Consider the following 288,358-nt stretch of genomic DNA (forward strand, 5'->3'; position numbering starts at 1 on the left):
TAAAAAAGCAGTCCATGCTCAACTCCAAGATCACATCAATGACAGCCACTGCCTATATGACTATCGATCTGATTTCAGATCATGCTGCAGTACAGAGACAGCTACCTTACAAATTGTATATCATGTTCTCTTGACAACAGATAAATATGAGTTCTGCCTCCTGATATTGCAGAACCTCTTAGCCACATTTAACACTGTTCATTATCCCTCTCTCATCCACACCCTAATGACCTCATTGGGATTCACTGGCAATGCCCCTCCCCTCCTACTTATCCATATTAAATCAACTAATATCATATGGGAATCTCCAGGAACCAGAAGATCCATGTCATCTGCTGAGTTCTCCGTGGGTCAGTTTTGCCCACTCTACTCAGTGGTAATGTCATCAAAATTCACCAATATACCTTTTATGCAGAACTCTAAAACTGCTCCGGACATCCTATGCCTGAAACCCTATCTGCACCTCATGCGTACCTGGATTGGCCTGCCAGAAGCCAAGTCCAACAAGACGAAATATGATTTATTTGCCAAAAAAAACAACAAACAAAAAGTAGTCTAAATATTGTCAAATGAGGCGGACCTGAATGACTTCAAACCCGAACTTTCCCAAAACCGAGAGCCAGATGACTTGAATTTACCCGAGACACTAACCGCTCACTCAAGGAACACACAGCCAAAATAACTGGGACAACCTGGTTTCAGATCTCTGTAAGAGAAGTTGTTCTTCCCAAAAGAGACTTTTGAGCTTCTTTTCAAACCCTCCTACTCTCGCATTTGGATCGTGTAAATACCCTGCTCCTTGGCCTCTCAGATATCCACTCTAGTCCCTCCTACATGCTACACCAGGTCTCATTCGGGCCCGAATAAATATGACCTTGTTCTCTTCATACTGATGGAACCCAACTGGCTAACTCTGCCAGGCCACACCATCTTCAAGCTATCAATCAAATGTAGGCAAAAAAATGCAAACAAAAAAAAAATAAGATGACTGTCTTTCTCCTTTTATGAACCTCGATTTGGAACAAGATCTGGAAGAAAATCCTTGCATCCATCAAAACCACAATTCTGATTCAACTTAGGAAAGAGACGATGACACACCTCTTTATAGAACGCTGCATCATGATGCAGTAACAGTCCACTTCTGCCTCAAGAATCCAGCTGCATCTCCAATCGCTGGATTACTGTTTCTTTACCTTAGGCATTGTGCCATGCTCTGCTGTCTTTTGGTTAGATTCGCACTGTGCAAATAAAAATATACACAGGGCACAAGTCGGGGCACATTGGGGTGGACAGCTCCACCCACTTTTTTCAGAGGTGGATGCCGTCCACCCTGCCATTAAGTTTAGCCCACTGTAAAATGCCAAATTCGTCCTGAAGTAATTTTCAGACACCGGGACACATTCAGCAGCGCCTGCATCCGAGCAACAATGTGCAGGCGGTGAGGGGCTCTTTCTAATTTAAGACTCCAGCTGGGCCCATAGCAAAGGCCGAATTTAAGGGGCCATCAGGCCTCCTTTTGTTGGAGTGTCCTTGCCTGGAAGATATATGGAGCCTCACATCTAGATGCAAGTGCAGTGGAGTGTAAACAAAGAGACACTCCTTGTCAGAACTTTACAGGTACTTAAGAGAGGCACACTTTTGACTTTGTTCAGTTCCAGCATGTGACAGATATACAAGTGCTGTAAAAATGTGAGATGTGTTGGTCTGTCCCAGTATTTACACAAAATAACTATTTAAATACTGCTTATTGTATTTCTCTTATAGCGCTCTTCATCAAAATGCAGGGTGTAAGAGCGCTTTAGATCATGTATACTTATTACATTGACAGTAAATCATATGTGTTTGTACATCAGTGTTCAGGATATGTTACATAAGACAGTGAGGTTACAAGGTGTAGGAGTCACATATCTTCCTTCATAGCTCAATGTGCTATATTAGAAGGATTGCAATGTATGAACTGCAAGTAACAACAGTATCTCTGTGTTAAAAGCAGTAACCCACCCACCTAGCAAGAGACACACTAACACTCTGTTACTTTGAGGCAAAACGGGCACTAGACAAAACAAAGATCTTACCAGCAAATGCGTTAACCGCCAAAGTTATTTTACAGTATTATTATAACCTCAAATTTACTGGGAACCCAAAGATTTCTGCAGCAGGTGAATAAACCCAATAAGAAATGTTAAAATTAAACCTTTGCAACAAATTAAGTGAAACAGACTTACTGTCAGGTTTCTCCTTGTTGCCAATTGTTTGTGGCAGAGATTTTACAAAACAAGGCCTATTCTTATGGTCTTTATGGTGCAGAGCAGCCCAGCAAGTCACAGGGAAAGGGCAGGAATCGCCGTATTTATCCAATGTGGCGCATTCCTGTTCTTTCCCCATGCGCTAGCACCATTTTGCAAGGGGGGCTGCTCAGCCTGCAGGATTGTTTTGTGCAGGGAGGGACGCCTTCCCGCACATAAACAATTCTGAGAGGCTTTTTCCTCTCTATGTGTGCTGCAGCAGGCAGCACACAGAGATATAGGAAAAACAAGGAGAAATAAAGATGTTTCTGCTCAGACTCAGTACGCCTCTCCTGGGCAGGCGCAAGATGTTGGTGCATTCCTAGCTTTACAAGTCCTTGTAAATTTGGGAATCCGTCAAAATCCATGGGAGTTGTGTGGAAACAGCCACCACAATGCCCATGGAATGCCTTCCCAGGGCAGAGTAAGAAAATGTGGTGATTTACGCTTTGTTGCCTTATACCATATTTATGAAGCCATTCAAAACCACGCAAAGTAGCTTTGCATCTCTTAAAAAATATGACTTAGTGGTTTACACCACACATGTACCACTTAGCTTGGTGAAAGCATAGCGCAACCCACTCATACATATGCCCCAAAATGTATATGTTAAGGTGCAGATTTTGCCTCAGATTTGCGTTACTTTTCTGACACAACTCTGATATAAAATCTATTTGAGGATTAACAGTGCCACTCAAATCCTGGTTGCTTTGATTTGTTAAAAAAATTAAAATGAACGCAAGGCAGCACATTGCCCTGTGTTACATTACCTTGCTTCAGGTAGGCATTACATGCTTAGGCAGCTAAAGCAATTTCATCTACATGGAAATGTGCTGCATATGGACTATTATGCCTGGCGGAGATAGTTTGTTCAGTCCTTAGTAAAGGAAGCAATTCACTGACTAAAGCCAACATTGTTTTATGTGTAGCTTACAAAAACATGATTCTTCTGTCTAAATCAGGAGTATTTGCATGTATGCTCATAATGCACTCAAATGTACTTATGATAAACCAAATGCGAGTTCTTAAGATCTAATGTCACTTCTTATGATTTCACTTTCTGTAAAGTCATGGGTATTGATACCACTTCCTGTTATGTCACTTCCTTTAATGCCACGTGCGATGTCACGTGCTGTGATGTCACTTGCATACTGCTTACCTTGCAGAGTCCCCCCACTTCTTTTTTTTATATTATGATTTGTGCCCTGCACATACATATGTAAGTGGCAGGAGCAAATATCTCCCATTAGTAATGGGGTTTCTGGTCGGCTAGGGTATGCACCTAAGCCAGGCAGAACCCACCCACTCTAGTCGGGGCGAGGGAGTTAAACACCCAAGGTAACCCCTGCTCACCCCCTTGGTAGGTTGGCATGAGTAGTCAGGCCTAAACCGGAGGCAATGTATAAAGCAACTGCATAACACGTGACACAATACATACACTACAAAGGAAACACAACAACAAGTTATATAAATATAAACTGTATTGCATAAAACATCATTAGACCACACATAACAAGTATTAGTAATACTCTACTATACAAGCAGTTATCAGAACATTACTCAGGTACTATTACTCTGTAAAAGCCAACAGTAGTCATAATAAAAACACATAGGATACTGGTTGTCCTGCAACATAAGTAGTAGTCATATATCATTAGATTTACCCAGACATCATCATCTGTGCACAATAAGGGAAAACATTCTCATGTAGCATAGATCCTCAGACAATGCACCATACAGGATATAAATGTCATGGGAAAATAACTATGATAACTGCAGGGCTTTCTCCTTAACAAGACGGGGCCTCCGCTGAGGTTTCCCATCCATCCTGCGGGGTTGTTTATGGTGGTGGGGCCACAGAAAACCAAGGTCCCTGGAACAGTGCTTCATGTAGCCCACCAGGAGGCATCCCTGGGTCTCCTGAGCTGAACCCAACAGTAGCCGGTTCAGTGGCAGCCGCCCGCATCCTTGCGGTGCGGCTGCAATCTTCCATCTCCTTCGTCAGTGGGGGTCTGGATGGTGGTCGAGCCTCCTGGCTCTCAGGGCTGAAAGCCCCACACTCCCCCCGGCTGGTAGGATTTCTTACCTGCCTGGCCTGCGGGATTCCTCTAGCTACTTGTGCTGGGGGCTCATGCCCAGCGCCCTCCAGGGCCTCCCGGGTAGCTCTGCTTTGCCCTCCGTGGCCGATACTGTGGCTCTGTCAAGCGCCTGCACCCATTCTGTTGCACGAGTGAATTCTAATGGTCATTCCAGGCCACAGCGGTGACTTAGCGGAAAACAGTGCCCGCCTTTAGCCTGGGGGAACGCTCCTGCGTGCTTGTACACTCCGGGAGCACCAATGAGGGATGCGCTCCGTGCACCTTCAAATTCAGTTGACCTGCCCAGGTCGTGACAATGATTTACCACAGCAACTACCAGCAGAGCACTCAGAACGCGCTTTTCGGGCCAAGTGTAACGCTGAGAACGCGCTTTTCCTGCACAGAATAAAGTGCTGAGAACGTGCTTCCCACAGCAAAAGTGAAGCGCTCTTCCTGCGCAGGCTCCAAGGCAGTGAAAAGATTGCAGGGGAACAGGAGGATACACCACCCAGCCCCTGGAGACAGCAGGACTGGGGCCCAGGGCCCACTCCAACAGGCCAGCACAAGGGATTGCAGTCAGTGGCAGATCATCCTAGTGACCCAGCCAGCCATAGATCAGCACAACAGCAGCAGTCCCAAGGTGGTTCCTGGTGAATCCCTCCAGCAGCATCCTGCGCCCAATTTAGAAGTCCAAGAATGTCTGAAAATGTGGGGGAAACCCCCTGTACTTATACTCATTTTGTGCAGTCCCTACAAAAGGGGAACAAAGGGTTCCAACCAGTCCTAACTGGTTCAAGGAGTGTCCCCTCTTTCCTCCAGCACCGGCTCCAGACATCATTGGGGGTAAACTAGCCCATTGTGTGAGGCCAGGGCACAGCCTTTACAAATGCAGGTGTGCCCCTGCCTTGCCTTCTCTCAGCTCAGTAAGACCATTCAATATGTGGATGCACCTCTGTGACACTTCCACCCTCCCCCGTGTACAGGCTGTCTGAAAAGTCTGCACAAAGCCCCAACTGTCACTCTGCCCAGACGTGGATTGGAGTCAAACTGCAAAGCACAAGTCGTAAACACAGAGAAATGCTCACTTTCTACAAGTGGCATTTCTATAATGATAATAAAAATTCACCTACACCAGTAAGCAGCATTTCTCACCACCATAAAACCAAGCATATCAAGTTTAGAAGGGAGAGCACATGCACTTTAGCACTGATCAGTAGTGGTAAAGTGCCCCGAGTCCTAAGGTTAGCAAAAAGAGTCCGAAAAAATAGGAGGAGGAATGCAAAAAGTTTGGGGAATGACCCTCTGAAAAGGGCCAGGTCCAACACCTCCATTTTAGAGCCCTTGGAGTTACTAACCATATGTAGGGTTTGTAACATTGTAAAACCATAGAAACCGTAATAAGCAGTGTATTCAATTTAAAAAATGCAAGTCGGTGATCCTTTCACTGATGACAAAGTGAGACTGACTCCCTGTTCGGTTTACGGCGCCAAACGATTAAGTCCACATAAAAAGACAAAACTCAGCAAGAAAACCGAGGTTGCAGCATATTTAATATTCTTCTTTCTTTTAGACTAAAAATGTTCATGCTTTTCGGTAATAGAGTCAAAGAAAAAAATTAACCTCAGCAACTGGTCACCATGGACCTATTTATGTTTCAATATTTATTGGACCTGATAAAATCAGGCACACCAGTTTGGCGTTTACCATGTGCAATAAATAACACCTACATTTCCCAAAATGTGGGAATTACATACGGATTTTGGTGCAAGGCCTATACTATGTTGTAATAAAAGAACCCTTGCCTAGAATTATAATTGAAATGTCATTGTCCATCACCTCTCTGGCATTCCTAAAATCTTGAATTTCCTGAAAACCTGTCCGGGATAAACAACAGAAATGTGAGATGTTCTCTGGGTTTTCCAATACACCCTACATTAGATGTAATCCATATTTGAAATTGAATTCTGGGACTTGTAGTTCTGGATTTATAATAGGCTTTATAGAAGGCAATGCAAAAATCCTGATGGGTTGAGCTACTATCGCCATGTACATGGGTGTCTTGCGCAGGTGGTTTTGAGCACAAACCCTACAATTTTTGAGCGCGAAGGTTGTGAGGATGGATTAAAATAGAATTCTCACGCTCCATTTGGGTGCATTTAACTAGCTCTACCTACAGGGGCAGCAGAGAATTTTTTTGTTTTTTTCTTTTACACACGTATTTTAGTTCCTGAATCAAATCTCGCTTCTAAGGTGATTTCCAATGGGTTTGGTTTCAATTTTATGCTTTCAAAGTTTTTGGTGGAAATGAAAACCTAAGAGCCCGAGTCCCCCAAGCTGAGCGTGGGGGGGGGAAAGGGATTCAACGCTTTTAGGCGCGAGTTGCCAGAGAAAAGACACAACTCCCACTTTCTTAAGGTGAGTAAAACATAAACCCCAAGAAGTATCGGTTTGGTTGTGACTTTTTGTGGGCGAGCGAAAGTGAATCTATTTGTAGCCGGTGCACTAGAATTAGCCTTCGTGGCGCTGAGCTCCTTGTTTGTCGAGGGGCGGAGGTTATTTTCTCGAAGACGGGCAAAAATAAAAAATAAATATCTGCAAGTAGGAGGGACGGAGACGCGGAAACATGCAATTTTACGGAATTTAGTAAACGATTGAGACGTAAAGCTAAACCAGTCAAACGTTGGGGCCAGTTACTACAGTTCCATTTTTAGAAAATAATATTTTTTTGCGCTCTTAAGACAAAAATACTAAACACGTGCATTATCTCAGCAGCACTGTTCTTGTCCTTTCAGTCCTTGCTTGCAACACCGACGGTCGATTTCAGCTCTCGTCCCCGTTCACCACCATTACAAACAGCTGCTCTCGGTAAAAAGTCAAATTATGCGCACATATGGAACTGAAAGTCTGGACCTTGTAGTGACACGTATGCTTTGAGTGTTGCATTTTCTCTCGGCGGCTTTTATTTTTTTTTGTGGAGAAACAAGCTTCAAGTGAGTTGAATATGGCGAGATTCGTGTATTTTCCTGCTTGTTGGTTTCTTGAGGTGTCATTTCATGATACACGCCGTGACAGTTCTGTTTGTATTAATCTTTTTAGAAAGAGGAAAACATAAAGACCTTTCTTTGTACGTGAATGCACCAGCCAGCCCCGCCCCCTTTTTTTGCTAAGCACCATGCATTCTGGGATTTTTGAACCCATTGTCACCGATGTTAAGAGCGAAACTACAAGTGTCGTGTAACAATGTGGTATGAAAGCCAAGCCCCGCAGATGGTGTCCCGTGTGATATCCGGTCATATGATAACTGTGTCGGTGATGGGTCTGGGAAGGGAAGGTTTGTCATCTAATACAAGTATGTTTACAGTAGTTTGTGCATTTGTGCCGAATGCAAAAAATACTGAGGCTGGCACTTCAGGGTTAATAAAACAGTTTCTAATTTTCCATTATATGTTTTTCAAGAAAGGGTGCCCTTTGTTTTGATGTGCGATGCCTCTGAATTCAATTCCGTAAAATTGACCTCGATGCATTTTAACCAGTTTTGCGATTTGCCTTTTGGTGTACCTTTTGTTTTTAAATTGTGAAAACAACTTGGTTAATTTGGAACATATGGACATCAACATATTTATGGGCTTGAGGGGACAGCTAACATCAGTGACCACCTTCGGAGTTACAAATGTATCATTTTGAGAGCGGAGTGCTGAAATTGTTAATCCATCATTCTTTTGCTCATCATGCCACCCCAGTTTGGACCCAGCTATATGCAAATCAGTCTTGACCCTGTTCCTCAAGGGAACAGTCCAGCCCAAACTGCCAGGCCAGGTCCTCCTTGGACTGGAAAAAAAGCCTCATGGGACCATTTTCAGGGTATCACCCTTCATCAGCCAGGCTAGCTTGAATCCAGTGGCACAGTGAGCACGGGACCCACATCTGGGCATACCCTTCCCACTTAGGGCAACTTTAGCAACACAAAAGGATGATGGACGGAGTGCTGAACAATGCAAACACTCACCCCCAGTCACAGATCTGGGTTTAATCCATCGTTATTTTGCTCACCATGCCACCACAGTTTGGACCCAGCTATATGCAAATCAGTCTTGACCCTGTTCCTCCAGATCTGTGTCTGGGGGTGAGTGTTTGAAAAGTTTCAACACTCCGTCCATCATTTTATTTTGTTTTGTGATGTTGCTTTGTGCGCCCTAAGTGGCAGGGGTACGCCCAGACGTGGGTCCCTTGCTCGCTGCGCCACTGGATTCGAGCTAGCATGGCTGATGAAGGGTGACACCCTGAAACCGGTCCAAGGATGCTTGTTTCCTGTCCAGGGAGGACCTGGCCTAGCAGTTCGGGCTGGACTGTTCCCATGGGGAAAAGGGTCAAGACTGATTTGCATAAGGCTGGGTCCAAACTGGGGTGACGTGTTGAGCAAAAGAACGATGGATTAAACCCAGATCGGTGACTGGGGGTGAGTGTTTGAAAAGTTTCAACACTGCGTCCATCATTTTATTTTGTGCTGTTGCTTTGTGGCAGGGGTACGCCCAGACGTGTGTCCCTTGCTCGCTGCGCGGCTGGATTCATGCTAGCCTGGCAGAAGAAGGGTGATACCCTGAAACCGGTCCCAGGATGCTTGTTTCCTGTCCAGGGAGTAGTTCGGGCTGAACTGTTCCCATGGGGAATAGGGTCAAGACTGAGACTGATTTGCATAAGGCTGGGTCCAAACTAGGGTGACGTGTCGAGCAAAAGAACGATGGATTAAACCCAGATGTGTGACTGGGGATGAGTGTTTGAAAAGTTTCAACACTCCGTCCATCATTTGATTTTGTTTTGTGATGTTTAAAATGCAGACACATGCATTTTTTTGAAGAACTGGTTCTTAGTCAGTTGTACATATGTTTGACTTACTTGTTGATTATCGAAAATATTTAAATGAATTGGTTCAATATAGAGACATTTTTAAAACGAGCCCTGGCAAAACCAATAGGTCAGACTTTGGCTGCTAGGCTTTGCCAATGTTCTATTTGCTCAGGATTATGTAAAACTTTTATTGTGAGGGGGGATGCGGGACCCCTCGCCAATGAGAAAAGAGCATTGGATAAAACCAAAAAATATGTTCTTGTGTCAAAAAGTACACATTGTCAGAGTAGCTCCTGGTACTGAAAGGGTCTATTTTGTCGAGAAAATGCACATTACGAAAGAGCAGGATACTGCCACTCACAGTGAAGTTCGCCTATGGCTGAAGTGGGTGAACCATTGCCCCATTCTGTATGCTGTCCTGAGTGGAAGTAATATGTGAAAGGCATGACAACCGACCTGTGAAGGAAGAGGGCTGGCAAAAAGCCACTAATATATTATGGATATCACTTTAGTAAATTCAGAAGGTCTTAGTTAATGCCAGACCTAAAAATTCTCAACAGATAGTAGCTAACTGCGGGCCTAAGAAGTGCTGGGTGTTTTGAAAAATTGACTGTGAAGGTTGTTTAGCCTATTGGCAATTTAAGGGCATAATCTTCAACATTTTAAGAGATGTGTTTTAGTGTATAGATGTATTAACCTTGCTGTCACTTTTGATACTGTGGACCTTAGTACCATCCTTTCTACACTCAGTACTGTAGTAGCCATTTCTACTCAGCACTAAGTGGATTTTCTTTGGTATTGCTCTGATTAATTTATTTCCAATTCATGGTGTTTTCCACTCTCACGTTTTACCAGCCTGTCAGTTTGGAATCCTCTGGGCTTGGTTCATAAGCCCTCTGCTTTTTTGGTTTTACATTATGTCCTCATTTCAAACTTTGATTTTGCCTGGTATATTTTTGCTAGTGATGCTCAAATATATTTCTCTTTCTCAACTTTTACCCATGATCTGCAGTCTAACACTTCTGTCTCATGCCTATTTGACGCAGAATGCAAATCCATTCAGTTATGCAATAATCCAAGACCACAGTTATTTACTACCATACAAAGTCAGAATCCATGTTTTCCCTTTTCTTTTGCTGTTTCCCCCCAAACACTTTTACCCTAGAAATTCAGGCAGAATCTTTGGCCTACTGCTCAACCCAAAATAAGAAACCAAGTACTTAGTAGTTGCAAAATCTGCCCCCAATTCCCTTTCATATGACTAAAGCATCACTTTCCTTGCTTGACCTGAGCAAATAAGATTACTGCAGTAGTCCACTAGTAGGCTGTCCTCAGTACTCATTCTTACCATCGGACAAAGCTCCAAGGCTTGTGTAGTGTTGTGTGAGTTATAAATGATGGAATCCTCTTGGCTCCTGAAGGATTCCATAGAACTATGATGTTCAGGTTTAGAACGTGGTGAATTGAATGCAGGTTTAGATTGTGGAGTTTATGGTTACATGCAGGCGAATAAAGACGGTTACTACCCCTGTCCATGTGTGGCGTAGTTATTGGCGGGTACCCCGGCAGGACAAGATGTCACAGTTTGCCACAAGAAATATTTATAATCTTCCCAGGCACCCTTGCACATCCTACAATAGTCATCCAATCGACTGCCTGTCAGCAAAAAACTGCCTACCTGCAAGCTACTTTTCCTGACTATCAAAGCCTTAACCAACCTTACTCCAAGCTACCTTCCAGAATTGGGGAACAGATGTTTACTTGCACAGACTCTCCCCTGCTTGCCTTTCCTAAACCTCCCTGTGCTTCCTTAGAATTGCACTCATTTCATCTACCTGAATCCTACCTCCAGAACAGATTTCTACCTATGGACTCTTATTCCACTATTACTATGACAATAGAATTAACTCCGACACACCACAGAGGAAAAGCAGAATTGCCTAAACTATGTTCACTCAGCTATGCACCTCTTGTCTCCTTAATGTGCCTAAAGTAAATGTTTATATATTGTCTACTTTGCCTATTATGTTTTTATTAAACTTCTATGTCTAATCTATTCCATCTGTGGACTGTGGTTATCTTGATATGTACAGCATTTCTTCTTGAAATGCTCGCTTTTTATGCAATAAAAATATAAAATAGATTACTGCTATAAAAATAAATTCAAGCTGATATCAGTGTCTGATCATTTGTTTTTGCCACTTGAAGTTAAAGTATTGAAATAAACATAGGACAATATGGTTCACTTTGTCAAGCATGGACTTTTGTTGTTGTTTGGAGGAACTTTTTTCATTGACCCAACATACAGGGAGTGCAGAATTATTAGGCAAGTTGTATTTTTGAGGATTAATTTTATTATTGAACAACAACCATGTTCTCAATGAACCCAAAAAACTCATTAATATCAAAACTGAATATTTTTGGAAGTAGTTTTTAGTTTGTTTTTAGTTTTAGCTATGTTAGGGGGATATCTGTGTGCGCAGGTGACTATCACTGTGCATAATTATTAGGCAACTTAACAAAAAAAAATATATACCCATTTCAATTATTTTTCATTACCAGTGAAACCAATATAACATCTCAACATTCACAAATATACATTTCTGACATTCAAAAACAAAACAAAAACAAATCAGTGACCAATATAGCCACCTTTCTTTGCAAGGACACTCAAAAGCCTGCCATCCATGGATTCTGTCAGTGTTTTGATCTGTTCACCATCAACATTGCATGCAGCAGCAACCACAGCCTCCCAGACACTGTTCAGAGAGGTGTACTGTTTTCCCTCCTTGTAAATCTCACATTTGATGATGGACCACAGGTTCTCAATGGGGTTCAGATCAGGTGAACAAGGAGGCCATGTCATTAGATTTCCTTCTTTTATACCCTTTCTTGCCAGCCACGCTGTGGAGTACTTGGACGCGTGTGATGGAGCATTGTCCTGCATGAAACTCATGTTTTTCTTGAAGGATGCAGACTTCTTCCTGTACCACTGCTTGAAGAAGGTGTCTTCCAGGAACTGGCAGTAGGACTGGGAGTTGAGCTTGACTCCATCCTCAACCCGAAAAGGCCCCACAAGCTCATCTTTGATGATACCAGCCCAAACCAGTACTCCACCTCCACCTTGCTGGCGTCTGAGTCGGACTGGAGCTCTCTGCCCTTTACCAATCCAGCCACGGGCCCATCCATCTGGCCCATCAAGACTCACTCTCATTTCATCAGTCCATAAAACCTTAGAAAAACCAGTCTTGAGATATTTCTTGGCCCAGTCTTGACGTTTCAGCTTGTGTGTCTTGTTCAGTGGTGGTCGTCTTTCAGCCTTTCTTACCTTGGCCATGTCTCTGAGTATTGCACACCTTGTGCTTTTGGGCACTCCAGTGATGTTGCAGCTCTGAAATATGGCCAAACTGGTGGCAAGTGGCATCGTGGCAGCTGCACGCTTGACTTTTCTCAGTTCATGGGCAGTTATTTTGCGCCTTGGTTTTTCCACACGCTTCTTGCGACCCTGTTGACTATTTTGAATGAAACGCTTGATTGTTCGATGATCACGCTTCAGAAGCTTTGCAATTTTAAGAGTGCTGCATCCCTCTGCAAGATATCTCACTATTTTTGACTTTTCTGAGCCTGTCAAGTCCTTCTTTTGACCCATTTTGCCAAAGGAAAGGAAGTTGCCTAATAATTATGCACACCTGATATAGGGTGTTGATGGCATTAGACCACACCCCTTCTCATTACAGAGATGCACATCACCTAATATGCTTAATTGGTAGTAGGCTTTCGAGCCTATACAGCTTGGAGTAAGACAACATGCATAAAGAGGATGATGTGGTCAAAATACTCATTTGCCTAATAATTCTGCACTCCCTGTATAGACGAAAACTCCTTGAAACACTGATTTAAAAAAAATCTTTGAACCTATTGCAAATGGTGAAGAGTGCTGAAATGCGATCCAGCAGCTCTGTAGGCTGAAGCCTACCATACAGTACAGCTGACTGGGTTGCTAAGAACGTTTTGGGGACATTCAGAAAGCTTACCCGGGAATGTGGTTTCTGACTCACATTTGCTTGCTATCTATTTGCTGTCTCCATTTGTTTTAGGCTGTCCAGCTTGAATTTGTCCTTTCCTTTGCGAAGACTCTGTTTACAGTATACTTCTGCTGGTATTGGATTTCTGCAAGCAGGCCTTTCAATCAGTTCTTGTCACATTTGCGATGCATTCAAAGACCAATGTCAAATGGCATGCTTTGTCTTCCAGGGAACTTGGTGTTTACTTTTCATTCTGACTTCAAAGTGGAAGTATTTTATATGACAATCACACTGACTACATGTAGTGTGCCTGAGGAAGTTTGTGCAATGTTATATTTTTTTCTAGCTCAGAACAAAATTTAAATGTCTATAAATGAACTGTGCAGATATTTCAGAACATATCAGATTTAGAAAAGTTAAATTGAAGTACATTTGTTGGTAATTCTGACGTATGGGTGAAACAAATATTTGAATACGGTCAAAATAAATCAATATGCTATGTTATGACATTTTCACGCATTATTGTTTAAATGCTATATACTCTTATCATTAAAACTGTCTGTGCAAATGTAATGGTCATTTCAAAGGAAGATGTACTATCTATAATGGCAGTATGCTACCACACCATGCAAACTAGCCTTTACCCCCACTCCTCTCTACGCTGCTCCACTTAACACCCCTCTAATTTATGCAAGTCTACTTTACCCCACACTGCTCTGCTATGCACCATTGCACTATTCGCCATTGCACTCTACAACACTCCACTCTCTGCCTCTCTAATCTGTACTCTACACCAGTGCATTATATGCCAATCCACTATAATCTACTCTGCACTCTAGTGTAAGCCACTGTACTCTACTGTGCATCACTCCACTCTACGCTGACACAATCTACTGTTACTGCACTCTGCACCTCTGCACTCAGTGCCACTTTACTCAAAACCAAAGAACTTTGCATCACTGCACCCTGCCAATCCATTCTGCACCACTGCACTCTACATCACTATACTCAGGAACACTTTACGTCACTGCACTCTACACCACTGCACTGCACTATACACTATTGTACTTTACGTCACTGCACTCTACGCCACTCTGTTCTACTCTGCCCCACTGCTTTCTATGCCATTATACTTTGCACCACTCTGTCACTCTACTATACACCATTGCTCTATACAACAGTTTACTGTGCAAAAGTGCACTCACTACCACTGCACAATCTGCCACTGCACTGTCTGCTGCACCGCTCTACTGTATACCGTTCTACCCCAGTGCACTCTACGCCCCTACACTACATCACTTCACTCGTTGCCACTGCACCTGCCCTGCACCTCTCCACTCTGCACCACACCACTGTACTCTGCAGCACTGCACACTCTGCCAATTTACTCTACACCACTCTTTTTTGCACCGCTGCACTCTGCCACTGAACTCTACTCTACACCAATCTATGTGACTGTACAACACTCTGTCAATGCACTGTACGCCACTACACTCTACTCTGCATCGCCCCACTGTAAGCCACTCTACGCCCATCCACTGTAAGTCACTCTAATCCACTCTGTGCCACTGCACTCCTCGCCACTCTATTCCACTCTGCCCCATTGCAATCTACCCTGTGCCACTTCAAGCCACTGTATTCTACACCCTACGCTAGTGCACTCAACGTCAATGCACTCTATTCCACTTTACTCAAAGTTGCTACACTGTTTGCCTCTGCCCTCTACGCCAGTCTACTCTGCATCACTGCACTGTACACCATAATGCTATACTCTGCAATACTCTATGCCACTGCACTCCACTTTACACCACTGCACTCTATACCACTCTACTCTGCCCCATTGCACTCTGCCACTGCACTCTACTCTGCGCCACTCCACTCTAAAACTCAACTCCACTCTCCACCAATCAACTCTTTGCCCTTCCATCTACAACACTACTCCCTTCAAGACACTCCACATGGCTCCATGACATTCCACACCACTCAACTTTACTCTATACCACTCCACGCTACTCCATACTACTCCACTCTCCTCCTCTTTACAAAATGACACTCCACTACACTCTCCTTTACCTACTAACTTTTAGCCACGCTGGTGTACAACATGGCTAAAACATATTGCCAAAGCCAACGTCTGTTGCATAGGCAAGACCTATTGGCTTTGTGAATGCTTGTTCGTAAGGCCACTGGGAACAGGCGAGCAGCGTTTTTCTGCCCCACGTTGACTTTCCCACGGGCCAGAAGATAAGCCAACGTATGGCTGGACACCGTACTACATTTCAACATGTGGTGACACCCCGAAGGAAATTTGCACAAAAAAAAATTCGTCTCCAGCCTGTATCTGAAGCGTTATCATGTACAGGAGAGACGTGTTACGATTGAAATCAGAAACACGGCTGGCTCTGCCCTTAACACTTGTTGACTGCAAAACCGGTCCTTTATAAACAATAGCAGGATCCAGCATAAGTGATTCCCAAATAAATTCACTGATCGAGATTTCAGTTAGTCGCCTCAGAACGCATCTGTGGGTCATGTCTTTAGAATGAGTACGGTCTACTTTGACAATATTTCTTTATTCTTCACTATCCATTCTTGTTGGGATAAGTAAATATTCTTCTTGGCTATTTCAAATGTATTATGTTGTACTGACTTCTGCTTACCCAAACTACTTCTTATCAGGCTTGGCCTTGTCATTTTACCACCACAACAAGGGGGCATCAAGGACTCGTTTTACAGCGTGCTTCGTGTGGCGCACAGGAATAACAACCTTTTGATGCTCAATAGTTGTTTATCATTGCTGGAGCGTAGTGAAATACAGGCAGCAGAGCACCCTGATTGAACCTTTGGGTGTTTTGATAAACAAGAAGAGGATGTTTGATACTTCTACACACTTCACCTCTTTGTTGCCCCAACACAGAAAAAGTGTTTATGCACAGGTAGTCCAGATATGCTCTTGTGACACATGCACGTTTTCATATAGTCCTGTATTGGTCCAGGATACATTATTTGAGCCTAGGACAAATCTGTATGTTTATTTTGTCCATTGGATTAGTAGGCCCAACCTACTGCAGAGCTTAACCCTTTAGGTTCCAATTTATTGTACCACAAAATTGATCTGTGAAAGAGAATTGTCTGCCACTAACGCAAAATTTGTTCCATAAACATGAGTTGTTCAAACGTGTGTGTGTGTGTGTGTATATATATATTCATTAGTGCAAAGACTTTGCTGTGAGGGCGAGCTCTCAGGAAATGGAACGAGCTCAGCTTGAATTACTGACACTGGTCCCAGTATAAAAAAGAAATGAGCACCTATGTATGGAAAATTAGCAATTTTAAGCTATTTGTAATGCCACCAGAATGCCCCCTGTTTATAAGCAAATCCATTCATAAGCATGAATCCAACATTGGTGATTGTTTACTTTCAAATAACATGCACACAAAAATGTGCAACTTGAAAAACATGTTTTGCTAAACTGTTGTGCAACTTTAGATACAATTGTTCTGATGATATCGCTTAGTAAAACATCAATATAAAAATGTCCTGTAATGTTCACCACACATTTAGGACTGAATGCAATTTTTATGTTCTGACTTTATCTTAGTTTTCACGAATAGGTTATTAAAGAATGGGAAATAGTGAATTGGTACAGAGGTTGTTACCAGGAAGCTTAATTCTATAAAGTGTTGAAACTATTAAAAAACGGGTTTTACCACGTTGTATTTTGTGCATTATAGCCACACAGTTATTTATGCATAACTTGGTGGGGAAAATAAATGTTTTTTTTTTATTTGTTTTTGATTTACTGCAAGGGGTAAAGACCAGGGGCTATGTCTCCTTTTTTAGTGACTTTAATTTCCTGAGTACTGTTTCACCCTAATGTGGCTCAAACCCCTAATCCCACATGGGTCAACATTGAAATAAAAAATTAAAGTGGACAGTTTCAATCAATATGTAGGAATTTTTGGCCAATTTAATATCCATCTAATCAATATATATACTTATCTTTTATTGAGTTTTCTGAATAATACAGCAATAAACGCACTCAACATTACCTGCCCCCACTTCCCTCTCACACTCACACACACAAAAAAAAACACGAGAAGGAGCTTGCCACTGCAATCACATAACCGTTTTCATTAATACTGAGAAGAATGAAGAAAACAAACCATACAGCACAGGTGCAATGATAGGTATATTGCACATAAAATCTGCTCCTTAAAAGCAGGATCAGAGCAAGGTGGGTTGTTTTCTTTTTAGTGGCACACTATTATCTTTCCACGTGATCATCAGCCTGACCTTCTTCAGGCTCCTCCATGTTCTGTCTCAGTCATTCCTCCCTCATATCCCATTCCATCCCTCCCTCATTTCCCCCATCACTGAGCATCAATCTGCTCCAAAACCCACACTCAGCGTGCACCCACTTCGCATATTCCCATAACCACTGCGTATGGGTGGACAGGCGTCTTGTTATCCACTTGGTTGCGATGCATTTTTTTTGCCACTGTTCGTCCCAGTTCTGCGATCTTTTCTGCATGTCTGGCACATTTGGTGTGGGGTACCATACCTCATAAACAGAGTTGGGCCATCACCTGTAGAGGTAGCTCGGTCAATTCCCTCCCTCACCACATGTGTATGTATGTACATATTACTATTGTACACGTAGGGCAGTGCTCATACCTAGAGAAGTCAAGTCTGGGTAACCAGTGTGGTGTTACTAATCTCTGGGCACACACTTTAGTGAATCAATTTCAATTTTGCAATCTTGGTGACCCTCCTACAGTCACCCAGTATGGTCAGTCAGTCCGGATCATCTTACCAATGTAACACTGGCATCCCCATGCGGGTGGCAGTTTTAGGCAGTAGCAGTGCATAGTGGTTGATCAGATTGCCCTCTCCCCCCATATATGGAAGTGCCTGATTCAACAAATGAGCCTCTGGCTCCTGCAGTAATCCCTTCCAGGCCTTGCGTATAGCTGGAGCGAGTCCGGCATAGGCCATAAGCCAACCCCTGTGGAGTCCCCATGTGGTGCAGAAGTCCACATATGCTGTCAGTCGTCCATCATCTTCGAGATCTCCCATAGTCTGCGGGATGTCCTCTCCCTCCTTGCATCTCGAGAATTGAGGTAACATGGGCCTGATTCCCATGTGCCAGGGAACTAGTTGTGGCATGTATATATAGTAATTTCCTTTTCCTCAAGAGGCCTGTCCCCACACATCCAAGAGTGATCTCACTTGTAATGGCTGTTAACCCATCCTCCGTCTAGGGATGAGAGGCAATGCCAGTAGTTTACATCCTCAGACCAGTCGAGTCCCAACATCTGGTCAGTGCCTCCCTCCCAGAACAATGTAACTATGTGCTTTAAATGAGCAGCCCACTATTAAACATAAAACTTTGGTGCCTGCAGTCCACCCACCCCTGCCCATGGATGGTAATCTTAGGACCTCCAAACTTATACGTGCTCATCCTTGTCTCCATTAGAGCAATCTGAGCAGTTCATCCAGTGTACGGAAACATTGATTCCAGTGCTGTCATCGGCATTTGCTGTAATACATATACGGGTCACAGTATCATGATCATTTTACTTATAGCTACACGCCCCACCAGGGACAGCGGGAACCGCCTTCTTTTATGTACACTCCGCTCCAGGCTATCGAGCAGGGCACTCACATTTGAACTGTATGTCTGAACTACATATGAACTCAAGTAGATTCTCGAGTACTTGAATGAGGTCATTTGGACCTGTATATTAGACAGATCCCTAAGCAAAGCATGGACTGTCTGCATCGGGTAGAGTATCGATTTGTTCATGTCCAGTTTGAATCTAGAGTGCACCACCACTTTCGTGATCATGGCGCGGCCGCTGCGCCATGCTATCCCTGGATTGCGCAGTATTTGTGGGATGTCATCAGCGTACAGCGAGATGCCCTCCTGTATATCCCCTACCAGCACACCATCTGCTTCATGCCTGGCATGGATAATGTGTGCCAAGGTTGACAATCAGGGCAAAAGTCAATGGTGAAACAGGGCACCCCCGGCCGGGACCCTCTCTCAGCTTGCCAACGGTCTGACCCACCTTAACTGTCGCCCTAGTATCCATATAGAGCAGTTGTACGCATCTTTAAAAAAATCAGCCCAGATGTCATAGCCTTGCAGTGTATGCTCCATGAACACCAAGTTGAAGGTAATGAACACCTTATGGGCATCTAATCTAGCAAGGGCGCAGGGCTCCTCCCCATTTTTAATCTGTTCCGTGATTAAAAACACTTTCCTAATATTGCTGGTGGTAGTGCGGCCTCCCACGAACCCTGCTGCTTGATGTGTGTGAATCAGTTCCCCTGCTGCTTTAGCAAGTCTGTGAGCTAATATTTTCCTTAAGATTTTGTCATCGACGTTGGTTAATACGATAACTAGTCTGTGGGCTCTCTTCCTGACTTAGGGAGGACCACAATGTGGACCCCACCTCGACGTGGCCGTCTCCGGCACCACTGTCTCAAAAGCTGCATTGTACATAATTAATAGTGATGTGCACACAATTTCCATATATTCTTGGTATAATTCAGCTGACAACCCTCCCAGTATTCATTTGCTTTATGGCTCACCTAGTGTTCGTTTTGTCTATTGGTGTATTCAGGGCTGTCCTCATGTCCCGATCCGCCATGGAAAGTCACGTTTCGATCTAGAATCTCTATAGTACCCGCTATGTCCCCCCTGTCTTTTTGTGCATACAGTCCTGAGTAGAACTCTGCAAAGTGATGGAAATATCCTCCTGAGCTGTGAGGAGAGTCCTGTTCGCATCCCTAATGGATACAACTTCATTCCCTCCTTTCTGTCTGTTTACTAGCATTGAACCTCTATATACATTTCGTAATTATGCTTCCCCAGGGTACCCTGGGCCTTCTCCAACTCACCCTTTAATCTGTGTCTCTCCTCCCATATTGTTTCCGTGTGTGGTGCCTGTGCATATAGATCTCTTATTTGACAATCTAGTGTTGCAACTGTGTGTGTCAACGATCTTTGAACCCCATAGGTGGTGGCCATACATTTTCCCCTTATGGTCACTTTAGAGGTTTTCCACAATATCCCTGCAAATTTGACTGACCCTGTATTTACAACAAAAAAGTCCTGAATGGCCTCCCTAATTTCCTCCCTATAAGCCTGGGCGTTCAGTGCTTGTCCTGGAACCGCCACTGCTTTATCGGTGCCACTTATGCCTGACAGTTCAATTCCGCCACTAGCAGAGTATGATCCGACAGTGTACAATCTAGGTAACGGACCTCCCCAAAATTTGAAACCTGTTCTGGATGTACAGGGAGTGCAGAATTATTAGGCAAGTTGTATTTTTGAGGATTAATTTTATTATTGAACAACAACCATGTTCTCAATGAACCCAAAAAACTCATTAATATCAAAGCTGAATATTTTTGGAAGTAGTTTTTAGTTTGTTTTTAGTTTTAGCTATGTTAGGGGGATATCTGTGTGTGCAGGTGACTATTACTGTGCATAATTATTAGGCAACTTAACAAAAAACAAATATATACCCATTTCAATTATTTATTATTACCAGTGAAACCAATATAACATCTCAACATTCACAAATATACATGTCTGACATTCAAAAACAAAACAAAAACAAATCAGTGACCAATATAGCCACCTTTCTTTGCAAGGACACTCAAAAGCCTGCCATCCATGGATTCTGTCAGTGTTTTGATCTGTTCACCATCAACATTGCGTGCAGCAGCAACCACAGCCTCCCAGACACTGTTCAGAGAGGTGTACTGTTTTCCCTCCTTGTAAATCTCACATTTGATGATGGACCACAGGTTCTCAATGGGGTTCAGATCAGGTGAACAAGGAGGCCATGTCATTAGATTTCCTTCTTTTATACCCTTTCTTGCCAGCCACGCTGTGGAGTACTTGGACGCGTGTGATGGAGCATTGTCCTGAATTAAAATCATGTTTTTCTTGAAGGATGCAGACTTCTTCCTGTACCACTGCTTGAAGAAGGTGGACTCCATCCTCAACCCGAAAAGGCCCCACAAGCTCATCTTTGATGATACCAGCCCAAACCAGTACTCCACCTCCACCTTGCTGGCGTCTGAGTCGGACTGGAGCTCTCTGCCCTTTACCAATCCAGCCACTGGCCCATCCATCTGGCCCATCAAGACTCACTCTCATTTCATCAGTCCATAAAACCTTAGAAAATCAGTCTTGAGATATTTCTTGGCCCAGTCTTGACGTTTCAGCTTGTGTGTCTTGTTCAGTGGTGGTCGTCTTTCAGCCTTTCTTACCTTGGCCATGTCTCTGAGTATTGCACACCTTGTGCTTTTGGGCACTCCAGTGATGTTGCAGCTCTGAAATATGGCCAAACTGGTGGCAAGTGGCATCGTGGCAGCTGCACGCTTGACTTTTCTCAGTTCATGGGCAGTTATTTTGCGACTTGGTTTTTCCACACGCTTCTTGCGACCCTGTTGACTATTTTGAATGAAACGCTTGATTGTTCGATGATCACGCTTCAGAAGCTTTGCAATTTTAAGAGTGCTGCATCCCTCTGCAAGATATCTCACTATTTTTGACTTTTCTGAGCCTGTCAATTCCTTCTTTTGACCCATTTTGCCAAAGGAAAGGAAGTTGCCTAATAATTATGCACACCTGATATAGGGTGGTGATGTCATTAGACCACACCCCTTCTCATTACAGAGATGCACATCACCTAATATGCTTAATTGGTAGTAGGCTTTCGAGCCTATACAGCTTGGAGTAAGACAACATGCATAAAGAGGATGATGTGGTCAAAATACTCATTTGCCTAATAATTCTGCACTCCCTGTATTAGCAGGTAATCAATTTGAGAAAATGTGCCATGAGGAGCGGAATAGAAAGAGTATCTCCTAGTTTGCCCATGTTGTGCACGCCTCAGTTCCAGCAGGTTTAATTTATCAATACCTTCTAGCAGCGCCTTAAAGGTCCTACCTAGAGGACGAGATACAGGTCGGGAGCTATCCAAGTACTTATTCAAGATGTAATTATAGCCTCCCATCCAAATTATGTCATAGTGTGCAAATCGAGCTACCAGACGTACGACTCCTTCGAAGAAGTCAGGCATATCTATATTGGGTGCATATGTGTTCAGCAATACTGTAGGTGTGCCCCCAATCTCCCCCACTACTCCAACATATCTGCCATCTGCTCCCTTGAGCTCAATGTTGACTCACAAAGGGAAACTGGCATCCACCCACAACAATACTCCTCGCGTCTAAGAGGTGAAACGGACAGACCACATCTGGCGATTCCCACCCATGTTGCCTTTATCTTCTTGTGTTCCTGCAGTGGCTAATTAGAAAACAAGAACAGCGACTAAATTCCGATTTATTTTTTTTCAATTTTGTTGAGCATTATGAATAATGTTATATACAGTGAGGGGGGCGGTGCCCTTTGGTTCATTGTAGTCTTCTCTATTTTTCTTTTCAGTTTTTCTCTTATTTTGAAATCAAATATTTTCTCTGTGTGTCATCCTTGATTGATATTTATAATCACTGCCACATGCCATCCCATTTATTGGTTATAATTTGTATTGCTGGTCATTCTATTTTGTTTTGTCAATGAGAATGGCGCTTAATTCCTGTTTTGCTTAATCTTAAATATGTATACCTCTATATTGCTGTTGTTCTTGTTTTCAGATACAGGTCAAAGCCTTAAAAAGCCCCAGGCCTGAAATACGTCTTGGCATATTCAGCAAAATCGTGATTCACTAAGAATGTTTTGACTCTGAAAAAAAAATCACTTTCATAATTAAGATTGATTGGATAATATATTGACCAAAACGTGCTACATATTGCTTAACTGTCCACCTTCGTTTTTAATTTCAATGAAAATAAATCTGGCTTGGTGGTTTAGTTAGAGCAACTGTACTATTAAACTCTCATTTACTACAGCACAAAGGTTGAAGGCCATTTCATTGCCACGGAATGGCATTCACGTGAAAAATATTGTTCACCTCCAAACAGATTGCACAATACAATGATTTTACACAGAGAAACAACTCGTAATATTCAGAAGGCCTCTTCAATATGAAATCTATGGCGATTTTTACCTTTTTGCATTGTCTTTGCTTGAAAACTTCTTTAAACAAATACATTAACACATAAAATGCTAATTTTACCAATATCAAGCAGAAAGTTATTTTGACTCACTCAAGGCTAGGGGGCTTTATGAATGGTTCCTGTTGGATGTGATAATTATTACATCTGGTAAAATCTTCCAACAAGTTGTGTGGAATTTATCAGATGAGACAATTATCTATCATGACATTTTACAGGATAACGTTGATTTTGCTGCTTACTGGGCTAGTATCTGCACACAGGTCCTTTTCCTTCTTTTAAATTTCAGTAGGTTTGACCAGATGTAACCTAACAAAGGTTGCAAGCTTTATCACACGTTATAATTACTGGGCTCGTCAAGCATTGCACCACTTATAATGCATGCAAACAGGAGTTTGCTCGTGGATTTCAATTTAATAAACCACATGTACTCGGTTTATTATCCTCTTGTGAGTAATATTTGCTCAAACCAAACAAAAGTGGTAATAAATAGCATTGAACACTCTGTGCTTCTGTACCTATACAATACATATCCCAGTAGAGGTGGACGAGCCACTGAAAGCCTGATCCAGGCTCCAGCCTGAAGCCCTGCCTTGGCTCAGCTCACTATCCTGTTGGAACCTGCAGCCCATAACAAACCAAGCTTTCATGTGGCTTCTGCCTGCCACCATCCCACTACCCTAGTCTGGTGTTATGAGCAGGGCTGCCACTTTGGAAGCGGATAACCATGTTTAAGTCTAGGTGTCAGACCAACTATGTGAATCGCTTAATCTCTTAGTACCTATAAAAATTGAAAATGACCTTGTGTAATGCAATTTGTGCTCATGTAAAGCTTTCCAATACCATTGGGTCACGTTCACGCTATATAAAAGCTGCAGAAAATGTACAGAGATAGAAACAAAGCCCATAAGGAAAGACGTTGTACACCCATTTAGTAGCCATCTGTACAAAGTGAAAACAGAAAACCTGGATAAATCGCAGATTCCCTGTTTAAATTTTGTGACTGTAGGCAAATATTTCAGTTCACCAAAACTCCTTTTTCTTAATTATCACAGATTAAAGCACTTTCAAACATGCGAGTTCAAACTACCAGTTGTACAATAACCTGTTGTGTTTGATTTAATCGACTATATTGCCACTTTATAATAATCTGAGCCATGTACAGGGTTACCATGACGACTGTCTTGCTTCTTAGCTCTCTAATGGTTCATGTTTGAAAACTTTTTTTTAAAGTACGTACTAACTACTTCGCAGTGCTACAACGTGACTGATTGATGTCAAAGCTTCTACATGTTAAAGATATACACTTTATAAATTTCAAGCTACGTTAAAATAGTTTGAGATGTTTTTAGCACGATTTACATATTAAACATTTCCAGGGCTCAGCAGCTAGAGTACGGTCTATAAGGGCAGGGGCTCTCACTTAATTTATTGGCTCACCTAGACACGTTTGCCCAATATCACTCTAAACTTTTTTGTGCAACATGAGTAGTGATACTAGCTAGATGTGTGCGCTTTCAAACTTGTCGAGTGATATTGAAGACAAAATCGAAAACGTGTCAAACTTGATTTATTTTTTTTTTTCCATTTTACAGCCTTCGTGGGAATCACACTTCAGTGAATCTCTGCCGGAGAGATGGAGCCTAGAATCCTTCTGTGATAATTTCATATGAATGTTGAACATTTTGACGATATACTTTAATTAAAGTTGCTGGGAACTGCTGTGGAAGTTAGCCCTCGAAATAAGAGTGTCTTTGAAAGTTGAGGCTTTTAGACAGAGATCTGAGAATGGATGCGCGACTTCAGTTTGAAGTGTGCTGTAACGGACATCATTAGACACGCGTAGCTCCATTTAGACTACTTTTGGGTCACTTTTATTAAGTTCCTGGTACATAAAGCTCTGGGCATGAAAAGTGTCTCTTACAGTGCCTGTAAGACGGCTTCCGATCAGGCCACAGTGCTAAACTAACCTTGCGCGTTTTTCGTTGTTGTAAATAATAGAGTGAATACTGGGCAGTATGTGTTTTGTAAGCCTCGGCACTGCAGGGTACGCACGCTTTCCGTACAGCGGCCGGTAGGCCCGGGTGCTCGTCTCACTCGGGCGGGGGCGAGCAGTAGGCTTAGGCCGTAGCCGGGCTCAAGGGGGAGGCGGGGACACGCGCCCCTCGCCCCGCCCGCTCCGCCTGCGCTCTCCCGGGCCTCCTCGGCTCTCTGAGGCCGCGACCGGTCCTCGGAGTCTCGGGCCTCCGCAGCCCCTTGTCGCGCGCCCCGACCCGCGGGTGGTGGAGAGAAGCCTCGGCGCCGGCCCGGCCTCTCCGACAATGTCGCAAGATGGCGGAGCTTGCGGAGCTGAAGGTAAGGGGGAGCCGAAAGCCGGGGTGTGGGCCCTCCCCTGGCCGGAGGAGAGTGGGTGAGAGGAGGCCCTAGAACCCTCTGCCGCCTCCGGTTTGGGAGACAGGGCCGTGCCAGCTGTTGGCGCCACCCTGGTCGTCTCAGAGCCGGTGCGCCACGAAGCGGTTCGAAAGAAATCAGCCTATCCCTGCTAACGCTACTCGCCATTGTCCCCGTTGACAGAATAGCAGTCCCCAAAACAGCCCACAGACGCGCCTCTGTGCGCGACACTGAGTGCCATTGATGGATGAGCGCCCCCGAGTGCGCGCACGCAGCGGAGACCACCCCCGGCGGGGTGTAGCCAGGGGGGAAGAAAGTCTTCAGTCGCGCGTGGAGCTTTAAGAGCGGAGCCCACTTTGTACCACGGTAGATTCCTCCTGGTGCACACTGTCCCTACCTAAACCTCAGGACAAATGTACATTATTAAACGGCCCCGAACTTTACCCCCACCCTCTAAAGTCTAGGGTGCATGCTGCATTTTACTTGTACAGCGATGCTTTATTGATATGACTGGACATTCAGCTATCGCCTTAATTTGGTTGTTTACAGCAGTGGTTCTTAACCGTTTTACTTCTACGGGCCCTCGCTTAATCATTACTGGAAACTGGGGACACCCACTCAATCATTTTTGGACACCGAGGACTCCCACCGAGTCATTACTGAAAGCTGGGGAACACGGTATAAACTTTTCAAATGAACCTCAAAACAATGCATAGTAATACAGAAAAAGCTACTGATAAAACAAATGCCTATATTTTACATTTTATTTAATTTAAAACAAATTGGAAACAAATCTGACTTAACTTTAAAAGGAAAGTTAGAGCCTTCTCATTTCAAATTAGGCCACTTATTGTCCATACTCTATCCTGTTTGCACTTGTACTGCTCCCACAGCTCAATCTGAGGATATTACCTAGTTTTTTAGCCTCCAATTTTAGATTCCTTCATATTAACAGCACGTGTGAATGTTCATCTTTTAAGTTTTGTTTCTTGATTTTATACACACTTTATCAATCTTATTTAAATTTCTAAGCCTGTGTCTCTTATCTTAATCTGTGGTCTCGGACCCCAGGGGTTCCGCAGCACATGATCGGGGGATCCGCAACTGCTTAGCAAATTAAGTAATAGTCACAAATTAGTAAAGTGTACATAAATAAAGAAGCAGTATGTAAACCGGATTTTTGTAAATGTTCTGTAAATATAAAGGAATTTGATATTGGAGCCAAAAATTAAGTTGGTATCTACAGATTGATTCATGGTAGCATTGTAAGTTCAGCAAACAGAATATCGTATAGCCAATAGAGGCCTCAAAAGAATTTAGAAGATCTACAACTTTACTATATATATATATATATATATATATATATATATATATAATATATATATATATTTTTTTTTTGCTGTTTGAGAATTAAAATATTCCATCATGTAGATATTTTGTGATTCAAATCACCAACATTGCTTATGCTAGTGTCACTAGGTTCCAGTAGTAACTCAATAGTGCCCCTCAGATCCCAATAGTAATTTACTGGAGGTCCCTGGATTCCAGTAATAATTAAGTGAGGGGTCAGCAAAAAGTTAAAATCCCCTGTTCTAAGCAGGCATAGACACCCTTAGTAGGCTTTGCGGACCCCCAGGCGTCTCTGGACCACAGGTTAAGAACCACTGGTTTACAGCATTTATTTTGTAAGCTAGCACTATGAGCTTACATCATCATTTGGCCCCTGATGTTAAAAAAAAAATCAGGCTTCTAGAAACTTGTTTTTCCTGGGTATTGAGTAAAAATTGGAAGTGTGCCTCTGTACCTCCTGTTTTACATCCACTGTTACCACCGCCATACTAGTGGTAACAGGCTTATTGGTTTTATGGGTGTTTGGTGGTTTATAACGTTTCACTCTGTCACATAATGTTCACAAGTCCTTTGTATGGAATTATATCAGTTTTTAGGTCTTTGTGTAAGGCAGCGCTTGCAAAAGATATCATATACAGCAAGGGGCTTGGAGTTCCCACATTGCTTACCGTTCGTTGTCTTCATTGTCACTTCTATCTGCTCCCTTCTAATTGGCCAGTGTGTGCCTGCTTCACTGCCTCCTGTTTCATGGGGGGCATGGTTGCTTCACCTTGATTAGTTTCCCGCTGCTTCTTGCACTGTGATTGAGCTACTATTTCCTTTTTTAACCCCCCACCGCACAAAGTTGCATATTTCTTCATCCCCTGTGGTACTTCTTCCTGCGTTGCTTCACTTCCCAACCCTCCTGTTGTCTGTGTTGTTTCCTCCTCTCCCATCACCCAGCCTTCTGTTGTCAGTTGTTTAATCTTTCCCTTCCCGCTCTCCCTTGTCCATATTGTATCTTTCCAATCCCACCCTCCCTTGTCCGTGTTGCTTCTTCCCTCTCCCTTGCCTGTCTTACTTCTTCTCCCTCCCCTTGTAAACAATCCTCAAATGGAATGCAATTAGAACCCAAATGTCGATGCTTATTCTATAACCTGTTTTACCTGTTTTGAGGCACTGCCACTTCGTGACAACTATGGTTAGCCATGGTGTAGTGCTGGAATTCCAGGTGTTTGAGGCATAAATAACCCAAATGATAATTGCTCCTACACGTCTTTGTCAGGTAAATTCTTACACATTTGCCTGAGAAACATTGGTGGAGATGCTTTAATGTGGCAGTCTTGGATGAAAGTCTTGGAGTTCTTGATGGTCTAAGTGGAGACAGGATGGAATGATGTTAGGAAGAGCCATGGAAAAGGATTACTGCAGGACACTATAACGATATAAATGAACCATTAAAAAATGGATCAAAAAAATATTGTTACTTTTAAATATGATCCCGGAGTTCTTGTTCTGTGTTGTGTTCTGCCCTCCTTTCATTACGTTTAAACCATAATCAAACTCAACACTTTTCATAATAAAGCACTACATTTTTAATTCCCAGTTGGAAGACTTGGCTGAGATCTAGACTCCTATGTTAAGACGATGTATTTATTTTCATGCAAAATCAGTTATTAACTGTGCTGTGAGTAGGTATGCTGTCCGACCTTATTTTGGATTAGAAATCATCCTAAATGGTCCTTTGGCTGGCTCCAGCAGGGATGCCAATAGTGCTTCTTTATTACTATCTGTGGTGGTCAAACAGCTCCACTGTTATGCTCTACAAATCATTAAGTGCGTCCTTACCTTAGAAGAGTCTAAGCAGGTGGTGCAATAGGTACTTCTCAGTGGGCTCATGTCTGTCACATGTTGTTCCTCTTAAGAATGGGATCCAGAAATGTGTTCTTATCTGGTGTTTTCTTAATGGTTGTAATTCACTTGCAAGCACCACAAATGGTTGTCATGACGGGTCAGTTCTGTGTGTGCCTTAAGACAATGCAGGCTGTGCATACAAGGAATGCCACACTCCGAGTCATTATTTAATGGCGAGATGCTGCATGTGAATCAAAAAGAGGAGTTTAAAGAACCACATGCAAAATAGATGATATGTGGCAGGCTGAAGACAGAAGTGTAGGCTTCTTCAAAGCCAAAATTAAGCTGAAGGGCAGGCATGGGCAGGTTTAAAGAGCGAAGGATGTTTATTCAGGTGAACACAAGAGCAAGCGCTGGTCAGCTAATCAAATCTTATTCACCCAGATCAGGAATGGGTTGTTCGGTGTGGTGGATGTGGGATCAGAGGAACAAATCACCTACAACAGTGGTTCCCAACCTGTGTTCTGAGGACCGCTGGGGGTCCGCGAAGCCTTCTCAGGGGGTCCGCGACTGCTTAGAAAATTAAAAAATATGAACAAATATTGACAAATTAGGTCCCCAGCTTCCAGTAATGACTCAGGTGGGGGTCCCCGGATTCCAATGATGATTCAGTGGGGGTCCCTGGGTTCCATCAATGTTAAAATGGGGGTCCACATAAATCAAAAGGTGGGAACCACTGACCTACAAGAAGTGTTTCGGCATAATTATGCTAAATGAGTCCTGTATTTATTTCATTGTAAAATAATTGATGAGATTGATTGTAAGAATACTAATACTCTTATGTTAATTACCATTCATTTGTAGTTGGATGGGTTATAAACTTTATTTGGCATATTCAAAATAGTCATTGAAGTACATAAATAAAACATTAAAATCAATCGAATCATTCTTATACACAGAAATATAAAACATTCATTATGATAAATAATTAAAATATTCATAAAGACTCATCAAATCCATGCATCACATACCAATTCTGTACACATTTACCGCTAATCCATGATACTTTTCCTCACATTAATAGCTTTTAAAATATGAAGTGCAACATTATAACACAAAAGGGGTAATTCAAAGCGAATACAAACTTTAAAGCAGCTTGATGGGTTCTGATATTCTGGCCAACAAGGAGGGGTATAAGATAGAAATGCCTGTAATGCACACAATATTTACAGACCAGCATATTGTGCTTTGTTTACAAACACGATCACATGGACAAGGAACAGTGTCCCATGTATAGGACCTCATCTTGGGGAACACCACTAAATGGTGCACAATTCCTAATCTAAATCTCATCAAAACAATCCTTCAGAAACTGTACTCCTACCTCCTGATGTATTACCCAATTAGGAGCTGAGATAGGTAAATAGAGTAAACATTAAAAAAATATATATATATTTTCCTCAATTTGAAGGAATGTGCTTTCTGTATGCCTCCAGAAACCGGACCGGTAAGCGCCCGTGGCCACGACTCTTGCCTTATAAATGTCTACCATGTCTCTAGTAGGGCGACTAACTAATTTGCTTACAAATCTAAAAATCCCATGTGAATTTCTACTCATTTTAGCATTAACAGTAGAAATCTGATGTTTCCAAGACCCATTACTTGTAAATAGAACCAAACAACTAAAGGAATTCACATAAATGTTCAGGGTATTATGGATAAAAAAAGTTATATGTTTCTTGACTTAATGGCGACACCATTTCCTTTGATATCATGAATTCCTCAAATGCACTCTTCGCTTTCCTAGATAGCAGGACGGCATTGTCGGCATATAACAACACAGGTATAGGATCTCTGCCACGCAAGGTGCATCAGCCTGAAAGGATTGCAAAAAAGTATCCACCCTATTGATAAATAAATAAGAAAGCCAATAATTTCCCTCAGGACACCCAGATTAAATAACGTCGACCACAAAAAAGTACGCTCAATAAGATCAAAACTACTGCTTAGGTCTAGAAAACAAAGATACAAAGCCCCTGTATTTGTCCTGGTATACTTCCCAACCAGTAAAGCCAGGTTTACACACTGCTCAATAGTACCCAAGCCCTTTCTAAAGCCACATTGGGCAGGGGATAGAATATTATGCTCCGGTGCCCACTCTTCCAGCTTTAACAACAAAATCCTGCTTAGCACCTTCACAGAGGCGTCCAAAAGCGAGATTGGGCGCTAGTGTTTGGGACCCGATTTGTCCCCTTTTTTATAAATCGGGATAATTGTGGAAGAGCCCTGTGAAGAGAGAATCTCACCAACAGCTCCAGCATTAAACACTCTTGCATGGATAGGTCTTCATAAGTTAGTGCCAGATTTCAAAACATCAGCACAATCATGGAGAGCTAGAAGTACCTCAACAATAGGAATTGTCTGAGGAATTGGCTTCCTATTCCTCAACTCTTTATCCACAACTAAGCCACCTGTCCTACTATTTTACTTAAAAACTTTGGAGAAAAGGACCACCTATGCAGAACAGGGGGCACCTCATTAATCAAAAAAGGGGCATTAACTGTCTCCCAAAACAAGTTACTGTCATTCATAGCCACAGCCAAAGCCAGTTTCGCCAAGGCGTTGCCCTGGAGCAATTTCATCCTTATCTTCAGAGTCTCACTGTACTTAATATGGAGGGACTTAATTACCTCAGTGTCCCTTGGGGTACCACGGAGAGCAGGTTGTAGCTCCCTTGGTACATGCCTGGTCGAATCATCCCTTTTTTTTGTAATCCAAGTGGCTTTCATTTGGCATGTCAGAAGGGCCTTGATAAAACAAATAATGTGATCAAAGGAACGTAACAACATGCTTGGAGCTACTTAGTCATGTGAGCAATAACTCAAATCCAAGGAATTCCCATTCACCATGTTCTGCAAAATGCAGTTGGGGTGAATGTCTGTCCACTTTATTCTCACCCCACTGGGCCTATAAGGGGCATATTATTCATTGTGGTAAAGACCTACCACCTTGGCCCCCAACATAAAAATGGGAGAATATTAGAAGAGTAGTGACTTACTACAGATTAAGCAATGCAAGGAGTACCACACAAGCCATTTGCAGAAGAAGACTCTAAGACACGCTCAATAGCGGATGAGGAATTCCTTCCTGTGAAGGTTGGGATCTTCTCCCCTTTAACGTCACTTTCACAGCTAAAGCAATAAATCATATTTAAAAATATTTGAATTCAGAACATCCCCATAATCATTGCGGCAAAAGTGAGCGTATCCCAACCCTTCCTGATGAGTAAATCCACATACTTATGTCGCTGGAGCAGAACAAGCCTGAATATTAAATTTCACCGGCCCATAATATTATATGCGGGTAGAGTTAAAAACATTATTATAGAAATTGATTAACACCATATCACTCTTCCCCCCACCACCCCGGAGTTAGACACAGCAATTGTGTATCAGGGCCCACACAGGAAGACTTTTTTCACAGTAATGGGGAGCTAATTGGAAATAAGGACCTGAAGCCCACCTTTAGTTCTCCCTGCCTGAGATGGCATAGCACCACGGAAATAAGATGAAAGCCCTTGCACATGTATAGAAACACACCTAGTCTTTTGAATGCAAAAAATCTCAAGGCCATTAATAATATTAGTTTGTTCTTCGGACCCTACCTTATTTGATAGGCCTCTCACATTCCAGGTTGCAGATTTATAACACCCATCCAGGCACTGCTCACTTTCTCCCAGACCAGACTCATTCCTAAACTGACTGGACATATGCATATTCTGAGCTATGTTTTCCACATTGATAATATCAGCACTAGGCATCTTTATATCTATTACCATCCCAGTGGAGTCTAGGGGCCCACACAATACCCACTTTCTATTAAGACCATTTCATACCCCTCTAAATCATCAGCATAGGCCCCTTTATACTTCTACCCACATTGTCTTGGTCAATTCTTATCTGACAGAGAGCTAAGAACCTGATACCTGTTAACCACGGACACAGAGGGGTGAATGTAGTAATTAACGGTCTTTGCTTGCTCAGTGTATCATTGTGTGTATGGGCTGAAGATTGCAAATGACTATAGAAGAATCCCAAAGGAGTATATTTACTGCATGATGCTGCCCTAGCTAGAATTTTTTCCTACAAATCACAGAGTTCGAAAATTAATGATAATGCAAACGCCGTAAAATTTTTTCCTTAGTGGTCCAACCCACCCCACTCTCCTTGTGAGTAGAATTTGATGTGCTCTAACTGGTGGAAATACACATTTTGAGCCCAACCAGTGCACAACTCAATTCTTCAAACTCTCGGGGGGCTTGAGCTGGCCTGGATTCTGAGGTGGGAAAGTAAACAGTGTAGCGACATATGGACAACAGACTGTGGGTAAATTGATTGTAACAGACTCTCCCAGGGAAGGTAAAGCATTAGTATTGACCGAATACGTTGTACAGGACTTGGGAGGAAGCCCCAGATTGGATAGTGAGATTGGGCAGGCAGTAGTCATAACTGGTAAATGTTACAGATGCTTCAAATCTATATTCCTTCGCTTGACCTGTTCTGGGCCCCTTAAGCAGCGACCCAGGAGCAGGGTACCTCTGCAGATCGCCCGCTGTATTACCTGTGTCTAAAGAGGCAGTACTATTGCCTTTCCCATCAGGTAGTGAGACCCCCACTTGATTGTTATGAGCCAATACCTGGATAGACAATTTCTGGCAAAAAGCAATGACTTTTGCAACTTCTCCTTCTAGTCTGTCCAACTTTTCTTTGAGCAGTGACAGCAGGTCATTAATTGTTGCTATAAAGTTAATCCAAGTTGGCCCCCCAAAAGTGACCTCCAGTGGGGTGGGGGTAGTCCCCAACCTCTGAGCGAAGGGTAGCAAATGGGCCCCGTTTGCCAGTTGTAGCCTTTCTACACCTCTTTCGTTTAGCTGCAGATGAATGTAAAACCTATGTAGAGGCAGCGGCCGCAGTATCCGAAGATTGGTGGATATCTGAAGGGCCGAATGCCTTCTTTATCGTAGACCCATGCCTCCCTCCTGACTCCTGCTCCTTGTCCAGGCCAGTGCCAGTAGTTTGGTCTACAGTTCTTGGTGATAGCACAACTGCTTCACTAAGCCTGACCAATTCCTCTCTCCAGATCAATTTCCTTGGAGATGACACCCACAGCCTGTGCTAAGAGAGTCGATGGTGGTACAGTTTGCCTCAGAAGCTGGCTTATTACTCCCAGTCTTGCGCTTGCCCATGATGTTGATATGATCACAAACACAGGACTCCCACATATAAGGTACAAGGTACATAGATCTCCCTACTCATGTAATTGGGCCCCAGCAGAGTGTCTACAACCTTTGCAAAGTGTGGTATTACTGAGAAGGATGGGTAGCCACAACTTCACTTACTTCTTACTGCTTCATCCTCCTGGTATCTGTCCCAAGATGGCACCTGAAGTCATTTTAAACAAGCATTTGCAATGCAATGGGTATCACATTTGCTTGAGTTAGAGCTATTGGCGTTGTGAATTCATAACTTGGCTTTTCTTGCCACATAAATTGGTCAACCCTGCCTCATAGTTTGGTCTTTTCCTGCCACATCATTCCTGTGGCTCTGCATATAACTAAAACACTTCCACTTACCTTCTTCCTCTATCTGCAGCCAAGAATTAACATGTTGATATTTAGCATCCTAATTTAAATCTGCCACGCCAATTCCAATAGAATACCGCTTTCACCACCACACCATCAGTGTTGCTGGCTGGCTAACATAATTCCCAAAACAAGACAGCCACAGAGGAGTAATGAGAGAACTGAACAAGGAGGTACACTGTTCCAAAAGAAGCAGTTGGAGTCCTAATTATAGGAGCAAGAAACCTCACACACCCTAGTGGGTGTCATGCTTCATTATCGGAATAGCTCCTTCTCAAGCTGGCGCTGCAATGCCTGACGGGCACCACCCGAGTGGGGGCTCTTTGCCGGAGATCTTTACTCGATAATACAAAGACCCCAAAGATGAGCTTGGAAGAGAGGGGACAAAGAAAGAGAGTGACAAAACTGAATAAAATTGGCTCAAAACCCTCCACCCAGGGATAACAATTTTATTCGACCACGGAGGGTCAAGGCCAAGGCTAAAACTAATGAGGAGAGTAGAATGAGGATAATGGTCAAAACGCTCTCAATCTCATATCGTGGAGCAAGGAACGTGTGGAATTACCAAACTGTCTCTCAGACAAGGGTCAACATGGTTCGCGTCTTGAATGGTCCATATGGATACGGCGACGCTTCTTCAGGACCAAAAAATGGGAATATACTTCTCCTTCTAAATAACTAGGAACACTCCTATACAGTAAGACTGTTAGTTATCTATACTCCAGTCACTTACATTGCTTGTGTGTTGCTAGAACGTCCATTCCTAACTGTCGCCCTGTAATCAAAAAAAGACAACGGGTAACAAATGGAGAAATAAAATGTAATAATTGCTAATAAAGATTAAAAGTAGGTGTGATTTATGGTGAAAAACACACTGTGATGGTGCATGACGTGGCAGGCTGTGCGTATAAAGCTATTCATTTGCTTACCCTCCCACTAGAGGAATGAGCATCATGGGACAGCAACGGCCAATTGACCGTATGTGAACTTGTCTAATCAAATAAATAAACAATAAATGTAGCTGTTACTTCTAAGAAAACATTGTTTCATACCCTCAAAAGACAATAGTGTAAGAACGTATAATTTACAAAGCAAGCGTAGTGTAAAATACTCTAGCAATCATGGGACACACTCATCCCGTAGTTCTACAGTTGGGGAGGAATCCATGGTACATCATAGTATAAACGATTAATGCAGGATGTAGGGAGAAGCAAAAACTAAGCTTATGGAGTGAATCTGCTCAAGAGTGTAAGATTGTCAAAATAATAAATCGCTTCTCTCTCAAACACTGTAGCGCGAGGGTAAGAGGACACGGGAACGTAATTCCAAGAAGTCGAAGGAATTACAGAGTACAATGCAAACAGAACATGGGATCGTCATTGCGTAGTGTAGAAGGAATAACAAAATGCAGGGCAAAAAAAGGGGTTGCCTGCCGTTACCCGTAGGTGTGCAGAAACCAAGGCCATGGCTCATCTAACAGTGCGGGCTAAAGTAGTTAGAAGCCCATGTGTAGCCATGGCGAAAGCGGCGCGGTAACAATAAGAATCAAAAAGTCACATGGGCTAAAACTTACTATTGGCACTCCGTCGCCGCATCGAGGCACCTACCCCTGGCTGAGCTCCCGTATGAATGAGGGAGCTGTGGGAAGGAGGGAAGAAGAACCAATTCACCGGAAACAGGTGCGTCGTGTCTGGTGGCTACCCGGAAAGGAAAGTGTCGGCATGACGCGTATGTTGCATATAGAACAGAGAACTGAACTAGAAGAGTCACCCAACCATTTCAAGAGTGCTCAAACAGTCCTAGTGTAATAAGGATGATAAGTTGCCCTGAATCATGGTCATATTTGCAATAAGGAGACATTAATAAAACATATACAATTATTATAAAAACACAACAAAAACCTCAATCAGAAATAAATGTTTGGCATTAGACTGTAATGCACAGAATAGCCTCTAGCGGACACAATAATGAAAATAGCATTTGTAAGAGACATAAGCCCTCATTACGACCTTGCCGCCCGCCAAGATTGGACCGCCGGGCGGCCGCCAATGCAGCCGCACCCCCGCCACGGCCATTTGGAGATCCCCGCTGGGCCGGATTGGGGGGAAACCTAGTTTCCGCCCGCCGGCCCAGTGGGGATCTCGGCAGCAACACAGGAGCCGGCTCCAAATGGAGCTGGTGGTGTTGCGGCCGTGCGATGGGTGCAGTTGCACCTGTCGCGCTTTTCACTGTCTGCATAGCAAACAGTGAAAAGCTGCACAGGACCCTGTCAGGGGGCCCCTGCCGCGGCTTCCCGTACCGCCAGCCTTTTCCTGGTGGTTCAGACTGCCAGGAAAAGGCTGGCGGTAGGGGGACTCGTAATCGCTCCTGCCCTTGCGGATTACAACCGCCGGGGCCATTGTGGCGGGAAACCGCTGGCCCCGACGGTGCGACTGCTGCGCTTCTGTCGCGGTCGTAATGACCTTGGAAGCACCGCCATAACAGCCCTGGCGGTCTTGGACCGCCAGGGTTGTAATGACCCCCATAGTCATGTAACTATATTGTTAGTCCCTAGAGGGCATAGCCACACTAAAAAAAACATGTCAATAAAGATTGTAGTGTAACCATATATTTAGCCCCTAGAGGGCATAGTGCATTATATACTTTTAGGCATAGCAGGCCTATAGCAATGATATTACAAACAAGGCCCTTAAAACACAAGCTATTCCCAGCTGTAAAACACAAGTTCCAGTCACAAGAGAACTTAAAATACATTGAATGGTGGGAGGGGTTATTATTTTGGGGTCCCCACTAACCTAGTGTGGGTGTTCCAATGATGATGTGGACAGAGCACGTTGTTGTGAACGTTTTGAAGGTGGTCCCATTGTCCTAGGACCACCACAGGCTGAGATATGAACTAAAATGTTTTGGAAATGGAATGCCCTGCAAAGCATTGTGTGCAGCACGAAGGGGACAGACAAAAAAAAAAAGTTTGCCCATGCTGAAGTATATCGGCAATCATGCAATAGGCCATATAACAGGGGCAGTCTGCAAAGCGTGACAAAAACAGCCTCAAGGCAGGACAAATGTAAAGCATTTACCAATGACATCAAGGCATTTTTGAAAGGCAAGCTCACAAACGAGTGGCAATGCAATTGATCTATTTCTTGCTAATAAGATGCTCACTAGATTGACTTTGGCAATGCTTGTTGAGTTATAGGACTTATTTGTCATCATCATTGTCCTACCGAGATGAAGAGAGAGAGAGACATGAAGAAAGAAAGAGGTAAAGAAAGATAGGAAAACACTGACAAACGAAGAAAGCCTGCAAGAGCAAGCTAGAGAGACTAGAAGTGTAGGGTGGTTAAAGAAAGAGGCAGAATCAGAACAGAACAGTATTGGTATTTGGCAATCTCAGCTTCAGCAGTGCCAATGGTAGGTCCTGAGAGAATTTTAGGCACCAGAATTTATTTATTTTGAAACAAATGAAGCAATACAAAACATCCATCTCACTGTCGACATCTTCCAATGACTTAAAGTGCTTTGAGGTGGTCTGAATATTCTGTAGGTGTTCTTCCCAGTCACTCTTAGACTAAAATAAATAAAAGATATGTTGAGGCCTCACACCAAGTCTGCAATAATGAAATACATTACCGCCAAGAAGAACAAACCTTATTCCAACAAATTATGGTACTATATGGATGCTTCCAAGAGCGCACACATACACCGGTGACTCATGATTGGTGACGTCTGTATGCATGCAACAATAAGGGCATGGTTCATGGCTGCTTGTAGTGCGAAGGAGACACAAAAGAAAACAATGTGAGCAGCGCTCCATTACCGCTGTTTAAGTTAGCGCTGCTGGCGCTGTGAGCACCTTGGCTGCCATGGAGCGCGATGCAAAGGGGAGAGAGAAAAGGACAAAGTAGTTCGCCCACGCTGAAGTATATCAGCAATCATGCAATTATCCATGTAACTAGGTCAGTCTGTAAGGCGGTGACAAAACCGCCCCAACGCGGGACAAACGTAGTGCATTTACAAATGTCATCAAGGAATTTTTGAAAGGCAAGCCCACAAACGAATGAAAGTGATGGGCGTGAGGTGGGTGTGGTTAAAATTCCACAATACTTACAACAGTTTAAAGCGCTTGTACGCTCAACATAAAAACCAGGCCCAGGGGCCAAAACCCCAAAACATTCAAGAAGTTGAAGCAGTCAGAACAAAATGACATGAGCCCGGGGCCCAAGAAAGAGTTAGTTATTTATGTAAAAAGTGCGATGTACTGTGTCATCACCTTTCTATTTTGTTATAGTGACATTAAGTTCTGTTTGTGCCTTATGGCATTGTAGGTAAAACGTGTATGGATTTTCAAGCAGACTATTTTGTCTTGTCTAATAAATCCTTTTCAGGTTTGTCATTTGATTTTAAATCATATATGTAGTATACTTTTAAAGGCTTTCATCTAGCCCTCCTCACCCATTGGCTTATAGTCATTCACATTTTTCTTCTGCCAACTGCAGCATACCGTAGAGGGCATTAGCTCCAACAATTGGTTAACGCTGCATTCCGCACTTTCACAAGGGACACATTCGTGTTTATAGTAGTTTCTTTCAGTGCCATGGTCTACTATGGCAATCTGTGCTTTTTGAGAATACAAGTATTTTTGTTTTAAACCATTTCTTTGGATTTTGGTGTGGATTCTGCAGCTCCCCCAACAATAAAGTTAAAACGTGAGAAAACAAAACAGTCAGTGCTAAACCAAAAGGCTGGTAGCCAATGTCCGGCTGACTGACATTGTCAGTGCTTGTTTAATCATTGTGTTTACAAAGCACTCCAATGTGCAGCCGTAAAGATAAATGTCCATTGCACCGTTCTAACACATACTGCATGCTTCATCCTGCCTTGGGTCAGCCCACCAACCTCTTGTTGCAACTCACGCTTGGAGGCGCACCTGGATATTTAAACAGAGCTGCACTCCTGCTGCGCCAGGAAGCCATTGCGCCACTTTATCAAGGACTGCCCGCTCCAACCTGCCCACCTTGCACTGCGGCTCGAGCCTGGTGGTGCTCCTGGATATTTAAACAGAGCAGCGCTCCCACTGTGCGGTGAAGCCATTGCGCTGCTCTAACAAGAACTGCGGGCTCTAGCCTGCCTTGAGCCAGCCCACCCACCTTGCCCTGCACCTTCCACCTGGTGGTGCTCCTGGATATTTAAACAGATTGGTGCTCCCGCTGCTTGGGAAAGGCATCGCACCACTCTAACTAGGCCAGCCCACCCACCTCGCCCTGCAGTCTCTCCTGGATATTTAAACAGCGGCGTTCCAGCTGCACAAAATATGCCTGGGCGAAGAGCGGGCCCGTCCGCAACTGAACAAGGCTGGGCTTATTCTCTTAGATCCTCAGTTTGCTGGCTGTGTTCCGGGGCTGTGAAAAGCCGGCGAGTGGGCATCTGGCTTACTGCTGTTCATTGTCATCATGGGTAAAAGAAAAGCTGTGGGTGCTACCGTTCCCCCGGTCACTCATCTAGTGGCATGCGTTAAAACCACTATAGATAGCATGCTCGAATGGGCAGTATGGGTAATCTTTACTCTACTCGCCGAACAAAGACTCTCTTTGGGCAATGGCCCCAGAGCTGTGGAGTGTTCCAGCTTAAAAACTAGTCCTGCAGAATTATTGGCTCTAATTGATAATGACAAGGGGGCAGGCGTTACACACCCACGCTCTTTGACTTCTGCGTCTGCCAGCGTAAACTCTACTTTGAACACTATACTTGAGTCTGAGTTGCCTTGTACCTCTTCATCTCAGTTATCTGCCCTGGCCCAAAATGGCCCAGCTGCTGAAAGGTAGAAAATTGTTGGTAAAAGTAGGCTCTCTAAAACACTAACAACAGTCCACTCTCCAGATAAATTTGAAAAAACATTGGACATGGGTACGACCTGAAGCGTTGGCTACAACGCAGTCCCAAATAGCTCAGTCTCAGGATTTGTCTTTGCAGGTCCTACAGGTCATGATGACCTTCTGGCACAATTCGACATGGATATAGACGAGAAACTGCAGCCCCTATTGGAAGGCTTGACCGCATTGAAAGTCAGTTAACTGGCTTATTTACTGTGTCCCAAGCCAGTGTCAATTTTCAAGGCTCTCAAACTGTTTGTTCAGCTTTTGACAACTTCCCTAGCCCTGGTAATAACTTGGTGAGTGACAGCGCTATCATGGCCCAAACTGATCAGACAGGTCACCCTCAATCTCCTATTGGTATTGGACCAGTAAATCCCCCAACAAGTAAGAGCCGCCAGCTCCACAGCTTCTTTAACAACGAGCATAGTTCAATCGACAAGGCACCTTGATCTGAGAACCCATGCACCAGTGTATAATCAGGCCTCATATAAGGACATTTTGAACTTATCTCCAGCGAAGTTCCCATATGTCGTGGTCCTTAAAGGAACCCCACCCTTGAGTGTAGATCAAAGTGAAACCTGGGAACAGCTTTGTAATAAACCTGTGCATTGGCTTAGTTGAAATAACTATTGTAATTTGAACAATCACAATGAGATCATCATGCTGAGAAGGGTTAATTGGGTGGGGCACTCTAAGAAGAGCTGTGGGGGGACGGGGACCTTATTGTGGTCAATTTTCGCAATTCCCATCTTGCGTGCAGAATATTGGGAAGAAGGAGCCTAGATGCTCTTATCATTTGAACATCTCTGTTCTTCCGCTTGGCTATTTTTTTTATAGGCCAGCTTCTTTGCCTTCCATGCACTCTTGCATGAACACAGCTGCTAATCCACTGTCCCTGTTTTCATGTGTCAATAGGTTTGATGCCTTCAATAATTTAGAGGGCTTGGAATGACTAGTTAGCAAGCCTACTGTTTTTACCAGTTCAACTGACGATAATATAGTATGTCTTTCCTCACCCAGTGTTTCCCCCAATCTTAGCACTTTGAACGCACCCCGGGCCAATCATTAAAAATGTTAAGCTGGAATATAGGTGGGTGGCGCTCAAAGTTACATCTTTGTGAATGGTTATCACTTATTAAGAAATATGATATCATCATGTTCCAGAAGACCTGGGACGTAACTTCCTTTTTTGTTAATGGCTATCAGTGCTTCCACCCTCCATCAGTTCCCTCTTGTCATGGTCATGCTTCTGTGGTTTTAACAGTATTGGCTAATGTAATCAGCGGGATCATGTTTTTTTTTTTTGACTCACCTAATAGTGATTTTCAAGTCATGCTAGTAAAAGTTCACATCAACATGTATTTTCTAACTTTTTATAGCAATGATTTTGTCAATGTCCCAAATGCTAAATTGTCTGTATTATTTGATTATATTAACAACTTGATTGAAAGGGGGGCTTTTCTTGTCATCTTTTTTATCTATGCCTGGTGGGTCATTTTACCATCAAGTTACCACAGTTAAGCGACATTCCGGGCAGCAGGGTATCTCCATCACATCACATGGACACTAGGACTTTCGATTTAGTAGCCTACCTTGCACCGTGTAATCTGTGCAATAAAATAGAAGTTGCAGTTGCGCCATCCGTGGCTGAGTTCACCTACAGGGATAGAGGGCAACCCCAAAGTTATTGATTCCATCTTTATTACGTGTAGTCTAGAAGATGTGGTGTCAGGGACAATAATTGAGACCGATTTCGGTAATCATAATCTCTTGGAAGCAGTTTTTTCTATGGCCCCAATGGAGAAACCCATGGTATTTATTGGAGCAAATTGCCCTCAGTCCTCAACTGACAATCTTAGGCTTATGTGGCGGTTGCACAATATTGCTAGATTTTTTTAACTTAATTGTTAGCGATAATCGTGAGCTAGTGGATGTGTCTTGCAGAGGAGGATATGGCCTTTTCGATCTGAAAAGCTTTTGTCCGGCTTTGTTCAAATATTAGAAAAACGCTGCTGAAACCATTTCTGCTCTTGGTAAATTCACCTAGGTGGTTTAATCACCAGTGTTCCTTAGCTAACCAGTTGTGTCAGGCCCTGTCAGCCAAACCTAGAGCCCCAGCAGCTGTGAGTTTTATAAGCGGACACTACAAGGAAGTGACTAGGATCTGCTGGAGGGAGCTACTTACATGGCACTGTGAGAAGCTAGTGTAGGCTGCTTTAGTTAAAAAATAGTATGTTTTTCTGGTCTACAGTCACAGAGCTGAGGCATAAGTACCACGCTGCTAGTTCTGTTACTTGACATATTACTAGCACCACCTTTGGGAGGTGGGAGGACCCCCAGGGGGGACAGTTTATTATAGACTCTGCCCTACCTGGTAAATTTAAAGTTAGTTTGAATTAAGTGATTAGCACCAATAATCAGGGTGTAAGTTTTAAGGCCCCTGGCCTTGATGACGTCCCAATTGACTTACAGGTATATTACAGACTTTTGGGCGCCACTGTCAACCAATGTCTTCAATAATTTGATCCTCTCACCCCTTCTCTCCTCATGGTCCACATCAGTCATAGTGCCCATATTTAAGAAGGGAGACCGCTCTCGTCCTGGTTCATATAGACTGAATTTCCTGATCGACTCGACTGGGAAATATTTGGGAGAGTCATTTACAGTAGGGTCCGGGAATGAATTCAAAATGAGGCAGTACTACACCCATGTCAGCATGGGTTTTGAGGTAAGCTGAGCACTATTGAACTGTGCCTGAATGTAAATCTCATGCTAGGGAAATATACCATTGCTAATAAATGGCATTCTACCTAGCGGTTTATGGTTCTTTCCTCAGCCTTCGATTGTGTTAACAGGTCAATGTTGTGGCACATGCTTTTTGCACGGGGGATGTATGCTGTCCTAGTGCATTTCTTTGCCTCTCTGCATACCAAGGATGTGAAAATTCGGATTAGTAACCAAGGGGAGGTTTCAGGGGACTTTTGTGTTGCCTGTGCTGTACCGTAAGGGTGCCTTTACTCTTCGTGCTCTACAGCAAAGAACTTCACCCATACCTACTTAGTGTAATGCAGGACGTACCTATAATTAAAGGAGTGTTATTACCTGCCCTTTTGAATGCCGATGACGCCATGCTCCTTCCGCGGACGCCACGGGCACTGCGCCTTCTGGTACATTGGTTTGTGGATTTTTTGGCCACCTTAGATTTGTGTACCCATTTTTCCAAATCCTATATTATGGTGTGTGGCCCTACAGTCTTCCTATAGGAACCGCTAAGTTAATGTGCACCAATACCTTGTCTTACTTGAGGGGGGGTGGGGAGAGTCACCTTTTAATCCTCTGGGTCTTGGGCTCCCAAAATCGCGCAGTGCAGAGTTAAACTCTCAGCTGTTATAGGCTCACTGTGCAGTCTACCCCACCCTCCGGGAGGTGGCTCGTTTCTTCCCTTGCTTCAAATTTATAGATCTCGGTGCACCTCAGTCGCAGTACAATGAGCGGAAGTATGGGGCATATCGGACTGCGTGGCCATACAGCGGGAGGAAAACTGATTTTGTAGATGGTTACTTGCAGCACCTATTTGTTCCTCCAGTCTCATCTGTCCTAAAGAACTAGGTCTGAATTTTTTGGAAGACCTTATTAGCGCGTGACCTCCACCGTTGTGGCTATCCATATGGAAGAATGATCAGGGTAGCCTAACTAGAGATATTATCATAGACTGTTTATCTTGTGATAAAGGCATATCCATCTCATGGCTGGTATATGTCAAATCTGTTTTGGGCAAGATTGTGACTTATTGTTGACTTTTTGGAGCCCAATTTTTGTGGCACTCTTTGTAAGAAGCAGGTTAGTCGTGCCCTTCATTATCATGTCTGCCCTCAATGGACCTCTTGGGAAACTAATAAGATTAGTGTGACCAGGTACCTGCACTATATATTTTCATACAGCACTTTTAACTTTTAACTTCTGTACACCGCTGACCTTGGCACGGAATTTCTCAGAGGAAATCCACTCCCCCCAAAAAAGGTTTAGACAGTGCTCCCCATAATTCAATATGTGGACAACCTGGTCCTGATTGCTCAGACCCGGATAGGGCTGAAAAGGGGCCTGGACATATTACATAACTTTAACGAAAAAAACGCATTATGGGCAAACGCGGCAAAAACCAAGGGCTTGGTCTTTGGACGTCAGACCAAAAAACACCAAAGAGATTGGCAACCTTGTCCACTAAAAATAGAAATAGAAGAAAAATATCACTACCTTGGAATATGGTTATCGAGCACGTAGAAAATGCCGTATCGGGTAGCGGCACTAAGAACTAAGGAAGAGAGAACCACATATGCTTTAGAAAAACTCCGGCTCCAGTCACCAACATCAGAGGCAATCAGGAGAGTTATTAAAACTACCTGCTATCACCCATGGACACCTTCCATGTCCCAGCAGCCTGATTACACCGCTGAAGAAGTGCCAGATGACAGCCTATAAAAGGATATTCCATATTCCTGAATCAACCAGACCTTCAATTCAACATAACAAAAATGGATATAAACGGCAAAATTGATAAAATTAAGCTTTTCCATTGTGTTTTCAGGGCCAATACTGACAACTTGAGGGAGTCCCTGGAAGCAATTTTTAAAGATGTATCCAGTAGCTTGGCCATCTGACCCAGGCAAGCCGAGGAATTATTTAATTTAGCTCCCTCCTACACATCGGACCCTCTCATATCGAATGATCTGCTAAAAAAGACTTTGAAATACAGGGTGTGCGAGCTTCCAGAGAAAATGACATTGCCATAGTCAGGAATATTAGCGGAGCCCAGGGTTTAGCCGAGCCTCATACAACTACTAATGCCCAACCGTCCATGAAAGCAGCACTGGGAGCCCGTGCTTTTTTTTTTTTTTTTTGTGTGTGCAAAATGTGTCTCTTAATAACCCCTGTTTGGGACTTTAGATGTACAAGAATGTACCCTATGAAACTACCACGCTGAATCTATAATATATCTAGTATGTTGTTGCCCATGCTTGGCCTCAGAGAGACATCAACTATTAAAACCTCTATTCCTGAAACATGGTTTAAGAACATGCAAAGAAGCCGTAAAATATATATTAATTGTAGGGATCCCTATGGAGCTGCCTTGCCTTGGGAAATAATTTACTATTGTGGGAAAGACTCTTCAGCTTGCTCGGGGCCAGCAACACGCAGGAATCAAAAGGGGAGGTGTGGCCCCTAAAGAAACATTATTGACGAAGTGGCTCATTTGCCCATGCTAATCTTACTTACACCTATGCTGACTTTGACCAGGCTCATGGCGATACAGACATGACAGGGAACTCTCATTTGAACTTTTGGATTTTATAATTCTGCTTTATATTTTCCTCTTCATATTCTGTTTATCCTGTTTTTACTCTTATGTCAACTTTTTATCTTACCTATGATGACACATGCCTCTGTGCTTTAATATGTTTATTTTTGAGTCACCTCTCGGGGTGTCAATTCTGAAACTCCACCACTTTTCCCTGTATTCTGCTTAAAATGTCTAGGATAACATATGTTCATTAATGAAATTGGTGGTTCACACTATACTATGACATGCAACTTATTGGATCCTAGATACATAAGTCCGATGTGCAACATGATAATATGGTAATTGTTCAAGCTTGGTTTAGCTCTATTGTTGTACGTCCAAGCGAATTAATAGGCAGAACACATTATTCAGTATTTGATTCCCTTGTGTGGTAGAGCTCGCTTTTGATTTAATGTGACTCTAGACTCTTAACTTAGTATATGATGATAAAGTTGACAGATAGGAAATATCTATGAATTTCTTTTAGCGTGAAAATGGATGGAAAAACTGGTGTAGGTATCTGCCCATTTACTCCTAAAATTCTCAGACTTTTATAATAACAGATGCAGTACCAGACTGTCTGGATAATTTTTATAGGCACTTGCACTTTCATTGCTGTGTTTATAGTATTTTACGGCATTTGCACTATCATGTCTAAGTTTTAGAATTGTATAACAACAGAAGAGATACCAGACTTTTAAGACAGCCTCTATTGGCTCTTGCAAACTCATTGCTGTGATTATAGTACTTTATGGCATTCACACTTTACTGCTAAGACTCAGAATTTATAATAATTGACTTAATATCAGATTGCTAGGACAGTCTCTATTGGCCTCTGCACTTTCACTGCTGTGATTATACTATTTTATTATAGCATATGAAAAGATGTATTTTATTCTATGCATGTTTATTGTATTTTGTGCAACGATTTTAAGTAATCCTGCAATAAAGTTACCTACCTACCTACTTACAGCACGCGGAAGGACAATGGGAGCGATGATTGCTGTTCTGTTTTAGGGCAGACACAGTTATATTTTTGTTGTGTTTCCATTTAGGGTTTTCACACCACCTAGATGATGCTCCTTGCCCGTGCGATGCTACCTCTGGTTAAACAATGATGCACTTTGCTTTTTTGTGCACATTTAATGACAGATTTACTAAGATGTTTTTAATTCTGCTTTTAAGAAAGAGATGCTGTAATGTTAGACAGGTGGAAATTGCTGATCAGTTTTTATTGCAACTTTCTGATTGTGATGCTGTTTTATATGTCAGCATGTTTTTAACAACAGTTTGAACTCAAATAAAGAAGGTTCAAAATTCCCTTCCTATAAGAATGCCCGAAGAAAAGTATTAATTTGTGGGTGGGAACTCTGGTGAGGGTATGGACCAGTAATTCCCTGAAGAAGCAAAAATCTGAAAGTACTTAAGTCAAGAAACCACTTGATTCATGTTAAAGAAGTAGACATGCTATTGCAGGTTGCAAGCAGTTAATAATTCATCAGGTCCACGTGTTGTGATTCAGGTGCATTTATTGGTTTCCGTCATGGAAAAAGTCTTGAGAAATGCAGAAAAAAATAGCCTTTTTTTGCATTTGAAACCTGATTATCCCATTCTCCATTACTAGCAGCCTTGAGAAAGCCCTAGGTGAACACACAGCGAGGGGCGAAACACGTGTCTGCTGTTTTCTTCCTGCAACTTTCAAGATTATTCCCATGTTGGGAACGAACAAATGCACATGAACTATAGACTTCTTTTTCCTGCAACTTTCAAGACTACTCCCATGTTGGGAACTAATTATTGCACATAAATTATTCAAAAGTTATATTCAAGATCCAACTCCATTGCATACGCTAATACATACTTACTGACTCTTTTCATATTTTCTTTTCCTTCAACACTTTGTGGTGGCCATGTCGTCATCATCATTCACTTCATCGCCCACGTCACATTTTAGCTGTGCCTAATAATCTGCTGCCACATTTTTCCTTGAAAGTGCTCTATATTAGATATGTATTTACGCAAACTTGAATAGCTCTTCTGGCAGAAACGTTCCTTGTTCCACCATTTATTTAAAAAAAAAAAATGCTGACTAGTTGCCTGTGGTACATGCCTTTCAAGAATGGCATGTCCTACAGTAGTATCCTAAATTTGCACATATACTCACACCTCAGGCTCTGTTATGGAGTATCTTGGCTCTGCCACTGCAGTTTGAGTTACGCCAATGATATTCTGTATGTTTTTTCTTTTCCATAGTATTGTCTCAAAACTGCTCCCCTGACCTATTTTACGAAGACTGGGATACAGCTTCTAAGTTTTCATTGAAAGGTAGCAATGGTGCAGCTTGCAGTTCTTTATTGGTTGAGAGTGCACCTACCTGTTGTTATCTATTTATGGGCTTTTAACCATGCCCACCTCACGGCCATCACTTTCAGTTGTTCATGAACTTGCCTTTCTAAAATCCCGTGATGTCATTGGTAAATGCTTTGTTTGTCCCGCCTTTGGACGGTTTTGTTACCGCCTTGCAGACTGACCCCTTTACATGGATAATTGCATGATTGCCAATATATTTGTGTGGGCGAACTACTTTTTTTATTTTGTCTCTCTCCTTTGTGCTCCATGGCAGCCATGGCCTTCACAGCGCTCACATCACCAACAGCGGGAACTCCATCGGCAGTATTGAAGAGCAGGTCACATTGTTCACACTGTTACCTAATCAGAGTAATTTCTTTTGGCTTTCCCTTTCGCGCTCCATAGCTTTCTCAAAACACTTATAATTGATAAATGCTTTACCAAAAAACACAGGAATCCGCAACATGGCTTACTAGGCACAGCAGGAGAGCCAGTACTACAATATTCACTGCACTTGGGAAAACTCGACCCATAATGCTTTGCAAGCATTCTTTTTCACACCATTTCTGCCCATAACTCAGCCTGTGGTGGCCCTAGGACAATAGGGCCACCACCAAAACCTTCAGCACGGAGCGTTCAAGGTGGAGTCAGTCGTCTCAATGACAACCAGCTCTGAGAAGGAAAATCCTGTGGTAGTCGGTGGGCAGCCCGTAACTGCCTATTAATGAAGCCCTTCTGGATCCAGACCTGGTGGCCTGGGATAAACCAACTTCTGCTTTAGTGGTCAGCAGGCTTGTGGCACGATGCAACGGTTCTGCCATAGAAGAACCACCATTTCTCTTTTTTCATCCTTAACCTGAAAGCCTAGTTATCTCAGCATCGTGCTCACCTGGGCAGTTGGCTGGGACCAACCTTCCCAATATTTCTCTCAGATAGTGAGTCAAAGCTCCTGGAGGCCTGGGAGAAAGAGACATTTTCCATGAGGATTATGGCATTGAAGCCTCTCAACCATCTCCCTTTTGCTCTACATCTAGGATATAGCTAGAAGTTTGTACCTCACGTGCCATAGGACGTGAGGGCACACTTCGAAGAACGCATCATGCCATATAATAAAAAAATGGATACTGCTGATTCTGTAGCCAAGGCTGTGGGGGTACCTCTATCACCATCCGCAGGCTCACCTGGCGACACACTTCTACCTTCTCCCCTGTTGTCTTAGCCAACCTCATGGACCTCCCGTTTGAACGGGCATGCCTTCTGGTATAAGGCACAATCCGTATTTGAGAGGTTCAAGGCCAGCAAAGGCACAGCTGACAACTCCTGTGACGATTTCACAAAATTGATGGCAGTGGTTGCATGCCATCTCCGAATGGGTGGTGCACCAGTTTTTTCCCCACATGGACCACTAGTTAAAGGTGTGGTTACACCATCTGCAGTCAAGAGTGTCGCTAACGATCTGAGTTGCGCATTCAATGTTCTAAATATCACCTAAGGCCCGCCCAACAACTTATGTTCATAGTGCTGGACGTCACTCTGTTTCAAACCTTTTCTCTACCTCAATGGATTACTGACATTCGAGAAGTGGTTCAGTCTTTCGAACACAACGCATGAGTTCCAGTTCTGAAGGTCCTTTGACTCACAGGTCTCATGGCTTTCTGCATTCTCTTAGTCGTTCATGCATATTGGCACATGAGGGCCCTGCAGTGGTGTCTCTGCAAGCAGTGGCTACCATAGTGATGAACGCCTCCACCTTAGGTTGGGGAGCTCATCTTGTGAATATTAAGCTCAGAGGCCTTTGGTGTCCAGAGGGACATGTGCTTTACATCAACCTGTTAGCAATTCGGCTGGCACTCAAGGCCTTCCTCCCCTCCACCCAAGGTCGGCCCATCCAGATCTTGACGTATAACACAACAGCGATGTGGTACATTAACAAGCAAGGGAGAGTAGGGTCTCATCTCCTTTGCCTGAAAGCTTTCAGACTGTGGTCTTGGGTTCACTGTCAAAACACCTGGCTGACCACCAGTTACCTGGCGGGGTCTCTAAATGTCAGAGCTGAAAGCCTAAGCTGCTTTATCTTACTGATCATGAGTGGCACCTCCTACTAGAGGTGGTCAAGGATATCTTCGCCCAGTGGGGCACTCCTCAGGTGAACCTGTTCACCTCCTGGGAAAATACTCGATGCCAGCAGTTCTGTGCCTTCCAGTTTCTGCTGAGAGAAGGCCTGGGGGGATGCGTTTCAGTCATATTGCCATTCAGAATGTACCTTCCCTCCCAGTTAGGATGAATATTTATGCAGCCCCCAATTTTCGAGGGCTCCATCTTTATGCCTGGGGATTGAGCTGGACATCTGAACTTCTAGTTGCCACCAGAGGTGATAAAAATCAACTTGTCAGTGTGCCCCCCCTCCACAAAGTCTGCTTACTCTGGAAAATAAAGCAACTCTGTTGCATAGTGTGTGGATAACAACTTGCACCCCATGCAGACTTAAGTTGTATTAGATCTTACAGTTCATATTTTTTCCTTGTCCAGAGGGGTGTGTGGTAGTTACTGTCAAGGGCTACTTAGTTGCTTTGTTGGCATTACTCAGACTTCTTTGTTCAAGTCCCACATTGTGTTGCATTTTCTGAAAGTATTGACAAACTTGTATCGTCCAACTCCATTGCTTTTGCCCAATAGGCAGTTGTTGTCCACTTTAAAATTATTTGTATCCTGATAACTTGGTGTTGCCACTCCTCTCTCCACCATCTATCCTCTGCCAATTCTACTAAGTATGAGGAGCAGTTGCCAGGTCGGATCCTAGACCAGCAGTCAACTTCTACTTGGGCCATACCAAGGACATATGACCAGCTCTTTGTAGGGTATTGTGGTGCCAGGAAAGGCAAGGCAGTGCAGAAAAGGCCCTTATCCACGTGGATTATTCCCTGCAACTAGACCTACCATTCTCTGGCTAAGAAGGAACCTCCGGAAGGGATCAGAGCTCATTCCACTGGAGGCAAATCCACCACTGAGATCTGTAAGGCAGCAACATGGGCATCCCTGCACCCCTTTGCCAACCATTACTTTGTGACCTGCGCAGGTGAATAGGGATGGTCACTTTGGCAAATCTGTTTTGCAGTATTTCCCAGTTTAACCGCCAATCTACCCTCCTACTTGGCAAGGTATTGCTCAGGAATCTGTCCTGCAGGAAGTAGCTATCCGAAGAAAACATTTCTTTCCCACAAAAATGATCTTTCAGATACATACTCTTCCTAGCAACAGATTACTCACTGACCTGCCCACCTCCATGTTTGAGGTAGATGTTATGGGGAGAGTTAATAAGATTCCAAAATTGCTTTGGTACTGCACTACTAATCCGTCCACCCCTTCCACCACAGAAGTTATCAGTGGTCTTCTTTAGACTGTGCTGTCTCATGAGGAAGTGGAGCATCATGGCATGTTCTCACATTGAGGCTTTCTGTACTGGTGATACTAGAGAATATCCTTCCCTGTCAAATAGTCCTTCGTGAATTTATTGAAGCATAGTCTTCTTGGTAAATATGATAGTGCGCGGCTTGAACTATTGATTGAATAAAAATGGAATGACCCTGACAATTATTTGAAGTGACATATGTTAAGCACAGCGATCCATTTTGACTATATTGGAGGGTATCTTTCTAGCTCTATGATAACTTGGTTTAGCTATTTCCGTAGATGATGATAGGTTTTCAGCGTTTATAATAAATTGAATTTTGTCTACCACACAATTATATGCTACTATAGTGCAGGGGGTCTTTTTACTGTGTGTTCCTTTTCCTTTATTATGTATATCGGGTTAAAGCAACACTTGATGCTGCAAGGACCTACACCCCAGCAAAACAGAAGTTAGTTTACTTTTTTTTAATACAAAGGTGTATTGTGTAAATGAATATGGATTTATTCTAAACAGGGATGTTGTGGTAAAGATTCTTTCACATAAGGTTTTGTAAGTTGGTTGTTCTATTTACCAGGAATGTTTGTCAAATTTTATGTTGGCCCTTTCGGCATCTTAGATCTTTAACTGTTTTATTAATGTGTGACTTTTTATTTTGGCACGCAACTATATAGTCGGAGAAAGAAATACTTTCACACTCACACATTTGCACTCTTCTGCTGTGCAGTCAGTATGCTTCACTAGAAACTGCGTAAGAATTTCACTAGTGTCTCACTCATCAAATCCCAAGAGCATTCACAGTGAAGTTAATGAAGTGGATGTAGTCACCTAGGAACATGCTCATAGGTACAAACACATTTGCAGTAGTACATCTTTACTAGCCAAATCAAACTCTAGTTTGCAAAGGAAACCACGAAATCAGGTAACAGACACCCACTATCTCCTGAAAATCCTGCAATGGCAGCGGGTGCCCTTTGAGCTCGGAGTATCATAACTTGTAAATCATTTAATTCTGAAGCAGTACTTTAGTTACAATGTTCTTGTATGTCCAGCTTGACTTTCTCATTCGAAATGAACATATAAAAATCGTTTTGTCTGTTTCCCTTGTTTTGCAGCACATGGTTATGAGCTTGAGGGTATCTGAGCTGCAGGTGCTTTTGGGTTTTGCTGGCAGAAATAAAACTGGAAGGAAACACGAGCTACTGACAAAATCTTTGCATTTGGTGAAGTCCGGTTGCAGCCCTGCTGTCCAAATGAAGATCAAGGAGCTTTATCGGCGGAGGTTACCTCGCAAGATCTTGAGCCCGACAGAGCTATCAATGCTTCACATGCAGGCAGTGAACTTGCCCTCGGCTGCTGCTCTGACTCAAAGCGCAGTATGCCACTTGGCCTACGATACCAGTCCTACAGGGTCTGGTATTCCTGCCACTTTGTTACCCCCCATGCCCATGTTGGGCCCTAAGCATGAAGTGGACTTGCAACACCTTTCTCCACCCATTCATCCTGTCCACCCTGATGTCAAAATGAAGAGGCTGCCTTTCTACGACGTTTATGACGAACTCATAAAACCCACCACACTTGGTGAGTACATCCTAAGGAAGGGGTTTGCTTGTTTAATTTATGTTTTGTTGACTATTTTTCCTGTATTCTTGAATTCTAGAGAGTAGTGGATGTTCTTGCAAGCAAAACTTATCAAGTTGTTTTAATCTTTACAGCACAGTGGAGTGTAAGATATATATTACATTGGCATTGATAACACCAGTGTTGCTGGACCAGTGTGCAGCTTGATGCAGATTTCCTCCCCACCACCTACACCACATCTGTACCAATCACTGAAGAGTCAAGACTTTGGTCTCGTATGTGCAGCTTGCACACACGTGCTGTCCTGTTCTGTGTAATCAGAGCAGAGCCTCTTAACCAAGCTGTGCAGCAGCGACCTTGTCTTAAAAGGCGGACCGTGGTGGTTAGCATTTTCAGCTCCTGTGATGTGAATTTACAGTGAGTGAGACATTATCATAGTAAATGCCCCAAAATTAGGTAGTCCGATGCAACAAAAAAAAATCAGGGGTATTAAGTGGATAGAAACAGTTTGCTAAAGGTATTAATTGTGGGCCTTGACACCCATTCCCCCCTCACCCCCCTCACCACCAGACCCCCCCCCACCCCAGAGGACACCAGATCTGACTGGCAATGCAGTGATCAGGGGGAAGCTGCTGAACTGTGTGTGTGTGGGGGGGGGGGGGGCTTGCATGAATAGGTGCAGGGTGGCTCTTGGCACAGCGGGAGAGAAGAAGCTCTTCTACGGCGCCGCCCCTGCAAGATGGCTACCACCGCAGCATGATTGCAAGTACCCGTCTCCAGCTGGGTTCGAACCCTAGAGGCCAGGCCTGAGAGGGTGCTACTGCCCCGGGGGGGTGAAGTACCCAGAGAGAACAAGGACAAGTGAAGCAGGCGAGATGCAAAACCGGCCTATGGGCTCATAACAGACAGGGGAGGGCCTGTAGGATGCCCACGATTCATGCTTGACCTAGAGAGAGACCTGATTCTGAGGTAGCCTAGTGGGGAGTACTAGGCAGGCTTCTGTAGCGGAAAACACACTGGCTCGGCTGGAGCCCACGGTCACATAGAGTGACAAGAGGATCCAGGCCATTCGGAGTACTGTTAAACATTTACTGGTCAGGTTGGACGATAGGGCAGGGTGCTCACGCTGCAACAAATATGAGGGTGGTGGAGGTTCCAGAGAATATCTGAAGGCCCGGCATGGAGCTGTTTCGGGAAGACTGGTTCCTCTCGGAGGCACTTGGAATCAAAGCATATACCATGTTTATAGTTGAACTGGCACACAGGTTGCCGGTCAGATCGCTGATGCTCAGGTTGCCCCCCTGGCCTATTGTAGGCCACCAACTTAACTTTTGAGACCGAGATCACATCCTCAAGTGGCTCACACCCATGACAGATATAGGGTGGCCTAGTGAACATATACCTGGACTATACCACGGCAGTACAGCACCAACAAGAATTTTTTCTAAGTGTACAGAGACATCTCTGGTAATTAAATCTGAAATACGCTCTTTTCTTCCCAGCGAAACTACATAGAGTGGATAATCGAGAATCGTGCTTCTTTACAGCTGCCCTCACAGGTGTTGAATTGGCTTAAGAAACGGGGCTTCCCACTCCCAGAGGTGCGAGAGATTGTCAGACCTGCGGACTGCCACAAACAGAGAGTACAATGCAAGCCACATAAACACCCAAGTGTGACCCCGACCAAAGGACAAGCGGAGACGGAAAGGGCCAGAGTGGTTGCTGACATACAGCACCGTCACTTCCTGGTCACAGGCAGCCTATAGGAAGCCCTATTAAGGGATTCAGAGGAAGCTTCCAGCAGGTCTGAGGGCCCTCGAGACAGAATGGAAGACACCCATGCCAGTCATCACCCTAATTACAGCAGACATTATTGATCAAAGATTGACAGATGCTTGTCGGTACCTCTGGTGGATAATGGACCTGGTGACCTAGTGGTCCAGACTGTGCGAACCCAGCCAAGGCCAGCAAAAAGCAACAATGCCACAGGGCCCCAGCTTCCCTTAATTCTTGTGTGAATATCTTTGGTAGTTGCAAATGAAATTTCAGGTTGATATGTTGGTGCGACAAACACTTCGAGCATTGTGGAGGGGATAGTTTTAGATCCACAGCATGAGTGGGTTAGGTGGGGAATTTAGGGGGGTTGTTCTAGATACCTACTGAGTCACCATTTACTTGTAGAACCTTAGCACGTAGTCATCTCATGTGGTGATGCATCCACTGTATTCCGCCAAGCTAGATACCTACTAAGTCACCATTTACTTGTAGAACCTCAGCACGTAGTCCTCTCATGTGGTGATGCATCCACCGTATTCAATCAATCAATCAATCAATCATTCGCATTTATAAAGCGCGCTACTCACCCATAAAGGGTCTCAAGGCGCTGGGGGGGGGGGGGGGTCAGTGCTCGAAGAGCCAGGTCTTGAGCTGCCTTCTGAAGGAGAGGTGGTCAGGTATGGCGCGAAGGTGGCTGGGCAGCGAGTTCCTGGTCTTCGCTGCCAAGAAGGAGAAGGATCTTCCTCCGGCGGTGGCTTTGCGGATGCGGGGTACAGCTGCCAGGGCCTGACCGGCGGAACGTAGAGTGCGCGGGGGGGGTGTAGAAGGAGACGCGGCTGTTGATCAGTTTGGGTCCGAGGTTGTGGAGGGCTTTGTGTGCGTGGGTCAGGAGTCGGAAGGTAATCCTCTTGTTGATGGGGAGCCAGTGGAGTATTCCGCCAAGCTAGGGCAAACATTCAAGTTGCGATCCTGGAATGTGAGCAACCTGGGCAGTGAGCTTAAATGGGAGTCCTGTGGAAATACTTGGCGCAACAAAATCCAGAATTAATTCTACTACAGGAAACTCACCTGGCAGGCAATACCTGCCGGGTGTGGAACCACAGCAGTTATACCTTGCGGGACCTTGTGAGTCTCTCACTGCACTCCTGGGGAGTGTGCATTCCACTGTGCAGGTCCCTTCGATTCCTAGTGACCCGAACATGTGTGGACATGCTTGGGTGCCAGGTGAGAGTAAGTGGATGTTGAAGTGGGAATACCCTGTTGCTAGAGTGCTTTTACTCGCCCACCCCCGCTCAGGGCTGCAGACTGAGGAGATAGACAAAATGGGAAGATGGGAAGCAAAACCTCCAGAGGCTCTTCTCCCCATTGGTGGGGGTCTTAATTTGACCCTACAGGCCGAAATGATCAAGACAGCACTTCTGGGGTTAGACCCTGGCCATATTCCGATCTCGACTCCTTCCTTGATTCCCTGAGAATAGCGGAAATGTGGCAGGAGGGACACTCGGGACCTAGACGATACATTTATACTTCCAACCAAAATCAATCAATGTCCAGACTGGACTACTATCTGACAGCATGCCGACACCGCACAGATTTATCCATACAGATTTCTTGCCCAGAGGCATCTCTGACCACTCGCCCCGATTGACACACTTGACAACGGCCACCATGGGGACAGGAAGGGGAGTTGAGGCTGGACCCATGGGAATTATCATATTTGTTCAAATACATATAATCTTGAATTTTAAAGGTTAGGTGGGCAGGGGAAATGCACACATTTTGTAATATTGGAATTTATGCCATCTCAGATCTTAAAAACCAAAATAGTGCCAGAATTACGTAATCTGGTTTATATTACCGTAATAAATCATGTTTTTAGACAAGCTTATTTTTTAAATTGCTGTTTTCTAATTACATAGATATACAGTAATGGGCTGGCTCCAATAAATGTTTCATGATTTTTACACTGTTATCCTCATTTGGGTTATAATAGTTTGGACTCAGAATTGCACCTTGTCTATAAACTCTGCTTTAACCCACTGAACGATTGTGTCTTTGGAAACTCCTGTATCATCACAACCTGTTCTAGTCACCCGTATATCCTCACTTTTGGTAGAAATTGTGCTCGCCATACTTCTCCTTTATCGTATCGTTCTATAACGTGCTTTCTGGGTCTGTTAAAGTTTATTGGAGGAGCATAGTGTAGCAAGCTTGTGACTGTGCATTGCTCCATTTTATTTTGGAAACCGTTGACTTTCAAAGATGTGACGCTGAAACTTGTTTTTCGTTGGTTATGTAATGTTAAATTGACTTCTTAAGTGCTCTTTTGCCCATCGGTCCCAGGGCAGAAGGCCACATTGATGGTAAGGCAAGGCAGTTATGTCGGCTGATAATGCATTCCATAACTTAGGAGATAAACCTCGGAAAGCTCAACAGCCAATTTAGAATCTATAAAAGGAGGGAACTCTAAGGGGGCACTTTTGAGATGATCTTAAGTTTCAGGGGGAATGGTATTGGTGCAGCTTTTTGTAGACAAAAAGTGAGGAACAGGTTCACACAAAAATTTATGTCCTAGGCTAGTGTGGCCGTTTTTGGTGGTTCATGAAATTCCAACCAATAAATAGAGATTTATATTTGCACTTTTGCTGCGCTTCAGTGACCTAGGACAGAGTTCAAACGCCAGCCTATGTCTTATGAAAATTGTTGCTTTTTTATTTTTTACTTGAGGATTGGTGTTTGCAAACTTTTCTCACTTTGCAGTCTGAGTTACGAACTTAAAGTGAATTATGTGATAATTCTACTGGGGTACAGATAGTGTGAAAGGAAAAGCTGTAGGACATGTTTTTTAAACACACAACAAAATGTAAACACCTGTAAATGAACTACACACATTCATCAGTTCGGAAAGCAAAAAATAAAACGCATTTCTCTGTAATTATGAAGTATGCTAAAAAGAGGGTTGTGTTTCGAAAAATTCTGGAAAGTAGTGGACTAGACATAGCATCTTAAAATAAACTTTGGCTTAAGCCAGTGAAGTTGTCTCAGGTTTGGCTGAAGAAAAGCGATGTGGTTAAATCGCCCGCCAGGCTGTTTGGTATTGGTTCGCTTTTAGATGCACAATTAGTGTCTTGTTTATACACTGGCACGAGTATTAAATATTCCTATCTTGCACACATCAAGGCACAGATAACTCATTCAGTCTCCAAAGCCCTGAGTGAAGACCACTTGGAGCAGGCTAAGCATGGGAGGCTAGCTTGCAGGTATAATCATCAGTTGTTGCCTGCAGCCCACTTTGACTAATATGAAATTGAGAACGTCGGACTAAAAATTAAACTGCAGTTCTTGATTACCCCAGGCCCTTAGCTTAAAGTGCCTATCGTAATAAACATAAATGAATGAAGGTGGAAGAGAAGCTCCGTGAGGCATCAGATGGACAGCACATCCCTTGTACCTATCAATGCTTGTCCAGGTGGTACGAGGAACAACTTAGTTGGCAAGATAGTGTGGGCAAATATGTTTAGTGCTGGTCCTAATCTACATACACAAATAAATTCAGATGAACAAAAAACAGGACTGTCTCTAAAAAGGAACCTCAACTTATAAATGCCAAATTCCAAGCCTCAAAGAAGGGAGCCCTAAACTAGAAGGAGGAACACTTCAGCCAGAGAAATGTTTGATCGTGTTTTAAATGAAAATGAGATGATAAAGTGCACAGAATTGAGTTGCAGAATAGTAACCCAGCTTAAGATGCACAATACAGACAGTTGGAATCGTGGGTGAGAGTGGTTGGTGGTCTGGTGTGTTAGTTTGTTTTTATTCATATCTTCTGTTACTAGTGATACCGCTGTGAGACTGTCACATGCTATCCTCCTCGTGAATTATTGTCCTTTTTTCTTGCTGTCTGTTCTTTTAAGCTTCCACAAGCAGTCAGAGGTTTGAAGAGGCGCACTTCACCTTTGCTTTGACACCGCAGCAGGTACAACAGATTCTCACATCTCGGTGAGTATACGCCCAGTTATCCCTATTGTTTGTAGAAGTACCTAAACGTTTTGATTCAGAAGCATCTCACTTGTCAAAATATTGTAAATCAGCCTGAAATGTCTGCATGGTCTCCTTGTATGAATCCTTTCAGAAAAGATGCAGAGGAATGGACTCTGGTTTTCATATGTGATTAAGTACACTAAAGACTGTCTAATGAGCCACAACTGGGCTGTCTTGGACACCTCTCCCCTTTGCCCCTTGTTGCTTTCTGTTAATTTGCTTGAGACTTGATCTCCTTTTTGCAAAGCAGAAGATTGCTCACATTGTGAATGGTCGAGGGCCACTCCTCCACTGCACGGGTGTGGAGCTTGGTTAATGAACGTTTCGGGTGCCTGATGTAATTACCGGAGTATGGAATGGTTAGGTGTTAATGTTTAGTAGTCAGATGATCAAAATCTATGCTGAACTTGAAGTAGAAATTTAAAAATTAAATTGTGCTTTTGCGACAAATACACAGTACTTTTAGTTGACACAATGGCTAATAAGACTGGCATTGCATAAAATCAAGGCCCCAGTGGTAGTGTTTTTAAAACAATCTGAGTTATAGGGCACACTTTAAAATGATCACCTCTGTGCAGGATATTTGAAGACTTTGGCTTGAGTTTGAAGTTATGCTCCTTCTAATGGTTCCTCTGTTCCCAATGATGTTTCCTTTAGGACTTTTCCTCTCATAATAAAGGAGCATTGTTAGCTCTACATCAGGTAACGTTGGTCAGGAACTAATAACTTAAGCACTAGTTCCAGCCCTTTGTTCCTTTCTCATGGACACTGATCTCGTTGCATAGTAATTTTTATATTCATTTGTAACTTAATGCTTATTCCCTTGTTTATTTGAATGAACTCGAGCACTGAAAAAAATGCTTTCCATTGAGCACTACTTCAAGAATTTACAAACATTTGGCTCATTTGTACCAGCATTATTGCTTAATTCACATTAACCTATTTCTTAATTAATTCCTAACTTGATTTCTCTAAACATCTTCATTCTTATTAGCTCAGGACCCCATTAGCAGGGTGTTTTATCACCTTCTTTATTTTATATTACACAACAGCATAGTACTACTTGATAACAACCACCCCACCACCAACATACAAGCCTGAGGTACAGCAGGTCCTGTTACTTATATTTAGCATAGCAAGCTTTTTCGTACACTTAGATAAAAAACAAACCACAAGACATTACCTTTCAGCAGCCCGTAAATCATCTGTATTGTTTGTAGAGAAGGATGGCGCTACATAATTAGTATGAGTGTAGTTTGTAGTTCGTATGTAAAAGTGCTGCCTTGTTGGAGAATACCCCGACTCCCCTTGCTGTAGTATTCTGCTTTCAACATATGCATGCGTAATAAAATTGGCTCTCTATTACAGATTATTCCATGCCATGACAATGATTATTTTCTCTTTGTGTGTCAATGAAATTAGACTGCTCCATTGGAACACTCTATCCATAGCCCTATCACACTTGCCCAGATCACAGCACTTATTAGAAATGCTAAAATACTGATTCTTCCCATTTATTCTGTCTCATAAAGAGACCATACTGTTACTTGTGAATCTCTTAGGGAGCGTTGGGTAGGGTACACTCTGAAAGTACTTAACTTAGATCCCTTACATGTTGTTTTTGCCCAAGATTTCACAGCACAAATTCCAGCGTTTAGTAAGTTCGTATACTAATGTTCTTTTCCCAACTGAAGCCTGGTCCTATCAAGCAGTTCAGGAATGCCTGACTGTAATACACCCGAAATATTAGTCACTCGTTTCCTGCTATGGCTCATTTGCATTTTCAAATTGAACATCAGAATATGAGAAGGCTTCTTAAGGGATTCAGATAAGATTGCGGTTTCTGACCTGTGCTTTTTTTGCTCTTCTCAAATTCATCCCTGGATAAAATATACACCATACACAAACCTCTTATCTTAAGAAATAGAGATTGAGTCCAGACAATCGTAAACCATTGTAAATATGTAGCTATCGTGCAATGGTAAGATTAGGAGATCTGCTACCTCCTCCGATCCAGTCATAAAACGTGTTTCACAAAACATTTGAAATCTGCCCATTTATCCATTGTCAAGACTCTGGGATCTGCTGTTTCAGATCTATTCTTTCTCCCGTCTGTTTTCTTCCTACATGAATTACAAATTTGTTCTAGCTGAACTGTCCAACACTAGTGCATTGTGTTTGGGATAACTAGAACCCTCATGATATGACTCCATTGCATCACCTCCCTTTTTGCCCTGGCTACCGTTTGACTTTATCATCCCAAGCTAACATTCATTCATCAACTGCAGCATGTTTTTCAAATCCTTCAAGAGTTTATGGCTGTATAGTTGTTCACGTTATCATGGGATCACTGCAATAATCACCACGTGACAGGCTATGTTGTCTCCTTTTTCAGGTTTTGTTTAAGTTGCATGCTTCAGAATCACCAGCTAAACCACCACCTCAGGTGTTTGACCTGGTTTTTCCCTGTCTTTTTTTTTAATTTCTATATTTGTCCCTCCAGTCTTTACGTTTCACCCCCCTGAAAGACTTTGCATGTTCCTAATTAGTTGCAAATAAAAGGTCATCTGATAAACATTTTAAATACATCCTTTGATAGGGATAATTGAGTTGCAGGTCAGTGTTAACTTGACAGAGAATACAAGTCATTTCCTGCTATATTCTTCATGTGTGTGGTTTGATTATTCAGTGGCTGTTGCTCCTGGTTTTCTCAGTACACTATATCCATCCATTGCATTAGTGAATGGTATCTCAGAGTGACAGGCTCAATCGATCTTGGTCACCAGGTCATATGTTGCAGTTTAAGGTGTTATGCATGTCTAAATCTCAAAACGACGACTAAGTGATATTCTTCACATATACTGCAGAGTCCATGTTGCTCTTTGAATCTTGCCTAGTACTAGTAAAGTGATCAAATTTAGTAATAAAGACACAATTGAAATCACCATACCACATCGACAAACTCCCTACACAGTCATCTCTTTTCCACATATTAAAAGAATACGAGGATATAATTGTTTGCTTTCCTTACTGCTGGGAGACTTGATGCAGCCTGCTGTATGTCTGGACCCGCTCTTTTAGCCCCAGAGCGAGTATTGTTTTGGGCATAAATAAGAGGGTGAGATAAGTAGTTCCCACAGCACCTCCCAGAGATGTATTTAGAATACCAGCTTTACAGGAATGTTGATACACTCAATAGGTGTCAATTGCAGTATTGCTTTTTGCTTCCCTGTCCCATGTGCAACTTCATATTTTGCACCTTACCAAAAAATCAGAGTGGTAAAATCTACTTGTCCATTGCATTACCCACATATCGCCTTGATGTACACCCTCATATAATTGAATAACATCTATCGTGCCTGTGGCTGTATATTCAGTTAGCTGTAGCTTATTGTTGGCATTATAGAATTTTCTGCCTGTCTGAGTCTTTTCTTAAAAGTGCCCGTCCAGCCTTTGTGTACATAATGTTCGAGTCCCCCAGTTATCTCAGTATTATCATTGCCTTTCCAAGCTTTTTAGTTCCTGTATGGGCAACCGTCCTTCCCTCTCATGAGGAATGTTCTGTTGATGTTTGTTATGACACCTTTAAAAAAACTGTATAAATGGAGCGAATCAGAATAATATGCTTGTTGTCTGTTCTGTATGTTGCCCTAATTCAGTTCCTACTGCATGAGTAACTGCTGTTATGGTAATCACAACAGATTATTCCACCACAATCAATTCATATTGACCAAAAAGAGTGTATTCAGGTTTCGGGCTCCAGGCCTTATAGCTCTATTTAAGTTTTGTGCAGGAGGCAGATCAGCTTGTGCAACTTTGGGTACATGCCCTTGTCGCATGTGATAGTGCTCAATGGTGGACAAGGGATTAAGGCCTTAAATTCACCTTTTTGTCAGGCTGTTCCCTGCCATCTTCTCTCAGCATCCACTCAGTTGGGACATCACCATGGTCTGAGTTTTAATGTTGGAAAGTAGGGCATCCTTTTTTCCTTCAGTTGTGCTGACTCCGTTTAACCATCTGCGTGCTTCTCATCTAGCCGACATGGTTTCCTATGCTTGCACTGCTGCCCCCTTAGCTGCTATCTGCTGTCGGAGGATACAGCAGTTTTCTTAACCATCACCTCCTTACCCAAAGTGGGCAATGCTACTTGGGTAAGAGAAAATCCAGACACTCCCTCTTTGCCAACGTGCATACAAAGTATGGGCTGGATTTACTAGAACTAAAGCATTGTTCATTATGGTGCTTGTTGTTTGTGTTATTTGGAGATTGTTAGGGCAGAATGAGGGGACAGAAAGTGAAATGTGTAGCCCAGGAAAAATTGCAACTGTTGGCATTACTTTGTCCTGAAGAGTAAGTAGGCTTAATCTTTTTGATGTTGCTGAAGACTAACATCATGTATTTCTATTTTTGCAATGTGTGTGTTACTTTTTCACACTTCAACAAGTCTGTTTAGCTGCTCTGCTGTTTGCAAGTGCGCAGGGATATGACATATAGGCCCTCATTACGATCCTGGCGGTCGGCGGTAATATGGTGGAAAGTACTGCCAACAGGCTGGTGGGACCTTCCACCATATTATGACATTGGTGGTTTGGCTGAAGCCAAACCGTCAATATACCACACCAACCAACATGGCGGTAACAGCTGCCAGGCTGGCAATAACTATCTCCAGGCCAACGGCTGGCACTGTTCCACCTGTGGGATTATGACCCCGCCTACTGCCATGGTTTTCGTGGCTCCCTTACCACCATGAAAACCATGGCGGTAGGTACTATCATTGACAGGGAATACCTTCCCCGTCACTGATAGATGTCTTCCCCACCCCTTCCTCAGAGTCTCACCCCCACCTTCCTCTCCAAACCCCCCCTACATTCACGCCCCCTTCACACATGCATACACGCACCAAATCCCACATTTATCCACGCATGCATACATCCATTCACAAACACATCTGCACACACTTTCATACATACAAGCAGGCACAAATTTACAGAACACACACCATACACGCACTCACACCTCCATACATGCACACACATTCAACACGCAACACCCCCAACCCCTCCCCTGTCGGAGCACCCACTTTCCTGTGTTTAAGGGAGTCCTCCGACAGGAGACGGGATGGGACGCTGCTGCCAGCAGCAGCGTCCGCAAGCCGAACACAGCTAGGCCGTATTAATGGTCATAATACGGCCAGCGGCGGTCTACTGGTGTGGTGCTGCTGCTGGCAGCAGTGCCACCTTACCGCCATCGGCACAGCCGGATTTCTGCCATTCTTCTGGTGGAAATCCAGCTCTGGTCATGATACGGCAGACGGCTGATGACGGTCTTTTGGCGGCCATCGCCACGGCGGTAGGTGGTTTTTACTGCCACTGTCACAATGAGGGCCATTCCTTGCATGGGCAGACGAGCACATCCTAATGAACAAAGGAAATCATTGACATTCTTCAGAGAAATGCATTGTGCTTTGTATACGTTGCCCACACTGTTTTTAATACAAGCATGCCTTCTCTTTTCACTTTGCAGGGAAATCTTGCCGGGTGCCAAATGTGATTACACTGTCCAAGTTCAGTTAAGGTAAAATGCACATTATTGCTGATTTGATTTATACAATATAATAATGTGTTATTATATGTTTCCATTGTTATTTTTTGTTGTTGAAATGTCATGGATACACCCTTTCGTGGGTCAAAGCAGACTCTTACTTTGAAACTCCGATCCATGAAAGCCTCCCCGCGGAAGGACATAACCAAAATGCTCATGTTGGCTCCGATTCTTTCTGCCCTGCGTCTGAGTGGCTTTTGATGCCCTTCGACTTGCAGGATGCTTATTTTCCAATACCCACTCTGCAGTTCTAGAGGTTTTACCTGAGATTCAAGGATCACCTGGGATTCTGGTTTCTGATTCTGACATCATGGATCAACACAAGAGCCACATGTGACAAATCAGCGATGAATATTGAGAGTTAAGAGTGAAGTATTGGAGGGATTTCAAATGGGGATGAGGTCTATGGAATTAATGAAATGATGTGGAGTGAGTATAGTGGGATGAAAAGTAAGTGAGGAGACGAGTGGGGAGGTGCGCATTTGAGGTATAAAGATGAATGAAGCATGAGTGATGATGGATTATGGATGAAGGAAATGATTACATTGGCCCTGAGAAACGGAGAGTGAAAGGTAAACACCACTCCTTGTCTGTAACCTTTACTTAGTGTCCGTTTTTAATATACACGCCTTTTAATTGGAGACATTTATATTTGTTAACTAAATATTGACCGAGAAAACCAGTGTATTTGAAATGGCAGTGTTGAGTTGGATAGAACAGGACTTTACGAGGTTTAACGCTAATACCAACATTGAAACTGGCACTTCTTGTGATATTACGTGCCAGTATTACAACATTGCCAGTGGAACACCAAACACTTTCCCCACCTTGTCAGTGCTTTGTGCATACAGTAAACAAACAGATCAGAAGGCCCTCTACTGTGAGGCTTGCTTACTAATCTCAGGAAGCGGCTGAAGAGCCTCGGTAGAGCACTCGCCTCCAAAATAGATTTGTCAGTTCAATTCTTTGTATCAACTTTTGGAGTAAGCTACTGGGATATGTACCTTGCCTCCTCGTAGAATCACAAAAGTAAATTAGAAAAAAACAGTAAAACACGCACAAAGTTTTTTCAGAATTGTGGAAACTTCTTACCAGGGAGAATGAAGGGGAACAGTCCAAAAATACGTTGTAGGCCTTAAGCCCACTCAGCGTTGTAAGCATTTCCTGAAATGTGCAGGTTTTGTATGACCTGTCGGCAGCCACACTAAGGTTTTCTGAGGGGTGATTACTTTAGCTGGCTGGTTCATTAATTCACTTTACTTAGATCTCACATCCACGTGCTCACAAATGATTAATTAGGTTCATTTAGAAAACCACTTAGCGCCTTAATGTTTTCTTGTGAAATTCTTTCTTTTTCAGATAGCATAATTTGACCTAATTGCAGAAACACTTAGACTAATAAAATGTGCAGTTACTTCTAATTGCAGCTTTTTAAAAGGCCTCACGTAGAGGTAATTGCCTGCAAAACTAGCGGCAATTAATCTTTTATGATGATTGACATGTACGTATTCCCATTTGTTGAGACTTCATGGCGTTGTGTAGATCATTTCACTTGCTGGCTTCAGCGTGCACTTAATCCCAGGCCTGCTCAGCAGTTCAGCTGGCTGACTTGGACAATAGCTCAGCTCTAAAACTCCGAAAAAGAACACTTTCTTCCCTAAACAATGAAAATGACGGCCAAGAGTGAGATCGCTGCACATTGCTTTCAGCATTATTTTTTGTTTTATATCTAGAGTTGATGACGTCCCGGAGGTCAGACCCAAGTGACACTTTATTTAAAGTAATTTTCAAAAGTACAATATTTTGCATGAAGATCAAATGGAAACAGGTCAAGTGGTATGATTACACATGTGCTAGACTGTACTCCCTCTTCGAATCTGGGAGTCGTGGGTCCATCGCTGTGGTGCTGCACCCTAGAATCACTGCAGGTATAATCTTAAATTGCTTCTGTTGGTGCCCTATACCCTTGGTGAAAGGGGCCCTCTCCTCATTTTTCATTGATATTGTTGCACCCCAGAACGTCATCCCTCCCATTTCAGGGTATAGTTCTGTAGTTTGGTACTTAGAATCTGAGAAGCTAGGTCTGTAGTCTTAGAGTATCTAATAGACTAGAATAACCATTGGTTACATTCAGTGGCTTCATTCAAGCGAGTGGAGAAATCAGATGTCTGAAAGACGTTCTCTTGTAAACCCGTCTTGTAGAGGAGTGAGATTGGCATTGGAAAGTGTGAAGAATTTAAATGAGTATGCCTCATGTGGAAAATACATAAGTGCATTGGTTATTCGTATGCCGTATTGTATGCATAATATTGCCTGGCTTTGTAGTTAGTTGCAGCTGAAATTCTGTTCCTGTTTTCTGTGAGTACTTATAGAACTCTACAATATAAATAGGATTGAGATCGATCTACTGTTCTCAGGATGCCTCAGTAAAGTGTAAGTTTGGATTTCTTCAGGCATGAGGCATAGACAGCGTTGGTTATTCACATTAAGTTGAGTGCCGGTCAATCATTCTCTTGTTTACTGGTTATATTTGGTAAGACATGCATGTTAGCTCTGATCTCCCATATAATTTGAAATTTGGCACGTTTTATGGCTACGTAGATTTATTTTTCAACTTTGGTTAAAAAACACAAATCTGTGGCTAAACTTCCCTTCCTCACCAGTCCCACTTTTTAGCATCTTTAGTTCCTCTACGCCACATCACTTGTTTGGTATTGTTGTATCTTTGTTATTGCTATAGTGTTAAGTAATGCATTTTCCCATGTTGTCGGGCTCGCGCTAGCTATGCGCGCGAGCCAGAGAACAGGGGAATGTTAGGAAGGGAATGTTCTTTGGAGTGGGGAGACGGTTGATGGAGAGCGGACCGGAGGAGTGGATGTAACCGGTCCGTGTGCTGCAGCCGGGGCTCTTGTAACGGGAATAAACTAATTTCTCTCACTGCGATTTCTCTGTCGGCGTTTCCATGTTCATACAGATAAGATCATCTTAACAAATTTGGCGACGAGTTGGTGCAGCCCCTGATTTCATGCGTTCTCTTAGTGACTGTGAATTTCTCTGTTGGTGAGTTTGTGGAATCTGCGGACCCAAAGACTGTTCACATTCATTGTGAGTACTTCGTTTTTTTTGGACGCGCACGTAGCGCGGACTTTTGTGCTACCACAGCTGACGTCAGAGTGGGGAAACTAGTCTGTCGACCTAATGCTGTACTAACACGAGCTTACACGTTGCTTAGCAACACTAAATGCTTGTGCTCCCGTACAGTGCGTCTTTTAGAAGCTGTTCTACATTGTCAGAGTAGGAACTCTGACAACTAGACTGTTAACCTTCGCATCTAATATTACTATCTTAGCTTCTGACACAGTATTGAATTTATACTGGTATTAAGTGAAATTAAAGCCTGTGATGAAATCTAAGTGAAATAACATAACTACTAATGGCTTCTAGTAACTTAAATTTACCACCACCTCAACCTTTCATTCCTGGAACTGGCGATACTTCTACAAAGTGGCAGGAATGGCAGGAATACTTTATAAATTATATCTCAACGTGTGATGAAGAGAATGATTTCTCTGCTGAAAAAAAGAAGAAAATCTCATTACATTGTTTGGGACCACTTGGTCTGATAACATACAATAGAATTGAAAAGAAACATAGAGAACATGGAGATGCTTTTTGTCATGCTTTGGAAGACTTAGATAGATACTATGCTCCTACTGTTTGCGTGGGAATTGATCGTTACAAGTTTTACCATAGGAAGTAGGAGAAGGAAGAAACCACTGAGGAATATGTATCAGCTTTTAAGAACTTAGCTTTGACATGTAGGTTTGGTGTCTTGCACGACGAACTTATAAGGGACCAGATTGTTATGCATGCAGCAAACCAAAACATACAGGACTGTTTATGGACTAAAGGAGAATCGTCTCTACAGGAAGTCATGGATGTTGTTAAAAAAGCAGAACTAAGTGGAAGATGTGCGAAAGCCGTTCTACAGGGAAAGTAAAAAAAGTGATGACACTAAACTTGGAGCAGACAATTTCGTAAACAAAGTTAGGGAGATGAGGTCTGGGTCCGACGGGTTCTCAAGGAAAGACTACACTAGTAAAAACAAAAAAAAGATAAAGAAGGATTTCACTAAAACGAATGTTACATGTTTTAGATGTGGATTAGTGGGACATTATGCGAATGATAAAAGCTGTCCGGCCAGGAACCAGAAATGTTCTGGTTACGGCATTAGTGGCCATTTTTTTAAAGTTTGCAGAAGGAAAAAAGAGTTGGCGATAAAACTATTAGAGAGTGCAACGGACTCAGCTTCTTCCTCGGACGGTGAAGACAGGAACATGTGGGTGCTCAATGTAAAGGATCATAAATCTTCGTCACTGGATTTCCAGCGGAAAAAAATGAAATTTGACATTTCTATAGGGGGTGTCACCATCACTTTTACTGCTGAGTCTGTTTCACCTTATACTATTGTAAATGAACTGGTGTGGTTGAAAAAGTTTGAACATGTTATTGGTGGGGTTCTAGACAGTCCTGATATCTCTCCGAAAAGTTTTTCGGGTACCATAGGCAAGTTAAAAAATTCCAGCACAAAATCATACTTAAGGATAACGCAGTACCGGTTATCCGCAAGGCCAGAAATATCCCCATAAGCATTAAAGACGAAGTGTCTGGAGAGTTAGACAAGTTATTGCAAGCAGGTATTATTGAGCAGGTGGAATCATCTGATTGGATTTCACCGTTGGTTGTAGCGACACGTTCCAATGGCAAGTTAAGATTGTGTGTGTATGTTAGGGACCTCAATAGAAATATTTTGGTGGACCAATTTCCATTACCTAGGATCAACGAGGTGGTAGCCTTATCTAAAGGTAAAGAATGGTTTACCACGATCGACCTTACTTCTGCGTATCACCAGATTTCATTGCATCCTGATAGCCGTAGATTAACCGCGTTTATTACACCGTTTGGGTGTTATCAATTTGTTAGGGTGCCATTTGGGCTAGCATCTGCGGCCGCTATGTTCCAAAGGCTGATGTATAAACTATTCAGTAAGATGCGTGATGTATTTTTTTTTCAAGATGATATATTAATTATGGGAGATACGAAAGATAATCATGATGCTAAAGTTAGAATGGTTCTCCAGGTGTTAGGAGATAATGGTCTTACAGCAGAATACAGTAAGTGCAAAATAGCTAGGCGAAGTGTCACATATTTGGGACACGAAGTAAGTGGTAAGGGCATTGAGCCTAAAGCTAGTCTGGTACAGGCCATAAAAAATTCACCTGCACCTACAAACAAGGATGAAACTAGGGCATTTTTAGGTCTGGCGGAGTATTATGCTAAGTTTGTCCATAATTTTTCTCAAAAAACTTTTCCCATTAGGCAATTGTTAAAGGGTAAGTGTGTATTTAAGTGGTCTGAGGAATGTGAAACGGCTTTTGAAATAATCAAAAGACATTTTCCGGGCACCTGCTCTACAAGGATTTGTCCCAAACCTGCAAAGCATTGTTACTACGGACGCCAGCAGTAAGGGGTTGGGAGCTGTACTCTCACAGATTATTGAGAATAATAAGGAATGTGTAATTGCGTTTGCCTCCCGCTCAATAACTGATACTGAAGCAAAATATTCTGTCATTGAGAGGGAGGCTCTTGCATGTGTGTGGGGGTTGGAACATTTTCGAGCATTTGTATGGGGCACTAATGTCATTTTGCGGAGCGACCTTAAACCACTCACCAAAGTTTTAACGACAAAGGGCTTGTTCAAAGCTTCACCATGCATTGCCCGTTAACCATGAGACTTTTAGATTACAAGTATGAAGTACGTTATGTACCGGGGGTCAAGAATAAAATTGCTGATTTCCTAAGTAGGATGCCCCTAGCCAGTACTGATGAAGATGTGAAGGAATTGGAAGATTGTTGGGTAGCTGACATTGTACAAGATGTTCAGGGTATTACTGAAGACGAATGGAATAAAGCTGTAGATGAAGATCAAGTTTTAAACAATGTTCAAACCATGTTGTGTGAGGGGTGGCCTCATAAAAAAGATTTGGATGAAAACGTAAGGCGATTTTGGGAAGTGAAGGATGAGTTGTCTGTAGAGGGCAACAAGTTGATGCACAATGGGAGATTTATACCTCCTGAAGTACTTAGGAACAAGGTTTTGGATTTGTGCCATGATCGCCATCTAGGAATATCTAAAACAAAAAGCTAAATTAAACAATTGTATTGGTGGCCAGGAATAGATGTGGCTGTGGAAAGAAAGGTAAGAGAATGTATTCTGTGCAATGAATCAGAAAAAGCTTTAACAACATTTAAACCACCGCTAGTTCCTATCAAGTGTCCTGACATGCCTTGGGAGAAAATTTGTCTAGATGTTACTGGTCCTATACATGCGGAGGGGGTGTGCAAATATATTGTGGTGATGTATGCTCATTTTTCTAAATGGCCAGAAATAAGTATTATGACCAAGGTAGATAATGGGTCCATTGTGAATTTTTTGGATACGGTTTTCTTAAGAGAAGGTTTTCCTAAAGCTGTAATTACGGACAATGGGCCGCAATTCATTTCTGAAAAAATCATGTTTTTTTTATCGAGGTGTAGCATAAAACACATTACTACGTCCAACTATCACCCGGCTGGTAACGGTGCTGTTGAGCGCTTCAACAGAGTGTTGAAGAACAGCATACAGCTGGCAGTAAATGCAAAACTATGTTGGGAAAAAGAAGTGTGGAGAACGGTTTTGTCATACAGGAAGACACCTTGCAATTCTACTGGACACAGTCCTTTTGAGATAATGAGAGGTAGAGTTCCATTAAGGAAGGATAACATTGGTTGGATGACAGATGGTAGGAAGAGCGGTTGGACTGTTGAAGGCGTTAGGAATAATATTAAAATGGCGCAAACACGTTCAAAAGAAAACTATGATGTAAAACACAAATGCAAGGCTGTAAATATACAAATAGGTGATTTGGTTAAAGTGACAGTCCCAGGCTTCAAAAAGTATGGAATGGGAAAATTCTATCCGCCCTTGAAAGTTGTGAAAATTTTGTGTAATGCAGTACTACTCGAAGATGGGAAAGTGTGGCATTTAAGCAGGGTTTCTCCATATAAAGGAGGTGAAAAGAAGAGTATGATTGAAACCAAATGGTTAGTGGATGATGAAACTGGAAACAACATGTGCTCACAAAGTGAGTTTGGGGTTCCAGTACAACAGGCCAATGAAGCACAGGTGGGTAGAGGCAACGGAATTCCTATAGAAGATGATAGCATAGCTGAAGAAAGGGAGAAAAAAAAATGTTCGAGAAGGAGGTACGACAGGGGTAATGGATAGGTTTAGTAGGTGTGGCAGGAAAATCACAAGACCGGGGAAGTTTAGTGAATATGTATGCAATTGAGTCCAAATTCCTTGTGAAACTAAATAGTATATGATATGTTTCTTATAGTCATTAGACATTTTTGGTTATTGATGGAATCAGAACGATGTTGTGTTATTCATGGGAAATGTTATATATATATGTATATAAAAAAAAATATATAATAATTTTGTATAAGGGGAAGATGTGTTGTATCTTTGTTATTGCTATAGTGTTAAGTAATGCATTTTCCCATGTTGTCGGGCTCGCACTAGCTATGCGCGCGAGCCAGAGAACAGGGGAATGTTAGGAAGGGAATGTTCTTTGGAGTGGGGAGACAGTTGGTGGAGAGCAGACCGGAGGAGTGGATGTAACCGGTCCGTGTGCTGCAGCCGGGGCTCTTGTAACAGGAATAAACTAATTTCTCTCACCGCGATTTCTCTGTCGGCGTTTCCTTATTCATACAGAGAAGATCATCTTAACAGGTATGGCTTCTTGTACAAAGGAATGCAAGAAATCAAAAGCTCTCTGTATCTTTTTTGATCAACAAGAGAAACCCCTAAGGTATGATGTACAAATACTGAGATTTGATATAATTGCAAAGGAAAATTAAATTCCTGTGTAGCTTACTTTTAATGTTTGATCTGTGATCATGGAGCCTTATTCAGCATGCCACATTGTATATAATTCAACATGTCCTTACCTGCTCCTTGAGCTACTTCTCTCCAGCCTGAGAAGCTTGGTCTTGCTTTGCTCCAGTCATCCTATCTTTCTTGCAAAGAATAATCTCTGTAACAAACTGCTCCTCCTCCACATGTTTATACAATTTGAACTCCCTGTGAAGTAATCGGTTGCACATGTTGTAGAGGAAGGACAAAATTAATGGTGTGGCCACAGCTTGACTATTTATTTAGAGATTCTTTGGCTAAGCCAGAATATATGCATAATAACTAGACTTTTGAATATTTTAGAGGGCATTACAGGATGTTTCACCACTTTAAGCAAATACTTGTGCTTCAACTTTTTTCTGCTACATGGGCATTTCTGGAAAATGTTTTTCAAGCCACGGTTTACCCTTGAGCACTAGTAGTTTCCTCTTGGTTAAAAGTTGTAGCCTCTTGTATGGAAAATCGGTCCCCCAGAATGGACAGCTATCTTGAAATAGCGAGAAAGAAGGAAAGAGTCCCTGATCCTTGATATTAGAACTTGGACACCACTACACTAGAACCAAATGTTTAAGGTGCAGGAGATGCAGGTTTAATTAGATGGGCGCAAAATTTTAGCAACTTAGTGTTGGATGGCATGTGTGGCTGTAGATACACATGCTTAGCATATGTCCGCCATCTAGTGTTGAGCTCGAAAATGTGCAAGTTGTTTTTCTTCTAAGTCTTTCGAGTCACGAGTTGTAGTGACTCCGCCTTTTGCTTGTAATGCGCATGGTCGTCGACTACATTGTTAGAAATGTTTTATTCCGCCATCTGGTTCGGACTTGTGTTCCTCTGTTCTCTTCGGCATCGTTATTATCCTATTAGTTAGGTCTTAAACGTCAGTATTGTTATCGATCACAGTTACCTAGACATCTAGAGCGGTTGTTCGTCGACCGGTTTCCAGCCGATCGAGGCTCGTTTTGCTTTCACCCTTTCAGGGCAAATTTTATCTTTTTTTCCACGTCTTGTCCACGCCATGTTCATATCCATCTGGTGATGGAACGGGCGCTATTTAGATTTTGCCAGCGTTCTCACACCAAAATCCCACACACGGACCAAAATCTGCTGTGCAACCTGTGCCTTCCTCCGGACCACCAAGAATCCACCTGTGAGGGGCCTGCCTGTCGTTTAGATCGAAGAAAGCGCTTCATGGTCAGCACGCAAGTAGACTCGAGATGTTGTGACGTGCCATCGATGACACTCCAGACACATTTGGGTCAGAAGAATGCCACCAGGAGGCCTAAGCTCAAATGTTGGCAGCGCACGAAAGCAACTTATTGCAGGATGAAAGCTCAGGGTCTGAGTTTGTGATCCGAGACCTTTCATCAGGACAATCTTTGTGAGTACTGTGCCCCCTCCAAAGTCTGTGCACGGGCCACCAATGCCCTTGGACCATGGTTAGCACCAAACAATGTTTTTGGATGCACCTAACCTCGGCCTGGCACAAAGGAGCAGCATAAAATCCATGGTCAATAGTCATTGGCCTCAAGCAGAGACTCTGAGTCGTAAACCTCTGCACCAAAACCCTATCATCTTTGGCACCGGAACAAAACATCTTTGAGCCAAGACCCTAGGCATCAACACCTTCAGTGTGAAAGTGTTTTAGACCCAAAGTCTCACACAGTCTCCAAACAAAGAAACAGATCCGAACCTGTGGAACCATTTCTTCAGAAGTTACAGGAACATTTTGACTGTAGACAAAAACAGCTGGTCATACAGCCGGACACTGCCTACACCTCCTAAAGCAAAGAAAATGCCAGCTAAGAGTGAGGAAGCGTTGGAAAACCCCTGCCAATCGAAGCACAAAAAGAGTGGATAAAGCCACCAGTCTATCAGCCAACCTCTACCACCACCTGTGGCACCACAGACACATTCTCCACCACACTCTCCTCCTGGTGGGGGGGACACTGTGTTCCACAGGGGTCTCTTCATTTTTTGGGGGAACACAGGGATGATGGGGACCAACAGGATATTGGGGACTAATATTCTATTCCACCCCAATACATTTACTGTACAGTTCCACATACAGACACCGATCCAGATCTGTACCCAGCAAAACCCTCCCCTCCAGACGATGCCATTACCTATCATTAGGTCACAAGGAGGGTGGCTGCTTAAGGTTCATTTACACACTGAATCTCTCGAAGGTGACCTTTTATTCAAGACCCTTGCCTCATCACAACGTTCCACACAATGTCTGCCAATGCTCAAGGGCTGGGCACAACATACACCAGACATTTTTAAAGAACAGTTTTAAGCCAGTGTCATCACACCAGGGATGGACATAATGTGTAAGCCATCCCCTAACGATCCAATATATATAAAGGGTCAGTTACCACCTGACTCTGGTACTGGCAACGACAAGGAAAAGAGCAAATTTCTAAACATGTGGACAGACCCCGCTGGGGCATAAAGAAAATAGATACTGCAGGGAGGAGAGGCGCTGCCCAATTGGCCAACAAGTGAAGAATTGCCAACTCCGTTGGTCTCCTATCCCATTCCGACAGGGCACATTGGGATGAAATGGAGGGGCTCCCAGAGCAATATAATAAGAGATTTTTTGAGATTGCTTCATAGGTCTGCGCTCTTGATGCAGCTGATACAGCTGCAAGAGGTATGAACTCTAGCTTGTTAATAAGAATGAATGCGTGGCTTAAGGTCTCAGGGTTGAAGCCGGAAGTGCAGCAAAACATCACAGCACTTCCCTTTGATGGTGAGCATCTCTTTGGCCCTCAAGTAGATACTCCACTTCAAAAGATTAAAAATGAGAACAAGACTGCCAAAGCTATGTGGGCGTTACAAACTACTGCCCATTGAGGGACTTTTTTCGCCGCTCACTATATTGTGGTGCAGCAAAAAAACACATCCAAAGACCACTCCACCTCATATCAGCGTCCCCAGTCATAGACCTCGTTTTCTAGGGGATACTATAAGGCAACAATTCTAGAGGGAGAGGTAGGGGCGGTTCCTCAAAACCACTACGTCACTCCCACAAAACCTTGACTTGCCCACCATTCTCCACTATCACACGACAACTATTGAAAGACTTAAGAGTTTCTTTCCTGCATGGCGGACTATCACCACTGACCAGTGGGTGTTGAACATTATTCAACATAGCTGTTGCCTGGAGCTCGCTTCCACACCTCCAGACATTCCACCCTGCACCTACAGACTGTCAACAGACAATCAGCAGTTGTCCAAAGAGGAAGTCCAAGCTCTTTTACAACAGGGGGCGATAGAACTTGCGCCACTACACTCCTAGGGCACAGAGGTCTACTCTCCTTACTTCCCTAGCCCCAAAAAAGGATGGGTCTTTAAGACCGAATCTGGACCTCAAAACCCTAAACTGATACATTCTCTCAGGGCACTTCTATATGGTCACTCTCCAAAATGTCATTTACTTCTCTTAAAAGGTGACTTCATGACCACATTGGACATAAAGGATGCATAATTTTACAAACCAATTCCCCCAGTACCCTGGCAGTACTTCAGGCTTCGGTTAAACAGACAACATTTCCAGTTCAAAGTGTTTCCATTTGGGATCAGCACAGCACCAAGAGTGTTTACCAAATGCCTAGCGGTAGAAGCAGAACACGTACGAAGGCAAAACATACACGTTTTCCCTTACCTGGGCGATTGGCCTATCAAAAGCAGAACATATTACACATATTCTCAACATACTCAAACAACCATAAACCTACTTCATCAACTAGGTTTTAACTTCAATGTGGTCAAATCTCACCAGCCACCCTTTCAAATATAGCCTTACATGGGAGCCATCCTTAACTCACAAATGGGTATAGCTTACCCCAACACTTCAAGAATTCACACCTTCAAAACGCTTATCCCACAGTTTCACCCTCACCAGTGTGTACCAGTGAGAACAGTTATGCGTCTCCTAGTGACCATGGCATCAAGCACATCCATAGTACCTCATCCCGTACTCAATATGCGCCCATTGCAAGATTGCATAGTGCATCAATGGTTTCAGGTGGAAGGTCAGCTGGAAATCTAGTGTTGATCAGCCATGAAGCTTGTCACTCCCTGCAGTAACAATCTTCTAAAAGGTCGACCTTTCCTAGACCATAACACAGAGGACCATAACAACGGACACATTACTTGCAGGTTGTGGAGCGCACTCACTGGAGCTAACTGTTTAGGGCCACAGGACATCCAATTAAACTCAACTCCATATCATTCGCCTCAAGCTCCTAGCTGTTTATCTTGCTCTCAAAGCATTACTTCCACACCCACGGGGATAGAGGTCAAAATAAAAAAAGACAACATTAGTACCACGTATTCAGCAGAAACAGGGGTACACCAAGTCACATCAGCTATCTCACCTAATACAGACCATTTGGAGGTATGTTCTTTGACACAACATTCACCTTTTAGCGGAGTACATACCAGGATTGGACAACTGCTTTGCTTACCTCCTCAGAAGGAGACGACGACAAATGCCAAGTGGGAGTTGAGCCCACAAGTTCTCCATCCACTCTTCCAGCAGTGGGGGCACCCTGACATAGATCCGCTTGCCACGGCAGAAAACACCAAATGCCTAAACTTCGCCTCCAGGTTCCAACATGCACAGTCCAAGTTCAATGCGCTATGGATAATTTGGTTAGGAATATTTGCTTAAGCTTTTCCACCTCTCCCACTTTTTCCATTTGTAATTGGCAAACTGCAACAGACGTCTGACACTCATCTTAGTGGCCCAATATGGACCAGACAACCATGGTTCACCACACTACTGGAACTCTCAGTAGTCCAATACCAGGTACTGCCCGACTTGCAAGACCTTCTAGCCGAAAACCACAGAGCGGTAAGGCATCCAAACCCCAGTTCTCTCAATCTTGCATTCTGGCTCCTGAGTTCTTAAAATTTGGATATTTAAATTTACCTCAGTAGTGTATGGATATTCTTAGAGGCAAGAAGACCCACTACCCGCGTCTTCTATGCAGCAAAGTGGAAACGCTTTGTACACAATTGTCATTCATTAGCTAATTACCCACTAACGGCAGTAGCAGCATAGCCCTAAAACTTAAAACAAACTCCTATATTCAGAATTCCTGTAATTAAAGTTTTTCTGGAGGGTCTCAAAATCTATTCCGCTGGGTTCCCTCCAACCCCTACTTGGAATCTCAACATTCTGTTAACAAGGTTAATGGGTCTCCCTTTTGAACCTCTACGCACATGCCCTATTCGATTTCCTCTTCTGCAAAGTTACATTTCTCATTGCATTCACTTCACTCAGAAGTGTAAGTGTGCTTCAGGCATCAACTCTAAAAGCACAATTTTTTCAACTTCATAGGGTATTGTATACACCAACCCTACATTTCTTCTAAAAATGGTTTCCCAATTCCACTTAAAGTGATCCATTCATTCACCAGTCCTTTCCACAACCAGCTTCAGTTGCAGAAAGAGCTTTACACACAAATAGATGTTATAAGTGCTATTATATTGATAGAACTCAATTATTCCCAAAAACTCAGCAACTCTTTGTTGCATTCCCAAAGCCACATAAGGTAAGGGGGATTTCTGAATTGGGCTTTTTCACACTGGATTGTAAAATGTGTACAAATTTGTTATGCCAAAGCTAAATGACCAATCCCTATACCTCCCAATGCCCACTCTACTTGTAAAAAGGGAGCTTCCGTGGCTTTCTTAGGAAAAATAATATCCATAGTTCAATATGTAAGGCAGCTTATGCACTACCCGACACACATTTGCCAAGCATTATTGTGAGATGTCACTCTAACAAAGGAGTTGATGACCGTGCGCTTGCAAGCAAGAGGAGAAGTTACCACAACTTGTGACCCGAAAGACTTAAACAACTTGCACATTTCCGAGCCCAACACTGGATGGGGGACTTATGCTAAGCATGTGAATCCCCAGCACTACATGCCACAGATAGATTCTTACCAGGTAAGTTAAAGTTTTCTTTTTTGCACTATGTACTTGTTGAAATTCAGGATTCTGGAGGTAGGAAAACCTTAGTGAGAACACATGTAACACATTATTGGCTATTAACAAAAAAAAAGCTGTCTAATCTGCACCTTCTCCTTGCACACAGTATTAAGTCCAAAGCTTCATGTCCACAAATAGTCAACTGCAATCCTTAAACCCTGCTTTAGTTTCGTTCCGTTGTGAATATGTCACATGCTTGTGAGAATCTTTGCAGTTGGAGTAGTGCAGGTGCACACTAGTCCATTACCATATGGTTTTATAAAATTCGGTTCAGGCTGCAGGTGAACCTACTCAGCCTGGGTATTTTGCTCCTTTTTGATAAGCCTGAGCTTTCACTGTTTAATCGGTTATTTGCTTTTCCCCCCCTACGGGCTGTTACACTGAAATACATGAACTTGACCTATACAGTATTTTTTAAAATTATGGGGTCCTAATGTGCTGAGGCAACAAATGCAAGCTGTCTGGGCACAGCCCCAAGGTTTCTCCTATGGGATGTTACTCTGAAATTTGAACTGCCAATACAATATTGTTTTAAGTTATGGTGTCCTCATGTGCTGAGGTAGTAAATGCAAGCTGTCTGGGCACAGCCCCTTGGTGTAAACAGCTCTGGCGTCAGGGGCATTCCTTCCTCCAATTATAGCATTTTGCAGCACCAGGGGTGTCTTTCATAAGCTGGTTAGTGAGTCTGAATACCAATTCTGCTGACAGTTCTCATAGCATTAGTTGTGATATTAATTGTGGTTTGTTGTAACTGTTTGTGGTGGTTTGTCATATATGTAAGCATTGCTAAATAGACAGACGCAATACTTTATAAAGCTAAAATATTTGGCACAGCCTCAGCACACACCATTAAGTATAGGCTTCTACACATTTGTGTTACTGTTACTTGATGTGTATAAAGCATCGGTGATGAGATGTGGCCTAGAGACTAGAGCTGAACCTTTGGAACCTTGTAATTGTGGGAGCAAAACACTGTACCCCAAAATCGGGACACTCCAAAATTTGTTGAACATTGTTCACCCATATTCAACTGGAGATGGCATTGAACCTCAATTTCATGTGGCAATGATTCTCCATGTTAAGATAGCTTATGAAACATCACAATCTGAAAAAATACAGATCATTAAATAATTCGAATTTGAGATCAAATAAGTACATTGAGTGGGACCAAACAATAATTGAGTTCTAGATCAATGAAAAGTGAAAGGGTTTTATTATAAAATTCAGCAGTAAAACGGTAGAGTCAGTACCATGAAGGCTCTTAAAAGTAGAGGAATTCAGAGTATGTTTAAATCAGAAATTATTTTAAGTCCCAAATGGTAACACAATCATTAGAAAAATGGAGAGCATTCCTAGCAGCATCTGAGACTCCAGGAAATCTCATTGCTCACCCCCCAAAACAAGTTTTTAAAAATATACTATTTGTGCGTATTAAGTCAACATTTCTGCAGATTCAATGTGGTATGAGCAAATGTATCATTTCTTTAGCTAATCAGAGCACATGAAAAATAAATGTTATAATATAGTGCCTTAAAATCTAAGCATTAACACTGCATGAGTAATTATTCTGCACCCTCAAAGCTAAATGCTAGAACAAAATGTTATACATCAACAAAGTGTTAACGGAATGAATAGGTCTCAGTGAAGCAACGGAAAGAATTGACACGTTACAAGTTATAGCTAAACTAGGAAAGGTTCATCAGGCACATGTCAACAATAATAGTGGAAAATACCTTGGTAAATTACAGCTTGACTGTGCTCTGCGGAGCTTGTGGGGAGAAAATGTACGAAGGGAGGAAAGCACAAAATGAAGCAGAGATTTGGATTTAAGGATAGTGGGTGGCGCTAATTGATTAACATGGCGAGATCAAGACATGTGATATCTTGATGATGACTAAAATCCCTGATAAAGTTCATTATATTGGACGAAAACTGATGGCCAGGGCTGAGAATTTCCTATATTCGGAATAAAAACTGTTAGGAAAAACGGGCACTGGCTCAAGTATTTTGAATGGACTGAAAGAAGAAGTGAATTGGATTATGAATATATGACAGACTTCCACTGTTACTTTTTTGATTTCTGGACATTCAAGAAATGGCATGCATTTTTTTGTCAAATATTTTACTGCAAATATTATACTGATATTTTCAATGATGTTAGCAAAAATTTCATGAGTGCCATCATTTGTGGGGTAATTAGCAGTGCATGGCGAGAGTGCAAGTTATAGTTACTTGAGATAACTATAACTGGTGAATTTCCATGACAGCTCTCATTTGCTGGAAGTGGAGTGATTGCTTTGACTTAGTGGGAGCTGTCAGCACCCCGGGACATAGCAGGAGCGAACCTGGGGGTGGCTCTGTCCAGGGCCACCCATTCCTCCTCCAGGAGGGGGGGTTGATGCGCCACCTTTACATCGATAGTCCTAGGAAGGTGGCAGTCCCCGGTGCTGTTTTGGGGTGCACACCCCCTGCATTCATTTTGATCAGAGTTCTGCAGATCTGTGCTCGTTATTATTCGTGAATCCTTCACACCCCTAGATATCTGTATTTCTTTTTCTTTTAATATCTGAAAAACAGATTTACACCAAGCAACAAAAAGGCTTCTTTCTGGACCAAAAGCTACCTTTCTGCTAAATTTGGTGTAATTCCGTGCAGAAGTTCGGGCTGTAGTTGTGTTCAAGATCCCCATGGTAATTATAATGGGAAACGCACTTTTTTTTAACCCCCACCCTTTTTTCTGCCCCCGCTTGATGGATCACCCCGTAACTTCCCATGTACAACAAAATTCTCTGGAACACTTTTTGGGAAAATTTTGTGAAGATTCTTCAAACGGCGCCAAAGATGTGGGCAAGTCAAAGTAAGCTTTTTCTGTGCAAACATGGTCCTAACTATACCTACAAACAGAAGTGTGGCATGGTTCACGTACATTAGAAAGATACTCTTCTACACCTCATATTAAACTATACATGTTAATAATGCATGTTAATACAGAAGCCCTTAAAAATCTTTAGCAAATCCCAGGTTCGAATCCCAGCGTCCGTGCTTGTCAACATCATGTGATTCAGGGCAAATCACTTAATATACCTGTTGTCACAAAAGAGAATGTGAAATATAATGTATGGAAAATGTATTTGTGTAATCCGCACCTGATGTACACAATCTTGTATATTGTTTCCCAAATCCTCACATAATGTCCAGTGCTTTGTTTCTTCATAGCAAAGTTTGTACAATTTAAAGTTCTGGACATAATGCTGCTGCTTGTGTCACCTCCAGTTACTCAGAATTGTCCAAGTAGTTGCAGCAGGAGCCTGTATGCTTGTTGGAAGTGCACGTGTTCTTGTGCATTGTGGGCAGTGAGTGAGAAGACTTCAGTGCCATGCATGAAGCTAGAGTCATGTTCCAAATTGCCCGAGTTAGCTTTACATTTAGTCATGCAAGTGTGTGGAGGATTCTAGGTCAATAAATACAGTTGTATAAGATTACAACACATGCAATTACCACACATACCTATACTATGCATGTAAGTATAAATAAGGTAAGTAAAGTATATGTGTAAACACAACACCCCAGCATGAGGCATGCTCAGAGCTTTTGTGTGTTATGCAAAGCAATATTTATTGCAAATCAGACTCCCCCCCTGACTTGTTTCATCCATATCCTTAATCACAGTCCAGTGATTAAGGCTATGTCCGAAACGCGTTTGGGTGTTTGTCGGGGAAGCCTGATTTGCCATAAATATTGCTTTGCTTAACCGAGGGCTGTTCTGACTATGCCCTTCATGCTGGGGTTTTGTGTTTGCAGATTACGGAGTACCGAAGCTCTGCTCAGACTTCTACTCATACCACTACCCACTCCTAAAACCTAGAAAAAATCCCTTACTACCCTATGCCCTTTCTTACCCCTAAACCATAATATACCCTTACCACCCACTCTCCCTACCAAGCCCTTACCCCTATAAACACTCTTACAACCCAGTATTCTTACCCATCACTAAAACAACCCTCATGTCCCTATACTAACCTTGTAACTATAATGATCCCTAAATCCATTTATTATACGCTTTACACTCATACTTACCTTAACTATACTTACCATGAAGGCACATGTGCGGTAAAGAATTCCATTGTAAAGGGTGCATGGTAAAGACACTGTGCTGTAAAGGATGTTTCCCATACATACCTTTCTAAGGTGCATAATGAAATATACTGTAAGCACGAATGATGATTCTGGTCCATCTACGTTGCTTGGTTGGCTTGTTATGTTTGGCTTGAGTAATGGAAACCACACTGGGAGACCCCCAAATTACACTACCACCAAAATCCTCAAAAGCAGCTCACTTGTTTATTTAAGAAGTGTAACTGCCACAGGTCTATTGTCATGTTTCACTTACAAGTGACCGTCCTTACAAGCGACCTCCTAAGATTTACCTTCTTCTGTATATTGAAGTGTTAACCAGTGCCACTTCTGCCCAGTGAACATTCACTGATGACTACCTCACTAAACTTCAGATTACAGTTCTTACAGACAATATTGTCATGATATTGATGGAGGCACAGACTGCAGATGCTGTGTAAGGCTACCCATAGTTAGCAACACTGACCGTGCAGTCCCACCATAAAATGATAACATCCTGAACCCCACCCCCAAAAACAGAAAAATCCCTCTAAGAAAGTGGGTTGTTGGTTGACTGTGAGGTGAGCCCGTGCTCAAGATGGATTGTGCAGCTGAGGCGATGCATCGCTTCCGAGATCCGGTGGGGTTGCTGTGCAAGGTGTGTTGTGTTGACATCGAGGATCCCCCCCTCAGAAGGGTTTGTGCTGTGTCGCATGCAGTCAGGGTGATGCGTTGGTTACGAGATGCGGTGAGATTGCGGTGCAAGGTTGTGTTAAATTCGAGGATCCCATCATCAGGGTTTGTGATGCGAAGTCCGGTGACAGGAATGTGACGCTCAGTCAGGCGATGCGTCGTTTCAGAGGAGCGCGAGGCTGCAATGCAGAGTCGTGCATCGTCAAGGCTGCTGTCTGCAAGAAATGCTACGGACCGTGCTGCAGAAACGATGTTTCAAAGGTGATGCAAGTCTTTGCGCCCAGTCCAGTCAAGGCAGTGCCGGCAATGCAAGGGTTCTGCTCGGGTTTGCCCCACAAAGCAGAGGAACTGCATCGATTTTCCCCTTGATCCAGAGGCTGGCAGAGCACCTTAAGCCCACTTCGAAAGGTCCAGGAATAGGATGGCACCACTTGGCAGCGTAGACTCACAGGTGGCAGGGTCCAGGGGCAGATACAAGTTTGTTGGAAGCCTGTAATGTCCCTGAGGCTTCAGATCAGGAGGTCAGCCAACTAGCCCTTGAAGTCACGCTGGGTTCAAGAGATGCAGGTCCTGTCCTCCTCACCAAGGTAAGAGGGCAGCAGATCAACACAGCAGGGCAGCAGTTCCTTCTGAGCAGCAGTCCAGCAGAGAGGCAGTCCTTATAGCAGAACAGCAGTCCTTTTTCCTGGCAGAGTATCCACAGGTCCATACGTGTACTGAAGTGGTGGTGACTGAGGTTCTTCTTTTAAACACTGATGCCCTACTTCTGGAAGGTCTGAGATGCTTCGAAACAGTGTCTTTGAAGTGGATGGCATTCCCTACCTCCCTTGCCCTAGCTGGCTCAACTGACAGTGCAGGGCTGTTAAGCCTTTTGTGCGGAGACAGGACACAGCCTGCTAAAGTGTGAGGAAGGCCGGGCCCAGCTCCTCCCTCCCATCATGCCAGTGATGGTCCATCCAGTCACACCTAAGCACCCATTGTGTGTTGCAATATAGGAGGAATGCAGAAAGCCCAACTGCAGCTACACCCAGCCATGCGGTCAGAGACAGGCTGCAGGCCCCAAATGGCTAAGGCAAGAACATTCCAAATTTCCAACAGTGGCATTTTCAGAATTGCAATTTAAAATCAGACTTCACTATAACTTAGGATTTTACATTTTGACACCAGGCATGAAGGGGCCATTTCTTCCCATGTGGAAATTACAATAAAAAATGGAATAAGACAACTCCAATCTTATTCTGTCGGAGCGATAGGCCTTGCAGTAGTGAAAAACAAATGTGGGAGTTTTTCCACTACTAGGAAATGCAAAACTTAAAAGTACATGTCCTAACTTTTAAATGCACTGTGCCCTGCCCTTTGGGTGTGGTCTATATGTATAAAAATTGAAGGTTTGAGCCTGGCAAAAGGATTATTTTGCCAGGCCAACATGACTGTTTAAACTAAACCCACAGGCTCCGCAGTAACGGGCCTGAGACATGTTTAAAGGCTACCTACGTAGGTGGCATAATCAGTGCTGCAAGCCCACTAGTAGCATTTAATTTATGAACCCTGGGCACATGTGTTATCACTTTACAAGGGACTTGCAAGTAAATTCAGTATAACAGTTGGATATAAGTCAGTTTTACGATGTTTGTATACCAGTTTTTGTAACTTTGACAGCGAAAATAATTCTTTCCTTTTCTGAACAATGTTCAGGTTTATCAAAAACTACAAACGTGGTAGTGAGACCCGTCTTAAAATTGTTGGAAATTATGAGATCTTGTATTTCACTGATACAAGAGGCATGACGGTACATGAGATCAGTACACAGTTGACTCTCCAGTCAGTGGATTCAATCAGTTGGCCTAAGAAGTTCAAGTGGTTGTAAATTGCTAAGGTCCTCATTTAGAGTGGCCTCTGTGTATGCTTTAAAATAAAATATCTACCAATCCTCTCTGTGTGCCATAGTCTCCCTTTGTTTGTCCAACTCTCTTTCACACACCCTTTGTGTGTTTGGGGGGGAGCTATAGTACATTATATGGTGTGGGAGACTTGTGTTGAAGATGAGACAGCCAGTATCTTAGGTTTAGTAATGTGGAAAAGGTTGATAAATGTTACTGCTTAAGAGGGTACGCAACATGAGGTTGCGGCAATATTCAGCAGTGTATGCATTAGCACTCCTACAATTTGAGGCTCTAATGGTTTATTATTTGTCAGTAGAATTGTGATTAACATTGATTCTATTGTTTGCTTATTGGATTTTAAAAGGAAATCGAGTACAGAGGCAATTTGAGGGCTCCATGATAGATAAACCTCTTAGTGGTATTAGATAGGATCAATTCTGTGGATGGTTGGCAAATGTTGTAGGTATCTGATAGAGACTTCTAAGTTGCAGATTCCTTACCTTAGAATTTCCCCCAGGCGTCAGACTGGATCCGGAGATTTTTCTTAGAGGAATACCCTTGCGCGTCGGTAGGTGGTGTCGGTCGGCTCCGCGTGCGTCGTTTGCGTCGTAGTTGCTGTGATGACGTTGGGAGTAGTATATGGATGCCACCTTCACGCAGTGACGTCAATTCTTTTCTTTCTGCACCTCGCGCTGATCTGGAGAAGAGCTACCCTGGTCTCTTTCTGACCGACTTCGACCGTTTTGTCGAGTTTTTGTGAGAAATTTGGTGCGCCGAGATGTCCCCGAAGACCGGTTTCAAGCAGTGCGAGGACTGTCATCGTACGATGTCGGTGACGGATCCTCATCAGGTTTGTCTGCGGTGTCTCAAGCGAGACCACGACCTGAAGTCGTGCTCCGAGTGCTGGGCCATGCACCCAAAGGCTTTGAGGGAGCGGTCCCTAAAGCTCATGGTGGCCCGGCACTTGACTCCGCGGAGGTCCCGGTCTCGATCAAGAGGAAAGTCTTGAGACCGGTCTTGAAGCCGTCACCACTCGTTTCTTCCAAATCCTCGGGTCAAGGTAAGAAGAAGTCGTCAAGGAGATCCCATCGCTCTCTGACTTCGCCCTGTCGCTCGGCTGACGCGACGCGGTAAGAGCGCCACGCACAAGGCCTCCGTTCTCCGAGCCTGCGCCTAGGTCAGCTCCGCGCTTCCCCAAGTTTGCCAGAGCGTCCCCAGCCCAGCTTAAAGAGTTTTATGAGGCCACACGCCTCATCTTTGGGCTGTCCGACCCCGATATGGTGCCTTCAGCCCAAGTGGTTTGGATGAGGGGCCTTCGGGTTCCGCGCCGGCGGCTTCAGCTGCGGCCATTGAGGTCACCTCTGGACCCGCACCGGCACCAGTCGCACCCTTGAGACCTTCTGCGGCGCCGGGTCGATTGTCGATGCTCCTGACGTCCGTAGTGCCCACTATCGATGAGGACCCGATTCTTATCCCAGAGGACTCGGAGTCGGGGCGGCATCAGCCAACACCGCCTTTGTCTTCGATGGGGCCTATTCGCCCCAGGTTGGATTCAGACCCTTTTTCTTATGGGTATGAATATGGGGAAAGATTGGAGGGGTCCTTGGAAGTACCAGGATGACCCTTCTATGGACTGGGCTCAGGAATTGGGCAAGTGGTCTGTATACTTCTCCTGACGCTGGCATGCTGTCTCTTCCTACCGTGGCTAAGGCGGAGGGAGCGACTTATGGTATGGTGGTCAGTAGGGCAGCTGAGGACCTTGGTCTTCAGCTTCCCACTGTTGAGGTCAGGTCTAATCTCCTGACGGAGGTGGTTCAGCCTGGGGCTTCTACTTCAGAACCCCTTTTGCTGTTTAATGAAGCCCTCACCGATGTCCTTCTGAGTACCTGGTCCAAAACCAACACAGGGGCTCCTGTAAACAGGACTATTGCACGCCGCCATCGGCCCGCTCCGAACTACCCTAAATCCTGTCACATCACCCCACGCCTGAGAGTCTTGTTATCCAGGCTTCCTCTTCTTTAGGCACGTTCCCTTCCACACCCCCGGACAGGGAATCCAAAAGGCTGGAACAGTGTGGGAAGAAGTTATTTTCTTCCTCCAGTCTCGCGCTGAGTTCTGTGAACACTGCATGCCTTTTGGGCTGCTACACCCACTCTTTGTTGGATACGGTTGTGCAAGTCCGGGTGCAGATACCAGAGGAGGCCCGTGCTATTGTCTCCCAAGCTGTGAACGATGGGAGAGATGCAGCAAAGTTCACAATCTGTTGTGGGCTGAACACAACCGACTCTCTGGGCAGATCGGTTGTTACGACGGTGGCCTTACGACGCCACGCCTGGTTGTGTACTTCTGGTTTTTCTAGGGATGTCCAACAGTCACTCATGGACATGGCCTATGATGGCTCACGTCTCTTCGGAGGCAAAGCGGACTCAGCCTTGGAGTGATTCAAGGATCCCGGGCTACGGCTCAGTCCCTTGGTCTTTCCTCTGCCCCTCACCCCCCACAGTCTGCTTTTTGCCCCTTTCGTGGCCACGGAAGGGGCTCTCTGTCGCATCCTCCACCCAGCCACGTGCCACCCATGCTGTTCAGCCTCTGCGTGGCCGGGGACGTGGAATCCCACGTGGCAGTGGGACAGGGAGCCAGAGGTCTGCCCAGTCCACCTCTGCCCCCGCTGCGGCCTCCAAACCCTCCTAGTCCATCCCCTCACTCCCATCCAGTTGGTGGCAGGATTCGTCATCACCTGCCCCACTGGGAAAACATCACCAGGGACAGGTGGGTTTTGCAGTTAATTCGAAAGGGCTACTCCCTCCCTTTCGAATCTGCTCCACCAACCATACCGCCATCCCTCAGTCACCTTCCAGAGGATCATTTGGCGCTTCTCCGCCAGGAAGTCTCAGCTCTCTTGTCCAAGGGAGCTATAGAAAAGGTCTCTATGCCCGAAGTAGATTAGGGTTGTTATTCCCGCTAGTTTTTGATGTAAAAAAAGGACAAGAACTTACGTCCTATCCTAGACCTTCAGGACCTAAATTACTTCCTCAAGAAGAAGAAATTCAAAATGCTCACCCTGGCTCATGTTCTGTCTGCCTTGGACCTAGGAGACTGGATGGTAGCATTGGACTTGCAGGACAGTTATTTCCACATCCCCATCCTGCCTGCCCATAGACGTTACCTACGATTCGTGGTAGGTCACAAGCACTTTCAGTTTACTGTGCTCCCCTTCGGCCTTACCAGCGCCCCTCGGGTGTTCACAAAAGTGATGGCGGTGGTTGCAGCTCATCTGCCCAGGTTAGGGGTCTCAGTCTTCCCCTACCTCGACGACTGGCTGTTGAAGGCAGACTCCCCCCACAAAGTCGTCTCCCACCTTCAGACTACGACGAACCTCCTGCATGCGCTGGGGTTCACTATAAACGTGCCGAAGATCACACCTGACTCCCTCTCATACGATCCCTTTCATTGGAGCTGTTCTGGACACAGTGCAGTTTCGGGCTTATCCTCCCAAAAGGCGAGTCCAAGACATTCAGGTTCTGATTCCGATCTTTCGGCCTCGGTCTTGGGTTTCGGTGAGACTGACTCTGAGGCTGATTGGCCTCAAGGCCTCCTGCATCCTGCTAGTAACACATGCCAGATGGTATGTGCGGGCTCTGCAATGGGACCTGAAGTTCTAGTCTGCTCATCATCAGGGGAATCTCTCCGACATGGTCCAGATCTCGGAGGGGACTGCGAAAGACCTGCAGTGGTGGCTTGCGAATCTGAATTGAGTCCACAGCAGATCCCTCTCCCTTCCCCAACCAGTTCTCTCTATAGTGACAGATGCGTCACTTCTGGGTTGGGCAGGCCACATGGGAGAGGCGGAGATCAGAGGGCTCTGGTCTCCGGCGCAGTCTGGTCTCCATATGAATCTTCTGGAGCTCCGGGCGATCAGGCTTCCGTTGAAAGCATTCCTTTCCTCTCTCAAAGAGAAAGTAGTGCAGGTGTTCACGGACAATACCCTTTGTCAGGAGGTACTATGCCTCTGGATACGGCTGGAACATCAGGGCATTACCCTGATGGTTCAACATCTGGAGGGTTCCCTCAACGCCAGAGCAGATGAACTCAGCTGTCGATGCACAGCCTATCACAAATGGCGTCTCCATCAAGAGGTGGTGCAAGTTCTTTCAGCAGTGGGTAGAGCCTTGGTTAGATCTGTTCGCCTCCGCAGAAAACGTGCAATGTCAACTCTTTTGCGCATTGGAGTTTTCCAAGGCGGCACTCGCTCAGAGACGCTTTTCGTCTTGTGTGGAACTCTGGCCTCCTTTACGCCTATACCTCTTCTGCCCAGGTTCTCAAGAAAATCAGGAACGACCAGGCCCAAGTCATCTTGGTGGCTCAGGACTGGGCACGGAGAGTATGGTATCCAGAGCTATTGAGCATGTCCATCGATCCTCCACTCAGACTGCCTCTACAGGCGGATCTACTGTCGCAGCAACAGAGGACGGTTCTTCACCCGAACCAGTCCAACCTCCGCCTTCATGCGTGGAGATTAAGAGGCGACAGTTGACAGTTTTTGAACTCCCACCCAAAGTTTGTGATGTTATCTTGGCAGCCAGGCATCCATCAATCAAAACTGTATACGCCTGTCATTGGAATAAATTTGTTGCATGGTGTGCCAACAAATCTGTTGATCCCCCTCCTGCCCCTCTATCTGAGGTTCTTCTGTTAATTTTCAACTTTGGCCCAGCAGGGCTCTGCTTTGGGCACCCTTAAAGGGTATTTATCTGCCATTTCAGCCTTTCATAGGCTACTTGATCAGCCCTCACTCTTTAAATCTCCTATTGTGTGTAGATTCCTAAAAGGACTCACTCATTTATTTCCTCCCACTCCATTTATCATGCCTCAGTGGGACCTCAATCTTGTACTTAATTATTTGATGTGTACTCCCTTTGAGCCTATGCATAATTGTCCCTTGCGGCTCCTCACCTTCAAAACTGTCTTTCTTGTTGCTATCACCTCTGCTCGCAGGGTGAGTGAGCTTCAGGCCCTTTCCTCAAAACCTCCATACTTGTCTGTGCACACTGACAAAGTAGTGTTGCGCACTAGGGCTTCCTTCCATCCTAAGGTGGTCACACCTTTTCATGTAGGCCAGTCCATCACTCTCCCTGCTTTCTACGCACCTCCACATCCTTCCCATGAGGAGGCGAGACTCTACCGTCTTGACCCAAAAAGAGTGTTGGCTTTCTACCTCAATCGTACTAAAGATTTCCGGGTAGACGATCAACTCTTCGTTGGATATGTGGGTGCGAAAAAAGGGAAGGCGGTGCAAAAGCGTACCATCTCTCAATGGGTGCTTCTTTGCATTAAAATGTGCTACGCTTTGACCAAGAAGCAACCTCTTGAGGGGTTGCATGCTCATTCCACCAGAGCAACTGCTGCTTCCACTGCACTAGCACGCAGAGTTCCGGTCCTGGATACCTGCCAGGCGGCTACGTGGGCATCCCTGCACACGTTTGCTAAACACTACTGTCTGGACAGTCAGGTCCATCGGGATGGCTACTTTGGTCATTCGGTCCAGCAGGACTTCCTAGTATGATCTCGGTTTGCAGCCCACCACCGAGGATGGCATTGCTTCGGTATCTATTCTAAGGTAAGGAATCTGCAACTAGAAGTGTCTGCCAGATATTTTGTTACTGAAGGTAAGTAACTTGTATATCTGATAGAGACATATTCTAGTTGCAGATTGCTTACCGTCCACCCATCCTCCTCGCTTACGAACTGATTTCTAGGGACAGGGATTCCCCCTTTCAGGTCCTTAGCTCTGGCGCATCAATCTCAGTGTTCTTAGTGGCTGTGCGCTTTGGCGTGGAAAGTCGTTAATAGAAACTAACGTCACTGCCCGAAGGCGGCGTCTATGTACTACTCCGGACGCCATCACGGCGACTTCCACGCCTGCGGAGTCGACCGACGCCACCTACCGACGCGCAAGGGTATTGCTCAAAGAAAAATCTTCAGATCTATTCTAAGGTAAGGAATCTGCCAGTAGAATATGTCTCTACCAGATATTTTGTTACTGAAAGTAAGTAACATTTACATCTAGCGTATTATACTCTACAGATTAGTATGTATGCTTTATGCCATGCTGCTGTTCGTATACAGTCGTTGGAAATGAAGGTTATTCAACCTGAGCACAAAAAGCTATGCTCATTAACATTATGGGCTAAATAATTTCCTCTGTGATTACTACAAGGAATCTGAGTGACAATGTTTTCCCATATTAGTTGTACTATGTTAATTAAAAACATTATATTTGCACTTTTATTAACATGACTACAGGATTATCAATATATTGTTTCCTATAAAATGTTCTGCTTGACCACCTCTTTTTTGACGGGCATGGTAAATATTGCATACTGTGCATGTTAAAACTGTTGTCAATAAACATTTTTGTGAGTTTATGAAATGTTCATTTTATGTTCTTTTTGCTTCTAAAGTTTTACCCAGTCTTAAACTGTACCACGAGTTCTCATATTCCCCCTTTCTTTACTCATCCAGGTTTTGCTTGTGTGAAACCAGCTGCCCGCAGGATGATTACTTCCCTCCTAATTTATTTGTCAAAGTGAATGGAAAGCTCTGCCCATTGCCGGTGAGTAAACATGAGCTGGTTCTCCAGCACATGTGCAAAGGGTAGCATTTAGAATATTCATTTTTTGTCCTCTCAATATTAGTGCTTTTCCAAAATGCTGAAATTTGTGACCTAGCAGAAATTGAAGAAAAGACTACAATTGCAGAGCCCTGACAGATGATTGCAAATTCTTTTTAAAAATTTGGCTTTCAAGAACAGGTTATTTCTGATCATTGCAATAGAAATCTGTAATACTTATAATTCTTTTCATTTTGTTACAGTCTCTTTAACCTGATTTTACCTTTATTTCCTGTGTCATTTATTCACCATGTTTGCAATAGTTAACTCCCCACCCCCTCAAATCTGTGTTTACTGCCTTATTAATTTCCAGAGCCATATTAAACATAAAAAGATGTAATTAATTTTATGAAAGCATTTGTGCGGCTATAACTTGGCCCAGAGGGTGAACCGTGAAGTATGATAAGTAACAAGTGACAATATGAATGTCTCCGCCCTATACCCCCCGCATGCTGCATTACTCAAGCATATGGATTTTTTTTTCAACACAATGCAGAAGCATTTGTGTTAGACTGAAGAAGAGAACAGTGGTGTGAGGAGTGTGGAAGAAACATGTAGACTAATATGTGCAAGAGTGTAAGTTATTGAAGCTGTGAATATTTATCCTTCCTGAAGAAATGCAAGAGGAAGTGAGTCTCATGTGCAAAGTAAAGTTGGTCCATGAGAAGGCGAAGAGAATGTCTGTCTGTGTTGCATTCTTGCAAGATTTTTGAATATCAGAACTGTCCATTATTGAGTAACACAGTGCACAGTTTCCTTTAAAGATTTTATTTTCTGGGCTGTCCGGTTCATTTGAATGTACAGCCATATCAACTACAAAATGGTCTTAAAAGTGGATTTGAGCTAAATGACTGCCAGTCTATTTAACTTAAAGTTGGGGGTGATGTGATAATTTCCTTTGTTTGGTTTAATGGAGAGCTGCTTTTTTTTTTAGGTCTCGGCTAGATACATGTTGTATATACTTTGTGGGCTTCATCCCGTCCAGAGGCTTCCCATTTGCTGGCTCCATAGTCGCTTTCATATTTTTCTCTCCATTTGTCCACGGCATGCATTTGTCATGCCTCTTTCTGTGGTTAGCACTCCCCGAGAGAACAAACCAATTACACTCTCGCCCCACTGCTTCTATTTTAGGATGTGTTTCAGAAACTACTTTTTTCATTGTTAAAGAGCACCTAAAATGAGCACAAGTGTTTTCACTCGATCCAAACTCCTGTATAAACAGACCTGTAAATCTTGTTTTTATTTTTTCACATTTGGAGTGCTTTCAAAAACCAAGGTCAAATCGCTGCTTCACCCGTCCCACCACCCCCTCTCTCATCACTGCTTGTCGATACTGTACGTCTTGTTTTTAATGCACTTCAGCTGCTGCCCCAACTGCATTACTGCGCTCATAGGCCCATCACACTGCCATGGAAATATCGCGGCGTAGAGCCTCCACTGCCTGAATGTAGAGTCCATGTTTTCCTGCACGTCAAACACTGCTCACATCATGCCCTCAGCGGGGTTCCATCCCTGCTCTGTACACATATTAACCTTTGAATAATGCATATTGCTGACAAATGTAGAACAAACCAGGGTTACTTTTGCTAATGTTACTTTAACATTAAACTGATTCCTCACTTAAAAGAGAATTCAAGTTCTGTGACTGTGATGTTTGTAGACATATTTATTCTGACAGCCATATACACGCACAAACACGTACGTAGACCAGTTTTCAACTGAGCCGCATATAAAACAAAACAGCCCGAGCAGGCTCGTGGTTCTTCGTTTCATCTGAGAGGGTCTTTAAGTGCTGAATACTGCTGGTGTGCAGGCAGGATCATTGTCTCAGAAAAGGCATTTTATTGAAATACCTCTTCAAAGGCTTTCCAAATAAACTGACATCAAGACCTCAGATACCACAGATACCACAGAAACCAGCTTTTTATCTGTCAGCGGCATCGAGCGATCAGGAGCATCACAGAAGCTGGGAAGAATTTACCTCATTACTTCAAAGTGTTGTATCTCAAAAAAAAAAATTATTAAACTTTTTTCTTTATTATTTTGTTTTGTTGATTTTTCCCTATTTCTCTTTTTCCTTCATACATTATTATTATTTTTTATGCCTTTTTTTCTTTACAAGGGTTAACCTTTGTGTACCATTTTTAGGTCTCGCCTGCTTAAGCATGCACTAGCGCATGCACACTCGCATGCGTGAATCGTGTTCTATAATGGGCTTGGAACCCGCCTATTGATTACTATTCATTAGCAGCTTCGTCATTCTTCTTTGCTGCCTTCTAATTGGGCAGCGCTTGTTTAGGTTGGGGAACTAATAAACTTGCACATGTTTCACATATGAAAACACATTGTAAGTTTAAAACAGCAAAAGATTTTGATTTCACGGGGTTTCCCACCAAAAATCTATATTCACAGTCCTACACAAGATGTTGAATTTTTTTTTTATGTTGAACTATGCACAACCACTTTTGCTGCTAAGTATGGTATGATTAAAAAGATCCAGCACACACAGATCTGCAACATTGAAGCCCTACAAAACACTTGTGAATATCTGACAAGGAGAAAAGTACTGTAGTCTTTTTGATATACAGTGGAATGAACAAACCTACATTTGCATGAAGTATTTTCTGTAGAGGAAAACCGTTCTGCATTAACCTGTTAGAGGAAGAATGTACTATAAGAACGTCATTTTAAAAAAATAATAATAATAATCTCATTTATTAGTGGATATAACTTATGAGTTGATAAAATTGAGAGTTTAATTTTTTTTCAGTTAATACATTTTCATTTTTAGGTGTACACTTTGGAATTGCCAGTCAAAGTAGGTGGCGTGTTTTTTTAAAATTATATATACGGGTGTGCATTTATTGAAGGGATGCTAGGTTTGCTTCTCTCCCACCCTCCCCCAGTAGACGCAGAAAGCTTCTAAATAATTAATAAAGAGTGATCCAGAGATCAAATCTTTGCAATCTGCAGGTCTGGGTAATGATTACAATCTTATCTGTCTTCTGCAGACAAAAGGATGAGCCCCATCCACCATTGATGTTCCCTTTGCATTCTCCAAGCCGGCAGACTGAAAAAAAGGTGTCCAATCTAGGTCCAGGTAGGCCAGATCCATGACAGCTTTTGAGGATTATGGTGATTATGTCAAAACAGTTAGGTTTTGGTTTAATATATATACAATAATCGTATGTGGATAAACCCAGTCTCTGGCCCTCTTGGACTTATATTGGACACCCCTTGTCTAATACCAATCACTACATTTTGTGGTAAACTGCACTGTTAGTGAAAACAGGATTGGCGAAGCCAATAGGCCTTGCCAAATTAAGAGCTATTGGGTTTGTCAATATTTTGCTGAGCCTTGTTGACTGCTATTGTACAGCATGGCAGAAAAGTACAGAAAAAACACTACGTACAGGGTGACTGCTGACCACGTCATAGCGCTTTTTTCTTTATTTTCAGCTATGCTGCACAACAGCAGTGTAGCAGTACAACAATGCTAAAACACATTGACAAAGCCAGTACCTCTCGCATATGCGAGACATGTTGGATTTGCCAATGCTTGTTAATAATTATCTTAAGGGAAATATGATTGAAACATAAGAATAAATGCACGTTTTAAATACGCAATTGTCAGATTTCTATTACTATAATAATAATAATTTCCTGCATTCTTGCGCTAATTAACAATACTGTTGGCCTGAAATTTAATTTATAATTCATAAACTGCCTCCAAATTCTGTCAGGCTTTTTAAGATCTATAATCCTCCCAAAACACATTTTTCCCAAGAAATATACTTTTTTCATTTTCATCAAGTGCAGTTAAAACACTGGTGGTTGTTTAGCTCTCCATCGGGTTGTCATCTCCAATCTAGCTGTTAATGTTGTGAGGAACCAGCACCTGCAGGAATCTAGATGGTTTCCCCCTGAGGACCAGAACTTCAACGTTGGCATCCAAAGTGATACATTGGTTCATATACGTTACTACCTGCTCCCAATAGTTTGTTAATGTCAGACAAGACCAAATCATGTGTTAGCAAATCCCAGACATTTTGGGATTGACTAGCAATATCTGGATTATATTTCTAAATATAGGCTGGGGTATAATAGACCTATCACAGACTGAACAGTTGAATCCGTCAGAAATTGGTCCACCTTAGTAGTTTCAAATTATGTTTACTTGCTTCACCCCAGATCTCTATATTAATTTCAAGAATTGTTTCACTTATCCATTTGTCATAACGTTTAAATAAAGACATACTTCCTATATTTTGAATGGTTTGCAGGTATTTTACACACTATCCGAAAACATACATGGGGGTTTTATCACAAAGGTTTTATGGACTACGGGGCTGCAAAATTCAGTTTCAGCCGGTTTGAGATCTTTTAGTATGTTAATAATCTGTTGACATGCAAAGAAGAACCAGCCCTATTTTTAAGATTACTGATTACCACATGGTACATTTTCCTTGAATTATCCAGCCCTGCAATTTTTCTTAAACCAATCTACCCCCACACCAGTGCATCCCTCTTGGACTTGAATTCCAGCACAGTTCCCCAATGTATATTGGCGATTTGGAGGTGCCTGAAAAGTTGTTGATAATGGGCGCAGAAAGCACTATTTTTCAATTTGTGGGCTAATTTTGGATTATGTATTTTGTGGTTTTGTTTTGTGTTGGATTAATGTTCTCTGTGTTATATTTGAAAAAATATTATCGAAGAAATGCTGTAGTGATGCTCTATTCAATCTGACATACCTTAAAGCATGTGATGCTGTACAGGAGCACAAATCTGTGAATACCAGCCCCACATTTCTATAAGTAAAACTGTATTGAGACTTATTCTTGGTTGCCTTGTTACTGAAGGTGCATTGAGTTAAGGAGAACTTGTTGGTTGGCTTTGAAAAGTAAGACTACTGTTTTTTCAGCATTGACTTTGTACCCACATAATGCTATGTAATCTTCAATTGCAGCTAACATTGACTTTATGTTCAGGTTGCCTGCGAAGAGGAGTAGGGCCAGATCATAAACATTTCATTTAAGTCTTGTGGAGCCTAGCATTGCTGGCTTAAGACCCGAGTTATTCCTCAAGCGTTATCTAATGTCTCGGAGGGAATCAAAAATTGTGGTACATAGAACGGCCCAGGCTCGTACCACATGTAATTTCCCAATCTTTGATTGGTTTATTATTAACTGCTGTTAAAGCGGATGAGTTGATGTAAAGAGCAGAGATTAATCAAGCGAGCTGTGATGAGAGGTTTACTTTTTCAAGATCTGTAGGCAGGAAATTCCAGCTAGCTCTCAAGTTCACAGGCTTTTTCCTCCTCATGGAAAATTATAGTGACAGAGGTGTTGAGGGAAGAAAATGCATCTATTTCTTCTGTAAAAAAAATCCACAGAATTCTTGATCAACCGAAGGTTTGTTATTCAGTCCCATCTTTCTGGTATCCTCTTAATTTCCTAGGCTTTTAAGACCTAGCTTATTGTAGTGTGATCGTAGCATTCTGGTGACCTCAAAGATTAGGAAACAACATCAATTCAATTTGGTTGCCCTCTGTAAATGCTATGAAGACCATGTGTATCGTGTGAGATGGTGTTTTGTATTCACCAGGGATAAAGGACTCCTATTCTTGTCTTGAAAGCTTCAATTACTTGGTCAATTTTAGTATCCTTTGCTGGCTCATGGCCTTGGAGATTTCTCATGGAGTTGATTGTAGAAAATTGAAACCAATGCCACAATTAATGATCTTGGAAACAATGCTAGAGCTAATAACGGAGTGTAGCAACAGAGCATAATCTTCTATTGGCCATAGTAGAATTCAAGTAGCTCCTATCTGTTCTCCTATTTGAATGGAAACTGTCATCCATTGACCCTGACTCCCTCACACTACTTTGATAACAGAGTATTCGGAGACGTGGGGACTGACTTCCTCCAATTCCATCTCCACTAATGAATCATCTTCTCTTACAACCTCTGGGGTCACAGCCTCCAAAGAGTTGGCTGCTTTGGCTTATGGGGCACTTTTATTGTGTTGAAGTGGTGCTACTCGGACTACATTTCTAACTTAATGTGTTTCCAGTGTTGCTGATTCTTCATCTTGGATTTAACTCATTTGTTTGAGTAATGTGCCTATGTGTTCATAGTTCCTTAACTACTTGTTTTACTGTTGTGTATGAAGTATCAGGTTTGGGCTTTGAAGGCCGATGGCTGTAGAAGAAAACCAAAGAGTCCAGTCATTCTTGCGTCATCATTCAAGGCTAAATCTAGAATTATTTATTTTGCGTACATCAGAATACAGCTTTATTATTGTAAGTTGTGTACCGTTACCAAGCTGTTTGGAATTAGCAATAGACCAATCAATACTAAAGTCTCCATAAAAAATAGTTAGAAGAAGAGAATGCAGCTCTCTCATTTGTTACATAAATTCGTCGGTGCATTTTAGAAATAATAAATTGTGTAGATTTGGAGGGGTTCATTGTTGAGAAGATCATTTTGAATTTGATACATTCAAGTTTATCTTAGTCAAGGTTATTATGGGGTTGAGTACATTTTTAACGATTCAGCACCACTGCCTGTTGAGTGTTGTTTTTTTCCAGATAGATTGGATTTTATGTGTATGAGGTTATTTGGTTTAATGTTTTCAGTGGGTTTCCTTTTGTCTGCAAGTAAGATTATTAGTACAGTTTGGATTGTCAGTTCTCTGTTGACTTTATGCACATGTAGACAGCTTTCAAATGTGTAGTTCTGGAGTCTGGCCTTTTACTCTTTGAATCTATTATGCTGAACAGGTTAGCAGTAGGACGTGCTTGATGGCTGTGGCTTGGAGAGTTATGTCTTTATCAGGGCAATATCAACTGCATCTGTAATTAATATATGTTGCAGCCATATGGTTAGTCATGTAAATAAAATCCTTCCCACAAGTATGTGCTGAGCTGGTTCCGTCAGTTTGTTAGACTGCTTCTTCAGTTGATTATCCCATTGCTAAATATCTCCTCTTCCTTCTCTGTTTCTAACCTTTTTCTTTGCTTAAAGCTTTTTGGATTGGGTTTTATGTGTGTACCTTGTAGAGGGAATTGTGCATACCATATTCCGGCCTGACTTTACTCACTTGTGGGTAGCTCCCTCTTGATGCCTGCCTTTTTCTTTTGGATGTACCGTTAAACATATCATTGAGTTGGTTTTGTTTCTGGAGTATATGAAGATGAAAGTCCTGCTGACTTGTGAAGGCATAAATGTTATAGAGCCCTTCCATCTCATCTCCCAATGACAGACTGCGGGGTGCACACCCCCTGGAGCTTATGGGGATATGCCAGCTACACAGAAGTAGGTGGAGTAAAACTAATGTGCCTTGCAGGATCTTTTAAAAACAGATCCCCAGAAAACCTCATGGCTACACTGTTTCAGTCCTATTCTGAATTCCACTTAAGGACCTATTGACATTGCAGCTCTAAGTGACCTGTAATCCTAAAGATCACCCTTATGACTTAAAATAAACCATTGGCAAGATAATAGTATGCTGCTTCTCATTGTTGGTTACTGGTAATCTTGCTGTAATCCCTTATTCAGCCAGTTCCAGATCTCAAGAAAAAAACCTGCGCTTACAGGAATGTCAGGAAAGATGAACACAGAACAAATAACAGTCATCAGGCATTGACAGAAATGTTGACTAAAGCAGAAGCATTAGCAATGTACTTGAAGATTCTATCTATCTAATCAATCTACCATCAATCAGACTTGTTGACCAGGTAATAGAGGATCGGAAAATGCTTCTGAATAGTTTGGCTCTACATGTGTTTCAAGAAACGATGAGGGCAGCAAATTGGTGGTGCCTATTGGTAACGCAAGCACTCACACCCCAGAGATTAAATCCACTCGTTCCTAAACCTGTTTAAGACCTGTGCTGCACCTGCTCATGGTATTCTTGGCAAGCTGAACTGACATTCCAGTGTGTTCTCTTTTATGGTATGAGTACTGTCACAGAAGCTCTTCAGTGGACCAGTGCTGCCCAGTGGGTTTAGTATGGCCATTTTCTCTCCAGGAAATTGGCTAGTCTTTGACTATGTTGCACACTTGGCCATCTTTCATTACATGATAAAGTATGAAGACTTGAATCGTAGTGTTCTTTTTCCTTGTGTTCACCAGTGATAAATCTGTTGCAGACTCTTTGTGATTAGAAGGTAGACAGTTAGTTAGTCAGCCCTGATCTGGGCTCCGGAAACCAGTAACAAGGGCCCTACTTTAAAAGTCACTGTAGACCACCTGGTTGGTCTGTCTGCTTTACGCCAGCGATCTTGGCAAATGTGAAAGAGAAAATCTTTTCCCAGCTCTTTATGGTTAGGAGTTGGACAATAAGTCAACCCTGATCTGTGCTTAGAAAGAGGTGACATGTGCCTTTCTTTGGTATTAATTTGTTGGTCACTGTCTTCTTCCATCCTCCAGACAAAATATTGATGGTCACCTGATTTGCCCAAGTACTGTTTAGTACAGCCATAAGTCCTCACCACTATATACATGCTGGAGTTGAAGGGTGTTTTTCATGACCATGAGAGCAGTTTTCCATCTTTCTTTGGAAAGAAGGTGTTTATCCTCACATATAGCTCAGTCAGCCCATCAGCTCTTCAGTCTTAACAGTATATCTGTGGAATTTCCGTAGGGCATTTGGCAGTTGCTATTTCATTTGCAGGTTAGTTCATTTGAGGTCCGGTGGGACTCTACAGTGAATCTCCTCCCTTTCTGACATAAAGCAAGGGGGCGCTGGCCTCCTGGACAGGTGTTTTGTTATGTGGATGTGATAAGTAAACTAACACCTGGGAGGGTATCCAGGTGCTGAGCAGGAGAGAGTCTAGTCCTATCTATTTCCTAGTGAAGCCTCGAAAAGCCAGGCCTTCAGCTTCTTGCGGAATTCAAGAAGTAAGGAGGAGGCACTTGTGTAGTGCCAGGTAGTTCCACAATTTAGGATGAATGTAGGAGAAGGCTTGACTGCTATATCTGGTTTTCCTGATAATCTGTTGTGTCTGAAAGGTTTGTGAAAGCAGTTGCGATTGTTGATGAATGGTGGGCCGGTGTTATGTAGTGCTTTGAAAGTGTGGCTGAGCAGTTTGAGTTGTACTTGTTTGAGTATGGGGAGCCAGTGGAGCTCCTTCAAGTGTGGTGTGATATGAGTGCGATGTGGAGAGATTGAGAGTTATTCTGGCTGCAGAATTAGAGTGGTCTCAGGCTTCTTTTTGAGTTTTGGGTTGGTTCTAGCATAAAGGCTGTTCCCGTAGTCCAGCTTGCTCGTGACCAGGGCGTCCTTTACAGTTTTCCAGGTTCTTATTGAGAGGCATTCGTCAGCATCTTCAGGGAATGGAAGCATGAAATGTTGAGGCCTTAGACTTGGGCAGTCATGTCAAGTTTGCGGTCAATGACGAGCCAGAGGTTTTTGACATAGGTGGTGTGGTGGGTGTCTTGTCAGTGTCTCGCTTTAGACAGTTGGTCGTCATGCACTGGGCGATTGCAGACATTGAGGTATTGAATTTGATCCAGGTTTCGGGCGTCTACTCTGTGAGGGTGAAAATGAGTTGTGGAGGAGAGGACTTTGAAGTTGAGAAAGCGGTTGATGCCGGCTAGAAAGGATGATGTATGCGTTGAAGAGGGTCAGACTCAGGGAAGATCAGTGCGGAACTCCACAGATGCTGTCGTAGGCTCCTGAGGTGTACGATGCCAGGCTGATTGACTGGGGAATTCCAGCCAGGAAAGAGCAGCTCCATCGGAGCACATGTCCTTAGATTCCTCCGTTGTGTAGCTGTTGGATGAGGATGTGTTGAATGACTATGTCAGATGCTGCGCAGATGTCAGGGCAGATGAGGGCTGCCATGCATAGAGTAATGTGGATGTCATCCATGGCAACAAGGATTGCTGTTTCCTTCTGTGGTTGGGTGTAAAACCAGACTGAGTGCTGTTGTGGAGTAGTTGTTGAGGTATTAGGTGAGGCATCGGTTGATTTATTTTTCCCATACTTTGGCTGGGAGTGATAGCAGAGAGATCAGTCTGTAGTTTTTTTTTTTTTTTAAATATATATATATATATATATCTTTTTTTTTTTTTTTTTAAATTTATTTATTAAATAGTGCAATTACACAACAAAGAACAACAAAAATGGCCCACCAGTTGCAAATACAGGTTGTACTGGAGCGCAGCCCCCCCCTGACATAATGTAAGATCTTTTCAGCAAGACCCAAGTTCAGCCACGTAAGCAACATGATTCTCTACAGTCCGCATCAGCAGAGTCCACCAGCCTACTCGGCTATACAATCCCAACAAGAAGTCCAGGAGAGGGGCCTGTCAGCAAGTATCATGAGGCCAAAACTAACAACAGAAAGAGAACAACAAGAAGAGTGAGGCAGGCAGAGTAAGCACACAGAAGCACCCAACCGCTAACAGCTATGCACTCAACACATTGCGAGCGGGGGAGTTGGGCGAGAAACATCCAAAATGCGAGCCAGCATACATCACACGTCCTCCCAATTCAAAGTCGCCAGGTAAACACGCAAAGGAGCCCAAATGTCCTTCGGTCGAGAGCCCTCAGTTGAAAGCTCCCAAAAGATCATCAGCTGATCTTGGCAAAAGGCAGCGTCCCGCAACCATTCAGATCCACGGGGAGCGTGCCCCCTGCCCCAGCACATAGCAACTCTGCGCTTAGCCAGCAAAAGAAGCAGACCTACCAGCCTTCTGGGAGCCCCACCAATCTCATTCACACACCCAAGCAGCGCAACTTTGGGAGAAACAGGTATCTCTGATCCCGTCACCTCAGTTATTATGCGCGGGACTTCCACCCAGAAAGCATGAACCTCAGCGCGTTCCCACGCAAGATGCAAAAACCCTGCGTCCGTGGCACGACATCGCTCGCATCGCGCATCCGCTCGCAGCCCTATAGAGCAGAGCCTACTAGGCGTATAATATAGGTGGTGCAAGAACTTGAAGTACAGCAGCCGCAGCCTATAGTTCGGGGACAGCGCTCTCATATGCACACAGCAACTCCGCCACGTCTCTTCAGTGATGGGCTCTCCCACATCCACCTCCCAACGAGCTCTGGAGGACTCCCAAGTGCACCCCGCTGCTCCTGCATACAGTTATACAATTTAGTAACCAGTTTGCGTGACGACTGCGCACAACACAACACCTCCAATACACTGCACTCCAGCGGAGCCTCCGGGAGACCAGGGAACCGAGCTCGCAGCATAGCACAAACCCCCAGCGCATACATCCACTGTAACGCAGTGACCTGTTCCTCGCTGAGCGCCTCACCAGGACATAGTAAACGGCCATCCGCAAACCAGTCGCCCAGCTCAGTTAAGCTAGCATCCGAAGGAATTCCCTATGCCCCCATCACGGAACATCTGGGCATCAGCAACTGCCAAGACAGGCAACGAGGTGGCAAAAGGAGTGCCTGCTCCTGAACTCCGCACCAACGCCTTCCACGCCCCAGCTGTACATGTCACTGTATCTACGCCCCGAGGCCGAGATGGGTGCCCAAGCACGCGTACCAAGCTGTCCGGCCAGACCGCGTCACTTTCAGGTGCCAAATGCAGCAGATACCGAATCGGTCGCAACCAGTAATATGCAAAGTGCGCTTGCGCGCAGTTATAATAAAGCTCCAAGTCAGGGGCAGCGAGCCCTCCCAGCTCAAAAGGCAGCATCAGCCTCTCCCAGGAGATACGAGGTTGGCTGCCCGCCCAAACCAAGCGTAGTAGAACAGAGCGGAGAGGCCGCAAAAACCTCCTCGTGAGTGGAAGCGGGAGGTTAACAAACAGGTACAAAAATTTTGGGAGAACCACCATCTTCACAATAGCAATACGTCCAATCAGCGAGAGTGGCAAGGCATGCCAAGCCTCGACTTTCTCCTCCAACCACAAAATTGCCGCACCATAATTGGCCAACCAGAGAGTTTCGACGTCGCAGCTCAACTGAATTCCTAGATAACGAACCGGGCTCTCCGCCCATGCTATAGGGTATCGGGAGGAGAACTTCGCCACACCCGGAGACAAAGGCAGCCCCACCGACTTGGACCAGTTACTCACTATACCAGAGAAGGTACCAAAGTGCACAATCTCATCCAACAGGGTATCCAAATTCCGGCTCGGGTCCCGAACATAGAGCGCAATGTCATCCACACACATAGATACCAAAATGGGTCGCTGCCGATACTGCAGACCCTTGTCATTGTGTCTCTGCCGCAACCCCACCGCGAGAGGCTCCATGGCCGACGCGAAGAGCAGCGGGGACAACGGGCATCCCTGACTCGTCCCACGGGCAACCGGAAAGGAAGGCAACACACTCCCATTTAAACGCAACCCAGCAGAGGGCTGAGTATACAATAATCTAATCAGCGTTACAAATCGCGCGCTCAGACCCACTCGGGCTAGGGGCGCAAACATATACTCCCATGCAAGGGAGTCGAAAGCCTTGGTGGCATCTAAAAACATTGCTTCAGCATTGTCATCGGCCTCCATCGAACCCGCAACCGCAAAAAACGTGTGTAAGCTGTGGCACATGGATCTCCCAGGCACAAAACCCACCTGGTCTGGTAGCACCAACCGAGGTAGCAACGGGTGCAAACGCGCTGCAATCATTTTAGCCAGGATTTTATTGTCAATATTAATCATGGAGAGCGGGCGATACGAATCACAGCTGGCTGGATCCTTCCTGGGTTTGAGGAACGTGACTATCGAGGCCTCCCGGAGCGAAGCTGGGAGAATCCCAGTCTCCAGAGATTCTGCATATACCTCCAAACGTTGGGGGGCGAGAATATCCGCATATTCCTTGTAAAATGCGGGGGTCAAGCCGTCCGTGCCAGGAGACTTATCACCAGGCAGGCCGCGAATCGCCGCAGTCACCTCCTCCACAGAGAATGGACCATCCAAATACGAGCGGTGAGCGTCACCAAACCACACCAGTGCGATGTCAGAAAAATAAGCCTGCGATGCCACCACGTCCAGTCCGATCGGGTCCGCATATAGCTGTTTAAGTATTGAGTAAAGACCTGCATGACACAACTTGACACAACTTGACCCCGCCACACGCACATCCCCAGCACCCACAATCTCGGTAACGTAGTTGCTAACCCATGGCCTGAGCAGCATATTTGCGAGGGTTCGCCCAGCCCGCTCCCCCTCACCGTAGCGGCATGCCCATGCGTTCCTGCCCAAAAAACAAACCTCTCTGAGGGAGGCCTCCTCATACAAAGACACCGCCCCCCGCAGCTCTGCGAGAACCTCCCCCGACCAGCTCTCCACTAAACGCCGGTCCAGCTCTGAAATCCTCCCCTCCAGAGCAGCCAGTTCCCGACGTAGGGTCCTCAACATACCACCTTGAATGCCTCCCATAAAGTGCTCCCCGCCCCCACAGTGCCCTCATTTTCAGCAAAGAACGAGACAATGGCCTCGCGCACCTCAGCCCGAAAGGCCACATCCCGCAGCTCCCCACAAGGTAGGCTCCACAAAAACTAGCGCCCCAGCTCGCAGGGCACTTCCAGCACTAACCGAACTGGCGAGTGGTCAGTCAGTGTACGAGGCAGGTGGTCCACAGAACTCGTCCAACCCTCCACGTCTCTGGTACCCAACCAACGATCAAATCGGGACTAACTGCTGTGGGTATAGTTCACACACGTACCCTCTCTGGCAGCACCATGCCTTAGCTTCCACAATCCACCAACGCCCCCCCCCCTGCATCACTGCCGCCAGTGCTTTCACCTCTGCACCATGCTGCACCCTGGGCGCACTCTCAAGGTCCATCCCCAAATCCAGAACCACATTAAAGTCACCACTCCAGAGTACTGCACCAGTTCCCAACGACTCCACCATATGCCACGGCTCTCGAAAGAACTCCGGGTCATCCACGTTTGGGCCATAAACAGCAACCAACCGGCAGGCTCTGTCCAACAGTATGCCACTCAACACATACCTGCTGCTCGGGTCAACGATTACCCTGCGTGTAAGCCAGTGTAGTCCTTTGTGCAGCAGATTCGCCACCCAACGGGCATAACTCGAATACATCGAGCAGTGACATTCACCCACCCAGCCTGCCTTCAGCCTGCCCAGCGTTGATGCCACCAGGTGAGCTTCCTGCAACATACAAATATCTATTTCGTGGCGTTAAACGGATGCTGCCACAAGTCGCGCATTCCGCCTATCGTTTAGCCCGCGTACGTTCCAAGTCATACAACGCTCCGTTGTCACACTATTCGGTCCCATCTCGCCCACATCCAACATACTGTGCGCCACCGTGTAGCCCAACCCCCCCTGCCAGAAACCTGCAAGAAGACAGAAAGAATAGTATAGAAAACAGATAATATACATTGCAACTGAACCCATCCCTGTCCCCTCCCACGCAGACCCCCCAATTGGGCCATAGCAGAGACCCCCACCACCCCAAAAACCACCCCTTGAAAAAACAAATACAGCAATCAGGACTCATCCAATGGGCGATTGCCGGCCTACTGGCTCCACCACCCAGTAAACTGGGGGAGAGGGGCACAAGTGCCGAACAATAGGTTAAACATCTGAGCGATCCCAAGTACAAAAGCAGACCACCACAGCCCAGCGGCCCCAGCAAGCCACACCAGCAGCTTGGTCACTAGTCATTATCGCTCAGAGACGCTCTCTCGGATCCAGAACCGTCCGGGCCCGCAGCTGCTGGCTGCCTAGGCAGTCGTCTAGCAAACCTGGTGGCCTGTTTAGGGTCTGTGAAGTACAGTACCTTTCCTTCATGCCGCACCCTAAGCCTGGCAGGGTACAGCAGAGCAAATCTTACACCCGCCTGGTTCAACAAGCGCTTAGTCGGTAGAAAGGCACGCGAGCCGCCTGCACGCCTGGAGTATAGTCAGGAAAAAAGCTGAGTTCAGAGTTCTTATATATCACCGGCTTCCTCTCCCGTGCCAAGCGAAGAACAGTGTCTCTATCTCGATAATTCAGCAAGTGCGCGACACTGGGTCGCGGAGGAGTGCCTGGCGGGGGCCGAGGTCCCAAAGATCTATGGGCCCTCTCGACCACCAGTAAGCGGGAAAGCTCACCCGCAAATAGGTCAGACAGCATACTCTCCACAAAGTCTTCCATACGGCCCATGTCTGTGGCCTCCGGCAGTCCAATAATGCAGATATTGTTACGTCGCGACCACGCTTCTAGGTCCTCATTTTTGTTCCGGATGACCTCCAGAATACATTCCATTTGCGCTAGCTGATCTCTATCCCCCCCCCCCGGCGGGCATCCTCCATCTCCGACGTGGGCGCCTCCAGGACCTTAAATCGGGAATCATGGTCGTCCACCCGGGCTTAAATTTGGTCTAACTGCTCGGTCACATGATCCAGCTTCGCATCAATGCCTGCCAGGCTGCTCTTAAGCTCTAGAAACATGGACCTCACAGACTCATCTGAGCACCCCTCCTCTGCCCCTTCACAGCTGGATGCCAAGGCTGGGGCCCCATCTCTCTTCTTCCCTTCGTCAAAGGTAAGCTTAGCCTGGCGTTGCTCTGCCTTACCCATGATCTCCACGCAATCTGCGACCGACACCCGCGCTGTAGAAACGAGGCGCGGCCAGATCCAGAAGCCTCCCACCAACAGGACCTCTGCACTACCTCTCAAGCTTCACCGCACCAGCCAGCCAAACGTGGAGCGCGACACCGGTCGGGCGATGAAACACTCTGCAGGATATTCCTCACAGACCGCAGCACAGAGTCTCTCACTCCATGCACCGGGCTCACGTCCAGCCGATGCCAGACCCGCCTCACTTCTTCTGAGGCTGTCCATCTCCTTCCTCAGCCCGGTCTCTCTCCTCCGCAGTCGGGCCTGGCGCTCTCAGCCGGTCACCCCAACCAGGCAGGCAAGCCGCCAGCGCCTCGCTCCTCGAGGCGCAAACCAGCACAAGTCACCTCCTTTATCTATTCGCCAGCGCCAGGCCAACAACGCCCGATCCCCTGGAGTGCGGGCCCGGCCCCCCAGGGAGGCAGCTCACTGTGAGCACGCCGGCCCGTGAGGCATAATGTCACCTTTATCCGCGCTCAGGGGGGTGCCGCAGGGGCCGCGGTCCCACCCGACCGCTGACAGCCCCAGCTACCAGTCGAGGAAACACTGCGGCCGGCCCTCAACAGAGGCCCGCCACAGGATCTAATGCGGCTCTGGCGGTCTCGGGGGCCCACACACCCACTCCCCCGCAAAAGAAGGGTCGCCCATCCGAAGAAGTGAACGGCGAAGTGGCCCCGGCCCGGCAGAGCCTCATGCAGTGACGGCCATCTTGCCCGCCGGCCAGGCCATGCCCCCGAGATCAGTCTGTAGTTGGTGAGTGTTGAAGGATTCGCAGAGTTTCATCAGCAGTGAGAAGGCAATTGCGTGTTTCCAAGCGTTAGGGAAGGTAGTGGAATAGGTGAGTGTAGGAAGTTGGCTCTGTATGTGCTATTTCAAAGTAAGGAATAGCATGCACAGAGTCCAAGGGTTCCCCTTAGAGGTAAGATAGTGGCAAAAAGAGATCATTCTAATGCTCTATTTTGTGGTAGTGTGGTCGAGCAGTAGGCTTATCAGAGGGTAGTGTTAAGCATTTGTTGTACACACACAGGCAATAAATGAGGAACACACACTCAGAGACAATTCCAGGCCAATAGGTTTTTGTATAGAAAAATATATTTTCTAAGTTTATTTTAAGAACCACAGGTTCAAGATTTACAAGCAATACTTTAAATGAAAGGTATTTCACTTAGGAACTTTGAATTAGCAAAATAGCATATACAGTTTTCACATAAATGACATATAGCTATTTTAAAACTAGACAGTGCAATTTTCAACACTTCCTGGGGAAGGTAAGTGTTTGTTAGTTTTTGCAGGTAAGTAAACCACCTACGGGGTTCAAAGTTGGGTCCAAGGTAGCCCACCGTTGGGGATTCAGGGCAACCCCAAATTTACAACACCAGCAGCTCAGGGCCAGTAAGGTGCAGAGGTCAAGGTGGTGCCCAAAACGCATAGGCTTCAATGGAGAAGGGGGTGCCCCGGTTCCAGTCTGCCAGCAGGTAAGTAACCGTGTCTTTGGAGGGCAGATCAGAGGGGTTTTGTAGGGCACCGGGGGGGCACAAGTCAGCACAAAAAGTACACCCTCAGCGGCACGGGGCGGCCGGGTGCAGTGTGTAAACAAGCGCCGTGTTCCCAATAGGTTTCAATGGGAGACCAAGGGGTCTCTTCAGCGATGCAGGCAGGCAAGGGTGGGGGCTCCTCGGGGTAGCCACCACCTGGGCAAGGGAGAGGGCCACCTGGGGGTCGCTCCTGCACTGGAGGCCAGATCCTTCAGGCCCTGGGGGCTGCGGGTGCAGAGTCTTTACCAGGCGTCGGGTCTTTGAAGCAGGCAGTCGCGGTCACGGGGAGCCTCGTGATTCCCTCTGCAGGCGTCGCTGTGGGGGCTCAGGGGGGTGAACTCTGGCTACTCACAGTCTCGTAGTCGCCGGGGAGTCCTCCCTGTGGTGTTTGTTCTCCACAAGTCGAGCCGGGGGCATCGGGTGCAGAGTGCAAAGTCTCACTCTTCCGGCAGGAAACGTGTGTTGTTTCAAAGTTGCTTCTTTGTTGCATAGTTGCAGTCTTTGTGGAATAGAGCCGCTGTCCTCAGGAGTTCTTGGTCCTTCTAGATGCAGGGCAGTCCTCTGAGGCTATCAGTGGTCACTGGACCCTGTGGAACACGTCGCTGGAGCAGTGTCTTTAGAAGTGGGGAGACAGGCCGGTACAGCTGGGGCCAAAGCAGTTGGTGTCTCCGTCTTCTCTGCAGGGTTTTTCAGCTCAGCAGTCCTTCTTCGTCTTAGGTTGCAGGAATCTATCTTGCTGTGTTCTGGGAGCCCCTAAATACTCAATTTAGGGGTGTGTTTAGGTCTGGGGGGTTAGTAGCCAATGGCTACTAGCCCTGAGGGTGGCTACACCCTCTTTGTGCCTCCTCCCTGAGGGGAGGGGGGCACATTCCTATCCCTATTGGGGGAATCCTCCATCTGCAAGATGGAGGATTTCTAAAAGTCAGAGTCACCTCAGCTCAGGACACCTTAGGGGCTGTCCTGACTGGCCAGTGACTCCTCCTTGTTTTTCTCATTATCTCCTCCGGCCTTGCCACCAAAAGTGGGGCCGTGGCCGGAGGGGGCGGGCAACTCCACTAGCTGGAGTGCCCTGGGGTGCTGTAACAAAGGGGGTGAGCCTTTGAGGCTCACCACCAGGTGTTACAGTTCCTGCAGGGGGAGGTGAGAAGTATCCCCACCCAGTACAGGCTTTGTTACTAGCCACAGAGTGACAAAGGCACTCTCCCCATGTGGCCAGCAACATGTCTGGTGTGTGGCAGGCTGCTAAAACCAGTCAGCCTACACGGGTAGTCGGTTAAGGTTTCAGGGGGCACCTCTAAGGTGCCCTCTGGGGTGTATGTTACAATAAAATGTACACTGGCATCAGTGTGCATTTATTGTGCTGATAAGTTTGATACCGAACTTCACAGTTTTCAGTGTAGCCATTATGGTGCTGTGGAGTCCGTGCATGACAGACTCCCAGACCATATACTCTTATGGCTACCCTGCACTTACAATGTCTAAGGTTTTGCTTAGACACTGTAGGGTCATAGTGCTCATGTACCTATGCCCTCACCTATGGTATAGTGCACCCTGCCCTAGGGCTGTAAGGCCTGCTAAAGGGGTGACTTATCTATACCTGTAGGCAGTGTGAGGTTGGCATGGCACCCAGAGGGGAGTGCCATGTCGACTTAGTCTTTTTATCCCCACTAGCACACAGAAGCTGGCAAGCAGTGTGTCTGTGCTGAGTGAGGGGTCCCGAGGGTGGCATAAGACATGCTGCAGCCCTTAGAGACCTTCCCTGGCATCAGGGCCTTTGGTACCAGGGGTACTAGTTACAAGGGACTTACCTGGATGCCAGGGTGTGCCAATTGTGTAAACAAAAGTACAGGTTAGGGAAAGAACACTGGTGCTGGGGCCTGATTAGCAAGCCTCAGCACACTTTCAAATCATAACTTGGCATCAGCAAAGGCAAAAAGTCAGGGGGTAACCATGCCAAGGAGGCATTTCCTTACAGTGAGGCATTTAGAATGGGTGGCAATGGTTTGATGGTTTGCAGTCCTCTGGAGTAAGCCTGGTGGGGGACAGGGGTCTGATGGATCCCCGGGGTGGGTTGACTTCATGGTGGCAGCACTTTCTTCTGCGGTGATGAGTTATGTGGTTAACATTAGTTCTTTGGATAAGATTGGGTGGTGTTTGGCAAGGTCTGTCAGGTGTGGTTGCGGGTTGAAGATCTTGTAAATGGCGATGATTTTATTGCTGAAGAGTTATGAGAGATTTTTGCAAAGGTCCTCAGAGGGGGTGATAAATTTGGAAGTGGCCTCTGGTGAGGTGAAGTCCTTCACAATGGCAAAGATTTCTTTGCTTGTGTTGTGCTAGCATTGATGCAGTCTGTGACAGCACTGCATTAGGTAGCCTGGATCATTTGGTGGTAGCGTCTCAGGGTGGGTTTGAACGTGCTCCTGTCTCTGTTCTGGCTCATTCTCTATTTGAGCTCTAGTTGTTTGTAGTGGCATTTAATCAGTCTGAGTTCCTGAGTGTACCAAAAGACTTGAGTTCTAGATTTAGTTGTATTGCAGTATTTGAGGGAGCCCGGGAGCTTAGGCTGTAGATGGTCCAGTTGTTATTCCTGATGGCGTTGGGGAGGCTTCTGGTGCACTTGGGTCAGTGGGTTTTGAGAGCATTGTTCCAGTCCAGTCATTGATTCTGTCACAGTTTTGGTGTTCTGGTCTGGCGGTGATGCATGTGCATTGGACCGGGACAGGGATTCTGAACTTGACGAGGGCATGGTCTGTCCAGGAGACTGGTGTTGGTTTGTCAACACTGATGTTGTCGAAGGTGCTAAAAATAGGGTCTAGGAAATGCCCGGTGACATGGTTAAGTCCCTCTCCTCATTGGGTGGACCAGACTTCTAAGGTCCTAGATGAGTGCTTTAAATTTGGGGTCGACATGGTCATCCAGAAGGACGTTCAGGTCTTAAAGTAGGATGAAATTGCTAGCATTGAGGGCAAGTGGTGTGACAAAGTCTGTGATGGTGTTGAAGTTAGTGCACTGTCCTGTTGGTTTGTAGATGAAGGTCACTTAGTGTGAAGTTGACTTGAACAACAGATGTTCTATGTTGGAGGGTGATGTGTCTATGGAGGTGGTGCAGCTGGTGGTGTTGCTGTGGATGATGGTGATTCTGTCTCAAGGCTTGTGAAGTCTGCCTTGCCTGCTGATCTTGTTACCGGTGGGGTATGGCTGTGGAGATGTCTGGTGATGTTGCTGGGTTCAGCCCAGTTTCGGAGAAGAAAAGGTCAGGGGCATTGTCAGCAACACGTCCCAGATCACTGTGGTGTATTTTGTGCGTGAACAGATGTTGAGCATGCCTGCAAATTTGAAGTGTTGGGTGGGTTGTTGCAGGACTTTGCTAGAGTGTGAGAGTGGAGAGTTGGGGCTGTTGTTGCAGTGTGTTGGTTGTAGGTAAGTGGAGGAAAGATTGCAGGAAACACAAGAATACTCTTCCCTCCGTGTTGTGTGGAGCGGCGACACAGCAGCGTATGGAGTGGCAGCCAGAGTTGAGCGTATGGGGATCACAGTGGGGGGGGTGGGGGGGGGGGGGCTGGAGGAGCGATGTCACCTACTGAGCAGATGGATGGTGGGAAATCCAGTGATGTCACTTCCTGTGAGTATAGGGGTGCTCCCCTCTACCCCATACTCCTCCCTTCTGCCTCACAAGGTGTTTGTCACATTGAAAAGCATTTGAATTCTGAGTGGACATGTTGCTTTTGTAGCTGCACTGCTTCTGGTTCTTTAATTTGAACCATCTGGTGCAGTTTGAACCATCTGCACTTAATGTCAGAGAAAGTGTGACCCTACATTTTCAACAAAAGGACTGGAAGCTCAACATGGACTGTCTGCTTTTTGGAGTTATTTTGCTTCTTGCCAAGTGAATACCTCCTGGGACTCAGTACTGGTGGCTAAAGTTTGCCTTGAGATAGTTGATAATAAAAATTGACCAAGTCAAAATGATTTGCAAATCCTTTTTGACTCCTACTCAACCTAAATCAGCTGTTTCCGATGGATACAACTACCCTTGAAGGAGAGAGAGGCTAAGCTAAGAAGGCACATAAGGGTCATCTAAGATCTAAGGTGAGGAATTCGTCTTCGCATAAGTCCTAGAGGTCCCATAAGAAGCGGCGCTGACATGATTCTCGACACTGTTCTTCCAGGTATCAGTCTCGGTCCCTTCTGAGACTGTGCCATACGGAGTGGGAGGTCAGTCCATCGGTGCCTCCTCAACCTCAGAGTCCATAGGCTTCTCAAGCCCTCCGACTCACTTTGTAGTGTGGTCGGTTTTACGTATATTTTGCGCATTAGCTTCAGGCCTTAGGCCTCTGTGCACTTTGCCCTAAATATATTTTATTCATTTGCTAACAGCTTAGAGCCTCTGTGCACTTTACTCTAAATGCTTTCTATTAGGCTTCGTACTGTTATTTTACAGAATAGCCAGTTCTACGGTGTTGTTTTTTATTCATATCACACTGTTTTGCCTACTTCAGCACTGGAGTTCTTCATAACATATTCACTCTGTGCTTTAGTCAAGGATACAGTCTGGTACATTGCCGATAGACGTGGTAGGAGTCTAGACTTGCCATTCCTGCGTAGGACCATTTTGTGATCACGATGACATGTTAGTTATAAAATCACTTCCTTGTCCCAATACATGCAAGAGGGAGATTCCGACCAGGGAACCACAACTAGACGCTGACTGCCTCGTTGCAGATGCTGAACCAGATCACAGGCCTTTGCTCAGGTATGAGTGTGTCCGTCTCCCTAGTGATACAGAAAGGCAAGCTAGAAGCTTAACATGCTGTGCTCTAAATAGAACAAGCAGAGGGAGAGTAGAAACGGTTAGGAATTATGATAGCGTTATTCTTATGTTTTACTCTCCTGGTTACTATATCAATCCTACTATGTTGTATTGTTCTGGTTATTGCGGCTCACGCCTTAATATCTAAAATACAGTCGTTTTATTAAAACATTATATAAAACTTTTACTGTCTTTGTCATTTGTATATGAGACCATATTGTGAATGAGAGAGTTGGTTTGGATCTGAGTGACCACGACTTCCCTGAGAAGTTCCATAGATGTCATGCGCTCGGCTGCCCAATCATCTCTTCCCCGTGGGAGAAATGAGGCACTGCTAGTTAGCCGGAGCAACAACCGGATTTAGGGTGACAGAGTTCCTTACGCGTGGGTCAGACTCAGTCCCCCACACCGTTATCGATCCTGCTGCCTAGAAATCCAGTAGTCTCATTTAGGATAATGAGAGCCCACGCGACATGGCGCCGCCAACGTTTGGTCTGGCTCTAATGTTTGGGTCCGACTGACTCTCTCGCTCTCGTATATATTTTGACTCCTCGGTTCCGTATACGGAGACGTCCGTGGGGCTGAGGGTTTCCGCCACCACAGGTTGGGTACATCCTGATACTTTGTGGTTGGTTGTTCAAGCTTGAACTTTGAAAGGAAAAACCCCGATATTGGTGTGCCTTCTCTGTCCTAAGAGCTATTTTTGTTATTCTAATGGCGAATCCAGTTGTAGTAAATATAACGCTTAATATGCGATTTCCGCTCACGGGTCATCTGATAGCACATGGACTGACGGTCCAGGGGGGTCCGGTCACTTTTGTGGTGGACGCCCATGCAGCCTATAGAACAGAACTTTTTTTATTCTTGGGTCGTATTTCCAGCAACTGATGGGGGTACAAATACTTTTCACGAATATACTGTTGCGAATGTCCCTGGACAATACAGGGCTTATGCATACTTAGAAATACCTTTATCTTATCAAGAACACCATAATTGGCTTGATGGCGCCCTCCCACATTCAGTAACACCAGTAAGGTTAGGTCCGTTGAGTAATGATGGTCCGACCTGGCCTTTATTGGCTACATATACACCATATCCTGGAGTGGCAAATGTGGCAGTGGCTGAAGTGCGTCGTTTATATGTGGAATTAACTGCAACGTACAGACGATTAGTTCAGTTTGTGATGCAGACATTGAATACTAATGCAGCTCGTGCTGCTCCAGCTCACCCACATGCGGTGGTACCGGGAATCAATCCGGCCACTGTACACTCTGTAATGGGCAAAGTACCGGCTAAACGTGAGGAGACTCCATTTTGGCTGGCGCAAAAAATTAATACGCTGGAAGCAGTATTTCCCCATACGGGACCTCAGGATAAGCATAGAATTTTGACAATGTGTTTGCCGTATGGGATGGTTCCTACAGTGGATCTTTGTAATACTTGGGGCACGGTGTTTGCCGCACTCTATACTACAGCACACGGTACACCGACTTTGGCTAATTTGCCGGAGGTGCTTAAACAAATTCAGGATGAATATGGGGCTGCCCCTGCCTTGGATTTAGGCATGCAATTGATGGGTAATTTTGACGCGGTTTCTTCTATTATTTTGAGTAATCTCAAGGGGGAGGCTGTAGCACTAGCAGTGCGAATGCGTCTTCGGGACGTTCCGCAGATTAATCAGGAGCGGGAACTTCCGAGAATAATAGCTGAGACATATTCTAGTATTGGTCGTGATAGCCTAGGGGCTCGACCGCAGAAGCCACAATTGCAGGGTAAAAATAATAAGGATAATTCTAAGCAACAGCAACCTGAGGGTGCGAAAAAGCGCTGGGATAAGAAACAGCAAACACCTAAGAAAGATGGTGGGCAGTCTCTGCAACCGGAGACCCCACAAAATAAGTATAATCTCAGGAATAGGGATACTTTGAAGACGCCTGATAGATATCAATATACTGATACACGCCAATCTCGTTCCTTTCAGGACTCCTCAGAGAAAAGAAGTGAGAGAGGTGGGCGGTCAGAGCGGAGGACGGAGTACGTGAAACCGAGACAGGATTCACAACGCTCAGCGGAGGTTTCTATTAAACAAGAAGAGAAACCGCTGCAACAAAAACAGCAATTTAAAAAGAAGAAAGTGGCAGCAGTCTCAGTTAGACATGCCGCTCAAGAAGAGAGTTCTCTTGACGAACAAGACATGGGCGTTAGCGCTGTTAGACAGCGCGGCAGAGGTCACAATAGTTCGCCAGAGTCTTCTAGAGCATCTGGAGGCGAAAGCAACTGATGACTTCATACAAGTCGAGACGGCGGATATGCGAGTCTCTGATCCTGATCAAGTATATCTTGTGACTCTACGATTTGAAGGGGACATTGACCGCGTTGTACACGCCATCTTTTGGGACCATGTGGTGAAATCATATGATGTCCTGTTGGCCGAACAAGATTGGCCACCTGACTTTGTTCGCGACTGTCCGGTTGGGGAGGAGGTTATTGCGCCTTCCTTTTCACCACTTGTTCCGAGAGAACTAGCGGAGTCCTATGGTAAATCATGGGCTCTAGCACAAGCCCCCGCCATATATAGAAATAATGTGGGGTGGGATAAACAATCACTTTATCATGTCATTCCCATTAAAGGAGAACCTCAGCCACAGCCGCAATATCCTATTAAATTTGAAGCAAGGGCATCGGTTCGGAAAATTCTTACACAATTGGAGTACCAAGGTGTGATTGAGCCTTGTGTCTCGCCGATGAATAATCCCTTATTTCCGGTTGCTAAACCGGACCATTCCTATAGGATAGTGGTGGATTACAGACATTTGAATAGTCATACACGCACATATGCAATACAGAATTCACATAGCGCTGCGCTTATGAATAATACAGTGTGTAAAAAATACAAAACAACCTTGGATATCTCGAATGGATTTTTCTGCCAGAATATAGCACCCGAAAGTCGGGACTATACCAGTTTCAGTGCGTTTGGCTCTCAGAAAAAGTTTTGTCGTTTACCTCAGGGGTCTAAGAATAGCCCAGGACTGTTTTCGGCTCGTGTGACTGAACTTCTGCACGAGTTGGACCCTGAGGCGTTATCATATGTTGATGACATTTATTTGACGGACAATGAGATTCTACAACATCTCAGACGCGTATCGCGCATTGTTGTGGGTTTTGCTGATATTGGTTATAAGTTTAATTTTAAGAAATCGAAGATTGCCTTCCTCAGTGTTATTTTCCTGGGATATGAGTTATCGAGTGAGGGCAAGAGCCTGGCGCCACATTTTTTGGAGAAATGTGCTTTACTGCAGCCTCCTAATACGGTTCGGAAGCTCCAGTCATTATTGGGGTTTCTGAATTTTGGCAGAACTTACATTCCTGATTATGCTACACGTATAAAACCTTTATATGAACTGATTCGCCCGAATTTTTCAAGTAGATTTTGGACGATTGAGCATACACACATACTGCGAGAGTTGCAGAATGATCTCTTAGCGGTTAAACATTTACACACACAGGACAATAAAACTAATTTGGTCATCAGGGTGATTCCTGGGGCTGTTGGATTTACGTATGTCACCTTTAATGAAGGGGAGACAGTCCCGATAGCATACAAGTCCCACTTGTATTCTGCTGCAGAACAACGTTTTGCACAGACTGAGAAAATTCTCACTGCAGTACAGATGGCTGTGATCAAAGAAAGACCGCTAGCCCAGGGCCAACGCATTATTGTCGTTTCCCCAATTCCGGCCTTAGAGGCTGTTACAAAAGCGAGTGTTCCTAATTCGAAAGCTTTACACCCGCGGTGGATACAATGGGCTACGTCTTTGACGGCCACTGATGTGGATTACATATTTGACCCTAAGCTGCAGACTCAAGAATTTCTTCAATATGAAATAGAGTACCCAGTTCCTGCTGGCACATTGCCTATTGACCAATATGAAGTGGTCATGTATACCGATGGCTCTGCGCAACCGGCGGTTGGGACTAAACAACAGTATTCTGCTGCATGTGCGGTGGTGAGCGGGACTATGGAGGGGGAAGTCTTCTGCCCCCGACATACTTATACTAAAACCTTGGGAGATTGCACGGCGCAGCTGGCTGAGCTCAAAGCTCTTTTGTTAGCGTTGGAGCATGCAGAGCCGGCGATATTGACCTTGCTGGTCTGTGACTCCTACTACTGTGTGCAATCCTTCAATGAATATCTGCATTATTGGAAAATGAATGGGTTCAGAGATTCTAAAGGCAACACCATTAAACATAAATTGTTGTGGGGTAAGGTTGCGGGTCTGAAAGAAACGCTTCCTAAAGTCCATGTTGTACATACACTTGGACACCAGCGCGTTGGAATACACGTTGCTGGGAATACTTTGGCTGATGAGGCTGCAAAGTCGGCAGTGGCTATCGCCACTGTAGCCGCAGTGACTCGTTCGAGTTCAAAACCAGACATAGAGATTTCGGCTGCCATAAAAGCTACGGCTGATGGCACGCCATTTCCTAAAGGATTCCCTTCTAAATATAGTTACTGCTTGAGTGGTGCACTAAATGCTGTTGTTAATATTCCAGGCGTTGGTGTACGTGAGATACCGAATAAGATTGAGAGACCTCGATTAATTTCTGCAGCACATGAAGGGGTGGCATCTGCGCATGCTGGTGTGGCTGCCACGATTTCACTTTTACAGGCCCGTTATTGGTGGCCTGGTCTCTATAAGGAGACAAAGCAGTATGTCCTTTGTTGTGACGTCTGTCAACAAATTAAAGCATCGTCGGCTAGACGCCCGCAGCAGACTCCTCTTCTGATATCAAATAGACCATTACAGTGTGTGTACTTGGACCATTGTGGTCCACTGACACCAGATAGTGCATACAAATACATATTGGTTGCTGTAGATTCGTGCTCCAGATTTGTGTGGGTCTGGCCACAGCGCTCGGCTGACGCTCGGACTGTTATTAAAGATTTGCATATCTTTGTCGATACATTTGCAGTTGCGGCTTTTCATTCGGACCAGGGCCCTGCTTTTGCCTCTAAGGCATTCAGGGACACCATGGCTTCGTTGGGGGTCCAACTCCAATTCTCGTCTCCATTTCATCCCGAGGGAAATTCTGTCGTGGAGCGTTTAAATCGTGATTTAAAGCAATCCTTAACAGCCAGGGTTATAGGTATGGGTCGTAGTTGGCTAGCCCACCTGTATGGAGTACAGAGAGCACTTAATAACTTGCCTAGAAGGTCACTGGGGGGTCGTACTTCATATGAGTGCCTGTTCGGAACACAAATGTATGTCCCTGATCTAGATGGTCCTGGTGTGGAGGCGGCAGATACGCCCTTTGACATAAATGATCGTGTCGCTGTTTTGCAGGATTTACAACAATTCCGTGAAGATAACTCTTCTGCAAGTGCTGCCTCCTCAGGAATTAAGGATGAGCCAGTAACACCTACTGGTTGGATACCCAGGATTGGGCATCTAGTGCGTGAAAAGGTCGCAGTAAAGAAAGAATTTGGTCCTTCTTATCGAGCTCCTGTCCCGGTGTTGGGGGTGAGCGGCACGAGAACTGTGATTTTGCCGCCGCTGCATGGGGCCAAGGAAAATAGTTTTGTTTCCATTGATAATGTCAAGTTACAACATGTGGCCGATTCTGCACAGCAGACCAAGAGGGACACCCAGTAGTTCCGGCATCCCTCTCACTACTGGGGAAGAAGTCCCGCTGCAGGTGATTTGCACCGACCCTGTTTCCTCTCCGAGCTTGGGGAGGGTGGAAGATGATCTTGCGATTGTTCCTCAGTCAACGATTGATATCGATTCTTTTGCTCAAGTTGCTGTACGTTCTACTGATGTTTCTGAACATGTGATTTATAGCATACCTAGGAGAGAACCTCCATCAGCTTCCTTGTTCACTGTTGCACCTTTTGCAAGAACTGCCTCTGGCTGCTTCAACAACGCGGATGCGGCTGTATCCACCTCTTCGTCTTCGCTGTCTTCAATCTGAGGTCCACGTAAGCTACTCAGTTGGCTTAAACGTACATATTTTGTTATTCCTTGGAACTATTTGTGGCTTTTTATGGCTGTAATGACTCTTTTTTTATGGTTGGGTTTTGTGGTTACTTTTTTTCTAGTAATACATGGTCATTTTCTTCCTGATCGATCAGACATTGAGCACGTGGAGACCGTGTTGAGACCACATTTTTCGTCTCATATGGTTCGAAGAGACTTATCCAATGTGAAAATTTCTGCAATACCAATTCCGGATGGGATTGTGTGGGATAAAGTAATGTTTGATATATATGGTCCCACTGAATTGATTCAAATACCGTATGTCCTTAAGTTATCAATGAATGATATTGTTATTCCAGGCATTGTTTCTGATGATTGGGATGTGAAGACAGTAGATGCTATGCTAAAAGACTTGCAATATTATACTGTCTATGACGATGAACATTCCGGTGGGTAGATATGAACTATTGGGTGACAGTTACATACACGAGGTGTGGGAGCTTCCTTTTCAGTACAGATGTGTTAATGGTTTGCGGGAAGTTTTTCTTAGCGGTAGCGAATGCGAAGCTTCTGTTAGCCATTCCATGGTTTGTAAACAGCTGTCCTTGCACGGAGCGTGTAATGCTTTGATTGCTAACTTAGCTTTGTATCTGAAGGGAGTTCCAGTCCCGGTAATTAAAAACACTTTCCAAGTGCTTTCTAACGGCAGTTACATTGTTCTTAACAGCGAACGCTGCTGTGGCATGCGTGCGGGAATAGTTTACGTCGTTGTCGTCAACAAGGCCGTTACGTGCTGCGGGAATGTGTTGTTTCCCCCTACTGAATTTAGGGAGGTAGCGGACATCTGGCCTCATATTGCTACTTCCAAGGTTGATTTCGACAAGTTGAGTCGGCTGAAAGCTTTATTGTTTCAAAAGCATGTGGCCCTTACATCTGCTAGCGAGACCTACGCACTTCAAGTGGCAAGGTCATCGGCGGAGATACAGTCCCTTTTGAATACTAACTTTCCGAGTCACTTCGGTGAACTTGTGGGACGTATATTTAATGCATCCAGCACTGCTGGTATTGCTCATTTTTTCAAAGCCGTTGGTGTTGGTTTCGTTCACACCTTCTCTTCCATATTCGGTTTGATACCTTCGGCTATACACTCTATTTTCGGAAGCATTTTTGGGGGTTTCCCAATTACTTTGGCTTTATTGGCTGGAGTTTTGCTATTGTTACTATTTTTTCGCAATGGCTGTCCCGCCGCAACGAGATCCTGTATTGCTGCTCCCGTCAGCGCAGCTGTGTCGTGAACGCATGATGCAGCGTTTTGGAGCAACACTCCTGGCTCATTTGGAGTGTGACTGGTCTTTGTCATTCCGACCGGTTTTGGATTGTGTGCAACCCGTGTTTCGATGCCTTTGGTGCTCGTTTGAACATGCACTGGCTTTCTGTCTCTCACTGCAGCGCTCTCCAGTGGTTGATCTTGATCTGTTGATGTTCCCGATTAGGGCTAATTCCCAGACTTGTGCACTACGGTTGCGTTTGCTTCGTGAAGCGGATTATGAGATTCCCTTCCTGGAGGAAGATGGTTTTGTCTCTTTCCTTGGCACTACACGGGGTGCCGCCCTAAATGGTTTTGGGGCTTTGGAACACACCTGCTCCATGGTACTTTGTGGCGTGGATCTTCCGATATTGACATATCTCGAAGTGGAGGAGCTTCTACGTTCTATTACTTTTGTCTGACAATTGGATTTTTTTCTCTCTCCCGACTAAATTGACACTAAATTGCAATTCGCTCTATCATCACATGTTTCCTAAATTTATGACTTTGTTGTCTTCTCATCTTGTCGAAATGTTGGGTTTAAATTTAGGTCATGTTTTTTTATGTTGTTAGAACCACATGCTACCGACAAGGGGAGGGTGTAGTGTGGTCGGTTTTACGTATATTTTGCGCATTAGCTTCAGGCCTTAGGCCTCTGTGCACTTTGCCCTAAATATATTTTATTCATTTGCTAACAGCTTAGAGCCTCTGTGCACTTTACTCTAAATGCTTTCTATTAGGCTTCGTACTGTTATTTTACAGAATAGCCAGTTCTACGGTGTTGTTTTTTATTCATATCACACTGTTTTGCCTACTTCAGCACTGGAGTTCTTCATAACATATTCACTCTGTGCTTTAGTCAAGGATACAGTCTGGTACATTGCCGATAGACGTGGTAGGAGTCTAGACTTGCCATTCCTGCGTAGGACCATTTTGTGATCACGATGACATGTTAGTTATAAAATCACTTCCTTGTCCCAATACATGCAAGAGGGAGATTCCGACCAGGGAACCACAACTAGACGCTGACTGCCTCGTTGCAGATGCTGAACCAGATCACAGGCCTTTGCTCAGGTATGAGTGTGTCCGTCTCCCTAGTGATACAGAAAGGCAAGCTAGAAGCTTAACATGCTGTGCTCTAAATAGAACAAGCAGAGGGAGAGTAGAAACGGTTAGGAATTATGATAGCGTTATTCTTATGTTTTACTCTCCTGGTTACTATATCAATCCTACTATGTTGTATTGTTCTGGTTATTGCGGCTCACGCCTTAATATCTAAAATACAGTCGTTTTATTAAAACATTATATAAAACTTTTACTGTCTTTGTCATTTGTATATGAGACCATATTGTGAATGAGAGAGTTGGCTTGGATCTGAGTGACCACGACTTCCCTGAGAAGTTCCATAGATGTCATGCGCTCGGCTGCCCAATCATCTCTTCCCCGTGGGAGAAATGAGGCACTGCTAGTTAGCCGGAGCAACAACCGGATTTAGGGTGACAGAGTTCCTTAGGCGTGGGTCAGACTCAGTCCCCCACACCGTTATCGATCCTGCTGCCTAGAAATCCAGTAGTCTCATATAGGATAATGAGAGCCCACGCGACAACTTTTCTCCTGTGTCCACTCGTGGTCGGGAGTCGGTGTGCAGGCTTCGGATTCGGTTCAAGCACCTCAGGAGGAGCAGAGGTTTCCTGCCTTTCCGACTCCGGGAGCGGATCCATCAGAGTTTCTTAATGCTGTGTTTAGCATTTTCAACAGAGCTATGGCCCCTACTGGTGCACCAGCTGGTCCCACGGGTCTCTTAGCTTTCACGCTGGGTTCGCCGGTGCTGTACAAACAGACCCCGTTTGTACCCTTCTGTCCAGGTGAAGGTGCTGGTTCTACGATGGTAGGCTGTAGACAGCAACCTTTCCCAAGGAAGGCTATTTTCTCTACCACCACCGGTGGACACGGTCATAACGGATGCTTCCACTCTAGGGTGGAGAGCTCATCTGGGAGACCTGGAGGTCAAAGGTCATTGGTCTACCTTGGAACAGATGTTTCACATCAATCTGTTAGAATTGTGGGCAATGCGTCTGGCTCTCAAGGCCTTCCTCCAGTCAGTTCAGGTCTTGACGGGCAACACTACAGCGATGTGGTACATCAACAAGCAGGGAGGAGTAGGGTCGAATCTTCTCTGAAGAGAGGCTCTGCGGCTCTGGTCTTGGGCGCAGGACCATCGGATTGGAGTAGTAGCAAACCATCTGGCCGGGTTCTCAATGTAAGTGCGGACAGTCTTAGTTGGCATTTCTCTGTCAATCATGAGTGAGGTCTTCATCCGGACCTGGTTCTTCACATCTTCCGGATGTGGGGATTTCCACAGATAGACCTGTTTGCCACTCAGGAGAACGCGCACTGCCCATCGTTTTGCAGCCTCTAGTATCCAGTGCAGGGGGGGTTGTGTTGCCCCCCCCCCCCCCCCCCCAACCCCCCACACCCTTGATTCCTCGGGTTCTGAGGAAGATTCGCCAAGATCGGGCTCAAGTCATTTTAATAGCCCCTGATTGGCCAAGAAGGGTGTGGTACACAGACCTACTCCAACTCTCACTGTGCCTTCCGTTCTGTCTCCCTTACAGGGTAGACCTCCTCTTGCAGTCGCAGGGGCAGGTTCTACACCCCCACCTCCAGAGCCTGCACCTACATGCCTGGAGATTGAACGGGGCAATCTGAGTTCCTTTTCTCTCCCTCCGGAAGTGGTGGATGTTATCTTATCGGCCAGGCGACACTCCACCAAGACTGTCTATGCCGGCAGATGGGCAACATTTGTTGCTTGGTGTGGAGAGAGACAAATTCATCCCTTGAAGGCCCATTTGTCTGAAATTTTGCTTTTTGCTCTTTCCTTGGCAAAGAAGGGTAGTGCAGTGTCAACAGTGAAGGGCTATTTGTCAGCGCTGTTGGCCTTTCTTTGCCTTCCTGATCAGCCTTCCTTATTTAAGTCCCCTATAGTTATTAGGTTCCTGAAAGGTTTGACTAACAAGTTTCCTCCCAATCAGTTTGTTATGCCTAAGTGGTATTTGAATTTGGTTCTGACTTTTTTAAAGGGTTCACTGTTTGAGCCTATGCATTCTTGTCTGTTGAGGCTTTTAGTTTTAAAAACAGTTTTCTTAACGGCTGTCACGTCAGCTAGGCATGTGAGTGAGCTTCAGGCTCTTAGTGAGAAACCTCCTTTTACATCCTTTCATGCTGACAAGGTGGTGCTGAGAACCAGCGCGGCTAACCTTCCTAAAGTAGAGATTCCCTTTCATGTGGGCCATTCTATAACACTCTCATCCTTTTACCCTCCTCCTCATCCATCAAAAGAGGAGGAAAGAATTCATTGCTTGAATCCAAGAAGGACTCTGAGTTTCTACATTGAGAGGACAAGAGACTTTTGAGTTGATAATCAACTCTTTGTTGGATATGTGGGCAAGATGAAGGGCAAGGCCGTCCACAAGAGAACCCTTTCCAGGTGGGTCATTCTTTGCATAAAGATTTGTTATTCACTAGCAAAGACGGTTCCTCCTGAGGGTATTAGAGCCAATTCCACCAGGGCTAAGTCTGCCACTTCGGCCTTGGCTAGAGGTGTCCCAGTTGCTGAAATTTGTAAGGCTGCAACTTGGGCTTCCCTTTATACGTTTGCGAAGCATTATTGCTTAGACTGGGAAGTTAGGAGGGACTGCTATTTTGCACGTTCTGTTTTGCAGGATTTCTTGGTTTGACCGGTCAGACACCCACCTCCGAGTGCGGGACTGCTTTGGGATTCTATTAATAAGGTGAGGAATCCAAAGGTCATATCCATCAGAAGAACAAGTTACTTACCGTCTGTAACGCAATTTCTGGTGGATACAGTAGCTACCTGTGGATTTCTGACAGTAACTTGTTCGTTTAAGCATCATCTTTACAGCCTCTGTGGGCCCTTAAATTATTGCTTTTCATTTTGGTTCAAATGCATTTAAATCATGCCAACATCCAGCTAGTTATATAGAAAAGTATGTTTTTAGGTAAAGTTACCTTTGTTTGCAGAATCAGTGACGCTATAGGAGCTCTCCCGTACTGAGCTTTACAGCGTTTTTGCCTAAAGACAAAGTAGTCCTCCCCAAGGCCCGTGTGCATTTTCATGTTAACCAAAAGATTTTGCTTCCTGTTTCACAAATCAGGGTTCTTCTGCCAAGAGAACACTACACACTGTAGTTGTAACATGTTGCTTTAAATTTTACCTGGCTAGAGATAGCACCAATAAGTAATTCGCTAGATTCGTTGTTTGTCACCTATGGTGTTTTTACTTGGAGAAACAAGATTCCAACATGCTGAGTGTTCATTACTTGTCTCGTCCATTATGAATTGTAACAGGATTTCTGGTGTCACCTACCTCAGTGGGATTCCAGATAAACTGTGGTTTGTATTGTAGAGGCTGCCCATTATTTATAATGTGGATTATGCTAGCTGATGCCATGTTGACATTGCTCTGTCTGTATTCCTCCTTTTATGGGCAGTGAAAATACCTGAGCTGTGAGATCCTTCACATTAGTCAAGGTGCAAATGTAATGTTGCACATCCCTCTGGCTCCTAAAACTTTATCTGTTCCTGTGTAAAATGTTGGACACTCAATGAGTGTGGAGGAAGAGAGTGTTCTAGATTACAGAAATATTAATGTTCAGAACTAGGCATCAGCTTTTTGTCTATACAATTTCAGGAGGTGCTTTTGATTAACACAGCAGCCCTATGAATTTTTTTTAAGCATAACTTTGAAATTATTCTCAATCTGATTTCCTTAGAGCTTCGTTACTCCCAAGGGATACGATCTAGATCACACTGCAAACCTTCAAGACCTTTAGAACATTTGTATAATCATTGAAGTGTGAAATGTCTCTCCTTGTCTACAGATATGCAGTGGCCCAAAATAAATGTCCACGGTGGGGGTCCAGTTACTGTTTTATTTTTCTTCTCATTTGTAATTGAGGACGATATTTGTTACTGTGCACGGGTAGGTGCAACTATAGTTTACTCCTTTAATGGATTAATATACCGATTGACTTACCCTGTAAGGGGGGTGGGTTCAGGCTCGGACAGGGGTTACAGACGAAAATGGCTGAGGAGTTACATATTCTCACCTGGAATGTCTAAGGTCTGCAGGATTACACAAAGCGTTATAGAGTCCACTTGCATCTCAGATGCCTACAGAGTCCAACTAGCTTGTTTACAGGAGACACATCTTGTAGGCACAAAAGCTAGCAAAAAAATGAATAGAGAGGACAGCTATTTTCTGCAACCTACTCCTTGTATGTAAGGGGGGTGGCGATATGGGTGGCCCCAGCAGTGCCATTTTGTCATGTCTATGGTTAGGCAGATATAGAGGGGCGCTATGTCATTCTACTGGGCACGCTGGATGGTAAGGCCTCAACTATTTTGAACACCTATGGCCCTAATGTAGATGATGGACAATTTTATATCACTGTGCAAGGGCAACTAGAGGACTGTATCGGGGCTCCCATTGTTACACCGCAGCGCTCGCTGCGGCCGCGGGCTCAGGTTGCCGCGGTGCGGCACGTTAATTTTGCCGCGGCCGACGCCCGGGCCGCGGTAGACGCCGAGGCAGACACCCAGGTCGCGGGGGTCGCCGCGGCTCCGGCGAGGGCCATAAAGGCTCCAGGGAGCCGGTCTGGGGGTCACGGCGCTCGCCGCTCCCCCTTTTTCAAGTTCTGCCTTAAAGGCAGACGCGGCAGAGCCTGAAACCCCGAGGGGGTTTCAGGCATGGCCGCACACAGCGCATTATGCGCTTAACATTTATTTCTCTTGCATGTATTCACCTGCCCACCACCACTTACCGATGTTCCTAGGACAAACCGAACCCTTACACTGGGGGTTCTTTATACTTGCCTTTTTTCTCTTCCCAGCATGCTTACCACTTCCTCTCTACCCAGCATGCATTGTCTAACACACATACCTAATTCATTACTGTTTTCTTTTCCCCAATCCAAGATGGCGGTGTTCTACTTCCTGTTTCCTGTCCAGGGGTATTTAAGGGGATTCCAACTGCCTGTTCATTGCGTTGCAACACTCCTTGGTGATAGTCACGCTCCTATTTGATATCCTTCTGCGAATCCTGTCTGTTCCTGATTTGCTTTGTTTTCCTGCCTTCCTGAACTGCGGTCCTAATACCCTGGTGTCCTCCTTTTCGTTTCAGGGAGTTCCTGTGGAGGTTTTTTACCCTACTGGGGTTTTTCCTCTGGGACTCCTTCTGGAGGGCACGGACTGTAGTGGTTCGCTCATACCAAACAGCACCATGGCTACCGGAAGGGGTCGCCCCTACCTCGGCCAGAGCAGAACCCGTCGGAACAAGGACCGTTCCCCTACGCCTCTCCGCTGCGAGGGTAAGACCGTTGAGAACCGCGACAGATTGCAACACCCACAATTCCTGTTGCAGTCCGGAACTATGGATAACCCAGTGGTAAACACGGAACCTACTAACCAGGACCTACTGGCGACGATACAACAACAGGCTCAAGAACTCCAGCAATTACGTACTGAGAATACTGTTTATCGACAAACCTTTGCCTCCAGGACCACAGATGTCCCTGCAGTAGCCGCCTCTACACCTCGATTTTCCGGGGATCCCACCACATTAAAAGAATTCCTGGATGCCTTAACGGTGTACTTTGCCTTTCGCCCCTCGCAATTTGTACAAGATAAGACCAAGGTGGGGTATTTGATTAGTGCCTTATCAGGACCAGCCTTGGCCTGGGCCACACCTCTAGTAGCCAGAAACGATCCCTGTCTATCTAATTATTCCACCTTTATCACTACTTTTAAACAGATGTTTGAACGCCCTGGACTCGAGGCGTCAGCAGAAGAGGCTCTTTGCGAAGTCCAACAAGGGAGTCAGGATGTATTACAATACATCACCCGTTTCAGACAATTAGCTGCAGAAACAACCTGGGTGGAACGTACCTTGGTGACACTCTTCCGTAGAGGTCTAAGAGAGGACATCAAAGATGAACTAGTGCATTCTGCCAGGATAGAAAACCTCAAAGGGTTGATGGACCAAGCACTAACTATAGAGTATCGGTTAAATGAACGACGAATGGAGAAAAAGAAGAGTCGTTTGCCTTTTCACTCAGTACCATCTCGTCCCTTCGCCCATCGTTCCGATGAAGCCCGCCCTGAATCCAAAGGGAATACCGAGGAAGAGCCCATGCAGATTGACACAGCTCGCGGACCTCTATCCGCCAGCGAAAGGGAACATAGACGAAGGAAGGGGCTTTGCCTATATTGTGGTGCAGCTGGTCACCTAATTCGCGCCTGCCCCATTCGTCCAACCAAGCCCTTGGGAAACGCCAACTCCCGTCCCCAGTAAGAAGGGTGAGGACGGGATATCGTGATATACCTTCTATTTGCTCTTCCAGGGAGGAAGGAACTGCTCTTTTTCTCTTACCAGTTATCCTCCATTTAACTGATGGCCGTGAAGCAAGAACTTTGGCTTTATTGGATTGCGGAGCCAGTGGCCTATATTTAGATGAAACCTGGGCCAAAGAACAACAAATAACACAAATACCCAAAGAAATACCAGAACAGGTACATACTGTTGATGGGTCACTCTTGGCCTCTGGACCGGTACAATACACCACCCCTACTTTCTGTTTACAGTTCGGTAAACATCAGGAAATTCTCTCGTTTGACTTAATCTCATCACCACACCATGTCATGATCCTGGGAATTCCATGGCTTACACGGCACAATCCTTACATCAACTGGGAAACAAAAAACATTTCGTTATCCTCCCATTTTTGTCAACACCATTGCTATCCGGCCGGGGATTATTGGTCCCCAAAAAGTCTCTCAACAGCACCTGCCCAGGTGGGAGGATCCATTAATGTTCTACAGGGAGTTCCCAGACAGTATCAGGACTATATCGATGTATTCCAGAAGCCAGAAAGACCTGAATTGCCACCCCACAGAGAATACGACAGTGCCATTTCTTTAGAGCCAGACACTGTAGTTCCTTTTGGGCGGATGTACTCCCTCACCGAACCAGAGAAACAAATTCTGAAGGAGTACCTAGATGAGAATCTACAAAGTGGGTTAATAACTCCCTCCTCTTCACCCACCGGGGCTCCTCTTTTCTTTGTACCAAAGAAAACCAAAGACCTGCGTCCCTGTATCGACTTCAGAGGGTTAAACAGGATCACTATCAAAGACCGGTATCCGCTACCCCTCATCAAAGACATCTTAGAAGCAGTCAGAGGAGCCAAGAGGTTCACTAAGCTGGATCTCCGAGGAGCCTATCATCTGCTAAGAGTCAGAGAAGGTGATGAGTGGAAGACCGCCTTTAGAACACCTTTTGGTCACTACGAATATAGAGTAATGCCCTTCGGACTCACTAATGCCCCGTCCATCTTTCAAAGATTCATGGATTCTATCTTTTCTGATCTTTTGCAACAAACAGTGGTAGTGTATCTTGACGATATCCTAATTTATTCGGTTCATCCAGAGGAACATTCCAAACACGTCCGCCAAGTCTTAGAAAGACTCCGACAACATCATTTGTTCTGTAAGCCTGAAAAATGCGAATTTGATCAGATAGAAGTGAAATATTTGGGATACTGTATAGACCAAACCGGAATTGCCATGGACTCAGACAAAGTACAGGCTATATTGAACTGGCCATCTCCTTCTTCCATCAAGGAGACTCAATGTTTTCTGGGACTAGCCAACTTCTACCGGCAGTTCATAGCAGACTTTGCCCAGAGAACCAGCTTCATTACTCAAACCCTCAAAAAGGAACACCTAAAGAAAGGTTTTTGTTGGACACCAGGTGCTGAGTCAGCTTTTCAGGACTTAAAGAAAGCCTTTAGTCAAGCCCCTATTCTTCGACACCCAGACACTAGCAAACAATTCATTGTTGTCACAGACGCCTCAGAAAGAGCCATTGGGGCTGCCTTGTTACAAAGACAAGACAATGATGACCTAGAACACCCTGTATTCTATCTATCCCACATTCTATCTGATTCTGAGCGAAACTATTCCGTGCTAGAACGCGAATTACTCGCCTTAAAGGTCGCGTGCACTGAATGGAGACACTTTTTGATGGGATCAAAGGAGCCCTTCGAAGCCCGGACCGATCATAGAAATCTACAGTGTTTAAGAAATTTCCAGTGCCAAAATAGCCGGCAAGCTCAATGGGCCTTCTTCTTCAGCCAGTATGATTTCTATATCACCTACATCCCTGGTTCTCAGAACATCCTGGCGGATGCCCTGTCCCGACGTTATCCTGGGTGCGGTGATTCCGCGGTTCAAAACTTATTCGACAACAATAAAATCATAGGGGTAGCACAGACCTTTTTAGATCAAGTTAAGTCTGAATATGCCCGTCTACACGAAACAGAACTAAAGAGGTTACGTCCACAGCTGCACATAGATCATGACTACTATTATCATGATAAGGCCCTGTTTTTACCCACTAAAACAGTGCAAATCGAAGCCTTACACATGTGCCATGATTCTCCTATTGCGGGTCATCGAGGAGTGAAAGCGACTCAAGATCTTTTGCTTCGCTCTTTCTGGTGGCCAACTCTCAAGGCTGACACTGAGGCATATGTGTTATCCTGTCCTACATGTGCTCAAGCCAAGACACCCCGAACCAGACCTGTGGGCTTACTCCGCCCATTACCTGTTCCCCCAGGCCCATGGCTTACCATATCCACCGATTTTATGTGCGCCTTACCTTCCTCAATGGGAAACCACGTCATAATGGTAACTGTGGACTCCTTCACCAAGATGGCCCACTTCACGGCCTTGAGAAAGTTACCCACGGCAAAGGAGTTAAGTCAGGTCTTTACTCAAGAAATTTTCAGGCTACATGGGCTACCCCAAGTTATTATATCAGACAGAGGTCCCCAATATATCTCCCGTTTCTGGAACCAATTCTGCAAGATCTTGGGGATCCAGGTGGCCTTGTCATCCGGGTTCCACCCTCAAACCAATGGACAAACAGAACGACTCAATCAGGGTCTCGAGCAGTACTTACGTAGCTTCTGTAACGCTACACAAAGTAATTGGGCTCCCTACTTACCGCTTGCCGAATTCTCCTATAATAACTCTCTACACAGTGCCTCTAAAGTCTCTCCTTTCTATGGCTCCTATGGTTTCCATCCCAGGGCCTTCCCAACTCCCCTGAGAGACAACTCCAACCTTCCCGCCATCTCCTCTTTCGTTCGACAGCTACGGGGTATACAGCGAATTATCCATTCTAACCTTGTGTCCACCAAGTCCCGCATGAAGACAATAGCAGATAGGAGACGCTGTGCGGCTCCTCTATATCAAGTCCATGATAAGGTCTGGCTCTCCTCTAGATTCCTACCTCTCCGACTCACCCAAAACAAATTCAAGCCCCGCTTTTATGGTCCCTTTCTCATTCTCAAGAAGATCAACCCAGTGTCCATGCGTCTTCGCCTACCTCAGACATGGAAGATCCACCCAGTATTCCATGTCTCGCAACTGAAACCTTACCGTCCTGATCTCTTTCATAGGCAGTTGCCCTGTCCCCCTCCTTTGTTGGTTGACAATGTGCCTGAATACGAAGTGCAGGAGGTCTGTGACTCTCGATTTTTCCATGGGCGCCTCCAATACCTTATTCATTGGAAGGGGTACCCTTTGAGTGAGTGTTCCTGGGAGGATGCCTCTTCGGTCCATGCTCCTCTTTTAATCCGCCGCTTTTTTCGGCTCTTCCCTCACAAACCCGGGGCCTCGGGGAGGGGGCATACTGTTACACCGCAGCGCTCGCTGCGGCCGCGGGCTCAGGTTGCCGCGGCGCGGCACGTTAATTTTGCCGCGGCCGACGCCCGGGCCGCGGTAGACGCCGAGGCAGACACCCAGGTCGCGGGGGTCGCCGCGGCTCCGGCGAGGGCCATAAAGGCTCCAGGGAGCCGGTCTGGGGGTCACGGCGCTCGCCGCTCCCCCTTTTTCAAGTTCTGCCTTAAAGGCAGACGCGGCAGAGCCTGAAACCCCGAGGGGGTTTCAGGCATGGCCGCACACAGCGCATTATGCGCTTAACATTTATTTCTCTTGCATGTATTCACCTGCCCACCACCACTTACCGATGTTCCTAGGACAAACCGAACCCTTACACTGGGGGTTCTTTATACTTGCCTTTTTTCTCTTCCCAGCATGCTTACCACTTCCTCTCTACCCAGCATGCATTGTCTAACACACATACCTAATTCATTACTGTTTTCTTTTCCCCAATCCAAGATGGCGGTGTTCTACTTCCTGTTTCCTGTTTCCTGTCCAGGGGTATTTAAGGGGATTCCAACTGCCTGTTCATTGCGTTGCAACACTCCTTGGTGATAGTCACGCTCCTATTTGATATCCTTCTGCGAATCCTGTCTGTTCCTGATTTGCTTTGTTTTCCTGCCTTCCTGAACTGCGGTCCTAATACCCTGATGTCCTCCTTTTCGTTTCAGGGAGTTCCTGTGGAGGTTTTTTACCCTACTGGGGTTTTTCCTCTGGGACTCCTTCTGGAGGGCACGGACTGTAGTGGTTCGCTCATACCAAACAGCACCGTGGCTACCGGAAGGGGTCGCCCCTACCTCGGCCAGAGCAGAACCCGTCGGAACAAGGACCGTTCCCCTACGCCTCTCCGCTGCGAGGGTAAGACCGTTGAGAACCGCGACACCCATTGTATGGGCAGGCGACTATAATTGTGTCCTAGATGGGGACTGAGACCCCCACCCACCAAAAACATAGCACTAAGCTCCAAATGACTGAATCCTTGGCCCAAGTCATGCAGAACCTGCGTATGCTTGATAGCTGGTGCGCATTACACCCACAAACACATCGGTATACCAGTCATTCATCAACACATTCTACATAGAGCCGCCTTGACAGACTCCTTGCCACAGGATTAGACCCTGGGGCGCTGGGGAAAGTTGAACACTTGGGTAGATACATGTCTGATAATGCTCCATTGTTGCTGTCCCTGGGCTGGGCAGTGGGGACGCACATGTCGCTCGATGCTGGCACATGCCTCTGGACCTACTAACCAATGCGACCTGCCGAGAGACAATTTGAGAAACGCTCCAGACATACGTGGATGGCAACTGGGGATCGACTTGTTCACCGGCAACAAAGTGGGAGGCACTTAAAGCTGTTTTGTGAAGCGTCTGTATCAGGGTGACGTGGGGTCTGGAAACAACTAGTCAGAGACATTGAGAGTCGAGAGCGGAGGCTAGCAACACTACACAGGGACGAAGCAGTCTTGCCACCACTCGGTGAGGTGGTGCAGATTCAACAAGACTTACAAGGACTATAGGCATCTCTAGATAGACATACCCTCACCTCTTTTAGACAGAGACTACACAGAGAGGGGTATAAATCTGTCCGACTACTAGCCTGAGAGCAGAAGATACCGCCCATGTTACAGATCCAAGATCCGGGGCGACAGGTGCTGACACATCGGCGTGACATAGTGACGTTCCCGGTGTCGCACTTCCATGCTGTATTTAATGAGAGCGAGGAAGTCTATCCTGGGAGATTTTTTTCATAGGGGTGGCTCTGCCCGCATCATACCGGATGATGCACGAGACATTGTTGTGGATCTTCCTCACCAAGTTCTTCAGGCATACTCTGTCCTCAGGGTACAAATTGATGCATGTCTTTTTGAAGGCGCAAAGCCTCAGCATCCTGACCCCGACTATGCGCGAGGGCATCATTAGCCTTTTGTTGAAGCCGGAGGGAGACCCTGTGGACCCCTCATCCTACAGACCCGTCATTATGATCAGTACTGATGTTAAAATACTCTGCAAAGTATTGCCATTACAGCGGCAGGGAGTTGTCCATACCCTGGTCCATGAGAATCAGTTGGGTTTATGCCCTCAAGCAGCATGGCCTTAAACCTGCGGCGCTTGATCCATGTCTTACATGAGACTGTGGGGTTAGGCCGGGACCTTACCCTCGTGTTGTTAGATATTGAGAAAGCATTCAAGACAGTACGAAGGAGCTAACTCATGAGTGATGCAAGAGATGGGCTTTGGCCCGTCACCTGCGTAAAGGTGGAAGGAAGATTTCTGAGTCTTGGTTTGTCGAAGTAAGCCTCAGCAAGGCCTACTAGTGCAAGGGGTTCGCCCTTCTCTGCACAAAGTCCTCAGACCATATAGGAAGAAGTTGGCACAGAAACTGAAATAAAAGACAAAGTTTATTAAACCTCATGAGGTGGTACCACAGTTCAAACAGCACCCTTCGGTAATGTTTGAAGTACCACACTGAACTAAGAGAGCATGGTCCTTTTATGCCCACGCAGGGGCTAAAAGAAGGTGGTACAATTATAGAAGCAAGACTTGTATACATATAAGGTCATATGGAAATGCACAGTCGACAGGTAGGAGGGGCTAACAGTTTTCAAGGACTAGTAGACACATTACTGTTGGTTACTAATTACTAACAGCTGCAGAGCTTACTGGGCATGTGCAAAGTGGGAGATGCTAAATATAACTTGTCATTAGACAGATTTTCAAGAGTAGTTAACAGGAAGGTAGGACAGAGCACATGGCGAGCACATGGCAGCATGTGGCAGACATAATGGCTGCCATGAATACAAAATGGATTCCGCGAAATGTTCACAATAGTTGCTAAATACAAGATGTCTTCTGCTAATGCTTAATCTAATCGCTACTAAATTACAACAGGTTGGTTGAGTAGTGTACCCGCAATGGATGCCCTCTCTCACTGTTATTTGCCTTGGCACTCAAACCTATGGCCATTCTATTGGGCAGAGAGTTGGGGGCATTCGAGTGAGCGAGATAACCCATGTTGTTTCTTTGTATGCTGACGATGCACTGGTGTATGTCCAATCTTCTGCTGAGGCAGTACTTGTGATAATGCAGAACCTTGAGAGCTTTAAACTTGTGTTGGGCTTGCGGGTTAATCTTAGGAAAACGCTGCTGTTTCCCTTAAGGAGACTGGCCCGGGTGCCACGGGACTAATTGCCAGACCTGAGTATCAGATGAGAACAGGAGAGTTTCTGGTATCTGAGCATCATGGTCACGGGACGCTGATGGATCATCAGCGCATTAATGTTGAGGGGGTCTCACTAAATCAGTTGGCTTATGGAATACACTCCCTCTATCGGTCATGGCGGGGCGGAGGGGGCAACAGTTTGCAAAAATGGTCTTCCTTACTAGATGTCTTTATTTAGTACAAAATGTGCTCTTTCCACTACATGAAAAATTCGTTTTGACCCTAGATGGCCTACTTGTCTCGCTGGTTTGGGCAAGGAAACGTATAAGGGTTGCCTTGTCTGTACTAAAAAGGGACATGATGGAGGGTGGTCTAGCTCTCCCAGGTAAACGACTATACTATTATGCAGAGCATCTACAGCATGCTGCCAGGTGGCTTACCAATGATGTCAACTGGGAGAAGCGGAACCTGCAGAGAGCGATGAGGTGGGACACGTTGCTACGTCTTTTAATGAGGTGAGGTCAGACAGATGCCCAGGTGCCCTATTTGGGTCCACATAGGAGCACACCTATGGGAAACAGTGGTGAAGAGGGTACTTAAACAGGGAGTTATCCTTATGGGATTCAGCGGCCTTCCACTCTGTTGACCGGGATATGTCCATGGAAAGGTGGAGGGAGGGTGCCTTATAGCAGGGGATCTATATCAAGGGAAAGCCTTTATCACACTTGAGGAAGCACAGGCTGCTTTCGACGTAGGACAGGGACACTTCCTGCACTAGGCTAAATTGGAAAATACTGCAAAAGAACTCTGGTACGCACACTCAGCAGCCCCTACACCCTCACAGACCATGGTGGGGATTGCTTCATTGAGTGGTGAGTAGAGACCTTATTTCCCTGTTCTACAGAGCATTCAGAGGGGATCAAACAAACAGGGAATATAAGGGGAGGGCTTCCTGTGAAGCAGACCTAGGGGAACCTATTTCCGACTCGGACTGTGATAATGGTTGCAGTCTAGTGAAAACAGTATCTTGTATTAATCAATTTAAATGACTCCACTTCAATTTCTTGCATCACACATACATAACACTGGCCCGACTCAACTGTATTGATCCCAATACGAGGGCAAGGTGTAACCGTTGTGGGGAGGATGTGCCTACCTTTCTTGATCTGGCTTAGTACTGTATGGAGGTCCATAGATCCTGGGAAATGGTATCACTCCACATCTCTAAAGCAGTAGGAATAGATATCCCTATGGCATCAGATGCATGCCTACTTAGGGGGGGCGGTACGGCAGCCCAAAGGATGCAAGATCTCATACAAACTCCTACAACAGGCATTACGCCTCGCAAAATATAAAATAGTGATAGGATGGATGGGGCCACGGACTCTTAGTGAGGTCCTATGTGTGAAGGACGTGTTGGACTGGGGAGTCTCTGAGGAACAACATATGAGGCTCTCTCATACTAATAAGGTCATGGGGGATTTGGTAGCCTAGGGGATGATTTGGAATATTTTAATGAGTACAGTGATACTGATACTGACTCGGACTCTGAATAATAATGAGGAGATACAACCCCGCTTTATATAATAGAGGTGATACTGCAGAGTGAGAATTATTTGGATTCACAAAATCTACAATTTGCTTACTGTCTCGACAGCTGTGTTGATTTTTTATGCTGGACAAACTGGCGATTACTTCCCTTTTATGATACTGGCACCTATTACCATGCACTCTATTGTGTTGCTGAATAAAAATGCATAAATACATGTTTTTAAAAAAAATACAAAGATGTTGCATTTTGAATAGACTGAGAAGAAGCGTATCAAAGAAAGAACATTATTTTAACAATATTATGAAAAAGGTGCAGTGACTCTACAAATTGTTTTTAGTTGGAGAATGAGGTTTTTAGTTGGAGAATGAACAAAGAGGTTAAGAGCAAAGAAAAGGGAGCAGCCATATATTTCTGTGTGTTAAACTTTTTAAAGGAATGATTCCTCTACATTGGCAATACCAGCCTAACTTTTAAAACATTGACTGTATACAAAGAGAATGACAGAAGAGGTAGTTAAACTGCAAATGAATTATAGCGATTTTGTTATGAATGTCACCTGCTTTGCAGCATTATGAAATGACAGAACCTGTATTACCAAGCGCTATATAAAAAAAAACTGAGTTATTCCCAGACTGCCCCAACACGCACAGAACTCTAGGGGAGGGGATGTGGCGAAAGAGCTGCCGACTTTGGTGCTGGGGAACACGGTTTCAGTCTCAACATCCTGTGATTCTGGGCAAATCACTTCATCTCCCTTTGCTACCAAAAATGGATGTGTTCTTGTGTAATTGAACTGGTGCTCATGTAAAGCGTTGTAATACTTTTGTATCAAGTTGGCACTATATAAAACTGCAAAAGAAAAATAAAGCCTCCCAAACCTTTGTGTCGAGTTTGCGCTACATAAAACTGCAAAAAATAAAAAAGACTCCGCAGACATCGCAAAGAAACAGCAAGATGCCCAAAACCAAGTAAGAAGAAGAAACGTACTGCCGCAGAGAGCGAAGCGAAGAGGCAAAAAAAACAAATAGTGCACCACTCTATGGTATCTCGCCGTTCATCCAATAATCCATGTAAGAAGGCTAGTCTCCAACACAGTAACAAAACTGCCGCAAGGCGGGACAAACAAAAGCGTTTGCAAACTGCGTGAAAGGGTTTTTGAAAGGCAGGCCCAGGAACAAATGAAAGTGATATTGGTGAGGTGAGCGTGGTTAAAGCCCACAGAATAGATTACATGTGGAGAAGAGCTGTGCTTGTGCGCTGCTATGCTCAACCTAAAAAATTGTGTAACTGTCACAGCAACAGTCAAAATGTGATGGCATTCTCCAAAGGGTCTTGTCTCACTAATGTTTTATTCCAGGAACACATTCAAGCCATCTCAAGAATTAACCATGCTGAATGAGGACTAAAAAGAGCAAACTTTTAATTCAGGTAGCTAGCTAAATCTACCATGGATTTGTCACTGTACGTGTAAAAGCAATAAAGCATTGTAGCAAAACAACCTGGTAAAAGTAACCAATATTAGGCATAAAACCCTAGCAAGTATGTTACATTGCAGTGCTTCATCTGGAGGGTGCCCCAGCAACGCCACAGACAGGAAGCTGGCCCGAGTGAATGTGTTTCCTTACCATGATGCGTTTAGTGCAGGTGCTTCTCTGCTGCAGGGAAATGGCAGATACAGCAAACCATGCACATGGGTATCAGGAAGAGCAGAAGGTGCACAGGGCAGCTCTTGGACAGGAATCAGAGCCTCATCTCTCCTGTCCAGTGATACAGCGCAACTGGCCCGCTGTGATCACTTCCCAACCCAAGAATCACTTGATGCGAAATTGGTGTAGCATATGCACAGTGTAAGTCAGTACATGGTGTCGCCTCCACCGCGCCCCTCCCGAAACAAAAGTCTGTTAAAGCGCTAGTCTCTGCCACTGAAGAATGGAAATGGAGTGGTAAGAGAGCTCAGATTGCGAAGAGACAGTAAAGCTGTTGGGGAAAAAAGCATTGGTAAGGCATCAGGGGAAACAACGATGAACTGATGAAGCTACCCGATGTAATGGTGAGATGAGCCTTGGTGCCACTCTGGGTGACCTGTACACCTTTCAATTCAAGTTAGCCCTCGTTTAGAGCCTCCCCTTGCCCATTTACATTAAACACATTTCCTGTAAATCCTTTGTTTCCCTATCCCAGAAAAGTGTTAAAAACACAATCTGAACACGCACGCAGCATTCAGCGTTTCTACCCATATGTTTTAAGTCCAAGATCGTAGATACCTTAGGAGCAACAAAGACAGGACAAAACAATAATCAGTGTGAAGATGCCTTCTCAAACAGCAACGGAGGAGAAGGACGGGACAAGCAGCGATGCGGGGAATTTAGGACAGGCAAGCAGTGACACTGGGAACATTACGAAACCAAAGTCTGAAAGGAAAGGGGAAAAAGTGTGCATACACAAACAGAAAATTAGCCACATCACTGGTCACACCAGAATTGACCCTCACAGAATGAGTATACAAATAAAGAGCTATACCATGGCAAAGAAGTGGAAAAAGTGAACAAAATAATCAATAAAGCCACACTCTTAACTGTAGCTGAATGACAGAGTAAAAGAGTGCGATATCTCAAAAAAATATAGCACCTGAAAAGTAAGCACACATCACCTTGCAGATGTAAACATCGCCCCACATTTCTCCAAGTCTTCATGGAGATTAATACTGACTGTCCGCGGTGGTCAGGAAACTACTTCCAGTGTTGGAAAACAAGCGAAGGAACTCGCTTCAGCATTTAGACACACAGCACTCCGACGAGTACGGTGCCTTTTGATCAGTTTCCGGAATATGCACACCAGTGTGAACAAAAACGCGGCTGCTACAAGCAAGTAAAAACTATTCCTTTTCAAGAAAGAGAAAAGTAGGTTCGATGGCATATGTTGCTGCAGATACACATGTTGAGCACAGTCCGCTGCCTGGTGTTGGGCTCGGAGTATTACAAGTTGTTTTTCTTCGAAGAAGTCTTTTTTGGTCACGGGACCGAAGGACTCCTCCCTCTTCGGCTCCATTGCGCATGGGCGTCGACTCCATCTTAGATTGTTTTTTTCCGCTGTCGGGTTCGGACGTGTTCCTTTTCGCTCCGTGTTTCGGTTTGGAAAGTTAGTCAGAATCTCGGAAGAAAGCGTCGGTATTGTTCCGTTCGGTATCGGGATAGTTAGGTACATCGACACCGATCATCGGAAGACTTTGGGGTAGCTTCGATCCCCCATCGGGGCCTGGTCGGCCCGACCGCGTGTGACGCCGAAGCCGATGGAACGGACCCCGTTCCGTTTCTGCCCAAAATGTCACAGTAAGTATCCTTATACAGATCAGCACTTGGTCTGTAACTTGTGCTTGTCCCCCGAGCACAAGGAGGATACCTGTGAGGCCTATCGAGCCTTCCGGTCCAGAAAAACACTCCGGGACCGAAGAGCCATGCGTCTACAAATGGCGTCCACGCCGACAAAACAACGTTTCGACGACGAAGAGGAAACATTCTCGGTTCCGGACTCAGAATCCGGAGACTCCGACGTCGAACAACAACAACAAACCGTGAGTAAGACGTCGAAAATAAAGACCATCGAAAAAACAAAAGCCCAGGGGACGCCACTGCCAACAGGCCATGGCTCGACCCATAAAACCGGCGACCCGTCGAAGGCGCCGAAAAAGGGCACGCCCATAGCGAAGACACCCGACTCCGGTCGAGGGACCGCCATGGAGCAACCTCGGAGCCGAGATAGCGGCTCCGAGAAGCAAAAACAAGATGCCGGCACCGAGACACACTGCCGAAAGCCACAAAAATTCAGTCGGTACCGAAGCCGATAAAAGATTCTCTCTCGGCGCCGAAAAGTTCCACACCTCCTTCCTACACAGAGGAACAAGGAATAAGTGGCCAGATGCACAGATTTGGACAAGAGCTCCAAAGTGTAGAATCAGACTACACACAAAAGAGACTGTACATCCAACAAGACACAGGGAAGATATCAACCCTTCCCCCAATAATGAGAAAAAGAAGGATCGGATTTCTCAAGGATGACGCACAACCACAAGCCAAAGTGGTTAAAAAAGTCACGCCTCCGCCCTCTCCACCACAACAGGCATCGCCGGCACAAACTCCGCCACAAATGCACTCACCAGCGCAAACTACTATAAGTCAAGATAATCAGGATCAAGACGCTTGGGACTTATACGACACCCCAGTGCCGGACAATGATCCCGATTCATACCCCACAAAGCCGTCACCGCCAGAGGACAGTACCTCATACTCGCAACTGGTGGCTAGGGCAGCAGAATTCCACAATGTCCAACTGCATTCCGATCCTATAGAGGATGATTTTTTATTTAACACCCTCTCGGCTACACATAGCCAATATCAATGTCTCCCAATGCTACCAGGGATGTTACGGCACGCAAAACAAATTTTTGAAGAGCCCGTAAAATCAAGAGCCATCACCCCAAGGGTGGATAAGAAATATAAACCACCACCCACAGACCCAGTGTTTATTACTTCGCAGTTACCACCTGACTCCGTAGTAGTAGGGGCAGCTCGCAAAAGAGCAAATTCCCATACATCTGGCGACGCCCCACCTCCGGACAAAGAAAGCCGAAAATTTGATGCGGCGGGAAAAAGAGTCGCATCACAGGCAGCCAACCAATGGCGCATCGCAAATTCTCAAGCGCTGCTAGCCCGATATGACCGCGCACACTGGGATGAGATGCAACTTCTCATAGACCATCTTCCCCAGGAATACCAAAAAAGGGCGCAGCAAATAGTTGAAGAGGGACAAACGATCTCGAACAATCAAATCCGCTCTACAATGGACGCAGCCGATACTGCAGCAAGAACAGTCAACACTGCTGTCACCATAAGGAGACACGCATGGCTCCGCACTTCAGGGTTCAAACCTGAAATCCAGCAGGCTGTCCTTAATATGCCCTTCAACGAAAAACAACTTTTTGGCCTTGAAGTGGACACAGCCATTGAAAAACTTAAAAAGGACACAGACACGGCCAAAGCCATGGGCGCACTCTACTCCCCGCAGAGCAGAGGCTCTTTTAGAAAAACTCCATTTAGAGGGGGGTTTCGTGGCCAACCCACAGACACCACCAGCCAACAAACAAGAACCACACCCTATCAGGGTTCATTCCAAAGGGGAGGTTTCAGGGGATATAGAGGGGGTCAATTCCCAAGGAGTAGGGGAAAATTCCAAACTCCAAAAACACCTCCACCTAAACAGTGACTTTCAAGTCACACAACCCCTTCACTCAACACCAGTGGGGGGAAGACTAAGCCAATTCTACCAATCTTGGCAGCAGATTACAACAGACAATTGGGTACTAGCAATAATCCAACATGGCTATTGCATAGAATTCCACAAATTCCCACCAAACATCCCTCCAAAAACACGCAAAATGTCACTACAACATTTAGAACTTTTAGGACTAGAAGTTCAAGCACTACTGCAAAAGGATGCAATAGAATTAGTACCAGTACAACAAAAAAACACAGGAGTTTACTCCCTGTACTTTCTAATTCCAAAAAAAGACAAAACATTAAGACCAATATTAGATCTCAGGACACTAAATACCTACATCATATCGGACCACTTTCACATGGTCACACTACAAGACATCATTCCACTGCTCAAACAGCAAGATTACATGACCACATTAGACCTAAAAGATGCGTACTTTCATATACCGATACATCCTTCTCACAGAAAGTACCTAAGGTTCGTATTCAAAGGAATACATTACCAATTCAAGGTGTTGCCATTCGGAATAACAACTGCACCAAGAGTATTCACAAAATGTCTAGCAGTAGTAGCAGCACATATCAGGAGACAACAAATACATGTGTTTCCTTATCTAGACGATTGGCTAATCAAGACCAACACAGTAAGAAAGTGCACAAACAACACCACATATGTCATACAAACCCTTCACAAACTGGGTTTCTCCATCAACTATACAAAGTCACACCTCGAACCGTGTCAGACACAACAATATCTAGGGGCAACCATCAACACATCAAAAGGAATTGCCACTCCAAGTCCACAAAGAGTTCAAGCATTCCACAAGGTAATAAGTGCTATGTTTCCAAACCAAAAGATACAAGCAAAATTTGTGCTAAAACTTCTAGGCATGATGTCATCATGCATAGCCATTGTCCCAAACGCAAGACTACACATGCGACCCTTACAACAGTGCCTAGCATCACAATGGTCACAAGCACAGGGTCAACTTCTAGATCTGGTGTTGGTAGACCGCCAAACATACCTCTCGCTTCTATGGTGGAACAGCAACAATTTAAACAAAGGGCGGACATTTCAGGACCCAGTGCCTCAATACGTTATAACAACAGATGCTTCCATGACAGGGTGGGGAGCACACCTCAATCACCACAGCATTCAAGGACAATGGGACGTACACCAAACAAAATTTCATATAAATTACCTAGAACTGTTAGCAGTATTTCTAGCGTTAAAAGCCTTTCAACCCATAATAACACACAAATACATTCTTGTCAAAACAGACAACATGACAACAATGTATTATTTAAACAAACAAGGAGGAACACACTCAACACAATTGTGTCTCCTAACACAAAAAATATGGCAGTGGGCGATTCACAACCACATTCGCCTAATAGCACAATTTATTCCAGAGATCCAAAACCAACTAGCAGACAACCTTTCGCGAGATCACCAACAAGTCCACGAATGGGAAATTCACCCCCAAGTTCTGAACAATTACTTTCAAATTTGGGGAACACCCCAGATAGATTTGTTCGCAACAAAAGAAAACGCAAAATGCCAAAACTTCGCATCCAGGTACCCACACCGCGAATCACAAGGCAATGCTCTATGGATGAGTTGGTCAGGGATATTTGCATACGCTTTTCCCCCTCTCCTTCCATATCTAGTAAACAAATTGAGTCAAAACCAACTCAAACTCATACTGATAGCACCCACATGGGCAAGACAACCTTGGTATACAACTCTACTAGACTTTTCCCTAGTACCGCATGTCAAACTACCCAACAGACCAGATCTGTTAACACAACACAAACAACAGATCAGGCATCCAAACCCAGCATCATTGAATCTAGCAATTTGGCTCCTGAAATCCTAGAATTCGGACACTTAGACCTCACACAAGAATGTTTGGAGGTCATAAAACAAGCTAGAAAAGCTTCCACTAGACACTGCTATGCATCTAAGTGGAAAAGATTTGTTTGCTACTGCCATACCAATCAAATCCAACCATTGCATGCCTCTACAAAGGACATAGTGGGATAATTACTACATTTGCAAAAAGCAACCCTCGCTTTTTCATCTATAAAAATACACCTCGCAGCAATATCTGCTTACCTACAAACTACTCATTCATCGTCTCTATTTAGAATACCAGTTATTAAAGCATTCATGGAAGGGCTAAAAAGAATTATACCACCAAGAACACCACCAGTTCCTTCATGGAACCTTAACATCGTCTTAACAAGACTCATGGGTCCACCTTTTGAACCCATGCATTCCTGTGAAATGCAATATTTAACGTGGAAAGTCGCATTTCTCATTGCAATCACATCCCTCAGAAGAGTAAGTGAAATACAGGCATTTACCATACAAGAACCATTTATTCATATACACAAAAATAAAATAGTTCTAAGAACAAATCCAAAATTTCTACCAAAAGTAATCTCACCATTCCATTTAAATCAAACAGTAGAATTACCAGTGTTCTTCCCACAGCCAGATTCCGTGGCTGAAAGGGCACTACATACATTAGACATCAAAAGAGCACTAATGTACTACATTGACAGAACAAAGTTAATCAGGAAAACAAAACAACTGTTCATAGCTTTTCAAAAACCACACATAGGAAATCCAATCTCTAAACAAGGCATTGCTAGATGGATAGTCAGATGTATTCAAACATGCTATCTTAAAGCCAAGAGAGAATTGCCTATTACACCAAAGGCACACTCAACCAGAAAGAAAGGTGCTACAATGGCCTTTCTAGGAAACATTCCTATGAGCGAAATATGTAAGGCTGCAACCTGGTCTACGCCTCATACATTTACTAAACACTACTGTGTAGATGTACTAAATGCACAACAAGCTACAGTGGGCCAAGCTGTACTAAGAACATTATTCCAAACTACTTCAACTCCTACAGGCTAAACCACCGCTTTTAGGGGAGGTAACTGCTTTATAGTCTATGCTCAACATGTGTATCTGCAGCAACATATGCCATCGAACTGAAAATGTCACTTACCCAGTGTACATCTGTTCGTGGCATTAGTCGCTGCAGATTCACATGTGCCCTCCCGCCTCCCCGGGAAGCCTGTAGCCGTTTAGAAGTAAATCTTAAATCTTAAACATTTGTACATTTGTAAATAATTATTATAAACTTTTTATGTACATACGTATTCACTCCATTGCATGGGCACTATTTATAGGAAACAACTCCAGCCTCACCCTCTGCGGGGAAAACAATCTAAGATGGAGTCGACGCCCATGCGCAATGGAGCCGAAGAGGGAGGAGTCCTTCGGTCCGTGACCAAAAAAGACTTCTTCGAAGAAAAACAACTTGTAATACTCCGAGCCCAACACCAGGCAGCGGACTGTGCTCAACATGTGAATCTGCAGCGACTAATGCCACGAACAGATGTACACTGGGTAAGTGACATTTTCATTCCTAAACATATGTTAAAATGGTGACCAGTGTATTTATATAGTACTTGGTCTCTGCTCTCGGGGTGGGCTAAACACAGCAAAAGGCATGACATATGCATGCCATGGTCAAATGAGAAATAATAGGAGAGCGATGATGGAGCCAGCAAATGGAAAGCATAGGTGGGCCCTAAGCCCACAAAGTATATACAACATGTCTTGAGACAGCAAAAGCGTTTTCTTGCCAATACCTAAAAAGGAGAAATTTAAATGCTCACTTTGGCTCAGGGCATTTCTGCCTTGGATTCTGGAGACTGGATGGCAGCATTGGACTTGCAGGACCCTTATTTCCATGTCCCCGTCCTGCCAGGCTACTACTACAAGCTGCAGTTCACAGTGGCCCACAAGCACTTTCAGTTTGCTGTACTCCCTTTTGGCATTACCACTAGCAATCTGGTGTTCACAAAAGTGATGGAGGTGATTGCAGCCCATCTGTGGAGGTCAGGGTTTCCAGTCTTCGCCGACCTTAAAACTGGCTGTTGATGGTGAGCTCGCCACTGGCAGTCGCCATCCACCTCTAGACTAATATGGACCTTCTGAATTTGCTGGTGCTCACTATAAATGTGCCAAAGTCACACCTGACCACCTCTCCAATGCTTTCTTTCACCTAAGCCATTCTGGACACAGTGCAGTGTACGCCTATTTGCTGCTGTCCTCAACCCGCCCAAGTTCCCCGAGTGAAAAGTACAGGATATCAGGGCTATACCTTTGTTTCGGCCTAAAATCTGGATTGGTGAGACTGACTTGGAGACTGCTGGGTCTGATGGTCTCCTGCATCCTGCTGGTGAAGTACACTTGATAGCTTATGCAGGCTTTGCTGTGGGATATGACGTTTGAGATGGCGCAGCACCAGAGGAATCTCTCCGACCTGGTACAGATATAGAAAGATCCACAGTGGTGGCTGATGAACCACAATTGGGTCAGCGGCAGACCCTTCTCCCTTCCCCATCCAGAGATGACAGTGGTGACAGATGCATCACTTCTATGTTTGGGCTGCCATCTGGGAGAAGTGGAGATCAGAAAAATCAGTTCTCCGGTGGAGTTTCAGCTCCACATCAGTTTGTGAGAGTTGAGAGCAAATTGCTTGGCATTGAAAGACTTTCTCCCATCCATCAAGGGAAGATTGATTCAGCTGTTCATGGGACAACGCTACTGCCATGTGTTACTGCAAATAACAGGGTGAGGTCGTGGACACTGGGCCTGGAGGTCCTGCACCGCTGGACATGACTACAATGTCTGGACATTTTCCTTGTCGTTCAACACTTGGCGGGCTCTGTCAGGGTGCTGACCATGTGACAAACTCAGTCGTCAGTGCCTTGCGAATCACAAATGGCATCTCTATCTGGAAGGTTGTGCAATCTCTCTTTTGCGACTGGGGAGAATCTTGGGTAGATCTATTCACCGTCAACAAAAATACAAAATCGCAGCACTTCTGTACGCTGGAGATTCCAAGGTGGAGCTCACTTGCTCAGAGACGCTTCTCATCTTGACAGGGAATCTGGACTACAGTCCACCTTTCCACTGATACCACTTCAGCCAGGAATTCTGTAGATCAGGACAGACCAGGCCCAAGTCATCCTAGTAGCTCTGGATTGGGCAGGAAGAGGTCCTTTGATCAGACTGCCCTTTCTGGCGGAAGTCCTGTCGCAGCAAAAGGGCAAGGTGCTACATTCGAACCTCCACTTTCATGCAAGGAGATTGAGTAGCAGCAGTTGAGTAGTCGATCTTCCTTCCGAAGTATGTGATATCATCTTGGCAGGCAGGTGTCCATCGACAAAAACTGTAAATGCCTACCATTAGGACAGCTTTGAGGCTTGGCGTGCTAAGAAGCATGTTGACCCAGTTTATGCATCTATGTCTGAATTGTTGTTGTTTGTTTTGGCTTTATCTTTAGCCCGATGAGGACTTGCTCTGGACACAGTTAAGGGATATCATTTGGACATCTCAGCATTTTTGCAGTTGCCGGACCAACCCTCCATGTTTAAGTCATCCATTATGACATATATTCTAAAAGAACTTCAGCATGTTTCCCCCCAAACCTTTCTTTATGCCCCAGTGGAATCTTAATTTAGTTTTAATCTATTTGATGTGTTCCCCCTTTGAACCCATGCATAGCTGCCCTCTAAGATTTCTAATCATCAAGACAATGTTCTTGGTGACCATCACTTAGATCAGGAGGGTCAGCGAGCTGTAGGCCCTTTCTATTCATCCTCCATACACCAACTTCTTCCCAGACAAACTGGTTCTCCGAACCAGTGCCTCTTTTCTGCCAAAGGTGGTGACCCTGTTCCATATATGCCAAAGCTTCACAATGCTGACCTTCTTTGCTCTGCCTCATCCCTGCAAGGAGGAGGGGGAAACTCTGCTAATTGGACCTAAAAAGTTTTATATATTGATCACACCAAGGAACACAGGGTGGATGATCATCTCTTAGTTGGGTTCAGTAGACCGAGGAAAGTCAAAGCTTGCATAAGCGGACGATCTTCAGATGCTTTGCACTTTGCATTAAGATCTGCTCTGCACTGGCCAAGAAGCACCTCTCTGAGCCCATGCAGGCTCATTAAACCAGAGCCACAGCTGCGACGACACTGTTAGCTTGCAAAGTCGCTGCCCTGGACTTCTGATTGGATACTACATGGGCTGCTCTGCACGTTTACTAAACACTACTGCCTTGACAGTCAGGGTGGTTGTGAGAGGTCACGTTGCCCATTCGGTCCTTCAAGGCTTTTTGGTCTGCATCAGGGAGCAATACCTACCTCTGGGAAGGTCATGCTTTGGTGTTAATTCTAAGATAAGGAATTTGTAGCTAGAAGTCTCTATCAGATGAACAAGTTGTATTCCTTTGGTAACAACTTTCCTGGTAGAAACTCTATCTAGCCACAGATTCCTTACTGACCCTCTCATCCTCCCTGTTCTGTGCACTGTTTTTCCACTTAAATAGGTCATTGTAGGCTCTTAGAAACTGCACACTGGTTTCATAGCCTTCTGAGGTTGCTCCGGGCTTCTGGGATGAAAATAGTCTCTTTTAAAAATTGTTAGTGCACTGGAGTGGCGCCTGTATAGGCACCACACATGTCTTATCAGGGACAGATGACACCGACACAGAGAATACCACTGCCCAGAGACTACTGTTCAAGATTTTCCGGAGCCAGTCTGACGCTTGTGGAATATTCTGAGGTAAAGAATATGCGGTTAGTTAGAATCTCTACTAGATAAGGTGTTACCAAAGGTAAGTAAATGTTTTTTTTTGTTTTTCACAAGATCACCAGTTTACAATTTTTTAAGGTAAATGTAGCTTCCTCATGTAGGAACTTGGCCCTATAAGGTTTATCATTGTACCAATTTTCATTTTTCCACTACAGGGATATCTTCCCCCCACTAAGAACGGTGTTGAGCCAAAGCGACCAAGCCAGCCAATCAAAATTTCCCCACTTATAAGACTCACGTCAAACCTACCTAATACCATTGTGGTCAACTGGTCGTCTGAGTTCGGCCGAGTAAGTGCTAAGATGAATATCCAAATTTCCTTTGTTATCGGATGTTTTCTATGAAATGTCATGCAGTGTCACTCTTACTATAACCTTTGCAGGACATAAACAAGGAACAGGGTTGAACAAATTGTGGATGAGGAAAAAGCCAAATCATGGTGCATGTTGTAGGTTGTTGTAGGATTTAAAGATAAATGGGTGAAACATTTTGTGGTTGTTTGTTGTAGCATTTTAAAAACTGCAATTATTTAAAGTGACGCTTAAGAAGCTTCTTGGACTGAAAATTGCACAGACTCAGCAGATACGATTAAAAAGCGGGTATTATGTTTTCTAGTATGAATACATAGGTACACTATACATTCTTCTGTACTGCTGAGTAAAATAGTTTTGTAAAACATACTGTGTGGCGCTTAGAAGAAATCAAACCTACTTATTTAAAAAAAAAAAAAAAGCCCATATTATTTGCTCCAGAAAACCTTATGTTAAAGCCACATATTTAAAGCAACAATTTTAAAACCAAGAACAGAATAATCAAAACTAAAAACTTTAACAAAGGAGTAAATAATAACAAGTAATTGTAGAACATGGATGTTGAGGGACAAATCTCACTGTAAACATTGATAGAGAAACCAAAGAAAAATAAGTAATGCAAAAACTGCAAATATTTAATATATGTAAAATTTAGGAACCCAATTTGTGGAGCAGAAGAGTTGTTTGGAACTATAAAAAAAAAACATTTAAAGACATTAAGGTGGGGATGTTGGAATTTGAGGCTGTTCCAAGTGTTACTTAGTGGAAGGTGCTCACAGTATTACATAAAAGAGATTTGGTGGATGACTGCTGGAATTGTGACTTTATAGAGGTAATTCCTTCCCAGAAAGGAATCGTGGGTGACAGAATAACTTAACCTTTAAAAAAGAGAAAAGTGGTCAGTGTGTTCCTTTATTTTATGTGTCTGGTTTTGAAGCTCTTAATAATAAAATAATGTTGTAATCATTATGGTAAAGATATCTTGGAAATGAGTATGGTGGCAATTGTTTTATTTCAGCCGTTGTCAAGTGATCATTTGCTCAACTAGGATGCTTCATCATGTCAAAAAAAATAAACTTGAAAATACTGTGAATGTATAGTATAAAGAGTAAAATAAATGAAGCACATTTTTATATATGAAACATTCGATTTTCATGGGCCTAACTGCTGTGTAAACAATCAGGCTTATAATACAGCCTGCGAGTGCATGTCTGCCACTCTTCAGCACTGACCAGACTGAAACAGGTATATTTGTCAGAAGCAATAGCTTTGATTTGGTGGAGGAGGGCTTTGAAGAGGACCATGGGTGATGATGGTAAGAGCATAGCTATGAAAAATATACTTTCAATTAAGTTCTCCCTGTAATTAAGCATTTGTTAATTACCTTCTTTACAGTTAATATCATCGGTAGCAGGAAGGTAACTAAAAAATGCTATTGTTCTTCGGGTGAGGTTAATAAGGCTAGTATTACCCCTTTCCGCAAAATGGGGGCTGTCCGGGCTCATCCCCTGGTAGCTATTAAAAACAGATATTGCATAGAGGTCAAGAAAACACCTCATTGTCAGTTGTTTAGTAACTGAAACTAATACAAAGCATTTAAACAGGCAAACTGAGCCCCATCTCACCTGAGGGACTATCATCATGTGGCTAAAGGTGTCTTCTTCTCCTTACTTCTAAAATAGGATGGAACACTAAGACCCATCTTGAACCTGCGAACATTGAATTGCTGCATGTGCAATCTGTATTTAAGGATTACATTGTTTCACAGAATGATTCTTCTATTATCCCAGGAACAGACAATTTGAAGGATGTCTGCTTCCGTATTCCAATGTTTCTGGTTCTTTACAGGTGCTTAGCTTTTGTGGTTAGTGTCAAACATTATTAGTATATAGGTTTCTCAGTTGGGATAAAGTCTGATCCAAGAGTGTTCACCAAATATTTGTATGAGGCTGCAGCTCATTTGTGACGCCTAGTTCACTCAAGTGTACCCAAATCTGGAAGAGTGGTTTGAGGAAGGGTAGACATTTCACTGATGATCTGCCCTGTCAAAGCAAACTATTTATTTGAATCCATAGTCTGTGCTGTACCGTGATCTCACTTTTGTCCCCCAAAAATTCAGAAATTCCTTAAGGATACCTAGATTTTCACACCAGCAAAAGTATATTCAAGCATTGCCGGTGATTCCTGTTACACACCACGTAGTATCTGCCAGTAAGGGAAGGGATGTTACTGGAGGGCATTATGACTTGTATAGTTCTAGAATGCAGTGCAAGACAGCACATGGGCCAGTTCTAGGATTCATATCAGTTGTCACAAACAGGCAAGTTGTGGGAACTCAGGTCTGAGCACAAGCTTCAGGGTGGAACAGTCAGAACCTGTGCTGTGCAGAATTACAGCTGCAAGAGATGATAAATGCAGACACCTCCAAGGAAGGATGGCGACTACCTATGCAAGACCTGTCAGTGCAGAGAAAGTGTCCCCCGAAAGAGGATCAACAACAGGCGAGTATCCTCAAACTCAAGAGAATCACTTTGGTGCATGGAGCACCCTATGCATATCAACCCACCGTTGTGCAACTTGCCTGTTTCACAATGGTGGATTGATATACATAGGCAGCAAAACAATCGAGTCTTACTTATGGACACGGGAAGGCATGCTGTTGCTACAGTTGACAATAAATAGCTACGGAAATATGGCACAAGTCTCAGTGTAAACACATATAGCCTGTAAGAACGCGTGCCAAGAATACATAGAAGTTTTTTCGACATCCTAAACAAGTTTGATATTACTATACGAGCACTAGATTTCAGAAAAATATATTGTATTTGAATCAATAATTGAACACTATACAAACAGATGGTTGCAAGGAAGCAACATTTTCGTTTTTAAAGTTAGAAGTGCAAAGTTTGTATTTGAAAATGTTGCACACATTCAAAACTAACTGTTTTTAGGATGTTGGTAAACAGCATTTCAACATGGTCCCTCCAGTCACACTTGAATGATTTGCAAGCCCAGGGCTGATGTCACTCAAGGCATGTTTATGTTGTATCAGTTCACATTTTAGGAGTATCTGCTGTTAAATAATTGGAAAGTCAGTGTTTTCCTGGAATGTCAAAAGTAATGTTTTAGTATATCATAAAAAGGTGCTTGCCTTCAGTTGCAGTCTGTTGAGTTGAACATTGGAGACCTATGAAACTCAGACTTCCTCTTCTTTTGTAACCTGTGTATTGATGGCACCGGGCTGTAACTGGCTTTGGCTGCTGTTTTCATTGAGCCCCTGCCTTCTGTCATATTCTGTAATGCCCTACTGTATTTCCCTATCTCTCTTACACCTCTTTTTTTAACCAAGTATGTCTTACCACTGTGGTACAGCTACCTGATACTGCTCTCACTGACTCCCCATTTTTCAGTCAGCTAATCTCTCCCCAAGGCCCATCCGCTTCCTTATTGTTTCTGTCTCCTACCAGAGCACAGTTGATTATTGTAGCCTGCAGTACAGGTTGCATGCTGACTGTTGCTTATCCAAGTTAGGTTCCTGCCTGTTGGTTAGACTGGGTGGGCTTGTGTGGATAGAGGGAGTTCACAGCAGCGTTAACAATGATAGGTTTGTAGGGGCACTGACTTGAAAACTCCCTTCTATCTTCCTGGTTTATGCACAGAATTAAAGGCACAAACACTTTATTAACATAAGATTGAAGTAGAACATGCCTTCAGGAGGTGGTCATTTGGGCACACTCACTAAAACATGCAGACAGTCATATTTTTATTTTTCAGTTATTGTAATGAATTGAATACCAGGTTGTGTAACATGCTTTTTAAGAGAGCCTGCAATGCATTATCATTCTCCAGTGGCTCACAAACTCTTTTGAGAATAAGTACTTTACAAGAGTAGGCTTAATTAAGCCCTCCCCCGGGTAGTTCTGCACAAAGAGAATGATCGTGTCAGTTTGTAAAACAGCCATATGCTTTGTGACTAAGAGAGAGATGCCACCCTTTTTTATGAATAGTCTCCACTACAGACACATCAAGAAAACGTTGATGAAGAGGTTGAAGTAAATATTAATGAAATCAACTTACTTTCATCATAGTAATTATGTACTCATTAAAAAAAAAAAATAGAGAGAGAGATTAAAAAAAAAACTATTCAGGATTACTGGAAGAAATCCACATTTACTGTGTGGTTGCCCCATTTTTTCATTAAGAACACTTTGTGCACCTGTGAAAGATCACAAGAATACTGGACCTACTGTCTGTGACCTGAGAGGAGCCCTGATGGACTGGACCTGCTCACACTTGAATGCAGGACAAAGAAATGGTCTCCAAGGTTCAGTTGGCTGAGTACAAGTTTCGCTACAGGGATACAAGAAGCTGCCCAACAACAGCTTTACCTTGAAGTACCCAGCTGACTAGTGGCAACGGACCAGGAAGGATCATGTTGATGGCCTCTGTCTTTACACCCTTTGAGTCTCTAAGTACTTTCCCTGAGGTCCTGGGGGTCTTAGAAGTGTAATCCTGTGGCAGATTAGGATTTAAAAGATTAAGGGCCTGACAGAGTTTGGCGGAGGGGTTTCTCTGTCACAACGGTGACTGATATCCTATCCGCCAAAATATAAATCCTATTACATCCTATGGAATTTATATTTCAGCAGAATGTCTGTCACCATTGTGAGGTGTATCTGACTTGCACCTCATGACTGTCAGCTTCAAATTGCATCTAGGTCCTGGTCTACCTCCACCATAGACTATCATTGGTGCCTAGCATGTTTGGCACTATTATTACTTCACACTTTAAAAATATGTATCTCCAGTTCTACTTAGTATATTTGTGTATTACGTTTTGCTCTGTTTTTCTAATTCATTTGGGATTTCTATTGTTTTGCATTTTGACTTAATTACTGTTTTGATACTGCACAAATACTTTACACATTGCCCTAAGTTAAGCCTGTCTGCTCTGCGTCATAGCTCCAAGGAGATGGAGCTCAGGTTAATTTAGTGAGTATGAGTGTTTACCCAGACAAGGGTTGTGGTTATTCCATGAGCTAGGTAGTCATCCATCCTAAATTATAAATTGGTTTCTTATAATTACAAATTTAACTTGTCAGTTAATTGCAAATTCATATAGTACCAAAAAAATTTATCAATGTTAAAATATAATCATCTCTTATATTAATAATTTTTAACAACATAGTAATAAATGTTCTGACGTTTCTTTATAAAAAAGCATAGTCTACATGCTAGCCCCTTATCGTAATAATTCTTCCAAGACGTAGTCACAGGTCGATACAGTGGAAGTTATGTACTTGGATCTCGCTCCAAATAGGTTTCATGTGATTTATTTAGTAATTATAAACTTCTCTTTACCAGATATTCTTCAAAGTCTAGAAATGCAATTTCAAATGCCACGAAAATGTACTGTAATAAATCGATTGTATGATATGCTTCTACTTACATATCACTTAATATGGAGTTAAAAATGTGTTCACAAAATACAGTGCAATTAACAAATTTGGGTCATTACAGTTGACGAATGCCTTTTCCAATAAAAGTGGAATTAGGAGAAGGCGTTAAATTCGCTCACTATCAAAGCAGTGTTTTTATTTTCAAGTGTTCCTGTCCTGATATTACATTCCTGTCCCTCTTGTATCACAAGTCTCCAGCCGGTCGCATCATAATATGACTGCAGCTTTTATGCTGTTGGCAGGGGCGAGGACTTCAGCCTCCAGTGTTCGATTCTCCCAGGAGACGGGGCACAACACCAGCATGCCAAATGGGCGATTCTTAAGGCTTCTCTTTTCCCTGCGAGACAATTTTGTACTATTGGCTGGGGCGATGACGTCAGCCCCCAGAATTCTGTTCACCCACGTGGCAGGGCATAACACCAGTGCGCCAGACGGGCGCTTCTTAAGGCCCCTTTTCGCCCCGCAGCATGGAATGAGCCTGTCCGAGCATGGAGGGAAGAGGCTGGACTGGCCCTACTCTCTTGGTCTGCATTTTTCAGCGTGTCCTCACTATGGGTAAAATAAAATTACCTGCGCCCAAGCCTTAGGGTAAGCCTTCAATCTCAATTCCGAACTTCACAACTAACGCAATGAACACACTTGAGAAAGAGATTTCCACTGTGGAAGAGAGACTGGTGACATGCCACCATGTATCAGCGGACATTGAAAATAACATTCTATTACCTACTTTGACCAGTAGTGAGATGGGGGTCCAGTGTGTCTCTTTTGGGCATGGTGGTTAGTGGTTATGTGCAGCTTAATACTGATGGTGTTCTTCCACCTCCCCATCTGAATCGATATCTCACCCTCTCTCAAACGAATGAAAATTCCTGGTTACACCTTGCATGCACTAATTACTAGCGCTCAGGACGGGTCTTTTCCCGTAGTCAACCCTGGTAGGCCTACCACACCAAAAGGGCCCAAACTACTAAATTCCCTGTACCAAATTTGGAGTATTCCACTTGTGGGCTTACTGCAGTCGTTGCCCTTGAAGCCCTAATTAATCATCATTAGATTCATTTTGTACCAGATTATCTCTGGTAGAGAAAACTACTGCTAGCTGTCTAGAAATTCTGAAACAAAAGTATGTCTCACTTCCTACTAGAACTTGAATTCAACCAGTCCTAAACCTGCCCTCAATATATTTCCACATTCATCATCTGGGACTGATAATCCGTCAGTAAAACCAGTCTCCGAGTTTGTCAATGTCATCCCAGCTGATGATCATATAGGCAATTTGTCCTTTCACACAAACGTAGAATCTAATCTTACTAATCACACGTTTTACATCACAAAACACATCAAAAAACAAGGGGGTTACCCTAGTATTCTTGATCTCACACCCTAAGCAACTCCTTACGTGGTGATTTTGGCTAAAGTGACAATTCTTTCTCATTCAGGCTCCGAGACCTGGGAAAGCTTAAAGAATAAATCTATCCATTCAGTGAGTAGAAAAACTGGACTGACCAAAGCTCTTTTTGATGACATCAAGCTGGTCAGAACAGTAAGCTTGGTCGGAAGGGGAACTAAATCCCCTACCTGGTGAGCGCGTTATGTCCTTCATATCGACCAGTTTGGTAGATCTCATTTTACGTAGAATCAAAATCAGCCTGCAATCAACGCTTCCCCATCATATTATAAGTCTCCCACAAGGTTATTTTTATCGCCCCTTGAATTTTACTGGGGGTGCCAGCGCCTCTTGTGGCTTTGAGCCTGTAGTCTTATGAATTCCAACCCATGGCTATCAATCACAATCGCTTTACTCCTTTGGCCGAGTTGGATGGAATAGACTGATATTTAACTTGGCACAAGACAACTGATCTCTCTTGGCGTCTAAGCCCATGGGCATCGGGCTATCTTCATCAAACTCTGAAGTTCATTTGATAGCGTCACATTTTTCCTTGCTTTCCCCTTTATCCTGCGCGGCTAGCTTATGCTCCATTAGTTCCTTTGAACCACAGTCCAGGGGTGCCTACCTTAGTATAGTCTTTTATTTTGGAACATGGCAGGTTACATCCTATGGTGCTTCTCCTACTTTGGATAGATTTTATAAGCAAATTTCAAATCCTCTGCTTTCAAGAGACCTGGGCCCCTGAACTTTTCCGTATCACTGGATTCAAGACATTCGACCTATGTAGGAAAATGGCTTCTTGTTGCAGTTACCCCCCCACATTTTGCCTGATATTGATGCTGACTTGACTGAGAAGTGTGCTGGGATCCTGCTAACCAGGCCCCAGCACCAGTTTCTTTCACTTAAAAATGTACCATTGTTTCCACAATTGGCACACCCCTGGCACACAGATAAGTTCCTTGTAAAAGGTACCAGTGGTACCAAGGGCCCTGTGACCAGGGAAGGTCCCTAAGGGCTACAGTATGTGTTGTGCCACCCTAAGGGACCCCTCACCTAACACATGCAAACTGCCATTGCAGATTGTGTGTGTTGTTGGGGAGAAAAAGGCAAAGGCGACATGGCATCCCCCTCAGGATGCCATGCACACAAAATACTGCCTGTGGCATAGGTAAGTCACCCCTCTAGCAGGGCTCAAAGCCCTAGGGCAGGGTGCACTATACCACAGGTGAGGGCATAGCTGAATGAGCAATATGCCCTTACATTGTCTAAGTCCATTAAGTCCTATTAAGTACATGGTCTGGGGGTTTGTCAAAACGAACTCCACAGCTCCATAATGGCTACACTGAATACTGGGAAGTTTGGTATCAGACTTCTCAGAATAATAAATCCACACTGATGCAACTGACAGATGTATTACAAAATAAACACAGAGGGCATCTTAGAGATGCCCCCTGTATTTTACCCAATCCTTCATTTGCAGCACTGACTGGTCTGTGCCAGCCTGCCACTGAGGAACAAGTTTCTGACCTCCTGGGGTGAGAGCCTTTGTGCTCTCTGAGGCCAGATACAAAGCCTGCACTGGATGGAGGTGCATCACACCTCCCCCTGCAGGAACTGTAACACCTAGCAGTGAGCCTCAAAGGCTCAGGCTTCGTGTTACAATGCCCCAGGGCACTCCAGCTAGTGGAGATGCCCGCCCACGGACACAGCCCCCACTTTTGGTGGCAAGCCCGGAGGAGATAATGAGAATAACAAGGAGGAGTCACCCTTCAGCCAGGACAGCCCCTAAGGTGTCCTGCGCCGAGGTGATCCCTGCCTAAGAAAATCCTCCATCTTGTTTTGGAGGATTTCCCCCTATAGGATTAGGGATGTGCCCCCCCTCCCCACATGGAGGAGGCACAAGGAGAGTGTAGCCACCCTCAGGGACAGTAGCCATTGGCTACTGCCCTCCAGCCCTAAACATACCCCTAAATTGAGTATTCAGGGGTCACCCTGAACCCAGGAAAACAGATTTCCTGATGACCTAAACAAGAAGGACTGCTGACCTGAAAGCCCTGCAGAGACGATGGAGACGGCAACTGACTTGGCCCCAGCCCTACCCGCCTATCTCCAGACTAAAACAACCTGCAACAGCGACACATCCAGCGGGACCAGTGACCTCTGTCGACTCAGAGGACTGCCCTGCAACCCAAAGGACCAAGAAACTCCTGTGGACAGGGGCTCTGTCTAAACATCCAAAGAAGAAACCATCTTTAGAGGGACTCCAGCCTCACTCCGGAAACGTGAGTCCCAAACACTCTGCACCCGACGCCCCCTGCTCGTGTCCAGAGAAACCAACACTGCAGCGCGGACTCCCACGACGTGGACACCCTGAGACGACCTCCCTGCAACCCCGCGGTGACGCTTGCAGAGAAAATCCAGAGGCTCCCCTTGACCGCGACTGCCCGGTAACAAAGAACTCGACGCCTGGAAGAAGCACTGCTCCCGCAGCCCCCAGGCCCGAGAGGAACCAACTACTTGTGCAGGAGTGACCAGCAGGCGGCCCTCATCGTTGCCCAGTCAGTGGCTGTCCCAAGAAAGCCCCCCTGTGCCCTGCTTGCATCGCCAGAGTGACCCCAGATCTCTCCATTGATTCCTATCTAAAACCCAACACCTACTTTGCACACTGCACCCGGCCGCCCCTGTGCTGCTGAGGGTGTATTTTGTGTGCCTGATTGTGATCCCCCCAGTGCTCTACAAAACCCCCCTGGTCTGCTCCCCAAGGACGCATGTACTTACTTGCTAGCAGACTGGAACTGGAGCACCCATAGTCTCCATAGGCACCTATGTTATTTGGGCCCTACTTCGACTTCTGCACCTAACCGGCCCTGTGTTGCTGGTGCTGGATGTTTGGGGTTGACTTGAACCCCCAACTGTGGGCTGCCTATGCCCCGGAGACTGAACTTGTAAGTGCAACCTAACCTTTACTTACCTCCCCCAGGAACTGTTGATTTTTGCACTGTGTCCACTTTTAAAATAGCTTATTGCAATTTTTGCCAAAACTGTGTACCTTACTGTTTTATTTCAAAGTTCCATACTTACCTATGCCAAGTACCTTAACATTTTGAATTCTGAATCTTTTGGTTCTAAAATAAATTAAGAAAAGACAATTTTTCTATATAAAAACCTATTGGCCTGGAGTTAAGTCTTTGAGTGTGTGTTCTCATTTATTGCCTGTGTGTGTACAACAAATGCTTAACACTCACCCTCTGATAAGCCTACTGCTCGACCACACTACCACTAATAGAGGATTAGTATTATCTATTATTGCTACTATCAACCTCTAAGGGGAACCCTTGGACTCTGTGCACACTGTCTCTCACTTTGAGATAGTATATACAGAGCCAACTTCCTACAACCTACCTGCAATTTCTTCTCATGCTGGCAGAGCCGACGGCGGGCTGTCCATTTTTGTTTTATATATGTTGGCTTATGTCAAGATTAAATCAGAAATCAGTTTCCTTATCATTTAATCGTCGGTCTCGAGTTTCCACTACTTTTAACTTTACATTTGTTAATTTTTACAATAATGCTCCTTTACCAGATATCCTCGAAGCCCTATTACAGCTTGACTACCAGTTGCATAATTTATGCAGAAGTGAAGGGAAGGAGTTTGTTATAATGTGGGTGGTGATTTTATTATTCACTTATGCCATTATGTTGCCCCCATTTGACACCCCTCCTCCCTGTTGTATTTAATCCTACAGTTAATGCTTGTGGTTATAATACTGTTATTGATACATCCTTTCCTCTAATAGTTTTGGCAATCTGATTTCATTGCTCACCCTATTTCAGCAAGCAGCCGTTGTCCACAGAGCATAAATGTAACGCATACGTGGAATCAAAAAAGCTTTCATATTGAATGAAATATTGACAGTACTGCGTTAATCACGCTCAGTGATGTCTCACTACGTTGGTCCTTGGTCAACCTCGATACATTTCTTAAAAAATGAGTTACTGTTCATAAGAATGTTTTTGACATTTGTTTGGATGAGACCCCTAATGATGCTGACATCAAGGCAGCCGCCTTTAACATATCTAGGGGGGTTAAAAATAGCTTAACAAGATCGGTTTTAGCCTACTTCTGGTAGTCCAGGCTTGTTCGATCGTAACTGCTCCATCACCCACATGCTTCTTATGGTTGCCTTACATAACATCCTGCGTTGTACCATGGAAGTCAAAATGCAGAGACATGAGTATAGTTTAGCACTGAAATGAAGGAAGAAAGACCTAAAGAACATGTCTTGGGGCGTCATGATTGAAGCTAGTTCAACTAGGGATTTTCTCGGCCTTTTGGCGTGTAATTAATGCCCCCCTACTTAAGGACGATAGTGCCTTCAGGCTTGAGGTTGCCATTAGCGAGTCTGAGTGGGTCGCCTGTTTTCAAAAATCTATTCTAGCATTCAGATCCAGGGGAAGGGCCCCACTATTGCTGACGGCTCAGCTTTGGCAAACAGTAAACCTATGTTTTACCCTAGACTAAATCAACTTGGCACTTTAGGGCTGTACGGGTGGTGAAGCCTCTGGCCTGGACAGTATTTTGATTGATGCTTTTACAGTTAATGTTTCTTTGTGGGGCCCTGTATTGACTAGGACGGAATATCCGTAATATTGGAGACTTGGTCGGAGTCCTTGATAGTGCCTGATTATGAGAAAAAGGAACAACGTAACCCTGCTCTGTTATCACTCAATATCACTACTTGGCTCCCTGGTGAAAGTTACTGGGAGAATATTATTGAACAGATTAGAATTGTGGACTGAGGCCAGTGATGTCCTTTCAGACATGCTGCATGGTTTCCACAGAGGCATGGGGACAATTGAACAGGGGCTAAATCTTAACTTAGCAACTGGTAAACATACCTTAATGAAAAAAGGGTCCGTTCTTAGCATTTGCCAATCTGTTGAGTGCTTTCGACTATATCCTTCACAATAAACTGAGGGAAACCTTATCTGACCTTGGGGTGGATCCACCGATAATATCTCTCCTTAGAGATTTGTACTCGGGGCAGGGCGAGGGAGGGTGTTTCATGGACCCAGGGGTGAATGCACTCGCTCTTTTGATCTTGACAGAGGGGATCAGACATGGCTGCGTCCTGGCACCCTTCTTAGTCACCTTGTATATCGACCGCCTGGGCTCTGCTCTGACTGAAAACTACAAGGATCTTCTATAGATGAACTATAGACCTGTCCCTTCTTTACTGTGTGTCGATGATGCCGTACTCTTGTCCCATACCCCGTTGCGTTTGCAACAACTACTCACCTGTTTTGTCGACCACAGGCAAGACCTAGGTCTAGATGATGCTTGTCACTGGTGGTCTACAGCCATATCTTAATTGTGTGCAGAATTGTCACCAGAGGTTCGTGTTGGCGCATTTTAGATTTGACATTTTTCTTTGCTTAGTTACTTTTCCTAACATTAATAATTGGTCAAACGCACTGATTAAATGCCCTTGTGACGACTTGTCTAGCCAATGCACTTGCACATTGTTTTTTTGCTCTTTCTACAAGGTTCTACTGAAACATTTTATGTTTCCTTTTGTATGCGACTATAATGTTACACAATGCCACCCTGTATTACTGTTTTCACAATAACTCACTTCTTTACCGATTTGCTAAGGGATGCCTAGCTTTTATGCGCTGTGATTCATCTCAGCGGAAAATGGGTACTTTATGAGATTTTATTGGCTGTTTTTAGAGTTCAATTTAAAATTTCCAATTTAAATGCTAATGATCATGATTGTGTAAATTACTTTTGTTTTTTCGCTTTTATGATTTATTTTATGAAAATTGAATACAGCTTTGATTGAGTGAATACATTTGCTATCGTTAAAATAGCCCAGATTCCATATGGAGCTAATATTATATGTATTTTCCTTTCATTTGTTTCACAGAACTACTCTCTCTCCGTGTACCTCGTGAAGCAGCTCACATCAGTTACTCTTTTACAGAAGTTAAGGTCCAAGGGAATCCGAAATCCTGACCACTCCCGGGCCCTAAGTGAGTACATTTCCTTTTTAAGCTTTAAGGGCGTTTATCATGATTGAATGTGAGTAATTTAACATAGCTTCATCAGATTCCACTTAGAAAATAATACATCTTCCCTGCGCTTCCTTCCTCTATAACAAAGGTTACAGTAACATGCTTTAATGCCATGTCTTCCTTAGTGTCATTACTTGACCATCTGCTGATTTAGCAGGCAATCCCTAATAGTAGGTATTGCCTTTTATAAATTTACAAAGTTACGTAGCAGACAGCAAGTAGTTGTCCCTCAAGGGGATCCTCATTAGAATCAATAAACATACTCCCTGCTTGTGTGCAGGATAGTGTTTATTAAGACAAGTAGCTCTTAAATTGCATTTAATTCTCAGTCTACTGAAGGCATTCCTTAGAGCTGTGGAAGACTAGATCAACTCTATAGCCTTTCCACCCTTATGCACTTTCCAGGGCCCAGTCTACAAATAACAATATGTACTTCACTCGAAAACATTTTGCTACTGGTGCAAGACCTAGTAACTTCTTCCCAGTCCTTCTCCAAATGTCGTGTTTGCCTCTGCACCTGGTTTGCCCAAGTCGTGGTCCTTGAGGGTGCACATCACAGCCATATTAAGGTCTAGAACAAAGCCAAAAACATTTCTGCTTTGACATCAGTCCAACCCAAACCGCAAGATGGTTTAAATACCTCACTACTTAATATTGCAGTTCGTGAGTACATAAATGATATTCATCAATTGATTAAGCTTGATTGAATCCTAAATGACTAATCTAAATAGTAATAACAAAACATAATTAAAATCATTCCTTCAGGAGTTTCTAGTTCGTGCCTCATTTCCTGAGGTGCACAGATCAGTTCTCTGCCACAACTAGCAGCTGACCAAAGATCGTGTTGCATATAATACACACAGGCAAGGCCTTTTATTTGAGTGCTGTCTAACCTGATGATAGGTTGGCTACTCAAAACAATTCTTCATACACCTGTTGAAGCACAAAGATTTGTGTGGTGTTCGGCATTTCTTATACTTACACGGCCCTCTCTCCTCTGGAATCACACCTTTATAATAATGGTCTTTGAAACAGTCTTTGACAAATCCAGTAAAGCCCTGAAAGCAAAACTGATGAACATCAGTCATTATAAACTGACCGTATAATGAACATTGCACCAGTTTCAGTTATTTCTCCCTTCAATCCAAACTTGAAAACTTTCATGCAGCGTCTGCACAGAAAGACAGGGTTTCAAAGAAAGGTCTATATCTGAAAAATAGGATAAGCATAGCTCTAAAACGCAACGCATTGCTGCTACTTTAGCTTCCGACTCAACCCACACACCCCTCCCCCCCCCCCCCCCCCCACACACACACAACCTAGTCTTAGATCAGCAACTGTGTGCACTATCACAAATTATAATGCTTGTTTTTGTTTTTTTGTTTTTTTTTTAGTCAAAGAGAAGCTTACAGCTGATCCAGACAGCGAGATCGCTACAACAAGTTTACGAGTTTCTCTTATGTGTCCGGTGAGAGATGCTGATGTCTTAAAATACCTCTTCTCTCACTTAACTCAATCTACTCTTCCCTTACTCACCCCTCACTTGATAACATACTTGTTCCTTCCTTGATTGAGCCACATCTACTCTTACTTGACAACCCCAACCCCCAGTTTTAGGCAGGGACTTGCTTTGGAGGTTATTGTTTTCAGTCAGTATGTCAGGCGGTTTAATCCCATAAGATAAAATATCTTGGTTTATTTGATTTGATTTGATTGCACATATAACTGTAGTTCTAGTTACATATGTGTTTGACAAAGTTTCAGTTTGCTTACATGAAATGTTTATTGAAATTAACCTCTTGTGGATTTCATTATGTACAGTCTATGTCTGCAGGTGATAAATTACACCTAAACAAAGGTAGTTTTTTAAAGAAAAGTCTTATTACTGTGTTTTTCTGAAGCAATGCAAGCTGTGATCCCAATACACAGGAGTTCTTACTTGAGGGGCTCGCACTATGTGTGATGTGCTTCCCCACAACACACAAAACCATTCAACTCTCCAAAGTGCCTCTCTTCACCCCTCCACTGTGTGCAACATAGTGCTACTCCATACAACATAGTGCCAGTCCATACAACACAGTGCCAGTCCATACAACACAGTGCCAGTCCATACAACACAGTGCCAGTCCATACAACACAGTGTCAGTCCACGACTTTAAGTCCTGTTACACTCCACACCACAGGGTACCCCTCAATGGAAGGCCACTTGCGACCGTCACTTCACTCAATGCCTCTCCATGCTCGAAATGACACACCACATATTGCTACTTCACCCCACCCATTGCCACACCACTACAAAAATGTTAATATTAACAAAACTAATCAATGTATTTGTTGTTGCTGATTGCCCCACATTGTCGTTTGTGCACTGTATAGGTTTATCAGTAAAATTGTATATCTATGCAAATTGACTGGGCATTTAAATGGAAAATGTGTAAATGGCCGTGCCTCATCACACCATTCTTACGTAATGTACTTGCAACAGTGTGCTCTAAAATGTATCACCAGACACATGCTACACCCTTACCACTCTCCTGCTGAATACATTTGCTACACTTATTTTTTGTGTGGCACATGACTTGTCACAATCCCTATGAATTCAGTAATATAACATATAACATTAGTGGCAGCACCCCCACCCTGAAAATTGTTCCAGCACTCCATGCTTCATACCAGTTGTAAAATGCCACTCACACATGGGCACTTGGTGGTACACATCTATTCAACTATCATGTTTCTACGCGGACCTTGAAGGTTGCGGAGCCCTGTAATTTAAATATCATTTTTTCAAATATCTGGCACAAATTTCTTAGCTTTTCCTTCAGTGTTGAGGCTTAACGTATAAGAAGTGCTGAACAGGACTAGTTTTCATTAATAAACCACACATGCAGATTTCTGTATTATTTGTAATTCACATCTCAGCAAAACATAATAACAGATTTGAATAGGATCCGCTAAAAACAGTACAGTGACACATTCAGAGGACTTATCACAAGAATGTACAACTATACAGTGATCTAATCAAAAGTGATATAGAAACTGTGTTCGCTGACATTACAAACAACAATTAGAAGAACCACCCAGTGCGCTTCTTATACCAGCAACACTTATAGAGCAAGACTCGACAGAGCAGGTTTTTAATAGCACTTGCTACCTTAACTGGGCCTGTTTCCAAGCACCCTCTACTATTTACAGTTAGGAGACTAAAGGAATATGTAGATTGCGAGGCCTAAGTTTCTTTTTAATTCTAGTTCATTAACCAAGTTACCTCCTTTGCACACTAACTAGACCCGCTGCAAATAGAGATAACAAGCAGAGAAAGCTCAACCCGGGGTACGGTAAAGGGACAGTGATTCGGATACAGCATAGCATAGTACTGTCAAATATCTGTCTCTTCGTGGGATTAGGAGCATAATTTAGAAGGCAGTTTGAATGAAACCCTGGGAATATACCACCTTGGCTCTCACTCCACACCATTTACATCCTGCAGCCATCTGTCCTCTGTCGTCCACCATCCTGGCACCAATGCATCCATCGGCCGCATGACATACCATATTTTTGCCCCTTGGGAAAACGTTTGCTAGTACCGATGGTGTGTAGCATAACAAAAAAACTTCAACAAAGCCAATAAGTCCCAAAGAGGTGCAAGAGATTGCCTTTGCCATTGCATGTGCATTCCTACAGTTGTAGCTTTTAATTTTCCTCTGACCTTTTTGGTGAAGATCTAGTGCTTGATGGGGACCACCGATTGGGAGTTACTACTTTATAAACAGCTTTTCTTTTTTTTTTTAGAGGTTCACAAATGTAAAATGTAAATTGATATCAGTAATTTATTGAATTGCTGTCTCCAGCCAAACCTCATCTTTTTAGCTAAAAGAAAAGTCTTCCGCATGCTAACCTGAAACAGTGGCCACGTTTACTTCGATTTCAGTGCGATAGCCGATTGCCACTAGCCACAGTTAATCAACAAGCCCTCTGCCTGCCTTCCTGCCAGACGAGACCTCTATACTCTCGGCTATAGCTATCCTCTACCAATAAAGCGAGTGATTCCCATTGCTCCAAAATTGACCTGTAACTGGACTATTCCTCCTGTCTTCTTTATCCACAGCTGGGAAAGATGCGCCTCACTGTTCCCTGCAGAGCAGTTACCTGCAGTCACCTGCAGTGTTTCGACGCTGCCCTTTACCTGCAGATGAACGAGAAGAAGCCCACATGGACGTGTCCTGTCTGTGACAAGAAAGCCCCCTATGACGGCCTGATTATTGATGGGTAAGATCGCCAACTCCAAGCAAGCTTTGCTTCAATTAGAGATTGTCATCTTGGATTCTGGAGATAGACAAAGGGATACTAAATGAGGACATGGAAAGAGGAAGAGAAGGGAAGAATTTGAGTTGTATCTGCAGATATCCAAACTTCAGTGAGGTCTCAAGTGCTTAATGTTATGTTATTTAGGTGTCTAACACGCTCTGTAGCTGCTGTTGAACCCTTGTTCTGTAGTTTCCAGCTATACTGTGCAGTCATGTTCTTATTTTAGATTTTTTTTGGGAAGCAAGCTCTTAGATTTAACATCTTGGGGGTGTAATTTACCATAGTTCTCGGTGATAATGTAGAAATGCAGATACCCTATTGATTCCGTCTTCCATTGTCTAATTCGCATAAACCCCATCAAATATGACATGCCTAAGACTAAAGAAACATTTTAGACTGAAATATAGCGCGCTTGCAAAGGGCTGTGGGTTTAATTAAAGCACACAGTACAAACCCTTTTGCTTTTATTGCAGGTTGTTCATGGAGATCCTGAACTCGTGCACAGATTGTGATGAGATTCAGTTCATGGAAGATGGATCCTGGTGGCCAATGAAGCCCAAGAAGGAAAAACAGGAACATTGTCAACCTTCAGCCTATGGCAGTCTCGAGAGTGAGTGCACCAACCCTCCACACATCCCTCAACACCCATTATCATTTTAGCAAGCCTAAACTGCATTTTCCATTGTCCACCACTCAATACCAAAATCAGAAGATGGTGGCGCCAACGTGAGAAAGCTTATCTACTGCACAAGGTGCAGATTTCTACAGCCTCATACCTGATTCAGCTCTTTGTACCATTCGCTATAAAAATATATTCATAACTGTATTCTGGTATGGTGTAGCGTAAAGCCTGCACATAAGTTGTACTGCCAACCCCTCAGTCAGACTTATCATATATTTGACAATTGACATTTGGTATACATTTAATATCTGAGAATGTCATGATGAAAAACAAATGGTAAACAGCTTTACGCTTTTAAAGCCCATGCACATTCTAGTTTATTTATTTAGACAGCTGGGTGTCATCACGTTTTCGAAGTATGGCACATGAATAGAGCTCTCCTGTTCATTGCAAGCATGAAGATGTTGAAGGTGTCCTGGATCAGAGTAGTGTACTCTTCTATGCCATTCACGTCCTATGGTGTTACTTGTTACATAATTCCTCAGCTCACACCCCTCCCCACATTTAGTCCCTTTTGACTTTGTGTGTTTATGTGTATCTCTCAAGTCTTACATACACTAGTATTTTCACACACTGCAAAAACCCATGCAGTGCTTAATTTAAGCTAGTTTTTGCCGCTGCGAGGCATCAGCACTTTTTTTTTAGGGGCTGGCACTTATCTCCTGTTTCAGATATTTGCAGAGTGCAAGAGAGGGAACAATCTACAGAGGAAAAGGATGTGGAATATAATGAAACCTTCACAAAGAGCGAAGGTAGGAGCCTGGAAGAGATTAGATAAAGGAGCAGGAAGTGACTGGTATTGGATCAAAGTCTACCACCCGGAGTAGGAGGCCGCCGGCTTCAGGGCAGAGCTATGGGCACCAGCACTCTTTCTTTTACAAATTAAAGCACTGACTTTGTATGTGTACTTAGTACAGCAGTACACTTTGACTTAGAAGTGTGTGTGTATATATGTTTAGAATACTTCTATATATCGTACAGTTAACTTTTTTTATTAGGTCCCATCATTTTGAACATTTCATGAACGGATGTGGTGCTTATGCAGCCTATGTGCAAATATTTTTAGCTGAAACTTTTTAAAAAGTCTTTCTCTTTTCTTTCTTTGCCTTTCAGCTAGTTCCATCTATAACATCTCTGAAGCAAAGCACTCTTCAGAGAGTAAGAGGAAAGTAGAGGTGATTGATCTGACAGTTGACAGCTCGTCTGAGGAGGATGAGCCCCCACCCAAGAAGCAGTGCACAGTCAGCACTACATCCATCCTTTCATCCTCAGTGCAGAAGGGGTAGGCATCCAGACTTTTTATAATGCATAAGAGTATTAAAGGCTCAAAGCTTTGTTTCCCTGTGTGTCTGGACAGTGTGACCATAAGTCTGAAGCAACATTCGGAATCTTTGGAGTAAAATAATTGATAGATGTAAAAAGAGCAGTGTGTGGCAAAAGTCTTTCATTCGAGCACTCCGAGTTTGCCTTTTACCGAAAGCACCTTAAAATGGAGGCTACGTTTGTTTCAGATATTATTACACTTTACAATTATGAAGCAATTTGTAGTTGTAGATTGTGCTTTAAAACATGTTTCTTACTTTAAATGTAAGTCTAGCAGTACGCACTCTGATGTGGTCAGTCCTTGAGTAATGGTATCAACCCTTATATGAGTTCATCTGTAATGGGCACTGGGCAGCTGTTGAGAGTTGTATTCAACAAATGTAGTGTGCCGACATTGCGTCTTGGTTGCTAGCAGTTGTTGTTGGATGATGATGTTGTCTGGTATAAGGTCGGTTGTTATTGCATGTGGTGAGCTGCTGTGCTATTTGTGGTCTCGTTCCAAGACCTTCTGAAGTCTTGGGCTATTCTGCAGTTTGGAGAACTGTTCTGCAGGTGTGGTCAGCCACTTTGTGATGTAGACAGCCACTGTAAGTTGTAATTAGACGTTGTGAGGTGCAGTCACAGTGAGTTGTCATCAACAGTTATGGAGGTATGGACTGTGGTAGGCTGATATGTTCAGCTAATATGGGTATGAATGGTCACACTTTTTAGCCAGGGAGGCATGGTCACACTTCATTAAGCCTGATATAAGAACAATGCAAGTACAGCATAGAGTTAATTTCAGTAATGGAGTTGGGAAATATTGATCATTTCAGTTCTCAAAATTGTCTGTAGGAATGGGACAAACTCACCCAGGAATTTTAGGCGAACATAAGCTGACTTTCTATTTACATTCATGTGGCTTCATGGACTGGTCAGCATCGAAAGTTGGGCCCACATGGCAGACCAGATGGGCGGTGGAGGTGAGGGGTTTGCCTTTTGGTGGGCAGTTACCAGAAAGGTAATATGTCCAGACCGACATGTTGAAAAGTAAGAATGTGTCTTACAAGCTTTATACATACATGATGTTTGTTACTCCTGCTGTGGATGTGCTTGCGCAGTCAACTATCCTTTGACAATGTGGGTGTTTCATCACTGTACATATTGTAGCCATTATTGTTTGGAATTGTTTCTGGACATCCAAGAAGACATTGAAGATGATTAGCAATATGGCCATTTCCAGAGTTTCACTGCATAAGATCTTTGTGGTGAACAATATTAATGTCCTAGGTTCACCATTGATTGATGTCATACACATGAAAGAAACAACCCAGTCTCACAGGTGCTCATTGCACTATTGAGACTGAATAGCAGAGGATATTGTCAATTCTGCCAAAAACTGCAGCTACATTAGCATAGTCAAGGCTCTAGCAGTTGTTCTCAACAGTGTTTTTGGTACTGTGGTAGGGGGTAGAGGGGTGTCTCATGAATGATTGTCACTTAGCGACCGATCCTGAATGTGGTTTAGTGAAGGACTCAACCAGTAAAGATTTTAATATTGTGCCAGGAGCAGTTTCATGTGCAAACATTTGTTAATCAGCAGTAATCTCTTCACTCGCTAGCCTAAGCGTGAACTGAGTGTGTGCCTATATTTTACAAGTATTACTAGAATTTGAAATATGTACAAGTTCTAGCATGTTGAAGTTTAACTCATAATGGGTTGAGTAGACATGCAGTTTTACAGATTTCAAACTCTGTTGTACAAATGCACATAAACAATAGGGAAGAGAGGTACTTGGATGAGGTCTGTCTTTAAGATTTATGTTATGGGCAGGTTTAGGGGCTTGAACTGTCCAAGTCCAAGTTCTTCATACGTATGGAATCAACGGCATGATAAAAAGTTGCAACTCTAGTGTAAACTGCACATCATAAATAGAACACCTTGGTAGGTCAAACTAATATCTCATTCTTCCTTGTTCAGCAGCTGATTTCTTAGTGCTTTTTCAGCTAGAGGGGTGTTTTGGTGTGGCTGGGGCTCAAGAGATTCGAGCTGTGGCGTTTCATCTTAGGCATGAGTGTCTCATCAAGTTCATGTCACTCATTAGTTTCTTAATTTTAGGTATAGAAAAGAGCATCTATGTTGATCTCATTCTACTAATGTGGGTTTTACACAGCTGGGTCTGTAAACGAGAACCATGCAGTTAAGGGTCGAGCACTGAACTAGATGTTCGAGCCATTCTGTAGATATACATACTTAGCATAATCCCACCAGTGAGTGTTGGGCTCAGAAGCGTGCAAGTTGTTTTTCTTTGAAGAAAGTCTTTTGATTGACACTCTAGAGTGACTCCTCCTCTTGCTGGTAATGCACATGGGCATCAACTACATTGTTAGATTGTGTTCTTCTGATGTCAGGTTTGGATGTGTGCTCCTCTGCTCTGGTTTGACACCATCGTCTTCCTTAACTCTACCATCTGTATTGTTTCCGATAACAGCTGTTTTCCGTCTCCCTGGCCCGTTTCATCGATATCAACTTCATTGGGGTGACTTTAATCGGCTGCGGTCCCTCGTGGGCCTTTGCCCTTTGGTGCTGATTTTATTTTTAATGGTTCCTCCACTCTGTCCACCCGGTGAGTGAACGGACACCCTACCACTTCTGCCGTAGCTGCCACGCCAAGTACCCATGCACCAATATCCATTAAGTGTGTAACTTCTGCCTCTACCCTGAACCCGAGGAAACTACCTATGAGGCCTGCAGTATTTTCGGTCGAAGAAGGTGCTGAATGACAGCGGAGCTTGGTGCCTCAAGATGACACGCCCCAGCTTAGAAGATACACCAGACTTCTTTGGATCTGAAGACCTGCTTGAGGAGGCTTGGGCTGAGGCATCAGCTGCTGATGAGGGAACCTTCTTCCCCGAGGACAGTTCCGGATCCGTACTGGAGATGTGGGACCTCCCTCCAAGTCAACCTGTGAGTACTGTGCTCCCTCCACCTCGGACCCTACCCCAGCACACCTCCACAAAGGGTCGCCCACCTACCCCAGACCAGCCAAAGACTGTTTTTGGCCCACCACTGCCTTTGGCCCATGGTCGGCACCGACCGGCTGTATCGAACAAGCCCAGCTTTGGCTCAGCACCAAAAAAAACAGCAGAGGCTGTATGCTCCCGAATCTACTCCTTCTCCATCGGAGTCAATCAGATCCTTTTCGGCATCGAAACACCACTGCATCTTTGTGTCGATAATTCCATCTTTGGACCCAAAACACTTGACACCAAAGACTTCAATATCAGAGCCAAAATCATTTTCAGTTGGTAAACATTTATGGTTCCGAACCTATGGAACCAGTACTTGAAAGGCTGCAGGAGGAGATAGACTCAAAAAAGAAACATATCATGATACACCCTGACACTGTCTGTATTGTTGCAAGACGTCCTTCTATGGCACAGCCAGCCAAAAGACAGTTGTCTTTTCAAGAAGCTTTGACGCTCCAGCAGCACCTAAGCAGAGTAAGAAGGTCAATAAGTTCACAAGTCTGGTGCAGCTCAGTCCACCGCCTCCTGCTGTGCACCACATACACTACCACCGCCTTCAACCATAGAACCTGCATCATACTCTCCACAGAGATCCACTCACTCCTACACAGGGGAGGGAGAGGTAGGAGATGGCTTGTACATCCCATCACACGATAACCCATGGAATCCTACGATGCAGAGCCATCTGACAATACAGACCCAGGTCTGTATCCGCAAAACCCTCTCCAACATCTCCCAGACAAGCATAAGAAAAGGGCATACCAGATTTCCTCCAATGGAAAGCTGATTCCCAACCCTACAATTGGCTGAGTCCTCAATGCTGCAGACACTGCAGCTAGAAGCTTACACTCTAGTGTCCTCTTACTGGGACATGCTTGACTTCGGGTGTCAGAGTTTAAACCTGGGGTCCAACAAAACCTCTCAGCCCTTTCCTTCGATGGGGAGCACCTTTTTGGTCCCCAAGTCGACACCCTTCTGAAAAAGATAAAAAAGGATAATGAGACAGCTAAGGCAATGAGGCGTTGCAGGCTCCATCGCAACGGGGCCCCTTTCGCACTCCTCTTATTGTGGAGGATCCAAAACCACCTCCCTACGGACATCCACCCCCTACCAGCATTCCCAAGCACAGACAACCTCGCCCAGGGGATACTGTAGGGACACTTGTAGGGACAATAATTCCAAGGATGGAGGCAAGGGTGGTTTTACCAAGCCCTCTGCCACCTCCAAACCCTGACTTGCCAACCATACCCCATGACCACACAACACCTGCCTGGGGTCGACTGCAAGGATTCTTTCCTGCCTTGCGGAATATCACCTCTGACCAATGGGTGTTGGATATTATCCTTCATTGTTATTATCTGAAGCTCACCTCCACACATTCAACCTCGCAAACACAAACTGTCATTGGACCATCTGCAGTTTCCCAAGGATGTTCAAGCACTTCTCAAAAAAGAGGCCATAGAATCAGTGCCAATACATCAGCAAAGCACAGGAGCCTACTCTTTCTGCCTCCTTATTCCCAAAAAAGATGGGTCTTTGAGATGAATTTTGGACCATAGACACTTAAAAGAATACATTATCTCAGAGCACTGTACATGGTCTCTCTTCAAGATGTCATCCTGGTATACAACAAGGTGACTTCAACCTGAAGCGTGCCTGTTTCAACATTCCTATTCACTTGACTAATCATTGATACCTCAGGTTTATAATAAACAACCAGTATTTCCAATTCAAAGTGCTCCCCTTCAGGGTCACAGCCACACCCAGGGTTTTCACATAATGTCTCTCTATAGTAGCTGCTCACCTGCGCAGACAAAACATATATGATTTGTCCATATTTAGATGCTTGACTCATCAGAAGCACTACTCATCAACAGTGCTTCCAGCACACTCGGGCCACCATAAATCTACTTCATCAACTAAGCTTTACTATCAATGCAGTGAAGTCGCACCTTCAGCCTCTCCAAATAAACCCTACTTAGGAGCCTCCCTCGATTCACAATAGGGGATAGCTTACACCAGTGACGCCAGGATTTAATCCTTCCAGGTGATTACTCCCCCATTCCAGACCCATCAGCAAATAACAGTGACCCATCAGCAAATAACAGTGAGGACAATCCGGCGTCTCCTCTGTATGATGTTTTCATGCATAGCCATTGTACCTCATGCCAGATTCAATATGCGCCAGTTGCAAGAGTGCTTAGCGCGCCAGTGGTCTCAAGCGCCAGGTCAATGGGAGGATTTCGTTTTGGTCGCACGTCAAGCTTGTCACTCTTTGTAGTGTTGGAACACCAACAATCTCCTAAAAGGATGGTCTTTCCTGGACCCAGTTCTGCAGAGAACCATAATAACAGACACCTCCCTCATGGGCTGAGGAGCACATTAAGAAAACCTCTCTGTCCAGGGGTGCTAAACACCCGGAAACATCTCTATATCAGTCACCTGAAGTTGCTTGCTGTTCATCTAGCGCTCAAAGCCTTCCTTTCCCACCTCATTTGCATGGTAGTCCTGATCAAAACAGACAACGTGACTGTTGTGTACTATCTCCAACAGCAGGGGAACAACAGATCTCCTCAGCTCTCTCACCTACCCCAGACCATTTAGAAATTGGTTCTTCAACACAACATTCACTTGTTAGTGGAGTACCGTCCAGGAGCAGACATCGACTTAGCAGATCGCCTCAGCAGGAGGTGTCCTCAAGTCCATGAATGGGAGTTCCACTCGAAAGTCCTCCCGTACTTCCAGAATTGGGGTTCACCCAGTAATAGACCTTTTCTGCACAGCAGAAATCGCAAAATGCCCAAACTTCTCCAGGTTCCCACCCCCCCCATTCCAAAGGCAATGCACTATGGGTACGTTGGTCAGGAATATTTGCTTACGCTTTTCCACCTCTCCCGCTGCTTCCGTTTGTGGTTCACAAACTTAGACATCTCTCACCCTCACACTAGTAGCTCCAACAGGGGCACGGCAACCATGGTTCAGCACACTTCGAAAACTCTCAGTAGTTCCACCCAAAGTACTGCCGAATGCAGGACCTTCTCCTGCAGAACCATGGAAGAATCAGACCCCAGATCCCTCAACCCTGTGATCTGGCTCCTGAAGTCCTAAAGTTGGGTTATTTGAACCTACCGCACCCCTGTATGTACATCCTTAAAGAAGCACTCAGACCAACTACTCGTGCTTGTTATGCTGCAAAGTGTAAAAGATTTGTCCAGTACTTTTATTCCAAACAAATTGATCCTTTGAAACCCAATGTTCAAGACATTGGGGGTCATTACGACCTCGGCGGTCTTTTCAATAGACCGCCGAGGCCGCGGGAGACAGAATACCGCCATTGCCGGCGGTATTTCTGTCTCCCTATTATGACATTTCCGCTGGGCCAGCGGACATGTCTCATCAACATTGCTGCCGGCTCGTAATAGAGCCGGCGGCAATGCTGATGTGCAGCGGGTGCAGTAGCACCCATCGCGCATTTCACTGCCCGAAATTCAGGCAGTGAAATGCGCGACGGGGCTATGCCTGGGGGCCCCTGCACTGCCCATGCCAAGTGCATGGGCAGTGCAGGGGCCCCCAGGGGCACCCCAAGTCCCCTTACCGCCGGCCTTTCCATGGCGGTGTGTACCGACATGGACAGGCAGGCGGTCGGGGAGTCATAATCCCCAGGGCAGCGGTGCTGGCACCGCTGCCCTGGGGATTATGACCGCCAGGCGGAATCCTAGCGGGAAAGTGGAGGGGCCGGCGGTATGGCCGTGGCAATTCCGCCACGGTCATAATTGCTGCCAGAACACCGCCAGCCTGTTGGCGGTGTTACCGCCAACATACCACCAGCCGCCAGGGTCGTAATGACCCCCATTGTCTGTTATCTATTCTATGTATATACTACCAGTCTAGCTTTTACATCCATAAGGCTACCCCTAGCGGCAGTGGCCACTTCTCTACAAAATAGACAGAACACTTCTTTATTCAGGATTCCTGTCATTAAAGCCTTCTTAGAAGGTTTTAAGAGTTATTCCTCCTAGGGTACCTGCCCCACTTGGAATCTTAATATGTACTAAGAGGTTTGATGGGCCCTCCATTTGACCCTCTCCACTCCTACCCCCTCCAGTTTCTATCCTGGAAAGTATAATTTCTAGTTGCCATGGCTTCACTTAGACGTGCCGGTGAGCTTCAGACGTTAACTTTAGAAAATAGGGATGGTACTACATATCAATCCTAAATTTGTTCCAAATGGGGTGTTGCAGTTCCACCTTAATCTGTTGGAAACGGTTGCTGAAAGGGCTGTACATATCGTAGATGTGAAACCAGCCTTTAGATATTATGGGGGTTATTCTAACTTTGGAGGAGTGTTAATCCGTCCCAAAAGTGACGGTAAAGTGACGGATATACCACCAGCCGTATTACGAGTTCCATAGGATATAATGGACTCGTAATACGGCTGGTGGTAAATCCGTCACTTTTCCGTCACTTTTGGGACGGATTAACACCTCCTCCAAAGTTAGAATAACCCCCTATATGTATAGACTCCATTTAGGAAAACACAACTTTCTTGCCTTTTCACAACCACACAAAGGCAAGGCCATTTCTAAATTGAGCATTGCACGTTTGATTGTCAAATACATTCAGACATGCAATGCTACAGCTAAAAGAACTTTACCTAGCCCTCCTCGAGCCCACTCCACTTGTTTAAAAGGTAAAGGTAGCTTCAAAGGCCTTATTGGGAAATATACCTATAGCCGACATATGTACGGTACCTACATTGTCTACACTGCATACATTTAGCAAAACATTACTCTGTGCTGGCCTGTCAACAAACAATATTGGCCAAGCAGTTGGCGTACACTATTTCAAACAACTGTAGCCCCCAACAGGTTAGCCACCGCTTACTGAGGAGGACTGCTTTTTAGTCTGTGCTACACATGTTTATCTACAGCCACACATCCTTGAACAGAAAATGTTACTTACTCAGTAAGCATCTGTTCATGGCATGTAGTGTTGTAGATTCACATGCGATCACCCATCTCCCCGGACACCTGTGTGTGTTACAGTTACTTCTATAAATTATCACAGATTCTGTTAGCATGGACACCTTACTATACTACGCTATACTTCACATTCCATCCTCACCTGCCTTGCAGGAAAACAATCAGACAATGGAGTTGATGCCCATGCGCATTACCAGGAAGAGGAGGAGTGTGGCTGTGTGGCTCGAAAGACTCTTCAAATAAAAACAACTTGCACGCTTCCAATTCCACCACTAGGTGGCAGGACTATGCTAAGCATGTCAATCTGCAGCACTACATGCCACAAACAGATTCCTACTGGGTAAATAACTAACTTCCTTTCCAGCACCTTTTTAGTCCATTGAATCAACTATTTACTACATGTTTTCGAGACTTGTTCTTTGTGACATATTTGATTAGAATGCATTACTGTTCTTTTGAAAATATCAAGCATCATGAACACGTCACAGACAACAATTGTTTTTTAGTACTTTTGCCTGGTGTTACAGCCACATCTGGTGACTGTAGCCAGATGGTAAACTGTACTGGTGGTGGCAAGAAAAACCTTACATTCTGCTTCTGATCAGTCTCTGGACCATTCTGAGAGAAAGTGAATGGATGATCACAATGTCCTTGGAGGAGAGCTGGAATTTTAGATGCAGTACATCTGTATGGTCACTAGCTGTTGCTGTAGTAGTGCTGCTCAGTCACTGCACTTGAGTTGAAAGATGGTTAAATAGTATTTCATTTGGTTTACCTGTAACTGGGAAATCCACCATGGCAGTGTTAGATTAAGAGATTTGGACTGTTTATGCTACACTAGGTTTGTAGAGACAAAATTTAAATGAGTGATATGTTGTGGCTTAAATAATTAATTTCTTTTATTATGGTTCACTCATCTGAGGCCTTTCAGAGAAGGAAGAATTGCAGTTATTCTAATGTAATAAAGAATGTGTTAAAACCTGGTGCTCTGTTTCATTTAGAAAATAAAAATATAAACATGTGGTTCTCTGGAAAACGTTCTTGACTCTTGGTTAAAGTATTGATCAAAATGAGAGCTTTGCCCCTTTTCTTTTAATTTATGCTATTTGGTCACTCATTCCCACATTATTTTCCCTGATTAAAGCATGTGTCTTGAGTGCACTTCTAGTAAGGTTTCCTATTTTCTTTAACTTTCTCTTAGGATGTTAAGTGTCGATCATCAGCCTTCTTCTGTGCTTCGTAGCCCTTCCATGGCATCCATTGGCAGCGACTACCTATCAAGCCTGTCCAGCCCAGACTACCACACGTCTTACCAGGTGCCTTCAGACATGCAAGGTAACGATCTGCCTGAAAAAAACCTGCAGCTAGCCTTTGAGATGCATACCTCAATTCTGAGGAGACAGACACAGGTTTAAATTTATTTTACTCTGACATTTGGAAGTTATAGTCCATGTGAGGTGAGTTTCTATAATCTTACATCTAGGCATACTGGAAGGAAGCACAATGTCACTTGTGTCTCTAAAACAAAACAACACACAATTTGGTATGTATTTGTGGATGTTAGTACAATTTAGAGAAATGCCCAGTATTTTTGCGGTGTGCTTTTTAAGAATTAATGGCCTGAAATATTCCTTTGGGTGCGACTTCGGACATGAGGTATGAGATAATTTCACAAGGCATTTCATTACCGATAAATTTAGTTTTCGGACTCTCTAGATTTTTATATAATTTGTGGATTTTAAGAAACCTTTCGCTCTCTGCTGCAACATCACATGAATAATATGCATAATGATTTTTTGCTTTGAGACACGTTTTAAATGAGGTTTTATATTTTACATCTTTGTTTCCAACATGTATGACCTTTTTGTAATTTTTGGTGTTTTATGGGCGGATGCCCGAAATAAACATTTGGTGGTATTATTAATATTATTATTATTATTATTATTGTTATTATTATTATCATCATCATCATCTGCATCATTAACTAAGGTTAACTGTTTCAAAGTGTAAAGTTATTATGTATCCCCACAACCGGATAGATCATCTGGGAACAGAATGTTACAAATGCAAATTTACTACTCGTACCTTTTCAGAAAAGGGTGGAGAAGGTTCGAATGTGGAAAATTTAATAAAGATTATTAAACGTAAATAAAAACTGTTATAAAATATGAATATGAATAATAACGTGAATAAAATGAAAGCATGTTAGCTTAAATGTGCAACAAATAATTTAATTATATTTATTTTGTTTAAAAATATCCCTACAGAATAAGTGTAAAATCCCTCCACCTCCACACTTTTTAGTTAAATATGTAATATAATTTATAAAAGTGACAATAATAACGATTGAACAAAACTTTAATCTTTATCATTTTAATATTTAAATTATTGTATTAACATTTTTAATATAATTTATTAATTATGACTTTTTAAAATGGAAATGTATGTATTTATTTAAAAATTTGAAAATGTATTTATTCAGAACATCATTTACTAGATGGTTTTGTTTTAAGTCCCTTTGTCCATTATTATGTCGCAGTCTGCCAGATAGCGCAGCTATTTGGTTTGCTAAAGGCTTCTTGGGGTCTTTCAGAAAATTTACCTAAGAATGCATTCTGCCTGTTAATTACCGTTGGCTTTGTGGTTTGTAACTCACATTTTCTGGCTTTGTGTTTGCTGGCTTTATTTGCTTTAGAATCTCAAGGTTCAGGTCATCTCTCCCATTGCCCAAACCGTGTTTACTCTATTCTTCCACAAACTCCCTTTTCTGTAAATAGGTCTTTAAATCCTGTTCTTATCTTGTCACATTTGCTGCGCATTCAACAACTGAGGTCAAATGTCAGGGTCTATCTTGCTTTTCTTTCTCTGACTTCAAAGTGAGAGGATTTATGTGACAATCTTGGTAGATACTGGGGGAAGGAAAGCATTTTTTTTCCGAGCACATGACCACATTTAAATGAACTGTGCAGGTATTTCGGAATATATCTGAATTGGGAACACATGCAGCACCTTTTTTTGGTTATTTCTGATGTGTGTTGGAAGCAAATACTTTAATATGAGCAACAGTCATTACACTAGGTAATGCAATTTCCACACATTTTCATTTGTGTGCTGTATAGTTTTATTAGTAAAACTATGTATGTGCAAATGTAACGGCCATTTCAGTTGAAAATTTGTTGTCTGTAAAGACAGTATGCTACTATATCATGCATACCGCACTCTCCGCCACTCCCCTCCCCTCCCCTCTGCATCACTCCACTTTACACCACACCACGGCACCCTGCACCACTCCACAGTATGCCACTGCACTCAATGCCACTACACGCCACACCTCTCTACTCTGCTCTGTACCACTGTACGTCAGGGCACTCTTCACCACTCTACACTACACCACTGCACTCTTTGCCACTGCACTCTACACCACTCCACTCTAAACCGCACCAGTCTGCTCTGCACAGCTCTACAACACTGCACTCCACGCCACTCTGCAACACTGCACTCTATGCCAAAACAGTCTATGCCAATACACTTTACTCTGTAACACTCAAGTCAATGCTCCCGCACTTTAGGCCATTCCATTGAACGCCGCTCTGATCTGCTCTGCACCACTGCACGCTACACCAGTTTGCTCTATGCCATTAGACTCTACACCATTCTACGCAACTGCACTCTACCCTGCATCACTCCACTCAACGCCACTTCACTCTATTCTGAAACAATCTACTCTACTTTGCTCCAGTCCACAGTATGCCTCTGCACTCTACGCCACTCTCTTAACCACTGCACTCTTCGCCAGTACACTCTGCAGTGGCATAATTACAATGACAGACTGCAATTGTGTACTCTACTCACATCACTGTACTCTGTGCCACTGCACTCTGCGCCACTCTACTCCATTCTGACACTCTTCTCTGCAACACTGTGCTGTCTGCCACTGAACTCTATGCCACTCTACAGCACTACATTCTACTATGCACCACTCTGTGCAGCTCTACACCACTCTGTCACTGCACTCTATGCCACTCGACATTACTCTGCACTCTGTCACTCAGCGCTACTCTAGGCCACTGCCCTCTGCATCACTCAGCTCTGTGCCACTCCACTTTGCACCATTCCACTTTGCGCCACTGCACTCTACTATGCACCACTGCGATCTATGGCGCTGCATTCTATGACTCTGCTTTGTATGCTGCTGAATTCAGTGCTACTGCACTCTACGCCACTGTACCCTGCAACACTCTATGACAATGCCCTCTACACCAGTCCACTCTTTGCGACTCCAGTTTATGCCACTCTTCGCAACTCCACACTGTGCCACTCCAATATGATACTCTCTGCCACTCCACAACACTACTCTACGTCGTTCCACTCCGTGACACTCAACAGAAATCTCCGCTATGCCACTAACATTGAGCCATGCTGAACAGCAGTCACACTGATGTACAACATGACTAAAACACATTGGCAAAGCCAATTGCTCTTGCACAGGCATGACCCATAGGCTTTGCCAATGCATGTTTTCTATGGGAATGTTTTAAAATTAATGGAAGTGGCCATGTGTCGTGCTGGATGTACTCTAAGGCTGGGCTCTGGAATACATCTACAACAGTTTTGGGACCGTTTGGCTGTAGTGACTTTGGAAGAGCAGTGTGTGAACATTCATGTGTGGGTGACCCTAAAACCTCCTTATCCCTTATTAAACCTCTCCCACTTAGGTGTAAAGTATTCACCATTTTTTTGCCACTCCCCCAGTTCCTCCCATAAATAGAGCTACATGTGCAGAAATCTTCACACATGGTAGTGTAGAAGTGTTGCATGTCCCCGCTGGTTTGTAAATTGCATTTTGTAGTATGTGAGTAGTGCTACTGTAGTACTGCAAAACCTACCACAAAGTTCAGTTTGGGAACTGGCCCCATAGTGTACATTTTAGACAAACACATAGATTTTTGTAAAGCTACATAAAACTGAACTTATGTATGTTCCCTTACATTAGAGGTGAATAAATCACCATTTAATTTGCATCTTTTAGGCGTACAGTGTGGGGGATGTGGCGGCGTACAGGCTCCACTCATATATTGATGGACAGGAGTATGCTTTAATTCATAGTTTCATTGGACTGAAGTGTATAACAGTTCCTAGTATGATAACAGGGCTGCTTATTAGAACAACAGAACATCAGAATGTGGGAGAGTGAGTCCGTCCACACCTTGGGAAACCTTTGGCCCAATTCCTGGCTAGCTCTCAGTCTCTTACCTGAACCCCAAACCAACCAAGGTGGAAGATGGAACAAAGCAAAGTAGTCAGCATTACAAACATGGTAAAGAAAATAAAGAATCCATCCAATCATGGTGACTGTGATTATACTTGTTCTAACCTAACCCTATACTTGAGAGCATAGAGGGCGTACCTTTCTGCCTGGCCAGATCTAAGGGATTAGCCTCAGCATCTTCATTGAAGACTGTGTCAGAATTTGGGCTGCGGTGTAAGTGGCAGTCCTCTCAGGAGCTGATAGGATAGCACTAGTTTCCATAGAAGAATTGCTTACCCTCCACAGCCGTAATAATTTATCCAGCTGCCAGAGCTTTCTATCAAATGTAGCTAATGTGCTACAAAAGAGCATGACCTTTAGGTCAAAAACATGCTTCCTTAATGTTATATATCCACCTCCTCAATAATAAATTATTAATATTATATTTATTTACTTCAAAAGTAATACTTCTATATTTATTTAATTTACTTATTTAATATACTGTCATTTTAAATTACTCATCCTTAAACCTACAAACTCCTTGCTAGAACTTAGCGTTACCCATCCATTAACTGGAATACCCTTTACAATCCCTTTACGGTACCATTCCCTAAACCATAAACACCCCCTTACTACCTATTAACACCATCCTTCTCCGAACCCTAAAATCCCTTTAAATGTACACTTACTAAACCCTAAGAACCCCAACCTCCTAGTGCTGCAGTCCCCTAAACCCTGAAAATCCCTTACTATTCTTTCATGCTGCACATCTCTCAACTCTGAAGTCCTTAACTACCCCTTAGTGCTACCCTTCCTTGTACCTTAAAAAGCCCTTTCTGCCCCTTAACACTACGCATCCTTCAACTCTAAAAACTCTTACCGCTGAATGTAATGATGGCTTTTCCTAAACACTAAAAACCAGTAATTAATTTGTGCTTGTTGTTTCCGGTGCTGAGCACCTGCACTTATTTTTGAGGGCCGGCGTTTATACTTCTGCTTCAAGCATTTGCTGCGAGCAAAAGATACATATGAGAAAGGCGGAGGAAGAGAAAAACTAAAAAAGCGTCACAACGGGAGAAAGCTGCAAGAGTGAGCTGAAGGGGCAGGGAGTGGCTTTAAATGGATTGAAGAGGCCGAGGTGGCTTCAGGATTCGCTGCCTCAGTATTCTGTGTTCACGTATTTAAATGCAGCACCCACATATTTAAGAGGAGGGCTTTGCGCACCAGCACATTTTTATTTACAAATTAAGCACTGCTAAAGACCCCTTTCTAACACAAGTTTTTAACACAACTTTTCTCTGAACCCTAAAAAATGCACTATTCCTCTAAATAACCTGTCACCAAACCCTAAACACCACTTACTACACCCAAATGCTTCCCTTCCAAAAATCCGAAACACTTACTGCCCCATATCTATATGTTGGGTTCCTTAACCCCAAAAAACCTAAACCTTTCTGCCCATAACTACCCTTCCCTGAAATCTAAAACTCCTACTGTCACTTAATGCTACTGACCCCTTAATCCTAAAAAACCCTTACCACTTACTATTACTACCCGTTCCTGTACCGGAAAACCTTCCTGACACTTAACGCTACCCTTTTGTGAACCCTAAACACCCTTACTACCCCTTAACACTACTCTCCATGAACCCCAAAGACACTTACTACCCCTTAAGCTTTCGTTCCCTGAACTCTTAATAATCATTTACTACCCTCTGAACAATTCTTCTCTGAACCCTAACAACTCTTTATTACCCCTTAACGCCACCCATCCCTAAAGCCTAAAACATCCTTACTACCCCATAACACTACCATTTCCTGAACCCTACAAGCTCCTTACTCCCTCTTAATGCTTACTTGGGACACTGCCTGCTTGAAAGTAGGGAGAGCCTAAGGGAAGAATTGTAATTCAAATTACTGATTCGCCTTCTAATTTTTCATTTCTAAGGCGAGCCACAGAGCCTTGCTTGTGATCCATGTTCTTTCCATCGGCACCTCCCTCACCACAGTTATCAAGGCCCCTGCTATTGGGAACTCTGGAGAGGAGTTTCCGGGTGATATCAGGGACATCTTTCTAAAGCCCTTAGTGATGTTGAGCAGCTAGTAAGGCTTATCTCTTCAAGGAGTTATAAGAATGTTTTATGGCATCGGTGGTCACACTTTCGGGGCCACATTCTTCGGTTTATGTACAGTGGAGCTATGATGCATTGCCATTTGTAAGAAAGGAGCACCGCTCCACTAATGGACTCATTTACTGAATGACTGGTGTATACCACAGTTATAAGTTGTAATGATTTTACCGCAAATGTAAAGAGAAATGTGCAAGCATTTTTTGTTCTATTTTATCACCATCTTTTTGCTTGTGCTCTGATACTAATAGGCACTAACTGCAAAAATAGCATAACATGCACCAAACTCCATTTTCCACACATTTCACATGACCCGTCTACGTGAGGTAAACTTTCCTTTTTACGCCCGGCTTGACAGCGCAGCTGTCTGGATGACATACTTTTGGCAATTCTTCAAAATATAAATAGAGAGGGTTTAGGCTCCACCAAAATGAGTGTTACTCTCTCACCTCATGCTATCAGCTGGTGATATAATATATTCACCTTCCAGGGAGTGCTTCCATTAGAATGCCCGAATGATTATCATAATCTGAAAAATAAACTCAGCTGTACTATTTGTCACATTCCGTTCTTTTCAAGTCTGGCCTTAGCTAAGACCTTTTGATTTTACTAACATAATATAATATACTTATATTTTTATACTTATATATAGGGGCTTTTAGATACTTTTCTTTTAGCCATTGGTCTGTTTATGTGTGATCTAACATTTTGCTCCCCCCTAGCATGGGGCAGTGGCTCAGCCTACTTAAGCCAGTGGTTAACTTCACTTTCAGTGACTGCATTTTGCTCTTTCATAAGGAGCACACCCACACACACAAGCTATTTCCCTTCAGTGCCAGTGTTTTTGTTGTTTGTTTTCACTTCATAATAATTTTAATGTTGACTTTGTGTTTGGAACCTTATGCGATAGCCCGGCACTTCTGATGTTTGTATAGGACACATTAAAACTTTCTTAGAGCCCATCTCCTGTCAGTGCTGTTGTAGATTTCTTTATAGCAGCACTTGTTCTGTATCATTATCCTTTTTTTTACTTTTTACTTCTGTTTCCCTCTTTCACCTTTCTTTTTCCTTCTTGCTTTTTTGTCCTTGCTTTGTCCTTCTTTTTCCTTTTCTTTTTTCTTCCTTTCTTTTTCCTTCCTTTGTTCCTTCTTGACTTGTTTTGTTCCTTCTTTATTTTTCTTCTTGTCTTCAACCCATGTTCTTACCCCTTTGGTTTTCCTCCTTTCTCCTTTCTCTTCCCTTTCTGTTTTTTTCCATCTTTCCTTTTGCCTTTTTCTTTCTTTTTTCCTTCTTACCTTCTTTCATTCTTGCCTTTTTCCTTCTTTCTTTTGTTTTCTGATCGTCCTTCCTTTCCTTCTTTTTCCTCACAGTTTTCTTTTTCATTCTTTTTTGCTCTTTCCATATTTTTACTTTCTTTCTTTCTTACTCACACTGAGTGAGCCTTTGCCTTTTTTAGATCTCTGTTAGCCGAGAACGTGTGATTTTACTAAATGTATGTATATAACATGCTTACTTATAGTGGTTTCAGCCAGGCTTCATCCATTAGTCTGTGGCTGGTGTCATTCATACTTTTCTTTCATCAAATCCAGCATGCATTAAGGGGTAATGCAACAACCCACTTCAGCCACTGGATCACTTCAGTTTGAGTGATGGCATGCCCCCTTTCACAAGGAACACATCCACACATAAAATAGCTCCCTTCAGTGCCAGGGAGTACTATGGTAATGTGTGCTCGTTTTAAGAGCTAAAGGCTTTTTGTCTGTGGCAAAATATTTTTTTTAGATTGTTCAGAGCTGGCATATTCTCAAAAAATAAAATTTTGCAAAAACAGTGTCACAACATGAATTGCCAGAAGGCTGGCAGCCAGCACCAGACCTTTTGGCTTTGCAAATGCATGTTCTCCTCTGTATTCAAACACAAAGCAACATTTGCCCTACTTTTTCCCAGCATAGACAAAGCGAGTAGTGTTGGCTTTAATACGATTAACAACATGTATGCATGCAGTGCATCCACATATTTGTTGGTACATCAAAGCCAGACCTTATTGGCATTTCCAATACTTGTTAGAAAATTCTGTATGTGTCTTCCCTTGGTGTAGTCACAGCAACAGGATATAACTTTTCATAATTGCTGTGATGAAGGAAATTAGAATGAACTGATTTTGAATCTAGGTATTCACACTTTTCTCATTTTAATTATGTATGGTCTACATGTATATAGTAGCTCAGACCGAACAGCTCCATCTACAAATACAGTGTTTTCTCCATCTTCGAGTTCCTTCAGATTTGGAAAATTCATCATTACCCTTAGATAAGTGCTCCAGTCAGAACGTAGTAGATTAGCAGTTCGATCCAGAAGAATTTGCTTCTGATTAGCTTAAAAAATGCAAGTTCTTAAAATTAAAAGAATTATATATTTAGAAAATGCTGAAAGTCAACATAAACTTAAACCACAATTCCATGTAGCACAGAGCAGAATCCTAGCCATAAACAAATCACTCTATGCTCTTCGTGGTACATGATATTTGGTCACGTGAGTGTGTAAAGTGCTTGATGATATCGAGAAGATGACTGTTGAACTCAAAGGTGCTGTATTTAAAAGTGTACTGTTTGTCTCACTCTTCCCTTGAAATACCCCCTCACACCGAAAGTTGTTACTTTCCTTTGTACACTTTGTGACTTCTCTGTAGCTAAAAAAAAAAAAAAAAAGGAAATGTTACTTGAGCCAGAGGATTGTATTTTTCGATTCGTCAGTATGTCAATCACCCAGTTTTATTCATGTACATGTAATCTGTCATAACTGGTTGCAATTAAAATATATTTCCTTCTTTTTCCTTTAGGTCTGGATTTGTTTTCCTTCCTCCAAAGTGAAAATCAGGTACGAACTGGAGCACAGAGTGTGTATGTGTTGGTTATTGTAGGCTACCTGTTTTTGTTTTTAAATAATTGGTCCAGAGATAAGAGTTCTAACTTAGGAAATGACACTCTCTTAATGCTGATGGATGTAAAGATATTTTTTTTATGTCTTTGCTAGACAACAAGAATGTCTCTTTACCTCTTATATTTGCCCTTTACTGCCTCTCTCTTAGAGGGTGGCCATGCTTGGTGCTTTCTGTAACTTATGCAGGGCACACAGCTGTCTTTTCCTGTCACTCAATCCGGAATGGTGTGAATCACCCATCAGTAGTAGTTTTCTTAAAATACTTCAGAGTTTTGATTAAAAATTCACATTTGAAAAATTAGAACGTTTTTTGCAGATTTTACCTTTTCTTTTATGTTTACTATCATAAATAGCTGCTGTGTTTTTCATTTCTTTTGTGTCTTGCATTTCTCTGCCATGAAGATATTCCTTTGAAATGTCATAAAACCCGAAGTCAGTGGCTCCCAAATTTTTGACTTCTGTGGAGCCCCAGTTTATCATTACTGGAACTGGGGAACCCCAGCTGAATCATTGGAATCTGGGGACCCCCTACTGAGTCATTACTGGATGCCAGAGACCCCAACCTAAACATAGTTGATTAATCGAAACTCAAAACAATACACAAACAAATACAGAAACAAGCATAAATTAAGCACATACACAAATGAATAACACATTTTATTTAACGTGTAAACAAATCTAAAGAAAAAATAAAACGAACAATTTTAATAGAAAGGTTGGAGCTTTTCTAAATTTACTTAAAGCCACACATTGCCCAGACTATATTGCACTGCTCCCACAAATCAATCTCAAGATAATAATTATATTTTTAACCTGGTATTTTGAATTCCTTGACATTACAGTACATTAAAACAATTTTCCAATGTACATTTAGCCACTTTAAATACACTTTATTAATCTGTTATAATTATTTAATTTTCTAAGCAGTCGTGGACCTTCTGAGGAGGCTTTGCGGACCCCCAGAGGTCCCGGACCATAGGTGGAACCACTTCGCTGAGCAACTGCTTTCTGATGTTTAAAACTGGGTGATTGGACAACAGCGCTACACAAGCAATATATTTTTTTATGATTTTTGCAGTTTCATGCTTGCCATATTCTAACATCTTTTGAATACTTGCATTTTACTATGTATCACTTAGAAAAAACAAAAAGTGATGTGTAGAAAGATAACATTACTTGGGCCACTTTCCTATACTTCGCGTTTTTGCTTTGCCCACTACACCACTTCAGAGGGAGACCAGCAGGATGCAGGCATGACTTTCTCAATAGCAAATGTCCAGCCAAACTGCCTGAAAGTGTTCCCTCTAGATTCAAATAAATGAAACTTGATATCGTTTTGAGACTTGTTATAGGCCCCATCACTGAGGTATAGCTTGAATCTAATGGTACAGTGTGCACAGGAACCACTTTTGGCCATCTTGTGGTGGAGGTACTTGTTTTGTTTTAGATGTTCTTGGTTCAGTGTTGGGGCAGCTTTCACTGTTCATAGTTTTTTCCAAGGTCATTCTTGGCCATCCACATATTATGGTTGATGTTGATGGCCTTGACATCAAGAATTCATTTACCATAATCATGAAGTATCCAGTCATGGAAGAGGATCAGAACTTGTCCACATTTCAAAACTGATGGAGCCATCCGCTGAGGATGTTCTACCCTTCTCAGTGTCAGAGAATGATGCTGTCCTCACTTATCAACCAGACAGGATCTGTGGTTCTGTGCTTCTTGTGTTGGTGCCCACTTCACCAACTTTGAAAGAACCCTTAGAAAAGAAAGAACACTGAAACAAAAGATCCAAATATGAAAGACCTTTGGAAGGACATTTTAAGGCTTACGACCTACCAAAGGAATTAATACTACCAGAGAATGCCTCATGGTTACTACGTGCTTCAAAAGAATGACCTAGAAACCCCCACCCTAATTAAGAGGAGGAACTGGAGAAACACGTCCAAAGGATTGCCTCAGAGGTCACTCCCGATGCTACTTCCGAAAATGCCATTACGACTCCAGACACACATTTGCAATCACATTGTGGTGCCCTTCCTTCTGCATCTCCTAATTACCTCATAGATTTTAGGATTTCATTTGTGAATTACATCATGTTCTTTCATGTGGCAACAAGGCAGTTACACATTTAAACATTGAGACCTTGACCTTCCAGGTCAGACCCCATTTATTTTCAAGACCAAACTAGCAAAGGCACAGGTGAGACCAATGGCGCCTTTTCTGCCAGGCCTTATAGAACCTGTAGTGAATGTTTTGAAACATTTCTTCCCTCAGAAGGAGGTGCGAGAAGAAATAGAGAGTGACTGATGCAGATGCCAAGTATCTGAGATGGAATCCAGCTTCAAATGTATTCATGGTAGCTGGAGCTACAAAGAGGTTTGATGTCAAGGTAGGCTTGACATTTTCTCTTCCCCTAATGGCTCGAGACTTGACATCCTTAAAAAATGGGGACCCAGGCATTGTTCACTAGCAGCTAGCTTCTCCACTCTCCTACAGTGCTACATTTGCAGCTTATGGAGCATCTGGAGTAATTTATTGAGCACCTCTCAATGGAAAAAGGAGAACTTAATAGAAAGTTGGAAGAGGGCATGGAACTTCTAAACAGATAATAAAAGCAAAGAATAACACTGAGTTCATGGTGGTTGCTCTGGGTGATCGGTGAAACATTTCACCTTCTTGACAACATCCCACGCAATTGAGAACTAGAAAATTTAACGCTGAAGCCGAATTGTTGAAGTATGTTGGCCGGTAAATGAGGCAAGACTTTTCCAAGATTCAGTTCAGTGGCAGTAGAGTAGTAGCAGTTAACCCTATCGGCTGAGGGAATTGCAACAGATTTTACACCAGGTACACTGCCTTCCTCCTTTATTTCTTTCAGATGTAGTGGCAGGTAGCGGTACTCTGGTATAGTCCACCTAGAGATACAATGGAAGAGGCAGGGCTACAGGTACTAGTGTGTAGACGAGGATATAGAGCAGGGACAAAGGAAACACATCCTTGTGGAGTGAAAAGAGAAGACAAACGGGCAGGTATAAGAAAAGGGCTCACCACCAACCATGAGAAAGAAAGGATATATAGGAAGGAGTGAACACCCCCTCCCTATTTAACTATGTGATCCTGAAAATAATAGAACTGGGGGATTTCTTTTTACAGGAAGAGAAGTTAAGATGAATTTGACATCCTTGGAATTGGAGGAAATTGGTTTGTGATGAAAGTTCTTTCAAGTATAAAATCATCAGATTGAGCACTGCAAGTGAGGACTATACAGCAACATTTCTTAAATTCTTATGTCAACATTTTTGATGCAGATTAAAAGTGCAAAGGTTCTATATCCAGGATGCCAGATCTGTAGTCCAAGGACAATGTTTATTTGCTATATTAGTTAGAACCATTATGTGCCGTCACACTGCTGCTAGAGTTAATTGCCATATTGAAGAAGTGCCAAGCAAATGTTTTTATTACTCCAGAATGAGCTTGTCATTGGTAGTACCCGGTTCTCCCCCATCCAACTAACCACAGAGATGTCATGCTGTTTAAACAGACTGTGCAGGATCTCATATCAGATGCTGCACACCGGAGTTCCATTGCTGAACTTACATTTGTGGCTCCCAACTACCTGCATTATGGTCACTTGAATTTTGCTGATCACTCCATAACCATCTATAAAGAGGCAAATCGCTTCTCCATGTACAATATTAAGTATTTTGGCAGAAGATGTCCCACATCTGGCGTCCAGAGAAACAGGTTAGCTGAGAACTAGCCAGGAATAAATGGTATTGCCTTCCCTCCTGTACTTGGTTAAGTTAAGGTTTCCTCTTGTAAAGTACATTTTACTGCCTATGCTGCTTATCACAAATGTACTGCTCTGGTACATTTTCCCTATTTCCTTGATTATAGATGTTTTAATTGTTCCTAGAAATGCCTCCCACCCCCAATGCTTGAGAACTAAATATTTTGCTATGTATGCTGATGGGAACTACTTTTGGAGGCAATGCAGGAGGTGTATCTTTATCAGTTGTCCTGAAAGGTCACAATGTTAGTAGCTATCCCCTCATTAAGGTGGTTGAACAAGCTTCAGGCTTTAGCAAAAAGAACAAAACGTTACTCTGCCCTTCATCATAACAAGGTTGTTCTAAGAACCCCCCTTTCTTCTACCAAAGGTAATTTCAGACTTTCACATTAATCATTTTTACTGACTTTTGTTCTAGACTCTTCTGGCCAAGGATAGGATTTTGCACAATTTGGATTTTAAGAGGACTGTAGAATGTTGTTAAGGATAAAAACATACATTTGGCTAAGCTATGCTTTGTAAATTATGCAACTGTATATCCTGCAGCCTACCAAAAGCAAGGAGAACCATCGCCTCACTCTACAGAGGGAAAGCAGCCACTGGTAAACTATGAGAATAGTGACCCTCGATTCTATTAGTGCATAGATTAGCTCTAGAACCAATGCCCTAGTAGGTCAGTCTTCCCATTATTACCTGCTTTTTTATTTCATCACTCTGCTTTTGCTCTTTGTCCAGTAAACTGAGGAGTATGCTTTCTACACTTTATCAAAATAATTGAGAATCCCCTGGTGGAAAATAAGTCACTCACTAATGCTGCTACTTCATTATTTGTGCTCAATTCATAAACATCCTACCCACTTCACAGAGGTATGACTAAACTGACAGGATTGTGTTGTAGTCAATGATGGATACTCGTAGGTTATAAAAGAGGAAGGTTTATTAACTTAGTTGTAGGTTACAGATTAAGCCCCACCAGGAGCAGTATCCTGCCGTTCAGCCCTTCTCACTCCAACTGTCCACTCATCCAAGCACAAACACTGTCAACATTCAAACCACACAATGACCACTCACTGGCTGAGCAGCAGGAACAATAAGGTAGTGGGGAGAATACATAAGATAGAAAGAGGCAACAGCAGATTGGTCAGTGTCTCAAATGCTTGCCTCTGAGATAATCAGTGATCATCTAGTCAAAACCTTTTATGTTGGCATGGCATGGCAGACTCACCCTTATATTCTTTCTTTTTTAGTACCATGAGGCTCATTAAATTTGATAAAAGTTGCTCCCTTTTTTTAAAGTGCGTAAGAATAGTAGAAGTGTTGTACGCTGTGATATTTAAAACAAAAATTAGTAGTATCATGAAATCTTAAGACTTAGGGCCATATGTACGAAAGCTTTTTCCCATAGACACAGAATGGGTAAAATCCTTTCGTACATCTGGCCCTTAATTTCTCAACATCATCTACAAAACAAATTATCTGTCTGGGTCTGCTGTGCATGGTGGAATAGGACAGATTCCAAAATTAGTAAAGTGGCATTGACAGTTTTCATTTGTGTTATAACCTCAGCATAGGAGTCCTTCTAATTTTTTCATTGTTATGGCATATTTGAGAGGTGTAACTAATATGATTACAGCCATTAAAGACTGTGTGATAGAGCCATGTTGTTTGGTTTCAAACATTAATTTTACATTTGAAAAACTGTATGCTTACAAATATGTCTGGGATTCTATTGATGAAATTGGTATGAATACCTACGTTGGAAACTAGGATTTAAAGAAAATAATTCATTTTCAATTTTTAGTCACAGTGATGTTAGATAAAAAATAAGAAAATATTGTCTGTTGGTGCATGTGAGCCATGTGGAATATATTTTAATAATAAATAGTTTCCAGGCTCTCCTGCTTCTCTCCTTAAGATAGCATATTATTTTACTGCATTTTGTCCTAATCTTTAACTGTTTTCTCTTTCACCTTCCAATTATTGAAGTTTTAAGAGCGGCTACATTTTGATTAGTCTAGACCATTGGTAGACACTAGAGCTGGATCCTGGATCTAGAACAGATTCACAAGTGGGACTGTGGAACCTGCAGTTGAGATAATGTAATTTCTTCTAGGCTTTTTTCGTCTACAGGCTTTTGCACTCCCCCGTCCCGCCACACGTTTGGGGTTTGACTTGGTACTCTATTTTAGTGTTTATGGCTAATAATGCATACTTTATGATGAGAAAGTCAAAGTTACATACTTAGTAAATATACTTCCATGCCATGGATAGCTTCATTACATTATTAACCACTACTGACTTGTAACAATATCAGAAAAATAAATATGCAGCAATCACCTGTTTTTCAAAATTAACTGATGGCTATTCTTGGACAGATTCCTGCAGTAAAGTGGTAACAATTCCTTTTTCGTAAAATAGAAGACTAGAAGGGGCTACCTAATGAATGATGTCGTAGTAGGTTTAATGTCCCGAATTGGTGTCTTCAAAGGGACATTTCCAATCTCTTCTTGTTAGTCATTTTTGAAGATGTAGATTTGAGTTGGAGGACAAGTCTCATTTTTTTTCACTGCATGGCCTTAGCTGCGGGCTAAGAATTTTAGTTGCATTTTCGGGTTGTTGTATTATTGTAATCTGAAAAATAAAAATATTTTATATTTAATATTCCCAGGACCATTTGTGTGAGCAGTTTTCTCTTATTTAGACTCATGTGTTCTAGCACAGGTGTCTCCAACCTATTCTGTTAAAAGAGCTAGTTAAGTTAGTGAAAGTCATCCAGAGCTACTAATATTAGTGTCGTAATAGTGAATTCATAACATAAGACTACACTAAATTGCCACAATATACAGGATTACCCTCAGTGATCACCTCAGTTCACCAGGCGCGGTTGCCAGTAGTAATGCAGAAAAGGCCATGTCAGTGTGGAATGCCTCGACATAGGTAATAAATATTAACCGTGGTTGCAGTTGCCATGGCAACAAAGTAATTGTATTAGTAGTAGGTCTCCCCAACGTCACATGATTTTTCAATGACAAATCGGCTTAAAATATGTTTTGTAAATCCAATCAATTTGCTCCAAAGTATTGATTGTGAGTACTGAAAAAGCTCAGATCTTCATTTCCAATACATCTTTTTCAATGTTGTTACACATATATTTATTCAGCTAAGCAAAGTTTATAATTTATTCGTATGGGGCGCGCACAGGAGCGCTACTTTTAGATAAGTGGAGTAGCCTGTTCTAACATCTCCGAAATCATGAAAATACTTACTGCTATGCTTCTAGAAATTATGTTAAAATCACTTCTTTGATGCCCAGTAGGCCGTTAGATTGTGATAAATCTACATTGGATTTTACTGTTTGTTGACCTTAATTGTGATACTTTTCTTGAAGATCGAAATTAACAAGTGTATTGAAGCCCTCTATTTGTTGTGCTTTGGTAAACTCCTGTAGTCCTTTTTTCTCTCTTTCTGTGACACATTCTTCCATTCATCTTTTCAGCATTATAGCCCTTCAGTCATCACATCGCTTGATGAGCAGGACACCCTCGGCCATTTCTTCCAGTACCGGGGAACTCCACCCCATTTTATGGCACCTCTGGCTCCAGTGATCGGCGGGTCCCACAGTACATCCAGCTCTTCCGCAAGTCGGATCAGTAGCATTGTCTCCACAACCTCTCTACGAGAGAGCCACTCGACGATAAGTAGCACAACCACAGAAATTCCAGGTGGCCGGCCAGATATTATTTCATTGGATTAGAGCCAGCTGTTGGTCGGGACAAAATAGATGGCTGTTTGGAGGACCAGTTGCACATCTGTTGTTGACATGCGAGGTAGTTTTCAAATATCAGTGTTTTTGTTTTCCATCAAAGGATTGACCAATCAGTGACTAATGAGCTTGACTGCAAGTCTTGTCCTGGGCGCCAAAATCTGCCTATGTTCCAGGAATTCCCTAAGAATCAATCTGTCAGACTGCATTTTCTACAGAAGAATTTTTTTAATGTTTTTTAAACTGCACCTCTTATTTATTCAAAGCTAGAAGAATACTAAAATCCTGTGATGAAGGAAATAGTTTTTCCACTCTTTTGACTTGAAATATGTTAAGTTTGTTGTGTGTCTTTTCCCAAGGTTGACCTTACAAGTACAGCTGATCAGCTAAGGAATTTCCATCAGTTGCTGATTTCTTTTGAAAGAACGTCCTTGTATAAAAGTAAAATGCTGCTTTGGAAAATATCTTTAGCTGTGTCAAGGATGGTTATAATCATTTCCACCAAAATTTCTCATGTATTTATCCAAGATCATACCTTTTTGGAGGCAAGCATGGAAATATAATTGATCAGTTTTTCCTGCTCGATTGTGTGTATTGGATTACTGGCTGCACCAAAGGCTGTGACAACTCTTTTAGAGCACAACTGTGCACTGACCCTTCACCAAGCAGACGGTAAGGTATAATGAACAAAGGTTTGAAGGCGTGCCACCCTTTTCAATTACAGCCATACATTTAGAATGGATTGTGCTCCCCTTGACTGGACTTTATCAAGACCTTTACGACCACGTCTTGTTTCATTTTTTGATCCTTAACATTGGCCCTAACCTCAAAGGATGCCGTCATTTAAATGGGTATCATCCTTTGACTGTTGTTGTGGGGATAAAGCTACTGGGCTAAAATAAGTATAACAGGAGTGCGTGACTGGAGTAGCGCTTCAAATGCATTTTTATTACTGAACGATGCTTAACCAAGGTGTGAGTAGTAGACGTTATCTCTCTTGGAAGCATGTTTTCTTGCTCTGTTAGAGAGACTTATAGTGTGGTAGTTGGCACACCTGATTCATTCCCAAATTACTAATCAGTGCAATAAGCTAAACACAGAATGTAAAAAAAGGGGGAGAGTTTGTTGGCAAGAGCTCCATTCCCAGCAGGTAATAGAGTAAAACATGATGAGAAATCTAAGCCCTGTTTTGTTAGTGACGCTTCAGAGGGCGGAATTTACAGAAGCTCCGCTCAGGTCAGGTTGAAACATCTGGTCTCTTCCCAAAGCCACAACATATGTGAGGTGCACAAACTGTAACTCACAGTAGGGAGTGCACATTGCAGAGGGTTTAAACTTGAAAATGACATTTGTCTGTTACAAATGGTAATGTTGGTCCACATTTGAATTGCACAAGAATTCCTTGATTGAGGTATGACAATATGGTTACATTATCAGTAATATTTTGTGCATGAATGTATGTTTGGTGTGTAGTGCCTTATGTGCCATTGTCGAGTTTCGAAGTCGGGGTGGCTCATTTTAAAACCTCAAATCTGATTATTCCGGGTTCAATTTGCTACAGTAAACAAGGTTTTGTTTTAGGATTTGTGTTTTGGTGTATCCCTTGTGTGCACACCAATCTGTCTAGTCATTGCAAGTCTGCCCCCCTCTGTTACTCAAAGCGGTGTCTAGATATTTTTTTAGGCTGCTTTCCGTAACTCCAAGGAAAAGAGATTTTAAGACAAATTGTAACTGTCTTATCTATGTGTACTGTAAAGTGACTAGATTAAAAAAACTGATTAGTGTGACCGAGTGAATAGACTGTGATTGTGAGACGCTGTGTTCATGAACTATTGATAGTACTCCATTTTTTAAAATTAAAATGTGGCCATTGTGCAGCGTGCTGTATAACAGGGTTCTTATTGAGGGTTTGTATGAAAAAGTTGGCATGTTTGCTCTTTCTGATAAAGTTTGTTTAAATGTTTTGTTTTGCCTTTTCCTGTCGAAGAGGGTAAGGCATGGTTTTGTTGTATCCATTTTTGTGATACATTTTTGTTCATATAATATCTTCGTGTGATCTCTCTTTCCCTGGCTGTGGCAAGGGCTGTCCTTTGGCTATCACTGGCCATCATGCCAAGCTCTGCCCTTACTGTACCGACAGTTGTTTGTGCATAATTGTTTCATAATTTTCTGTGCTAGAAAATCCTTCTGGTCACAAGGAAGGCTTTATAAGGGTCAACCAAGTTATTTAAAAAAAAAAAAAAAAAAAACCTTGAGTAGAAGGTGACAGACATTAATACATTTCTCTTCCAACCAAAACAATGAAATATCAGAATATTAGTCAAAAAAGTGTAATGAATCATAGACATCCCATTTGACACAAAAGACTGAATTGTGCTGGAGACGCATATTGCAGTGATTTCGTTATTTGAGCTGTTTCTTTATAGTTTTCTGCACGGTGCTGTAGCCCATGTAGCACTTAAGCCTTGACCTGTTCTGCTTATTTAATGCACTGCGGAGGCCTCATGGCAGTGCTATGGTTGGTTCTCATCTACAAGGAAACACTAAGTTTATTTTGTTGTATGTGGTGCATATTGCATGTTAAAGCAAAAATTGGGTTTTATCAGTCAGTCTGTTAGCCTTAGGCATCTAATCATGAATGTGGTGCTAAAAAAGAGAATACAGAGACATTCTAAAACATTTCACTAAGGGAATTTTAGTTTTGCTAATTGAGCTGTAGTGCAGACCTTCTCAGTGTTTTGTGATGTGTTTAAGCAGTCAGTGGCATGCTGGTGATTGCTTCGTTCCATGACAAGTTCCAACTGTCTGGAATTTCCCATGTAATGAGCATGTCCCTTGGATCTTCAGGTTATGTTGTGGAATGTTTTTGCAGGCCGTGAATAAAATCTTTGCTCTTTGAGATGCCTGATACTCAAGCTGAGCCAACCTCGAATGGGCCAGTTCTTGGACTTCACTTGAGGGAGTTTGGCCTGTTGCTAGTCTCTGAATAATGGAATGTCATACACTGAATTTCAGGTTGTAGGCTTTGTTAGTAGTATACTCAGTAAAGTCTCATGAAACCAATTGCTTATAACTCAGAGCTTCCTAGGTGGCTGGGTGAGATCCATGCACATTACCTGAGTAAATCTAAATTACATCACAAGGTTTTAAAAAGTTCACTTCCAAGCTATATTAAAGTAAAGCGTAGTTTCAAAAAATAAATGTAATCATGTCTGTGCTACATTGGTTCTGGATGTCGATGGCAAAGGCCTACTTTTTATGGTCACTCTGAAGTAGTTCGGCAAGTCTTGGAAGTCTTGCAGCAGACTTCTTACATTATCTGGTGATAAAAGAATGTTGTGCTGCAGATCATTTTTCCTAATCACTTTGAAATAAAAAATATTTTTCTTGTTTGTTTAGCACATGATGGGTTTTTCATTTTAATTATACTTTAAAAACCTTTAAGCCTGGTTGCCCCAAGGAAGTTTTTAAAGACTGTAGATTTTTTGGTAGGACATTTTATTGTGCTGTGACCGTCGCATCACAAGGCATGTCTTTTTCTGAATGCCAGTATTAATGATACTAGTTTTAAACAAAACAAAAAAATACTTTTGGGTCATAAACTCCAAGATAGGGTCTTGCAAACCACTTGGAGACATAACTTTGCTTTTGAAATATCATCGATATTTAGGTGGGGGAAGGTGAGACTGATCTTTTGGTATTCCAGTTGTTGGCTTAGTGGATCAACAAATACTTTGGTTTTAAAAAGTAATGCACAAACTAGATTTTTTTTCAAGGTCACATATTTTGAAGGGGAAAAACAAAATTTCAAAATGCTACACATTTTACAACATTCTTTGCTTTTTTTTAGACGTGTAGATATTTAAAACTGTTTAATATTATTTGGAGCTGCATAGCATTGTTTTTTTTCTTTTAATTGTACAGATTTTTATTTTTAAAACCGTGGCAGTCGGCCTACAGAAATCTATGCATTCTCTCTCTTTTGCAGCTTTGGTCGTTGTCAACCGAGCTGTACAGACATCCTGGTTGCAATTTCTAATTGTTAAAAAAAAAAAAAAGACAAACATTTTAGATGTGCATATTTTTTTATGTATTTACAAAATACAAACCTGTACAGAAAAGCAAATATGGATCTATATATTTTCATTTGTCATTTTTTTCTCTTTCTTTACTTTTTGTACATACCAAACTCTTTAAAAGAAAACTGTTCAGTCTCGGTTTCTCCTGTGACTTAAAATGAAGGTTGTTGTGATGTTCAAGGTCAAATCGATATAGAAAAATGTATTTCCCTGTATTGGACATTGTATTATGTATTTAAATGTACACAGCTGATTTTGTCTTTTGTAATGATACTTAGTATTTGCCTTTTACACGTCTTTAAATATAAAAGCGATGGTATTTTGTGTGTTTGTTTAATCTGAACGTAGTTCGTCGGTCCTCGACCACATGTTGTAATTTTAAGATAGTCACTCAGTGTGCCTACTGATAATACAAGCAATTAGAAACAAAAATACAAAATTTGAATTGATATAAGATGTCTCTGGAGCTTTTCACCTCTTCTTAAGATTCACCTTAAGGGGAGAGCTGGAAGAAGTAATGGGTGGAGCAGGAACATTAGCATCATTACAAAATGATTTGCTTGTTCTTAGCCCAGCTCTAATTTACTCCCTTGAAGGCACTCCTTCTGCACAAGCCTCCTAACATCATCTTCCTTGTTAGAGAGGAATAACGTTTTTTGTGTTGCTCCTCCAAGACTGGATAAATAAACTATTTCAGTCAGTTCTTTATTTCACTACCTCTAGTGAATAAAAACACATTAGTTATTTGGAAGCTTATTCAAGTTAAAATCTGCAGTGTGATCGGTTGGAGTGAGTTTCAGCAGTAAAACACTAAAACCCTGGAAATAGCAGCGCACACATTAAACTTCAAATCCCTGTAAGGGTGTTCAGCTTTAGTCTATCAAGATAAGATGAATGCTGTTTTTATCAGCATTACCAATTCCTATGCAAATGATTCCCGTTTAGACTTTTGTTCCTGTATGTCACCTGATATCGTAAAACATATGCATGAATCCTGTTGTCATGGACCAAGGTTGGACCTCTCTGCTTTATACTCATTGTTGTTTATTTAGTGATCAGTACTCCTGATCTCTTTTACTTTTCTAAACTTAAGCCTTTATTTGCGTCTGAATTTAAAGTTGCTGGGTTCCTGATGGGGAAATCCATGTATTTAATTTATTTCATAGTTTCACCATATTTGGAAGAGATTGTAAGTTGGTCCAGTAGGGGCTAACATTCATTTTTTTTTACTTTTCACATTGTGTCAGTTACCACCAGATGGTGCTCAAAGCATACAAAGGTCTAACTCGTAATATTTCGATATGCATCTTGTACAATATTCAACAAGCTCTTGTTAAGATTTAGTGTTTAATTTATACTAAAGATGCTTTTGCTTTTCACTTCCTGAATTATTTTTTTCTGTTTTTGTTTGGTCTCAACATCTAAGAGGGAATGAAAAAGCCTCAAAATATACAGACATATTTCAATACTTTCTGTTGTATTTATTATTATTAGTGTGAGTTGCAGTCTTTGTTTATTCCAGCAAACCAATAGAAAAAAGTGTGAATTGCTTGGCGTTACAAAGTGTCATGACACCCTAGGACTATGGCTTGAACAGCACCTTATAACCTGCCGATCATACCACCTTTGTATCAATTGGTTTTAAGTGCTATATAAATGCACATAAGCTTTGTTCCTACTGATTAAAATTAACATATGAAGATAGAAACTTGAGAAGCAGAAACAGTTGAAGGAGTAAATAATTTCTAATGGATACTTCTAGCCACAGATTCCTCACCTCCTAAAGTGTCAGACTGGATCTGGAAACTCAAAAGCACTACTCCTGCATGTCAGTAGGTGGCATTGTGTGGTGCCGTGCACGTCATTCCACTCCACAAGTGATAAGTGGGCCTGCACCGAGGCGTCTCTTAAGTGCGCTGACATCAGTTCCTTTTTTTCTGCACCTTCATATGTGGATCCGGAGCTTAATCTTCTCGTCTTTGATAACTATTTTAATTCAAAAACATTCTTTTCCAGTGTGCAAGGAACAATACATGACCTCCCAAAACAATTGTGTTTTAATTTTGCAGGAACGGTCACAGACAAGTGTCTGGGGTTGGAGCATAATATCTAGACTTGCGGCAATTGTGCCCAGATAAACTCAAAGGCGACAAAGAGGCTATCCGGAAAAAGTAGGATGATGTCACAAGGGAACACCAAATGGAGGTCCTGTTGACAACCACCAGATGGCGGAATAAGGCACAGCATGTGAATCCAGAAAATTCTTCATGCTGCAAAACTACACCTACAGGTAAGAAACTTTACGATCCCCACAAGGTATCACTTTGGTGTCTGGGGTCAGAGCTCAATATCAGGGCCTGGGACGACTGTGCCTAGGTTATACTCTATGTCACAAAGCATCTGAAAACTCTGCATCTTGACAAGTCAAAAGGAAGGCCCTGTCCCAGCTCCCGACGACTCCTTCGTGGCAGGTACTTGTTGCTGTCAAAGTCTTCGGATAAGCCTAAAAAGAAGCATGAGAAATCAAAGTAGGGATTGGCTACACCTGCCACATTCGAACTCCAGAGCGACGGTGAGGGCATCAGCATTCAACTCACCCTCGCTCCCAAACTCCAGAGGAGCTGATGCAGAGTTTGGTCTTGGTGTAACCTGAATTTCCACATCTATCAGTGACAATGCAGCAAATAGAGGCCTTTATGGTGGCCATACTTCATATTTTTGTCATGCTTCTAGCTCTCCATGGAGTGTCTTTGGCATCAGGGATCCACATAGGCCTCCAGTAACGATCTTGACGGCTGATTCGCCCTCGGTGCTGTTTGTACCTCTTGAACCTGCATCTGGTTCCACACTGGCTTTGGGGCCAATTTCGGTTCTATCCAATGTGTTGGTTTCTTTCTCATAAGCACTAGCGCTGGAAGATGCTTAAACTTGAGACCAAGACTGCACTCTGAGCTATGGGGGTGCAGCATATAACCAGTCCTTCATACTCCAAAGCCTTGTCCTTACCATTCTGTAGAGCTCATCCTTACATCAGCTCTTTGAATCTGGTTCCAATAATAATGATTCTGATGAAGGGGATGAATTTTCTCCGCAATATGATGACAGTTTGTATTCCGAACCACTTGATGCCAGTGGCCTGCACGCTTTCCACAACACTGAGCTTGTCTCTCATCATAGTCCTGCCTCAATGGAGAGTGCCTCTTTTGTGATAGTCCTGAGGCTGATGCAAAGGTCCTTGACCTAGAGTTCCCTACATTGGAGTTCAAAACCAATGTTTTGATGGACGTTCTTAAGGATGCCAGGCCCCTACGGAACCTCTGCTACCATTTAATTAATGAGATCATAAGGCTATCCCCATTGGCACAGCAATGTTCTGGCCCCTCAGTTATTAGACCAGTAGTTCCTCAAAACAGACTGGCACTGGAAGCTCTTGTCTTTTTGACACAACACCCACCGCCTGAGAGCCTGGTAGTCCGGACATTCACCAGCAGAGTCAATCCTAAAGTCTTTTCCTCAATTCCCCCTGACCTTGAGTTTAAGTGCATGGAAACATTTGGCAAGTGATTCTTTTCTTTAGCTAGCCTTGCTCTGTGCTTAGTTAATGCCAGTTATCATCTATGATGCTACATCCATACCTTATTGGATGCAGTTGGTCATATCCTGTCAGTAGTTGCAGAGGACCTACAGTCGTCTTTAACCCAGGCCATAGAGGAAGGCTGAGATGTGGCTAAATTAGTTATACTCTCTGGCCTTGACACAAGTGTAGTGCTTCAGCCCCACATCTGGAAGAGGTCTCAGGGTTTCTCTGAGGAAGTCCAGGCATCTTTGATGGACATGCCATTTCATGGCTGTCGCCATTTTGGTGAGAAAGCAGACTTGTCCCTGTAATGCTTTAAGGAGGGTCTTGCCACAGCTCATTCTATGGGGCTGTCTGGCCCTACCGGACAATTTTCTCAGCAGTTTCGCCCCTTCGATAGCTAAGGCAGAGGTTTCATTACTGCCAGCGACAGACATTGGTGCCTGCAGAACAGCCTGTTCAGCAAGTTTTAGGTCAAGGATAGCCGTGCACAAGTGCTGCTCTTTTTGACCTTTTGCAATCTATTCTATGGGCTTTAACCACGCCCATCACTTTCATTCGTTCCTGGGCCTGCCTTTCAAAATTCCCTTGATTTCATGTGGGAAATGCTTTACATTTCTCCTGCCTTGAGGCTGCGTTGTTACTGCCTTAGAGAATGACCCTATTAGATGGAGTACTGCACAATCGGTGAGATACCTTAGTGTGGCGTTTCTTTTGCCTTGCTGTTTCGCCCTGCTAGGCCCTATGTTGTTTCTTCCTCTTCCTTGTTTTGGGCATGCCACTGTTTCTTTTTTATTTATTTCACATTTAAAAAAAAAGAGGTTTATAGAGCGTAAACTTAATTGGGGAGGCGCTTTACATGAGTACGTGAAGTTTACTATATTGCAAACTCGATCGGACGTGTGCTTTACATAACAGTGAAGTTTCAGATAGCGTGAACTTGATCTGACTACCACAAGTTTAGCAGTTGCAAATATGCAAAGAGGAGCAGTTAAAAACAGTAAAAAAACACAGAAATCCTTAACGTTGCTCTTCCGGCACAGCGGGAGAGCAGATACTACAATATTCACTGCACTTAAGGAAACTCACCTCATAATGCTTTGAGCCATTCATTTTTCAATACATTTGTGCCCTTAACTCAACCTTTGGTTGTCCTAGGACAATAGGACCACCATCAAAACGTTCAGCACTACACCCACTTTCTGTCTAGGTCATATCTGGGTCCCCACACTAGGGTGGAGGAACCCCAAAATAGTAACCTCCCCCACCATTCATTGTCTTTTAAAGCTCTCTCATGGCTGGAACATTTAGTTTACAGCTGGGAGTAGTTTGTATTTTAAGGGTCTTCTTTTTAATAGTATTGCCGTAAGCCTCAAAATGTGTAAGGCACTAAACCCTCTAGGGGCAACATATATGGTTACACTGCATTACTTTCTGCTATTGTGTTTCAATGTCGTCAGGCCCTCCAGGGGTGGACTTTATGGTTACATGATCATGTTTCTTACAAATGCTATTTTTATTAAGATATTCTCTATGGGTGTTCTGAGCACTACAGTCAAAACACTACAATATTCCCTGCACTTGGAAACTCGCCCTATGCTTTGCAGACCATTCCTCTTACAAAAAAAAAAGTTTTGCCCATAACTCGCCACACAACGTGCTCTTTCTGTCAGTCATCTCTAGGTCCCCACACTAGATTGGGGGAAATACCAAAATAATAATATAAAACCATAAAATAAATAATTACACTATTTTCATTATATACAGGACCACTAGAGTGTTGTGACAGATGACCAAATTATGCGGCACAGTCAACCAATTTATATGGCAAGAAAAGTTCAGTTATGCATTTACAACACCAGTAGCTCAAACTCAAGCAAATGCGAGATCTATTGAATTGCAAATGCTTGTTTGTGTGAGGCTGTGACACCCAGAGACAACTTTTAGGGCATCAGGGACAATGTATAGCTTAGTGCAGCCCCACCACTCTGGCAACCACAAGCGAAAAAACTGCTTCAGTATGACCTTGACAATACACATCCACACAGTAGGAGGCGGGATCAGATATTACCGCCAAGTGTGGCAAGACATTACTTCAGACTCATGGGTCCACCATCAACACGGCTGACGGAGGAACACATGTCTGTTTTTCAGCAGGAAGTGCAAGCTCTTTTGGCCAAAGGAACCATAGAGAGGGTTCCAGGCACTGAAATAGGAACTGGGTGTTACTCCTGCTACTTCCATATGCCGAAGGACTGAGTCCTTTGTCCTGTTTTTTCATAGCTATCTTGGATATGGTGCAGTTTCTTGCCTTGCAGCCAGAGTGGAGACTCCAGACATCCGGGCTATGATCCTTATGTTTCAGCCTCAGTCCTGGATCTTAGTGAGGTTGGTGTGAAGGCTGCCTGGGCTCTTGTGCTCTTACAACCTGTTTGTTGAACTTGCCAAATGGCACATATGGGCTCTGCAGTGGGATCTCAAGTTCCAATGGGCACAGCACCAGAGAAACCTTTCAGTTTACATCAAAGCTTTGTTGCAGACTGTAATAGATATACACTGCTGGCTGCTAGTCTGCAGCTGTGATAGTGGCTGACACATCTCCTTATCCCACCCTGAGCGGACTGTGATTACAAATACATTTCATCACCACTGGGCTTGGGAGGCCTTCTGGAAGAATGGAGTTCAGGTCAGTAGACTTTGTAAATGGAAGAACTTTGCAAAATAATTTAGTTGGATGGCCTGTAAAGTGTAAGGATGTTCCTGAGAGCCTAACACAATAAAGGGAAATTAGAAACAAATATAGTATTGACTCTCATAGAATATTAAGAGGAAACAAGTTGGTTCCCCCAATGAGGCTCATGGAGAAAATAATTGATTTGGTTCATGAGTGTCTTCCAGGCAGACGTTTAACCAACTGTTAAATAAGATGAAGTTGCTTGCTTGTTGTCCAGGCATTGACTCCCAAGTGAAAAATAAGATTAAATCATGTCATTGTTCTGCGGCCTTTGAGGATTAGAATATTGGGATAAGCACCTCATCCCTGTATAAGTAACGGATAAACAATGGTTTCAATTATCCCTCGATAAAATTGGGCCCATTGATCAGAAAGGTTTTCACAAAAATATGTCCTGGTGCTAATTGATTACTGGAGTAAATCTAAAGTGTGTGCTTTAAGTGGGGCCTAGGACGAACCGTGTGCACTATCGCTAGATTAATAATTATTCAACAAACCTAGTCTATCTGTGAATACTTTCAGCAGCTCATCACATACATTTGTACCACAAAAAGAAGTGTCAATCAACAAAGCTGGGTCCTGTTTCTTAGATCCAACTTGATACCAAATTCTTACTGGTATCTCCTACCTAAAAAATTACACCCTTTCTCAGCTATGTAGATTTTGCCAGTGGTAGATCTTCCTTTGAATGGTATTCTCATTTGAACAATGCCTACCAATGTAATTGGGTTACCATTATAACCTCTTGGTTTTATACCTGTATCATCTAAAACGGACACATTGTTACCAAACATCCTTTTAAACAATTGATTATCATGTAGGGTAAAAGGAGAGAATGAGTTAGCAAACATTGTTACATTTGTTATTTAACATAACTGTAAACATGGCTGTACTTCATTTTTCATTGGCTTCAGTGACTCTAAATGCTTGTTTCCTTTCTTCTTGCGCCACAGGTTCTACAGGATTGACATTTCTGTTCATCAGCTCTTTGCAAACGCTTGCAGAATTTCATTTCTTGCCAAATTTGTGGCTTGTGGCATGCCTGGTCCGACACATAGGACTGTTAGCTAAATTATTCTTATGCCTACATCTGTAACATGTGGGTTTAACCTTCATTAGTGTACGTTTCACTGACATGTTTGTTTCTTAACGTTAACAATCTCCAGTTTGTTGACTTCTCCAATTGCAACAGTTTCTGTTGCAACCGTCATCTCAGTCACGCAATCTGCTGTATGCTCCACTCCTTTGGCAGAATCAGTGGCTTCCTTCAAATCAGGATTCTTGGCTAAATGTTTCTCTTGAATGTGTGGATTATTTGCGCAGCGAACTAGTTGATCTCCAATGAGTGAGTCACATAACTGTCTAAATTCACACACATTTGAAAACCTCTAAGTGTAGCGATGTATGTGGACACTTTTTTCATTTTTGGCTTTATTTCTTCCAAAAATGTGTGCCACTCTAGAACAACATTATCTGATGGGTTTGCAGTGGCTTAAGGCTGTACAACACAGCTAGCTGAAACTTTGTCGACAGCACCAGAAGAAGACTCCTCGTCAAGATTGATCCAAGTCAAAAGATCGGTCTTAGTCCTGGTCCAGAAGAGTGAGCCTGATGTCTATTGACCTCACACTCCATATCTTCAAGTATGTCGAAGAAACAACATACAATATACATGCTGGACTCTGGACTCTTCCTGCCATTCTAGTACTCCTGAGAAGGTGTAGGGGCATCACCATACCTCTCAATCTGGCTCCCAAAGTCACTTGACTTCAGAGCCAGCCCTACAGTTTGTTCCGGCACAAGCCGAGCTTCTAAGGCCATCTGTGACACAGAGACAGTTCCAAGAATACCGCAAGTCCATGCTCTGAATCTTCTTTTGTCTTCTGACTCCTTCTGATTTACCTGTGGGCCCTAAGGAGTCAAGAGGCCTTCCATCTGGGATACTGCTTTATGGTGGGTTTGCCCTATGTGCTAACTCGACCCTCTGAAACCACCACTGAGACTCTCCTGAGTCTTGTTATGACCCAGATCCACCCGTTCTCCTGGAACACCGACTTTGATGCCAACTCAGTCAATGCTGGAGGATGAGGTGCCCATTAAGCTCTTCCTCCCAAGTCGGCCGTGCTACAACTAAGGTTGCGCTCAGTTTCCATGAAACCACAGTCTCAACCTCTTGACATCCCATCTTTTCAAGGAAGATGTTGTATATTGCATTCCAATTTGGTACAGATTGGACGATTTTGACACCTGTGATGAAGTTAGCCAATTATGATGAACTTCAAGAGCCTCATGCTCTTAAACCTGACCTGATTCTGGTCTTTCTTTGCGGTGGTCATCGGAGTGTAGCTGAAGTTCCCACCTTAGAGTTCAAAACCAGTATCCTGACTGAAGTGCCCCAGCCAGGGCAAAGCGAACTTTTACTGAGCCCTTGCTACATTTTAACGAGGCACTCACTGATAATCTCCATGGGGTCTAGACAAAGTCATGTCTGCCCTGTCCCCTTAGGACAGGAAGGTGTTGTTGAAACCTGCGGGATGCCTATTTCCATACCATTGTCCTGCAGGCCCATGGGCGCAACCTACGGCTCATTGGGGGAAGAGGAGCATTTTAGTTTGTGGTGCACCCTTTTGGTCTCACCAGCACTACTCAGGTGTTGACAAAAGTGATAGCAGTGGTAGCAGAACACCTTCAGAGGTTCCAGTCTTCCCCCTAACTCATGGACTGGCCGTTGTAAGCAAGCTCACCCCAGGTAGTTGTCAACCACCTCCAGACTACCCTGAACTTTCGGTCATCATTTGGGGTCCCTATCAATGTGCCTAAAACATACCTGACTCCCTCCCAGACACCCCCTTCATCTGAACCATTCTGGACACAGTTCAGTTTTGTGCCTTTCCTCCGGAAAGGAGAGTCTAGGACATTTAGGCAACAAGGTTGACTCCGAGGCTGCTGGGATAAATGACTGCTTGAATCCTTCTGGTTAAGCACATCTTGTGGCATATGTGGTCTCTGCACTGAGATCTGAAGTCTAAGTGGGCCCAGCATCAAGAGGACCTCTCCAACTACATTCAGATTTCAGAGGAGACTACAAAAGATCTGTAGTGGTGGCTACAGGACCCAAATAGAGACAAAGGCAGACACCTCTCCCTACCAGATTCAGAGCTGAAAGTGGTGCTGATTCATCACTTCTGGGTTGCAGCTCGGAGAGGTGGAGATCAGAAGTCTCTAGTGTCCAGTGAAGTCCCAGCTCCATATAAACCTTGGCATTCAAAGCCTTCCTTCCATTCTTCAAGGTGAGGCTGGTACAGGTGTTTACAGCCATACCACTGCCATGTAGTACTGCAATAAACATTGCAGGGTTGTGTAACAAACCGTGTGCCAGGAGGCCTTGTGCCTCTGGGAATGCCTGGACCATCAAGGATTTTTCCTAGTGGCGAACCACCTGGCAGGATCTTAGCATGCTAGAGCAGACAAGCTCAGCTGTTTACACCTATTGGGTCACAAATGGCAGTTGCACCCAGATGTCTCTTTCGCAAGTGGGGAGAACCTTTGCTCTGTCTATTCCCCACCACTGAGAACAAGCAACATGTGCCGTTCTGTGTGTTGGGCGTCTTTTGCCACCTACAGTAGAACTCTGGGCTCCTGTATGCCTTCAAGCCAGTACCTCTTTTGCCCTCAGTGCTGAAGATGAGGATCAACATGGCCCAAGTCATTCTAGTGGCCTCGTATCGAACACAGATAATATGGTATCCTGAGCTACTGGGCATGAGCAACTGTCCTCTGATCAGGCTGCTCCTCAGAAGGATCTACTGTTGCAGCAAAAGGGCCCGGTTTTGCACCCAGGCCTTTTCAATCTCTACCTTCATAGAAGGCAATTGTGCAGAGACAGCTGAATGCCTTTGACGCATGTTCCCTCCTGGGTGCGCGCCTGCCCGCACGCCCACAATGTTGCCCTGCTACCCTGATGCGCCCAGAATCCTTCATGGAGAGCGCTGATCACATCTGAAACAAGAAGAGCCTTTGTTATAGCAGCACATTTTATAGACGAGTGCATGACAACTATAATGTTGCTTGGTGGGCTGCACTGCAAAAAGGATCAGGGAAACCAGCTGGGAAGGAGATTGGATATGTAATTAGCTTGGAGGGGGTGAATATGCATGGGTCTTCTGAGAGACTGAAAAGGTGTCTCTCACTTCACCGCTTCATTCGAAAATAGCCTGGGGCTGCTTTTCTGATGTTTGCCTTTACATTGCCCATCAAGGCCCACCCAGCACTCCTGAGGTGTGCAACCCGAAGTTTCTGATGGATACAACTACCTGTGGATTCCTCACCTAATGAATACTCCCATGGCATCAGCATTCAACGGAAATCTTCTTCCTAGCTTCTGCACGTCGACGAGGACGTCACTCTAGCCCGCGCGACGCCGTCTGATGTCATACAGGCAATAAGAGGTCCTCGCCGACGTCAGTTCCCTTTTTTCCGTGCATTTGAAATGGTTATCTTCGAGGGAGCTACTGTTACTTTCGTAGTTACAGTGTATTTTCTGCTGCGTAGTTCTTCTCTGCGGTAATGATGTCTCAGAGGAAGTCGGGTTTCAAGCCCTGTCGAGAGTGTGGGGGCAAGATGTCCGTTACAGATCCTCACTCCAACTGTCTATGGTGTTTGAGCTCCGACCACGACGTCGCGACTTGCGATTCATGTCAGCACATGAACCCGAAGGCCCTCAAAGAACGTGAGGCTAAACTATTCATGGCGAAGTCGAAGAGAAAGGAAAAACATCATAAAAAGTTTTCTTCGCCACGGTCTCATCGGCGTCATCGAGACTCCCGGCGCCGTAGAGATTCACAGCGTCATTCCAGCAAGGAGACTTGTTCGAGGTCGCCTTCGGCTCGGCGTCGGAGAACTTGGGAGGTCAGTCCCACGGTCACGCTGCATCCATCGACGCCGTTGCCCTCTCCGGTGTCACCGACTTCGCCTGGGCAGGCGTCTGTGATTGAGGTGATGCAGCCTCTGGTGTTGTCTCCGGCGTCGCAGACGTCGAGGCCGGCGTCGGGGTAGCCTTCGATCCAGGCACCCCAGTATCCGGCTTTTCCCACCCCTGGAGCCGATAGTACCGCATTCCTGAATGCGATGTATACCATCTTTCAACAGATGGCTCCAGGGGGTGCTCCGGCTGGTCCTTCAGGACCTTTGGCCTTTTCATTGGGTGATCCTGCGCCTCTACGGCCGGCACCCTTTATGCCCTTTCTCCCTTTTGGGAATGTGGGCTCGGCGCCGGTGGCCGCTCCGGTGGCTTCAGAGGGATTGGCCCCGGAGGTTTCCATCCCGTCGACGTCAGGATTTCGTCCTGTGACTCCGGTGGGTCCATCGGCTCCAAGATCTCTTCGTCCTGCTCCTTCAACGGCGCCGAAGCTGCCTGTGGCGCCGGACGCGGCGTCGGATACTTCTGGAGATCGGCGCCGAACTTCGGCGGAGGCCATGTCGACTCAGTGTATCGAGCAGAGACTACATTCGAGGAGGCGTGCTCTCCGTCTTTTGGAAGAGCAGGAGTACCAACGAGTCCTGGAGGAAGGAGAGGTTGAGGACTCTGGTGATGGATTGCATGGTCTGGATACGGCCAGTGGGCTGGATACTTCCCCTGAGTGGGACCTTTCATCTCCAGGGGAGTATACGGAGGAGGCTGCTACCTTTCACGCTGTGGTAAGGAAGGCAGCTAACTTTCTGGACCTGCCTTTGCCGGTGGCAGAGACGAAGCAGAATTTATTGACGGAGGTATTGCATCCGGCCTCTGCTGCAGCGGAGCCTCTCTTGCCGTTTAATGAGGCTTTGCTTGATCCGGTGTTAGAGGTGTGGAAGAAGCCAGTATCTTCCTCGGCGGTTCATAGGGCTGTGGCCAGGAGATATCGAGCTGCACCATCTGACCCTGGCTGTCTTTCTAGACACCCTACGCCAGAGAGCTTGGTGGTGCAAGCCTCCTGTTCATCGAAGTCAGCGCCTGGATCTTTCCCGACGGTACCTGGAGACAGGGACTCCAAAAAGCTGGATGCACAATCCAAGAAAATATTTTCATCTTGCAATTTGGCATTGAAGGCCACCAACGCAACTTGCATTCTGGGGAGATACATCCATGCTCTTATGGACGATATTTCATCTTCATTTACGGAGCTTCCCCAGGGACTCTTGGATGTTGTCTCAGACGCCCAGGCTGTCGCAACCCAGATTATCCAGTCTGGGCTGGACACGACCGACTCGGTGGCTAGGGCGATGGGCACGGCTGTGGTGGCAAGGAGACAGTCCTGGCTCCGTAATTCAGGGTTTTCTGCGGACGTGCAGTCGACCCTATTGGACCTCCCGTTTGATGGGGACAAACTGTTTGGAGCCAAGGCAGATTCGGCCTTGGAGCGATTTAAAGAGAGCAGGGCCACAGCAAAATCGTTAGGGCTGCAAGCTCCTTCTTCCTCTGCCTCTTCCAGGTTTTTCAGGAGGTTTCGTGGATTTGGGCGTGGCTCTTCCTCCTCTTCCTTTCGGGGGAGATTCCAGCAACCCGCCTCTTCCCACCCCTATAGATCATTTAGAGGGAGAGGTAGGGTCCGCACCAGAGGAGCCTCTCAACAGCACTCTGCCTCTTCCTCGTCCTCTGGAGGGGTGCAGCAGGGAAAGCAGCCTTAGGCTTCCACCATTTCCCACTCACTCCTCTCCTGTAGGGGGAAGGTTACGGCATTTTCTCCACAAGTGGGAGACTATTACAACGGACACTTGGGTTATCAGTATTGTGGGAAAAGGCTACACCCTTCCCTTTCGGGAGTTTCCGCCCCCCATCCAGCCCCGCCCATCTTATTTTTCAGAAGAACACCTCCTGTTGCTAGAACAGGAGGTTCAAGTCCTCCTTTCAAAGGGCGCGGTGGAGTTGGTCCCAGAGCAGGAAAGGGGTCGAGGTTGTTACTCAAGGTACTTCCTGATTCCCAAGAAGGATGGTCGGTTGAGACCGATCCTGGATCTGAGGATCTTGAATTGGTTCCTCAAACAGGAAAAGTTCAAGATGCTGACCCTAGCACAGGTGCTTTTGGCATTGAACAAAGAAGATTGGATGGTGTCTGTCGACTTGCAGGACGCTTATTTTCATATCCCGATACTCAAGTCGCACAGGAAGTATCTCCGGTTTGTGGTAGGGTCGCAGCACTATCAGTTTGCGGTCCTCCCGTTTGGTCTTACTTCAGCACCTCGAGTTTTCACGAAGGTGATGTCGGTGGTTGCGGCAGAGCTCAGAAGGAAGGGGATAGCAGTATTCCCTTACTTGGACGACTGGTTGATCAAAGCCAAGTCTCCGGAGCTTGTGTCGCATCATCTGCAGTCAACAACCCAGTTGTTGTTCGACTTGGGCTTTTCGGTGAACGTGCCCAAATCTCACCTGGAGCCCTCTCAGCGCCTCCTGTTCATAGGGGCAGTACTGGATACAACATTGAATCAAGCCTTTCCTCCGCCTCAGCAGATTCAAGATATTCAGGAATTGGTTCCAATGTTTCGAAATGGAGCGTAGTTCCAGTCCTCAAGGTCTTTCGTCTGCTCGGTCTGTTTGCCTCCTGCATACTGTTGGTCACGCATGCTTGCTGGCACATGAGGGCTCTTCAGTGGTGCCTCCGAAGGCAGTGGTCTCAACACAAGGGAGAGCTAGAAGGTGTGGTCAAGATCTCCAGAGATGCTGCTGTGGACTTGAAGTGGTGGATTGCGAGCAACAATCTTTCACAAGGAAAGCCGTTCGCTTTTCCCCAGAGCACAAGGAAGATACTTGTGAGGCCTGTCGAGCGTTTCGGTCCAGAAAGACGTTAAGAGACCGAAGAGCCAGAAGACTGCAGATGGCGTTGATGCCGACAGGACAAGAGCTTTTCGAGGAGGAAGAGGAAGCTTTCTCTATCCACGAGTCGGACTCGGAAGAGCTCGAGGCCGAAGAAATGCCGAAAACCGTGAGTAAGACGTCGAAACATAAGACTCACGAGAAGTCAACAAAAGCCCACGGGACGCCACCGCCAACAGGCCATGGCTTAACCCAAAAAATAGGTGACCGAGCCAAGGCACCGAAAAAGGGCACGCTGGTGTCGAAGTCATCCGACTCCGGTCGAGATACCGCCACACAGCAATCTCGGACCCGAGACATCGGCTCAGAGAAATTTCGGCACCGTGACAGCGGCACCGAACAAATTCGGCACCGAGAAACCACCACGCCGAAAATTACAAAGGTTTCTTCGGAGCATAAAAAGACGTCCGAAAAAGTTTCGGTTCCGAAACATCCAGCCTCGGAGCCGAAAACAGGTTCCTATACAGAGGAACAAGGATTGTCCTCCCAAATGCAAAAACATAGATTTAGAGAGGAACTTCAAGCTGTAGAGCCAGACTATACTCAAAGGAGGCTCCACATTCATCAAGACCCAGGGAAGATAACCACTCTTCCCCCAATTAAAATAAAAAGAAAACTTGCCTTTCAAAAAAAGGACAAGGAGCCACAGGCAAAGGTGGCAAAGAAAACAACTCCACCACCGTCTCCACCACCATCAGTGCACACATTACCAGTAGCAACTCCTCCACTGATGCACTCCCCGACTCAAACTGCCATGAGTCAAGATGATCCCGATGCATAGGTCCTTAAGATGCTCCAGTATCGGACAACAGCCCAGACTCGTACCCTGCCAGGCCGTCCCCTCCTGAGGACAGTACATCTTACACACAGGTGATCGCAAGGGCAGCTGCTTTCCATAACGTCACCTTGCATTCCGAACCAATTGAGGATGACTTTTTGTTTAACACGCTATCCTCCACTCATAGCCAATACCAAAGACTACCTATGCTCCCAAGAATGCTAAAACATTCAAAACAAATCTTTCAGGATCCTGTTAAAGGCCGAGCCATAACTCCAAGGGTGGAGAAAAAGTACAAGCCACCGCCAACAGATCCTGTTTATATTACAACCCAGTTAACACCAGACTCAGTAGTTGTCGGGCAGCTCGTAAGAGAGCAAACTCTCATACCTCGGGGGACGCACCACCTCCAGACAAAGAGAGTCGCAAATTTGATGCTGCGGGCAAAAGGGTTGCAGCACAAGCAGCAAACCAATGGCGCATTGCCAATTCACAAGCACTTTTGGCAAGATATGATAGAGCTCACTGGGAAGAGATGCAACATTTGATAGAACACTTACCCAAGGAGTTCCAAAAAAGAGCACAACAAGTGGTGGAAGAAGGACAAAGTATCTCTAATAATCAGATACGGTCTTCAATGGATGCAGCAGATACGGCTGCAAGGACAGTAAATACTGCAATAAGAAGGCACGCATGGCTGCGCACGTCCGGTTTCAAGCCGGAAATTCAACAAGCCGTGCTAAATATGCCATTTAATGAACAGCAGTTGTTTGGGCCGGAAGTCGACACTGCTATTAATAAACTCAAGAAAGACACTGATACAGCAAAAGCCATGGGCGCACTCTACTCCCCGCAGAACAGAGGCACATTTCGCAAAACACCTTTTAGGGGAGGGTTTCGAGGACAACCTACAGAAACCACAACATCACAAACAAGGCCCACTTACCAAAGGCAATATCAGCGGGGAAGTTTTCGGGGGCAATATAGAGGGGGACAATTCCAAAAAAATAGAGGAAAATTCCAAAGCCCCAAAAGTCCTCAAAATAAGCAGTGACTTACAAGTCACACATCCCCATCACACAACACCTGTGGGGGGAAGTCTAAACCAATTTTACAAACATTGGGAGGAGATAACAACAGATACTTGGGTACTAGCAATTATCCAGCATGGTTATTGCATAGAATTTCTCGAATTCCCTCCAACAGTCCCACCGAAAACACACAGTATGTCAAAACAACATATAAATCTTCTAGGATTAGAAGTTCAAGCATTGCTCCAAAAAGAGGCAATAGAATTAGTACCAAAACAAGATCTAAACACAGGAGTTTACTCACTGTACTTTCTGATACCCAAAAAAGACAAAACTCTAAGACCTATACTAGTTCTCAGAATATTAAATACATACATCAAATCAGACCACTTTCACATGGTTACATTACAAGAAGTTATCCCACTGCTCAAACAAGACTACATGACAACACTGGATCTAAAGGATGCATATTTCTATATACCAATACATCCTTCACACAGAAAGTACCTAAGGTTTGTATTCCAAGGGATACATTACCAATTCAAAGTGTTGCCGTTCGGAATAACGACTGCGCCAAGAGTTTTTACAAAATGTCTAGCAGTAGTAGCTGCACATATCAGAAGGCAGCAAATACATGTGTTCCCGTACCTAGACGATTGGTTAATCAAAACCAACACGCAAATACAGTGTTCACAACACACAAATTATGTCATAGAAACCCTACACAAACTAGGTTTCTCAATCAATTACTCAAAGTCACACCTTCTGCCGTGTCAAACACAGCAATACCTAGGAGCAACAATCAACACAGTAAAAGGAATTGCCACTCCAAGTCCACAAAGAGTCAAAACATTCCACAATGTAATACAAGCCATGTATCCAAACCAAAAGATACAGGTCAAATTGGTAATGAAACTCCTAGGCATGATGTCCTCATGCATAGCCATTGTCCCAAACGCAAGGTTGCACATGCGGCCCTTACAACAGTGCCTAGCATCACAGTGGTCACAGGCACAGGGTCAACTTCTAGATCTGGTGTTGATAGACCGCCAAACATACATCTCGCTTCAATGGTGGAACAGTATAAATTTAAACCAAGGGCGGCCTTTTCTAGACCCAGTGCCACAATACGTAATAACGACAGATGCATCCATGACAGGGTGGGGAGCACTCCTCAATCAGCACAGCATCCAAGGACAATGGGACATTCAGCAAAGACAGTTTCATATAAACCACTTAGAACTGTTAGCTGTGTTTCTAGCGCTGAAAGCATTTCAACCCATAATAACCCACAAATACACTCTTGTCAAAACAGACAACATGACAACAATGTATTACCTAAACAAACAGGGAGGAACACACTCGACACAGTTGTGTCTCCTAACACAAAAATATGGCATTGGGCGATTCACAACCACATTCGCCTAATAGCACATTTTATTCCAGGGATTCAGAATCAGTTAGCAGACAATCTCTCTCGGGATCACCAACAGATCCACGAATGGGAAATTCACCCCCAAATACTGAACACTTACTTCAGAATGTGGGGAACGCCACAAATAGATCTATTTGCAACAAAAGAAAACTCAAAATGCCAAAACTTCGCATCCAGGTACCCACAACATCAGTCTCAGGGCAATGCACTATGGATGAACTGGTCAGGGATATTTGCGTACGCTTTTCCCCCTCTCCCACTACTTCCATAACTAGTTAACAAGTTGAGTCAAAACAAACTCAAACTCATACTAATAGCACCAACATTGGCAAGGCAACCTTGGTACACAACACTACTAGACCTTTCAGTAGTACCTCATGTCAAACTGCCAAACAGACTAGATCTGTTAACACAACACAAACAACAGATCAGACATCCGAATCCAGCATCGCTGAATCTAGCAATTTGGCTCCTGAAATCCTAGAATTCGGGCACTTAGACCTCACACAGGAATGTATGGAGGTCATAAAACAAGCTAGAAAACCTACCACTAGACACTGCTATGCAAATAAGTGGAAAAGATTTGTTTATTACTGCCATAATAATCAAATTCAACCTTTACACGCATCTGCAAAAGAGATAGTAGGATACTTATTACATTTGCAAAAATCTAAACTAGCTTTCTCTTCCATTAAAATACATCTTACGGCAATTTCAGCTTACCTGCAAATTACGCACTCATTGTTTAGGATACCAGTCATAAAAGTGTTTATGGAAGGCCTAAAGAGAATTATACCACCAAGAACACCACCAGTTCCTTCATGGAACCTCAACATTGTCTTAACACGACTCATGGGTCCACCTTTTGTGCCCATGCACTCTTGTGAAATGCAATACTTAACGTGGAAAATTGCATTTTTAATTGCCATCACATCTCTAAGAAGAGTGAGTGAAATTCAAGCATTTACCATTCAAGAACCATTTATTCAAATACACAAAAATAAAGTTGTTCTACGGACCAATCCTAAATTTTTACCAAAAGTAATCTCACCGTTCCACTTGAATCAAATGTAGAATTACCAGTGTTCTTCCCACAGCCAGATTCTGTAGCTGAAAGAGCACTACATACATTAGACATCAAAAGAGCACTAATGTACTACATTGACAGAACAAAACTAATTCGAAAGACAAAACAACTATTTATCGCCTTTCAAAAACCTCATACAGGAAATCCAATTTCAAAACAAGGCATTGCTAGATGGATAGTTAAGTGCATTCAAACCTGCTATCTTAAGGCCAAAAGAGAACTGCCTATTACACCAAAGGCACACTCAACCAGAAAGAAGGGTGCTACCATGGCCTTTCTAGGAAATATTCCAATGAACGAAATATGTAAGGCAGCAACATGGTCTACGCCTCATACATTTACCAAGCACTACTGTGTAGATGTGTTAACTGCACAACAAGCAACAGTAGGTCAAGCTGTACTAAGAACATTATTTCAAACTACTTCAACTCCTACAGGCTGAACCACCGCTTTTGGGGAGATAACTGCTTACTAGTCTATGCACAGCATGTGTATCTGCAGCTACACATGCCATTGAACGGAAAATGTCACTTACCCAGTGTACATCTGTTCGTGGCATTAGTCGCTGCAGATTCACATGCGCCCACCCGCCTCCCTGGGAGCCTGTAGCCGTTTAGAAGTAGATCTTAAACATTTGTACATTTTAAATATATTACTTGAAACTTCATTATGTACATACGCATTCACTCCATTGCATGGGCACTATTACTAGCATACACAACTCCTCGGTCTCGTGACTCGAAAAGACTTCTTCGAAGAAAAACAACTTGTAACACTCCGAGCCCAACACCAGATGGCGGGATGTGCACAGCATGTGAATCTGCAGCGACTAATGCCACGAACAGATGTACACTGGGTAAGTGACATTTTCCATATATGTATATATCTTTTTGTATATACATGATTTGCATATATTTGTTTGTTTGATTTAAAAAAAAAAGAAGAAAAAAAAGGAGAGTTTTATTAAATCTACAGCCATTTTATTGCAATGTTGTGTGATTTACAATGTTATGGGATGTTGCCTTGCTCTTTCATTGCATTGGGTTATTATTCTCATGCACGTAAAAAAAATTGGTACTGACGTCGGCACGTCGGCGAGGACCTCTTATTACCTGTATGACGGCGTCACGCGGGCTAGAGTGACGTCGACGTGCAGAAGCTAGGAAGAAGATTTCCGTCGAATGCTGGCGCCATGGGAGTATTCATTAGGTGAGGAATCCACAGGTAGCTAATGTATCCACCAGAAAAGTCGTTACTGAAGGTAAGTAACTCGTTCGTCTAGCTTAAGGGGACAAAGCACAGAGGAAACAGGCAGGCATTTGGTATAGCACTTGATGCTGAGAAAGGTAAATCTTTAAGCACCCTTCTAAAAGTAAATAGCAAGCCTAGCTACTGCTGCCCAAAGCTTCCCTCTTTCGTAATGTCATTGCATTGAGACACATTTATCAAAAGTGATAGTTTTAAACCATGAGCTTTGACACATCTAGGCCTCGGGCTCTGATGAAATTACAAGAGGCAAATCAGTGTCATGTACCCAGTATGTGGCGGCCTACATTCTTCTTACACTTCGAGCAACACAGTGGTGGATGAGTCTACAAATTATTAAGGATAGCAGAGTCCAGCCAAAGATAGGGTCCTACAACAGACATATTAAAATGGAAAAAGGTGGCTTTAAACTTCAACAAAGTGTATTTCATTAACACATGGAAACTTCCCACCTTAGTCAGGGCCACTGGAATTGTGTGGCAGGGGAGGGTCAACTTATGCGATGGGATTGGGTAAACAATGCAGCAGAAAAAGGCAAATTATTCTGCATATTTTGTGATAGTATTATTTTGTCATTTTAAGCCTGTTAACACTGACTGGGAATTAGTTGAACCTCTTCAGTACTACCAGTTTAACACCCAAATATAACAATAAGCAACAGACAAGTGATAAGTCAACCTTTGCAAAGGGTCTTCCCCTGTGCAGCACACCGGCTCGGCTGTTTTAGTAACTTTTGAACCATTTGAGCTGAAAACAAACATTTTTGTTAAAATCTGCCGATTATGGCGCTGTCGCACAATTGCAGAACTCCAGTGGCCCTGACCTTAGTGCTTCAGATTGTTTTTATAATATTTATAAATAGTGAGAGTTTTTAAACATCCACTGGGAAAGATTCCTGCCCCCGTCCTGATGACAATGCTATTAGTACACTAGGAGGCGAGTCAGCTGACGTGTACCTTGTACATGGACTAGATTCTAATTATAAATAGAGCAACATTTTAGGTTATTAAGTCAAGAGACTTTTGTTCAGAGCACTCCCTGAATGGACATAATAAAGGGTGATTTCCTATGTTCTAATGAACAAAAATGAGGTTTGGTGAAATAAAATATTTACCATTGATCACTCAATTGGGTCAATCAGGGAAGCTGGGAGTGATCCCAAGTTTTCCAGTTTCCCACTGCAATTCGTCCATTAGATCGGCAAAGGTTTATGCTTTGTTAGTAATTCTTGGAAGATGAGATTAAAGAGTAGGTGACAAGAAGAATTCACATTTTACTTTTCGCATGTTTATACAGCGCAAACTTTACCAAAGGACGTGAGTTCTTCTTAACAGAAACCGCCTGCTAAAAACGCTTTTTTCAGCACAGTGAAATTTAAAGAGATTTGAACACTGTTTCCCATGTGACATGGTCAGCAGCTATAGCTACGAGGCCACATTGCCTCCTTCGAAAGTTTGTGCTTTTGGGTCCACAGGGACCTCGAGCTGAGCCAGAGCTAGGCACCTGAATCGAGCTTTCAGTGTCTTGCCCACCTCTAGAGCATTCTTATCATCTATTAAATCAAGCAAAGCAGGATTATGTACAGCGCACATCCTGGACTCACATAGTTAATGAGTCATATGTAGTGAAGAAAAAGGAGCTCAATGAAATAAAATATTTGCACAGAGTCACAGTTTGGTGAAATAGGGAAGCTCGAGATGAGTCCCGGTTTTCTAGATCAACACTGTGCAATTAATTCACAAGATGGGTGTATCTTCCTCTTGCCTGCTTTACATTTGTGTACTGCTTTGTGTTTAACTCTTGGTGCATGAGGTTAGAGCGTTTTGACAGGCAGAAACCACATGAAAGTTTGGATTATTTTGGCACCAGGGTCGAAGAGGACTTTGAGCTGAACCAAAGCCTGTTATCGGGCTTGAGCTTTCAGTGAGTCATCCACCACTGCCTCAGATCTTGCCTGGTACTTGCCTCCTGCAGTCTGCTGAGGGAAGTCATGCTGTATAAAAAGTGGTTCAGCTCAGGTCCAGAGCATTCAGAAGCCCACAGAGAAGGGTTTTCTCTACTGAGGGAAAGGAAGCATAGCGAGATGCCTGTGCCCATGCTTTCTTTTTCCGAGTTCTCTGTTGTATTGGGTATCATGGATACCTCATGGTAGGCTAATGCCTTTCCTAAGGCCAGTGGTTATGGTTGGGATACATCAGTCCAGGTCAGGTACACTGTGAAGCATAGCCTCATATGTGACTGACTTATCCCTGACACTATTGGCCTTTAAAACATGTCTCTGGTGCACTTAACCTTGGCTGTGGTGCACAGAGATCTGTCATTGCCAAACACAGAGGGATAAAGTGAGAGGGAACATTGCCTTTGACCTTCCTCCGTGGTTAGTTGTCATCTTGCCAGCCAGGCATCCACCTCTAGGCAAAGTTATCTAATGTTTTGTTGTTTGTTTTGCCTCTTAACCCGCTAAAGCTTTGCTCAAGGCACAGTTAAAGAGTAACTTTTGGCTCTTTCAGCCTTTTTATGGTTTCTGGAAAAGGCATCATTGTTTAGGACACCTATTATGATGTGTTTTTGTTTCAAGGACTGAAATATCTGTTTCCTCCCTCTCCCTTTCTCATGCCACAGTGAGATCTTAACTTGGTTGTCAAATATTTGATGTGCTGTGCCCTGCGGCATCTCACCCTCAAAACAGATTTCCTCATCATTGTAAGATCGTATTGGTGGTTAAGTGGGCTTAAAACTCTCTGTGCCAACCTGTTGTATACCTCCTTCCCAAACTGGTTCTGCTGACGAGCATTACTCCTTCCAAAAGTTTTTACAATGTTCCATGTCTGTCAAAATATTACCCTACCAGCGTTCCATTCCCTGCCTCAGCCCTCTAAGGAGGAAAGACCCCATCATGGGGACCCGAAAAGAGCACTGAGCTTTTTCAGCAGTAGTACCAGAGAATACGGGTGGAAGATCATCTCTTTGTGGGGTTTGCTGGAGCGATAAAGTCAAGACCGTGGAAAAATAAAAAAGATCATCTGCTGGATGATGCTGCGCTATATGCTACACACTGGCCAAGAGGCAGCCTCCACACATAAAGTGGGTTTTTTACTTAGGGACTAAGCTTCTAGCTCTGTGCACACAAAGTTCCTGTCCTAGACATCTGCCAGGCAGTTACATGGGCGTCACTCTATACTTTCACAAAGCACTACTGTCTGGATTTCCAGGTTTGCCGAAAAGGGCATTTCACCCACTTGGTCCTATATGACTTTCGGGTTTGTCTAATCACAGACCCGCCTCCAAAATGGTACTGCTTTGATATCTATCCACAAGCTGAAGAATCTGCAGATAGAAGTCTCTATTAGCGAACAAGTTACCTTCTGTAACTCAATTTCTTGTTGAGACTGTAACTGCAGATTCCTCACCAACAATCCTGTCCACCCCTTCCTGTGATTTGTACTCTATCCATTAATAACATCTCAAATCTAGGAATCTGCACACTGTTCACAACCAATTGGCTATAGGGGCTTTGCGTCTTGGGGTGCAGACATCTTTAAAAGCAACTGATGTCAGCACAAAAGAGTGGCACCTCTGTATGGGCCCACACATCATCTCCAGAGGAGAACGGCAGCAGTGCAGAGCCACCAACCTATCCAGAATGCCTCCGCCAGACTCATCCTTGACGTACCCTGCCGCAAACACATCACCAATCACCTAAGAGACCTCCACTGGCTTCCTGTCAAGAAAAGAATCAAGTTCAAACTCCTCGTCCATGCATACAAGGCCCTCCATGACCCACCAACCTCAACCACTGCATCACCTTCTATTCTTCCACCAGATCTCTCCGCTCAACAGGCACTAGCCACTGTACCCCGCATAGATCCCTTGCCTACCTAGATGCAAAGAGCTGGGACACCCTGCTCCTGCACCTCAGGCAGCCACCATTGTTACCTCCATTCAGGAAGGACCTTAAAATATTGCTCTTGAACTGAAGTACAGAGGACAAACCCCCACAGCGCTTTGAGACCCTTAGGGGTGAGTAGTCGCGCTCTACTCTGATTTGATTTGACCTAACGATGCACAGATGTACTGCACAAAAACGTTTCTGGATCCAGTCTGATGCCTGAGGGAATATTCGCAAGTTCAGTAATCTTGGGTAGATAGTCTCTACCAGAAAGAGCATTACTGAAGGTAATCAACTTGTTCATTTTATCACCAAAATGCTCCTCTAATTTCTTAAAAGAACAAATTGGCTTCTGGGACCCTCTTTCTGTTGGCTGGTCATTTAAATTGTTATAACCTTTTTTCTTTTGTTCCGAAATTCTGCAGCAAAATGTGTTGTTTGTTTTTTTTTTTTGGGAGAGGAGGTGAAAGAAAAAAATAAACCATTGTTCAAACATTAGCAATAGATTCTCCATTTTGAATTGTGTTTTTACAACTTTTTTCGAAGACATGCTCACATTCCTGTGAAAATGGCCACCTACGATAAGATGCAAAGCTTTAGTCTTGCTGAATTAATTATTAAATGCAGGTGCAAGATCGTAGGCACACAAGGCCGTCTTATCTCGACTCTGTGTATGTTTTGTAAACCTGAACTCTGAGAAACCCGAGAAAATAATTGGCTAATTTGCAATGAACATCCTACCAGAGCACTCACTTGTGAGAATATTTTTTTTTAGTTAAAATACAAGTGAAAAGAGTTCCAAGATTATAGCTTTTTACATCATGTAACGGGAATGTGACCTTTTGGGAGGCAAGGTTGTTATATTTGAAATGCAATTTGCCCCAAACAGGGACCTTGAAATTGATATAGGGGCCAAGTACACGCCCCCCTGAGATGTCACTGTCCTAATTTACGCTACCTATAAGCTTGTTTCTCTTTAAAATGTAATTATTTTTCAATCAATTATAAGCCTTGCAGGTGCTTTTAAATGATGAAATAGTGCTTGTAATGCAACCCAACGAGTGTTGAAACCTATAAAACGTTCCTCACAACTTGATAAGCTTGAAGTACCTCACAGTGCACCACTGTGTGCTTGTCTTCCTCCTTGGGCTAAAGCAAATAAACTTGCATCTCTTCATCACCATGACTGTACTGAATTATTTCTCTTCCTGACCCAGTGATTACCACAAAGTGACTCCAATTTCACAATGGGCTCTGTGTCGGATGAGTACAGAGAAGCCTTAGAAAGCAATTGACATTGTGATTGGGAAGCTCTTATATGCAGCCCTGCTTGTCACTTCCGGAGCAGAACATCATAAAGATAGAGCTGCACAATACCACCTCCGGCTCACAGGAGTATTCAGATCGAAAGTGCTCCAGTTTTATTCCTATAGGTGCATACATCCGGGAAAGAGCATTAGTACTGACAGTGCTCTAAGATGCAGGTGGAATATGCACAAGGTGAGGAATCTGAGGTTTGAAGGTGTATCTGCCAGAAAGAGTGTGAACAAAGGTAACTTATGTGTTTTTCTAAAGTATAACTTCAATGAATGTTGCAGGATAATCCAGTAAAACAAATTGCCCTTTCAATGTTACTGGTGCATTTTTCCATGCAAATAATTGGCTCGGGAGAACCACTTTTATAAAATACATTGCTTTGAGAGCTTCGAAAGACGCCACTGCTATGAGAATTTCTTTCACTTGTTTAATAGCCACTAAAATTCTCTCTGTTGCATAAGATTGCTTTGTTTGCTTTTGCTGAAAAGAAATCTCAGATAAAGTTTCAGTGTTTTCATGTGAGGGCTCCTCTGGAAGCATCACTTAATTCCTGACCAGAATCCAACTTGTATTTTCATACCCACCGTCTCAGCCAATGATTGTGCACCAGCATCTATTTATTCATAGCATTTGTAGAGCGCAACTGTCACAACTGGTATTCTGGTGCTGAGAGCGCATGTATGGGCTCCACACTGCCAAGGTAGAAAGAAGCACAAGTGGGGAGCAAAATTATTTAGGGTATAGCCAGCTGTTCTGCGCTTTCCTGAATTGCAAAAACTCTGTTGATGTCCTATGAGTGAGTGGCAGTTTGTTCCACAACTGGGGCTGCCTTAACTATGAAAGCCCGACCACCTTTTCTTATTTTACAAAATGTACTTATGCAAACAAGATTTGCAGAACTCGAGCGAAGATATCTACCAGGGCTGTAACCTTTCACCCTCTGCTGTAGTGGCACCGGACCCTTGCCGTGCAGTGCCTTAAACACAATCCACATGGCTTTAAAGATGATCCTCTGCGTCTCTGGTTGTCCCATCTGTCAGCAAAATGAATAAGTGGACAAATGTGGAATAATGGTTTTGGGCAAATGAATCGAATAAAAACTAGAGGGCCTCGGCATAATACGGTGGGAAAGACTAGCGCTACAGCGTGTCTGACCGGAATTCAACAACATGAGCACAGATCACTTTCAGAGCTACATAAACAGTAGAACTTTGGGATCCCTGAACCAAAACAGTAAATTAAAGACTGCTATTACTGATCAGAATTAGAAACATACTTGCACATGCTGGCTACTCATCTAGAGAAATTGTAGAAATGCGTGATTCTAGAGTCTTGAGCCGGGGAAGTAGAACTAAGATTAGTGCTACAAGCCATAGCATCCCTAAGGAGCTGTATAAAAAGTAGTATAGGCTGACTGTCGACCTACCATACATAATACAAGAAGTGTGCGCTCCTGTAGCAAAAGAGAAAGATGGATGCTACAGCATCAGTTTGTTTAAGTTAAAATTGTACACACCACCCAACGTGGGAGAAGAATCAAAAACATGCACTGCCGGTGCGTCTGGATTGCATCTGAACGTATGCCTGTAGCACACTCAGTAGGGAACAGGGATGCTCCATTACCCCCTGCATATGAAGGTGTAGGAATGTTTTGTCACAAGAATGCCATAAAGTAAAGTCACTGTGTAAGCACCAGCGATATTCTGTGTCCTGTTTCAGTGAAATTAATGCTGGACAACAAACAGCTCAAGCAGTGAATGGGCAGAAGCTAAAACTTTGCTCTCCTAGAGGCCTCAACCAAAGCAATAGAAAATATACTAGTGCAGCAAAAACTCTGAGTCCATCAAATAAAAGACTAGAATAAGTCTCATGCAAGGAAAAGTACTATTTCTAAAACATTTCTAGTCCAAAGCAATGGCATAAATGCCTGATGCTAGGAATAGCAAAGCAAGCTATTTCCATGAATTTAAACCACATTCACAAAATGTGACAATTCACGTATAGCTTGACATGTTTATTGTATCCCAGTTTACAAGAGTAAAACTAGTTTATGTAAAACCAGGTTATGTAAATTAAGTAGCTCTGTAGCACAACCTCGGTCAACAGATTCTTATTTGCCTTCTACAGAAGATCATCTCTATAAAATGTGACACTGTTCGCTTATACACTGGCTCTCTTTACATCCGAATTTCCTAAGGGACAACCAGTTTAAATAATGCGTCTGATAGAGACTTCTAGTTGCAGATTCCTTACCTTAGAATTTCCCCCAGGAGTCAGACTGGATCCGGAGATTTTTCTTCGAGCAATATTCTTGCGCGTCGGCAGGTGGCGTCGGTCGACTCTGCGGGCGTCGTGGTCGCCGTGATGACGTCGGGAGTAGTATAAAGAGGCTGCCCTCCCGCAGAGACATCAGTCCTTTTCTTTCCGCGCCACGCGCTGATCTGGAGAAGAGCTACCCTGGCTATTTTTTGGCCAAATTCAACCGTTTTGTCGACTTTTTTTCTGTGAAACTTTGGTGCGTCGAGGATGTCCCTGAAGACCGGGTTCAAGCCATGCGAGGACTGTCATCGGACAAGGTCAGTGATGGATCCTCATCGGGTTTGTCTGTGGTGTCTCGAGCGCGACCACGACCCGAATCCGTGCTCTAAGTGCCGCGCCATGCACCCCGAAGACTTTGAGGGAGCGGTCCCTAAAGCTAATGGCGGCCCGGCACTCGACTTCGTGTAGGTCCCGGTCTCGCTTGAGAGGAAGGTCTCAAGATCAGTTGCGGAGTCATCACCACTCGTCTTCTTCTAAATCCTCGGGTCAAGGTAAGAAGAAGTCGAAGAAGTCCCATCGTTCTCCGACTTCGCCACATCACTCGGCTGACGTGAACCAGGAAGAATATCCCAGCACAAGGCAGGCATCTTAGGAGCCTGCGTCTGGGTCAGCTCCGTGCTTCCCAGAGTTTCCCGGAGCCGGAGCGACCCCCGCCCAGCTTAAAGAGTTTTATTAGGCCATGCGCCTCATATTTGGGTGGTCCGACCCCGATACAGCGCCTTTGGACCCAAGGGGTTCGGCTGAGGGGCCTTCGGGTTCCATGTCGGCAGCTTCAGCTGCAGCCACGAGGTCACCTCCGGATCCGAGCACGGATCCGCAATGGCACCGGTCGCACCCTTGAGACCTTCCCCTGCACCGGGTCGATTATCGACGCTCCTGACGCCGTTGGGGCCCACTATCGACGTTGACCCAATTCTTATCCCCGACGACTCTGAGTCAGAGCGGCGTCGGCTGACACCGCCTTCGGCTTCGATGGGGCTTATTCGCCCCAGGTCGGATTCTGACCCTTTTTCTTATGGGTACGAATATGGGAAGGAGTTGGAGGGGGTCCCTGGACCCTTATGAATACCAGGATGACCCTGGTATGGACTGGGCTCAGGAATTGGGTGAAGCCAGTGGTCTGGATACTTCTCCTGATGCTGGCATGCTGTCTCCTCCTACCGTGGCTACAGCAGAGGGAGCAACTTATGGTATGGTGGTCAGTAGGGCAGCTGAGGTCCTTGGTCTTGAGCTTCCCACTGTTGAGGTCAGGTCTAATCTCCTGACGGAGGTGCTTCAGCCGGGGCTTCTATTTCTGAACCCCTTTTGCCGTTTAATGAGGCCCTTACCGATGTCCTTTTGGGTACATGTTCCAAACCCAACACAGGGGCTCCTGTGAATAGGACTATCGCACACCGCCATCTGCCCGTTCCGAACGACCCTAAATTCCTGTCCCACCACCCCACGCCTGAGAGTCTTGTTATCCAGGCTTCCTCTTCTTCAGGCGCTTTCCCTTACGCATCCCCGGATAGGGAATCCAAAAGGCTGGAACAGTTTGGCAAGAAGTTGTTTTCATCATCCAGTCTCGTGCTGCGGTCTGTGAACACTGCATGCCTTTTGGGCTGCTATACCCACTCTTTGTGGGATATGGTTGCGCAAGTCCTGATGCAGATACCGGAGGAGGCCTGTGCTCTCATCTCCCAAGCTGTGAACGATGGGAGTGATGCGGCAAAGTTCACAATGCGTTGTGGGCTGGACACAACCGACTCTCTGGGCAGATCCGTTGCTACGACGGTGGCCTTACGACACCACAACTAGTTACATCACTCATGGACATGCCCTTTGATGGCTCCTGTCTCTTCAGAGACAAAGCGCACTCAGCCATGGAGAGATTCAAGGATTCCCGGGTTACAGCTCGGTCCCTCAGTCTTTCCTGTGCCCCTCGCCCACCACAGTCCGCTTTTCTCCCCTTTCATGGCCACGGAATGGGCTCCCTGTCGTGTCCTCCACCCAGCCACCATGCCTTGCACGCTGTTCAGCCTATGTGTGGGGATGCGAATCGCACGTGGCTGTGGGACAGGGAACCAGAAGTCTGCCCAGTCCACCTCTGCCCCCGCTGCAGCCTTTAAACTCTCCTAGTCTGTCCCCTCACTCCCGTCCAGTTGGTGGCAGGATTCTCCATCACCTGCCCCACTGGGAAAATATCACCACGGACAGGTGGGTTTTGCAGATCGTTCGAAAGGGCTACTCCCTCCCTTTCGAATCTGCTCCACCACCCATGCCACCATCCTTCAATCACCTTCCGGAGGATCATTTGGCACTTCTCCGCCAGGAAGTCGCAGCTCTCTTGGCCAAGGGAACTATAGAAAAGGTCCCTGTGCCAGAAGTAGGTCGTGGTTGTTATTCCCGCTACTTTCTGATACCAAAAAAGGACAAGGGCTTATGTCCTATCCTAGACCTTCAGGACCTAAACTACTTCCTCAAGAAGAAGAAATTAAAAATGCTCACCCTGGCTCAGGTTCTGTCTGCCTTGGACCCAGGAGACTGGATGATAGCGTTGGACTTGCAGGACGCTTATTTCCATAATCCCATCCTTCCTGCCCACAGACGTTACCTACGATTCGTGGTAGGTCACGACCACTTTCAGTTTACCGTGCTCCCCTTCGGCCTTACCAGCACCCCTCGGGTGTTCATGAAAGTGATGGCAGTGGTTGCAGCTCATCTGCGCAGGTTAGGGGTCTAAGTCTTCCCCTACCTCAACGACTGGCTGTTGAAGGCGAATTTGCCCCTGAAAGTCCTCTCCCACCTTCAGACTACGGCGAACCTCCTGCACACGCTGGGGTTCACTATAAACTTGCTGAAGTCACACCTGACTCTCTCTGTCGCTCCCTTTCATCGGAGCGGTTCTGGACACAGTGCAGTTTCAGGCTTATCCTCCCGAAAAACGAGTCCAAGACATACAGGCGATCTTTCGGCCTCGGTCTTGGGTTTCGGTCAGACTGACTCTGAGGCTGCTGGGCCTCATGGCCTCCTGCATCCTGCTAGTGACACATTCCAGATGGCATATGGGGGCTCTGCAGTGGGACCTGAAGTTCCAGTGGGCGCAGCATCAGGGCAATCTCTCTGACCTGGTCCAGATCTCGGAGGGGACTGCGAAAGACCTGCAGTGATGGCTTTCGAATCTGCATTGGGTCTACGGCAGATCCCTCTCCCTTCCCCAACCAGATCTATTTATAGTGACAGATACGTCACTTCTGAGTTGGGGTAGCCACATGGGATAGGCGGAGATCAGAGGACTCTGGGCTCCGGCAGAGTCTGGGCTCCATATCAATCTGCTGGAGCTCCGGGCGATCAGGCATGCGTTGAAAGCATTACTTCCCTCTCTCGAAGGGAAAGTGGTGCAGGTGTTCACGGACAATACTACTGCTATGTGGTACTCCAACAAACAAGGCGGAGTAAGGTCCTGGACCCTTTGTCAGGAGGCACTACGCCTCTGGACATGGCTGGAACATCAGGGCATTACCCTGATGGTTCAACATCTGGCGGGCTCCCCCAACGCCAGAGCGGACAAACTCAGCCGTTGATGCACAGCCGATCACGAATGGCGTCTCCATCTGGAGGTGGCGTAAGGTCTCTTTCAGCAGTGGGGGGAGCCTGGGTTAGATCTGTTTGCCTCTGCAGAGAACACACAATGTCAGCTGTTTTGCACGTTGGAGCTTCCAAGGCGGCACTCGCTCTGAGACGCTTTTCATCTTGAGTGGAACTCCAGCCTCCTTTGCGCCTTTACACCTATACCTCTTCAGCCCAGAGTTCTCAAGAACATCAGGAACGACTGGGCCCAAGTCATCTTGGTGGCTCCGGACTGGGCACGGAGAGTATGGTATCCAGAGCTATTGAGCATGTCCCTTGAACATCCACTCAGACTGCCTCTTCGGGCGGATCTTTTGTCATAGCAACAGGGGACGGTTCTTCACCCGAACCTGTCCAACCTCCGTCTTCATGCGTGGAGATTGAGCTGCGCCAGTTGACAGCTTTTGCCCTTCCACCCGAAGTCTGCAATGTTATCTTGGCAGCCAGGCGTCCATCAACCAAAACGGTATACGCCTGTCGTTGGAATACATTTGTGGCATGGTGTACCAACAAATCTGTTGATCCCCTTTCTGCCCCTCTATCTGAGGTTCTTCTGTTTATTCCTTCTTTGGCCCAGCAGGGCTCTGCTTTGGGCACCCTTAAAAGGTATTTATCTGCCATTTCAGCCTTTCTTAGGCTACCTGATCAGCCCTCACTCTTTAAATCGCCTATTGTGAGTAGATTCCTAAAAGGGCTCACCCATTTATTTCCTCCCACCCCATTTATCATGCCTCAGTGGGACCTTAATCTTGTACTTACTTACTTAATGTGTACCCCCTTTGAGCCAATGCATAATTGTCCCTTGCAGCTCCTCACCTTCAAAACTGTCTTTCTGGTCGCTATCACCTCCGCTCGCAGGGTGAGTGAGCTTCAGGCCTTTTTCTCAAAACCTCCATACTTGTCTCTTCACCCTGACAAAGTTGTGTTGCGCACTGGGGCTTCCTGCCTTCCTAAGGTGGTTACACCCTTTCATGTAGGCCAGTCCATCACTCTGCCTACTTTCTACGCACCCCCACATCCTTCCATGAGGAGGAGAGACTCCACCGTCTGGACCCAAAAAGAGTGTTGGCGTTCTAACTCAATTGTACTAAAGATTTCCAGGTGGACGATCAACTCTTTGTTGGGTATGTGGGTGTGAAAAACAGGGAAGGAGGTGCAAAAGCATACCATCTCTCGATGGGTGCTATTTTGCATCAAAATGTGCTACGCTTTGGCCAAAAAGCAACCTCCTAGAGGCTTGCAATCTCATTCCACCAGAGCAACTGCTGCTTCCACTGCATTAGCACGTTGAGTTCCTGTCCTGGATATCTGCCAGGCAGCTACGTGGGTGTCCCTGCACACATTTGCTAAGCACTAATGCCTGGACAGTTAGGTCAGTCGGGATGGCTATTTTGGTCTTTTGGTCCAGCTGGACTGCCTAGTATGATCTTGGTTCGCAGCCCCCCACCGAGGATGGCATTGCTTGGGTATCTATTCTAAGGTAAGGAATCTGCAACTAGAAGTGTCTACCAGATGTACAAGTTACTTAACATCGGTAACAAAATATCTGGTAGAGACATATTCTAGTTGCAGATTCCTTACCGCCCATCCATCCTCCCCGCCTGCGAACTGATTTCTAGGGACAGGGATTCCCCTTTCCGGTCCTTAGCTCTGGAACACCAGTCTCAGTGCGCTTAGCGGCTCTGCGCTTTGGAGTGGAAAGTCGTTAAAAGAAACTGACGGCACTGCGCGAGGGTGGCGTCTATATACTACTCCCGACGTCATCACGGCGACCACAATGCCAACGAAGCCCGCAGAGTCGACCGACGCCACCTGCCGACGCAATGGGTATTGCTCGAAGAAAAATCTCCTGATCCAGTCTGATGCCTGGGGGAAATTCTAAGGTAAGGAATCTGCAACTAGAATATGTCTCTACCAGATGTTTCGTTACTGAAGGTATGTAACTTGTACTACAGGACTTAAGTCAACTGATGCTATTCCCACTGTAGCCCAACTTTTCCAACCCATTTAGTGCTTTGTTATTGTATATCCATTTGCTTTTCAGCCTCCTACTACACAGGATCATAAACACGCAAACGTTCTAAATCTTTGACCTTGTCTAAGAATATTGTGAAAAAGATATACTACACTGACCCTTAAATGGGGCCTATTCACCCTGACCCTTAAATGGGGCCTATTCACCGCTCACTAATTCAGTATAAGCACGAATCAATGTCTAGAAAGGAAAATAGTTAATTTATTAGCATTTTTTCTCAATTTCGGGAATTAGATTCATCACATTCTGAGACTGGGGTGCTTTATAGGTATTTCTCACATACTAGCCAATCCTTTGTGTAATCGAAAAGTAGAAATCCTCCCTTAACTGTCAACAATGGTAGCAAATGATTCTATATCAGATACACATCAGGTTTGTAATTCTAGTCTCTTGTTTACTTTACTATTCTGCATTGTATGTGTATTACTATAGTTTGTTTTTATATATTGAAAAAATCCAAAATAAAAGAATAATAGAGAGACCTCTTAAGGTAGACAAGGTATAGGGTATCGATTCCATACTAAAACCAAACTGGAGCAGTTGTGTTTTTAAGAAACAGACTATGTACTGTCTCTTTCTATAGTCCCTAAAGAGTTAATTGTGAGCTTGAAGGTGCTTACGTTTTATTCCTGGAGGTGCTTACATCTGGGAAACAGCATCAGTGTTGGCTCTGCTTTAGGTGGGATGCAAAAGGTGTGTGTGTATTGCGGGGAGTCTAAAAGGGCTGTGGCCTAGAAAGGTTATTCATGCCTCCACAACTAAGGATGTAGCTTAATACGTGTGAAATGTAATCCTCTGCTTGACAAATGTGTAAACAGTCTAACTGAACAAAAAATGCTGAAATTGGCATTTAAGAAGATACTTCTTTAAGGAGGGTCATATATCCCTATTACATTGGACCATAAGCAGTAAAGTCAAGACAAAGCACATTTAAAAGTAAGTGGTGATAACTTGGTTAATGGATTTCGAAAGAAATAATAAATTAAGCCCTAGGAACCAGTGGGTAAACAGCAGTATCCTTAATTTTGCTTTGTTGCCATTTCCCATGTTATGTTGCAGCTCCAGTGAGTGCCAGGAGGCAGGTACATTTTATTTTATCAGTGAAAGGCAGAAGCAGAGAGCCCCTTTTGCCCCTGGTGCTATTTCTGTATGTTTGCTTTGCCGTGGCTCAACCCTGGCACAAGTTGGTCTACATAGAGCAGCAGGTTTACTGATGGAAACTTCCGTCTGCAGATTCCTCACCTCTTGAATCTCCTCCAGGAGACCGACTTGATCCAGATACTTGAACTGTTTCTCTTGCGCCAATAGGTGGAGCTACAGCTCCATTATGGCTCTACGACCCACAAGCGGATATATCACAGATCCATATAAGGCACAACCCCAGCTCACTGATGTCAGTTCCTGTTTTTTTTCCCACAGCCCTTTGATGCAAATATGCAGTTACTCTCTGACCAAACATTTTCTCTAAATTATTTTTTCACTGATGTCTCCACTGAACATTTCAGGATGTAAGCCCTCTTGCTTTTGTCAGACCATGTCTCTGTTGGACCCCCAAAGTCTGTCCTTTGGTTTCTAACCATCAATCCATGGTCTGCGCTAAGCATGACTTTATGAAGGGGCCAGGGCATCAAATCATGGGTTGCCAAATTTCATGGTGCAGGCTTGCGATGAACATTTGTCTTGGCCCCAGACCTTAGACCTACCCCCAGATTCCACCCTGGCTTTCCTACGGCCAGTAAGTCATTGAAAACAGCCATTGACAAGGATAAGTCTTCAGGGGGAAAAAACAGAAGCATCTCAAGGGACATCTTTGGCTTCTCAAGGATGGTTCTGTTTAAGGGGTAGGAATTCCAGTCTGCTGCATTGTTCCCCGGCTTTGATATAATATTCTGATCCCATCTTGGAGGAGATGGGCCTGTCACCATATTTAACCTCGGTGCCAGCAGCAGGCCACAAGCCTCTTGCTCCCTCCGCAGAGTTTCCAGCTCCTAGTTCTGACCCTCACTATGTGCGGCTTTCAAACAGGCAATGCTGACCATCTTTTGCACCACTGTGGCTCCCTCTGATGCAATTGCAGGCCCCAAGAATTTGTGGGGAGCCCTGTCTGAACTTCAGCCAATACTTCTTTCCCTGGCTTTTCTTTTTCACCATATTGGTTAACACAACAATTGTTGGAGGAAGATTTCCCCCACAGGCTCTTGCCTCACAGTGAATACCTTGGTGGACTGGGTGACCCATTTAGATCTGTCTGACCCCATTCAAATGCTGGACATTGTGTACTATGACAGTGGTGACAAAAATGAGGCTGGGCCAGCCTTTTCCCTACTAGGAAAGGTGCTGGTCACTACCTGACTGTGGAATGCCAGTGGCTTTAACCCCCACCCTTCGTAAGATGTCCCTGGAGTGTCCTTCATTACCATAAAGAAAATTATTTTGCAGAGCTGCAGATGTTCTTACGTTGCCTTTGCTGGTAGGAGAAAATACAGTAACCTCCTTCCAGAATTCAACAGTTGGCATCTCTCTTAATTTAACCCTTGCTTCCCATTAACAAAGCATTGACGGAACCAATTTGGTTACAAGGGATTAGCTAGATTGTGCTTCTTTGGTGAACCGACAGGTTGTTCATCACCATCGTCCATTCTTGGGGACCCCACATTTTTTATTGTAATCCCTTCTCTGGAGTGTCTGGTGTTTTAAGCGTGGTCCTCTTCCAAACAGAACTTGGGCAAAGAGGACAGAAAGCAATGGCGAAGAACGTCTTCTCCTCGGTTGCCTTGCCTTTTGTTAGATGAATGAAACTTGCACCCTGACCCTTTTCCCCATACTCATAACAAATTGTCACAGATGGTCGACCAAACTCTCCAATCATCTTCAAGACCGTTTTGCAGAAGGCGTCTGTGATGCCAAGCAGATTTGTCTCTTTTGACTAGGCGCAATGGATCCAGTCCATGGGTTCTTCCATCACTGTCTGTCTGTATTTCTTGAAGATGTCTCTTTGGCAAGAAGGCATGATTCAGAGCTTGAACTCTTCATGCAAAGTTAGGCTATGGTTCAGTCCATGGAGTTGTCATTCCTTGCTAGCCAGTTAAATCATTAGCGCTGAACGTTTGGGGAATATTCTCATAGCTTGCATTTTTCGGATGCCTCAGATCTCTCAGCCACTGTGTGAGGATTTACAGTGTACTGTACAGTATTGCTGGGTAGCCCTACCATGCAGTACACACACAAATTTCGTCTTGGGTCCAGTCAGATACATTTAATCAACCTTAAGCTAAACCCTTGGTAGCTGTGGCTGAGAGCAGTAAGGCTTAGCAAAGGAGCAATGTGTAAAGCATTAAACAAAACCAAACAGCAGAATAAGAAAGTCACATAACAGGTAAGAAAGAAGACACCAAGTTAGAAAAATAGAGTAGATCTTTATATATCTTTAGAGACTTTGATGATCAAAATCTTCCGGAGGATTCCGGTGATGCCGCTTTTTAACGGACTAAATACCTTTAGCATTAACCGCAAACAAGCGTTAGTCAACAAAAACGTTAGAATTTTTTGAAAAGTTTGGAAGAGTCAGTTCAGCAACTCTAACCTCAGTTGGGCGACCAAGTTCGACAGGACAGAGGTACAGGGGGCCAGAGAGGATACCCTAGGCAGTTATCCGGCCACCACAGTGTTTTTAGAGCAAGATCCAAACTTCACAGGATGAACCCTCTTAGACGATAAAGGAGTGGTCCTGATGCTGGCTCAAAGATGCTCAAGGATGCTCCTGATGCTGTGCAGTCCACGGGGTTTCAGAACGGTGAAGTCCTCAGTCCATAGGTGAGTGGGGGGTGAGACTGGCCATGGAATTCGGGGGTCTCAGGAAGTCCTCTTTGAAGGGTTCCAAAGGCTACCAATGCAGACCTTGCACTTCTGCAATACAGCGGTCACAATGCAAATCTTTGGAGTCTGATGTCCATTTGAGTTGATAAATGCGATCACAACCAACACTCATGGGTCCAGCAGGTACGAGTGCACCTTATGGCTATCTCCGGATTGTCCTTAGGAGCACCAGATATCCAGCAGCGGCAAGACCTTTGTGTGGGTACCAAAGGTGCGACTTTGCGACTTGGACTCGTGCAGCTTTGATATCCCCAGTGCTGTCCTCGGGCGGCAGCCCAACTAACCCTTGGACTCTCTCATTTGGTCAGGGGACGGGGATCAGCATTTTTCTTCCTAGGCATGCAGAACAGGGTTTAAACTCCTATAGCCCCAAGTACGTAAGGTGCAGTTGATCCGGCGTCACAGCCTTTTTGTGCACTTCCAACGGGTGCAGAGTGGGCTTCTTGTCATCTTCTTTCCGGACCCAGCGAGTATGAGGGTCAACGAGCCAGGGGTGCCATAGTTATCAAAGGATAGTGCCATGAAGGGCCCACGCAGTCACTAACCAGGCGGCTACTGGGTCCCCTCCTACCTGGTGTTCCTGTGATGTTTGGCATCTGGCCATCCCATAATTCCAAATTCGTGCCCTTTCCAAGATGGCATGACTCTTCCTCGGTTGCGATGAGTAAAGTAGCCCTTCCTAGAAGTGTGGCTACCAAGGAACAACACGCCTACAGTAAAACTGGTTTTGGGGGTGTTTCCCACCTCTGGCCCTGTCTGCAAGGACAAAAGGCATCCTGTTCAGGGGTATTGGTGGCCCATCAAAGGCAGCTTTCTCATTGAAGCATGCCCTGAGGCTGATCTCCGGAGTGGTCATCCTGGCAAAGGAGGCGACACCTCGCTTGCAAACGCTGTGCGAAACCTAAAAATGCCTATTTCAAATGTATGAGTACTTAAAAAGCCTCCTCTTCACCCTTGTAGTTAGTTTGTCCACACATTTCAAAAATATAGTCCACCTCATTTCAGGCATCATGCCCTAATCCTTTTGTGTTGATTAAGTCTACTTTTTGCAAAATCACTGGCTTTGTGACTGGGAAAAGCAGAGAATTTGCAAAGGACGAATTGAGGGATGCAAAATTAATTTCAGACTTGTAAAATGTCTTTGTGATTAATTGCAAGAAGGGGCATGAGAGTCTCCTTTGTTGTTTGGAGTAAAAATGGTATGTATCAATGGGTTGCATCTGCAAGACCGGTATCTAATCACTAGTAGAATACCGACCCTTCATATCAGGCAGTAGCCATTCACAAAGCAGAAGCTGTTCATGATGACCAGCTTCCACGTCCTACACACGAGCTGTCAACAATGGTGGGTGCAAACTTCACACTCTCGCCAGTGCCAATTTTTAATATTATTTCTTTCCTATATGCAGGTCCGTTCTATTAAAGGGGCAGAGGCCGTCAGATACCTTCTCTCAAGGAGATTGTGCATGGTCCTTTGTGGGTAAGCAAGCATTGGCATAGCCAATAGGTCTCACCGTTTGGACCTTCTAAGTGTGTAGTCATGCAGCATATTATCCTGACTGCTGTGCCACCAGAGATTGAACAGCTATACTGTATTGCTAACTCACATTCTTAAAGTACGTGTTTTTTTTAGTGCACACTCGGGAGGGAAATAGGCAGCTGTGTAGTTCTGTAAAAGCACTGAAAAATAGCTGTTTTGCATTTATTGAGGATTTAGAGGAAAGAGAAATGGGAGTTTAAAAAATTTCCAGAAGTGCAGTTATTTGATTTAAATGTGACTGAGATGTGTGGGAGTGGGTCCCTTGCAAGACAACTGAGTATATGGATTTTTTTAGAACTGATATTATTGTTCCTTTTTCAGGCGACTCATTATCATGGATCACTGTCGAGATAAATCCCTGTCTTAATGCTTTGGGAAACAGCAAGGTATTTTGTAAGCACACAAGTGGTACAATCTGACAGTTAATGTTTCACTGAAAGAACAGTTTGTAAAAGTACATTTTCTACTTTTCAAACAAAATGTTTTTCTTGCCTGCCTCACGCTGCCACAAAAAGCATTGTGAAGGGTGAACACTAAAACGGAATGAATACATTTCAGAGCAGACTCCCTGTGGAAAATAAACTGCACCCGTTTGCTAACCTAAACAAGGGGGCCAGCCTGAGGAGCCGGGGCTGTAGAAGGCTGACCTTCTAATGTCCAAAACCAAGCACACTGTGCAGAGGGTCCGGGCAACTATAAGTTGGTTTACAGAGATGAAAACTAGACCACCCAATGCTCTAAATTTTATGGTAGCTTGGTCGAGCATTAAGGCTAACCTTGGAGAAGGGCGAAGCATGTGTTTTACTCACAGAATCAATAAAGCAAAACACACACTCAAAGGAATAACTCAAGACCAATTTACAAAAATACTTCAGATTTAAAAAAAACAAATTAAGACCAAGATCATCAAAATTGGGTAAGTACTTTTTATTTTAAGTTATACATTTTCAAAGTATAAAAAATGTCTGTTCTGTGTGTAATTACGCATCATAGGAATCAATAAATAGTACTTTAAAAATGCATATAAAATCAGGCAATGCATTTACCAATGTCTCCTTTTACAGGTATGTCGAGGTCATCAGTGGACCCTATGGACCAGTTGGAGAAGTTCGGGAGGCTCCCATTTTCGGTAAGAGCAGCTGTAGAAAGTCATTGGAGATGGTACGAAGCCACTGTGGGGGACCACTTGGAAAAGCACTGCATCTCCTGGTCCTTTTTCAGTCCGGAGTGAGCTACCTTCTGGGTGTCAGATGTTAGGTGACCACTACCTGGGGCAATGGCACAGTTCAGCCACGGGAGGGGGAAATGCCACCAGACTTGGTACACTTGCAGGGTTTGTCCTCACGGAACGTTGGGTGCAGTTTGGTCGGGCTGCTGCATCATGTTCCTTGGTCAGCAGCCAGTCAGTGAAGTGGAATTCACTAGTCTTGTCCTTGTTGCAGGAGAGTGATGCCTTTAGGTAGATCTTTGGCAATTTTTAGAAGTATGGCGGTCCTCTGGGAATTTGTAGAGTCCATCCAATGTCTGAGCAACTCCTCAGCAGCGATTGTCCAGTCCAAGGTGCAGGAGGCAGGGTTTGGCGCCTCTTTCTTGGTGCACTAAGACTTAATTTCTCAAGCCTTGGGTCTTTTTTTGTTGCTGGTCTTCTTGTGTCCTTGGAATCTGATTCTCTGGTCCAGGGATGCCAAATATATACTGTATCTAGTGAGTGTTTAGGGGAGTTCCTTGTAGCGACCAATGGGTCATCCACCTTAGGGTGACTACATCCACTAAGTGACCAGTTCCTATGGGCAGAGGTCACTTCTCTACAACTGAATGGCTATTTTCCTTCCATTTAAGATGGAGTAAAAATTAAATGGAGGGGACCGCTTGCATGCAACGCCTTAGGGGTGGTGCAAGCTGTGGCTGACCACTCCTGTCCTTTGTGTGTTTTCCAGAAGTTGCTCCCACCAAAAGTGGACGTTTGCAACGGGGGCAGCCATCAGGACAGTGCACATTTCTGGGGAGGGTGTGGTAACACTTCTGCCCAAGAAGGTCTTTGTTCTTTGGACCCAGGGAGCAATGGCTCTCTCCCAAGGGTTCCAGAATGTTGTCTGGTGGTGGCAGGCTGATTGTGACTTGCCAGCAACTATGCCAGGATAATTAGCTTCTGCAGAAGACACCTCTAAGGGGACCCCTGGATACATTTTGCAATAAATCCAATACTGGTACCTGTTTAGATTTATCATTCTGAGTTGTTTGATACCAAACAATCCAGGGTTCAGAGTAGCTATCATGTAGCTGGGAAACTCGTACTGACCAGTATCCAGCAAAGGCATTTAAAATGGCTGCTGTGTTCACTTACTATGTCCCAGGGACATACTGTTCGTGCATCTATGCCCACCAATACGGTATAGTGCACCCTGCCTTAGGGCTAGAAGGCCTGCCAGTTGGGTGACTTATTTGTACTGCATGCAGTGTAAAGTGGACAGGGCACACAGGTTGTGTGTTATTTTAGGATCGCACCAGGACACTCAGCCTCCAATGGCACAGTGCTGGATGCATGGCCCTAGAGGATTACACAATCTGTGTTGCTGCCCTCAGGGGCCTACCTTTAGTACTTATGCCCTGTGTACCTAAGTACCATTTACTAGGGACTTATAGTAGCAGTTAAAAGTGTTGCTAATTGTGCCAATGCATCACAACAGTTTTGGGAAAGAGCTCTGGCCCAGAGAACCTTGTTAGCAGGGGCCCTGGGCACTAACAACTTTGAGACAACTTACAATACCAGGCAAAAAGTGGGTGTGTTGGGGGGTAATCATGACAAAAGAGGCCTTTTTGCACACTGACGAGCCAGGGCACCCTGGTTAAGGCACTGCATGCCCACACTGCATATTCCTTTTATTCCTATTTTGAAAAGTTTTAATAATGCAGGAGCTTTGATCTTGGATGCTCCAAAGCAGTAGACTAAAATAAGCGAACACACCCACCTACATGACCACAGCCACCTACAGATGTACACCGAGAGCCACAGAGGCACACAAAATAGATGCTCAGTAGCATGCTGTGAACCCTAAAAGTCTTTTGATGTGACACTATAAAACTCTTGTGGCATGTTGCTCTAAAGTGGTCTTTTGCTTCTGTCAGAGTATTTTAATTGAATGCACCAAGGACTTTAATCACAAACAAGTGAAAACTCAAAACTTCCACTGGCAGCTCCTTCATGGTATTCACGGCAACAAAGTTGTTAAGTAGATAGTACAGCCGGTATGTAGATAAGTGTGTGCACCCACCAGAAATGTCCAGGTTGGTACATTACATGCCAAGACATGACCCACACTACATAATTGTTTGTGTATTTACACCACAGCAAGTTAAAACCTACTACACACTTGCCAACTAAGGCAACAAGCAATGGAGGGGAGGTGCAGGAAGGATGGCAGCAACAGGAGAAGGAGGAGGTGGGAGCGGAGATGCAATAAAATGCAGGCTGACACCAAAGACGGTAAGAAAACCAAGCGTGAGCCTGCAAGTCCACAATACCCAGCGTTCCTATGCCATTATCTTTACGGTTGACGGACAGAGCGCAAGCAATGGGTGTATCACAAAATGAAATGCTTACTGCCCCCCCCCCAACCTGGACCCTCACTTCCTTAATTGACTATTTAATTAAGCTGATAAAGCGTGGTTGCTAAAAGGATGACCGAAGGGCACAGCATCAGCACCTAGAGGCTTGTTACGGTAAAGTGTGCCTTACAAATACACTTTTCGATCACAGTACTGTGCTGGAGAGATGAGAGGTCTTTGGTGGTGGGGATGGTAACTGTGTGACTGGAGGGGAAGGAAGAGAATTAAGAAGGTCCTGGGGTAAAGACAGTCAGGCCTAAGCAACTACAAGTACCCCTAAGTGCTGTTAAAATGATGCATAAGTGACGGTACATAGCCGTCTTTCCTCGCACCCGCAGTGTAGCACCGTATGTAATTCCCAAAAAATGTAGAGTTCGGAGTCTGTTCAAATAGTCGCCGGTGTATTGGCTGCAATGGAGGTAGAGGTAGGACTATAGTATGGTCCATCCCTGAGGTAAAAAGCGGTCGCCATTGCAATCTAGCATTCCGGTAATGTTGAGTTGTTACTCTGGTAAGGGCAGATGCCCAACCCACAATAATCAATTACACGAGCTTTAAAAGAAATTTAGAGATCAATCACTGCTCACTGCTCTCTGGAACTATACTATAATAATTGTAATCAAATTTAACCCATTCTGTGCCGGGGACGTAATGGTTACGTCCGCCGGCACAGTGCTCCTGTGCAGAGGAGGTAACCATAAAGTTCTGGCACATGAGATTGGAGGGAGCTGCCCCCTCCGTGGGCTTCCCTTCCACCCTCACCAGGGTAGGGATGGAAGGGGAAGCCCTTCCCCTTCAATCCCCAACCCTCCCACCTCCCTCTAATGACATCATTAGAGGGTGCCGGTTGCGCTGGAAGCCTTTTGCTTCCAATGTGTCTTTTGAGAAACAGGTAAGTTTCTCCTCCAGCGTGGTGTGGGTAGGGGGGGGAGGATTTCACACAAAGAGGCATCGGGGAAAAGGGTCCTTCCCCCGATGTCTCTTTGAGCATTTTTGCTGCCCGATCGCATTGCGATTGGGCAGGCAGGAAAACCCACTAGACACTGGGGATTTTATTTATTTGTATTATATGTGGTTTGTATGTGTCGGGGAGCGGCCCCTTAGGCAAGGATCGCTCCCCTTGGGGGGCATATATTTTATGGCCATTTCTGCCCGCCTTAGGAGCAGATCAGTCTATTAGTCTTAGGCTGATCTGCCCCGAAGGGGGGCTGAAACCACTGGAACGCCAGGGATTTTTAAATTGTGTTTATTTCTGTGGGGGGCATAGAACTGTTGGCCATCTCTGCCCCACTTAGGGGCAGATCGGCCTATTTTGTTTAGGCCCATCTCCCCCAAGGGGGCAGAAGCCACTTAGGCACCAGGGATAATGTGTGTGTGTGTGTGTGTTTATTGGATGGGTGGCTCCCCTTGGGCAAGGGTCGCTCCCCTTAGGGGAGCATATTATTTATGGCCATTTCTGCCCCATTGGGGGCAGATCGGCCTACTATTTTTAGTCTAAACCACTGGAACGCAACAGATTTTTTTATTTGTTTATTTCTGTGGTTGGGGGAGCCCCCTGGGGCAAGGGTCGCCCCCCCCCCCAAGGGGGGCATAGAACTGTTGCCCATTTTTGCCCCCTTGGGGGCAGATCAGCCTATTTATTTAGGCCCATCTGCCCCCAAGGGGGGCAGGAGCCACTTAGGCACCAGGGATAATGTGTGTGTGTGTTTATTGGATGGGGGGCAACCCCTTTGGCAAGTGTCGCTCCCCTTTGGGGGGCATATTATTTATGGCCATTCCTGACCCCCTTGAGGACAGATCGGCCTATTATTTTTAGGCTGATCTGCCTCCAAGGGGTGGCAGAAACCACTGGAACGCCAGCGATTCTTTTTATTTGTTTATTTCTGTGGGGGGGGGCGCCCCCTTCGGCAAGGGTCACCCCCAAGGGGGGCATAGAACTGTTGGCCATTTATCGGCCTATTTTTTTTTTTTAGGCCCATTGCCCCCAAGGGGGGCAGAAGCCACTTAGGCACCAGGGATAGTGTGTGTTTTTGTTTGGGGGATGGCCCCTTGGGCAAGGGTCGCTCCCCATGGGGGCACACTACTTAAAGGTATTTTCTGCCCCCCCCCCCCTTGGGGCATATAAGCCTAGTTTTTATTAGGTCCACCTTCCTCTATGGGGGCAGAATCCACTTAGGCACCAATTTCTAAATGCTTGATTGTGGTTTTTTTGTCAACTGACGAAGTATTTGTGATTATAACAGTTTTTTTCTCCTTTTTGTTCTAGTTCAAAGCTTTTGCTGCCTTTGCTGTGGCTCCTTGCGGTTTTGGCAGTGGTTGACCTGCGGTTTGCTTAGTTGCATGTTTTAGGTAAGTAAAAACAATTTACTTCAAAGGAGTATTGTTGCCATGCATGCATGAATGATATGTTTGTAGGTGGTGTACTAAAAGCAGGATTGTGTGTGAAATTGTCCTTAGATTTGTGCGTAATGATGTTTGTGTTGTCTTATTTCTAATTTGCTTTTCTTTCTTTTTAGTGGGATATTATTGGTGATTGCTGTGCCTGTTCAGAGTAGTTGCTGGTGAGTAGGTTTGTCCGGCAAGTGAGTGGCAGAGTTTTTCAGTACATAACTCTTTGTGATAAAGCCACACTTTGTTTATTACTTATCTTACACAGTGCTGGTTGTTGGTGGTACATTTGTACAGTTACTTTTTGTAGGAAGGATCATGGCTAGCCGCAGAATGACCGCTCAGCAGGTTGTTGGTATGCTTTTTGAGTCATTGTCTGATCATGATTATGAGACTGACTCTGCATCAGAGGCAAAGGAGGAAGTGAGAGATTCTGGAAGTGAAGTTTCTGTCGGAGAGGAATCTTCTGATGAGGAAGCCGCTCTCAGTGCAGATGAAGGGCCTGTTTTAGAGGCGGACACTGATGTGCCAATAGTGTAGCAACCTGGGGCTGAAAGGTTTCCTGCTGGAAGACCTGAACTCTGGGTTACCCCAAACATGGAGCAGCCAGAGTTGCCTGCCTTTACTGGTCTCCCGGGTGTGTAGAGTCAATACGGAGAACTTTTTGCCTCTCAATTTCTTTGAGTTATTTATGGATGATGTGTTTGGGAAGATATTGTTGAGCAGACTAATTTGTATGCAGAGCAGTATTTGAGGGGCAACACTGCCAGACTTAGGCCACACTCTAGAGCTACCCAGTGGATTCCCACAAATTTGGAAGAGATTAAAAGGTTTTTGGGTTTGAATTTTTTGATGGTGGTAGATAAGGAAGCTGTCACTGGCTTCTTATTGGTCTACTAGTCCCTTGATGGCAACGGTTATATTTCCTGCAACCATGAGTCGTAATCGATATTTCCTTCTTCTCAGGATGCTGCATTTTGTTGACAATGCTTTAGCCTTGCCACAAGATCACCCTGATTCTGACAGTCTTTTTAAGATTAGGCCTGTCACTGATCATTTTGTGGATTGGTTTTTAGAGGTCTATGTTCCAGGCAAAGAAATAGCTGTGGACGAGTCTTTGGTCGTCCTCAAGTGTTGTTTGGTTTTTAGACAGTACATTTCTAGCAAGAGGTCACGATATGGAATTGAATTTTTATGCTGTCTGAAAGTAGTACAGGATATGTGTATAATTTCTGGGTCTACACTGGTAGAGATTCCACTATTGACCCCCCTGGTTGTCCTCCTACTTTCGGAGTTACTGAGAAAATTGTGTGGGGACTTGGTAGACGACTGTTTAACAAAGGTCACCGTTTGTATGTAGATAATTTCTACACTGGAGTGCAGTTGTTCAAGGAATTGTTTAGAGTGGACACTGTTGCTTGTGGCCCAATTTGTTGTAACCAGAAAGGCTATCCAAGAGAGCCTGTCTGTAAAAAACTTGAGAGGGGGCAGTGCAATGCCGTGTGGAATGATGAGCTGCTAGATCTGAAATTTACAGACAGGAGGGTTGTCTACATGCTAAGTACCATCCATGATGAGAGTACTTCCCCCGTGACTTTTTGGGGCCAGTTGAGGAAATGCGCAAACCTGTGTGCATTTTAGATTATAATAAGCACATGGGAGGTGTAGATAGAGTTGATCAGAGGTTGGAACCTTATACTGCTATTCGTAAGTCTTAAGTTTGGTATAAGAAGATAGCAATTCATCTATTCCACTTGTCCAAAGTCAAAGATGACATTTGTGAAATATAAGGAGTCAGTGATAGAGCCTTATTCTGGTGGAAGAGGCAAGAGTTCCTAGAGAAGCAGTGGTGAAGGATGTGGCTAGATTGAAAGATCGCCACTTTGCTGAGCACATTCCTCCCACGCCCCAAAAAAGACTTTCCAGCTAAGAAATGTAGAGTCTGTGCTCAAAGAGGTATCTGGAGGGAGACTCAAATGTACTGCCCAGATTGTCCTTCAAAGCCTGGTCTGTGTGTGGTTGGCTGTTTCAGGAATTACCACATCCAGAAGAATTACTGGGAACTACCATGAGTGTAAACTGCCTGTTTTATATTTTCATGTGTTCCGTTTCATGGTTGGCATTTCTGCCATGGATTTAGTTAGAGCTTTTGTGTTTGTAGTTTTGTACTTATTTCTAATTAGTTAGTGGTTTCTTTGTTTTAAAAAAAAAAAAAGGGGGGATGCCATTGTGTGGGAGTGTGACTTGCTGTCGGCTACTGCAACACACTGCCAGCCAAATGCCAGTCCACACACTCCCATCAGCTGGTGTGATTGCTGTATAAGGCATGTGGGCGTATGTAAGTGATGGGCCTTTGAGTGGCGCTGTCTGTCGATGCAAGTGGTGTAATGTGCTGGGCCCATGGCTGGCGGCATGAATAGTCTTGTGCATGTCATGTATGAAAGGTGTGTGAATGGACTGTAATGCGGTTGGTGCTATGTTTTTGGTCCCGGGTGCGGCCTTCATCTAGGGAAAGCTACCAACCCCAGACATGATTTAAAAATAGACACCCCAAGGAGTCCAAGGCGGTGTGGCTTGCCTGGATCCCCCAACATTTTGTTACCCAGACTCCTCTGCAAACCTCTAAATTTGCTAAAAAAGCATATTTTCCTCACTTTTCTTTGTAGGATCACTGCTCCGGCACAAACTTCCTACCACCCAGCGTTCCCTTCAGTCTCTCAAGTAAAATGATACCTCACTTGTGTGGGTCCCCAAAGCAGAGTCAGCCTAATAGATGTATAAAAGAAAAATATGTGCTTATCAACACGCTGTGTTATCCCCTCAATCTCTACAGGTTTTTGGCATTTTTCTGTTGCAGGCACCTGGGCCACCCACAAAAGTGAGGTATTATTTTTATCTGGAGACTTGGGGGAATGCTGGGTGGAAGGAAATTTGTGGCTCCTCTCAGATTCTAGAACTTTCTTTCACCGAAATGTGAGGAAAGTGGCCACATTTTGAGGTTTGCAAAGGATTCTGGATAGCAGAACCTTCCCAGAGCCCCACGAGTCACCCCCATCTTGGATTCCCTAAGGTGTCTAGTTTTAAAAAAATGTGCAGGTTTGCTAGGTTTCTCTAGGTGCAGGCTGAGCTGGAGGCCAAAATCCACAGCTAGGCACTTTGCAAAAAAACAGCTCTGTTTTCATTTGGAAAATGTGATCTGTCCACGTTGTGTTTTGGGGCATCTCCTGTCGCGGGCGCTAGGCCTACCCACACAAGTGAGGTACCATTTTTATTGGGAGACTTGGGGGAACACTGGGTGGAAGGAAATTTGTGGCTCCTCTCAGATTCCAGAACTTTCTGTCACCGAAATGAGAGGGAAAAAGTGTTTTTTTGGCCTAATTGTGAGGTTTGCAAAGGATTCTGGGTGACAGAACCTGGTCAGAACCCCAATAGTCACCCCATCTTGGATTCCCCTAGGTGTCTAGTTTTCAAAAATGAGCAAGTTTCCTAGGTGCCGGCTGAGCTAGAGGCCAAAACCTACAGCTAGGCACTTTGCAAAAAACATGTCAGATTTCAATGTAAAAATGTGATGTGTACATGTTGTGTTTCCTGTAGCGAGCATTAGGCCTACCCATGCAAGTGAGGTACCATTTTTATCGGGAGACTTGGGGGGAAACAGAATAGCAAAACAAGTGTTATTGACTCTTGTTTTTCCCTTTTTTTTCCTTCCAAATGTAAGACATATTGTAAAGAAGACGTCTATTTGAGAAATGCCCTGTAATTCACATGCTAGTATGGGCACCCCAGAATTCAGAGATGTGCAAATAACCACTGGTTCTCAACACCTTATCTTGTGTCCATTTTGGAAACACAAAGGTTTTCTTGATACCTATTTTTCACTTTTAATATTTCAGCAAATGAATTGCCCGATACCCGGTATAGAAGGAAAATCCATTGCAAGGGGCAGCTCATTTATTGGCTCTGAGTACCTAGGGTTCTTGATAAACCCACAAGCCCTGTATATCCCCGCAACAAGAAGAGTCCAGCAGACGTAATGGTATATTTCTTTCAAAAATCTCACATTGCAGGAAAAAGTTACAGAGTAAACATGGAGAAAAATGGCTGTTTATTTCACCTCAATTTCAAACTTTTTTTATTTCAGCTGTTATTTTCTGTAGGAAACACTTGTAGGATCTACACAAATTACCCCTCGCTGAATTCAGAATTTTGTCTACTTTTCAGAAATGTTTAGCTTTCTGGGATCCAGCATTGGTTTCACACCCATTTCTGTCACTAACTGGGAGGAGGCTGAAAGCACAAAAAATGGTAAAAATGGGGTATGCCCCAGTAAAGTGCCAAAATTGTGTTTTAAAAAATTGGGTTTTCTGCTTCAAGTCTGACTGTTCATGAAAGCTGGGAAGATGGTGATTTTAGCACCGCAAAACCTTTGTTGATGCCATTTTCAGGGGGAAAAACACAAGCCTTCTTCTGCAGCCTTTTTTTCCCATTTTTGTTTTTTAAAACAAATTTTTCACTGTAATTTGGCTAATTTCTTGGTTTCCTTCAGGGGAACCCACAAAGTCTGTGTACCCCGAGAATCCCTAGGATGTTGGAAAAAAAGGACGCAAATTTGGCTTGGGTAGCTTATGTGGACAAAAAGGTTATGAGGGCCTGAGTGCGAACTGCCCCAAATCGCCAAAAGAAGGCTCGGCAGTAAAGGGGTTACACAATGATGTTATGGCAGATACATGTCAATCCTGAACAAAACACCAAATGCGGAGACGAATCCAAATAAAACATTATACCTAAAAAAAAAAAAAAAAGCATAGCGCATAGAAACCAAATTAAAGGCCGATCGAAAGCAGGAAAACCGGACAGAGCACGTATGCTGGTGTCACAGCCAGAAACCAATGCAAAAAATAGTGCCCGAAACTAAAGTAAATGGTCAGAAGCGAAAAGAGACATGTAAGAGAGTGAATAGTCATGGGAGGGAACAACTTGAGCAAAGGGAAGATCAAATGGCAGCTATACACCAGTGAAAAACAAGGAATTTTGAAATGCACACAAACAAACCTATGACAAGCGATTAGAGGGCTGAAAGCCCACCGAGGGGATACAGCATGTCGAGAGAGAGCGCATGCGTGCTGCCTCTACTCAACCTAAAAAGAAGAGCAGGTAAGGGGCCACTTCCACCTTTCAGTGCTGTATGTTGTCTGTGATTTTGCTAATGTCTGGACTTGAATCTTTCTCTGTACGACCTCCTGGGAGAGCACTTTCAATACTTTAGTGGTGGTGGCTTTTTGTTGAGTGCATTTCTCCCTCCTATTGTGAACACACTTTTGTCACTCTGCAATTTGAATTTTTTTCCTCCCCATTTCTGCTGAGTGAAGGATGGCTTTACCAGTCCCTGTGCAGGTTTTCTTGAATTTAGATCACATATTTTTAGGCTTTTTTTGTTTGTCTGGTTACTATTGTGTAATGTGAAGTACAGTTTTATGGGTTTTTTTTAGTATCCAGATATGTACTACAGAGTTTCATTGCTAATATTGTAAAAATGTTTTTTTTTAAAGGAGGCAGGATGGGCGGTTTACTAAAAAAATAGTCTGCATTCAGTGAATGCACCTGCAGTGGACAGAGGTATGTCGGTCGCAGACAGACCTCCAGGAAGACCCTGAACAAATCCTTACTTATTAATGAGGCCGGAGTTTGTTACTCCTGTGAACGGTGGTTTTGCCCTGCAACTAAATAGTAAATTAACTGCAGTGCAAGCCTCTGGTCAGATCTCAGAGCAGTGCCTGTGCAAAAAACACCAACTTTTTACAAGTACATTGGGCCATGTGAACTTGCAAACTTAATAGATCTAAAACAGGGATCAGCATCCCCATCCAGGCTTTCCATGACTCTTGCTCTTCTTCAAGGCATTTGAAGTTGTTGGGGTTCTCTTCAGGTGAATGTATCGACAGGCAGCATCCATCCTTGCTAAGCGTTAGAAAGGCGGTTCTGCTAACAGTTTTTGTTTATGTAAATATATTTCTGTTGGATACTTCTGCCTGCACATTCCTCACCTTTTGAATATCCCAGGCATCAGACTGGATCCAGAAACCTCTCAATAGCTCTTCACGCCGGTATGGGGAGCTGGCTTCACCTTCCCGGCAGAAGCTCCGTCTCTGTTCTGTCGAAGTACTGACGTGACTTTCGTTTTTTCCACACCATTAAAGTGAATCCAGAGCTCCCATCTCATCATAAGTACGTTGACTTAGGCAACATTTTCTCAAAAATATTTTCTTCAGGTGCAGATTTTTCAGTGTCACCACCCAAATGGTCCAGTTTCAAACCGAATAGAGACTGCGAAGGTCAAACATTTATTACAGACACACAAAATCTGCTTTCAGTTCTTTGTGGCTTACCACTATGTCACGTTGTGCCACTCCTGTCGAAAGATGCATCCTAAGGCCATATAAGAGAGGGGAGTGAAAATGTTGGTGGCTCGAGCACAATATGAATATAAAGGACGTTGAAGTCTAGGCTGAGGATGGGGAAGCGGAAGTCATCAAAGAAATAATGACAACTTGAATCAGAATGATACCACTCATCTAAAAGTAACTTGCCATGTCGTCCTTCCTCACCACAAACATCTGTATCACAGCCAGAACCAATGAAAGTACCACAGCAGGTCCAGGTCCAGTGCTTGCATTTCCTTCAGACCAAGGGCCGATTCCGGAGATGCTACCACCTGTGGCATGGTCTCCCTGTCCCCAGCCTGGCCTGCCTTATCCAGAGTTCCCTACTCTGGGGACGGATCCAGCCATCTTCACTAATGTGATGTATGACATCTTCCAACGATCCAGGGCCTGCTCTAGAGTGCTGACTGGCCCCATGGGTCTGTTGACTTTCACGTTCAGAGGGCATGTCTTTGTCATAACATCTGGTGTCCTTTTCACCATTCATGCCCATGCCACCTGTCACTTGGGCTCTCACTCTGAACACAGTGCCTCCTCAGTTTCAGGATCAACTCCACAACTGCTGTGGCCTCTGATAGCTATCCCTTCCTCCTCTTCTGCGCCGGAGACAACTCCACCGGCACTGCAGATGATGTTGCCGCAACACTAGACCTCACTTCCCAAACCTACTCCACTGGTGTTGCAACCATCTCATTCAGAGTCATTGCTCTTGTTGGAATTTCCACAGTAGCGTTCTCAGAGAAGGGTTCAACGTCTGGTAGAGGAGGGTACATCATTTTTTTTTTAAGAAAACCCTAGCCAAGTTCATAATGGAGGATAGACAGCCCATTACCCAGAATCCCGGTTTTTGCAGGACTAAGGGATGCCAGTGGTATGGATACATCCCGGGAGTGGGAGCTGTATCCCCCAACTGAACCTCTGCTTGAAGTTACCAATTAACATTCGGTAATTAAAAAGGCAGCAGAGATTTTGGAATTTCAACTACTATCAACAGAAACAAAAGCCAAACATCTTAATGAGGTTTTCCATACGGCTTCTCTTACAATGGAACACTTGATCTCCTTTAATGAGGCCTTAAGTGAACTAATTCTTGTAGTTTTGGGAAAAAAACAACTACTTCCACTGCAGTGCAGAGATCAATTGCAAGGTGCTACAGACCTACCCTGTCTTCACATCTGTCTCCCGAAAGCCTTGTGGCTCAAGCCTCTTCCTCCCTCAAGCTACCACTCCTTCTTTTTTAGGGGCTCTTAAAAATGTTAATAGTTTGTTCCCCAATGTGGAGCTCATATGTAGGAACTGGAGATCAGATGCCTTTGGTCTTGAGAAGAACAGATGTTTCACATAAATCTGTTGGAATAATGGATGATCTGGCTGGCTCTCAAAGCCCTCCTCTTTTTCCCTCCTGGCCAGACAGTCCAGATCTTGACGGACAATAGTACCGCAATGTGGTACATCCCACATGCAGAGGGAAGTAGGGACACATCTTCTCTGCTAAGACACTCTGTGGATCTGGCAGACAGCTAACCATCTAGCTGGAGTACTAGCAGACCGTCTAAGCCAGTATCATTCTAGCTCGAGTACTTAATATACAAGTTGACATTCTAAGTCTGTGTCGTCTTGCCAACCACTAGTGGCACCTTCACCTAGAGGCTGTCCTGTACATCTTCTCTCCGTGGGGGACTCCTCCGGTGGACCTCTTTGGCACTCACAACAATGCTGACTGCCCAAAATCCTCTGCTATCCAGTATCCACTCCAGAAAGCATTGAGCGATGGACTTTGTTTAAAGTGGAACTTTCAGCTTCACTACTTGTTTCCTCCTATACCTTGGGTTTTGTGGAAAATACACCTTAACCTGGCCCAAGTCATCTTGACAGCCTCACACTGACCATGAAGGGTGTGGTATGCAGACCTGATTCATACACTTCTCCCTGTGCCCCCTGCTCCATCTCCGCACAGGGTATACATCTTTTTGTATTCGCAGGGGCAGATTTTTAACCCAACCCCCACAGCCTCCACCTTTATGCCTGGAGATTGAGCAGGGTAACCCAAATGCATTTTCCTTGCTTCCTCAAATGATGAATGCCATCTTATGTGCCAATAGATAATCCCAACAAAACAGTGTATTCAAGCAGATGGATCAGATATGCAAAGTGGTGTGTTGAGAAATCAATAGACCTTCTTCAGTCCAGACTATCCTACATTCTGCATTTCAGCCTTTTGCTAGATCACCAAGGATGCACAAGTAAAAAATCTTTATTTGCCCTGTCAACTTTCTTATGTCTGCCTGACCAGCCATTTCTCTTCAGATCACCTATTTTATGTGGGTCTTGAAAGATCTCACTAGTACATTTCTTTCTTGTCCCTTTATAATGCTGCAATGGGACTTTAACCTTTTTCTTACGTTGTCACTGTGTTACCCAGTTGATCCATTGCACAGTTGCCCTTTGAGATTACTCAATTGCAACAGTCTTTTGAATTGCTATTACATCAGCTAGATGGGTAAGCGAGTTACTAGTTTTGAGTGTGAATCCGCAGTTCTTTACAAACAAGCTGGTTCTATGAACCTGCACTGCCTTCCTGCTGATAGTAGTTAATCCTTTCCACCTAGGCCAATCTATTACCACACCAACCTTCTTCCCTCTGCCACATTCCATGAAGGAGGAAGATAAAGAGACTCCACAAATTGGACCCCAAGAGAGCAGTCAGTTTTTACATGGACAGAACACGGGAGCTCAGATTGAATGACCAGCTCATTATAGGCTAGATAGTGAAGATAAAAGGCAATGCACAAAAAGACATTGTCACAGTGAATAATCTTGTGCATTAAAATGTGCTATGACCTAACACGCAGGAACACAGCAGAAGGTATAAGAGCCCATTCCGCTGGAGCTAATTCTTCCATTCATGCATCGGGCAAAGGGTTTGGCTATGGCAAACATCTGAAGGGCATCAACATGGGCCTCCCTAAACCCTTTTGCACGCTCATTCCTTCAAGATTTCTAGACATAACCAGCCAAGCACCCACCTCTGGGTCAGGTCCTCATTGAGGAATAGATTCAAAAGGGGAGGAATCTGCAGGTAAAGTATCCATCAGAAGTAAAAGAAAAAGTTACTTACCTTTGGTAATGATCATTTTGGTGGATACCATGTCTACCTGCAGATTTCTCACCAACACACCCACCTCCCGAATGCATTGCTGGTTATTATGACCTCTTAATAAAGTCCAAACATCATACAAGTACTGCTATTGTATTTCTGATGGTAATGTCATCCTCCTAAAGTAAGAGTGTGGACAAAATGTATGGGAAACAGAAGTCAGTATGGTGACCATGCTACTTTATGGCTCCAGTGATGTCACAGGGATGCAGCTTCATCTCAGAAGCAGAGTCAGCACCTCCTACCGGCCTGGAGAGCCATTAAAACATTTTCAGATTCACTCTTACGTCTAGGAGATTAAAAAAGGTGAGGAATTTGCAGGTAGACAGAGTATCCAACTGCAAGATCATTACCCAAGGTAAGTAACATTTTCATCAGCAAACTGTTTCTCTCCACCTACATCTAAAAACTCTGAGACCACTGTAAGGCGGAATATCAAAGTAGCATTTTACAATCCCCCCCCAATAACATAAATAGCAATGGAGCAGAGATCTGTTAAACAGGTTTCTTTTTATTGCAATTTGTGAGGGAACCAGGGAATTTTTAGTTTCCAGATAGCTTTTACAATTTCCTAGAGTGTAGCACTGCAAACTAGAGTCCCTCTAGGATCTAAAAGGTATCCTAATTTCAGATGTATACTTCTACGATAGAATCCCCACTTGTGACCATTCCCTCAGGCCTCAGACTGGACCAGAAAACTCAAAAGCAGTACCCCTGAACAGCGGTAGGTGGTGGATGTGCGGCAGTGCACCAACATCCTTCTGCTCTCAAAGTGACACGCGGGCTGCTTATAAGGACCACCCAGGCTTTTCAGACCTTCAGATGGAGATTCTTCTGCAGAGCCAGGCACTTAGTGAACCTCTCTTTCCACTCAATGAGTTATTTACGGATGCCTACTTGGGCAAAGGAATGCTCTAGGCTCCGAGTGAAAAGGCAGGTAGTATTCCGCCACAGCCAGCCACCAGATAATCCTGATTTCTTGACACAACACACTGCAAGAGAGTCTAGTAGTACAGACGTCTACTAGCAGAATAAATGATAATGCCTTTGCTCTGTGAGTCTAAACAAATGGAGATCTTTAACAAGCAAATGTTTCCATCACCTAGTCTTGCTTTGTGATCCATCAATGCCAGCTGCCTCCTGGGCCGCTACAGTCAGGAGTATGTGATGCGGTTGGTCAAATGATGCCTGCATTTCCAGATTATCTACAGGCATCTTTAGTCCAAACTATACAGGAATGCCTGGAGGTCACAAAATTCTTTATATGACCCGGCCACAACACAACTAATTGCTTGAGTCGAGCAGCGAGTACAAATGGGGAGGTTCGGCACCACACTTCTGTGAGGTCTACAGGCTTCTCTAGAGATGTTGAGGCATCTTCAATGGACATACTATTTGGTGGTTCTTGCCTCTTTGGTGAGAAAGCGGATTCAGCCCCGGAACACTTAAAGGAAATCTGTGTCACTGCTCATTCCCTGGGGCTGTTTGCCCTTGCCAGGCAGTTTCCTCAGCAGTTTCACCCCTTTAAAGGATACGTTAGGAGCTTCTAATGTCATCAGTGCCAAACTCCTGCTGCCAGCACAACAAACTTTTCCGCCATTTCATGGCCATGGCCACAACATCCCGAGTCAACATTCAGGGCATCAGAGTCACTGTGCAGCTCAGTCCCCTTACCCTTCGGCAACCACAACAGAAAAACCACTTTACTCTCTCTTTTTCAACACACAGCATGTAGTTGGAGGGATCAGACATTACCTCCAAAGGTTGCAAAACATAATTCAGGCCGTATGGAGCCTCGTGTCAAGCCCCCACTCCCGACAGCGCAGCTGATGGAGGAACACGTGTCCGTTTGCAGAAGGAAGTGCAAAAGGAGACATATAGAAGGTTCTGTCCTCAGAAGTAGAAACTAGGTGTTACTCCTGTTAATTCCATGTGCTAAAGTAGGACAGCGGGCTTTGTCCTATTTTAGATCTCCACCCTCCTGTGGAAGGACAAATTCAGGATGCTCACACTTGTCAAGGTTTTGCCTGCCCTGGATCCTGAACACTGAACGCATCCTATACTTGCAGGATGCGTATTTCCATATTCCCATCCCGTGGGACGAGAGCCATTACCTGTGGTTTCTAGTGGGCCAGGAACATTTTCAGTTTGCAGTGCTCCCTTGTGGCCTTACCCCACACTCCTTGAGTGTTCACAAAAGTGATGGTAGTGGTTGAAGCACACCTTCAGAGCCTGAGTGTACAACTCATCCCGTACCTTGACAACTAGCTGCTTGAAGGCATGTTCGCCACAAGTATTTGAAGACCATTTACAGATGACTGCAAAACTCCTAACATCATTGTGGTTCAAGACCAACGTGCCAAAGAAACACCCAACTTCTTTACAGACACTCCTGTTCATCAGAGCTATCCTGGATTAGGTGCAGTTTGGTGCTTTCAACTCGGAACAGAGAGCCCAGGACAGTCAGACTATGATCCCGATGTTTCAGCCGGTGTCCTGGATTTCAGTGATAATGGCATTGAAGATGCTGGGACTATTGGATTCCTGCATCCTGCTAGTCAACCACACCAGATGTCACATGCAAGCTCTGCAGTGGGACCTTAAGTCCCACTGGTCACAGCAATAGGAGAACCTATCTGATTCCATCCAGGTTTCAGAGGAGACTGCACAACATCTGGTGGTGGCTAAAAGACCACGACTGGGCCAGTAGCAGACTCTCCTCTTTAGTCAACCAAGAGCTGCAGGTGGTCATGAATGCATCACTGCTGGGTTGGGGACACCATCTGGGACAGGAGGAAATCAAAGGTCTCTGCTTTCTGGCAGAAGCGTGCCTCCATATCAATTTTGGGTGATTCGCTTGGCAGTGAAAGCCTTCATACCATTCAGCGGGGGATGGACAAGTACAGATGCTCACAGAGAACACTACTGCTTGTGGTACTACAACAAAGAGGGGGAGGGCGTTTGGGTCTTGTGCCAAGAGGCTTTGAGCCTACGGAAATGGCTGACTCTCCAAGGCATTTCTCTGGTTGTGAACCACCTGGCGGGATCTATAAATGCCCAGGCAGATGAACTTAGTCATCCGTTCAAAGCGGATAACAAATGACAGCTACAAACGGAGGAGGCATAGGACATCTTCCAGCAATCAGAACAACCCTGGATTCATCTTTGTGCCTCTGCTGCAATAATGTGCACTGCCAGCACTTTTGTACACTAGAATTACCAAGAAGGCTTTTATCTCAAGAGAGGCTTTCCAACAAGAGAGGAGTCCTGTACGCCTTTCCACCTCTTCTTCTCTTGGCTCGTGTTCTGAAGAATATCTTCTCTTGGCTCAGGTTCTGAAGAATATCAAGACCAGCATGGCCCAAGTCATCCTGGTCGCTCCGGACTGGATCAGAACAGTGTTGTGTCCAGGGCTTCTGGGCATGAGCATCTGTCATCTGATCAAGCTGCCGCTTTGGGAGGATCTATTCACAGCAATAGGGCAAGGTCGTGCACCAGGGCCTCCACACTCTGCATCTTCATGCATGGAGATTGATCAGCAACAGCTAGTCTCCTTCAATCTGGCTTCTATAGTCATTGATGTGATTCTCGCAGCAAGGTGCCCATCTACAAAATCAGGAGCATATTTATGAGTGCGTTGCATCACAATTGCACCACGCAAAGTGGTACATGCGTGACGCAAGGCTCTGAATCAGATTTATGAAGCCAGGCAAAGCCACACTGCGTGGCTTTGAGTGGCCTCCTAGATCTTGAGTAAGGCAATGCAGCACAATCTTACGGCTACCCAAGGCAGGTGAGAAGAAGAGAAATCTTTGTTTTTCCCCGTTTTTTCCTCCTATGTGTGCTGCATTCTGCAGCACACAAAGAAAGAGGAAATCACCTCTATGGATTGTTTCTGTGCAGAAAGATGTGCCCTTTCCTGCACCTAAACAATCCTGTTGACAACACAGGCATGCTTGCACCATGGTGCAAACGTGCCTTCATTGGTGCTAGGCTGCCGAAACGAAGACAGCGCAGGGAGAATGCATAGGAATCCATCATATTGGCTAGATATGGTGTATTCCTTCCTTTTCAATTTGATGTAGGGCAGTGCAGGTGACTTGCTGCACCTTCCTATGCCAAATACCTATATATGAGGGCCTCATCGCATACCAGGCGCTGGGGCAAGTTGGTGGCTTGGTGCGGCACCCATCAAACTGACCCTCTACACGCAAAGCTGTCTGAAGGGTTGCTGTTTGTTATGTTATTAGCCCAGCAGGATATTGTGTTGGGCATTGTTAAAGACTATTTATCTGTAGGCACCCTCTCTCTATAGCTGCCTTAAGTGACATTCTTTTCAGACAAACTGGTGGTGGCAACTCTAGCTATATTTCTGCAGAAGGTAGTAACACCTTTCCACGTCAGGCAAGCTGTCTCCCTTTTGACTTTCATTGCCCTGCCTCACCCCTCTAGGTGGATAGTTCTTTGCATAAAAATCTGCTATGTGCTACTTTAGAAGCAGCTGTTTGAGGGAATGAGGGCTCCGTGCACATGTTCATGAAGCACTATTGCCCTGACCATCAGGTCCTTTAGGATGGGCATTCTGTCCATTTGGTTCTGCAGGACTTTTTGGTCTTGCAGGACTTTCTGGTCTCAGACATTCCACAGACCCATCAGGACAGGTACTGCTTTGCTATCTAAAAAGGTCCCAAAGTTTATCTCTGCACATTGATCAAGTCAATTTACTAATGCTCTGATGCCTGTGGTGATGTTCAGGAGATGAGGAATCTGCAGTTAGATTATCCACCAAAAAGAGTATTATTAAAGGTAAATAACTTGTTCGTTATTTTGAAATGGGATGACTTACCTTTCGTTTCACAATGGCACATCACTCAAATGTCATATTTCTGCTTTGGCAGGCTTGGCATCAATAAAACTCTAATCTGTATTTTCTGTCTGAGCATTCTTCATCCTTACCCAATAGTCGAAGGGATATTTCTTGGTATTGCTGTGGGGTGCGGTCCTCTAAATGTAGTAGAGTTTATCACCTCCAGCTCTGCATGGCTTAGCCAAGCCCAGGCACTGACCTCGTGCTCATTCGGGCACAGCCTTTCTCTAATAAGAGAAAACAAAACTGAAATATAGTACAGTTATGGTTGAGCTTTAAATGTTGATTCGGAGATTGCATACTTTTAATCACATTTTAATTACAAATTCTTTAATATCCTTGGAAGTTTTATCAGAAATAAACACTTAAAAAAACAAACTTTAGGAATGAAGTATTAGAAACAGAATGGGCATCATAAGCTGCTTGACATCACTGAGTTCCATCAGATGACAGAAGACTGCGAATTCTAGCCCTTTCTTAAGATATTTCAGAAGTTCAGTTCTCTATCGGGAGACTTTGGCCTGGGGACTTGCTGTCCCGCAATTCAAGGAGGAGGGGCCACCTTCTGCTGTTCCCGTGCCACGTGTTTGATAGGCGCCCCCATCTCGCGCTGAGCAGGATCCTATTGGAGGCATCGGCCTCAGGGAGACTTTGGCCTGGAGACTCGCTGTCCCGCAATTCAAGGAGAGGAGGGGCCATCTGCTGCTGGTCCCGCTGTTGTACTGTGCTGCGCCCCAATGCAACCAAGCCAAGAGCAGGACCGTTGTGCGCCCATCACTGTCCTGAAGAGGCTGGGTTGGGCTACCCCTCTTTGCTTCTCGGTCTCCAATCAGACTTTGGTGAGTGTTCTTCATCTGGGATTTGGGTTCTCCATTTCTGTTGATAGGGCTGATAGGGCACTTTCTGCACAATTACGGCTAAATGCAGACTGCAAGGGGACAGAGTCATTGCTTCTAAAACTCCAGATTGGACCACCTTTGTCTCATTTTTGGTGCGAACTGGTGGGGGGGGGTGTCACAGAGAAAGAACTTGTCCTTGCTGAACTGCATTTGTCGCTTGATATGGGTGAGTGAAAGCAAACAAAACCAGGGCACTCCGAGTAATGAGTCCACAGTGACGAAAGATACAGAATTCTTTATTTCCTTATGTTGAGAAACATCAACACATCAATGTTCAGAGACAGCCAACACGTGTTTCGTCCAACAGGACTTTTTCAACACTGATATGGTTTAGTGTCCGCAAAGAATTTTGAGGCTTCAAAGGAGTATTGGGAAAGAGGCCTTCCCGGTATCCCTCAGGTCCCAGTCTGATATGATTGCCCTGCAATCGCAATCACCAACACTTACCCAGCATGCCTATTAACCTTGACTCCCCAGATATTTGCGATGGTGGATCCTCAGTCAAAAAAAAAAGGAAACTTAAGCAAGTTAGGGCTTCTGGGGGCATGAGCCCAACGGACCATTGCATGTCTACCTCACTTCTGTTTATCTTAGTTACATGCTCTGACACTGGTGGTTTAAAAGTCGCATCTAACCTTGATTGGGATCATGCTTTTAACAAATTCCAGCTTAATGTGACCGCAAGCATGCCTCTGCTTGTAGACAGATTGTGTAATTTGCAGTCTCTCAGTTATTAAAGTCCCGTGCTAATCTGATGGACCTACTGAGCTCAGCTCAGGACCCCGTATGTGCTCGTATATTGTCTCAGGCTGTGAGTTCTGCCTCCATTGTGGCCCAAGGCCCACTGCAGGGTGATATGTCTCCCATAGCCCCACCTCCCTCCCAATATCAACACAGAGGGTTCTGAATCAAGAGAAAGGAAGGGACGGTGTGTTGAGGTGAAAGAGTCTTACTTGGGGTTATTTGGTGTTTGTTTTGGAGCCCACTAAAGACCTTCCTGCCGTGCTCTGGGGTGGGACTATGCCCCCCAGAGTTCTTACAGCATAGCGGGGGTTGAGCAAGGAGGTGCGCACGCTAAAGGCGCCTGTTGGTACCGCAGCATGGGTAGTTTGGTGACTGTTCTGGAGCCTACTAGAGACCTTCCTACAGTACTCTGGGGTGGGACAACTCCCCCTGAGTACCTCCAGCATAGCTGTATTGAGTGAGGAGGCACGCGCTCTAAAGGCGCCTGTTGGTCCCGCAGCCCTGGTTGTTTGGTGACTGTTTTGGAGCCCACTAGAGACCTTACTGTACTACTCTATGTCCCCCAGAATTCCTCCAGCATAGCAGGGTTAAACGAGGAGGCGCGTACTTAAAGGCACCTGTTGGTCCCACAAAGTGGGCCCGTCTGTGCCCATCCGTGGCTGTGCTGGGTCCCTTTCTAAGCCCTTTGCCTTGGTTTCAGATTTTGTTGTTCCGAAGGGGGTAATTGCTACAGTCCTGGGGCGGCCATGTTAACTGGCACAGTGCGCAAGGTGAGAGGAGAGGAGTATGAGGAAGCATAGAGCATCATGGGATACAGCACAATCATCTTCTAAAGTTACTATTTAAGGCATGCTCGAGCACGCCATTGGGATAGTTGCCAGAGAGATTGAGCTCACCGAACGCAGGCTATCGTCAGAATATGGTGGGTCTCTCCACTACAGCGTTAGTGTTGATTCTAGTTCCCGGTTGAATTTAAATTGCATTGAATGCGCAAATAAGGACTTAGAACCTCCCATAGTGCGGAATGAAAACGGTTGTAATGCTGCAGTGGGCTCATCTGACCAAACTAATGTTTCTACATCCCGTTTCTCTAAACCTGTTGGCGCAAAGAGCAAAAGGCAGTTGGACAAAAATGTTACTACAAAAAGGAAGGTAAAATTGCGCGGTCAAAACAGTCAGGATCCTAACCAGATCCTTTTGTGAGCTCAGTTGGCTGTGTCACAATGTGTGTCTTTCTGTGCTACTTCGTCCTCTATGGTTACTCAAACTTGTGACTCTTTACTACTGAATCAATACTTAACGGACATGTTTTGCTCTAAGGTGTCATCTATTTTAGAGGCTAAACTTCAGCCATTATTAATGCGATTAGTCCGTATTGAGGGCTTGCTTAATGGGCTTGTCTAAGGAAGGGGGGGGGGGTACTGTCATTCCTCCTGAGAAGCTGACCTTGGGAGCTTGTGCACAAGTATCTTCATCCCTTCAGGTGCCTTATTTACCAGGGATGCTATTGTTAATGCCCAGCCTTTGTCTACCAACTCAGGTACTCCATCAGCGGGGACAGCTGTTACTTGTGCTGTTCCACCTGAGGGGTCATCTGTTACTACTGCTATTAATACTGTTAATGTTATTGGTCATTCATTGACCTCTGGTACAATCAGGCCCTGTCGCAGCTCTAGGTAACCCTTCTGGTCAATCATGTATTGATTCTGTTTCTGCTCTGTATATAGAAATTTAGAATCTCTCCCCTGCAGTCTGGGGTACCTGCCCTGAAAGTTGGCCGGCATGAGTTATGGAGTCAGTTTCTACAGAAGGTTAAATATTGGTTATTTAGGCATAAAAATTTTGTCATTCAGGATTTGAATGAGATTTTTATGGTGCGCAGAGTGGGGTGATTTGGCTGCTCACAGAAATCCATTCAAGGGGTCTGTATTGTTATATATTTTAGGAAACCAGCTAATATTAAGCGGATTCTTAGCGTAAAAGAATTCATTGAGCATAATGAAACTAATATTATTACTTTGCCTTGGCTTTTTTTTGTATAAACCACATATCCCTTACCAAGGTTTTTTCTATTCTATGTCTTACCCAACTGACATGTTATCCTGCTTTAACGCATTCTCGGCTCTGAGTGACCTAGAATCCGTGGCTTGACTGGCTGAGGATTCCTCAGTGCTTAAACAACCTAATTTTGGGTACAGTACCCAAAATAGCGAAGTTCCAATAGCTGCAGTCTCCAGTTTGACAGGCCCTGCCCCCTTAAGGCTACTTCAAATGTAGGTAGCAAGTCACTGAGAATTCTAAACTGGAACCTGGCAGGTCTAAAATCTAAGATTTTTAATTCAGCCGTTTGGGCTAGGAATTTGTTACTACAATTGAAAGAGGGGGCCTGTTGATGGACTATGCAGGCAAGTGACAATGACATCAGTCAAGATCTTGTTCTGGATCCAGATCCAGAGGTAGTTTTGAGGATTCATCGCCCTTCCTCAGCCTCTTCTTGTCACTTTGGTTGAGAGGTGTGTTCTTCTTGTCTGACTTTACTATCAACGTAGGAGCAAGTCAACTGCTTGGTGTCGCTCTTCAACTCTGGCCTCAACATTGTCTTCAGACTGTGCTCCTGCCTTAATGAGCAACGTTATGGTGCTGGTGCCAGTCTTTACTGCGGTGCTGCCAGATTCACTCCTGGCTCTTGAATCAGGTGGCTCTGACCCCACTCAAGTGGCATTATTCACCAAAGTTTTGCTGGCTAATTTCCAGACACAATAGACTCATTATCGTGCACCTCCAGGCACAGGGTATACCCCACTATTGACAGCTTTTACCCGGAAGACTAGGAGCAGCAAGTGGGTTCTGGCATAGATAGGTTCCACTTTGCCACCAAAGGTCATATCAATCTCCTCATCATTTGTGTTGTTAAAAGCATGGTGGCCAGTATCTGCACGGGTCCCTCACCTGTTCTACCAGGTGTTGGCGGTTTGATTAGAAAAGAAATTTAGGTCAGTTCTCACTGCTGTGCTTCCTCACGCCTCACAATCTTAACACCTGAGGCCAAGGCACGTGATTCGCTTGTCTGGTCCTGTGTTTGCCACATAATGGCCGTCGGGAAGGTGTGTGACAAAGTGGATGTTGTCAAATAGGCACCATCTCCACTTCTGGCTCTCACAGAGGTTTGTATTATGCCTTTCATGATGCAAGTGAATGGGAGTCTGAAGGATAAGGTGGATCTTGAATGGACCACTAGACTTTCTTCAGAAGATTTTTCATCTTTTAATGAGTCTCGGTAAAATGCTGTGGATTCTTGGATTTTATTACAAACACGGAGGCTCCTATTATGCTGCTGTCTTCTCTTGCTTTAATCTGAATAGCAGCCAAGAAAAAACTACAACTCCCAGAAAACCTGGCTGGGAAACTACTCAAAATATGTCATAAAGAAACATCCAATCAAATTAACAGGTGAGTATAAACATCTTGACTGAAAGCAACAAGTCCTCTTTTCTTGCTGCTCGCAGTCAAGATGAGTACTATCTTTCTTATTCATATCATTATGTACATTTATTGTGCTTATTTTACCGTTTAATTACATTTTACTTTTGCTCTATTGTATTTATTAAGCTTGTATTATTCAGGGTTCTTGTTTCTTCTTTCGTTTCTCATTTTTTAATAACCCTTTTCCCGACGTTCTAAAGCGAAAGCCCGTGGCGCGCGCTGTGCAACGGCAGTGTTTGACAGCTTAACGCTTGCCGGCACAGCGCATCAAAGGATCAGCTGTTCTTCAGCCCCCCTCCCCCTCGGTCTCGCTTTATCAAGCGCGACCGCTAACTGCACTTTCTCCGTAGTGGTGAGCTCCTTTCCTTCTGCCGAGGAGATTAGCTGTTTTTTTTCAGCTATTCTCCCTCGGTCTTTTCAAGCCCTCCGCTTTTGTTTATATTGCCGTCAGCTGTGCCCAGCTGACAGACTCTTTTTCTTTATTGGAGTCTTTGTTTACCCTATCGTAAAGTTCAGACTGTATTATTTTTGACTCACAGACACCCACTTCCTGGTTCTGTATCGAGGATATTTTAACCCTTCCTAAACACATCCCTTTTTTTCACATTGTTATTTAAGCAATTTTGTTGCTTTACAAGTTTCCATCTAACTCATAATGACATTTTTTTCTGAAGATGAAGAGGCTCAACAGTTTAAGGATGATTTGGATTCCTTTATTAAGGATTCAGTTCCGAAAGCGGTGTCCAGCTCAATTTCAGATTTTTCAAAGACTTTTGAAGCCTCTGTCAAAAAATTGTCTTTTGATTCCTCATCTCCCCCTTCCAAGAAGTCCAAGAAAAGAAAGGCAGACATTGTCGCCCCTAATTCGGACTCTCTGTCAAAAAATGTTTCTAACCAACCGTCTACTTCCTCCAACGCCACTTTCCCCATTCAAATCGCTAACGTGGGAGATACAGACTACGACATGGGTGATACAGACATGGATAAGGATGATCCAGACATAATGATCTGGTCAGGGCCTGTGGAGAAGAGGCGTAAAACTTCTCTAAATTTATTGGAAGAGTCCTCTAAATCAAACAAAAGTAATAATTCTTTGGATTTTGCGGGTCAACCGGTGTTTGATCCGTCGCTTATCCGTCACCCTAATTCCACTGAAAGGACTCCCTGCGATCATGTGGTAGCATATTTCTCAAAAAAGTTACGCCAGCCTTTAGATAAGTTAGTGCGTAATAGACTCAAATCGGAATGCCCCAGACCCTCCCTCCCCAACAATATAACAGCCACTCCTGTTATTGATCCCAATATGCTGATGTTCTTTACTAAATTTGGAAAGGACCCCAAGAAAGGGGTAGACAGGGCCTGGACCAATTGCCAGGACAGGTTGCTGGATCTCTCGGGTCCTCTCACTAGAATTTTGGATTTGGCCGAAGAAGCCAGAATGGAGGGCAAAAAAGTTGACCCGGTTATCCTTTCTAATTGGGCCCAAAGGGCGATTTGCCTCCTTGGCAACACAAACGCTTCCATGGTGCAGGAAAGACGGAAAAGTCTTTTATTGAAGATTGACCCAAAACTCAAAAGCCTCGCCTCCAAGGAGATGGGTCCGGAAGCCAACGGACTGCTATTTGGGGACTCCTTTATCAAGGGGCTTAGTAAATACTTACAAACTTTTACTTCTATGGACAAAGCGCAGTATTCCACGCAGAAGATTTTTCATTCTCGTGTTTTTGGAAGAGCTGGCAAAGGCAGGAGCCGCTTTGCCGGCCGATACACCCACAGGGGTGCGGTCAACCAGACCAGAGGCTCCACTTCCTATCAACAGGATTTCAAGCCACAGTTCCACCCACAGAGGAATCATTCCTCCAGACATGGCTTCAGATCCAGAGGCGCACAAAACTCAGGTAAGCGCTCCTATTTGTGGTCCATTGTCGGTGGGAGGTCGGACAGCCTTATTTCTGACAAATTGGCAGATGTTAACAACAGACCCATGGGTATTGCAGACGGTTTCAGGCTATTGTATAGAGCTCTATTCCACCCCAATCCAACATTGTGTTCCAAAACCCTTAATGTTTTCAAAACAACAAGATAGTCTGCTCTCTCGTGAGATTTATTCCCTCATCCTCAAGCAAGCAATAGAGTCATGCTCCCCTCATCCTTCAGGGTTCACCAGTACGCTATTTCTAGTTCAATAAAAGAAAAAAAAAATTGCCCAGTTATAAACCTGAAATCTTTCAACAAATTTGTAGTTTATCACCACTTCAAGATGGAAACTATTCTCCATCTTCGGGATTCGTTATTGACAAACGATTGGATGGTTTGTTTGGACCTACAATATGCTTATCTTTCCATCCCTATTCATCAGTCCTTCAGGAAATTTCTTCAGTTTCAATGGAAGGACCAATTTTTTCGCTTCACATGCCTTCCTTTTGGTCTCTCTTCAGCTCCTTGGTGTTTCACCTAGGTATTAAAACCAGTGGTGACACATGAGGGCGCAAGGGGTCAGGATCATAGTCTACCTATACGATTTTCTCATTTTACATCAGGACAAATCTATACTGATACAACATTTAGACAAGTTTGTTTCCCTCCTTCAGAGCCTAGGTTTTCTCATCAACAGAGACAAATCCGACCTTATTCCGTCTCGTCAGATGGAGTTTTTGGGGTTTCTCATAGATTCTGTCAAGGCTACTCTTCACCTTCCAGCTCAAAAGATTTCCTATATAAAAAAGGAAATACGGTCGGTTCTGAACAAGTCACAACTTACGATCAAAGGTCTAGCCCGGATAATCCGTCTTCTTGCCTCATCTATTCAGGCCATATTTCCAGGCCCTCTTCATTATCAAGCGCTCCAGCGATTACAAATTTGCCACCTTCGCGAAGGTTTTGTATACGAGGATCTAGTTTCACTAGATCACGAATCGCGGATCGAACTCCAATGGTGGCTCGACCACCTGGGCGCATGGAATGGCCAGGCAATTTTCTCTACAGCACCAGATCTTGTCTTAGAATCCGATGCAAATCGGACTGGTTGGGGCGCAAGATGTGCTCAGTTCTCGACTGGAGGTCTATGGTCAAGAGAGGAGTCATCTCTGCACATAAACTGTTTAGAGATTCTTGCAGGTTCCTTTGCGATCCAAACCTTCGCCAAAGACAAGGTAAGTTATTCTATTCTCCTCCGGATGGACAACCTTTCGGCGGTTCGGTATATAAATCACTTAGGAGGTACTCGGTCAAAACCCCTCCCCGAGTTAGCAAAAAGTCTGTGGGAGTTTTGTCTTCAAAATCAAATTTCCCTACGAGCAGAGTACCTTCCGGGAAACATGAACACAATCGCAGATTGGTGCTCCAGGTATCTTCAAGACTCCAGCGACTGGCGACTTAACCCTTCTATCTTCAAACACCTTTCTTCCAGATTCGGTCCCTTCTCTATCAACCTCTTTGCCTCTTGTTTGAATTCTCAACTCCCTCAATTCTACAGTTGGCGACCGGATCCTCAAGCGTTGGCTTTCAACGCTTTTCAACAAGACTGGTCCAACCAAACGAATTACGCTTTCCCTCCCTTCATTATGATCTCCAGAGATTTGGCACAGATCCGCCGTCAATCCACCAGAATCTTATTAATTACCCCATTTTGGCAGGGACAGCCCTGGTTCCCTGCAGCTCTCGAGTTACTGATAGATTTTCCTGTTCTTCTTCCTCTCTTTCCCTCTCTTTTGTTGAACCCCCAGGGGCAACCTCACGAACTGATACTCAACCACTCCCTTCAACTAGTCGCATGGATGGTTTTGGGTCTGCCTGGAGAACCCCAGGAATTTCGCAAGACGCTGCTAGCTTCATCTGTCAGGCCTGGGCTCCTGGCACAACCAAAGCCTACAAGTCAGCCTGGCATAGTTGGTGTCTGTTCAGGGGTGCCGATCCCTTTTCAGCGGATGTCGTTCTTATCGTTAATTTCTTAGCCTCTTTGGCAGCCCAGGGTAAAGCATATAGAACGGTGAATATGTACAGGTCCGCGATTTCTGCAGAACATGATCGAGTCAACAACAGGCCAATTGGTGAACATCCTCTGATCTGTCGACCGTTAAATGGAGAACGTTTTGCCAAACCTCTGTTACCTAAGTATAATTCTATGTGGGATGTCAATGTGACATTTCAGTTCCTTCTTTCTCAACAATCTAACTCTCTTCTATCTCTGAAATTTCTATCTGCTAAACTTACCATTCTCCTCTGTCTAGCTTCTCTCAAACGTATTTCTGACGTTAGAGCTTTGGATGTAACTTCTGCACAATATACTCCTCAAGGTGTTTTCTTTCAGGTTCGAAGAAGAACAAAGACTAACCTAATGTCAGTTTTTACCCGTATTTCCCTGGTCATGCTAATATACGCGTAGGTACTTGTTTGAAAGAGTACATATCAAGAACACAAGATTTGAGAAAGCCTTCCGAAACTCAACTCCTCGTCTCCTTTAGGTCCCCTCACAATCCTGTCTCGTCAACAACTTTAGCCCGTTGGGTGAAATGAATTATGAATTTGGCTGGCATTGACATTTATCTTTTTGGGGCTCATTCCACTAGGGGAGCTATGGCTTCCAAGGCTTTTTGGGCAGGGTTGAGTTTGGTTGACATTCTAAAATCAGCAGATTGGTCAAATGTCTCAACTTTTAGAACATTTTATTGTAAGCCTGTTTCTCATGTTGCCAATTCAGTGATTTCTATGCTTTGAACTAGCATAATAGCAGCCTCCGTGTTTTTAATAAAAGGATGATTTTCTTAGCCTTGGTGAAAGAAAGTCTTGAGTCTTCTTATACGCAATCTTATTCATGGAAAAAAAATGGTAAACCGGTTGGCGAACACCCTCTCATCTGCTGTTTGTTAAAGGGAGTAAAATTTTCTAATCCTCCTATCCCCAAATATAGTGAATTGTGGGAAGTTAACCTTGTTTTACCGTTGTTTTTGTCTTGGCAGGATAATGATGTGTTATTACTCAAAATGCTCTCTGCTAAACTAACAATGTTATTGTGTCTTATCTCTGTGAAACAACTTTCAGATGTCAGAGCCCTTGATATCTCGTCTCGCCACTTCACTCCTAATGGTGTACTGTTTAACGTTACAAGACATACCAAAACCAATATCTCTACTGTGTTTTTATCTTTTCTTCCCAGTCATCCAAAATTGTGTGTTGGTAACTGTTTAAAATGTTATGAACAAAGAACTATTCATCTCAGGACGTCCTCTGTCACCCAACTCCTTATATCCTTTAGAAACCCCATAAATCAGTTTCTTCCCCACCTTAGCCCGTTGGGTTAAAAGGGTCATGTCTTTTGCTGGAATTGATACGTCTAAATTTGGAGCCCATTCTTCCCGGGGAGCCATGGCTTCGAAAGCCTTTTGGGCTGGATCCCGTTTAGAGGACATTCTGAGATCAGCTGATTGGTCTAATGATGTTACCTTTCGTACTTTCTATTGTAAACCAATTAATACTGCATCTTCTGTGATGATTGATATGCTTTGAACAAGCATAAGGAGCCTCCAGTCTTGACATAAAATGTAGATTTTCCAAGTAATTTATGATGGAAAGTCTTAATTTCATTAAAGACACGGAGGTGAGTATTATCCCACCTCATAATCGTCTTAACTGTGTTTGTCTCTTTCCCACCGTATAGTTTCTACAAATGCTACAACACCTTCCACATAGCAAGTTTCCTCACTCCATACCCTTTCAAAGATGGGATTTCCTGCCTTCCCCCGAGACGTCTATGGATTCACTTCTTCCATCTCAGATCAAGACTGATAAAGTTTTTCATTTGGACTGGATTCAAGAACTGTTATCTTTAATCTTGGCTATATGTATAATCGCATGTATATTTCCAATTTTTAAATCTTATTCATAAATGTCTTGCAGACGAAAAGAGAACTGCCAAGTCAAGTTAGGTATTCTATATGTGTTACGCATGTTTTATTGGTCCATTGTTTCGTTACCTTTTTCCCATTGGCAACTTGTTCGGTAGCCTTCTGGGATTGGTTAATTGTTCTTGGCTGGAGCTGCTATTAAAATAAAGCAGGAAATGAAAGCATAATACTCACCTCCGTGTCTTTAATAAAATTCAGACTTTTCATCATAAATTACTTGGAAAATCTACATTATCCTATATGAAATGTGTATCTGCAGTGAGCTTTACATCCTTGACAGAGAGGGAGCAACAACAATAGAGTAGGAGCATAACCAAACTATTGACTTTCTGATATAGCGAATCATAGATTAAAGTCCATGCTAGAGTTCCTAAGCAAATCCCCAATTATTTTTCTTAATGAAGAAGAGTGGGGGTTCCTCCACCCAAACAGTCTCAAACGGTTGGTCACCCATTTGATATTATCAAAAATAAACTGTAACCTGAATGCTTGGTTGCATACTTACACTAAGATTTCTAGGAGGAGGCCCAGAATATTGTTTAAAAATTAGTTTTCGTTGTCTGTAATGGATGAAAATCCACTCTGTCTTTTGTTTGATCAGTGATACACATTGACTTCAATGTTACCACAGAGAGTGCAATTGACTCTACTTTAGACTTCCTGAAGTGGGTAGCAAGGCAAATGGACTTCATAATGGAGACATATTTGCAGACTACGTGATGTAGCCCATTAGGAGGCTGTGATAAAAGGACAGCATAATCAGCATTCGAAAACCGAGAAGCTGTTATTCATATATTGGGAGGTCCACTCACTCATTTGCACCAGTGCTTTTTATCTTTGCCAAGCTCTACATGAGGCCTAAAGGGTTAACATCTTACTTCCTAACTAGCATTTATTATAAATGCATCTGAACAGACATAAGCTTCAATCAAAATCTGTCAGGGGTTGGTAAAAATGTTTTCATTATGGACTCGGGGGCGAGCTGTCATTCAGTTGTGTGGCGTGGTAGCTCCCTTTTTAGGGATCCTATGATTAAATCACAGAGCCTTTCTAGAGTTGCTCATTTATTGATTGAGCAGTTTGTCAAGCTCAAATCTTTCAGATTGTTTCAAGCATTTTCGCCTTGGAAGCCTTCTCCTCTGGAACAAAAGGTACCACGTAAGGTGTAATGAGGCATATATAATACATGAGACCCATCTTCCTCGTTAGTAAAACACAATGTGAGGGCAATGCAAGGTATTCATTAATATGCTTTAGTTTTGTCTGCTGATAAGGTTTAGCACTGTGGAAATCAATTAATGAACATCAGGCAACACACCTTTTCCTTTCACTGAACAATCAACATGACTGACTCCCTTCTCTTCCAATTACCACTGCCTTCTTGTCTGTCTTCCTTTTAAGCTCTGGGAGCACCCTAACTTGTCTTGTATGCATCCCTCCAATAACAGGAAGCAAGGTTGGGTCCTCTGTGGTCCCTAATTTAGGCATCGTAGAACCCATGGGCCACCACATGGTTTCAGTGCCTATTCGAATTTATCAGAAAAGTGAGTGCTACTGACCTTATGGATGCTGAACAGACCTGGGGAATGTCTATTGGTCCAATAGGTTACAGAACATGGTGCACAGAAAGAATGAAACAACTACATGACCAGACTTCTGTGTCTGCGTTTTACATATAACACTTGGGGCGTACTTAGAAGCAAGGGACCAGGATGCCAAGACAGTTGTTCTGTGTCCACTGTCTGGTTGCTCAGGAACCTTGCTTTTGTTCTATCAGACATCTATCTCTGGTTTCTTGTAGGTACAGTGCTTGCCTCAAACTGAATTTTAGTGTTAGATGTGGCGGACACTAGAATTACCAAAGTAGGACTGGACTCTTCTTCCTAACACAAAGAAGAGGATTCCAAGGGTCAAAAGGCTGATCTCCTGTGCAAGTTACGGGGTAAATCAAGCTACAAATGGCTTTTGCTGCAACTGCCTTGCTGAACAATGGCAACCAGACCTGGACTGGACTCTGGGGTCGGCCTACGCCTGACACCAAGTGGGTCTCTAAGTGCCTCTCCAAGGTCCTGGATGCTTTAGAGTACTCTGTGATGGATTGGGACTTAAAGGAACCAAATTTGACAAGGACAAAATTGGTTGGTGAATCCGACCCACTGTCCATCGCAGTCAGTTTCAAATTGCATCTAGGTCCTGGTGAACTGTTACCATTGACTATCATTGGCACTTTGAGCATCTTGGCGCTATTTCTACTTAAAATTTAAAAAAATCGTCTTTAAAGTTCATCTTATTTTAATTTTTTGGTCATTTTGGTGTTACTTTATTTATTAAAGTTTACTCTGTTTTCCTTATTCAGTTTGGGATTTTAATTGTTTTGCATTTTGATTGTAGTGCTGTTATGGTACTGCATACATCCTTTACACACTGCCCTAAGTTAGTAATTAATAAGTTTGCAATATGGTGTTGTAAAAGATTAACAGTTACAAGTGAATGTAATTATTTTCACAATATGTTTTTTTTTTTTTTTTACGTTTGCACAATACTCTTTTTCCTAGAAAAAGCAAGATATGAAACACTTGAACACATATGATTCATCCATGTATTATAAGGAATAAAGTTAACTTTGCTATATGCCGATGAGCTGTTGCATGTGACTTTCAGAATCCCAAAATATATGTGAATTTACTGTGCCCATACCTTCACATCTCATAACTGTATCTAATTATAAATATGCATAAGTGTCAACATACCTGGTTCAGGGGGGAGAGACAGATTTTTTAAAGCCAAAAACTGCTATATTTTAGCAGTCTTCTGCCTGAACTTTCCGATGCGTCAATGAAAATCGGTATGGAAAGTACAGTCCCATGATTTCTTTCCAAAATCTCCCTCTTTGTTATTTAAAATTTTTACATGTATGAATACAGGTGGGTGAGCCACTGAAAGCTTGAGCCAGGCTTAGGCCAGATGCCCAGCTCTGACTCAGCTTGAGGTCTCCTCGGAAGCTCAAGCCAAAAACAAGTAGAGTTTTCATTTGACGTCTGCTGCCATGCTTCTCTACCTTCATGCTCAAAGAGGTATAAGCAAAGCAATAACATATGAGGTAAAAATGAGAGGCAGATAGATACCAGTTTAGTGTTCTATTTCGGTTTGTTCAAAGTCAAACCAGAAAATCTGTACTTTCTGTTGGGTTACCTGCCTAACCACATTGTGTGACCTTAGGTAAATATATTATTTCAGCAATCCTTGTTTTTGTGCATTCCCACATATGAAATCACGTTCAAATACCAGAGTTCAGAATATCACTATAGTGTCTTAAGATAGAATGTTACATAGAATTAGTTGTTGTATGTAATAAATCGCATCTCTCTGTCCTAGCCTTAAAATCAATATAAAAGAAAAACATCTATACCAGGAATATGCAGGCAGTAACACCACCACCACCATCCTTCTTGGAATCACCAGGTGATCTTCCGATAAGATGGAAACAATGGCTTGATCCTTTTGAGACATAGGGGGGTCATTATGAACACGGTGGAATTCCCCGCCGTGTTCATGCTGGTTGTCTAAACACAGACCGCCAGCCCGTTGAAGACCCTGCTGGCCCAATAATGAACATTCCACTGGGCTGGCTGTTTCCGCCAGCCGGCCCAGCGGAAGGCTGGGCCTGGACATTGCCGATGGCTCCACATGGAGCTGTCATCAATGCCGCAGTGCGGCGGGTGCAGGAGCAACTGTCATGCATATCACTGCCCGTAAATTGGGCAGTGACATGTGCGACGGGGCTGTGCACGGGGGCCCCTGCACTGCCCATGCCAAGAGCTTGGGCAGAGGGCCCCAGATCACCCCTTTCGCCAGCCTTTCACTGGTGGGGGAACACAGGTTCTTTATCTGCGCTGCCCTTTCGGATAAGGATCTCCGCCATCGTCCGGCTGCCTGGCGGTGGTAGCCTGGCAGTGGAGGAGGGCCGTCTGTGGTGGTCGCCCTTTGTTCGGAATATGGTGGTCCAGACCGCCATGCCGGTGGCGGATGGCGGTCTGGACCGCCATGTTCATAATGGGGGCCATAGTTGGGTGCAATTGGATCACTTTGTTTCTGTGCTGAGGGGAGGACATTTCTACTTCTTCATTTGTTAAGTTTTGAGGGCAGAGCTATATTGAAACACTTACCTGAAACAGTTGTGGAGGGAAATAATGAGTTGGATGAATATCAGGAGATGATAAAAAAACACTCTAGATTACATTTGATGTGCTTACCAAGTTTGGTTGTACCTCACCATAAAATCTTCAAAAGGATTCAGAATCATGGGGAAGATGTGAACACATACAGTACTGCACTCAGAAGGGTTTTTGTGGAGTGTCAGTTTGAAATCTGTGGAGATCCATTAGTTAGAGATCAGTTTATTGGCCACTGTAATGATAAAATGATGAAACAAATGTTATTATCAATGGGCAAGCCTACGTTAGATGAAACCATTACATTGGCTAAGAGTGTTGAAACCTCCCAGTTGTCAGCCAAAGAAATGGAAGGTAAAAATACAGAACCAGTTGCTGCCCTTAAGATGAGTGGGAGTAAAAATGCTAAAGACAAAAAACAGGCAGATAAATGTGATTTGTTTTTTCACGTTAAGTCTAATCTAGTTTTTTCCCAACAGAATATATGTTTCTGATGTGGAAATCTTGCACATTTGAAAGGGACAAACAATGCTCATCTATGAATGTAACTTGCAGGTTATGCAACAGGCAAGGATACTTTGCCAAAGTGTGTTAGTCTTCAAAAACCAAGCAACATTCCTCAGTCAAATGTGTCACTGATTCTGATATTGCAGAGAAGGAAAATTTGAGTATTCAGTAAACATTTAAGAGCTATGGTTATGTTTGTAAAAAGTGATGAGGTAAAGTTGGGCAATCCAGATTTGTGTGTAGATCCATACATTGAGATTTTTAGTGGGTGACAAAATCTTGTGATTGGTAATGGATTCTGGGGCATGCAACACCATGGTTATCCAAGATTTATTTGACAGCATATGGTTAATGAGACAACTGTTACCATGTGATCGTAAAGCTGTGTCCTATGACGTACATAACACAGATTCAACATTCAAATCACTACGTTCTGAAATGTACGCCATCACTCTACGGAGTCTTCAAGGAACCAACAAGGTTCCATCATGCATACTCACAAGACACATCTTCCCTGCTGTTAAATACAAAATTACAGGTTTTTTTGTTTTTTTATAATATATACAGATTTTAACTCTTCCATTAACCTTCCTGGTGCTTTGATGACTCATCCATATCGTGTCTTTAGAAAATGGGAATCAGTAGTCAGACAGTCCTTGATCTGCTTTGGTGATGTAGGAGCAATGGCAGTCTGAGGGTTCTCCAAATGTCCTCTCTGAGTCAGTGTCTACATTGAGATTAGGATCCGACAAGCATTGAGCCTCATGTTTGAAGTACAAGAAATATGTCTGATAGATTTTCATGGATGTTGGGCAGTCACCATGTGCCCTTTGCTGTTTAGAGCTTAAAATGGCTTAGCATCAAAAGGAGCATCAGATTTATGTTCCAGTTAAACCGCGCTATCTTTAGGGAGATGCTTCAATTGATCCGGGGTCAGGGTGACCATCCTGGGCAAATTAGAAACACACAAGGAACACAAGTGAAAGAGAGAACCTTTATTTCCCGCTCAAGCTATGGAAAAGGCTTGATTCAGTTGTCATAGCACATCATTGTCTCTCTGGTAATGCAGATGCCAATGGGCACAGCTAGCACAGGCGCAGGGAAGAGTGGATCCTTGATAGTCTCTCTTGCTGGAGCCGTCCATAAACACAAAGGAGCTAAGCGTTGTGCTTTTCTTCAATGTTAGGGCAGCTCGTCCGATCTCCTGGACATTTTAGCAGCATTCATTTGTGGAGGACCCGGCAACACAGCTCCTCCATGTTCTAGGCTTAGCCCCGATTGGGATGGGAAAATGAACGTCCAAAGTTGTGAGCCTTGTCAAGCAACTGTTTTAGCTACTGCTGTCTTGATTCTTCTAAGGTCCTGATAAATACAAAATATTGAGGCCCATATTTATACTTTTTGACGTCTAACGCCATTCTGAAGCGCCATGCGGGCGCCGTATTTATGGAATGGCGTTAGCCGGCGCAAGCAGACCGGCGCTGCCTGGTGTGCGTGGAAAAAAACCACGTAGACCAGGCAGCGCCGGCGTTGGGCAAAAATGACGTTAGGGCGTCTTAAAATGGGGCAAGTCAGGTTGAGGCAAAAAAATCGTCTTAACCCGACTTGCGCCATTTTTTAACGACGCCCATCCCCCATCAACATGACTCCTATCATTATAAAGATAGGAGTCATGCCCCCTTGCCCAATGGCCATGCCCAGGGGACTTCTGTCCCCTGGGCATGGCATTGGGCATAGTGGCATGTAGGGGGGCACAAATCAGGCCCCCCTATGCCAAAAAAAAATTATTAAAAAAAAATAAAAAAATACTTACCTGAACTTACCTGAATGTCCCTGGGGTGGGTCCCTCCAGCCTTGGGTGTCCTCCTGGGGTGGGCAAGGGTGGCAGGGGGGGTCCCTGGGGGCAGGGGAGGGCACTCTGGGCTCATTTTGAGCCCACTTGTCCCTTAACGCCATGCCTGACCCAGGCGTTAAAAAGCGGCGCAAATGCGCCGTTTTTAGCCACGCCCACTCCCGGGCGTCTCTTTTGCCCGGGAGTATAAATACCACGTAAAGGCCTGGGAGTCATTTTTTAGACGGGAACGCCTCCCTTGCATATCATTAACGCAAGGAAGGGGTTCACGCTAAAAAATGACGCACATTCCGGGAACTTTGGCGCTATACGCCTCTAACGCCATAGTATAAATATGGCGTTAGTTGGCGTTAGTTTAGCGTCGAATTTGCGTCGAAAAAAACGACGCAAATTCGGCGCAAACGGAGTATAAATACGGCCCTGAGTTTGGAATGTCAGTTTTTATGGGATGGTAAACTAAGGGGTGCTGGCTAGAAGGCAGGGGCCAGTCCTTGTGTGCGCCATTTTTAAAATTCAAGTCCAAACCAACTATTCCTGAGCACATCTTCGTCATTGGAGTGGAGAGTCTAGCACTAAATAGTCAAAGGAAAGAAATTATGGGGGGGGGGGGGGGGGTGGCATGAGAACCACACAAGGGTTGCACCTGAACAGAATGCACGTAGGAGATAAATAATTGAAAGTGTCATGTTTGAGTTTACTTTTCAGACGTAAAATGGTCGGCAGTGCATACTAATGAAAGCGCCTCTTGGAAGGCAGAACTGGGAGCTAAATAGCGAATGGCACGAGGTGGGGTAGTTTCGCTGCTGTGGAGGGGAGCCTTTGCCCACTCTGTGTATATCTGAAACAATTGGTAGCAATACGTCCCTTTGACATTTGTGCTACCAAGCCAGTCCTGAGAAGTGGAGATTTTGGGAAAACTATTACCTTAAGAGTCCATGTGACGACTAGATCTGTTGATACAAGTTTACTTTTTGCGCGACCGGATTTTCCTTTTTCTGGGCCCTTGAGATTTTTAGAGTCGAATACTTAAAACCGCAGGGACCGAGGGATATGACTCGGAGGTAGAATTTAACTCTGGAGGCTTGTCAGGCCGTTGCCCGCCGTCGGGGAGGAAAGACGAAGACGCTGACAATGTTCATAACACAAGCAGGTCCTGCACGCCAACGTTAGAAGCGCATGAAGCCACCTCGCAGACATCTCTGCAAAAAGGGTTGCATACAAACTGTAAATCGGGTGGTTTAGTCAGGGGCGTAGCTTGCTCAGTATGAGGGGGGGGGGGGGGGGGTCTGAAATAGTGTGATTTTGTCAGTGTGTGTGAGTCCGCCAGGCAGGAGATGAATGCGCCAGGCAGGTGGAATGCACCAGGCAGGCGGTGAATGCCCCAGGCAGGGGGTAAATCCGCCAGGCCGGCGATAACACCGCCAGACCGGCGATAACACCGCCAGACCGGCGATAACACCGCCATGCCGGCGATAACACCGCCAGGCAGGGGGTAAATCGGCCAGGCACGCGATGAATTTGCCAGGCAGGGGTTAACACCACCAGGCCGACGGTAACACCGCCAGGCCGGCGGCAACACCGCCGGGCAGGGGTTAAATCGGCCAGGCAGGCGATGAATTTGCCAGGCAGGGGTTAACACCGCCAGGCCGACGGTAACACCGCCGGGCCGACGGTAACACCGCCGGGCCGACGGTAAATCGGCCAGGCACGCGATGAATTTGCCAGGCAGGGGTTAACACCGCCAGGCCGACGGTAACACCGCCAGGCCGGCGGTAACACCGCCGGGCAGGGGTTAAATCGGCCAGGCAGGCGATGAATGCCCCAGGCAGGCACTGAATTTGCCAGGCAGGGGTTAACAACGCCAGGCCGACGGTAACACCGCCAGGCCGACGGTAACACCGCCGGGCCGACGGTAAATCAGCCAGGCCGACGGTAAATCAGCCAGGCAGGCGATGAATGCGCCAGGCAGGGGGTAAATCCGCCAGGCATGGGGTGACTTCCTGCTTCCCGTCGCCTTCTTTTGGCAGAGAGGTTGCTCAATGCAGGGAACTTTACTCCCCATCTCGCAACAAATATAGGGGGTCATTCTGACCCTGACGGGCGGCGGAGGCCGCCCGCCAGAGTTCCCCCCTCCGAAATACCGCTCCGCGGTCAAAAGACCGCGGAGGGTATTCTAAGTTTTTCCCTGGGCTGGCGGGCGGTCGCCAAAAGACCGCCCGCCAGCCCAGGGAAAAACTCCCTTCCCACGAGTGGGACGGTGCGACGGGTGCTGTTGCACCCGTCGCGTATTTCACGGTCTGCCAAGCAGACAGTGAAATACTCGTAGGGGCCCTCTTACGGGGGCCCCTGCAGTGCCCATGCCAGTGGCATGGGCACTGCAGGGGCCCCCAGGGGCCCCGCGACCCCCCCTACCGCCATCCGGTTCCCGGCGGGCGGACCGCCGGGAACTGGATGGCGGTGGAGGATTCAAAAGGGCGGCGGTACACTGGCGGGAGACCGCCAGTGTTGCCGGTCTGACCGCGGCTTTACCGCCGCGGTCAGAATGCCCTGCGGGGCACCGCCGGCCTGTCGGCAGTGCTCCCGCCGACCCTGGCCCCGGCGGTCTAAGACCGCCGGGGTCAGAATGACCCCCATAGATGGTTGAAAGCAGAGTACACACTGGCTAGGATCCTGTGTGTTTGGATTCATGACAGTGACGCACAGTAACACACGCACACTCACTCACTCTTGCACACTCTTACTCACACAAACCTCACTCACAAACAACCACTGACAGGCACCCACTCACATTGTCGTTCTCTCGCACAACTTTCCCAAGCTGCCATATCTTCTTAAAATATATGATCTATGTTTGAGTTTCATTTCTTCCGATAGTAGGGGGAATGCCACTGCCACATGCTGTGTGTAGAGGTGTTTATCAGCGCGACCTTCAGTGCAGCCAACAGGGATCAAAGCGCCTCACCATTCTCATCATAACGGGGGGGGGGGTCACCTCGTTACATTATCACATTCCAGTGAGCGAGGCTGCCTGGCCCTTATGGAGAATGGCTGAACACAAACTCAAAAGTGATCAGGGACATACATGAGAAACAAGAAGCTGCTTGGCCCATCCGTGAACCAAATTGCTGATCACTGGCCATCAGGGTCACAGTCATACCCCCTCCATGACCGCCATGGACTCCATAACCTGCAGCTGGAAGATGCATATCAGTACTGGAGCACTTGCAACACTTAATAATACTAACCGCGTATGTAGAACACTTATTTTAGGAGACCCGGGCAGTTTATATGCGGCTGTCAAGCATTAACAGTAATCAGAACTGGCAAATATGCTTCTGTAACTCCACTGGCTCCACCTTGTGGCAGAATTACAGACTGCAGGCAGTAGTGTCACTGATGCAAGATTGACCATTCAGCATCCATGGGAAACTGTATATATTGTTACCGAAACGGTATTGAGCTGACATATCTTCTTAACATATATGATCTATGTTTGAGTTTCATTTCTTCCGATAGTAGGGGGAATGCCACTGCCACATGCTGTGTGTAGAGGTGTTTATCAGCGCGACCTTCAGTGCAGCCAACAGGGATCAAACCGCCTCACCATTCTCATCACAACAGGGGGTCACCTCGGTTACATTACCACATTCCAGTGAGCGAGGCTGCCACGGCCCTTATGGAGAATGGCTGAACACAACAATCTTAAAAGTGATCAGGGACATACATGAGAAACAAGAAGATGCTTGGCCCATCCGTGAACCAAATTGTGACCCTGATGGCCAGTGATCAGTGGTCATACCCCCTCCATGACCGCCATGGACTCCATAACCTGCACTTGGAAAATGCATATCAGTACTAGAGCACTTGCAACACTTAATAATACTAACCACGTAGGTAGAACACTTATTTTAGGAGACCCGGACAGTTTATATGTGGCTGTCAAGGGTTAGCAGTAATCAGAACTGGCAAATATGCTTCTGTAACTCCACTGGCTCCACCTTGTGGCAGAATTACAAACTGCAGCCAGTAGTGTCACTGATGCAAGATTGACCATTCAGCATCCATGGGAAACTGCATATAGGGGGTCATTCCAACCCTGGCGGTCGGTGTTAAAGCGGCAGCCAACCCGCCAACAGGCAGACGGTAAAAAAAATGGAATTCTGACCCTGGCGGAAACCGCCAACACAGTCCGCCACTTTAACATTCTGACCGCCACGGCGGGACAAACAAACAGCGCGGCGGTCACCGCCAACAGACAGGCGGGCGACAATGTACCGCCCACCCTATCCCAACTCACCAATCCGCCACCTTTTCCGGGGCGGGAGCCCCGCCGATAAAAACATGGCGGAAACAGACTACGAACGGGAAAACGCTCACCTCTACACACTCCACGAGGAATCTGGACAGCATGGAACCAAAACTACACATCCTGCCAGCAATTGGCTACCTGCTCCTCTACCAGGAGCACGAACGCCGGCGCAGAAGACAACGGTGAGTACTGCACCTACGACACAGGGGAGGAGGAGGAGAAAAGATTACAACTACCTACACATCAATGCAGAGCAACAACTCAGAGTGACACCCCCCAAACCCTCCGGAAGAATGCAAAGACAAAATAATATGATCATGAAATTCAAATATATTGTAAGGCTAAGTAAAAAATTATTTGGAACATCTATAACTATATACACATATGTCAATTGTCCTGTCAAAATTGTGTTTCAGTCATTGTACGTGGGCCAATGGTCCTCAACACATGGGCAAAGCCCACACAGGAGACCCGAATCCATTGGAGAGAACACTGCAGGGGCATCAGATAGCAAAACTACAGGCACCTCAGGGGGAAGGGAAGGGGGTGCACCTCAGCCACATGAGTCCACTACGCCAGATCCATGAGGGGCCTCCATGGCCACTGTTCCATCCTGGGGAGTGCAAAGCCACAGTCTCTCAAGTCTCTACAGTGGGTGGGTTGCCCACTGTGCCATCCTGGGGAGTGCAAAGCCACAGTCTCTCAAGTCTCTACAGTGGGTGGTTTGCCCACTGTGCCATCCTGGGGAGTGGAAAGCCACAGTCTCTCAAGTCTCTACAGTGGGTGGGTTGCCCACTGTGCCATCCTGGGGAGTGCAAAGCCACAGTCTCACAAGTCTCTACAGTGGGTGGGTTGCCCACTGTGCCATCCTGGGGAGTGCAAAGCCACAGTCTCTCAAGTCTCTACAGTGGGTGGATTGCCCACTGTGCCATCCTGGGGAGTGCAAAGCCACAGTCTCTCAAGTGGATTACAGACTCCACTGATACTGGAGGAGTCTTGGTGCCCAGAGTGTATCGTGCAGCCCTGCCCGACACAGATCCGGCCCTGCCCCTTCTGCCAATGGGCCAGCGGTGGTTGAGATGAAGGGCCCAGCGGAGCGGTGCTTGAGAGGAAGGGCCCAGCGGAGCGGTGCAAAGACGGCGGGGCCCAGCGGAGCAGTGCTTGAGATGAAGGGCCCAGCGGAGCGGTGCAAAGACGGCGGGGCCCAGCGGAGCGGTGCTTGAGATGAAGGGCCCAGCGGAGCGGTGCTTGAGATGAAGGGCCCAGCGGAGCGGTGCTTGAGAGGAAGGGCCCAGCGTAGCGGTGCAGAGACGGCTGTGCCCAGCGGAGCAGTGCTTGAGAGGAAGGGCCCAGTGGAGCGGTGCAGAGACGGCGGTGCCCAGCGGAGCGGTGCTTGAGATGAAGGGCCCAGCGGAGTGGTGCAGAGACAGCGGGGCCCAGCGGAGCGGTGCTTGAGATGAAGGGCCCAGCGGAGCGGTGCTTGAGATGAAGGGCCCAGCGGAGCGGTGCTTGAGAGGAAGGGCCCAGCGGAGCGGTGCAGAGACGGCGGTGCCCAGTGGAGCGGTGCTTGAGATGAAGGGCCCAGCAGAGCGGTGCAGAGACGCCGGGGCCCAGCGGAGCGATGCTTGAGATGAAGGGCCCAGCGGAGCGGTGCTTGAGATGAAGGGCCCAGCGGAGCGGTGCTTGAGAGGAAGGGCCCAGCGGAGCGGTGCAGAGACGGCAGTGCCCAGCGGAGCGGTGCTTGAGAGGAAGGGCCCAGCGGAGCAGTGCAGAGACGGCGGTGCCCAGCGGAGTGGTGCTTGAGATGAAGGGCCCAGCGGAGCGGTGCTTGAGATGAAGGGCCCAGCGGAGCGGTTCTTGTCTTGAAGGGCCCTGTTCAGCGGTGCTTGTCTTGAAGGGCCCTGTTCAGCGGTGCTTGTCTTGAAGGGCCCTGTTCAGCGGTTCTTGTCTTGAAGGGCCCTGTTCAGCGGTTCTTGTCTTGAAGGGCCCTGTTCAGCGGTGCTTGTCTTGAAGGGCCCTGTTCAGCGGTGCTTGTCTTGAAGGGCCCTGTTCAGCGGTTCTTGTCTTGAAGGGCCCTGTTCAGCGGTTCTGGTCTTGAAGGGCCCTGTTCAGCGGTTCTGGTCTTGAAGGGCCCTGTTCAGCGGTGCTTGTCTTGAAGGGCCCTGTTCAGCGGTGCTTGTCTTGAAGGGCCCTGTTCAGCGGTTCTTGTCTTGAAGGGCCCTGTTCAGCGGTTCTGGTCTTGAAGGGCCCTGTTCAGCGGTGCTTGTCTTGAAGGGCCCTGTTCAGCGGTTCCCGAGACGGCGGTGCCCTGTTCAGCGGTGCTTGACATGTGTCTCCAGGGCACCAGATCCGGCCAATATATGGTGTTCACTCGCCATCCGACTTCTCGCTTGCGGGGCCCTCCTGTGCTGGAGTCCCGTGCCCGTGGGTGTCCTCCTTCACACCCGGAATGGGGCTGGTTGGGCCCTCCTGGGCAGCTCGCCTGCTGCCGGACTTGTCGGCTGTGCTGCCCTTGCCATCCTTCCGTGAGTCTCTGTGGCCCTTGCTTCTCTTTGTAGATGTGCCAGGTGGCACCCCACTTCCTGACGGTGCCAGGGTAGTGCCTGTGGAGGCTGCCGTCTCTGTCCTCTCGCGCCGGGCCTTGCCTTTTTTGGATTTTTTCCCAGGGGGTGGGCTGGCTGTCCCTTTACTGCTGGCCGATGTAGCTGCCCTTGAAGGTGGTGGACTCCAATATCCTTGGACTATGGTCCTTGTAGGTCCAGGGGTTGTGGTGGCTGAGGTGCTGATTGGACTCTTACGAGATGGAGGGGGTGGGTCAGGTGATGGAAAGAGGTTAATTTTGGAGAGGAAAAACTTTTTAGGAGCAATGGGAAGGGTAGGTGCAGTGGGTATGGGAGTGGAGGAAGAGGATGTGGTTGTAGGAGAGTCAAGTGTGCTGTCTTTGGGTGCAGGTACTTGTGACGGAGGCTGTCGTGAGGTGGATGGCTGTTGGGTGGGTGGCTGCCTGCGTTTGTGTGGTTTGGAAGAGGGGGTGACAGACACAGTGGGAGAGGACACAGGGGACGTGTAAATGGCAGTGGGGGTGGTGACTGCACGTGTGCGGAGTGTTCTGGTGGGTGTGCTGGTGATGGACGTAGTGGCTGATGATGTTGTGCATGCAAGTGTGAGTGGAGACGTCACAGGGAGGGAGGAGGGAGACGAGGAGGAGGGGGACACAGAGGAGGCAGTGGCTGTTGGTATGTCTGCATGTGGCTGTTGCTTGTGTGATGTGTGGTGCTTATGTCTGGATGAGCTGACCTTGGGTGTTGAAGTGTGTGCAGGCTGGTCTGTAGGTGTGTCTGGGATAGGCAGAGGAACTGGCGAGTGGGACTGGGTGGAGGGAGTTGTAGGAGGGAGGCAGGAGACAGGGACAATGGCTGCCGTCAGTGCTGAGGCCAGAGGGTTGAACGATCGCTGATGGGCAGCCTGACCCGAATGAATGCCCTCCTGGTATGCATTGCTCCGGTGCACCCCCTTTCTACCCCCTGGATGGCATTCAAAAGGGTAGACTGCCCAACAATGAGCGTCCGGAGGAGGTCAATGACCTCCTCACTGAGGGCAGCAGGGGTAACTGGGGCAGGGCCTGAGGTGCCTGGGGCGAAGGAGATGCCCGTCTTGGGGTACAAGCGGTCACGGGGCGAACGCTGAGGGGCTGCTTAGAGGGCGGAGCTGGTGCGCTGGGTGGCGGCTGTACCTGTTGTTGCGGTGGGCACGGATGTTGCCGCCACCACAAGGGAGCTCCCTTCCGAGGACGTGTCTGTGTCGCTGATGTCTCCACGTGTCCCCGTTGTGGAGCCCCCCTCGCCCTCAGTCTCACTGGTGAACTCTGAGTCGGTTGCATGGCCCTCCGGGGCCATGTGAGATACAGCTCCCTCGTGCTCCGATGCCACTTCTCCTCCGCCTGATGATGCTAATGCACACATGAACAGGAAGAGCAGCAAAAAAAGGGGGGGGGGGGAACATAAAGACATGTTGAGTGCATGCATTGGCAATACAGTTGGCGGAGAGGACAGACACAGAAGCCCCCTGCACTACGCCGCGCACTTGGGGTACACTACTCAATCAGTGAGACTTGGCCTACAAGCCAATGGACGACAACCGCACACATAGGTGACACAGGGCCATGGATAGCTGTACTTGGCACCCTACAGAGGTGGGGGGCGGGGGCACAGGGCCATGCCTTACGGATGGGACTAGCCTACAGAAATCGCCCTGGCCTAGGGATACCCACAGCCCTCCTCCCCCACCCAGACACCTCCACTGCGCGCTAAGATAGCAGAATGTGCTGGTACTCACCCCCTTGTGTCTGCTGTGATGTCATCACGCGCCCATCCAAATCTGGGTAGGCCACCGCCAGGATCCGAGACATCAGGGGGGTCAATTGACGAGTGGCACCCCTCCTACGTTGGGAGGCCATCCCCAGCAGAGCCTCCGCAGTCTTTCTGCTCCCGCGGCGGATGTCCTCCCACCTCTTGCGGCAGTGGGTGCCCCGTCTGTTGTGGACCCCCAGGGTCCGGACGTCCTTGGCGATGGCACGCCAAATGTCGATTTTCTGATGGGTGCTGACCTATGTGACATGTACAGGGGGAGGAAATAAAATATCATCACCTTCTGCATGCTCGATGTGAGTGGCCCCCCATCCCCACCCTTGCCATGTGGCACATGCTCTCATCTGTCGTTGGATGCATGCCTCATTCGCTCCCCTCCCCACCATCGTTCATTCACCCCACTCAACCCAGGCATTGGCCGTAAAGCATGGTCCCAGTGTACTTACCTGTTGGTCTGGAGGACCGTAGAGTAGTGCATACTGGGGGAGGACCCCATCCACGAGTTTCTCCAATTCTTCAGAAGTGAAGGCAGGGTCCCTTTCCCCAGTCGCAGCAGCCATTGTCTCTTCCAGCCCGAGGTCACAGCAGCACTTGCAGTATAGGTCATCTCCTGTGGATGATCAGGTCTCGAGTGATTAAGCAGATAGAAAATGGCGGTCACGCCCACGGCGGTGCGTACCGCGGCGGTGCGTACCGCGACCGCCGGCGCACATCGTCATTGGCTCCTGAAACCCATAGGGTGCACTGTTAACCAATGCGGCTTTGCACCGCGGTCTTCGACCGCCTACCGCCACGGGGTGCCACGCCAGCGCATTGACCTCACATCCCATTGTCACACTTCACAGGTCAGGCAGCCGCCATTTCAAGGGCCCACATGGCTTAAATTCTACTGCGTCACACAGGCCTAGGCCTTGCATCGCCACTCATACAAGCCATTCAATGCATAGAGAATCGTGTACTGTGCAAGCTGTGGGAACGTACCTGTGGGTTGATTGACTCTGTGCTCCATGTTGTCCTTCCTAGGCACCGTCCGCTGGGACTTGCGAGGAGATGGAGGAATGTTCCCGTGTACAGACCGCTGGTGGACCTGTCGACAATGGAAGAAAGACATGTCATACTGACATACAGACTTGACAGAGCCACTATACAGGAACTGTGTGCCCAGCTGGAGCCAGACCTGATGTCACCAATCCGCCAACCCACAGGGATCCCCCCTCTAGTGCAGGTGCTGTCAGTACTCCATTTCTTTGCAAGTGGGTCATTTCAAACAACAGTGGCCATATCATCAGGGATGTCTCAACCTATGTTTTCAAAGGTGTTGTCCAGAGTGTTGTCTGCCCTGATGAAATACATGCGGAGCTACATTGTTTTCCCTGAGGTGGGCGATTTGGCTACAGTGAAGGGTGATTTCTATGCCCTTGGACATAATCCCAACATCATTGGTGCCATTGATGGGACCCATGTGGCTTTGGTACCCCCCAGAGAAAGTGAACAGGTGTACAGGAACAGAAAAAGTTATCATTCGATGAATGTCCAGGTGGTCTGTTTGGCTGACCAGTACATCTCCCATGTAAATGCCAAGTTCCCTGGGTCAGTGCATGACGCGTACATCATGCGAAATAGCAGCATCCCTTATGTGATGGAACAGCTACAGAGACACCGTGTGTGGCTAATTGGTGACTCTGGTTACCCCAACCTGTCATGGCTACTGACCCCAGTGAGGAATCCCCGGACCAGGGCAGAGGAACGGTACAATGAGGCCCATGGGCGTACTAGGAGAGTGATCGATCGGACCTTCGGCCTCCTGAAGGCCAGGTTTAGGTGCCTGCATATGACAGGTGGGTCCCTAATGTACTCACCAAAGAAGGTGTGCCAGATCATCGTGGCCTGCTGTATGCTTCACAACCTGGCTTTGCGACGCCAGGTGCCTTTCCTGCAGGAGGATGGTCCAGATGGTGGTGTTGTGGCAGCTGTGGAGCGTGTGGAGAGTGAAGAGGAGGAAGACGACGGGGACGACACAGACAACAGAGACACAGTGATACAACAGTATTTTCAATAACACCCAGGTAAGAATCAACACCGGCATGTTACAATTACTTACAGTTTCCTGCCTCTCTACTGTCTGAGTTTCCCCCCAGTGTATGTTAACTGAGTTGTGACTTTCCCTTCCAATTTCAGAGATGTGGGCCCCACTGCATGACCTCTGCTTTGTTTCCCCATGGACTACAGCTGTGTGACAGTGGTATGTTGTCATCACAATGTAACTGGACATTTTGGCACTGTTATGTCTAATACATTTGTTCAAAATACAGGCAGACTCCAGATTATTTTGGTGCAATAAGTGATTTTATTAAAGTGCTCAATTTAGGGACATGGTTGAAAATCGGTGATGGGTGATGGTGGAGGAATGTCCATGGCAGAGTCCAGATTTTCAGTCTCACAGGTGCATTGTCCATCTGCTGTGGAAGGATGGAGCAGGGGCAGTTTAAGGTTGGACAGGGTGACAATGTGGGACAGTGGGATGACATCAGGGGGTATCCTTTGCTGGCGGGGGTCTTGGCATCCTACTCGGTCTTCTTCCGAGATCTCAGGCCCCGCTTGCGGGGTGGTTCTTCTTCTGCAGGGGGTGGGGTTCTGGTGGCCTGTTGTTGTGTGGGGGCCTCCTGTCCACTAGCGCCGGCGGAGGTGGTAGCCTGTTCATGGTCCATGCTAGTGACAGGGGCCCTTTGTGGTGCCACATGGTTCCGCAATGTGGTGACAATCTGGTTGAGAGCCCCGACGATGGTCCCCATTACGGAACTAATGCTTCGGAGTTCTTCCCTGAACCCCATGTACTGTTCCTCCTGCAGTACCTGGATCTCCTGGAACCTGGCCAGGACCGTCGCCATCGTCTCCTGGGAGTGGTGGTATGCTCCCATGATGGAGGAGAGGGCCTCGTGGAGAGTGGGTTCCCTGGGCCTGTCCCCCCCCCTGTCATACAGCAGCCCTCCCAGTTCCCCTGTTTCCCTGGGCCTCTGTCCCCTGGACCGTGTGCCCACTACCACTGCCCCCAGGTCCCTGTTGTTGTTGGGGTGGTGGGTTAACCTGGGTGCCCTGTAGTGGTGGACACACCGCTGATTGACGTGTCCTGGAGACAGAGGCATGGGCCCGCTGGGTGGGAGCTGTGCTGGTGTTCCCAGAGGGGGTTAGGTCTGCTGTGGCCTGTGCCTGTGTGAGGGGAACCGACTGTCCCGAGGTCCCCGATGGGCCGGGCTGGTCATCTGGGTCCAGGGAGACAGAGCTGCTGTCATCACTGGTGGCCTCTTCTGGGGGTGGGATGGACATTTCTGGACCCTCCTGGGCGGTGTGGTGGCGTTCGGGTCCTGCAGGGGTATAGGAGTATGGTTATTGCTTCTGTGTGTGCCATATCGTGCAATGGGTGGGTGCCCGTGTACCCCAGTGCTGGAATTCCCTTGTGGGGGCTGTTGTGACGGTGGCTTGTGGGGGAGATGGGTATGTGCAGTGGGCATGCTTTGGTGATGGGTGTCCATGCTTTGTGGGCGCATGCAGGGCTAGGTGTTGGGATGGGTGGGTTGTGATGGTGAGCCATTTGCAAGGAGTTGGGGTGAGGGGGGTGAGGGTGGGGGTATGATTTGGCATGCAGGTGGGGTGGGGGGAATGAAGTGGTGAAGGGTTGACTTACCAGAGTCCATTCCTCCAGCTACTCCTGCGAGGCCCTCAGGATGCAGGATGTGCAAGACTTGCTCCTCCCATGCTGTAAATTCTGGGGGAGTAGGTGGGGGTCCGCCGCCAGTCTTCTGCACCGCAATGTTGTGCCTTGATACCATGGAACGCACCTTCCCCCGTAGGTCGTTCCACCGCTTCCTGATGTCGTCCCGATTTCGTGGATGCTGTCCCACAGCGTTGACCCTGTCCACTATTCTTTGCCATAGCTCCATCTTCCTGGCAATGCTGGTGTGCTGCACCTGTGTCCCGAAGAGCTGGGGCTCTACACAAACTATTTCCTCCACAATGACCCGGAGTTCAGCGTCTGAAAACCGGGGGTGTCTTTGGGGTGCCATGGGGTGGTGTGGATGAGGTGTGGGGTGGTGTATGTGTTGTACAGTGTGGTGAGTGTGGTGGTGTTTTGTGCATGGATATTGTGTGGGTGATGGTGTGGTTTGCCTCTGTGTGATGGTGTTCTCTATTCTGTGCTGTCTCTCTCTGGCCTTCTGTCGGATTTTTTGGTCGTAAGGGTTTGTGGGTGATGTGGGTGTGTGTTTTATATTGTATTGGGTGTGTGGGAGTGTTGTGTGTATGTGTCTCAGGTGTATGTATTTTAAATTGTCCAATGTGGTAGTGTTTTGTAAAGGTGTGTGTATTTTGACCGCGGCGGTGTGTACCGCCAATGAAATACCGTGGTTGAAAGACCGCCGCGTGGATTCGTGGGTCGTAATGGCATGGGCGTATTTCTGTTGGCGTGACGGTGGAGGTTTGGTCATCGCCAGTTTTACGCTGGCCGTTGGTGTGGCGGACTTTTGTGGATGTCGGGTTTTTGGCGGTTTGCCAGTTGCGGGTCAGAATGACCGTGGCGGTTTACCGCGCCCGCGGCGGTGTTATGGCGGTCTTCTGACCGGCGGAAAGCGCCTTTTACCGCCGAGGTCAGAATGACCCCCATATTGTTACCGACACGGTATTGAGGCAGATTGTACTTAGTGCCTTGAAGTCAGTCACAACTAAAGAACTGCTTCATTTACAATATATGGGAGGTTCGTTCCTATGAGTTAATATCCTGCGCCGGTTGTGGAAGTGGCCCACACTAGTGCATAAGGTGATGTGAGGGCTCCTAAAATAGAGCTAATGTCCGAAGGCAACACGTTTCAGAGTGTAGAGCAAGGGGTCCAGTGATAGCCCATGAGGGTTGGTACCATGCTAGCCACAGGAGATCCATTGCTTGAAATTAGTCCAAAGGAGAATCCTGACAATCTGGCTTGTAACCTGCGTCTGCAGACCCATGCCCAGGCACGCCTGTTCTAGGGTGGACAAGGGCAGTAGATGCCCTCCACATCCTTTTCTGCATTTCCCCTAAACATTGGAATCGGCTTAGATGCTCGGAGAGATGGGCCAGCTTGATATTGCAGCAGCTTGTTTTGTAAGCAGATTGATTTTTGGGTCTTGAGTTGACATGCATTGGAAAATCTGGAGAAGGGCAGCTTCCTTTGGAGATGCTGTGAATGGCATGCACAGTGTAGGACTTCACGCCAAAATGTTTTCCGTG

At 44.7% G+C, this 288,358-nt stretch overlaps 1 protein-coding gene across 3 annotated transcripts; it reads left to right on the plus strand.

Annotated features, from left to right (window-relative positions):
* Positions 1-6,546: 6,546 nt before the first annotated feature.
* Positions 6,547-196,292, plus strand: PIAS3 (protein inhibitor of activated STAT 3). 3 transcript variants are annotated; one of them, XM_069217936.1, is made up of 14 exons: positions 6,547-6,778; positions 52,638-53,103; positions 58,794-58,878; positions 64,444-64,494; positions 91,756-91,846; positions 148,728-148,862; positions 161,663-161,768; positions 163,205-163,278; positions 165,919-166,079; positions 166,592-166,728; positions 167,914-168,082; positions 177,316-177,449; positions 186,330-186,367; positions 193,720-196,292. In XM_069217936.1, the coding sequence occupies exons 2-14, from the start codon at positions 52,641-52,643 to the stop codon at positions 193,975-193,977; spliced, it is 1,902 nt and encodes a 633-aa protein (XP_069074037.1). In that variant the 5' UTR covers positions 6,547-6,778; positions 52,638-52,640; the 3' UTR covers positions 193,978-196,292. The 3 variants fall into 3 exon arrangements, with proteins under 3 accessions (XP_069074037.1, XP_069074038.1, XP_069074040.1); XM_069217937.1 differs by lacking the exon at positions 6,547-6,778 and adding an exon at positions 7,560-7,694; XM_069217939.1 differs by lacking the exon at positions 6,547-6,778 and adding an exon at positions 25,461-25,690.
* The last annotated feature ends 92,066 nt before the right edge of the window (positions 196,293-288,358 follow it).

Source organism: Pleurodeles waltl, chromosome 12 (assembly GCF_031143425.1).
Source record: "Pleurodeles waltl isolate 20211129_DDA chromosome 12, aPleWal1.hap1.20221129, whole genome shotgun sequence".
Classification (NCBI taxonomy): Eukaryota; Metazoa; Chordata; class Amphibia; order Caudata; family Salamandridae; genus Pleurodeles; species Pleurodeles waltl.

Bases quoted from the DNA above. Each gene is read 5' to 3' on its own strand.
- PIAS3 (XM_069217939.1), top strand. From the start codon at position 25,667: ATGGCGGAGCTTGCGGAGCTGAAG. The intron at 25,691-52,637 runs GTAAGGGGGAGC...CTTGTTTTGCAG, and splicing joins CGGAGCTTGCGGAGCTGAAG to CACATGGTTATGAGCTTGAG. The intron at 58,879-64,443 runs GTGAGTATACGC...TTCACTTTGCAG, and splicing joins CAACAGATTCTCACATCTCG to GGAAATCTTGCCGGGTGCCA.